A 277,988-nucleotide genomic window follows, 5' to 3' on the forward strand; every position below is an offset into this window, starting at 1 on the left:
TGAGCCCGATGCCACACTTCTTTAGCCATAAAGTGAGTCAGAGACAATACTGTGTGGAATACCATGACGGTGAAAAAGGCATTCTGTGAGTCCACAGATGGTAGTCTTGGCAGAAGCACTGCATGCAGGACAGGCAAACCCATATCCAGAGTAAGTGTCTATTCCAGTAAGGACAAACCTCTGCTCTTTTCATGATGGAAGAGGTCTAATATAATCAAACTCCCATCTGTAGTTGGCTGATTACCTCAAGGCAGCAATGGTTCCATATTAAGGGCTCAGTGAAGGTCTCTGCTCCTGGCAAATTGGGCACTCAGCAGTGGCCGTAGCCAGGTCAGCATTGGTGAGTGGAAGTCCACGTTGCTGAGCCTCTGCATAACTTCTATCCCTGCCACCATGGCCACTTTGTTCATGGGCCCATTGGGTGATGACAGAGGTGGTTAGGGAAAGAGGTTGAGTGGTGTCCACAGAACGGTTCATTCCATCCCATTGATTATTAAAATCCTCCTCTGTTGAGCTTACCCTTTGGTGGGCACTCGCATAGGATACAAATATCTTCACAGTTTTTGACCACTCAGAGAGGTCCATCCATGTACCTCTTGCCCAATTTTTTTTTTTTTTAACCAATATCCCAATCATGCTTCTTCCAAGTCTCTGACCATATAGCTAAACCATTTGCTACAGCTCATGAATCAGCAAATAATGGCACATCTGGCCATTTGTTGTTTTATGCACAGTGCACAACGAGGTGCACAACCAGGCTCAAAGTTCTAGGAAAGGGACCGTAGTGCTACAGCTGTCCACTTTTGGGTGTTGCCTGTATATTGTGCAGAATCATCTGCAAACCAGGCCATACTCTTCTCTTCCTCTGTCAACTGATCTTAGGGAATGCCCCATAAGGATATCAGTGCAGGCTGGGGGTGAGAAGGCAGGGTGGCAGAGGTGGAGCCTTTGGGCGTTTAAGCCACCTCCTCATGTAACTTACTTGTACCTTCATGACCTACTACAACCTGATCACATATGTACCACCTCCATTTGATGATGGAATGCTGCTGTCCATGACCCACGTTATGGCTAGATGGGTCAGAAAGCATCCACTTCATGACAGGCAGTTCAGGTTGCATGGTGACTTGATGATCCGTAGTCGAATGCTCAGTTTCCACCAAAGCCCAGTAACAAGCCAAGAGCTATCTCTCAAATGGACAGTAGTTACGTACAGAAGATGGTAGGGACTTGCTCAAAAATCCTAGAGGCCTCCGCTGTGATTCACCTATGGAGGCCTGCAAAGCCTCCAAACAGCGTCTCTATCTGCCACTGACACCTTAAGCACCATTGGGTCTACTGGGTCATATGGCACAAATGGCAGAACAGGTTGCACAGCAGTCTGGACCTATTGCAGAGCCTTCTCCATTTGTGGACCCCATTCAAAACTGGCAGCCTTTTGGGTCACTTGATTAATGGGCTGGAGTAACACACCCAAATGAGGAATGTGTTGCCTCCAAAATCCAAATAGGTCCACTATGCATTGTACCTCTTTCTTGTCTGTAGTAGGGGCCAAATGCAGCAACTTATCTTTCACCTTAAAAGGAATATATTGACAGGTCCCACACCATTGGACCCCTACGAATTTTACTGAGGTAGAAAGTCCCTGAATTTTAGTCAGATTTATTTCCCATGCTCTGGGATACAAATGTCTCACCAATAAGTCCAATGCATTTGCTACTTTTTCTTGTTTCTTTTCGAGATGGAGTCTTGCTCTGTCGCCCAGGCTGGAGTGCAGTGGCATGATCTCGGCTCACTGCAAGCTCCACCTCCTGGGTTCATGCCATTCTCCTGTCTCAGCCTCCTGTGTAGCTGGGACTATAGGTGCTCACCACCACGCCTGGCTAATTTTTTGTATTTTTCAGTAGAGATGGGGTTTCACCATGTTAACCAGGACGGTCTCAATCTCCTAACCTTGTGATCTGCCCACCTTGGCCTCCCAGAGTGCTGGAATTATAGGTGTGAGCCACCGCGCCCAGCCTCATGTGCTACTTCTTGCTCACTGGACCCAATCAGCATAATGTCAACAATGGAATGGACCAGCATTATATCTTGCAGAAGTGAAAGTAATCAAGGTCTTTCCAAATAAGATTATGACACAAGGTTGGAGAATTGATATACCCCTGAGGTAAGACAGTAAAGGTATATTGCTGGCCTTGCCAGTTGAAGGCAAATTGCCTTTGGTGGGCCTTATGTACAGGAATAGAGAAAAAGTCATTTGCCAAGTCAATGGCTGCATACCAGGTACCAGGAAATGTGTTAATTTGTTCAAGCAATTCAACTACATCCAGTGCAGCAGCTACAATTGGATAACCCACTGTAATTATACAAGATCCACCTGTCTTCTGCAAAGGTCAAATGGAAGAGTTGAATGGTGAAGTGGTGGGAATCGTCAACCCTGTGTCTTTCAAATCCTTGAATGGTGGCTATAATCTCCACAGTCCCTCCAGAGATGCAATATTGTTTTTGATTTACTATTTTTCTAGGTAGAAGCAGCTCTAATGGCTTCCATTGGGCCTTTCTCACTATAATAGCCCTCACCCTACTAGTCAGGGAGCCAGTGTGGGGTTCTTTCAGTTGCTAAGTATGTCTATGCCAGTTATGCATTCTGGCACCAGGGAAATGACCACAGGATGAGTCCAGGGACCCACAGGACCCACTGTAAATTGGAACTAAAACAAACTAAAACTCCATTAATTACCTGACCTCCATAAGATGCTACTTTAACTGGAGAACCACAGTGACATTTTGGATCCCCTGGAATCAACATCAGCTCAGAGCCAGTGTCCAGTACTCCCCAAAATAGCTGATAATTTCCCTTCCCCAGTGCACAGTTACCCTGGTAAAAGGCCAGAAATCTTCTTGGGGAAGGAAAGATGGGAGAAAGATTCACTGCATAAATTGTCGGTAGTGTAGTGGGGTCCTTCCTCAAAGGGACCCAGCCTCCCCTTCATTCAACAGTTCTGGGTCTGTAAACTGGCTCAGGTCTGGTAATTGATTGAGGGGCTGTGATTCTCAGTTTTTATAATTCAAGCTAGTCTTTTGTCCATTCAACCTAGGTTTTCAGCTTGTATAAATCGAATAGGAATGCAGTAGGGTTCCTATCAATTTCTCTTCTAGGAATACTGTGATTGATTAGCCAATGCCAGGGCTCTACATGAGTCAGATTATTCTGATTGCCTGTTTGCCTATGCTGTCCATTATGGTAGCTATGCCTACTTTGCCTTTGATGGTCGAGTGCCACCACTTGGCCCCCACCACCTTGGAATCCAATTGTTCCCATTGTATTTAAATTTTGTAGTTGAGTGACTGTGGTTTCCACTGTTAGATCTGACATACAGAGAAAAGCAGTAACAAGCCTCTTCAAAGATGCAGGTGCTGCCCTGGCATTGGTCAGGGGTATATCTTCTGGGCCTTCCCAGCTAGAATGAGTAGGTCTAAAGTGACTAATCCACTCCACCATCCCAATCTCCCTAAGTCTTTGGATCCCTTCCTCTATATTAAACCAAGGGAGATCAGGCATTTCCCACTTGCTCACAGTGGGCCATCTTTTAATCCATATTTCAACTAACTAAGCAAATAAACGGTCAGAACCTTTTTTAACTCCACGAGGTGCAGTATTAAATGCAGAGTCTCTACTTAACGGGCCCAAATCAATAAATTCACCCTGATCCAACTATACATTCCTTCCACTGTTATCACACCCTTAATATCCATTCCCATGCCTGTTTTCCAATTTCCTGTTAATATAAATTAGAAAATTCACTAGTTGTTGGTCTAGAAACAAATAGGGGTGTTGGCGGTGCCTCCTGAGGAGAATCAACATTTTCTTGCCTAATTAGATCGTACTCACCCAGACTGAGGATGGGTCTGCCTTTCCAAGCCCACTGACTTAAATGTTAATCTCCTTTGGCAACACCCTCACAGACATACCCACGATAAATACTTGTATTCTTTAAGCCAATCAAGTTGACGCTCAGTATTAACCACCACATTGGTATATGCATTTCGCTGAGGATAATTTTGAAGTCTCCAAATTTAACGGGGCAAAGGGTGGGATATTGCGAAGCACATAGTTTTCATGTAAGAGGTGCGTAGGAAAAAAATAGTCATTCACGTCTTTGTCTACCTCAGTGAAACTGTTTTATTTTTATTTTAAGATGGAGTTTCGCTCTTGTTGCCCAGGCTGGAGTTCAATAGCATGATCTCAGCTCACTGCAACTTCTGCCTCCTGGGTTCAAGTGATTCTCCTGACTCAGCCTCCTGAGTAGCTGGGATTACAGGTATGCACCCCTACGCCTGGCTAATTTTGATACTTCTTGTAGAGACAGGCTTTCACCATGTTGGCCAGCCTGGTATCTAACGCCTGACTTCAGGTGATCCACCCACCTAAACTTCCCAAAGTGCTGGCATTACAGGCCTGAGCCACCATGCTGGCTGAATCTGCACTTTTTAAATATAAGATAACATTGACAAAATTGGGCAGAGGAAAAACCGGATATGCATTTGTCTCTTGTGGGCTGGCTGTGACTACACCAGTAAAGATAAACTAAGATAAACTATCAATTTACATTGTCATGGTGAAATTTTTTTTTTTTTTTTAATTTTGAGATGGAGTCTTGCTCTGTCACCCAGGTTGAAGTGCAGTGATGTGATCTCAGCTCACTGCAAGCTGTGCCTGCCGGGTTCAGCCCATTCTCCTGCCTCAGCCTCCCCAGTAGCTGGGACTACAGGCGCCCCCACCATGCCCAGCTAATTTTTTGTATTTTTAGTAGAGACGGGATTTCACTGTGTTAACCAGGATGGCCTCAATCTCTGGACCTTGTGATCCACCCGCCTTGGTCTCCCAAAGTGATGGGATTATAGGCGTGAGCCACTGGGCCTGGCCTGTATTCATGTTTATATGTGATATGGTTTGCACCCAAATGTCATCTTGAATTGGAACTCCCACAATTCCCACATGTTGTGGGAGGAATCTACTGGAAGGTGACTGAATTATAGGGGCACGTCTTTCCTGTGCTGTTCTTATGATAGTGAATGAGTTTCACGAGATCTGATGGTTTTCAAAAATGGGAGTTTCCCTACACAAGCTCTCTCTCTTTGCCTGCCGCCATTAATGTAAGAGATGAGTTGCTCCTCCTTACTTTCCATCATGACTGTTAGGCTTCCCCAGCCTCATGGAACTGTTAAGTCCAATTAAACCTCTTTCTTTTGTAAATTGCCCAGTCTTGGGTATGTCTTTATCAGTAGTGTCAAAATGGACTAATACAATGTGCATATATATAGAATAATCTTTATATATACTGTATGCACATACCATAGGTGTATGTACATCCATGTGATACACATACACATATGCACATACATACACATAGAAATATATAAATACATACATATACACACATAATACACATATAAATATATTCATACACATACATATATACATAATACATACACACATATATACTTAAAAATTTAGACAGGACCTAGCTGTTGCCTAGGCAGGAGGGCAGTGGTTCTTTTTTTTTTTTTTTTTTTTTTTTTGGAGACGGAGTCTCGCTCTGTTGCCCAGGCTGGAGTGCAGTGGCCGGATCTCAGCTCACTGCAAGCTCCGCCTCCCGGGTCTACGCCATTCTCCTGCCTCAGCCTCCCGCGTAGCTGGGACTACAGGCGCCCGCCACCTTGCCCGGCTAGTTTTTTGTATTTTTTAGTAGACACGGGGTTTCACTGTGTTAGCCAGGATGGTCTCAATCTCCTGACCTCGTGATCCGCCCGTCTCGGCCTCCCAAAGTGCTGGGATTACAGGCTTGAGCCACCGTGCCCGGCCAGGGCAGTGGTTCTTATCACAGCTCTCTGCAGCCTCAAACTCCTGGGCCCAAGCAGTCCTACCTAAACAGCTTCCCAAAGCACTGGGATTATCGTGTGAGACACCATGCTGGCCTACACATTTTAAGTAAAAGCCTTCATCTGATATGGATTTCACAAATATTTGCTTCCACTATGTGATGTGTTCTTTCACTGTATTAAATGTCTTTTGTATACTTCTAAAGTTTTAGTGATGTGTAACATCATTTCTTTTTTTTCTGTCCCAGATAGAGTCTTGTTCTGTCGCCCAGGCTAGAGTGTAGTGGTGCTGTATGGACTCACTGCAATCTCTACCTCTGGGGTTCAAGCAATTCTCCTCCCTCAGCTTCCCCAGTAGCTGGGATTACAGGCATGCACCATCACGCCTGCTAAATTCATTTTTGTATTTTTAGTAGACATAGGGTTTCACCATGTTGCCTCATCTTGAACTCCTGACCTCATGATCCGCCTGCTTCAAGCTCTCAAAGTGGTGGGAGGCTGAACCTGGCCAACATCGTTTATTTTTTCTTTCATGCATCATGTTTCTGCTATTCTATCTAATAAGTCATCGCAGGCTGCATGTGGTGGCTCACGTCTATAACTCTACCAGTTTGGGAGGCTGAGGTGGGCCGATCAGTTAGGGTCAGGAGTTCAAAACCAGCGTGACCAACATGTTGAAACCCCATCTCTACTAAAAAAAGAAAACAAAACAAACAAAAACAATTAGCTGGCTGTGGTGGCAGGTGCCTGTAATCCCAGCTACCTGGGAGGCTAAGGCAGAATTGCTTGAATCGGCAGAGGTTGCAGTTAGCCGAGATGGCACCGCTGCACTCCAGCCTGGGCAACAAAGTGAGAGACTCGGTCTCAAAAAAAAAAAAAAAAAGAAAGAAAAGAAAAAAAAAAGTAATTGCCAAACCCAAGGTTGTCTAGGTTTTCTCCTATGTTATCTTCTGGGAGTTTTCATAGTTTTGCCTTTTACATTTAGGGCTATTGTCTATTTTATTTTTTTGTGAAAGGTATAAAGTCTATGTCTAGAGTTTTTTGTTTTTGTTTTTTTTTTTTTGCATATGATGTCCAGTTGTTCCAGCACTGTGAGTTAAAAAGAATGAATTGCCTTTGCTCCTTGCTCAAAGATTAGTTGAGGTGGAATGCTACGGCTCACGCTCTAATTGCAGCAATTTGGGAATGTGAGGCAGACAGTTTGACACCAGTCTGGGGTAACATGGTGAGATCTCGACTCTACAAAAAATGCAAAACAATTAGGCATGGTGGTGCTCGCCTGTAGACCCAGCTACCTGGGAGACTGAGGTCGGAGGCTCTAGTGAGCCAAGACCACACCACTGCATTCCAGCCTTTGCGTGGGTTCCTACTGCCTTTTTTTTTTTTTTTTTTTTTTTTTTTTTTTTTTTTTTTTAAGATGTTGTCTTGCTCTGTAGCCCAGGCTGGTGACCGGATCTCTGCTCACTGCAATCTCCGCCTCCTGGGTTCAAGCTATTCTTCTGTCTCAGCCCCCTGAGTAGCTAGCTGGGATTACAGGTGCAAGCCACCACACCCGACTAATTTTTGTATTTTAAGTAGGGACAGGGTTTCACCATATTGATTAGGCTGGTTTCCAACTCCTGACCTCAGGTGATCCACCCACGTTGGCCTCCCAAAATGCTGGGATTACAAGCATGAGCCACTGCACCCAGCCCCTACTGGCTTTTAATTTTAATTTTGGATATTTGGCCTGCATGGTTGTTCATGCCTGTAATCCCAGCACTTTAGAAGGCCAAGGAGGGCGGGTCACTTGAGGTCCGTAGTTGGAGACTAGCCTGGCCAACATGGTGAAACCCCATCTCTACTAAAAATACAAAAATTAGCCAGGTGTGGTGCTGCATGCCTGTAACCTCAGCTACCCGGGAGGCTGAGGCAGGAGAATCACTTGAACCAGGGAGATGGAGGTTGTAGTGAGCTGAGATAGTGCCACTGCACTGCTGCCTGGGAGACAAAAGAAGAGTTGGTTTCCAAAAAAAAGAGAAAATTCCAGCTACCGTTGGTGACATTTCTTGCAAACAGATTAGTTTTTCCCCTGCCTCCAATTAGTAACTGAAAATAACTGGAACACACACACACACATCTCTAGTGCAGTAGTTATCTGTGGAAATTATTGTGGCTAGCTTTGTCAGAATGCACTAGCTCCTTCCAACCTTGTTTTCTTGTTTTTTCCCACCTGATAGGACTGCACATTTGAAAAATTCGAAACAAAATAACACAGTCTATCACTTATCTACCGCCCATCTAGCACTTCAGAAAGAGGAATTTTGGTGATTGCATGACAAAAAGAGGAGGTCTCTCTCCTAACTTAGTTGTTACAGTGTCCTTTGGTGTTCTATAAGCCTATGATAAAAGCTATTGACTATTCACGGGCAATAAACCCGGTTGGATGATTGGGATATTACAATACAGGCAGGATGGATTCTGAGCTGTCTTGAAGCTAGCTACAGAAGATCAGCTGTAAAACTTGGCTACCCTGTGCTCCCGTCTGAGCGTGAGGATTTCCATCACTTTCTCCTACTTTAAAAGATTGACATCTGCCAAGTAATTAGAACACATAAAGAGGCCTTTTAATCAAGTTCAGTGTGGAATTTCCAAGTGCTAAGCCGGGGTGGCAAGCTAGGAGGACGGTTTGGCTGCGCAGCTACTTGAGGGCCTGCGGTAGCCGAGGGCTGAGTCTCTGTCAGTCCAGAGCATTAAAGATGAATACTCCTCCTTTACTTTCTGAAACTGAATGAGCAAGGCGAAAGAAGATTCAATTAAACGCAAAGTGACCCTACAGGCGGAAAAAACACAGTGCTTCCACCAGAAGGCGGTGGGGGAAGGGAAACACGTGTACCCAGGGTAGGGTTGCATCATGAGCTCCGTTGGGTTTTCTATTGCACCCTTAGTTTTTCCATTGCATGCAATACCTCAGCATCAGTCTACACAAGCCCAGGTAGCCTGGGAGCAACGAAGGGCAGGCTCAATGGAAGGCCCCAAGTCTTTCTGGAGACCTCTGAATGGCAGCTGATAAGAAGACATAATAAGGCACTATTCTGCTGATTCACAATTATGGAGACTGTGTATGTATTTTCTTACCGATGTGCTCTAACGATGGTGTAGCAACCGTGGTTTTATATCATTGAGGTTTTACAGCACTATTTCGCAGGGTAGTTTTTAGGTCTGCTTTTTTGGTTGGAGGATCGAACCTTAAAAAGTCATCTCGGGTTCCCGTTCCCCCACAGCTTGAGCAACAGATAGTCTAGTGCGCGAGAAGAAAGTGAGGTTATAAATTGCTGAGTGTACTGGGATCTCAGCACGAAGCTCATTATATATTAAAGGGAGGGGAAAACTTGTTTAAAAATATTCAACACAGCAGGCCCCAGAGGTGGTGGGGAGGAGGAGTGGAAATCTGTTTAACTGAATTAAGGCCGCGAGGGGAAGAAGGAGCGCTGGAGACTTGAGTACACGAAGGCCAGGCCATGTAAACATTGGCAACATAACGCACTTTGCAAATGCTCGAGGGCTGAAGCCTGAGGGTGACGGTGGAGGTGAGCCTCTTAGCCTCCTCTCTAATTCCCATACCCGAGCTCCTGGCATTTACGCCAGTTTGTCCCTAAGCATTTCTGGTTCTTTGTGGGAGGTGTTTTGCAAAGAGGGGACTGTCCCTTTTTTCGAGGTGGGGAAATGACAACTGGGGCTGTCTTCTAAGACAACGATTTTGAGGGAGGTACACCCTCGGTCAGGTGCCAGGGGGCGGCCGGGCGGCTTCCTTTTTCAGCTGGGGGAGGGCAACAGTTTAGCAGGGGTCCAGGTTCCCCTCACCCACCCTCGGCATAGGGGAGGGGCAGGTTCGCAGTTCCCGATCCTCCTTGGAGGAGGGGCTGTTTCCTGATCTAAACCACTAGGGCGCCGGAGCTGGGGCGGGGGCTGGTGGGACGCGGGTATCCCACGGCCGGCCGTTGAGGAGTGGCCGGCCGTGGCTAGCGGGGGCCGTCCCGCTCACAGTCCTCCCCGCCAGCATTTGCGTGCTAGCCGCCCCTCCCAGCGGTGGTCACTGCCAGTGTCAGTCCCTCCCGCCGCCGTGCAGTGCCGCCCTATTTCGCTGCAGCCACCGCGCCGGCTCCAGCGCCCGCAGCTTGCGCTCTAGAGCGAGGAGCGGCCAACGCCCCCGCCCCGCTGCCGCCATCGTCACCGCAGTGCTCTCCGGTCGCCATTTGCTACCGAAACTTTCCAGCAACCGCGAAGTTTCCCGGACTCCGCGGCGGGGGGGCGGAGGCGGCCCAGGGGCGGCGCGCCGCTGCTCCGGGGCGCCGGGCTCTTCCCGGCCGGTGCGACGGGCTCTTTTCGGCAGCCGCACTGCTGGGCCTCGAAAGCTGACCGCCTGAGGGAGATATATAGTGCGACCAGGTACCCGCCGCCGCCGCCGCCACAAGCTGCCGTGCTAGCGACGAGGTGAGTGCTCTGCGTTCCGTGGACCGGGCGCAGGTCGCAAACTTCTGCGTACTGCCCTGACTCCTTGGGGTCCAGCAGGCGGCTTGGGCCGTCCAGAGGGTCCGCTTGCCCGAATTCCTGGAGACGCAGGTCCCCAACTGTTCCGGCGGCGCTCGGACTGGGGTGCGGAGCGCTGCCTGGACTCAACAATACTCGGAGGTGGTCGCTCCCCCAAAGTGCTTGCGCGCCGTGTGGGGAGGGGACGGAGGTTGGCGGGAGAGACTCCTTTGTCTGGGGAAGGGGAGGGGGCTGGTAAGTTTAGGAAAATGGAAGTACTTGGTTTCTTTCCCGGTGCCCCTTCGTCTGCCGCTCTTGGGGTTTGCTGGGCCCAGCGCTACCGCTGGTGGGCGGAAGGGGCAGGTTGTGGGATTTTTCTCGCCGTGGTGAAGGGGACTCCCTTTCATCCACCGGACTCGGGCCGGCCTGCCCGGACCTGGGAGGAAGGCGCAGTTGCGCAGAGCGGGGCGACCTGCGGGCTGGGCGGCTAGGGCCCCGCGGCGCCTGCTCGGTTTCTGAGCAGATTCTCCACCTCCAAAAAGGGGATAGGCAGACGGAGCCCTTTGCAAAACACCTCCCACAAAGAGCCAGAAATGCTTAGGAACAGACTGGTGTAAAAGCCAGGAGCTCGGGTGTGGGAACTGGAGAGGAGGCTGGGAGGCTCACCGCCACCCCCAGACAAAAACTGTCAAAGAGGTCGGGAGTTCCCCTCCTAGTCCGGCCCCACCGCTCTGTCGGGCCTGGGGGCACCCCCCGCCCCAGCCCGCTCTGTCTGGGTCTGCAAAGCGCCCCCACGGGAGAGCGCAGACTTGTTAAACCTCGGCTCTGGCGAGTCGCCGTCTAGCAGATCCTGGGCCCGGTCTTGCTTCCCAGGGGGACCTTTCCTCACGGAGTGGGCGAGGCGTGTGCCTTCAGGAGTCAGTGATGTCCGGATATGTGACAACTCTGGGTCGTTGGAGTCCCGCCGGCGCTGGACTAGGGCTGGACTTCACGTGCGTCGTCTATGCGCGGTCATGCCAGAGGCTAGGGCTCACTCACTGCACGGCCTCATGTTCCTGCAGCCAGCTACGTGAGTCTAAAATTCCACACAGGTAGGGACCGATGTGATTATTTTCGAGTCGGTGGTGATCTGGAGTAAAACTTAGTGAGAAACAAAATCCCAGCCTGTTTTATTTGCAACTGTTTTGCATGGTCAAGAGTGGCTTGACCTGCTTTCTGGGTGTTTTCCTCTGCTGACAGGCAAGAATCCCCGGTTCAGCCTGTAAGGCGAGGGGCAGGACTCCACACTAGGAGGTGGAGAGGAGGCCAGCCACCTCACTGCTAATGTCCCAGACGGTGGCCTCAGTATAGGAAGTGGTTTTTATGGAAAGTTTAGAAGTCCTTCCTAGAAAAGGGGCAGTTAGGAAAAATAAAATATAGAAAAATGTTGAGTATGACTCATTTATTTTAAAGAGTAGTCATGTCTCACATATGCCACAGATTTTTGTGGAACGCCGCCGAGCTGGGTAACTGACACAACAAAAGTTGTTCATCACTGGATCCGTTTATTAAAAGGGGCCCTTAAGGCGATTGCAGGCCGTAGTAGAACACACACCTGTAGGTCAAAAATGGAAATTTGTGGTGTAGTTCTGCCACCCTTGCTGCCTCACCACCCGCCCCAAGGCATTTGGCCCCTTTACTGGGCTCAGAGGAGTCCTGTCCTCTGCTGGCAGTTTTAAAGAGGAAACTGGACTAGGCGCGGTGGCTAAGGCCTGTAATCCCAGCACTTTGGCAGTGCTAGTGAGTGATCACTTGAGATCAGGTGTCCAAGACCAGAATGGCCAACATGCTGAAACTCCATCTCTACTGAAAATACAAGAATTAGCCGGGGTGATGGCAGATGCCTGTAATCCCAGCTACTCGGGAGGCCCAGAGGGGAGAATCTCTTGAACCCAAGAGGCGGAGGTTGCAGTGAGCTGAGATCATGCCATTGCACTGTAGCCTGGGCGACAAAGTGAGACTCCACCTCCAAAAAAAAAAAAAAAAAAAAAGAGGAACCTGTGTGCAACAATAACTTTACTGTACACATAGTTAGAAGTGAATGATGGCCGGGCGCGGTGGCTCAAGCCTGTAATCCCAGCACTTTGGGAGGCCGAGATGGGCGGATCATGAGGTCAGGAGATCGAGACCACCCTGGCTAACACAGTGAAACCCCGTTTCTACTAAAAATACAAAAACTTAGCCGGGCGAGGTGGCAGGCGCCTGTAGTCCCAGCTACTCGGGAGGCTGAGGCAGGAGAATGGCGTAAACCCGGGAGGCGGAGCTTGCAGTGAGCTGAGATCAGGCCACTGCACTCCAGCCTGGGTGACAGAGCCAGACTCCGTCTCAAAAAAAAAAAAAAAAAAAAAAAAAAAAAAAGAAGTGAATGATTACAATTTGCAGTACCATTGGTTCTGTACAACATAATCTTGAATTTTAGTTAGAAGATATTTTTTTGCCTTTTAAGGTAACAGTTCATTAAAAAATACATCAGCCTACTGCTAGGTGCTAGGTACTGTGCTGGGCCCAGGGCACACCATGAACAAAGCAAAGCCCTGTTTGGGGACTTTGGATTGGGGGTAGGCTAGGGTATGCCCTGGTCCCCAACTACAGAGTGTGTGCTACTAGGATCCTTCGTGGGAAGAGTTTTTAGCTGTTCTTAGTCTTCTTTCACCCAAGGCTGATCAGTCCAGTAATTATAACTGTCTCCCTTTACATTTCACATGTAGATACACAAATCTTCTAACTGCTCTGGAAAGTTTGGGCGTTTTAATGGACTGCATAGAGATATATTATGGTGTGGGACTTTGGAATGTATTTGGTTTCGAATCTGTTCTGTCTAGTGGAGGCTTGGTTTTCTCATCTGTGAGATGGCACCATGAGTCTCTCTCACAGAGCTTTTTAAGAGGCTGTATACCACTCTCAGGAGCTGACAAAGTGGTGATTAGAGCCCCTGAGTTAATCTCCACAATGGCAGGTTCCATTGACCTAGGTATGTTTGGCTAGAAAAGCTACCTTTGTCTCCATTTGTCCTTAAGTTGTGAAAGTGCCCACCATATTTGCTTTACCCTTGAGCAGTTTTGTAACTTTGAACTCCCACAACTTTTCTAAGCATATTTGTCATGTGTAAATTTAAAAAACAGAACTAGAATTCCTCAAAGTCCAGCTCTTAAGCTTGGTGTTTATTATGCCTTTCTGTCTAGTGTGGATCTTCCCACTGGGAAACAAAAATCTATAAATTATACACACACTCACAGGAGACTCTACATTATGATTATGGAAATACGTGTGTGTGTGTGTGTGTGTGTGTGTGTATATGTAGATGTATCAACAGACTCCCAGAAAGTCAGTGAATCAGGTGGTTTCTTCTGTAGCTTTGTCATTGCATATAGTAGCCAGTTGCCACATGTGACTATTCAGACTTAATTGAAAGCAACAATTCTGTTTTATCAGTAGCACTAACCGTACGTACTTCATGTACTCTGAGGCTGCATAAGGTTAGGTGGCCACCATACTGGACAGTCATGCGCAGTCATATTGGATAGCAGGAAATTGCAGAAAGTTCTGTTGGAGTATGTTATTCTGTAGTTACTGCAGTGAAACCTTAATAAAGAAAACTGTTGGCCAGGTATGGTGGTTCATGCCCGTAATATTAGCACTTTGGGACGCCAAGCAGGGAAGAAGCCTTGAGGCCAGGAGTTTGAGACCTCATCTCTACTAAGAATATTTTAAAAATTAACTGGGCATTGTAGTGTGAGTCTATAATCCCAGCTGCTCAAGAGGCTGAAGTTGAAAGATTTCTTGATCCCAGGAGTTCTGGGCTGTGGTGAGCACACATCTGCACTCCATCCTGAATAACAGAGGAAGAATCTGTTTCAAAAACAAAATAAAACAAAACCCAAAACAGGAGTCATACCTAGGTGAGGTGGTTCATGCCTGTAATCCAGCATTTTGGGAGGCTGAGGTGGAAAGTTCAAGACCAGCCTGGCCAACATGGTGAAAACACGTTCTCTATTAAAAAAATACAAACATTAGCTGGGTGTGGTGGCGCATTACAGCTACTTGGAAGGCTGAGGTGTGAGAACTGCTTGAACCCAGGAGGTGGAGAGGTTGCATTGAGCCGAGATGGTGCCAGTGTACTCCAGCTTGGGGCACAAGGTGAGACTCTGTCTCAAAAAACAAAACAAAAACCCCAAAACAACAACAACCAAAAAACAGCAGTTAAGAGAGTTGTGCTTTTTGTGGAGGAAGGTGTGAAGTCAATAAAATTTAACTCACAGGTGGGCTTGTCTTTTTAAAAAAAATGATTCATTTCAGCCAGTGATTTGGCCAGGAAAACAATTTCAGCAAATGGGTTCTTAACGTGAAGCTGACGACCTCTAGTTTTAAACTGAGGCGGTTTGGTCCAGTTTTGATTTAAAAAACAGAACTCCAAGCCTGAGTCCCTCACTGAGTGTAGAATTTTGGGCAATACATTTAGCTGCTCTGTGTCTCACTTTCCCCATCTTAAAAAATGACACTGCCAATCGCCATGTTGCCAACCTAAGCAGATTGTGGTAAATATTCCTCAGGATGGTGTAGGTGGAAGGCATAAGTAAAATCAAAGGTGCTTCTGTCAGTAACAGTCCTATGCCAGGGTACTGTAGTGCCATATCTGTTATTTTGAGATCCTCACATACTCTGGATACCTTGGGCTTTCCCTTCCCCTTCGTTAAGTTTAAGGCCTAAGTATCGAGGTTAAGTCTTTTGAGATGAAAGTCTTTTGTATTAAAAAGCTAATAAATGCTTCCAACAAGATGAGACTTTCCAGTAGTCCAGTATTTTAAAAACGTCGAATCACGACTGTTAGCTGTTTTCTGCACAGCAGTCTTGAGTCAGGATGTTATTTTTCTTACTTGGTAGATATGTCATTTGTCTGGTTCTTTGTATTTTTTATGGCAATGAATGAGAAATTTTATTTGTAAATGAGGATGGGGAGAAAGTGAATTCTATGTTTTTTAGAGAGGTGAATTCCCAGATTAACTCCCCTGCCATTTGTTCTTTTTTTGGTGTCTCTCTTGTCAGGACTCTGGTGTCACCTCCTGTCAGCCTTTGGTTGAAAGCACTTGGAAACCTGGGTGGCTGATGTTCTCCAGAGGCAGAAAAATGTTCCCGGCCAAGGGAGGTCATCTCCAGCAGATCCGGAGTGTCAGGAATTCAGATTCTCTGCTCCACTCCTGCTGGATAGGAGAACACTTCCACTAGAACCTGGACCTGGCCCCTTTCCAGTTTTCTGCTGGGAGTCCAGATTCTGGTGTTTTGCCCTGAATCTCCCCGCCTGGCTCATCATCACAGCTTCTCTGCGCAGTGAGGCAAGACCATCATTGTGCTGCTTTCCTGATGCCTTCCATTTGCCTTTTTCTCCACTTGGGAAAAACAAAAAATCCTGGTATGTTACACCCTGAGAAATTGTTAATCTTTCACCGCTGCATACATTGAAAAAAATCAGTTCCAGCCAGGAAGCACCACTAAAAGGCATATGGTAAACTTTTTTCTAATTGGAAAGGAAAACTTTTTTCCCCCATAACTATTTTTTAGTGTAAAGGAAGTAATTGATGTCTTGAGCTAGAGATGGGACTCAAGTTTTTCCCCTTAGGTCTTGCCTGCTATACTCCTGGCCACCCTTTCTGTGGGACTTGACCAAAGGGATCACACTGGCCAGCCTGGCAAACTCACCAGAACCAAAAGAAAAGCTGGATGTGGGAAAGAGCTGAAGAACTCCACGTGTGTCTGAAGGGCAAAGAGAGCCTAGGTTGATAAAAGGAGGTTCAGATTTCCAGTGGAGAAATGCAGCCGTTAAAGAATGCGCCCCTTTGCAATCATCACCATCAAATATTTATGGAGAATCCACTGCATGCCTGAATGTTGCAGTAGTGACTTGGAAGCTGTTACAGATGCAATTGGAGCAAAGCAGATGGAACTGGAGAAAATTTAATGTAAAGATGATGGAAGAAAGAGTATACTGAGTTTTCACAAGAAGATGGGTACTGTTTCCTTTTGCCTATGTCTGTTCTTGGCTGATGGAATGAGAGAGTTCAACTTGGGGCATGCTACACTATGTGTTCAGAAAAAAGGGAAGACTTAGAAATGAAAGTAGAGGCTGGGTGTGGTGACTTATGCCCATAATCTCAGCACTTTGAGAGGCTGATAAGGGCAAATCACTTGAGGCCAGGAGTTCGAGACCAGCCTTACCAACATAGAGAAGTCGTGTCTCTACTAAAAATACAAAAATTAATGGGTTGTGGTCGCGGATGCCTGTAATCTCAGCTGCTTGGCAGACTGAGACATGAGAATTGCTTGAGCCTACTGAGAGGCAGAGATTGCAGTAAGCCGAGATCACACCAATGCACTCCAGCCTGGTGACAGTGAGACCCTATCTCCCTCACCCAAAAAAACTCACCCCACTTTGGGAGGGTGAGTAGTTGGGTAGATCATGTGAAGTTAGAAGTTTGAGACCAGTCTGGCCAACATGGTGAAATCCCACCTTTACTAAAAATACAAAAATTAGCTGGGCATGGTGACACATGCCCATAATCCTAGTTAGGAGGCTGAGGTAAAATCAATCACTTGGGAGGTGGAGGTTGCAGTGACCTGAGGTCATGGCATTGCACTCCAGCATGGGCAATGAGAGTGAAATGCTTTCTCAAAAATATATAAACGAATGAATGAATGAATAAATGAATAAATAAATGGAAGAAGAAAAATGAAGGTAGACAACATGCTTGCTTATTGGAATGATGTTTTCACACTGAGTTCTGGAATGTAGCAGCCAACCAGTGGCTCTTATTTGGCATGCTTTGGTCCTTTGCTTTTGAAGGGGGCATTTGCTAAAGTCTGGAGATATTTTTGGGCTCCCACAGCTGGAAAAGGTAGGGGGAGCTCCTGGCATCTTGTGGGTGCACCCCTGGGATGCTGCACAGTCCCCTGTGTGCACAGGACAGCTCCACCGCAGAGAATGGTCTGGCCCTGAGTGCCAACAGTGCCAAGGAGAAACCCTGAATTGTATAGTCAACTTTAGCAACAGTCCCCAGCCTTGGGCCTCAGACCAGTATAGGTCTGTGTCCTCTTAGGAACCTGCAGGAGGTGAGTGGCAGGTGAGTGAGCCTTGCCATTTGAGATTTACTTCCTGTCAGATCAACAGTAGCATTGGATTCTGATAGGAGTGAGAACCATGTTGTGAACTGCACATGCAGGGGATTTATGCATTGTGCTCCTTATGAAAACCTCATTCCTGATGATCTGAGGTGGAACAGTTTCATCCTGAAATCATCGTCCATCCCCACCCCATGGAAAAGTGTCTTTCATGAAAGTGGTCCTTTGTGCTAAAAAGGCTGGGGAGCACTGAACTGTTTAATCCTGTTTTGGTCAAGGCCTGTTGGGGAGATGGGAAGGTGGATGCCAAGGAAAAATTAACTTCAATTTCTGTAGTTGTCAAGACACACAAATTTTAGGGCGATATATTAGGAAATAAATCACAGCTGCTGATCAGTACAGTAAGAGTTTCAGATGCTTACAGGAGAAAGGGAAGGAGGAGGTAGGAAGTGGATTTTGCAGAATGATCACAAATGAGGTCAGAGGGTTTTGCAGTGGGCGGTGGGGCAGGAGTGGGGGTCACTGCTAGCTGTCCAAGCTCTGTTTCAGCACAGGTCTCCTGGAGCCCTACATTCAAGTACTCCCTTAGTGCATGTTTCTCAGCCCCTTCCTTTTGGTTGTATTGATGTCATCACAGATGTACTAGGTCTTACTTACAAGGAGGGTGAACTCCTTGGTACTTTGGAGTTGGTTACGAACAAGTGGCACAAGGTTTCTCTGCTCAGTGAATTGTGAGTGGTGTAGGATCACTAGAAATCTCAGAAGGAGTCGACTTAGTGTGCCGCCTTCATCTCATTCTCTTCCTACAAATGTTGAAGTGAGACAGGGTGGGGCAGCTGGGTATGGACCTGTATTATACTTTGTGGAGGCCCTCTTCCAGGTGTCTATAGGAAAAAGGGGTCTAAAGTGAGGTTCTGCTGTGGCATGTTTCATCCTGAGCCAGCCCCTGGTCCCCATGTCCAAGTGAGCTCCAGAGCTGCCCTGAGTCATGCCTGTTTTCAGGAATTCTGTGTTCCAGCTGGACCTGGGGGCTGGGGACAGCCATGTTGGAAACCTCATTTGCAGCCACAGTGCCATGCACTGTGTGCATCTTTGAGCACATCAGTGAGCTTCTGTAGCATTAGTATTCTCATTGAGACAGAAGGTGTGTGGAGTGGGGGATGTGGGGAGAAAGATTTCCCAGGCTTCTTGTATTAAATGAGCTAGAACTGTATTTTCATGTATTTTGAATTTTTACTTATCCTTTCTTGAGATGGTCTCACTCTATTGCACAGGTTGAAGTACAGTGGTGCGATCTCAGCTTAGTGCAGCCTTGGCCTCCTGGGCTCAAACAGGTCCCCCACCTCAGCCTCTGGAGCAGCTGGTACTACAGGTCTGTACCTCCATACTTGCGTTTTTTTATTTTTGTTTTTTAATTTTTGGTAGAGAAGGAGTCGTCTACATTGCCAGGGTGGTCTCAAAATCCTGGACTCAAGTGATCCATCCTCTTTGCTTGACCACCCAAAGTGCTAAGACTGCAGGTGTGAGGAATGATACTCCGCTGAAGCAGATAGAATTATAATGCTTGGAGCCCAATATGCTTATATTTTCCTGTTTTCCGAAGTTTTGAATTGGGTCTGGAAAGGTATCTTTATCATTTAGGATGTCTAGTAACTTGCTTGCTTTTTTTTTTTTCCGTTACGTTATCTTTTCCCTCTTTTTTTTTTTTTTAAAGACAGAGTCTTGCTCTGTGGCTCAGGCTGGAGTGCAGTGGCACGCTGCAACGTCCACCTCCTGGATTCAAGCAGTTCTCCTGACTCAGTTTCCTGTGTAGCTGGGATTACAGACATGTGCCACCACGCCTGGCTAATTTTTGTATTTTCAGTAGAGACGGGGTTTCACCATGTTGATCAGGCTGGTTTCTAACTCCTGACCTCGTGATCCACCTGCCTCTGCCTCCCAAAGTGCTGGGACTACAGGCGTGAGCTACCGTGGCTGACCTTCCCTCCCTCATAAATTTTAGGACTATATCTGTATACTGTTATTTTTTAAATTACTGTATGGTAAAATTGGCTCTTTGGTTGTATAGCTTTATGTGTTTTAACACATGCATCAGATAGGTGTCATAATCAGGAGAGAGAACACTCCCCTCAGCCCAGAGATGCCCATGGTGCTATCCTCCACAGCATGTTTCTCTGCAGTCTCTCCGGCCCCAGCCCCAAACATGGGGCATCTGCCTATAGGTCTTACAGAGACAATCTTATGGCCTGTTAAATACAGTAAGACATTCTTCTTCAAAGGGTTAACTTGTTTAACTTTCCTTGTCCTTTGTTACCTGCTTTCAAGGCCAGACTCCCTTACTCTTTATGTTCCCTTGCCCTGGGAAACAACCTTCCTCTGGTCTTTTGTCTATAGAATCTACATTCCATATCTGCTGCTCACTCTGTAAAGCAGCCCTCCCGTCAAAACACTGTTGCTGTAATTACTTGTTCTGCAAGTCTTAGGGATCCCATGTTCTGTAACACATGGTAGAATGCCTTAGGTGAATCTCTCCAGTCTTCAGTACCATCCTTGACTCCTCTTTCTGATGACACATGAACTTTATGCCTTTGCACACCTCAGGCAATATCAAAAGAAAGGAAAAGAACAGCTTAGGTTCTTAATGTGTGTAAGAAACCACAGTGAAAAAAGTCAGGTATGTTGTTGAGGCTGTTAAAGCTTTGCTTTTTTTCTGTACCAGTTCTTGCTTTCTCATTGGTTGACATGGAGGATCTTTTTTGATGTCCCCTTTAGAAAGTGTTATCCTCACCTTTTTGCACAGTCTTACCAAAATACATCTCACAAGCAAAATGTATCAGAAGCTTGTAGTCATGACTGTAGTTTCAAAAACAAGACGTATGTTCATGAAGAACCTTTGCTGTTTTCCCAGTGCGTTAATCATATGAATATAAAATAGACTACAAATATCAAGTTGTTTTTGCCTTTGTTTATTTTAGAAATAAAATGGATTGCTACCTCTGAGCTGTGAAGCTGCTAACCTGTATTTTACTTTGGGCCGTAATGTTGCTTTCTGTGATCTCATATGAAGTGACGTTTTCTAGAATAATCCTTGTTCTGGTATTTCGGTGTCTTTTGTCCTGCCTGAAATGGTGGTGTGAAGTCACAGAATATGTGCCTGTCTTCCCATGTAGAGCTAAAGGGCTGAAAGAGTGGCCTCAAGCCTCCCTCTCCCTCCCAGGTGTGAAAATTTGGATTTCAAGGTCTGGGAGGCCGTGTGTTTTTCAGACTGGTTAAGGACGATGATTTTATGTTAACTAAACATTGGGATAAACTTACAGTTGTTTATGTCCTGTGCTTAGAGGAGCAGTTTTACATGATTAAAATAAGCAGTATTTTGGTAAACATTGGTAAGTTAGTTATGCATTTTACTTGAGGAATGCACAGCAAGTCAGAAGGCGCTTTGTGCTGCAGGGTGCCTCTGAGTGATTCTTGGGAGTGTGGCAATTTTCCAGTCCTAGGAGATCCTGTGAAAGAAGCACAAGCAATGCTTACAGCAAAACTCACACTGTTTTGCCGTGGACATTGCTGGACTGTAACAAAGGGGGATGCGGGAATAAAGACAAAGACAGAAGAGTATATTTGGAAGAAGGGGTCGGGGCTCCTGGCTTCTACTGAACAAGGGTACTGACTTTCTAGAGCCCTTCATATTTATTGAGTAAAGGAGATACAGAGAAGGGGGTGGTTGTGATCAGCTGCTTGACTTAGTGCAGGCCTGCATGACTACATTCTCTGAACAGTAGTCTCCAGATGTTCCAGTAGATAACTTCAGCGAGCCTGGTGCCAGAGAGTGACTGTCCTCAGCAAACCTTCTGGTGGCAGGTGCAGATACGAGTTTGCTCACATCCTGCATTCATGATAAACAGTTTGCTGTTTGATCATACAGCCTCCAGTAGAATGCTGAGTTCGTCACAACCCTCAGACTTTCGGCTTCCAACAGTGTTTATTCTTGACCTGGGTGTCTGCCTTAAATTCCTGTCATTTTTCCTATCATGGTGGCCGTAGCCAGAATGCTTTAAAGAAAATATGAGAGTTTTTCTGCTTGTTTCCTTTGAGCCTGGAACTGAGATTATGACCCCAGATAGCCTGCACAGGGCTCTTTCCTTTCAGGAACACCTGCTTAGGCTAGAATACCAGAGGAGGGAGAAGGTGAGGCTCTCCCTGGCTTGGTAACTTTCCTAGCCAGCTCTTCAAGATGCTGAAACCTTCCTTCATGTCTGTTGGGAACTGTATCCCTAGCACCATCATGTTGGAGCAAGAAGGATACATGTTCCCTTTTGGGTAGCTTCACTGATTCCAATTAGGGATCTGCCTGTTGTTAGAGTCTGTGTGAATGTGCAGTATTCTTTTTTTGAGATGGAGTCTCACTCTGTCACTTGGAGGGCAATGGTGTGATCTCAGCTCACTGCGGCCTCCACCTTCTGGGTTCAAGCAATTCTCCTGTCTCAGCCTCCTGAATAGCTGAGATTACAGGCATGTGCCACCATGCCTGGGTAATTTTTATATTTTTAGTAGAGGTGGGGTTTCACCATGCTGGCTAGTCTCGTCTCGAACATCTGACCTCAGGTGATCTGCCTGCCTTGGCCTCCTGGAGTACTAGATTACAGGTGTGAGTCACTATGCCCATCTGTGAACGTGCAGTATTGTTCAATGCTGCAAGCATTTTTGCTTGGCTGAATTGCCTGATAGATGGAAATTTGGAGAAGAAGTAGTTTACATATATATGTGGTGGCATTTTATTTCTTACATCCGTAATGACAAACCGTTTATTTATTTTTATTGTTTATTTATTTATTTTTTTGAGACAGAGTCTAGCTCTGTCGCCCAGGCTGGACCGAAGTGGCGTGATCTTGGATCTCAGCTCACTGTAAGTTTTCCTGTCCAGGTTCACGCCATTCTCCTGCCTCAGCCTCCTGAGTAGCTGGGACTACAGGCGCCCACCACAACATCTGGCTAATCTTTTGTGTTTTTAGTAGAGACAGGGTTTCACTGTGTTAGCCAGGATGGTCTCAATCTCTTGACCTCATGATTCACCCACCTCAGCCTCCCAGAGTACTGGGATTACAGGCATGAGCCACTGTGCTGGGCCTATAACAGACCATTTACTTATCTAGTTTTAGAGACAGGCCCTGTCACTGAGGCTGAAGTGCAGTGGGGTAATCACAGTTCATTGTGGCCTCAACTTCAGGGCTCAGCTGATCCACTCCTTCAGCCTCCCAAGTAGCTGAGACCACATATGAATGCCACTATGCCCTGCTTTAAAAAAAAAAAATTCTCAATTTTTGTAGAGAGAGGTCTTGCTGTATTGCCTAGGTTAGACTTGAACCCCTGAACTCAAACAGGCCTCCTGCTTTGGCCTCCTGAAGTGCTGACATTACAAGTGTGAGCTGCCACACTTGGCCAACAAATCCTTTAATATAGTGGTACCATCTAAACTCATTTTAAGAACTGAAGAAAAATTCAGCAGAACTGAGCTGTGATTTCCATTTCTGGTGCACTGTAGGTGATACTCAGTGTGAACCTGGACACTTATGCTCCTTTAGTTGTTCCTATATCTTGTCATCCATGGGAAGATGAGAAGTGAAGTTGGGTCAGGTGCAGTGGCTCATGCCTATAATCCCAGCACTTTTTGGGAGGCTGAGGTGGGTGTATCACAAGGTCAGGAGATCAAGACCATCCTGGCTAACATGGTGAAACCTCGTCTCTACTAAAATTACAAAAGATTAGCTGGTTGTGGTGGCCAGCTACTCACAAGGCTGAGGCAGGAGAGTGGCGTGAACCCAGGAGGCGAGGCTTGCAGTGAGCCAAGGTCGTGCCACTGTGCTCCAGCCTTGGCGATAGAGAGAGATTCTGTCTCAAAAAAAAAAAAAAGAAAAAAAAAAAGAAAAGAAAGTTAAGTAGAGATCTGTCACCAAAATCTGCCTTGCAAAAATTGGTAGTGCCAGTATGCAAACGTAATTCCCGGCTGCCATAAAAGTCCAGGTGACTTCACAGTTTTTGATTGTATTTTCTAAAAGCAGGTGAATAGGGAATTGAAGTCCCTGCCATTTAGTTCCTTTGGGGGTTGGAATAATTTTGGTTCCTTGCCTTCAGATCTTCTTTCAACAGAATCTTTTTTTTTTTTTTTTTGGAGACGGAGTCTTGTTCTGCCCCCAGGCTGGAGTGCAGTGGTGCAATCTCAGCTCACTGCAACCTCCGCCTCCCGGGTTCACGCCATTCTCCCGCCTCAGCCTCCTGAGTAGCTGGGACTACAGGCACCCACCACAGCGCCTGGCTAGTTTTTTTGTATTTTTATTAGAGATGGGGTTTCACTGTGGTCTCGATCACCTGACCTTGTGATCCGCGCGCCTCGGCCTCCCAAAGTGCTGGGATTACAGGTGTGAGCTACCGCGCCCGGCCTTTCAACAGAATCTTATCATGCATTCTTATCCTATACAACTGTAATGCTAGCTCCATGTGGATAAAAACTCAGGGATTCAAAATTATAAACTTGAAAATGGCAATTGCCAAGTTCTGTCAGTTGCACATCAGTCTGGGAGACATGATTTGGTTTAATTCCCATTTTGATTTTGGAAAAAAGTCACATTCGGCTTGCTTTGTTTCACCAAAACACACTGGTGATACTATGCCAATTTCAGCTACTTCCAGTGATGTTTATTAGGATACTTCAAAAATCCTAACTAGAAGAGGCAACCTTTGAGGTGCACCTAGCTCAGAAGCTGGTGAAAATGAGAATGATTAATCTCTTTTGTCCATTACATGACAGAAATTATCATAGACCATATGACAACAGGTAGAGAAACTTGTGGGTATTTTTGTTGTGGTTGTTGAGAAAATTGTCATTTGGTTGCTGCTACCTTACTGTTGTTACAGAGTGAATAAATGTAGAAATTATACACAGGACTCAGACCACATTATGGGTTGTGGAGGTGACTTAAGGTCTTTTGGCTGAGTTCATTTGTTGAGAATAGCTGAAGATTTGGTTTTCATCAGGCTAAATGCCAACCAACTTCAAGTAGTTCTAGGTTTCCATATCAGATTTTTAGTTTGTTTAACTTTTAGTTTAACTGAGAGGATTGACATATCAGTTTTTGTTTTTATGTATTATTTTTGGGGTTTGCATCTATTTTCTTCTTTGTGAATAATGAATTTTCAGTATAACTTTGTTATATGAAATGATGCTGATACACTGGTGCAGTGCATTAAAAAGCCTACAGGGAACAATACTTGTGGATTTGTAGTATTGATGTCACAGGTTCCTTGGGGTGTTGCTTTGCCAGAGGGAAACCTTTGTGGCGGGTGGTGTTTTCTGCCTTAGTTTTGCTCAGGCCTGCTGGGTTCATTCCACCCACTTGGCCCGGCAGGCTGGTAGCACAAGCCAAGCATAGAGCACTACAGTGTCTTTGTGAATGTGGGGTGCTGGCTCCGTGTGAGGCTGTGGCTAGACCAGATGTACCACATGTGGCTTTTGTTGTGGGCACCTGCATCTGGATAAGGGGAATGTGGTGGCACCCAGAAGATTGGAGACATGAGGAACTGCAGAGAGCCAAAGAGGGTATCACAGCCCTGGCTTGGGGAGCCCATCTTGAAAGTCGACAACTTGTCTGTCCTCATTGCCTGCAACATGGTAAGCAGGGAGGGAGGGCTGTGTTTTAGCCCTGTTTGTGTTACAGCTCTTTCAGTCCCACCATTTGGTGCATCCTGAGTTCTTGTTCTACATCCAGGAACATTGTGGTACACAGACAATTGGTAGGAGAGCAAGGTGGAGAGAAGCTTCACTGAACGACAGAACAGCTCTCAGTAGACCTAAAGTGGGAACTCCTTTCCACAGGCAGGTCATCCTGAAGTCTAGCTGAGTCTGGCTGAGTCTGGAGTTTTCATGGTATCAGAAGGGAGGAAATGTGTGCTCACTGATCCATAGGGTCCATGGGTGGGCCTAAAGAAAGCACCATAAGCTCTTGCTTCTGGCCACAGACTCCACACTGAACTAGCAGCCTGGTCCCCAGGCTTCAGGCCATCTCTGGCTTGAAGGTGAGGTTTCACTAGGGACCCACCCCTTCCTGCCTAGGAACGTGTCTGCCTCCCATGGCCATAAACATGCTGTCCATGGTGCCTAGGCTGTCCAAGCTGAGGGGTACCTGCAGGCATGCACTGAGATACTCTTGGCCTTCCAGCCTCCTTCTTGTGCTCATCAGTGCCCAAAGTCTGGAGGGGGCCAAGGTGGCAGGGACTAGGCATGTCAGTGTTGCCTCAAGCATGTACACACCCAGCTGGGTCACAACAGCACTCAGGCTTGGCCTCAACTTTGCTCTGAAATTGGAGCAGGTGCTGGGATTGGGGAGAGGCCAGGCGGCATGACCAGGCACTTCTGAGCCTGGAGGGGCAAGGCCTTCCTGGGACCCTGAGAGTACAGGTATGCCTGGGTACACAGCTGTGGCTGGGTGGTTGCAGCTGCGCCTAGAAGGGCAGGCCTCGCTGTTTGCAGCTCCTGATGACTCTACAGAGTGTGCGACCCCAGCCAGGCCTACTCTGCGTCAGTCAGCATTTTCCAAACCGCTGCTCCAGATGGGTTGCCGCTACTATCACCAACAGGATAACTCATAGCTGAGCATGATTAGTGCTCATCCTTTACTAAAGTGAAATATTCATGTCTACTTTTTTTTTTTAAACCTGTTACTTCTCTTTATAGTAATACATGTTCACTGTAAAGAGAAAGTAGAATTTTTAACTATCTCAATTCATGCACCTGTCTCCACTCTCCAGAGACCAGTGCATTTAGGCCCTCATAAGACAGTTATAATAAAGTGTAAGTAAAGCAAATGCAGAGTATATTTGGGGATATATTTTGCATGCCCCCATAGCCTCACCCTTGTAAGAGACAAGAGATGGCACAATGTATTTTGCGTTTAGCCAGATACTTTGAGGTTTACACAGGTGACTTCATATTGGAAGCAGGTGAGTGAAAAACCACTGATTGCTTCAGCTGTGAACTAGAATCCTCTCATCTTTTGTTGTTGTCTGACAACACTTGTAATTATTCATTTGCTTATTTGGCGGCCAAATCACCATCCGTAGTATCTCAGAAGTGTACCTCAGATAATGACCCTAAGCAGGTTGACCTCTGAAGCCAGAGTTGACTTTATTTCCTAAGTGTTGACTTTATTTCCTGTGCTTGTTGTGAAGGGCAGCTGTCTAGGTAGAGTTTCTGGGTGTTTGAGGTGCAAGAGGTATTTAAGGGAATAAATAGTAAGGCCAAATGATAGCTCCAGGGACATGAAATCTCTGAATATGCTAACTTCTAGAGAGACTATGAAAACAAATTAGTTTGCTGGATTACATGCCTGTAATCCCAGTGAGAGGTGAAGCCAGTTAGGCTTCTGGGTTGGGTGGAGACTTGGAGAACTTTTCTGTCTAGCTAGAGGATTATAAACACACCAATCAGCAATCTGTAAAAATGCATCAATCAGTGCTCTGTGTCTAACTAAAGGATTGTAAATGCAGCAATCAGCACTCTCTAAAATGGACCAATGGGCACTTTGTAAAATGGACCAATCAGCAGGATGTGGATGGGGCCAAATAAGGGAATAAAAGCTGGCTACCAGAGCCAGCAGCAGCAACCCAATGGGTCCCTTTCCGTGCTGCCGAAGCTTTGTTCCTTCGCTATTCACAATAAATCTTGCTGCTGCTCACTTTTTGGGTCTGTACCACCTTTAAGAGCTGTAACCCTCACTGCATGAAGGTCTGTGGCTTCACTCAAGTCAGCAGGACCACGAACCCACTAGAAGGAAGAAACGATACATCTGAACATCTGAAGGAACAAACTCTGGATGCTTCAAGAGGTGTAACACTCACCATGAAGGTCCGCGGCTTCATTCTTGAAGTCAGTGAGACCAAAAAGCCTCTGGAAGCAATAAATCCCTGACACACCAGCACTTTGAGGGGCCAAGGTGGACTGATCACCTGAGGTGGGGACTTTGAGACCAGCCTGACCAACATGGAGAAACCCCATCTCTACTAAAAATACAAGATAGCTGGGTGTGGTGGTGCATGTCTATAACCCCAGCTACTCCCACCCTGGGGAGGCTGAGGCAGGAGAATCACTTGAACCTGGGAGGCAGAGGTTGTCCTGAGCTAAGATCGCGTGATTGCACTCCAGGCTGGGCTACAGGAGCGAAAGTCATTTCAAAACAAACAAACAAACCAAATAGTTTATAGCATTGGTGAAGTAGTAGCTGTATAATTTATATCAATGACGGCAGTAACTTCTCATTAGGAAAGTAGGCTTGTTAAAATGAGCAGCTTTCATCTTTCTGCAGAAATAAGTCAATTTTAGCTGGAATAATTGTATGTGAAGCTTTATAATTGGAAACTTGAAGTCAGCAAAATTATTAACTTTAGTTACATTAGTGTACTGAAACTAAATGTAGAATAAGATTAGCTCATGGGAACATTTCATTTTTATCTCAATACCTACCCAGCAGTGAGTTTCTAGTTACATTTTGTAATTTTTTGAACATCCTGAACATGTATTACAAAATTAGAAACAGTAGTTGCAACAAGAGGTCGTATGTTTTAATTATTTATCAGTTCACCTTTTTTTTTTGTTGTTGTTTGAGACAGAGTCTTGATCTCGGATGGCCCAGGCTGGAGCGCAGTGGCACGATCGCGGCTCACTGCAAGCTCCGCCTCCCGGGTTCACGCCATTCTCCTGCCTCAGCCTCCCGAGTAGCTGGGACCACAGGCGCCCGCCACCGCGCCCGGCTAATTGTTTGTATTTTTAGTAGCGACGGGGTTTCACCGTGTTAGCCAGGATGGTCTCCATCTCCTGACCTCGTGATCCGCCTACCTCATATCCACGAAGTGCTGGGATTACAGGTGTGAGCCACCGCGCCCGGCTCCCAGTTCATCTTTAACTGCAATGAAAACAGAGTAAATTGTCCTTTTTGAATTTTATGTTCTTTATGTGTCTGGCACAACAGAGGACCAAGTCTGGGGATCATTAATCTGCTTTTTCTGCGTGGTGTTTGTTGTAAGGGAAGTTTGGGCTAGATTCATGGTTTGCTGTCTAAAAGTAAATGTTCAGCCTTCTCTAGTTTCCTGTTTTATTTACATTTCCATTCAATGTTCTGTATTTGGACAACAAATAAATTTGTCTCTATGGGTTTCTGTTGGCCCAGATGTTCATCCCATTGGAAATTCTTTCTCTCCATGCCACTGAGTTGGGCAGTGTTTGCTGGTATTTGGCTTTCTGTATTTCCTGGAGTTGTCTTAGATACATTGTATATTCAGGTTGGGCAGTCATTCCCTTTGCAAGCTCTGTGTTACTTGTTTCTTTTGGCTTTGCCATAAATGTTTGCCTTCTGCTTGCCCCGATGTCAGCTTGTGATGTTTCATTTAACTTAGAAGTATTCAGCCTGACCTAAAATTAAATGTTTTTTAAAATATTGTTAATAGAGATATAAGTGACATAGAAGTCACCTCTTTGAGGTGTATCATTCCGTGAGTTTTAGTAAATTTACTTGGTTGCGTAGACATCACCATAATCCAGATTTAGAACTCCTGCCTTCCTGCCTTCCTGCCTTTCTGCCTTCCTGCCTTCCCTCCTTCCTTCCTTCCTTCCCTTCTTCTTTCCTTCCCTCCCTTCTCCCTTCCTTCCTCCCTCCCTCCCTGTTTTGAGACAGAGTTTTACTTTGTTCCCAGATTGGAGAGCAGTGATGTGATCTCGGCTCACTGCAACCTCCACCTCCTGGGTTCAAGCGATTCTCCTGTCTCAGCCTCCTGAGTAGCTGGGATTATGGTCGTGTGCCACCACACCTGGCTAATTTTTGTATATTTAGTCAAGGTGGGATTTCACCATGTTGGCTAGGCTGGTCTTGAACTTCTGATCTCTGGTGATCTGCCTGCCTCGGCCACCCAAAGTGCTGGGCTTACAGGCCTGAGCCACTGTGCAGGCCAGTTTCAGAACATTTTCAATATACAATGAGAGCACTCCTGCACAGCTGTCACCCATTTCTGCTCCCACCTCCCAGCCACGGGCCACCACAAATCTTGTTCCTGTCTCTATAGACTCTCTTTTCTGAACTTTTTTTTTTCTTTCTTTCTCTTAGATGGAGTTTTGCTCTTGTCTTCCAGGCTGGAATGCATGGCACGATTTCAGCTCACTGCAACCTCTGCCTCCTGGGTTCAAGGGATTCTCCTGCCTCAGCCTCCCAAGTAGTTGGGACTGCAGGCATGCCCCACTATGCTGGGCTAATTTTGTATTTTTAGTAGAGGTGGGGTTTCACCATATTGGCCAGGCTAGTCTTGAATTCCTGACCTCAGGTGATCCGCCCGCCTCGGCCTCCCAAAGTGCTGAGATTACAAGTGTGAACCACTGCACCTGGCCCTTTTCTGGATATTTTAGAGTCATGTTTCCATGAATGAGTATCTCTCTGTGCTTGGTTGAACTTCCCAGATGGTGAGACCTGACTTAGTCACTTTGCCCCCCGCTGCCCTCCCCAGGAAGGGTAGGTGGGGAAAGGGAAAAGAAGGCAACTTTAACAGAGTAATGGGCATTCCACCTCAGTTTCTTATCTGTAAAATCAGGATAATGATGGACTTGTTGCAGGCTCTAAATGTGAAATCCCATAGGAATTAATTAGCTGGAAATGTGGCATACTGGAGGAGCTCATTGTTTTTGTGTTAACAGTGGGAATTACTGCGTAAAGGAGGTGGGAAAAGGGCTACCTGTAGAAAGGTGTGGCCTAAGTCCCTGGAGAGCTGAGGGCACACACCCCTTATGCCTTCTCTGTCTTTCGTCTTGAAAGAACCTGCCTGTGAACCTCATGCTTGGAGGGAAGCTGGATGTTGGCCCAGGATATACCTTTGCTGTGTTGTCCTCAATCCAGGGCAAAAAGCTCCCAACATACAGGTTGATTTTTTTTTTTTTTTTTTTTTTTTTGAGACGGAGTCTCGCTCTGCCGCCCAGGCTGGAGTGCAGTGGCCGGATCTCAGCTCACTGCAAGCTCCGCCTCCCGGGTTCATGCCATTCTCCTGCCTCAGCCTCCCGAGTAGCTGGGACTACAGGCGCCCGCCACCGCGCCCGGCTAGTTTTTTGTATTTTTTAGTAGAGACGGGGTTTCACCGTGTCAGCCAGGATGGTCTCGATCTCCTGACCTTGTGATCCGCCCGTCTCGGCCTCCCAAAGTGCTGGGATGACAGGCTTGAGCCACCGCGCCCGGCCCAGGTTGATTATTACAAAGGAAGAAGGTGTGTTCTTGGAATGTAATGGGTAGAGGCCAGGGATAGCCTCCTGCAATACAGTGGATGGTCCCCTCCTCTGCCAACAAAGAGTTATCCAGCTCCAAAAGGTCAGCACTGGGGAGGTTAAGATATCTGACCTTAGAAGTTTTGCACCTGCTGATAGCTGTAAATGAGATACTTACATCCTCCATGAAGATATAATGAAGTAGAAGGAATAAAAATCCCATGGAACCTATGAAAGAAATGCAAGTGTCTTTTAGTTTGCATATATTCCATGGAAATAGGGATTTCCCTCTAAAGCAAAAATGATAAAGAAAACTTTGAAGCTGAGTTTTGAAGAGGAAAAAAAGACTTTCGAACCCTTTGGAAGTATTAATTTACCAGTGAAAAGTAAAATGCTGTGTAGGCAGAGAAACCATGACTGCTTGTTGGCTTCAGTCTGGTGATCATGTTCATCTGTGTTTGTTCCCTGAATAACGAGTGTCCACACATGCCCCTCTTATCTACTTAACGCTCATTAGTGAGTGCCAACCTTCCTCCTTTCCTGCCTGGCTGGGCCTTTTCCTTCTTCTGCGCTGAAGCTTGCCTGCATCTGTTTTCCTCCCTCTAATTAGCTTTGATATGTGCCCCTAGGTATCTTTTTGCCTGCCCCAAGCTCATTTTCCCCTCCCACACCCCACTCCCAGGTAACAGGTAATTGTACTAATTTCAAAGAATCCAAGCATTGTGGAGTTCTTTTCCTCCTTGTCTAGCAGAATCACCACGTCTCAGTCTAGGGTGCAACATTACAGATCTTTCTCTACCACTTTCAACTGTCCTTACACAAATATGTAGTCTGCTTTTTTTATCTAAATGGACAGTTATTAGTTTCACTCTGCTTTCCATATTTTTATATCTTGATAGAGGTATATTGAAGTACAGTAAGCTAGACATTAATGTACAGTTTAGTCCATCTTTTCTTTCTTTTTTTGTATAGTCTTTGTAGAGATGGGGCTCACTCTGTTGTCCAGGTTGCTGTCAGACTCCTGGGCTCAAGCAGTGTTCCCACCTTGGCCTCCTAGAGTGCTGGAATTACTGGTGTAAGCCACCACACCTAGTCTTTTTTTTTTTTTTACCTTTTTATATCAAGACCTTGCTTTGTTACCAGACTGGAGCCCAGTGGCACAGTCCCAGCTCACTGCAGCCTTGGCCTCAGCCTTGTGATCGAGTAATCCTACCACCTTAGCCTGTCAAGTAGCTGGGACTAAATGCATGCCACTACACTTGGCTAATTTTCAATTTTCTTTGGAAGAGATAGGGTTTTGCCAAATTGCCCAGGCTGCTGGTCTTGGACTCATGGACTTAAGGGAAAATCCTCCTGCCTCTAAGCGCCTCCCAAAGTGTTAGGATTATAGGTGTCACGTGTTTTTTCATACATACATAGACACAAATATTTGTGAAACCAGCACCACAATCAAAGAATATTTCCATCACTGCAAAGTTTACTTGTGCCTTTTTGTAATGTTGCTCCCCATCTCTATACCTCTTTCCCTAGACAGCCATTGGTGAGTGTTCTGTGACTATAGAATAGTTTGCATTTTCTACAACTTGGTATTACTGAAATTGTACTCATTATTTTGCCTGGCATCTTTCTCTCAGCATCATGATTTTGGGGCTGCATGTTGTTGCACGTGTCACCAACACATTCCTCTGTATTACTGGATAGGATTCCATCCTTTATGAATGCACCTTGGTTTGTTTATCATTGGATGTTTGGGTTGTTTCCTTGTTTTTTATTGTGACAATTGTGAATAATGCTGCTGTAAATGTTTATGTGGCTGTCCAGTGGTTCTCACCTTCATTATGCATCGGACCCACTTGCAGAACTTGTTAAAACAGAGAGTCCAGTGCAGTGCCATGGTTCATGTCTGGAATCCTGTCAGTTTGGGAGGCTGAAGGTATATTGCTCAAGACCAGCCTTCACAACATAGGGATACCTCAGCTCTTAAAACAACAACAACAAACAACAAAAAAAGTGCTGAGTGTGGTGGTGTATGAGCCTGTAGTCCTAGCTATTTGGAGGCTAAGACAAGAGGTCCTTGAGCCCAGGAGGTTGAGACTACAGTGTGCCATGATTGTGCCACTGCAGTCTTACTACCAGGGTGACAGAGCGAGATTCTGTCTCAGAACAAAAAATAAATAAAACACCAACTAAAACACTGAATCCCAATTCCCAATCCCCAATCCCAGTTTGTGATTCAGTGAATGAGGGGCATGGCTACGACACTGCCTTTCTAAGGAGCTCCCAGTTGATACCCATGGTGATGGTCCAAGGACCACACAGACTTTGAGGGCTGATGTTGCAAAGGAAGTCTTTATAAATTATGGTAGTTTTTCCTTTGCTGGTTGTTCCAGATATTTCTCTCCTACACTGTTCCAAGAATAACTCAGGGTTGGTGGCTTGGGTGCTGATGTGTGTGACACACAAGCCATGACATTCCCCCAAATAGGAGTCAGCCATCATTGGGCCAAATTGTACCCTCTCTCTGCTGTGGATGCTGGAAATGGCATTCTGATGATATGGTCAGGTTGTATGGTCACACACACCCTTGCAGCATGAGCTTGTAGTTGTGGCTGGTACCAGGGGATCTGAGGTGCTGCTCTGCCCCCCCTAGAACTTTTGGGCCAAGTACAGCTACTTACTGAGCTTGCCTTTCACAGGCAAATAAAATCCATTTTCTTCTTCATCTCCTTGTCCTGTGAAAAAGAAGCAGTTCCAAGTCAGTGCACCAAAGGGGGCAATTTTGCCTTTCAGGCTTCTGATCTAACAAGGCTTGGAGCAGCTAGAATGTTAACCAGAAAATGTGTAATAATCAGTGTGTTTGTTCTCATTGTTTTGTTGTTCTTTTATTTTGGGAACAGATAATACTTTTGGTTCAGAGAGCAGCTTTAAATTAGTGTGGACCCTTTTTCACAAAAGCATTTCCTTGAATTTGGTGATAAAGCCCTGTTCTTCCACTTTGCCTTCTAGCTCATTCTGCAGTTACCTCTGGTCACTGCTTCTCATCTTTGCTGTTGACCTCAGTTCATTTATTTCAGGTTCTTCACTCATGAGATGTGGTGTGGAACGGATTCCTGGAGCATTTCAGGCGCTGTAAAGAGGCTTATCTTTTTAGGATGGTTAAATTTTAGATTTGCAGTGACTTGTAATCATTGGCTAATATCCTAGTTTTTTCTCCTTTTTACTGACAGTTTTACGGAGCATACACCCAACTCACTTCCCTAAAGTGTATAATTCAGGAATTTCCTAGTATATTTACAAAGTTGTGCAACAATCACTATCTAATTTTCCAACATTTTCATCACTCCCCAAAGAGACCCTATACCCGTTGAGACATTACAGCCACTTTCCCTTCTCCTCAGCTCTCTGGTAACCCTGAATCTACTTTCTGCCTTCATGGATTTACTTCTTTGGATATTTCACAGATACCGTCACCTTTTGTTGTATAATGTATGAAATTCTACTTTTGTGTAGGACTTTCTGTCAAAACCCTGGATGGGCTGGGCACTGTGGCTTCTGCTTGTAATCCCAGCACTTTGGGAAGCCAAGTTGGGTTTATCACTTGAAGTCAGAAGTTTGAGACCAGCCTGGCAAACATGATGAAACTCTTGTTTCTACTAAAAATAGAGAAATTAGCCGGGCGTGGTGGCAGATGCCTGTAATTTCAGTCTCAGAAGACTGAGGCAGGAGAATCACTTGAACATGGGTTGTGGAAGTTGCATTGAGCCAAGATCATACAGCTGTACTCCAGCCCAGGTGACAGAGCGAGACTCCATTTCATAAGGAAACAAACAAGGCTGGGCGTGGTGGCTCACGCTTGTAATCCCAGCACTTTGGGAGGCCGAGAGGGGCAGATCACGAGGTCAGGAGATCGAAGCCATCCTAGCTAACATGGTGAAACCCCATCTCCACTAAAAATACAAAAAATTAGCTGGGTATGGTGACGGGCACTTGTAGTCCCGGCTACTTGGGAGGCTGAGGCAGGAGAATGGCGTGAACCCGGGAGGCGGAGCTTGCAGTGAGCCGAGATCCGGCCACTGCACTCTAGCCTGGGCGACAGAGCGAGACTCCGTCTCAAAAAAAAAAAAAAAAAAGGCAAACCAACCAATCTTGGGTAATTAAGGAAGGTAGGAGAATATTCTGAGATAAGTCAGCTGGAGACACAGGCTCCCCTTCCTTCCAATTACATTAAAATGGAAAATCATTCACAAATGGAGTATTGCTCACAAAACTGTTTATAGTTCAGCTTCCATTCTAGCATGAACTAATTTTCTCTGTTCCCGTTTTCTGTATCTCCTCCACATTTCTCCCACTTTCCTGTACCTAAAGGTCATTGTAGAAAACAGTTTTGGTCAGGTAAAACTGGCCCTTCAGGTCTCTCTTGTGCTGCATCTTTTGGATGGAATCAGAAGGTCCTTTGAGAGTTAGGAAGCTTGCATTTCCCAAGGGGCTTGTGTGACTTTCCCGCCAGAGCTGAGGTCATGGGATTCCAAGCAGCAAGAGTTAGGCTGTCTTCTGTGGTCTCCCCAAAGTCACAACCCTGAATGACCCACAAACAGAATCATAGGTTATTTTTTACAAAATTTATCAACCTTTTGTGTCTGTATGACCAAAATTACTGTTCCTAGGTTGGGTTGGAGAATGCAGAGGGTGATTTGCTCAAACCTTTCATGGGACATGACTTTCTGTGGCATCTGTACCTTCAATGCAAGGCTCATTGATAAGAATGAAGGCCGTTGTACTTTCCTGGTTGGCATTGTAATTGATCATGTTAGTTTCCGGTCACTACTGTGAGAAATGTCCACACACTCACTGGCTTAAACACCTATTTATTAAGGTTTGGAAGGCCAGAGGTCTGAAACGGGTCTTGCTCTGCTAAAATCGAGGTTTCATCAGGGCCATGACTTTTCTGGAAGTTCTAGGGGAGAATTGGCATCTTTGCCTTTTCCAGGTTCTGGAGACTGGCAATATCCCCTGGGCTTGTGGCCCCTTCTTTCATCTGCAGAGCAGCTGCATAGCACCTCTTCAACCGTTTTTCCGTAGGCAAATCTGACTCAGACTATAGCTGGGAAGGCTGTCTACTTTTACGGACTCCGGTGATTACATTGGGCCCACCTGGAAGATCCATAATGTGGATCTACCTTAGTTCTTCCTGGTGGGTTCTTGGTCTCACTGACTTCAAGAATGCAGCCACAGACCCTTGCATGAGTGTTACAGTTCTTAAAGATGGTGTGTCTGGAGTTTGTTCCTTCAGCTGTTCAGCTGTGTCCAGAGTTTCTTCCTTCTGGTGGGTTTGTGGTCTTGCTGACTTGAGGAGTGAAGCCAGAGACCGTCAAAGTGAGTGTTACAACTCCTAAAGGTGGCGCATCTGGAATTGTTTGTACCTTCTGGTGGTACCTTCTGGTGGGTTCTTGGTCTCGCTGAGTTTAGGAGTGAAGCTGCAGACCTTCATGGTGAGTGTTACAGCTCATAAAGGTAGTGAAGACCCAGAGAGTGAGCAGCAGCAAGGTTTATTGGGGAGAGCGAAAGAACAAAGCTGCCACAGTGTGGAAGGGGACCCGATCACATTGCCACTGCGGCTTAGGTGGCCAGCTTTTATTCTCTTATTTGGCCCTGCCCACATCCTGCTGATTGGTCCATTTACAGTGTGCTGATTAGTCTGCTTTACAGAGCGCTGACTAGTCTGTTTTTACACAGTGCTGATTGGTGCATTTACAAACCTTTAGTTAGACACAGAGTGCTGATTGGTGGATTTTTACAGAGTGCTGATTGGTGAGTTTACAAACCTTTAACTAGACCCAGAGTGCTCATTGGTGAGTTTACAATCCTCTAGCTGGACAGAAAAGTTCTCTTAAGTCCCCACCCAACCCAGAAGCCCAGCTGGCTTCACCTCTCAAAAATAACTCTCACATCTACAGATCCTTAATTTAATCACACCTGTGAAGTCCCTTTTATACATATAAGGAAATACATTAACGGATCCCGGAGTTTTGGGCCTGGAGATCTTGGGGGGCCATAATTCTGCCTATTACATTGTCCCTCTTCAAGGAGAGACTTACTTTGCCTGCAAGATTTATAGGTTTATTTAATTTTTTTGTCCCCCCCTTTTTTTTCTTTTTTCTTGAGACAGTTTTGCTCTTGTTGCCCAGGCAGGAGTGCAGTGGTGCGCTACCTCGGCTCACCATAACCTCCGCCTTCCTGCTTCAAGTGATTCTCGTGTCTCAGCCACCCAAGTAGCTGGGATTGCAGGCATGTGCCACCACACCCGTCTGATTTTTTGTATTTATAGTAGAAATGGGGTTTCTCCATATTGGTCAGGCTGATCTTCAACTCTCAACCTCAGGTGATCTGCCCACTTCAGCCTCCCAGTGTTTTTTTGTCTCTTTAATTCAGAGATCTGGCCAGGCGCGGTGGCTCACACCTGTAATTCTGGCACTTTGGGAGGCTGAGCGGGGCGGATCACCAGGTCAGGAGATTGAGACCATCCTGGCTAACATGGTGAAACCCCATCTATACTAAAAATACAAACAAAAAAAAGCCGGGTGTAGTGGCACGTGCCTGTAGTCCCAGCTATTCATGAGGGTGAGGCGGAAGAACAGCCTGAACCAGGAAGGTGGAGATTGCAGTAAGCCAAGATCGCACCACTGCCCTCCAGCTGGGTGACAGACTCCGTCTTGAAAAATGATAATAATAATTCAAAAATCCAGTACTGTTGAACCATTTGGTTTGTATGCCTGCTTAATTTGATTGATTGATTGATTGATTGAGACACACTTCGTTGATAGAGTCTCACTTTGTTTTCAAGGCTAGTCTTGAACTCTAGGGCTCAAGCAATCCTCCCTCCTTGGCCTCCCAAAGTGCTGGGATTACAGGCATGAGCCACCATGCCTGCCCTCTGAGTCTTGACTTACCTCTGAGTGAGCCAGGGTTTGCTTTCCATTTTGGAAAGCTCCAAGATTGCTGAGCAGCTCAGAGACACACTTGTGTGTCTAGGTCCTCATTGCTTTCCAAGTACCTCTGGGTCTGGGCCGTGCCACCCTTGGTTTGGGACTTTACTGGGGACTCTGCCAGAGCCACTTTTCTGGACTTGGAGTCTCAGAGTCTGTGTCAGCTGTGGATAAGGAATGAGACCACCATGATGCACGCAGAGGTGGCATGTGGGGCCTGGCTCCCAGGACTTTTCCTCATGCATGTTTGCATTTCTGTGGCCTGAATCAAGAGCCTCTGGGGCTTGTGGCTTCACACAATGGTGGAAGAAGACTGGTGGAGTTAGAGACAGAAGACTCAACAATAATAATCAGCTTGTTAATCAGCATTTTGGTTCAAAAATAGTTTGGGGGAGTGTATTGGTTGGCTTTCTGCCATGCTAATGTTGCACAACAAATGGCCCCCAAATTTAGAGGCTTATATTATTTCTTTCTTGCTCCCTACTCAGTGTTAAGCTGTGTCTCTCGTGGGCTCATTTGGGAATAGGAAGGCCTACTCAGGTTCTGGGCTAGGTTTAAGGTTAAAATGGTTTATCTCCGCATTCTGGGATCAGGGGACCCTGGGGCATATTTTTGTCTGTGTTTCTCCTGTCAGGTATAGGAAGCCAAAATAAATCATGCAGGTACATGTAAAGCGTCTGTCCGCCAGGTGCAGTGACTCAGCCTGTAATCCCGGCACTTTGGGAGGCTGAGGCAGGCAGATCACGATGTTTGAAAGTGACTAACTCCGTTGCCTAGACTGGAGACGATCCTGGCTAACACGGTGAAACCCTGTCTTTACTAAAAATACATACACACACACACACACACACAAATTAGCTGGGCGTGGTGGTGGGTCCCTGTAGCCCCCGCTACTTGGGAGGTGGAGCTTGCAGTGACCCGTGATTGTGCCACTGCACTCCAGCCTGGATAGAGCAAGACTCTGTCCCCCCAAAAAAAAAAAAAAAAAGAAACAAAAAAGGCTCTGTTTGTCACTACCCCTAACATCCCGTTTGACCAAAACAAGTCTCATGGTGAGGTCCAGTCTGCACTGGGTGGGGAGGGCTATTCTAGTCTAAAGGCACTGAAAAGTCACATGGCAAAGGGGGCAGACATAGACTTCCATTACAGGAGGATGGAATAGTTAGCATTGCAGAGCCTCTGCCGTATTTGTGGGTGGAGGGGAACATGATCCCTGTGGCTATGGATACATCCTGTCATACCCTGGAAAGTCAGCTCTGTTAATAAGAATTCCCACATTCTCACTCTTGGACTACAGTTTGCAACTGGAATAAAATGCCAGCACAGACACCTCCCATCTGATTTTTGAACCCCTGCAGTACATTCAGTGTACACAGTCTTTTTCTCCTGGACTCAAGTGACCCTGTCACCCTAGTCTTCCGAGTATCTGGAACTACAGGCATGTACCACCATACTTGGTTACTTAAAAAAAATTTTTTTTACAGAGAGGAGGTCTCATATTCTCAAGGCTGGTCTCCAACTCCTGGGCTCAAGTAGTCCTCTTGCTTTGTCTATCCAAAGTGCTAGGATTACAGGTGTGAGCCACCTCACCTGGCTAGGTGCTTATTAAATATGTAGCTTTCTTGAATCCATCCTAGATTCCAGTTCTCACTTGAGGAGAGGGGATTTTATCCCTCAGGGGATATTCAGCCATGTATGTGAACATTGTTGCCTTTCACAACTGGGTGGTGGGCAGAGGGTGCTCCTGACATCTAGTGGATAGAGGGATTCTAAACATCTTAAGAGTGTGCAGGATAGCCCCCTTAAATTATCTGGCATAACAAATGTCACTTGTGCTGAGGCTGATAAACCCTGCATAAACAGACAATTTTCAGTTGATTTTAATGTACTTTGCAGTTTGAGAATCATGTCTTGCAAGACTGTATTACTTAACAAAGGGGAATTGTGATTCTTCCTTTTTTTTTTTTTAAATTTATTATTATTATACTTTTAAGTTGTAGGGTACATGTGCATAACGTGCAGGTTTGTTACATATGTATACTTGTGCCATGTTGCTGTGCTGCACCCATCAACTTGTCATTTACATCAGGTATAATTGAGACAGTGTCTTGCTCTGTTGCCCAGGCTGGAGTGCAGTGGCGTAATCTCAGCTCACTGCAACCTCCACCACCTAGTTGGAGATGAGAGTTTCACTATATTGATCAAAGCTGGTCTTTGAACTCCAGGCCTCAAGTGATTCCAGGCCTCAAGTGAACGCCTTGGCCTCCCAAAGTGCTAGGATTATAGGTGTGAGACACTGTGCCTGGGTTGTGGTGATTCTTTTCATATAAGTAGATTCAGACCTACCTAGAAAGAAAAGTTTAATATCTCACAGATAGCTGTGTAGAGAGGCAAATTAAAATCCAAGGGTCTTGGCTAGATCTGTTATTTTTGTAATTTAAAAATAGTTTCTGCCATGTATTGTATTGTTTTATTAATTATTTATTATTGCTTTTTATTAGTACCTTAATAAATGGAACCATTTATTAGGTGTGGAAAAATGTGTTTCATTAGGAGATTTTTTTTTTCTTTGCTGTCTATAAGAAACCTACCATATGAGGCTCTAAGTGGTTTTATTTTTTAATTAATTTTTATTTCAAATAGTTTTTAGGGTACAGGTGTTTTTGGCTACATAAATAAGTTCCTTAGTGGTAATTTCTGAGATTTTAGTGCACCCATGCACTAAAGGCTGAAGGAAAAAAAGAAAAAAAGCCTCCATTGCCTAGTTTCCCTGTGAACTGTTCTAGTGTGGTAAGTTCTGCAATCTAGAGAAGCACGAATTCCCGCATTCTCACCCTTGGACTACAGTTTGCAACTGGAATAAAATGCCAGCGCAGACACCTCCCATCTGATTTTTGAACCCCTGCAGTACATTCAGTGTACACTGTATCAAATAAATATACTTTTATTCCTTCCTCCAAAATCCATTATATCATTTTTATGTCTTTGCATCTTCATAGCTTAGCTCCCACTTATAAGTGAGAACACAGGATATTGGGTTTTCCATTCCTGAGTCACTTCACTTGGAATAATGGCCTCCAGCTCCATCCAAGTTGCTACAAAATATATTATTTCATTCCGTTTTATGGCTGAGTAGTATTCCATGATGAATATATACTACATTGTCTTTAACCACTCATTGCTTAATGGGCATTTAGGCTGGTACTGTATGTTGGCTATAAAATGTTCTAGGAATAAATGCTCAGTGCAGTGAAGTTAAACCAGCACTCAGGCGAAAGTTTAATTGTCTCGTAAAAGTAAAAAGGCAATTTACTTCTGCAGAAGGGTGCTGTTTGTGTCAATCAAGATCACAAGAGCACAGAGAACAAAGGAGACCTGGGGGGTTTTATCCTTAATGCAGTCTCTATCTCTGTGTCACTCCCCCATGGGCTGGGGTTGGAACACACAGTCTGAGCTGACCTGATCAACTGCTAGTATATGTTTTCCTAAATATAGGAGGAGAAGGGGTTGTGAGGTACAGAGGTAGAGCATGTGAGACGTGCAGTTTCAGGGGAACACTGGGTACAGGTAACCAAGGGAAGAGAGTGAGTTATTGATTAGAGCTGATGGGAAGCGGGTAGGCTGTTCACAGTAACTAGGGGCAAGGAGAAACAACAAAGTTGAGTTTGAGAACGAAGGATAAGGAAGCTAACAGGATAAATCCTTTGAAGAGAAACTCAGAAAGATTGTATGTATGTAAGATTGTATCTTACATACATTTTTGTGATTCTGAATTTTGCTACTATAAACATGCATGTGCAATTGTCTTTTTCATATAATGACTTCTTTTCTTTTGGGTAGATACCCAATAGTAGGATTATTAGATTGAATAGTAGTTCTACTTTTAGTTCTTTAAGGAAATTTCCATGCTGTTTTCCACAATGGATGTGCTAGTTTGCGATCCCCCCCAGCAGTGTAAAAGTGTTCCCTTTTCACCACATTCACACCAACATCTATTGTTTTTTGATTTTTAAATTATAGCCATTCTTGCAAGAGTAAGGTGGTGTCTTGTTGTGGTTTTAATTTATATGTCTCTGATAATTAGAGATATTGAACAGTTTCTCTTGTTTGTTGGCTCTGTGTGTGTGTATATAACATATATAAAACATACAACATATATAAAACAAAACAACATATATAAAACATAACATATAAAATATATAACATAAAACATAACATATATAAAACAACATATAAAACATAACATATACAAAACATATATAACATATAAAACATATATATATATAACATATATATATATATTTTTAAGTAGAGATGGAGTGTTGCTATGTTGTCCAGACTGGTCTCTTAACTTCTGAGCTCGGGTGTTCCACCCACCTCGGCCTCCTAAAGTGCTGGGGTTACAGGTTTGAGCTACCATGCCTGGCTTGTATATTTTCCTTTGAGAATTATCTATTCATGTTCTTTGTCCACTTTCTGATAGGATTATTTTTTTGTTTCTTTGTTTCTTGCTGATATGAGTACCTTGTAGAGTCTGAATGTTTACTTGTCAGATGCATAGTTTGAGAGTATTGTGTCTCACTCTATGGGTTGTTTGTTTACTATGCTGATTATTTCTTTTGCTGTGCAGAAGGTTTTTAATTAAGTCCCATTTATTTATTTCTGTTTTTGTTGTATTTGCTTTTGGGTTTCTGGTCATGAAGTCTTTGCCTAAGCCAATGTCTACAAAAATTTTTCTGATGTTATCGTCTAGAGTTTTTTATGGTTTTTGTATTTAAGTCTTTGATTCATCTTGAGTTGATTTTTGTACAAGGTGAGAGATGAATATCCAGTTTCATTTTTCTACATGTGGCTTGCCTGGTTTCTCACCCTATTCCCTATTGAATGGGGCGATGTTTCCCCACTTTGTGTTTTTGTATGCTTTGTCAAAGTTCAGTTGGCTGTAAGCATTTGGGCTTCACTTCTGGGTTCTCTATTCTGTTCCATTGGTCTACATGCCTTTTAAAAACACCAGTACTGGCTGGGTGCAGTGGCTCGCACCTGTAATCTCAGCACTTTGGGAGGCCGAGGTGCGTGGATCACAAGGTCAGGAGATCAAGACCATCCTGGCTAACACGGTGAAACCCTGTCTCTCCTAAAAATAGCAAAAATTAGCTGGGCATAGGGGCACATGCTTGTAGTCCCAGCTATTCAGGAGGCTGAGGCAGGAGAATCGCTTCAGCTATTCAGGAGGCAGAGGTTGCAGTGAGCCGAGATCGTGCTACTGCACTCTAGCCTGGGCAACAGAGCGAGACTCTTGTCTCAAAACAAACAAACAAACAAACAAACAAAAATAAAAACAAAAATACCGAAACCAGTACCATGCTGTTTTGGTTAACTGTAGTCTTGTAGTGTAATTTGAAGTTGATAATGTGGGCCTCCAGATATACTCTTTTTGCTTATTCTTGCTTTGGCTATGAGGGCTCTTTTTTGGTTCCATATAAATTTTAGGATTTGTTCTTCCTAGTTCTGTGAAGAATGATGGTGGCATTTTGATAGAAATTGCATGCATTGAAGCTTCAGATTGCTTTGGGAAGTATGTGCATTTTCAGAATATTGATTCCTTCTATTCATGAGCATGGGATGTGTTGCCATTTTTTGTGTGTCATCCATGGTTTTTTTTTTTTTTTTTTTTTTTTGAGATGGAGTCTCACTCTGTCGTCCAGGCTGGAGTGCAGTAGCGTGATCTTGGCTCACTGCGACCCCTGCCTCCTGGGTTCAAGCAGTTGTGCCTCAGCCTCCTTAGTAGCTGGGATCACAGGCACCCACCAGCATGGCCAGCTAATTTTGGTATTTTTAGTAGAGGTGGGGTTTCCACCCTCTTGGTTAGGCTGGTGGTGAACTCCTGACCTCATGATCCATCCGCCTCTGCCTCCCTAAGTTCTGGGATTACAGGCGTTGATCCACTGTGCCTGGCCTATGATTTCTTTCAGCAGTGTTTTGTAGAGATCTTTTACCTCCATGGTTAAGTGTATTCCTAAATGAATAAATAAATGTGTGTGTGTGTGTTTGTGTGTATATATTATATGTGTATATATAAAACGTGTCTTTCACTGTGGTTGTAAAAAGAATTGAGTTCTTGATTTGATTCTCACCTTGGTTTCTGTTGGTGTATAGCAGTGCTAATGATTTGTGTACATTGATCTTGTATCTTGAGATTTTACTGAATTTGTTTATTAGATCTAGGAGCCTTTTGGGTAAGTGTTTAGGGTTTTCTTTTTTTATTGTAGGTTTTTAAAATTATACTTTAAGTTCTGGGATACATGTGCAGAATGTGCAGGTTTGTTACATAGGTATACATGTGCCATGGTGGTTTGCTGCACCCATCAACCTGTATCTACATTAGGTATTTCTCCTAATGCTCTCCCTTCCTAAGCCCCTACACCCTGCAACAGGCTGGTGTTTTATATTCCCCTCCCTGTGTCCGTGTATTCTTATTGTTCAGCTCCTACTTATGAATGAGAATGTGCAGTATTAGGTTTTTTATTTGGTGTTAGTTTGTTGAGAATGATGGTTTCCAGCTTCATTCATGTCCCTGTAAAAGACATGAACTCATCTGTTTTTATGGCTGCTTAGTATTCCATGGCATATGTATGTCACATTTTCTTTATCCAGTCTATCATTGATGGCCGTTTGGGTTGGTTCCAAGTCTTTGCTGTTGTGAATAGTGCCTCAATAAACATATGTGTGCATGTGTCTTTATAGCAGAATGATTTATAATCCTTTGGCTATATACCCAGTAATGAGATTACTGGGTCTAATGGTATTTCTGGCTCTAGATTCCTGAGGAATTGCCACACTGTCTTCCACAATGGTTGAACTAATTTACACTCCCACCAACAGTGTAAAAGTGTTTCTATTGGCCGGGCGCGGTGGCTCACGCCTGTACTCCCAGCACTTTGGGAGGCCGAGGCAGGCGGATCACAAGGTCAGGAGATTGAGACCACGGTGAAACCCCGTCTCTACTAAAACTACAAAAAATTAGCCGGGCGCGGTGGCGGGCACCTGTAGTCCCAGCTACTCAGGAGGCTGAGGCAGGAGAATGGCGTGAACCCGGGAGTTGGAGCTTGCAGTGAGCCGAGATCACGCCTGGGCGACAGAGCAAGACTCCGTCTCAAAAAAAAAAAAAAAAAGTGTTTCTATTTCTCCACATCCTCTGCAGCATCTGTTGTTTCCTGACATTTTAATGATTGCCATTGTAACTAATGTGAGATGGCATCTTATTGTGGTTTTGATTTGCATTTTTCTAATGACCGGTGATGATGAGCTTTTTTTCATGTTTATTGGCTGCATCAGTGTTTTCTTTTGAGAAGTGTCTGTTCATATCCTTTACCTCTTTTTGATGGGTTGTTTTTTTCTTGCAAATTTAAGTTCTTTGTATATTATCAGTGAATAATGAAAATTTCACTCCTCTTTTCCAATTTGATTGCCCTTTGTTTCATTCTGTGCCTGATTTCTGTGGCTAGAACTTATGCTACTACGTTGAATAGAAGTGATGAATGTGGGTATCTTTGTCTTGTTCCAGTTCTCAGGGGGAATGATTTCAGCTATTCCCCATTCAGTCTGATGTTGCCTGTGGGTTTGTCATACATGGCTTTTATTACCTTGAGATCAGTCTTTTCTCTGCCTATTTTGCTGAGGGTTTTTATTACAAAGGGATGCTGGATTTTATCAAATGCTTTTTCTGTGTCTCTTGAGAATATTTTTTGTTTTTAATTCTGTGTATGTGTTGTATCACATTCATTGACTGGCATATGTTAAATTATCACTGCATCCCTGGCATGATACCCACTTGATCATGATGTATTATCTTTCTATTGGATTTGGTTAGCTTGTATTTTGTTGAGGATTTTTGCATCTGTATTCCTCAGGGATTATGGTTTCATGTAATTTTCTCTTTTGTTATATCCTTTCCTGGGTTTGGTATAAGGCTGGTATTGGATTCATAGAATGATTTAGGGAGGATTCTTTCTCTCTCCTGGAATAGTTTCAGTAGGATTGGTACCAATTCCTCTTTGAATGTCTAATAGAACTCAACTGTGGATTCATTGGGTCTTGGACTTCTTCTTCTTTGCAGTTTTAAAATTACTGATTTATTCCTGCTGCTTGTTGGTGGTCTGTTTATGGTCTCTATTTTTTCTTGATTTAATCTCAGAGCATTGCATTTTTTCCCCAGGAATTTAGCCATCTTTTCTAGATTTTCTAGTTTGTGCACTTACTAGCAGGTTTCTATTACTAGTTTATTTTTTGCCTATCCTAGTGGTCTTTTGCCACTTGTTTCTTCTATGCTTTTTTTCCCCCTTACGAGAAAGACTGTAAATTCTTAAAAATTTATGGGATTTATTTTATTTTATTTTTTGAGATGGAGTCTTGCTCTGTCCCCAGACTGGAGGGCATTGGTGGGATGTCGGCTCACTGCAACCTCTACCTCCTGGGTTCAAGCAGTTCCTTTGCTTCAGCTTCCTGAGTAGCTGGGATTACTGGTGTGTGTCACCACACCCAGCTGATTTTTTGTATCTTAGTAGAGATGGGGTTTCATGAAACGTGTTGGCCAGGATGGTCTCAATCTCCTGACCTCATAATCTGCCCGCCTCGGCCTCCCAAATTATTGGGATTACAAGTGTGAGCCACCGTGCCCAGCCTCTTTTTATTTTTTATTTTTTAAAGAGAGAGATGGTCGTACTCTGTCATCCAGGCTGGAGAGATGTGGCACAATCACAGCTCATTGCAGCCTTAAATTTCTAGGCTAAAGCAGTCCTTTCCCTCAGCCTACTGAGTAGCTTGGGACTATAGGTGCTCATCACTACACTCTGCTGATTTAAAATATTTATGTATTTTTTTGTAGAGATGGAGTCCCACTATATTTCCCAGGCTGGTGTTGAACTCCTGGGCTCAAGTGATTCTTCCACTTAGGCCTCCCAAAATCCTGGGATGGCATGAACCACTGCACCTGGTCAGAAAATTTGTGATAGCAATGATCATTATTTACATTTTGTTTCTATTCTGCACAGTACTCAGCATACAGTAATGATCACTCAGTTGCTAATGGATCAATTGCAATGTGAACCATGTTCTGTGGTTAAGACTCGTTTATCAGTATCCACGGACCAGCCTTTTATACTTTGCTGTATATCCTGTTTCCAGGCTTCTAGGGCTCAATGGTTGGCATGTTGAATGCTCGGTTTCAGTTAGGAGAAGCAAGCGTTGTCATTGGCACGCCGACTCAGCCTCCTTACTTTTCCTAACCTCAAGCTGTTTTGTTTTGATGATTGAAATGTTCTAGGTGTAAGAAAGATCTGGCTGGGTGTAGTGCCTCACAGGCCTGTAATCCCAGCACTTTGGGAGGCTAAGGCAGGTGGATCACCTGAGGTCAGGAGCATGAGACCAACCTGGCCAACATGGTGAAACCCCATCTCTACTAAAACTACAAAAATTATCTGGGTGTGATAGCGCGTGTCTGTAATCCCAGCTACTTGGGAGGCTGAGACAGGAGAATCACTTAAATGTGGGAGGTGGAGTTTGCAATAAACTGAGAGTGTGCCACTGAGCTCCAGCCTAAGTGATAGAGCAAGATTCCATCTCAAAAGAAAAAGAAAAAAACAGGAATTGCTTGCTCATAGGACAATAAAAGTACAATTCAGGGAGTTAAAGCTTTTCCATTCCCCACCTCCATTGTACACAGCAAACATGGACAAATTTCCTTTTAGAAAACACTAGGGAAGTCCACGTGTGTTGGCTCATGCCTGTAATCCCAGCACTTTCGGAGACTGAGGCAGGTGGATCACGAGGTCAAGAGATCAAGACCATCCTGTCCAACATGGTGAAACCTGTCTCTACTAAAAAGATAAAAATTAGCTGGGTGTGGTGACACATGCCTCTAATCCCTGGTACTTTGGTGACTATGGCAGGAGAATCATGTGAACCCAGAAGGTTGAAGTTCCAGTGAGCCATCATGCCACAGCACTCCAGTATCTGGGTGACAGAGCCAGACTCTGTCTCAAAAAAAAAAAAAAAAAAAAAAAAAAGCGTTGGGAAGCATTTCTGTAGGGATGTGTTGTGTCACATGGAATTTCCTATGCTCAGAGCAGCCAACTATTGCCTTTGGGGGCTACCAGCAAGTTAAAGAAATAACTTCATGAAATAAAATTAAAATGAACAAATAAAATAGATTATAAAATAAGAAAATATAAAATAAAAGTTGTAAAATACGTTTTTGAGGAGAATTAGTGTTGATTCACTGAAGTGGTTCTCTTTGTGTGTATCTATGGCAGAGTAGTTGCTAGTGCAAAGCTCTTGTTTTTCCTGGTTGTCCACGTGGAAAGGACACTTAGTGGTTTGTGGGATGGAGCGAGAGGAATAGGGTCCATCCTTCAGTTGCTCTTTTTACTGATTTATTAACTTGCCGCTCATGCCCTTGGTTATTAAAACAGAAAGCCCACCCTGTGTCTGACAAGCAGGTGACCTAGAAATTCATGCGCAGCAAAAGAGAAGATGAAAGTAGAAGTACGTGAACTAAATTAAGAGGAGAACTTGGCCTCATTAAAAAAGAAAGCCATGTTGTGCTTTATGTTTTTGTTTTTGTTTTGAGACAGAATCTCGCTCTGTCGCCCAGGCTGGAGTGCAGTGGCGCGATCTCGCCTCACTGCAAGCTCCGCCTTCTGGGTTCACGCCTTTGTTCTGCCTCAGCCTCTGGAGTAACTGGGACTCTACAGGCGCCCGCCACCACGCCTGGCTAATTTTTTGTATTTTTTGTAGAGACGGGCTTTCACTGTGTTAGCCAGGATGGTCTCCATCTCCTGACCTTGTGGTCTGCCCGCATCGGCCTGCCAGAGTGCTGAGATTACAGGTATGTCATTGTGCCCGGCCATGCTGTGGTTTTTTTAACCACCACTTTTCCAAGTGCAGGACTAGCAGTTTCAGATACCATTATGCTACCAGTCTTGGTAATTTCTAATCATGTTTTGTCTAAAGAAAACTTATATTAAAACGAGCCAGCCTCTTTAAAGTCAAATTTTAGTAGTGAGAAAACCAATGTCAGTTTTTGGAAAGGGAACCCTCTTCTCAGCTCGTGTGAATGTTTTGTGGAGGCCTGCAGTGTTTGTGAGTTGTGCTTGAGCACTTGCGCTGCAGGCAACATAGGAAGAGATCAAACTGCTCTTTCTGTTCTGTATGTACCAAGACATTTTGTTGATTGATTGGTGGCATGGTGATACAAGGTGCATATCAGGTGCATGGAGTGGAATATTGTTGAGATTGGGAGTAGAGGGAGTGTGTGTGATTGAGAGTGTGTGTGTGTGTGAGAGAGAGAGAGAGAGAAGGGGAGGATGGAATGGAAGGATGAAACCGTTTGGAATGTGCTAGAGGACATGCATTTGAGGATAAGCAACATGATTTTGGCACTGGCTGGTTTTCTGAGCGAGTGATAAATGTGTAGTGCATTTCCCTGTGGCTGGGAGTATGATGGAGAGAGACTCTGCTGGTCATTTCCCTCCACCTGCTTATCAGGGCTATGTAACAGAGTCTCAATTCTGCTTGCCAGAATGCTTTCTAGGAACTCTTTATGCTCAATGGAGGTGATGTTTTCCTACTTGCTTTTCTGTGCTTTAAGGGGCTAGGAACTGGCATTATCACATAAGCAATCGCTAAGCCCCTTGGAAGATTGTCTCATTCATCAAGAGGGAAAGAGGATTCTGATTTTCCTGCCTGGTTTCCCCAGAAGTCTTAACTTCTTGCAGGGACCTGTTCTCACAGTCCACTTGTGCAGCATGTATAAAAGGGAATGAAGACTTCTGGGGATCAGTTGATTCACTTGTTGGGAAACTGGTGTTGTTTGAGCCGAATTTGAGTTCTGTAACTCATCCATGACTGCTTGGATTAAATCAAAGACCTGTGTATTTGTAGATTTTTGTTGTTATTGTCATTTGACATGCAGACTGGTATTGTATAACAGCCCTGTCTTTGGACAGAAATGTTGATCAAAGTTCTGATGCTGTACCTAATCATGCTGTGACACAGCCCCAGGAAAATACAGGAATTGTATCTTTTTTTCTGTCACTGGAGGGCCTTGGCCAAAAACACTCTATACAGTTGTTTTAGCACCATTCTCTGATTCATCTTTGACACTGTTCACAGCCCCTAATCTGAATTTGTAGAATTATGGGGAATCACACTGCCACAGCCAGTGCTGAAAGCTGCATATGGTGCAGTCCAGTGGCTTCAAGTATGTCTTTGGGATCTTCACTGGGCACCACAGGGGATTTGTATCATTATTATGTTGACTGGAACTTGGAGTGACTCAGCTGCCTTGGACAGGAACCAAGAAAGAAAAGAACCCAATTCCAGAAGAAAATTTGCTGGAACCTTCCAATATACTCTGTAATCGAGGGTTGACTTATAGGGCTGTCTGAGGGCCTTTCTTGGCTGTCTACTCATGTGCATCTGTGTGAAGGAAAAGTTAAATATTAACTTTGAACTCAATTGAACATGGGCACAAACAATGGTCACCAAATCCTGGAACAGGTCATAGTCATCCAGCGCTGTTTGGGAGAAATCTCTATTTCAATCTATCCCTATATGTTAGTTACTGAAAAACAACAGACAATCACAAAAACCAGTTGACCTTTTTGTGTTCTTTGAGCCCAGTAACGAAGGGCCTCATGCCAAACAACTCGCTACAAAAAGACCTAGGATCCTATTCCTGATCTGGTGATGAATCCTCCATAGTCTGGTGAGTGTAACCTTCCCCTTAATAGACTGATGGCCCTTGAGCCCATCCCACACAGGAGGCCCCAACAGCTCCCCAACCGCTTCAGTTGCTATGACTCAGCATATCAGGAGCAGCTCTAGTATTTGTCTTCATGTTGTACTGGGAAATGGATGGAAAAAATGTATCCAGGGTCAGAAGCAAGACTCAGTTTCAAAACAGGTAAACTGTTCTTTCTTGTTTTACAACTCCTCTAAGACCTGATCTGGAAATGTTTTCAAGCAAGCAAATGACCAAAAATGAGACTCAAGACGGAAATTTCTCGTGTAATGTGAGTGATCTTCACAAACCAAATAATTTTAAACATACTTGCCTTCATGGAGAATTGTTCTAGCCCAGATTCTAAAAGGACCAAATATGTCAAGCAGGAACGAAACAAATCTTTTAAAAAGATACCAAAGCCTACGTAAGCAAATTCACAGAAGATTACCAATTTTCAATGAATATTCTCAAGTTAAATATTTTAAAAATTAAAAAAAAAATAATTTTGTGCCAAGCATGATGGCTCATGCTTGTAATTCCAGCAGTGTGGGCAGATCACTTGAGGTCCAATAGTTAGAGACCAGCCTGACCAACATGGTGAAACCCTGTCTGTACTAAAAATACAAAAATTAGCTGGGTATTGTGGCACACGCCTCTAATCCCAGCCACTCAGGAGGCTGAGACAAAGGCTGCCCTTCATTGCTGGCAGTTTCTCTTTGGCCCTGGCTTTTTCCATTCACAGCTGCCATTGGTGTTCATTTTAATCTAATTTCATCTTTATAAAAAGTCTATGGGGAGAGAGGTTTCTCTGTGATGGAGCGCTGCTGTCCTACAACTCTGTAACCCTTATTTAGTAGAGAAGAGGCAGGAACCGTTGAAGGCAGAGGAGCAGGAGAACAGGTGCATAAGGGAGAGGGGATAGTGATGGGTCATTCAGAGATGTGTATGGAGTATGAAGATGCAGCAAGATGGGTTTAGGTCTCTCTTTTTTTTTTTTTTTTTTTTTTAGGTCTAACAGATATTACTAGGATAGCTACATCTTCATGTTGTACACGTGTACAGTTGATTCCCATTATTCATGGGAGCTATGTTCTATAAGTCACTGAGATTTTATAGAAATCGTTGTCCCTAGTGAGAGGCAAAGCCAGCTGGATTTCCTGGGTGGAGTGGGGTCTTGAAGAACTTTTCTTACAAGAGGATTGTAAAATGCACCAATCTGTGCTCTGTAAAAATGCACCAATGGGTGCTGTGCAGCTAGCTAGAGGTTTGTAAAATGCACCAATCAGTACTCTGTAAAATGTATGAATCAGCGCTCTGTGGCTACCTAGAGGTTTATAAAATGGACCAATCAGCACCCTGTAAAATGGAGCAATCTGCAGTCTGTAAAATGGATCAATTAGCAGGATGTGGACAGGGACAAATAAGGGAATAAAAGCTGGCCACTGCCCACCCAGCAGCATAAACTGCTCGGCCCCCCTTCCACACTGTGGAAGCTTTGTTCTTTCACTCTTCACGATAAATCTTGTTGCTGCTCACTCTTTGGGTCCGGGCCACCTTTAAGAGCTGTAATGCTCACTGTGAAGTCTGCAGCTTCATTCTTGAAGTCAGCAGATACCACAAACCCACCAGAAGGAACCAACTCCTGACACAGTAGGGGAAATACATGGTTTCTGCAAGCCTCTGGCCACAAATGTTGTTTCCAGGTAATCAGTACATAAGTTCGTTTTATCTATTTCCATTTAATTTGTGTGTTTCTGTTGGTTCCCTCACATTGCATTCACGGCCAGCAGCACTGTGACTCACACCTAGAGGAACCTCTAATGCATCTTTTATTTTTAAAAAAAGTCAAGTGAAACACATTTAGATACACACTTGTATTTACCTGCTCACTCTCCTAGGTGTGGCCTATGCCCTGCAACCAGGCACACATCCATCTATAGTTGGAGGAAGGTGGGTCTGTTTGTTGACTTGCACTGAAGGAGAATGGATACCAGGGAAGTGTGGACAACTCAGTACGTGTAACTTTGTAAAAACCAGGTGTGTTGTGGTGTCCTGTATGGTCTCTGTGATACAAACAGGTGGCCACCCTGTTTCATGTAGACCCGTGTTTACTGGGGAGGCAGAGTCAGATTCAGGATTGTGGAAGTATCAGGCTGAGTGGTGCTTGAGTTATAATAATGCCACTTTCTTGTGGTCTGTATTTTAAAGCATTGAATTTATTCTTTTTGATGCTCTTGTGAATGGTATTTTCAGATTGTCCATGGCTAGTGCATAGAAATGCTATTTTTCTCCTTTCAAATAGAGTTTATTTTTTAGAGCAATTTTAGGTTCACAGCAAAATGGAGCAGAAAGTACAGAATTCCTGTGCATCTGCTGCACATGCACATTGTCTCCCACTATCAGCATCCCCCATGAAAGCAGTGCAGTGTATTTGATACAATCCATAAGCCTATATGGACACATCAGCATCATCCAAAGTTCATGGTTTCACTAGGGTTGAGTCTTAATGTGATCTCTTTTATACATTCAACTCTTAACTTCTCTGTGCGCTGCCTTTCTTTGGCCTGTATGTTATGCTTAGACATAAGATATTTCCTTTATTTTACTATGAGAAAATTGGAGCTTGCCTAGTCAGGTCAAGTGATTTGTTGAAGGGTGAAGTGGTTTATTGACGGTTTCCCAGCCACAGTCTCCAGGAAGTACCAACCAGGATCATTTCTAAATTCAGGCCTCTGTCTAGATGGCTGCAGCTGACTTTCACTTTACTTTTTTAAAAACAGGAGATGGGATCTTGCTATTGTTGCTCAGGATACTCTTGACTTTTGGGCTTAAGCAATTCCCCTACCTTAGCCTCCGGAAATGCTGGCATTACAAGTGTGAGCCACTGTCCCTGACACATTTTTCCCTTTCCTGCTCTCCCCTCCTAGCCAATTCACTTTTAAAATTTGGTGAAAATTAATTTTTCTTTGTCTTTTATTCAAACGGCGATTTTATTTCTTTTCTCTGTATGGGTTGTTTCAATAACATGGACACCCACACATAGTTTTATCAGGAGTGGTCGTTTACTTATAATCAGTGTGTTATGAGAACAAAGGTAGGCCCTCATTTAAGCTGCCCCATCACTTATTTTATGATAAGGCCAAGAAGGAAGAGGACAGCATCCTGTATTTTCAGATGGCGGTTGAGTAAGTCAGAGTGGGGGTGAGCAGCATGCATTGAATTCTATCTGGAAAGAGGATTTTTAGGCCGACCTTTAAGCTTGCGTTGAATGAATAAGGCTGGAAGCCTACAGGCCTTGGAGAAGAGAAGTCAGGAACCTACTCTCCTTGACAGCTGCTTAATGAAGGAAGTGACATATATGCAGTCCAGCAGCCTAAGCAAAGGTGTGGCAGCTCTATGACTGAGCCCTGGAAGGCTGAACTGGGCCGGGGCTCCCAGCAGTTTGTTCAGGAACACTGAGAGAGCCACAGCTGGAGCTGATTTAGCCCTTGCTTCTTCATGGGTTCCTGATGAGTCTGTGGGGCTGCAGGCACCTGGCTGCCCCTTGTCTTCACTTGTCTTGTAGTGAGCCTGGGGGGAACCCCATCCCATGCCCTCTGACTCTAGTGCCCATAGAGAATGCAGAGGATGGACTTTTCCCTATTCACAGTTAGGGTTTGTGTGTTTTCTGTCAGCTTGGTTTCCTCTTTGGGTTGCACAGCACTGAGATCTGAGCCCAAGGCAGTTGGGAAACTGAAGATGAAATAGAGGTGGCTTTGCTGTGCTCCTCATCTGTCAGGCAGCTTTGCCCAGGAACACAGCTTCCTTTTTTGGGGTCTTGGGCTTGGGTGGGGGTTCTGGAATGTCTGCCCTCCCACAGGTTCTACCTCCTTGGCTCCCTTGATGCAGAGAGCAGCCCATGCTTTGTTGAGCAGAGGTGCTCATGGGTGACAGGCTGCATCTGATTGGTGAACAGCCCTAGTCTCCAAAGTTAGCATGGTGCAGTAGAGCCTTCTTACATGTTCCTTCGTTCCTACTGCCATTTCTCATGGTTGGGTGTCCTGATGGTCTGTGTCTAGACTGTGCCAGTGTGATCAATATCCTTCCCAGAACCCCTGAAAGAGGGTCATATATTGAGATGTTTGTCACCACTTCTGTCCATTGCAGAGTCACATACATGCCACTGACCAGCTCACCCTTGATGCTACCTGAGGACTTTACCTGCTAGTCATTACCAGGAGGGGAAGGATAATAAAAAGATGAAGTATTGTCCTTGGTATATTCATCATTGTGCCAGTGGACAGCCACATAGGGACAGTTAGAGGAAAAAGGCAAAAGTGAATAAAAAACACTGATACCTGTGAGGCTAAGAGAGGAACAGAACTGTTACCATTGTTCAAGGTGGCCATCTAGTTAAAATCTTTGCATTGTGTTTCAGCCATGAGCTGGCCATTATCAGGTAAAGGGACAAACATTGGTCCCAGAAAGAGGACATGGTTATCCTGAGTCAGGTTCATCTCATTTGATATCAGAATTATTAACTGCTACTCTTGATCATACCTGTGATCCCAGTGCTTTGGGAGGCCAAGCTGGGAGCATTGCTTGAGCCTAAGAGTTTGAGACTAGCCTAGGAAGCATAGTGAGACCCCATCTCTACAAAAAATAAAAAAATTACTTAGGCATTGTTGTTGAGTGCCTGTGATCCCAGCTCCTATGGAGACTGGTATAGGAGGATCACATGAGCCTGGAAGGATGAGGCTATAGTGAGCCATGAAGGCGCTAGTGCACTCCAGCCTGGGTAATGGAGAAGACCCTGTGTCTTAAAATAAAAAGAGGTGTGCTCCACCCTCTGGTGGGTGCCCCTCATGTGGCTCTTGTAGTAGTAGCGCTGTGGGAATTGAGTATCGTTCCAAGTGCAGTGAGGAAGCTGTGATGCTGAGTGTGGCAGAGCTCTGTGCCCAGGGCATGCACCACCCGTCCTAACATCTGGTGGGGAAGTTTGGGATGTCTATGCATTGCTTTTCAACCAGGAAGGTGATTATCGTTTCCCAGGGGACACTTGGCAATGTCTGGAAACAGTTTTGGTTGAGACACCTGGGATAAGGGGTGTACTGTCATCTTGTGGGTGGAGAGTAGGGATGTGCACAGGATGGCCTCACAACAACCGAGATGTTGCAGCCTCAAATGTCAGTAGTGCCAGTGTCCAGAAACTGTGAGTCAGTGGGAAGCCCTAGATGCCCAAACCACGTTTCCTTTCTTCCTCACCATGTGCAACAGTTTAGGTGGACAGTACAGGCTGTCTTTCAGGGGCTCATGAGAGGACTCCATAGCATAAGAGTCAAGTACAAGGACTTTGCAGTCAGACTGACCTGGGTTTCAGTCCCCACTCATCCTAGTGGTGTGACTGAGAGCAAGTTTTGAATTCTCAATGTCCTGCAGAGTGGGCATAGTAACCCCTGTCTTGATTGATTGTAGGAGTTTGACAGGCAATACATGCAAAGCCGTCCATTCCTGTGTCACTCAGAGTGACTGTACAAAATATACCATTGTTGGCATTAGTCATCATAACATTAAGAGTTACTGTGAACATAGAGGAGCTCAGCACCTTGTGGCAGTGGGCTGTAGTGAGAAACTCACATAGCTTGATGATTGAGTTTTGGCCCCAGCAAGATGGCAAAGCTGTGCTTCTCTTGTTCCTTGGGCCATGGTGACCTGTAAGGACCTCTGGGGGCTGCTTACCTATGAGGACCCTTGGAGGATGCCTTCTCCACAGGAACTAATATCAAGGACCACTTTGATGTGGACTCTGGAGTCCCCATGCTGTTAAGGAAGGGAACTTGGGCTTTGCAATGTCCTGCGTTGAGCGTTGCCACTTGCGGGTTTATTATCTTCATCATGCTATTTTTCTTTTTTTTTTTCATAGTCTTGGTCTGTTGCCCAGGCTGGAGTGCAGTTGTGCAATCTGGGCTCACTGCAACCTCCGCCTCCTGGGTTCAAGTGATTCTCATGCTTCAGCCTCCAGAGTAGTTGGGATTACAGATGTGCCCACCATACCTGCCTGATTTTTGTATTTTTAGTAGAGATGGGGTTTCATCTTGTCAGCCAGGATGGTGCTGGGATTACAGGTATGCGTCACCACACCTGGCCCATTATGTTTTATATTTTTTAGCACAGCAAAAATGGGATGGTACTGACTTTATTATTGACATATTGTTATGCTGCGTCACATATGTGACCCTGCTGCTGTTTTTCTGATTCTTCCAGATTTCTATGGGGGTGGAAAGAAAGAGTATATATCAAATGCCTAGCAGAGCATCAGGCGTACTGTGAAAGATACAGCAAACTTTACTTCCCTCTTCTTGCCCTGTTGGAAATTCTTTCCTGTGAGTTCTTCCCTATGCCCTGGACCCATTCTCCTGTATCCTTGATTCTCCTCCCATAGCCTACAGCCTCCTGCAGTGGCTCCTTGGGTAATTTTGTTGCCTTATAGCTTTGCAGTGTCCAATATGGACTGACTTGAAATGAGGCCAGTCTAGATTGAGATGTCTTGAGAAGTATAAAATACACATTGGATTTGAAAAACTTAGTGCAAAAAGAGAGAATGCAAGATATCTTTATTGATAATGTAATGTGGTTTACATGTTGAAATGATCACTGAAACTTCTGCCTCCCAGGTTCAGGCAATTCTCCTGCCTCAGCCTCCTGAGCAGCTGTGACTACAGGTGTGTGCCGCATGCCCACCTAATTTTTGTATTTTTAGCAGAGACAGGGTTTCACCATATTGGCCAGGCTTGTCTCAAACTCCTGACCTCATGATCCATCCACCTCCGCCTCCCAAAGTGCTGGGATTACAGGCATGAGCCAGCATGTCTGGCCTAGGTGATGGTATTCAGATATTTGGTTACGTACTTTGGAATGCTGCTGAAGGCATTTTTTAGATGAAGCAAAAACTTAACATCAGTAGACATTTAGTAAAGCACATGACCTATGTAATGTGGGTGGGACCTCATCCAATCAGTTGAAGGCCTTAAGAAAAAGACTGAGGTCCCCCAAAGAGGAGAGAATTCTATCAGTGGCCTGCCCTAGGATTAGAGACTGTAACATCTACACTTCCCTGGGTCTTTGGCCTGCCCTGTAAAGTCTGGACTTGCCAGCCTCCACAGTTTTGTGAGCCAGTTCCTTAAAATCTGTCCGTCCATCCGTCCATCCATCCATCTATCCATCCATCCACCCACCCACCCACCCACCCACCCACCCACACACCCACCCATCTGTCCATCCATGCACACGTGCACAAACCCTATTGGCCCTGTTTCTCTGGACAGCCCTGACTAACATTGTTGCTTTCTTGCCACAGCAGCCAAGTTGAATACATACCTGTATATAGAGAAAAAGGCCAGGCATTGGATTTGATAAATGAAGTCCTTCCATGGAAATGAGGAGTGCTCAGTGCTTCTTGGAGTTAAACAGAGAAACCATAAAAGCTCAGAGGGCTCAGGATGGTGATATCATTGTCTTTCATTCTTTTGTCTTCTGCAAATTTGGCCCATTGGCAGGCAGATTTAATGTCTCCAATCCAGATTGTGTTTTAGGGAATGGCTTGCCTGGCTTGTGGGTTGAAATGTTCTCTCCTCCAGTGTAGCTCCTGCAGTATCATCTCACCTGATGATGACAATAAGTGGAAGCCATGTGATGTGACCATCTGAGACACAAGTTAATTAGGTTTTATCAGAAAAGGCAACCTTGGCTGGGTGTGATGGCCCATGCCTGTAATTCTAGCACTTTGGGAGGACGAGGCTGGTGGATCACCTGATCTCAGGAGTTCGTGACCAGCCTGGTCAACATGGCAAAACGCCATCTCTACTAAAAATAGAATAATTAGCTAGTCATGGTGGCATGTGCCTGCAGTCCCAGCTACTCGGGAGGCTGAGGTGGGAGAATTGCTTGAACCTGTGAGACAGGGGTTGCATGAGCTGAGATGAGACCAGGCTAACATGCAGAGCTGAGATCCACTGCATGTTAGCCTGGGTTACACAGTGAGACCGTGCACTCCCCCACCACCAAAAAAAAAAACAAAAACAAAAAAGGCAACGTTAACCCTTGTGGGATGTGTTGTGGGTGAAGAGAAGACACTAGTATCCTGTGATTTTAAATAGGAGATTAAAAAATTCTGCCTGTGGAGGATGGGTTGTCATTTGTCAGCCAAATGTAGGTTAAATATGTTTTATTTCTGATCCTTTTGTACACATTTTAATCAGTTTTCAGCTTGCAGTTACAGTTGGTACTTCTCAGTTCTCAGTGAATGGTGTAGAGAAATTGTTTGCAATGTCATACTTTTTTTTTTTTTTTTTTTTTTGAGACAGAGTCTTGCTCTGTCGTGCAGTGGCGCGATCTCAGCTAACTGCAAGCTCCACCTCCTGGATTCACACCATTCTTCTGCCTCAGCCTCCCGAGTCGCTGGGACTATAGTTGCCTGCCACTGTCATGCGCATCCCTGTGAAGAGACCACCAAACAGGCTTTGTATGAGAAGTAAAGCTTTTTAATCACCTGGTTGCAGGTGGGCTGAGTCTGAAAAGAGAGTCAGCGAAGGGAGATAGGGGTGGGGCCATTTTGTAGGATTTGGGTAGTCAGTGGAAAATTACGGTCAAAGGGGTTGTTCTCTTGCAGGCAGGGGCAGGGGTCACAAGGTGCTCAGTAGGGGATCTTCTTAGCCAGGAGAAGGAATTTCCCAAGATAATGTCATCAGTTAAGGCGGGAACTGACCATTTTCACTTCTTTTGTGATTCTTTACTTACTTCGGGCCATCTGGATGTATACGTGCAGGTCACAGGTGATATGATGGCTTAGCTTGGGCTCAGAGGCCTGACATTCTTGTCTTCTTATATTAATAAGAAAAGCAAAATGAAATAGTGGTAAAGTGTTTGGGCTGTGAAAATTTTGGGGGGTGGTATGGAGAGATAATAGGTGACGTTTCTCAGGGCTGCTTCAAGTGGGATTGGGGTGACGTGGGAACCTAGAGTGGAAGAGATTAACCTGACAGTAGATTTTTTGGTAAGAGGTGATATTGTGGGGTTGTTAGAAGGAGCATTTCTCATATAGAATGATTGGTGATGGTCTGGATGTGGTTTTATATGAATTGAGACACTAAATGGAGGACACAAGGTCTGAGTAAGAGAAGGAGAAGAACAGGTATTAAAGGACTAAGAATTGGGAGGACACAGAACATCCAATTAGAGAGTGCCCAATGGGATTCAACGTAATTACTTGCTTGGTTGGGTGAGTTTTGGGCTCTATCCTTGACAGAGTCCTTCTTTTTAGAGGCTTAGTTAGAGGCTAAGCTTGGTGAGGTGTGTTTTTAAAAGACTGTTAGTCCGTTCTACCTTTCCTGAAGATTGAGGATGGTAAGGGTTATGAAGATTTTACTGAATACCAAGAACCTAAGAAACTGCTTGGGTGATTTGACTAATAAAGGCCAATCTGTTATTGGACTGTATAGAGGTGGGAAGAACAAACCGAGGAATTATGTCTGACAGAAGGGGAGAAACAACTGTGGTGGCCTTCTCAGACCCTGTGGGAAAGGCCTGTAGGCATCCAGTGAAAGTGTCTACCCAGACCAAAAGGTATTTTAGTTTCCTGACTCGGGAAATGTGAGTAAAGTCAACTTGCAAGTCCTGGGGCAAATCCCCAAGCTTAATGTGTAGGGAAGGGAGGGGGCCTGAACAGTCCCTGAGGAGGTGTAGAATAGCAGATGGAACACTGAGAAGTTATTTCCTCGAGGATAGATTTCCATGATGGAAAGGAAATGAGAGATTCTAAGAGGTGGGCTAGCGGCTTGTAACCTGCATGGAAGAGGTTATGAAATGATGACAGAACAGAATGGGACTGTGAGGCTGGAAGGAGATATTTTCCTTGGTCTAAGAACCACTCCTTGTGTGGGAAGAGATTGACAGGTGGAAATTTTAATGGAGGAGTAGGTGGGAGTGACTGATGAGAAGGAGGAAAACTGGTGGTGAAGGACAGAAGTTGGAAGCTAGCTGCTGCTTTAGCTACCTTATCAGCATAAGTGTTGCCTTGAGTGATGGGATATGATGCCTGTTGATGGCCCTTGCAATGAGAGATGGGTTTTTTTTGTAGAGATAGGGTTTTATTATGTTTCCCAGGATGGTCTTGAACACCTGGGCTCAAGTAATCTGCCCACCTTGGCCTCTCAAAGTGCTAGGACTAGGGGTACGAGCCACTGTGTCTGGTCTAGAATTGCTTTTATTGGGTGATTTTTTGCTGTCACTGTTATGGTGTGCATTTGACTCCAGCTTCCTTTGGAAGTAAAGTGGCTTTGAGAAGAGTTTTTATTAAAGAGGCATTAATGATGGAAGACCCTTGCAAAGTGAGGAAATCTCTTTCAGCCCATATAACAGCATGGTGGTGCAGGATATGGAAGTCATATTTAGAATCAGTATAAATATTGATGTGTAGTCCTTTTGCAAGAGTGACGGCTCGAGTTAAGGCAATGAGTTCAGCTTGCTGAGAGGTAGTGGAAGGGGCAGAGCGGTAGCCTCAATGATAGATGTGAAAGATACTATAGCATAGCCTGCCTTTGCTGATGAGTGACAATTAGGCCTGGTGGAACTGCAGTCAATAAACCAAGTCTGATCAGGGTGAGGAACAGGAAAGAAGGAAATACGGGGAAATGGAGTGAATGTCAGGTGGATCAGAGAGATACAGTCATGGGGGTCAGGTGTGGTATCAGGAATAATGTGGGAGGCTGGATTGAAGTCCAGGCTAGGAAAAGTGGTAATTGTGGGAGACTCAACAAAGGGTGAATATAGCGGAAGGAGCTGGGGACCGAAAAGTATATGTGTCAGGTGTGAGGAAGGCAATAGATTTTATAAGTTGTGAGAACTGTAGAGAGTCTGAAGTGAGCATAGTTTGTGATTTTGAGGGCCTCTAACATGATGGCCAGCCTAAAACAGTAAGATCAAGTTGTTTGGACAAAAAGGCTACAGGGCATGGTCCTGGTCCTTGTGTAAGAATTCCGACTGCACAACCCTGCACTTGGGCTGTGTGTAATGGAAAGGATTGGGATGAGTCAGGGAGAGCTAGTGTGGGAGCTGTTTTTTAAGGAATGGAAAGGGGAGTGGGGAAAGGATTTAGATCTACGAGATCAGATATGTTTATCTGAAACAGAATCATTTGGGTTGTGGAGGGAGGTATTGAGGATAGGAGAGTATGTGGGTTTGGCACCACAGGGTGGATAGGCAAAACAATTTGGTTGATAAGGTGCAGATCCTGAACTAACCTGCAAGGCTTGTGTGGTTTTTGGACAGGTAAAATGAGGGAATTGTAAGGAGAATTTGTAGGCTTTAAAAGGCCATGCTGTAACAGGTGAGTGGTAACAGGCTTTAATCCTTTTAAAGCTTGTTGTGGGATGGGATATTGGTGTTGAGCAGGGTAAGGGTGATTAGGTTTTAACAGGATGGTAAGGGGTGCATGATAGGTCACCAAGGAGGGAGTAGTGGTGTCCTATACTTGTGGATTAAGATGGGGAGATACAAGGGGAGAATGTGAAGGAGGCTTTGAACTGGAGAAAAAGGTGGCAGTGAGGTGTGGCTGTAGCCTAGGAGTAGTCAGGGAAGCAGATAATTTAGTTAAAATGTCTTGACCTAATAAGGGAACTGGGCAGGTCGGGATAACTAAAAAGGAGTGCATAAAAGAGTATTGTGCAGGTTGACCCCAGAGTTGGGGAGTTACAAGAGGTTTGGAAGCCTGGCCGTCAACACCCGCAACAGTTATGGAGGCAAGGGAAACAGGCACTTGAAAAGAAGGTAATGTGGAATGGGTAGCCTCCGTATTGATTACGAAGGGGATGGACTTACTCTCTACTGTGAGAGTTATCCAAAGTGTCTGTGATGGTCCAGGAGGCTTCTGAGGCAAACTGGCAGCGTCAGTCTTCAGCTGCTAAGCCAAGAAGATCTGGAAAGGAGTTAGTCAGAGCCTTGGGCCAGTTAGACAGTCCAATTTCCAGTGGGGTTTCGCACAGGTGGGACATAGCTTAGGAGGAATCCTGGGCTGTGGGCATTCCTCCGCCCAGTGGCCAGATTTCCGGCACTTGAAGCAAGATCCTCAGGAAGGATATCCTGAAGGAATGCCTGACTGCTGTGGCTTAGGTGTTTTGAAGTTCTTGTGTGCTGGAGATGTGGCTGGGGTTTCTCTCACCGTGGAAACAAGGAATTGCAACTCAGAAATATGTTGCTCCTTGGCTGCCTGTACTCTATTATTGTACACCTTGAAGATGAGGTTAATTAGGCCCCATTGTGAGGTTTGAGGTCTGGAATCTAATTTTTGGAGCTTTATTTAATGTTGGGAGCAGATTGGGTTATAAAATGCATATTGACAATAAGACGGCCTTCTGACCTTTCAGGATCTAGGGCTGTGAAGAGTCTCAGGGTTGTGCCAAACGAGCCATGAACTGGGTTGAGTTTTATATTTGATGAAAAAGAGCCTAAATGCTAACTGATCTGAGGGAAGTCTGATAGAGAAAAAGGCACATGTACCCTGACTATGCCTTTAGCGCCAGCCACTTCTCTAAGAGGAAATTGTTGCGCAGGTGAGGAAGAGCAAGTCATGGAACCAAACTGTAAGCCAAACCTGGTGTGAGGAGACAAGGTGATAGAAGGATTGTAGGGTGGAGGAGCGGAGGCTGAGGAAGAATTGGGACCTGGCTCAGCCTGATGAGGAGCAGCCTGTGGGGGAGAGGGAGAGGTCAGATGGGTCTGTAGAAAAGGAGGATTGGAAAGACTCAGCAACACTTGGGGTTGGGACTGAGGGGACAGGCGGGAGGGAAAGAAAGAGGATTTGGGATGAGTTGCCTTGGAAACAGAGACTAGGGAGGGACTGATGTGTAAAAGAATGCCGGGACATCAGGCACCCCAGACCGTTTGCCCATTTTATGACAAGAATTATCTAGATCTTGTATAATGAAAAAATCGAAAGTGCCGTTTTCTGGCTATTTGGAATGGAACAATTGTTGAGTTTGTATTGGGGTTAACTGGCATTGCAGAAGAAAGGCGTTTAGGTTTTAGGTCAGATGTGAATTGAAGAGGTTTTAAGTTCTTGAGAACACAGGCTAAGGGAGAAGGAGGAATGGAGGGTGGAAGGTTGACTATAGTGAAGGAGACAAGCCCAGAGAAAAGAGAGGGTAGAGACATGGAGAGAAGGGGTGGGGGGTACTTGCCCCCCAGGAAAGTGGTGCTTGCCACTAAGAGTGAAGGATCAAGGCAGGTATCCCTGTGGTGATCAGACACCTCTGAAACATGGGTGAGTAATCAAGCAGGTGTCCCCGCAGTGATTAAACACCAAAGGAAGACTGTCTTCCCGAGTTTGTGACCAGTGCCGGAGTTTTGGGTTCACGGATAAAACACATCTCCTGTGTCTGCCAGAAAAGGAAAGGAACTGAAATCAAGAGAAGGGAGAGACTGAAGGATGGTGCCAAGATGGAAAGGAGAAAGGTTGAGGGATAGTGAGAGAGGCAGGAGAAGAGAGTAAAAAGACACTGCTTACCTGATTTAAAATTGGTGAGATGTTCCTTGGGCTGGTCAGTCTGATGACCTGAGGTCGTATGTGGATCTTTCTCATGGAGCAAAGAGCAGGAGGATAGAGGATTCATCTCCCAAGGGGGGTCCCCCTATCCAAGTCACGGCACCAAATGTCACAAGCATCCGTGTAAAGAGACCACCAAACAGGCTTTGTGTGAGCAACGAGGCTGTTTATTTCACCTGGGTGCAGGCGGGCTGAGTCTAAAGAGAGTCAGCGAAGGGAGACGGGTGGGGCCGTTTTATAGGCTTTGGGTAGTAAAGGAAAATTACAGTCAAAGGTGATTGTTCTCTGGGCGGCAAGGGTGGGGGTCCCAAGGTGCTCAGTGGGGGAGCTTCTGAGTTAGGAGAAGGAATTTCACAAGGTAGTGTCATCAATTAAGGCAGGAAGTGGCCATTTTCACTTCTTTTGTCATTGTCATTCTTCAGTTACTTCAGGCCGTCTGGATGTATATGTGCAGGCTTGGGCCTAGAGGCCTGACAGCCACCACTACTGGCTACTTTTGTGTGTGTGTGTGTGTGTGTGTGTTTTTTTTTTTTTTTTTTTTTTTTAAGTGGAGACAGGGTTTCACCGTGTTAGCTAGGATGGTCTTGATCTCCTGACTTCGTGATCCGCCTTCCTTGGCCTACCAGTGTGCTGGGATTACAGGCGTGAGCCACCGTGCCTGGCCTTTACTTTTGAAATGATGTTGTCGATTAAAGTTTTAGTCAGAGTTTGATAATGAAGACTTTGAAAGGCAATGGATGCTTTTGACATGAAGTAGACACTGAGAAGAAAATGAGGTTTGGTTGTCCACTTCTTAACATTTATCTTTTTCATTGTTGTTGCCCAGGCTGGTGTGCAGTGTCACAATCTCAGCTCACTGCAGCCTCGACCTCTGGGACTCAAGTGATTCTCTTACCTCAGACTCCCAAGTAGGTAGACTACAGGTGTGTGTCATCATACCTGGCTTATTTTTTTATGGAGGTGGCGTCTTCCTATGTTGCCCAGGTTTGTCACAAACTCCTGGTCTCAAGTGATCCTCCCACATCAGCTTCCCAAAGTGTTGTGATTACAGGCATGTGCCACCATGCCTGGCCTTAACATTTATGTTAATGACAGTGAAATTATTGATGTGCGTCAAGAGTGTCCCTTTTTCTAAATGGAAGCAGAATGTTTTGGGTTGTCATGAATCCATCATGAATGTGAAGAGAAAGTTTGAAATGTCCCTTAGCTGTCTGTGGTAACACCTATATTTGTATATTCATGGCCAATGTAGCTTTCAAGTTTATGACACATGGCACCCCCTGAGTTCACTTACCTGGTTGCTAACATCTTTAGACATCACCATATTGTTATGTGAGGGTTCCTTTTGCTAATTGCTCTTGTGGGCTCTCAGGCTTTCTCTGTTTACTTTGGTTAAGATTCTTAAAAGTCTTCTGAAATGCAGACACCTAGTGTCTCCTGTGAGTCTTTCAGGGAAAGACTGAGTTCCACGTCAGGTTGGAGTTTCTGTTCAAGTGACTGGACTGCTTCCTAGCCCCCTTTATTTGAAAAAATGCTATGGTCCTCACTTTTCTTCTGAGCCTACAACGGGCCGGTTCATGTGTTTCTAGGACTTTGTACAGCATTTTTGGTCTGCTTATTTTGAAAACTGAGCCCTGGGACTGTGCATTTGAATACAAATGAAAGCACCTAGAGAAGGTCCCCACACGGTCACACAGAGTTGAGGAGACAGACAAAGCGTGCTACATGTGCAGAAAGATTCCTCATTAATTCTTGTAATGACCTCTCTTTGCTTTTTATTTTCAATTTAAAAGGAATCAATGCTTTCAGTTTTGTTAGACTGGACAAGGTAGCAAGTCATATTTAATGAATCCAGGTTGTTGCTTGAGTTTTCACTGAACTTAGGCTCCACTAACAAGTACAGTCAAGCAGAAATTACCCTCACAGTGTGCTCTGATGGTGCATTAGGTATCAGTGCACCTGTGCACCCTACACTCTAGTGTGGGGTTGCAGAAGGTTTGGAGGGATCTGCTTCTCGACTGGGGCAAGTTAACCTCTTTCTGCCTTAGTAACCTTTTTGTATACCCTAAGAGAACCTACTTAACAGATCCTTGTGAGAATTCACTCAATTAGTTTAAAAAAACCTGATGAAACAACTAAAAAAAAAAACAGATAAAACACTTTTTCTTCTTTAATCTTGTGTTTTATGTTTATTAATCCCAATAGACCTCCCTTTGGTCTTCCTTCTTCTGATCTGTTTGGCCTGTTTGCCAGTTAGTCACCTTATTAGGAAAATCAAAATGTAAACTCGTAGTAGACAGGAACCCTGCATCATTAGCACAGGATGTGGCGTAATGATTTTTCTTTCCCACCTCTCGCTGCAAAGGTGATGAAATTGGAAATGATGTAACATCCCAGACTTACGCAACTCTGAGTGTGGAGAAGGTGGCAGCCCTTGACTTCAGCAGTGGAGCCACATTGTTGAATATCCCGGGTCAAGAATTCAGTACTGTTGCTTTTGGTCTGGGGATCAAGAGGCTTTTCTTGTGAGTGTGGCATGGAATGAAATTGCAGGAAGCCTGTGTGACTTCTAAAGACTGAACAGGCTTGTTTACTGCCTTGCACAGGGAGGTATAGTAAGACTGGGAATTTGTTAGTATCATTCATGCCAGGGAACCTGCCCAATATTTATAGAGCCTTTTGGACTAAATGAAAAAGGGTTTGGTCTGTCTGTGGAGACAAGAAGTATGTGAGTGGTTGCCCAGGACTGGGGGTTTAGGCAGGTAAGAGGTTGTGACTGCTAAAGGATACAGGGTTAATGGAAATTCTTGAAGTTAATTGTTCTGATAGTGGCTGTACAACTCTGCAGGTACTAAAAGCTGTTGTTGTACTCAAAATGTCATGGCATGTGGTTTATATTATGGCATGTGGTTTGTGGCATGGCTTGTGGTTCATATCTCAATAAATCTGTCCAAAAAGGGTTCAGGACCAGTGGTTTTGTACATGCCTTTAAAATACCTTCTGTGATCTAGCATGGTCACAACTGGTTCATGCAGATGGGCATAGTTTCAGTGTCACTGTGGAGATAGCAGTTTCAGATTGTTGGTTCCAGAAAATGTGTCCCTGTCTGTTATCTCCATGTTGGCACAGTTAGGAACCAAGGGTCCCTAACAAGCAGTGAAAGTGATTGATATCAAAGGAAGTGTGGCAGCATCATCTCTTTTGTGTTTTTCTCTCTTCTCTCCCCAGCTGACTTAGCCTCCTTCCTTCTTCAAAATAAAACTGAAGAAAGCAAGAAACAAGTGGCTGAGCTGAATGTGCTCCAGCCCTTTAGAAGTGGAGAGAACACATACTGGAGGGAAGATAAGCAAAAATGCAGCCTTTCTCAAGGGCCAGCATGGATAGAGATAAGGAGAGAACCACAGGCACACTGGGCAAGTGTCAGCTCCTCAAGCATCCATCTCACTATTCAGGGTTGGGAAAATATCTGATACCCTAAGTCCTCTTTATCATCACTGATGAGACTGACATAGGTGATTTCCTTTTGGAGCATTTAGGGAGAATGCAAGAGAAATTGACAACACATGATGCAATTGGGTGACCAGTCTTTGTGTTGCCCTCTAATGACTCTTGCTTGGAAATGATTGGACGTCCATCATTTTAAGTCATTGGAATGACTGTCCCCTTCATAAAGCATGATATAGCAAATGAAAAGTATACTTGTGGTGAAAAATGTTTTTCAAAAAAAACTTATGACATTCAGGAGGTCATTTTATATTTCTTGATACCCAGCAATTTTGCGGGAACTTTGTAGAATTGGCCTGGTGCTTAGTTCAAATAAGAAAAGGAATTACTGGAATTGCACATCAAGTTAAAAATTATCAGGGTTTGACAAAAAATTGGCCAGGTGTGGTGGCAGGTGCCTGTGGTCCCATTTACTTAGGAGGCTGATGCAGGAGAATGGCATGATCCTGAGAGGTGGAGCTTGCAGTAAACCGAGATAGTGCCACTGCACTCCAGCCTAGGCGACAGAGCAAGACTCCGTCTCATAAATAAATAAAATAAATAAATAAATACAAACAACCATCGGGGTTTGTTGCTTACACTTCTGTCTTGCTATTTTGCTACAGCATGAGGTAGAGATTGTAAATAAAGCATCTTTGTTATAAACTGAGTACTACTCAGGCACTGGGTGAGCAGAAAGAAGAGCAGAAGAAATGCATAGGAGGGAACCACTCAGGGTGGGTAATAACAGAGAAGAGATAGATAGGGCCCAAGACAAGGCCAAGAAAGATGGAAGGAAGAGCTCGCAGAAGCCAGTTTCTTGTACTTTTCAGAGCTGAATCTTCCAATGAAGGGAAGGCCAATATCTTTGTGTGTTCTTTGAGGAGACCAAAGTAGCCTGCCCTGCCTTTGACCTCTGTTCTTTGAACATGGATTCCTTCCCATGTACCTGTGTGTTCTCAGTGCTGTGGTCAGATCGTGAAACAGACACCAAACCCTGACCTCTGAGGCACAGGTGGAAATGTAACCCAGCCGTAAGGAGAGATAAGGACAGAAATAATCAATATTCTAGCTGGGACCTGTTTTGGGAATCTGCCTTCTGCAGGGCAATGCTCTAGGTGCATTCAAGCCAGCATAGCAAATCTGCATCACTAGAAAGACTCTTCTCATTTTACATCTTGGGAAACTGAGGACAGGGCACTGACAAGTAAGTGCTAAGTCCCACAATTCTGAACTGTGGATCAGCTCACAGTTGCATGGTGGCAGGTGGGCCAGTGTGATTTTCAAGTTGTGTGCTTTTTAGGGCACCCTGGTTCCTCAAATGCAGGAAAGCTTTCCCCAGTAATTCATAGCTCTGTTTAGTGAGGATTCTGCAGGACAGTGCCCTGGGAAGTGCAAGACCGTGGTCCCGTGTTTAGAAGCCTTGAGCTGAAGATGGTTTTACATGTTTAAAGAGTCAAAAAAGAGGCTGGGAGCGTGGCTGACTCCTGTAATCTCAGCACTCTGGGAGGCCGAAGTGGGAGGATTGCTTGAGCACAAGTTGTTCAAGACCAGTCTGGGGAACACAGTAAGACCTCATGTCTACCAAAAGAGGAAAAAAAAAAAAAATTCGCAAAGTGTGGTGGTAGTGCACCTGTGGTCCCAGCTACTTGGGAGTCTGAGGTGGGAGGATTGCTTGAGCCCAGGTTAAGCAAACATGGCTGCATTGAGCCATGTTTGTGCCACTGCAGGTGAGTCTAGGAGAGAGAAAAAGACCTTGTCTCAAAAAGAGAAAAAGAAAAAGAGCAAAACTTTGTTGACATATGGAAATGATGTGACATTCAAATAAAGTTTTAATGGAGCTCAGCCATGCCCATTCATGGAAATACTGCCTGTGTTTGCTTTCTCACTATGGAAGGTGTTGCAACAGAGACAGTCTGTCTAGTGATGCCTAGATGCTTGCTGTCTTGTCCTCTGCAGAACTACATGTAGTCCTGAGTGCTTAAGGCATGTACTACCTCCATGGTGTGACTTGGACTTTCACTTTTCCTGATCCCTTCTTTTCCACCCTATTCCCATCTTGCCTTGCTTGTGAAAGCCTGGCATTTCACAAACAGTCATTTGCCTGATGTGAAACCTTGTCCCAGTAAAGTGCCAACAGTCCTGGGAGAGGTAATACATTAAACTTTATCAGTTATTTATACCTTAGGATTGGAAGGGATTGTTGCTGGCTTGCCTTACAAGCTGCAACCAGAGGACAGAGCCCAAGTGCTGTTGCATGAAATGAAGGAGGTGTGGGTCACTTCTGTGCAGGGTGGGAGAAGAGAGGAGTCTCGGTCATCTGAAAGATGACCTTTGTTTATGGCATCCCGATGTTCTCCAGGCACCAAGAAGGTGGGATTGTTGATAACAGAGGCTGTGGCCGACCTGCTCTCTTGAGAATTGTTGTTGGTTTTGGAGAGCCCCTACCTTGAAGACCCTCCTTATGTAACCCCGTTATCATAAAACCAGAGTGGTGGCCACATGTGCATTCTGTCCATGCTGATGTGTAAGGCAGGGCTTCTAGGTAGATGTTGGACCTGGGATTTTACATGGACAGCCTTCTGCTTCCCTGGTTCTTAGCTACATTATAATGCCTTCTGAGCAATGCCAGCTTAACATACATATGAAGGGTGCTGACCCATTTCGTGCCTTTTGCATTCACTCTTTTAGGGGCCTGGTTTAGGGAGATAACATGAAGGAGATGCCACATGATTTCTGTCTTGTCCCTGGTACACAGAACACATTTCCCTCAGTAAAAACATGATGGTTGAGACATGTAATGCCACAATGTACCTTTGCCACCATATGGTATACTACTATATATATGTGTGTGTATATATCATATATATATACTAGTATAGCATATGGTGGCGAATGTACATAAATTATACACACACACACACACACACACACGTTTATTTGTTTTAATTTTGTTAGAGAGTCTTCGTCTGGTGCCTAGGCTGGAGTACAATGGTGCTGATACCGCTCCAATGAGTGGAGGAATACCAGGACTCTTGTCTCGAGTAATATTAGATAAAACAACCCAGACAGAGATGGGGTGATTTTTAAGGAGCGGGGAATTTATAGGCAAGAAAGAAGGAAGAAACTCCCTTATATAGAGACAGAGGGAAGGGGCTCCAAAGCTGAGAGAGGAGACCCCAAGTATCATGGATACCAGTCAGTTTTATGAGTAGGCTGGAGGAGGCAGTGTTTGATTTGCATAGGGTTCAGCGGATTGGTTTGACCAGGCGTGTCATTCATGTAGCCTGCGAAAAAAGGTGGCCCTCCCACCCTAGTCTCTTAATATGCAAATGCAGGGCACCAGCCTGTTCTGCACACGCGGGGATATGTGGGGTGGCTATGTTGCCAGGATCATGTGGGGAAGGGCAAGAAGAGGGAGGAATCACAGTGTTTGGGTGGCTTTCTAATGGTCTGCATTTGAATATCAAAGATTGCCAGTCTGTGATTTTACTAGAAACATTTCTGGAGCAGCTTTAAAAACAAAAACTTCCCAAGGACCCCTTTTCCTCTCTATGCCAAAAATAATTTATTAATAACTCTTACAAAAGTGCAGTCATAGCTCACTGCAGCCTCCGACTCTTGGGCTCAAGTGATCTTCCCACCAAATCCCAAAGCTCTGGGATTATAGGTGTGAGCCAGTGGGCCTGGCCTACTTGTATATTTTTTATGGCAAGTAAAGATTTCAATTACGTTATGGGCTTTAAAAAGCCTTTCTAGGATGGCTGGGAATTTGACTATTTTTTATGGCATAGTTATTAGGAGAAAAACATTTCTGAGGAAGAAACAAAAGAAGAGTTGAGCTGTATCGCATTTGTAATTTAGAGAGTACTCTCATTTCAAAATTTCTTTCAACTTGTTTTTGTTTTGACTTGTGAAGTAGGCAGGTGGGTTTTTTTGCTTGTTTGTTTTTTGTTTTTTACCGTGGCTTTGGTGTCTTTGGGAAGCTTTCCTTCCTTTGCCTTTCTGCATTTTCTTTCTTGACTTCTCCAAGCATTTGGCTGCAGGCATATATACCTTCTCTTGGGGGAGTGGCAAAGAGAGGTGTCTGGAGGAGCAGAGATAAAAATTAGCTAGAATTGAAAAACAGCAGTGAAAGCTGGGCGCAGTGGCTCACACCTGTAATCCCAGCACTTTGAGAGGCCGAAGCGGGCAGATCACCTGAGGTCAGGAGTTTGAGACCAGCCTAACCAACATGGAGAAACCCCTTCTCTACTAAAACTAGAAAAATTAGCCAGGTGTGGTGGCAGGCGCCTGTAGTCCCAGCTACTGGGGAGGCTGAGGCAGGAGAATTGCTTGAATTTGGGAGGCGGAGGTTTCAGTGAGTGAGATTGCGCCACTGCACTCCTGTCTGGGCAACAGGAGGGAAACTCCATCTCAAAAAAAAAAAAAAAAAAAAAACAGGAGTGATAGTCCAGGTGATTTTTCATGCTAACCTACTTTAAAAGCTGCCAGAACAATTGTGGAGTGGGAAGTCTCTCATTTCTCCTGTCCGACTCTGACAAGATCTAAAAATAACTTTGAGGAAATGGACATGTGGCTCTTTGATCTCCTTCGCCTGAAGTATTTCTTGGTAAGAGCAGAGCTTATGGGAAGGTACTCTTCAATGAGTGTTGCCATTGTGGGTTGGGCAGTTAGTGTTGTGAGAGGGGCTGATTATGGTAATCTTCCTTCACCATTGAAGGATTTGATCTTCCCTGGTTTCCATTACTTGCTGCTCTGAATACTTTTCTCTCCTTCACATGGTGGCTCATGCTGTAATCCTAGCACTTTGGGAGGCTGAGGCTGGCAGATCACCTGAGATCAGTAGTTCGAGACGAATCTGACCAAACATGGTGAAATCCCTTCTCTACTAAAAATAAAAAATTAGCCTGGCATGGTGGCGTGTGCCTATAATCTCAGCTACTCGGGAGGCAGAGGGAGGAGAATCGCTGGAACCCAGGAGGCGGAGGCTGTGGTGAGCCGAGATAGTGCCATTGCACTCCCTCCTTGGTGCAGAGCAAGACTCAATGTTAAAATAAATAAATAAATAAATAAATAAATAAATAAATAATCCTGTCCGCCTGCCTGCCTTTTATGTAAACGTGAACTGGAATATGAGCATGGAAGACTCAAAGGAGGCAAATCATACTTGAAGTCAAGAATCTTGATGCTGGATTTAGCAGCTGTTTATAAAGCATCAGGGGACTGTGTTGTACTTGGAAGACAGAAGGCAAAAGTGTAAAAAGGAAGCTCTGGACGTAGGAATTGAAATGAGGCTAAGAGCTGGTGAGATGGCCTGGGACTAGAGGCCAGGGAGATGGGAGGAGTACGAGTTCCTTGGCAGGGAACTCCTGAGAGATCCCGAAGAGTGAGCAGAGATTGACAAGAGAGGCGAGGGGAGACCTAGAGTTAACAGGGCTGCAGAGGTGTCCTTGGCACATAGAGGTCATGGTATTCATGTTGGCTTCTAAGGTAGGGGCATTGCATCTGTGGCTGGCTGAAGATGGAATAAATGGGATAGTGGCTAAAAAGATGAGGGTACTGTCGACACTCTTCTCCTTGGAGAGGTTCGTGCAGATAAGGGGAGAAGTAGAACAGCGCTTGACGGGAAAGCCGGTGTTGGGGAAGGATTTTTTATACTGGGGGAGACTGGTTGAATAAAACAGCTTTGAGAGGACCAGGGACAGTGGCTCACATCTGTAATCTCAGTGCTTTCGAAGGCTGAGGTTAGTAGGATTGCTTCAGTCCAGGAAGTTGAGGCTGCAGTGAGCTTTTATCTTGCCACTGCTCTCCACCCTGGACAACAGAGCGAGACAATGTCTCTTGGTCAGGGGAGGGAAAAAGATTCAAGAGATAAGATAAAGAATGGAGGGACAGGATGTATTTTTTGCAGGAGGGAGATTTTTGAGGGTTTAGCCTTGGAAAAGGAGCAGTAGAGACAGATGGGAAGGTCATAAATGTGAAAAATTTGGAAGCAAAAAGGAAGATGATTTCTCTTAAAAGTTTTGCTTAGAGATGACTAATGTGAAGGTCTTGGTGTTCTAAGGGAGAGAGGAAGACGGAGGTGGTGGGTCCAGTGGATGCAATTTCAGATTATATAGCTGGGGAGCAGAGAGTATGTGCTTGCCATTGGGGAGGCTGCTGGCCAAGACTGACCTTCCTCCTCCGATGACCCCTACCGAGAATTAGAACAGCCTCATTTAGTGTACTTGATTCAAGGCCTTTTGTTTAAGAGTGTATTTGTACTCATTACCGTCATTGCTTAGTATCGTTGGGGAATCAGTTCCAGGACCACCTCCAGATACCCAAATGCATGCACACTCAAATCCTGCAGTGTACCTTGCAAAACCTGCTGGTAGGAAAAGTCAGTACTCTGTATCTGGGGTTTTGCATCCCAAGGATACTGTATTTTCCTTCCGAATTTTGTTGTGAATGCAGAACCCAGCCATAAGGATGCCAATTGTATTTACTGAAAAAAAGTCATGTTGTTTGATTGCTGTTTGAACTACAGAAACCAAGCAACCAACCAAAGCCCCCAAAACCAAAGCTTTAAAAACCAATGTCTGGAGCATAAACCAAAACCAACTAAAAGGACTGCATGAAGATGGTCTAACTCAGAATGCCCAATAGAACTTTCTACCATATGGAACTAGTTTTTATCTGTATAGCCTCATTGCCACAGCTGGCTAAGGGCACATTGGGCCAAGTCACCCCCACTAGTCAGTGTCACCCACACTGGGCCATTCTAGGCCACGCCACTCACATTGGGTTGTTTCACCCACCCCATGCCATGCTGGGCCACATCACTCAAACTTTCCTTGCTGGGACCCCCTTTATCCTGATGCTGAAGACTCAAACACCAGTGGCTCAGCAGTCAGTGTGGGGGCAGAAACTTCAGTGAGGCCCCACCGTGTGCCCCTGTGGGGCAGTAAGTACAAACTCCTTCTTTTGAGCCTCAGACTCAAAGGGTCTGGAGCCTTTATTGGCCCCTTTGTTTTACACCAGTGTCTGTAACCTGTGTGTGCGCATGACTTTCTTTAGTTATTTAGGTCACTGAGTGAAGCCACAGAGGTCTCAGAATCACTTTCTAAAATAAAAAAAAAAAAATAGAATCACAAGTAATGTTATTAACAGTACAGTTGTCAAAATATCAAAAAATTTGTTCAATAAGTATTTTTTATTGTTAAAATATATATAAAATGTATCATTTTAACCATTTTTATGTGTACAGTTCAGTAACTACATTCACAGTGTTGTGCAGCCAACCTTCAGAACTCTTTCTGTCTTGTAGTCCTGAAACTCCGTACCTACTACCCACTAATTCCGCTACTTCCCCAGTCCCTGACACCCACCATCCACTTTGTGTTTCCATGTGCTTCACAACTGTGGGACCTCAGAGAATTGGAATCCTGCAGTATTTACATTTTTGTGACTGGCTTATTTCACTCAGTATGGAGTCCTCCAGGTTCATCCACATGGTAGCATGTGTCAGAATGTGTTTCGTTTTTAATGCTCAGTACTATTCCGTTGTATGGATAGGTCACTATTCCTCTGCGGATGGTTACCTAAGTTGCTTCCACCATTTGACTGTAATGAATAATGCTCCTGTGAACTTCTCTGCACAAATATTTCTTTGAGATTTTGTTTTAGTTACTTTTTTCATTTTCTTTTTTCTCTTTCTTTTCCCCTTTCCTTTTTACCCTTTTCTTTTTACTTTCCCTTTTTTGTCCTTTTCTTTGCCCTTTACCATTTTCCCCTTCCCTCCTTTTTCCTCCGCTCTTGTTTTTTTCTTTTTCCTTTCCTTTCTGTTGCCTTGTCCTTTCCTTTCCTTTACTCTCCTCTCTCTTTTGCCCTTCCCTCTCCTCTCTTCTCCTTACCTCCCCTCCTTGCCTTTCTTCTCATCTGCTCCACTTTCCTCTCCTCTTCTCTTCCCTTTCCGCTTCCTTTCCCATTCTCCTTCCCTTTCCCCTTCCATCTTCCCTCCCCTCCACTCCTCTCTTTACTTTCTTGCCTCACCATTGCCCTTGCCTCTCCTCTCTATCCCTTTGACCCCCCACCCTTTTCCCTGCCCTCATCTGCATGCCCCGCTCTTATGTTTTCTTACCTTACCTTTCCTTTTTCCTTTTATAACAGAGGATCTCACTGTCCCAGACTGCCGTGCAGTAGCCTGATCATTCTCACTGTAACCGTTGTCAATCTCCCAGGCTCAAGCTATCCTCCCACCTCACTCTCCCAATAGCTTGGACTACAGGCACAAACCATTCTGCCCAGCTAATTTTTGAATTTTTAGTAGATATGAGGTCTTAGTATGTTACCCAGGCAGGTCTTGAACTCTTGGGCTCAAGCGATCCTCTGACCTTGGAGCGAATCAGCAACAGGTGGTTTGGCTATTGGAGGCCAGCAGAATATTCCACAGGCATGATGGTTCCTTGGACCAAGGTGTGGCCCAGGAGCTTGAGATATGGCATCAATTACAGACATGATAGTGGGATTTATTGGGATTCTTGATTTTCTTCAATTGTGAGAAATTCCTGTTTCCGCTTACCTTCCATGGAAACCCAGAACACCATTTGTCCCCCTTAGGCGGTCTTAAGAGTATATCTGCTTTTGTTCTCTTTCCAAATCCCATTAGACTTGATGTCAGTCTCGCTTTACTTGTTTTCAATATTTAAAGCATTATACCTAACAGCTGAATGGACTGTATGCCTTTAATCCTGCATTCCTAGGTATTTGGACAAATTTCTCCATAAGAGAAGTGAACACATAACTCTAACTTGTAATAGCAAATAACGCAGGAACACTGGGAGCCATATATTAAGATGTTAATAGACCTTCCCTGGAGTGTCCAAGTGGTCTGTAATTGTTTAATAAGGAGATGTTTTTGCTGCAACTTGTATCACAAAATTTTGCTTTTTAAAAAGAAATTATCCAAATGTCAGTGGAAAAATTGCCTAGTCTCCTAAAAGGTGATTTGCGTTTGACTCTGGACTGTTTAAGGAGGAGAAAATAACTCACTTGAGCCAAAATATAAATGTAAAAAAAGAAAATCTGGTACAGGTCTCAGTGTATTCAGAAAGTTTATTTTGTCAAGGTTGAGGACGACCCATGACACACAGCCTCAGGAAGTCCTAAAGACATGTGCCCAAGGTTGTTGGGGCACAGCTTGGGTGTTTTGTGTTTTGTTTTGTTTTTGAGCCAGAGTCTCGCTCTGTCGCCCAACTGGAGTGCAATGGCACAATCTTGGCTCACTTCAACCTTCCCCTCCTGGGTTCAAGCAATTCTGCCTCAGCCTCTCGAGTAGCTGGGATTACAGACGCCCATCACCACACCTGGCTAATTTTTGTATTTGTTAGAGACAGAGTTTCACCATGTTGGCCAGGCTGGTCTCAAACTCCTGACCTCAAATGATCCACCTGCCTCAGCCTCTCAAAGTGCTAGGATACAGGCGTGAGCCACCACCCCTGGCCACAGCTTGGTTTTATACATTTAGAGAGAGATACAAGACATCAATCAATATACGTAAGAAGTACATTGGTTTGGTCTAGAAAGGCTGGGATAACTTGAAGCAAAGTAGGAAGACTGGGACGAGGGACGGAGCTTCCAGGTCACAGATAGGTGAGATACAAATAGTTACATTAGTTTTAATTTCTAATTAGCCTTTCCAAGGGAGGCGAATGAGATATACATCTATCTCAGTGAGCTGAGGAGTTATTTTGAATAGAATGGGGCAGGTTTGCCCTAAGCAGTTCCCAGCTTGAGTTTTCCTTAGTGATTTTGGGGGCCCAAGATGTTTTCCTTTCACATTTTCACCCTTTTTAAAAATCTTTCAGAGAAAGCATTTTATAAGAAAATGAGTCTCTGGGCTCAGGTTTCGTCTGATCTCTCATGGCTAAGAGGATTTATTCCTAGATGGGTAGGTCGGAAAGCTCGTTTTTAGCAGCTTGTGAAGTCTCATGTCCTGTGAAGAGAAACTAGACGGAGGAAGGGAGAAAAAACAACAACAAACAAAACCACAATCCTGGAAAATCACTATACAGTGCATGGATGAAAGTGGTTTATTTATGTAAATAGGTTGCTGTTATTTTCTTTCGAACTTTAAGTTGTCTGGCTTCAGTTCTCAGGGTTTTTTTTGAAAACACAGCTTAGTTTTCAGTGACTACAAACTTCGAAGAAAGGAAAAAAGAAGGAAGAAAATTGAAAGTATTATTCTGAATACTTGCAACTAAGAAAAATTTAGAATTGGTCCAAACTGTAGACAGTAGTTAAAATTGAGGAAAAAATTAGGCAAGGCTAGAATTAACAACAGGTCTACTGTAGTTTTGAAACACAATTTTTCTCTCTCCAGTTTCCCATTTTTACTAAAGACATATCCTGGTGGGACTGGTTTGCTTTATTTATTTTTTCAACTAACTCACATTTATTAAAAATAGAAGATTACAGAAAAGCATAAGATTGACACCATTAAACAAGCTTAATTAACTTACTTTTGACTAATAAATGAAAGTATTTAATAACACTCAAGGAATTTTGAGAATAAAGTCTATTCCAACTTTAGAAATTAAATACGAAAGCAAAGCAGCAATTCTCCAAAGGAGAAAGCAACCACGGATCTCCCTCTAGTGGCGAAAGATAGTTACTGCTGAAAAGCTGAATTGCTCTTCTGTACATAAAACTGTTCAGACATTTCTTTTATAAAATTCTAACTTAAGATTAAGGAAAATAGCTCTATTTTTTGTCAACAAAAATTATACCTACTTCCCAATAATAGCATGGATTTTAAAAATTAGACATAATTTTCACTTACCATGAATGCTAGTCTCTCTAGAAATCTGATCTCTCTGGAAAAAAATATTTTGCCAATGACATTTGGGTATCTGGGACTTTCACCAAATAAAGTTATAAAGCCATAACCAAACTGTGAGCAAAAGAAAAGAGAGCAGTTCTTCTCTGTTGGTAAACATTCTGGGATAGAGCATGAAAGGAGCTGACTCAGAAGTATAAACTGAGTGGGGTTTGTAATAACTTGGTACATGAAAGGAAACAATATGGTATTATAAGAGTTCTTGGCCCGGCCCCATGGCTCATGCCTGTAATCCCAGAACTTTGGGAGGTCGAGGCGGGCGGGTCATGAAGTCAGGAGATTGAGACCATCCTGGCTAACACGGTGAAACCCCATCTCTACTTGAAAACAAACAAACAAAAAATTAGCTGGGCATGGTGGCGGGCACCTGTAGTCCCAGCTACTCAGGAGGCCGAGGCAGGAGAATGACATGAACCTGGGAGGCAGAGCTTGCAGTGAGTGGAGATCAAGTGAATGCACTTTAGCCTGGGCGAAAGTGCATGACTCAGTCTCAAAAAAAAAAAAAAAAAAAAAAAGAAAAAAAAAAAAGAAAAAATTCTTAAGCAAAACAACACTTTTCATTCTGGTATTCAGTTTTAAAAGGCAGCTTTCCCATACAGCCAGTTTTAATTACAACTATACACACTCATTTAGATTTCATTATTGAAGTACTTTTGAATACAAGAAGGAACTCAAAATAGAAACGACTTATGATACAGCTATTGTTATTCCCTCACAGCTTCAGGGAAAACAGGCTTTAATAAGTACAGAATGTACAGAAGACACAAAAGTGCATTAATATAGTAATACCTTTAGCAGTAATACAGGAAAAAAAATCCTGGTTAACAATCTGATAAATTATAGTATTTAAGATTACTTGAAGATTCTCCAAACCAGCCAACTTCCTAGTTGCTTGGTTATAATATTGCTACTACATAACTAATCCTTGAAATGAAAAAGCAAAACCAAAAACCCACAATTTGACATTTTTACCCATCTGTGAATTGTTTTGCATATACTTCTGTTTATCATTAATAGTTTTTGACGAGAGTCTTTAAATTCCCAACACAGAGATTCAAAATAGAAAATACTTGTTAAGTGAGAGTACGCAAATTAGGAAATTAAATGGATCCACTACAGGAACAGACATTATCTGTTCCATTGTGAAAAGCCTTATCTAGATAACCACAAATCTCAATTTCAGTCTTAGTTTAAATCCAGTAGGTCAGCTACTGTTAAAGAGACAGCAGCTCCACAAAGCAAGTCATGGCTTCCGGCCACTGTTCCTTAGAACAATTTGTTATGCCCAGACCGTTTGTTCGCCAAAGAAGACCACCAGAGTCCAGAGTCAAAGCCAAGCGGCAAGGATCTTTACTACAAGTTCGAACTTGGTCCCTCCATTCCACAGCATACAAGAGGGCTTCGAACAATGCGAGTGCTTGCCCTTTATAGCCCGATGTAAACAGGATATGCAAAGTTACAGGGAACAAGGTAATTCTCTCGGTTACAGCATTACAATTGGTTAACATTATACATTTAGCATTCCTTATCGGAGATCTCCCAGGTGATGTTTTTCTGAAGTTTGAAAGAAATATGGAGGAATGTGATTGTGCTGGGGTCAGGAAGTTGGGAGATATATGGGAGATGTGCCTCATTCCTTTCAAATTCAGAATAGTAAGTGTTAACTTGTTATTTATACAGACAGTCTACAACTACCTTGACGTAGTCAAAATGTATTAGAAAAAGTCTCCCCTTTTTCTCCTCCGTCCCTCACCACAAAATTTATAACACAGATTTCCACAGGTTTTCTTGGCCACAAAGATGTAACAAAGAAATTAGACCAAAAAAAAAAAAAATGCTACATATTGAATTTTGAGCCCAAACAAGTTGTTCTTAGTTCAAAATGAGGGTCAAAGTAAAATTTAATTTCTCATTATATGTTCCTAGGTTAAAATACTAATTATCTTAATTTAAAAAATAACTGGAGGGAGAGCCAAAAATAATTTTAATGTTAAAAAAATAAAGTTAAGTTTTAGTTAGTCAGCTCAGATCTTCAGCTGTACCGGGCAACTTCCTTACTTTTAATGGCCAGTTAGAAGAATTTTCAGAGTTCCTTCTGAGCCTTTTGGAATAAGTAAGTTATTTTCCAAAGAAATAAGACCTAACCATTGTAAGTGGTTATGTTCTGGATACTATGCTAACAAAGATGCCCAACTTAAAATATCTCAGATAGTTTCTATTCATTTAGCATAATTTTATTTTTAAGACAAGGTTTATCTTACTTTATCAGACTTAAAATGAATACCACAGTATATGTGTATATAAATACTTGTTTCCTAACTAATAGTCCTTTTCAGAATTAAATTTACTTCTAGTTCAGACATGTTGAATGAGTCAGTGCACTCAACATCAACACTATCATTTGAATGCAAGAAGAGATTTTCCTATTAGTTGTCCCAAACTATAAACGGACTGTGGAGGCAGGGCATTTGCACTTCTTTTGCGATTCTTCAGTTACTTCAAGCCATCTGGGTGTATACGTGCAAGTCTCAGGGGATGCAATGCCTTGGCTTGGGCTCAGAGGCCTGACAAATTCCAAACAAATGTTTTTCTTGAAGATAGATGAGCTAAAAGATCATTTGTTAAAGGAAAGACGAGAAATGTCTTCCAGCTATTACACAAATGAATTCAAAGAATTTCTAGAAAATCAACTTGCTATATAATCTCTGTCCTTGAAGTGCTTTTGCCTGTACCTTGAGAGATATCTAATTAATCCAAGGGACAGATGAACTGGACAAAACATCCATAGCCTAACAAAAATGAGGTAAGTCTCATGAAAAAAAGTGTTATTTTATTCTAACTTCTTGTTGGGACAGAATGAACTAGCCTTTTATACCTCACTATGCATTATAATACACTACCTTCCTTTAATTTAGGTTCAAAACAATAGAAAAATATTATATATGTTGCTTTGTGAAATGCAAGTCTCATCCTTTAAAAAGCTGTAGTAGGAACTGAGATACTACTATAAGATCTCTAATAAAATGTTTCTTGATAAATCTGTGGGAAATTTATTATGCCCTTAGTTAACAAGGTTTATTTTCAAAGGGGAGACATAAAATTTGCTCCAATGTCAGTTCTCTACAGGTGAGAACCAATACTACAGTAACTAAGTCTTGCCTTTTTATCGATTGGTTAGGATTTATATTTAAAAAGAAATACTAGTGAGTTGGATGTTTTAATTTGAACTCTCAGAGATACACCATATTGAATAAATTCTTACTTATTCCAAGAAAGAAATAGTACAGACTTTGAATTATCTACACAAGACATTAAAATGGAAAAAAAGTACAGCACAAGAACAGAGACCAAAGAGCTTTTTATGTCTTTTTTGCTAGATTCTTTTCTCGGGAGATAGAGGACTATTTAATATACCTCTTGGATCATAAGCAAGCCCAAGTTTTAAAATTATTTTATTTTGGTCAAAGAAAATACTTTCAATCTCCTTCAACCCAACTTTATGGACTGTCTCTGATTTATAGTACTATAATGACAATTCATCTGGATTTATGCAAAATTTCATGATGCCCTTATATAAACATTCAAACCTTTACAGACTTTAAAAATCAACTCTGTGGCCCTTTGGTAAACTTGTTTAATAGTGAGTCAAGTTAAATTGAAAGTAATAAGACTGTGATTATTGGGATTTTCTTTTACTGGTCACTGACCGTCACTGTTAAATAAATAGTTTCCAAGTGTTTGACAGATAAATACCACTCTGTGGTCTCCAGAAGTGGCCTGTTTTCTTTGAAGAATAGGTAAAGACAGCAGGCAGTCATTCTGTGGGATTTTGCTTTTGCTAAGAGCAGGTAAAGAATTTAGATACAGTTACTCTGCTATCCATTTGCTCTTCCCATACTTGGAAGCGAAAACAATGAGGTGAAGTCGTTCTATCTCCACAGAGTATTCTGGTGTCTATCGCCAGTCTCTCTTTGGGTCCTCTAAGCTGGTTAGGAGAACCAAAGAGGAGGAGGGAGAAAAGTAAGAAGGACTACTCCAGTTGAAGACCATAGATACATATATGTTTTATTTTAGTAAAAATTTCAAATTATGACTTTAATAGTCTTTAAAAGGTTACAACTGTCATGCATGTCCATGTGAAGAGACCAACAAACAGGCTTTGTGTGAGCAATAAAGCTTTTTAATCACCTGGGTGCAGGCTGGCTGAGTCCGAAAAGAGAGTCAGCGAAGGGAGATAAGGGTGGGGCTGTTGTATCGTATTTGGATAGGTAAAGGAAAATTACAGTCAAAGGGGGGTTGTTCTCTGGTGGGCAGGAGTGGGGGTCACAGAGTGCTCAGTGGGGGAGCTTTTTGACCCAGGATGAGCCAGGAAAAGGAATTTCACAAGATAATGTCATCCCTTATGGCAAGGACTGGCCATTTGCACTTCTTTTGTGGTGGAATGTCATCAGTTAAGGCGGGGCAGGACCTTTTTCACTTCTTTTGTGATTCTTCAGTTACTTCAGGCCATCTGGGCATACAGTGCAAGTCACAGGGGATGCGATGGCTTGGCTTGGGCTCAGAGGCCTGACAACAACCATATACCACAGACCTTGGCGAAGCTGCAATGTATTAATTTTTATCATCAGTTTCCATTATTTAATCTACAGAGAACCAACATGAAATCAAAATTTTAAAACACATGATTGTAAGCCTTTGTATCAACTGAGAATTAAGAATTTGAGTCATGAATCTTTTTCTTAATAACCTACTGGACATAACAAAAAGTAAAAAAAAGTAGAAATCTTATTAACCTCTGTACTCTAGAGTTTGAAAAATATTAACTCTCTTCCTACAGAATCATGATCACCTTTAAAATGCTATCCACAATATCAAAATTATAAAAGTCAGAAAGCAGCTTGATTGTCAGTAGTGTTGGTTTCCATCTTCTTTCACCCATGTGTATGTTAAAGATGTGGTAGAAGAAAAGGAATCATGCTATTTCTAGTGTTCATGATAACAAACTCTATGAAAACATTTAAAGAAACTCCATGATTTCACAGTTACAATTAGAACTCTATTAATAACCAACGAGCTAAGGTGTTTTCTATATTTCATTGCTCTGTATATTTCTAGCAATTTTTAGACAAGTTTAGCAGAACTATAAGGGTTTTCATCAGATAATTTTCAACATTATTAACTAGGTCATGTGCCAGAAGCTGTTAGACCAAATATTTAAAAATTAGAACTGTGCTGAAAAAAAAAAGACATACAATAAGAACTTCCAAGAGAGATAGACTGATGTCCTGCCTGAAACAATTTTACAGCCTAAAAATTCTGAAAGCAACAGAAAAGCAGAATTGCTTATTTTGCCTAATTACTTTCACCATTTAAATATTAATCAACATAGCATTGTCTTAAATTCAGCTACTAGTAACAGTATTTCATCAGTAGTCATCACTTAACAAAAAAGGATTCTGAACTTACATAAAGTAAAAAACAATAAATCTAATAGGAAAAAAGATTAGGGCCTCTTCTTATACCTGTGAGTCAATAATGAATGAAAACAGAACTAAATCTAACGAAGGCACTATCATTAACAGCAATCCACACCTTGCCCACCCCCACACCTCAGAATAGATTTCCACCAGGAATCAAGAATTATGTCATGGTGCTTCAGGAAAAATAAACTAAGAAATCGTAACATTAAGAAGGGAACTAAATTATGATCTCTGCACATGTATATTGACATAGTAAACTACTGTAAGCAGTACCTTGAAATCTTCTAAACTGTATAAGTACCAGTCTTTGAAGAAGCTCACTTCACCATCATAAAGTTTAAACAGTCAAAACATTTACCCAAAGTAGTGGTTCTTAAACTAGACTGTGCATCAGAATAACCCGGCATTTATTAAGAAACAATGCTTAGGCACCTCCCTGCTGGTTTCTGATTCACTATGTCTGGGGACAGGGCCCACCAGTATGCATTCCTAACAACTTCTCAGGTGATGCTGAAGCTGTAGGTCCTGGGACTACCTGCCAAGAACCACTGGCCTAAATAATAATAATAATAATTATTATTAGAAGTAGTTTTGTTCTTTGTTGCCCAGGCTGGAGAGCAATGGCACAATCTTGCCTCACTGCAACCTCTGCCTCTGGGTTCAAGTGATTCTCCTGCCTCCACCTTCCTAGTAACTGGGATTACAGGAGTGCGCTACCACACCTGGCTAATTTTGTATTTTTAGTAGAGATGGGGTTTCTCCATGTTGGTCAGGCTGGTCTCAAACTCTTGACCTCAAGGAATCTGCCAACCTTGGTCTCCCAAGTGCTGGGATTACAGACCTGAGCCACCATGCCTGGCCCCCACTGGCCTAAATTGTTAACGGTACATCAGCACAGACCTAATCAAAATTTTGGTCAAGATGCATGTAAACCAATAAGGTAGAGTATTTTAATGCTCACGAAGAACGCTGATAAATTCACCCTTATTACATCAAAACATCAACATCTGCTTCATGGTCTTCCTCAGTGAATTTTAAAGACAGCACCTCTTCATTAAGGAAAAGCCTACTGAGCCTCTCCTTCCGGGCCTGACTCTGCTCCTTCAGTTGCCTCTTGTGCTCTTGTGTAAGGCCTTCTGGTGTAACTTCCCACTGTTCAGATCGTTTCTTTGAATCCCGAATCTGCTCTGCTGCACTTGCAGACAGGTTGCTGTCACTGTGTGCTCAACTCATGTTGGCACTGGAGTTTGAAGCAGAGTTTTCAACACTGGACTCACTACTGCTTGCAGAACTGACCATGGTGGCACTGCTGCTGCTAGCACTGGCACTGGCACTGGCACTGCTCACTCCACTGGGTGTTTACACAACTAAAAGTTGCTTCTCTTCCAGGCCTCTCTTGCAGGCCATTGGCGAAGACTGTGCTCCTTGATACAGTTTCTCACCTGCTTCAGTTTTTCATCTCTGAGACAGTTAAGTTCAATAATAAACTCACTGTCTGTAGCGGAGATTTGAACAGAAGGATCAGTGATCTTAATATCAAGTTACTCCCGAAGACTCATCACAGTACTCACTTTCTGACTCAGATGCTCAGTACATTCCACCTGCTCATCATTTGTCATTGCACACCAAGGGAGTTCATCTAAATTCTGATGCTTGTTTTTCTTTTTAGGAAGCACGCAGGGTGAACTTGGAATACTGGGTATGACATCAGAAGGTACATCGCTCCCACTGGCAATGTCACTGCCTGGTAACTGCCATTCAAACTCGCTATCTGACCAATCCCAGTTAGTGTTTATAGAAGAAGAGACATCATTGCAGACACTCCCCTCAGGAAATAAATGGAAAGAAGTGAAGTCCTGATAATCTAACAGGGAATAGCAGTCATCTTGATCTCCAACAGACATAGATGAAAACACCTCCTCACTGCCTTGTGAGGTGGCAACACTTGTTCCATAAGAAGTTAGGTTCCACCTGTTGGTATGGAAACCGTGGAGCGGGTCAGAGCAATGGCAGGAGGATAGCTGGCAGCTGAAGTCACTGATGTCCAGGCAGCTCAGCTCCTCGCCCGGGCAGGTGCCCACCCCACAAGGGGGTCCCAGGAGCAGGAAGGGCTGCTCAGGGATTAGAAACTTCTTTAGGAAATGATGGCCGAGGCCTCATCGGACATGGCTGGAGATGGCCCGGCTTGGGCTCCCTCTCTGGCCCTGGGCTGCTGCCTTGCTTGCCCCTGCTCTCACTCCAACCTGTACGCAGAATTTGCAAACTATTCTGTGAATATTTTTAATTCACAGCAATACAGTTATCTGTGTTGGATACTGTACGCAGTCACCATCACTCCAGGTTGTGCCTGCTGCAGCTCACTGGCAGACTGGGCATCACGGCCCACTGCTGCTTGGGGTGTGCATGGCTGCACGAAGAGGCTGCTTGAGGCCACAGCAGCCCACTGGCCACCCAGTTAGCACCTCAGTGGCCTCTGCAGCCACCTACACCACCTGGCTCAGCCTGTCAGTGCAGTGCAGCTGCCCGGCCCGGCCAGGCCTGCCCTGCCCTGCCCTGCCCCAATTTGCTTTATTACACTTGGCCTAATTATTTGTGTACACTGCAGCAAGAGTTTTTACATAGGCTTTTACATTTGCTTTGATGAAATTGTTTTCCGTAGGAGGAATCTTAGATAAGGCTTTTTAAAAGCTGAGCCCAGCCATAGATTGCCATCAAATATATATGAGTCAAGTGAATTTCCTGTCTTCTTGAGGTTCCAGGATAAACCTGGAGCTTCTGTGCCTGTCACTAAGTGACATTCTTTGCTTACCATAGATCACAACTCCTGTACAGGGACTGTGTATACGAAATATGAGGACAGTTTTCCAAAGGCTTTCTTGGCTCTGTAAGTCAAGTTTGATTCCTTAAAGAACAGCACATCATTCCAGTCAAAGCCTTAGAAAAATAACCAGTTTGTCCAATTGTTTGCTGTTACAAATGAAAACAGGTTCCTGTTGCACTTATGCAAATGTTATAAATTTTCGATGCTGTAAGAAAGTGGCACTGCAACATAAATTTAATTTTCTCAGCAAGGCAATTTTTATTTCAATAGCAGGTGCAACTCGTGAATGGAGCAATGATGAGAACAAGAGAGGGGAAGAGGTTCTTATCCCTGTTGCAGGTAGCCCCTACTGCTGTGTTGTTCCTCTGTTGGCTGGGTTGTACCATGCTATCTAAGCTAATTTCAATTGGCTATTTTTAAGAGAGCAGGAGTATGAGGCAGGGTGGCAGGGGGATCAGTCTGGCAGGAAAGACGGTTATGAAACAGGTAACTAAAGATGATTTAGGTCAGAGCAGGTGACCAGGGATGATTCAGATCAAAGGAGGTAACCAGGATGAGTCAGGACAGAGCACGTGACCAGGGAAACAGATGTGAACTGATTAAAACTGGTGGAAAAGTTGTTTACTGAAACTACGAGGAAGTTATACGTTAAAATGGAGGACAAAGAACTGAACATACTGACATATTCATTCTTTGAAGAGAAATTTAGAACTCATTGTATCCAACACAGATAACTCTATTGCTGTGAATTAAAAATATTCACAGAATAGTTTGCAAATTCTGGGGAAATCAGGTAGGAGAGAAACAAATACGCTCTAAATTTTGTTCACAGGGGTATACTTTACTCAGTTGTTAAAAGCTGTAAATAAATAGCTTAAAAGAAAAGTTTTAACTCTGGAAAACAAAACAAAGGATTAGCAACGTTTTAAGCAAAAAGTCAAAAAGGTTACTTGAGTTTTCTGTTTTTCAGGCAGCTCCTGTTCTGTTTGATAGTCATCATGAACACTTCAGTTCTCCATGAGAGTTCTGACAGTTTTTACTTCTGTTTCAGTGTCACAGTTTCCAAATTATCAGAAAACAAGCATTTAAGTGCACTTATTAACAAGTTCTGTTGTTGATTTTAAGCCCATCTTTTAAAGAGGATTTAAAACAAGACAAGACAGCTGTCTGTAGATGAAAAAAACAATTTTTAAGGCAGCCATATGTAAAAGACACAATTGATGAGAAAATTTGCTACCTCTGTGGCACACAGTTAATTTTAACACAACAATTATGATTATTACTGATAATATCAGAATTACAGGAGTTTCCCATAATTTTGGAACACATAATAATAACATATTTATACAAGTACAGCCAAAAGAAAACCAAACACTATTTCATATTTGACAATGCTTTTCAAATGCTTTCCATGTAATTTTTATACCAAATCGGACAAATTAAGTCATTTTTGGACTTCAGGGAAACTAACGTATTAAAGGATTAATTAGATTACAAAAAAGACATAATTTATCATTTGATTTTGCAAAGTTTGTCAAATATCAAACATGTAAAACACATGATATTAAAAACAGGATTACAGGTCATTGTAAAGTCATTTAGTTAACCAAGGTGATAATTCAGACATTTCAAAGAAAAGCAAAAACCTTCATTCTTTGAAACGAGAAAATTTTCTACACAGGAAGCCCTAATAAAAACAGCATGAAACCAGTTACACTTGTTCTTCAGAATTACTTAATTAACCTTGTTAATCTGACACAGGAGTCCATATGCTGGTCACAAGGTTTATAAACAAGTTATCTTTAAAATTATTGGTAAAGTACTATTAGAAATGTCCTAAAAATTTCCCAGTTCAGTTTTTCTATAATTATTAATGTCAAAGGCACAAGATTTTACTCAAGTTACATAAACTTGAAAAAGCATTTGACTAGTCGTTTGTTTTTTAGTATCCAATTTAAGTGCTTTTACTTTTTAAAGGCAAGATCAAATTTTACATTGTTTACAAAATTAAGTAAAAGGCAATTAATTAGAGCTCTTACATATTTTAGTAGTAAAACATCTGTACACAACACATAAATACTTACAAAACGTATTAAGTATGCCCATTGAAGTACATTTTATAGATTTACACCACTCCCCCACTTTTTTTTGTAGTTCCTGTCTTAAACTTTCAGATGCTTGATAACTGGTTTCACAACCCTAGGCAGTTGTCAGCTAAATAACCTTAACTTTACATATGAAACAACTCAAGTGAAAATCAAATAGCAAAATTTGCATCATAAAGTGCAAAGAGAAAAGTCGGTGATGCTAGGAGAGACTTTTATTTTTCTTTGAGCCAAATTAAACATAAAATTAAACTGCACTCTTCCTTAAAAACCCAAGAGTAGCTTCTGTTGCAATAACTCTTTTAGTAAAAAAGAAAAAAATCAGGTGAAAATAATTCAGTCAACTGAGGAGAGAGAGAAAAAAACACTTGCTCAAAAAAAAAAAAAAAAAAAAAAAAAAAAAAAAAGAACAGGTCTTAGGACAGAAAAACAAACAGAAAACCAAAAACATGAAGGGCTATCAGATACAAACTTGCACACATAGACACATAACGTCTTGGATGTTGGTGACTTTTTAACCATGGAGCTCCTTTAAAAACAGTTTTTAAAAAATCTTATTACTGTATTTCAGCTAGGACAAAATGCTGCCAAACTATCAATGATCACACAAATTACACACTTTCTGAGTGTTCTAAGTGTAAGCAGAAATTAACACCAGTTGGTTGTTAAATGCTAACTTTAGTAATTTAAAAGGAATTTGGAGAATCCCAAACCAGTTTCTTACCTACTGATGGGTCTCAGGCTGTAGACTGCTCTTTACCATCATAGAAGTGGGGAAAAAAAAAATTCTTCCGGCCGGGCGCCGTGGCTCAAGCCTGTAATCCCAGCACTTTGGGAGGCCGAGACGGGCGGATCACAAGGTCAGGAGATCGAGACCATCCTGGCTAACACGGCGAAACCCCGTCTCTACTAAAAACACAAAAAAATTAGCCGGGCGAGGTGGCGGAGCCTGTGGTCCCAGCTACTCGGGAGGCTGAGGCAGGAGAATGGCGGGAACCCGGGAGGCGGAGCTTGCAGTGAGCTGAGATCCGGCCACTGCACTCCAGCCTGGGCGACAGAGCGAGACTCCGTCTCAAAAAAAAAAAAAAAAAAAAATTCTTCCCTTTTGGAAGCAAGTTCAAACTCTATAAAGGAGTCACCTGCCTTCCATTGTCATGGAAGCAGGAAAACTTGGGTTTCTGTTGGAAGCAAATAAAACTCCAAAAAAAAAGATGAGTTGTACAGCAAAATAAACTTTAGATCTCAACCAAGTTTGAGGAGAGCAGGGATTGCCTGGAGAGGGTGCACTTAGACCTCAGCAAATTTCCCTATTGGTTTGAGCCATAAAGTCAGCTCATGCTAGTACCAACCACCAATAGGAGATTTGTTAAAGATCAGGGGCATCACTACTCAATCCCTCCATGCTTACCAAAAACGTGAACCTAGAAAATCTGAGACAGGTCTCAGTTAATTTAGAAAATTTGTTTTGTCGAGGTTGAGGACACACCTGTAACACAGACTCAGGATGTCCTGATGATATGTGCCCAGGGTGGTCAGGGCATGGCTTGGTTTCTTACATGTAAGGAAACATGAGACATCAATCTGTATATATAAGAAGTAAATTGGTGTGGTCGGGACATACTAAGGCAAGAAAAGCCATGGGGGTGGTGAAATATTCCTTGGTGGGGTATCCTGGAGGTTAAAAAGAAGTGAGGAATCCCCATTGGTGGGTATTGAGTCTCACACAAATCTGCGGTAGTGGAGAATGTCAGAAATTTCCAGTAGGAGAAATTGAGCCTTACCTCAAAAGGCAAGAAATTTCCAGTAGCGGAAATTGAGTCTCAACCCAAAAGGTGAGAAATTTACCTTTGAACCTCACCCCAAAACCATCACGATGGGAAATACCCCAAGTAAAGTAAGAGATAAAAAGGATAAAGCTAGCAACACATTTCCCCTGATAGTCCCCTAGGCCTAATGTTAAAATACTAGAAAGATAATGAAAAGAACCTATAAAATTCCTAGAAAAACTCAGAGCAAATGAGGAAATATGTAGTTCTAGAATTAGAAGACTCCTCTGAAATGCGGGATGTTAAAGCTTCATTTTGTAACTAATAGTTGGTCACATATTAACAAGAAATTACAAAGGCAGAGAAATGGAAAGATACACCTATAGAAGAGCTTCTAAGACAAGCCCAAAAAGCATATGTAAAAGAGACAGAAAAATAAAAGCAGAAGGCAAAAATTCCTCTGTCCACTGTACAACAAAGTACCCAGTAGGCCAGAACCCATAATGAACCTAGACCCCCACTCTCCAGGCAGTATTAAGGGTATGAAAGAGTAAAGCCAGGAGGCTCAAAGATAGAAGGAAAAAACAAAAAAGAAAAAAAAAAATCTTAGAGGAGACAGAAGTGTAAAAACCCATCAGCTAGTATCAAATTTCTGTTAATTCCAGAAACGGACAAATCTATTAGGAGAGATTTAATGCTAAAAATAGGCTTAGGCCTCCAAATGAATCATGGAAAATTCCTCCCTTCCCTAAACTTGCTCACCACCACAGACAAAGAACACATTCATCCCCAGGTATGGTCAAAAGACAGGAATTGAGGAAAGTTACAGATTCCTCTGATTCAGGTTAAATTAAAAAACCCCTGGGGAAGTAATAAAGAGAAAGCAATGTATCCTATTCCCTCAGAAGCCAGGGTAAAATTAAAATCTATAATTGACGTTCTTCTCTGTGATTAACTTCCTAAGCCCTGTATGTCTCCCTATAACACTCCAATACTGTCTGTAAAGAAGCTAGGTGAGTCATACCGGTTAGTGCAACACCTCTAGGCTGTTAATCAAATAGTCCAAACTACACACCCTGTTGTTCCCAATCCTTATACGTTATCAGTAGGATCCCATACAGGCACCAGTGGTTTACAGTAATATATTTGAAAGATGCCTTCTGGGCTTGTCCATTAGCAGAGGATAGCCAGTACCTATTTGCCTTTGAGTGAGAAGACCCTCACTCTGGTTGACCCAGCAATACTGATGGACAGTCTTATTCCAAGGGTTTACGGAGTCTGCAAATTTGTTTAGTCAAATACTAGAACAAGTCATTTAATTGGCAAAGGTAAATAAAAAATTGAGCTTGAGTGGATTGAAGGTGTCATATCCTTGCCTCTGCCAGGGACTAAACAAGAAGTTAGAAAATTTTAGGATTAGTAGGATACTGTTGTCTGTGAATGGACTCTTATGCCCCCCAAACAAAACCCTTGTACAAAAAGCTCACACAAGATGGGCCAGACCCCATCATTTGGCAATTACCAGAAATCCAACAGGTCGAAGGGTTAAAACATCTATTAGTAACTGCCTGTGTTTCTAGTTTTACTCTCTTTAAGCAGCCATACCACCTTGTTGTCAGTGTAAACAAGGGCGTAACCTTAGAAATACCCAAAGCAAGGAGGCCACTGACAACCCATAGCCTTCCTATCAAAAATCCTTAACCCAGTAACCCACAGATGGCCCAAATGAATTCTGTCTATAGCCGCAACTGCTTTGCTAACAGAAGAAACTAGAAAAATAACTTTTGGAGGAAACCTCATTGTGAGCACAGCTCATCAGGTCTGAACTATCCTAAGTCAAAAACCAAAATGGTAGCTTACTGACTCAGGAATCTTAAAGTATGAAGCTATTCTGTTAGAAAAAGATGATTTAACATTAACCACTGATAGTTTGCTTAAATTCGCTTAACCCAGCAGGTTTCCTAACAGGGGATCCAAATCTAAAGAGAGAGCACACATGTTTAGATTTATTACCATACAAAACTCTGGCCAGACCTAGGAGAAACTCCCTTCAGGACAGGACAACACTTATTTATAGGTGGTTCTGTTGTGGGATTGTTAAGGAATTAGACCGATGGGGTTCACGAGGATTTTTACTATTTAGATATACTGGCCCAGTTGGATTAACATCCAATAGACTGAGCGCTGAACAAACGGTTAAGTTACCTTTTAAGCATTTCTGGGGATGGGGAGAGATCTGTGCACTCTCACTTCTACAGAAGTGAGAAACAGCCAGTTATTCAATTAATTGAGACATGAATTACACATTCCTTGCTTTTCAAGGAACAATATGTTATACAACTTAAGATTATCTGTCTAGTGACCTTGCAGCTGCACAGCTAGTAAACCAGGGTCTTAACCATGCCTGGAAAGGAAGAGACAAGGCTCACTAGCCATAGAAAAACAGACAGTTTTTAAAGGACTGCAGCTCTTTCTGTTTCTCAGGGGGAATTGGGTTTTCTTACATACAACTGAGTTTCTGCTTACACACTTCTTAATTTCTTTTAATTCCTGTTCCAGTTCCTCTTGGGTGATTAAGGGGAAAAGGACACAATGAGTATTCAGTAATTGACAGAGAAACCTTTGTAGAAGTAGAGTCAGGAAAATTGCTTAATAATTGGTCTGCTCATTGTGTGAGCTGTTTGCACTCAGCCAAGCCTTGAAGTACTTACAAAACCAGGAAGGAGCCATCTATATGGATTATAATTATGCCTTGGAGTGGCTCATACATGTGGAAAAATTTGCCCTGAATGAGGTCTCATTAATAGTAAATGTCAAGACCTTGTTCACAAGGTGCTAGTCACCCAAGCATTGAATAACCTTCAGTCAGCAGAAGAAATAGCTGTTGTCCATGTTCCTGGACACCAGAAAAGCCTTTCTTTTGAAAGTCAAGGAAATAACCTAGCAGATCAGATAGCCAAACAGGCTGCCCTTTTCTCAAAAATGCCTATTTTCCAATTCACCCCTATCTTCCACCTCCTACCATAATCCCCATTTTCCACCGAAAAAAAAATTAATAAAGATAGGTCCTAAAGAGAATTCAGAAGGAAAATAAATGGGTATTGCTAGACCAGAGAGAAATGTTGTCTAAACCCCATATGAGGGAAATCTTGTCACACCTACATCAAGGGACCCATTGCGGCCCCAGGTCATGTGTGACGCAATTCTCAGAGTTTATGGTTGTATAGGAATTTATGCCTTGGCCAAACAGGTTACAGATAGTTGCTTAGCATATTAAACAAAACAACTAAAAAACTATAAAAAGATTACCACTTGGGGGAAGGAGTCCAGGCTTAAGGCCATTCCGAAGTATCTAAGTTGATTACACAGAAATGCCTCCAATAGTTTATCATTTACTAGTAATAGTAGACCACCTCACTTACTGAGTTCAAGCTATCCCCTTTTTGAGTACAACTGCTGATAATGTAGTCAAGGCATTAGTTGAAAACATACCCAAGTTTTGACCAGGCACAGTTGCTCACGCCTGTAATCCCAACACTTTGGGAGGCCAAGGCAGGTGGATCACAAGGTCAGGAGATCGAGACCATCCTGGCTAACACAGTGAAACCGCGTCTGTACTAAAAATACAAAAAAATTAGCCAGGTGTGGTGGCAGGCGCCTGTAGTCCCAGCTACTAGGGAGGCTGAGGCAGCAGAATGGCGTGAACCCAGGAGGCAGAGCTTGCAGTGAACTGAGATTGCGGCACTGCACTTCAGTCTGGGCAACAGAGTGGGACTCTGTCTCAGAAAAAAAAAGAAAATATACCCAGGTTTGGATTAATAGAAAACACTGATTCAGCTAATGGGGCTCATTTTACTGCACATGTCATTAAAAATTAGTCCAGGTAATGGATATAACATGGGAATATCATACTCCCTGGCACCCACCTTCATCAGGAAGAGTGGAAAGACTGAACCAAACTCTAAAAAACCACTAAGCTAAATTGGTTCTGGAGACTTAGTTACCACGGACCAAATGCCTTCTTATTGTCCCGCTGAGAATCTGAACTTCCCCTGCAGAAAAAGACTGGTCTTTCTCCTTATGAGATGGCTGTACAGATTGCATTATTTACACATCACTGCTGACCTTCCTACCTTTGAAACAAAAGATCAGTTTCTTAAAAACTATAATCTTGGTCTGTCTGCTACTTTCTCTTCCATAAAACTAAAGGTCTCAGTACAGGCACCACCCCTGGAGTTCTCAGGTAATCAACATCAACCTGAGGATCATGTCCTCATCAAAAGCTGGAAGGACAAAAAGCTCAAACTGGCCTGGAAAGGACCTTATCTAATGCTCCTAACTACTGATACTGCATTTCGAAGAGCAGAAAGAGGCTGGACCCATTACACGCGTCCAGAGAGCATTGTCCCCTCTGGAGTCATGGGCCATAGTCCGAGGGTGAAATTCTACCAAACTGAATCTAAGCAAAGTTTAACCTTCCATTTATTTTGTTACTCTTTCTTTCCTTACTCTACTGCTGAGCACCTTGTTATTAATATAACCAGGTCACCTTTTCCTCAGACAATTATATTTGATGCCTGCTAGCCATACCTTGCCAGGATCTCCAAAACTAAAGGCAGTTGGCCTCCTCAGAAAAATATGCATCTCTCCAAAGGCACATCTGACCTCTGTAACTCTTGCTTCATAGAGACCAAGTCCCTCACATTTCTCACTTTTTGGGAACTAAACAAGGATGAGTTTCTAGGGTGGCACTGTCCCTTCTGTGGACCACTGAGGAACAAGGGTGGACTTCCTCAAAAGGCTGCACCTCTCTAACACCATTACTTCGTTTCACCAAAGAAAGTGTTCCCTCTAATTGTCAACAGTATCAATGCAATCCAATGCAACTTTCTATTTTTACCTCTACCGATCCTGATCCCACTTTATGTCACTTCTATGGCATGAGAGCTAACTTGGCTGGCACAAAGCTCATAGAGTCTTTGAAATGCGTTTTATTAATCCCTCAGCCTAACCCGTCTTCTCCATTTGGACCTTCTTCTGATCAAACTGTCATCCCTTCCATACCCAATGATAGGACCAAAGTAGATGTTGTAGCAGTAAATGATTTATAACAAACTTTAGCAATAGAGATAGGATATCAAGATGCAAATGCCTGGTTGGAATGGATCAAATATTCTGTCCACACATTAAACAAAAGCAATTGTTTTGTCTGCGCATGGCAGACCAGAGGCCTAGATGGTCCCCTTTCCACTAGGATGGTCCTCCAGTTGACCAGGCATGGGCTATATGGTACCTCTTTTCTAGGATTCCACAGTCTTAGGTAACAAGTCATGCCAAGCTCTCTCTGCTAATCCCGAAGTACAACACCCTCCAGGCCAGCCCCCGAGGGCCATCCAGCCTCCATCTCCTGACACTAAGTTCACTTTGTGTCTCTCACAACAAAGAGGAAATTTAGCGTTCCTTGAAGACCTAAAGGGACGCCATGAGCATAAGAATTTTCAAGAGCTTATCAATCAGGCAGCCCTTGTTTATCTCCTAGCAGATGTGTGGTAGTATTGTGATGGACCTTTACTGGACACTCTTTCAAGTAACTGGAGCAGCACTTGTGCTCTAATCTAATTGGCTGTCCCTTTCACACTGACATTTCATCAACCAGAGGGGAAAAAAATACAATATCATAAAACAAGAGAATCCCCTTATGGGTCTTTTGACCCACACATCTATCTAGATGCAATTAGAGTCCCACAAGGAGTACCAGATAAATTTAAAGCCAGAGATCAAATAGCTGCAGGATTTTAGTCAACATTTTGGTGGGTGATAATTAATAAGAATGTATTGGATAAATTATACAACCAACAGTGGTTTATTAACTACATTAGAGAAGCTGTTAAAGGAATAGCTGAGCAATTAGGGGCTGCTTGCCAGATGGCTTGAGAAAATAGAATAGCCTTAGACATGATATTGGCAGAAAGAGGAGGAGTTTGCATAATGATTAAAACTTAACATACTACCTTCATCCCAAAGAATACTGCCCCTGATCGAAGTACAACAAAGGCATTGCAAGGTCTAATCGCTCTGTTCAATGAGTTAGCCAAAAACTCAGGGGTAAATGACCCCTTCACAGGGTGGCTAGAAAAATGGTTTGGTAAATGGAAAGGAATCACAACCTCAATTCTTAACTTCTTTCGCAGCCATGGTAGGTGTACTTACTCTTCTAGGGTGTTGTGTCATACCATACATCATGGGCTGGTGCAGAGACTCATGGAGACAGCACTTACTAAAACCTCACTTAACTCTCCTCCACCTTATTCAGAGAAGCTTCTTACAGAGAATCAAAAAGAACAACTCAACCAAGACGTGTTAAGGAAGTTTGAAGAGCAAGAACTGTAAAATTCAGCAGGGGGAAGTTGTTAAAAACAGTGAGTTCTAAGTTTCTCTTCAAAGAATCAGTATGTCAGTATGTTCAGTTTCTTTGTCCTTTGTTCTCCATTTTAAAGTTTAACTTCGTCGTTCTTTTTGTCTCCTTGGTCCTAGTTTCAGCAAACAACCTTCCTACCAGCTCTAATCAGTAGTTGACATCTGTTCCCCTGGTCACTTGCACCTATTCCTGTAGCAAAACTGCATGTCCCCCTCGTGCATCCCCCTCCTCACCCACATATTTAGAGTCCCAACTCATCCTAGTCACCTGCTGTGACCTGAGTCACCTTTAGTCACCTGTTCCATAAACATCTTTCCTGCCAAAACTGCTCACCCCACCACTCGGGTTTCTAGCCCTGCTGTCTTTAAAATAGCCAATAAGAATTAGCTTAGACTGTGTGATGCAACCCTAGCCAATTGGGGAATGACACAGCAGTAGGGGCTACCAGCGTCAGGAATAGGAACCCCTTCCGCTCCCTTGCTCAGGTGTGTTCTCACCATTGGTCCATCTGCAAGTCACATGCTTCTATAAAGGTAAAATTGCCATGCTGAGAAAATTTATGTTTGATTGCTATTTCTTTTGTGGCATTGAAAGTTTATTTCTAACAGTCTGGAAAGGTGCTCCTCCCAATCAATACTGCCCCTGATGGAAGTATAATAAAGGCATTGCAAGGTCTAACTGCTCTGTCCAATGACTTAGCCAAAAACTCAGGGGTAAATGACCCCTTCACAGTGTGTCTAGAAAATGGGTAGGTAAATGGAAAGGAATCATATCCTCAATTCTTTTTTCTCTTGCAGACTTTGCTTTGAAGCAAAGGCAGGAAGACTGGAAGCGGGAGGGAACTTCCAGGTTACAGATAGGTGAGACACCAGTGGTTACATTATTTTGAGTTTGCAGTTCTTAGCTTGAGTTTTTGGGGGCCCAAGATGTTTTTCTTTTACGTAAATGTGCATTGGTATTTAAGCATACGTGACATATAAAACAATACCATTATAGCCAGTGTTTACATGTTTATGTAAATTGAGTTTATGGACAGACACGTTGCATATTTCTCTTTTCTTTTTTTCTTTTTGAGACAGAGTCTCACTCTGTTGCCTAGGCTGGAGTGCAGTGGCGTGATTTCAGCTCACTGTAAGTCAAGGGATTCTCCTGCCTCAGCCTCCTGAATAACTGGGATTACAGGCATATGCCACCATGCCTGACTAATTTTTGCATTTTTAATAGAGGTGGGTTTTGCCATGTTGGACAGGCTGGTCTTGAACTCCTGATGTCAGGTGATCCACCTTCCTCAGCCTCCCAAAGTGCTGGGATTACAAGCGTGAGCCACAGTGCCTTGCCTGCATGTTTTTCTTGATTTGTTGATGTAGAAAATAGTTTCTTCCTAAAGAGATGTTGTGTTAAAAACAATCCCTGATACTGTTGAAAGTTTTAGATGCCTTAGATTTAGTTTTCCTCTTTTTGCCTGAAGGGGTTGAATGCTGAAGCATCTAGTGTTCCTGCGTATGGGAATATTCCCACATAATTTTTGTTTCTAGTTCTGTTTCTTCCTGTGTTAGAAATAAGACTAAGGTGTGTAGCTGCATCTATAGTTCAAGATGAAGGGGTCTGTGTGAGAAATACAGTGTTTGCACATGTGCATGCATGTGTGTGTATGTGTGTGAGAGAGAGATGACATACAGAGTACACAACCTCTTTGTAATACCCCATTGACAGTGAAATCTGGCGCCTCTGGGCATAGCTTGCCCTTCGCAGTTTTAGATCTTATTGGTTGTGTAGTTTTTCAGCACTCAGATGTTTAGAGCTATGTATTTCTCAGAGCAGTCTCCCTTCTTTTTTTTTTTTTTAAATGTGCATAGAGCGCACATAAAAATTGTATGTCTTGTTTAGATGAGATCAGGGCATTCAGGGTAGTATGACTGTAGACCCTATCTCTTTTCAAAGATGACAGATTTATTGCTAGGCATGTTCTGGAAGGAGATTTTTGTTTTGTTTCTTTGGGATTCCCTTTTTGCTCAGTGAATGCATTGCGTAATTGAATGCATTGGTTATTTATTCTGTAAGCACAGGTTGGTGGCTTCTGCGGAGGCCCATGCTTGGAGGTGGTTGCACTAGGGACAGTTGCTTTCTTCCCTCCTGGAGCTGATAGACTTGAGGGGAGGCAGATACTGGAAAGCAGCCACAAACACACCAAAGTGTGCGGTGGACTGAGAGAGGCCAGGATGTGAGGAGTTACTGTAGCTGCAGTACAGACCAGTGCCACGAGACTTTATTTTCACTGTAGGAGAGGGACTATTGAGGGAAAAGAACAAAAGACACATTTGCCCTACAGATTGAGGAAAATTACTATAGGGGTTTCTTCTCTGTTATACTCACAGTTGTGTGACTTTTTTTTTTTTTTTTTTTAGATGGACTTTCGCTCTTGTTGTCTAGGCTGTAGTGCAGTGATCTTGACTCACTACAACCTCTGCCTCCTGGGTTCAAGTGATTCTCTTGCCTCAGCCTTCTGAGTAGCTAGGATCAGAGGTGCACGCCACCATGACTGGCTAATTTTTATATTTTTACTAGAGGTGGGGTTTTACCATGTTGGCCAGGCTAGTCTTGAACTCCTGACCTCAAGAGATCTGCCCACCTTGGCCTCCCAAAGTGTTGAGATAAGAGGAGTGAGCCACCACGCCCAGCCTATGGTGTGACTTTTTTTGTTTGTTTGTTTCTTTTGAGACGGAGTTTCATTTTTGTTGCCCAGGCTGGAGTTCAGGGTTTAGGGGGCAGGCCCATGATCCTCACTCCTTCTGCTCCCTCCAGGAATTGGAAAGGGAATCTTTTTGCTCAGCATTTCCATGCCTCCCACAAGCCTGGCATGGAACCTGCATGGTTGCCTTAGTCTCCTGGGCTGCCCTAACAGAGCACCACGGGCCTGGTGGCTTAAAGTGCAGCTGGTCATTCTCCCATAGCCCTAAAGGCTCGAAGTCCCAGGTTACATGGTCGGCAGAGGTGGTTCCTCCTGAGGCCTCTCTCCTGAGCTTGTAGGCACTGTTTTCTCCCTGGCTCCTAACAAGGTCATTCTTCTGTCCGTGTCCTCATCTCCTGTTCTTTTGAGGGCACCAGGTTGGATAGGGGACTAAACCTAATGACCTTGGTTAATCACCTCTTTCAAGACCCTAACTCCAAATAAACAGACAACATTCTGAGGTCCTCAGGGTTAGGACTTCAGCATATGAGTTGGGATTGGGGATATAACATGCTGAGTATCCAGAACAAGCAAACCTATACAGGCAGAAAGTGGGTTCCTGCTTGCTAGGGCTGGGGACGGAGAACATGGGGTGACTGATAGCCAGCACAGGGTTTCTTTTAGAGGTGGTGAAGGTGTTCTGGAATTAGAGGTTGCACAACTTGGTGAACATTTTAAAAACCACTAGATTGTACACTCCAAAAGGTTGAATTTCATGGTATGTGAATTATATGTTAGTAAAGCTGTTAGAAACAAAAACTGAGGGCAACAGGTAAAAAGAGGAAGGGAGTTGAAAGCAGCATCAGGTGTGAACGGTCCATAATTCAGCTCATAAAAAAGCAGGAACTTTTAGCATAACTGTGCAGCTGTGTGTTGAAGACACGAGTGAATGCTTGCTTTCTGCACCCTTTGGCCTGGTTTTCTCTACTTTCTAATTTCATAATTATACCTTCTCTTTCTTCCTCCCACTCCCCACTTTTTCAAAACTTTTTTTTTTTTTTTTTTTTGAGACGGAGTCTTGCTCTGTTGCCCAGGCTGGAGTGCAGTGGCCGGATCTCAGCTCACTGCAATCTCCGCCTCCCGGGTTCACGCCATTCTCCTGCCTCAGCCTCCTGAGTAGCTGGGACTACACACGCCCGCCACCGCGCCCGGCTAATTTTTTGTATTTTTAGTAGAGACGGGTTTTCACCATGTTAGCCTGGATGGTCTCGATCTTCTGACCTCGTGATCCGCCCGCCTTGGCCTCACAAACTGCTGGGATTACAGGCATGAGCCACCGTGCTGGGCCTCAAAACATTTCTTCTAGTCTTTACCTGTGTCTACACAAAATTCCATAAACATAATACTGCAGTTCAAGGAAGTCTTCTGATATTAGGGCGACAACGTAGGAAAACATCTTTGGAGAAGTTTTGGTTTCCCTCTGAATGAAAACCCTCTGTGAAAGAGACACTTAAATACAGTTTTCAAATGCTCCTGAGACATTCCCAGATGTTCTTTCGGGAGAAGTGAAGGCAAGACAGTTTCCAAGGCAAACACAGACGTATTGCAGACAGAACCCAAGTAAAGAAAGGCACAGTGATGGTGGGTATTTATGCACCAGCATAAATGTGGAGGTCAGGGATGCTAGCTTACCAGGCCAGCATGATTGAGTTATAAGAGCTGGTGACCAGGACACTGCCTCTTCTGGGTGTCCTGCTCCAAGCTCCTTTGAAAAAGGAAGCAACTGGTGGACTTCCCTGGACTATGGTTAAATTGGATTCATGTTTGTGCCATGAAGACTCCTCAGAGCCAGGGATGCTGGCACCCTGGAGAGACCTTGCTCCAGGAGCTCAGGAGTGGGCAGAGACAGTGACAATAAAACACTGGCTTGTTGTGCCCAGTGCCTGGGCAGTGCTGAGCTCAGAGTGAGGAACCCAGAACCATGTGGGAGCAAGGCAGACGAGGAGCAGGGTTGCCCAGCAGCCTGTGAACTGGGTCAGTGTTCTATCATACTGTCTTTCTGCTTTGCTGTCTGATCCCACTAAAGACTAGCCAGAGAGATGTGGAGATAAAAAATGGTGGGTTACCATTTCTCTTACTTTCACAGTGTCTACAATGTCTGTTTCACATCAACAGCAAGATCTGTGCAGGCATCCTAATAAGTATAAATAAGGTCCTCAAAAAAACTGGGTTGTGAGGCTCCTGTCATCTTAGTTTCTTTCATCATTTAAGTGATTATTTTTTACTTATTGACATACAGTTGTTACTTAGTGGCCACCTACTATTTTTGTAGAGTTCTTTATGTGCTTTCTGTGTACAAACATTTGTTTTCATGCTCATCCTTTTTCGGTGCAGCTTACATATAAGAAGATGCACCCATTCTTGATTACTGTGGATTTAAAAAAAAAAAAAGGCTTATGGAGATGTGATTCACATATCAGACACCCATTTTAGGTGTATAATTCAACCATTCTTAATACTCTAATTAAAAAAAATACAGTGTTGAGTATTCCCCTTTTCTCCTTTTTCCGTAAAATGGACTCAGGATTGTGGGTAACTGCCATTAGTCCCTTGGTTTGATTCCTGGCTGTCAGTGTTTGCTGGGGACGTTCGTACCTCCCTTTATAGGATATTCTGAGAGCATTTAAAAAATTCTAGTAAAAAGCATATCTGAAATGAGATCTCCTCTCTTAACCTTTCCCTGTTTCTCCTGCCTCCATCTCCCAGCAACCACTATTCCACTCTCTGCTTCTTTGATTTTCACTTCTTTAGGTAGCTTGTATAGGTGGAATCACTTTAAAAGCTGGTTCATGTAAGCATCTGGTCAACATTGAGTACATTTATTTATTTAATTTATTTATTTAAATGAGGTCTTGCTCTTTTGCCCATGCTGGAGTGCAGTGGTATGATGTTGGCTCACTGCAACCTCCACCTCCTATGTTCAAGCAATTCTCCTGCCTCAGCCTCCTGAGTAGGTGGGATTACAGGTGCCTGCCTCCAGGGCTGGCTAATTTTTGTGTTTTTAGTAGAGACGGGGTCCGCTATGTTGGCCAGGTTCGTTTCAAAGGCCTGACCTCAGGTGATCTATCTGTCTTGGCTTTCCAAAGTGCTAGGATTACAGGAGTGAGCTACTGTGCCCAGCCTAAGTACTGTTGTTGTTATTTTTAAGAAGCAAGGCACATGGACTTCTGTCTTTTCACTGTGTGGAAGACTCCTGTCTTTTCACTGCACTGGTCCCGTGCAGACCCAGGCTTCCAGAAACCATCCCAGTTGAATTCTTACCCAACTTTTCCCCTAAAAAGGAGCTAGGAAACCTTCATTGTCAAGAATGCTTTGCCTGGTATGCATGTGTGAGTGATGTTATGTTTGTCATTGTTTGACAGAGGGGGAGGAATCTTCCAGTCCTGTATAAGGAAATGAAGTCATCACACACAGATGTGGTTTGGTTTATAGAGGGAAGGGATTGGAGGTGTAATATGTGTATGGCAAGAAGCCAGGCTTTCAAGTGTGAAGAGAAATAAACATTTTTGCCTCCAGAATTTTAACTTAACTGGAAAGAAGCCTGAATTCCACCTCTTGGGCACACTAGCCTGAGGTCTTCTCTGCATACCTCATCATTAAAGTCTTCAGGTGTGTGTTTAACAGTCTTCAGGGCTATATCTCTCACAGCCCCCTTTATGTGAGAGTCAGCACAAACTCATAAAGATGTTATGATGAATTCTATCAGAGAAATCTTTCTGGTTTTTTGAAAATAAACCATGCATTCTTTCATATCCAAATGATGGAACCTGGCTCACATTTCTTGTCAATATTAAAAGATAATGTCCTTTGTATTTTATATATAAACATCCTACTTCAGTGTGTAGGACTACCTCTCTTCTTGATTCTGAAAAGAGTGTATAGAGTGAGATTTTAAAAATGGAATTAGTGGGCATACAAGGATCAGAGTGACATTTAAGAAACCAGCAATAGATAGTGTTGGTATGAGGACTGGTAAAACTAGGGGTGGGAAATGAGCATTTTTGGTCCTGTATCATATTCTCAAGACATTTTCTAGTAATTCACTCTTTTCACATCAGAATGGTTTGAAATTGATCAGCCTGAAGCCACTAATGTGCGCTGTGGCACATGGATTTTAACACTAAAAACACAATTGTGCTTTGTTTTTGATGAACTCTGGCCATTTGAAGTGAGTAGGCATAGGCAGTCTTCTGTCCTATGATAACCTCAGTATATATCCTTTATGTACTTTACAAGCTGCTGCATGACAATAGTTAGTATGGGGCCATTACATAAAGCTATCCAATTTTAAATGTATTGGATAATTCTTGCTTGCCCCAGCATCAGAATTGACCACTTTTGTCATGTAATACTCACGTCTTACTGGCAATGCCCTGTAAAGTTACGTTAAGTTCTGTCTGTTGTGCACAGGTAATAATTATGAGATAATTTCCATAGAATTAAGGTGCTTCTTTGACTTACCTGTAAAATCAAAACAGAGCTTAAAAGAGTAGACACACATTACTCTTAAAATGAGCTGTCTCCCAACCACTATCATGACTTTAATCTTGCCAGGAGGGAGCTGGACTACAGAGTAACATTTCTTAGAGATCAAAGTCTACTAATTTAACTTTTGCCATAGAGGAAAGAGATTTTCTTCCATTTCATCAAGGCAGTGGCTTCAGCTCCACTTTTAGTGATGAGACAAGAAACTGGAGAGCAATTCTGATCTAACCGCTTAATTTAAATCTGTTCCTGATGAAAGACCTAATTTTTTGTCAACTGTTCATATAAAACATTTTGCTCAACACATATTTGAAGGAAAGATCAACGATTGCCTTTGGCATCATTTCCCTTTGTTGCTCCAGCTCTGCATTAACAAGCCCAGTTTTTAACCTAAGCCCCCATGTGAAATGGTTCACTTTATGAGGTTCCTGGCAGGTGCACAATATTCACTGTAGCAGGAAGAGCTGGATACCATGGCCTAGATAGCATCTCAGGTGCAAAAGATACTTAAGTCTGTCCTGGTGGCTGGGGGAGGTGGGGAAAGGGGGTGGGGAGGTGGGGGGAGGGAGGGAAGGAGAGGGAGAGAGACAGAGAGAGAGAGAAAAAAGAGAGGGAGAGACTTGCTCTGTTACTCAGGCTGCAGTGCAGTGGTGCAATCTCAGTCCACTGCAACCTCCGCCTCCCATGTTCAAGCAATTCTCCTGCCTCAGCCTCCCAAGTAGCTGGGATTACAAGTGTGTGCCACCATACCTGGCTCATTTTTATAGTTTTTGTAGAGATGGGGTTTCACCATGTTGGCCAGTTTCATCTTGTACTTCTGACCTCAGGTGATCTGTCTGCCTTGGCCTCCAAAAGCACTGGGATTACAGGCGTGAGCCACTGAGCCTAGCAAAAGCTGTATGTTCTTAGATTGTGTTCTCTTAGATTGCAGATGACAGTGGTTTTGCAATAGCATTTTCAGGCGAGGAAGGAGAAAGATAGTTTAGGGTTTCTTGCAATGTGGGGACCAGTTTTGTCATTGCTGTTGGTGGTGGTGGCTCTAATAGTACCGTGAACTTTTTGGCTGGTTAAAATTTGCTGCTGGTAGTATGAATTTTGACTGGTTAAATTTTGGAAACTTGCCTGTAATTTTATTTGATAGATGACAAAAATTGATAAATGACTTAATAAGTGATAAGCATTCTGAATGGACTGGTTTCAGGCTTTGATCCTGCTTTGATCCTTTCCAACTGTGCTTCCCCTACCCTCAGGCCGTCCCTATCATGCTTTGCTTGTCTGGCACCACTCACCCTGTCCTGACACTGGATGATTTATTTCTGAATGAATTGCTCCTGGAAGCTTTTCTAACATCATTACAGTTGGCAGCAACAGAACTGTCTTGGGATGCTCCTGGAGCATATAGATAGATGTAAACACAGCATTTTGGTAGCTCTACTTCCCCAGCATTTTCTTTTAGAATGGGGGTGTCAGAAGGTGGGGCCATGATGAAGACTGTTGGTACTGTGTGTTTCTTTGTGCATTTTCATCATGATCTGAGCTTGTGAAAACTCTCCTGTGGCCCTTCCTCCCACTTTGGAAGAAATTGGAGCAAGAGTGGACAGCAATTGGGTTCATAGCGTGATATGAATCACATGACAGCTCAGTCCTTCGATTCCTGGGTACTGCAGAGAGGGAAGAATAGGCCTCGCAGGGGGTGTGACTGGTAGCCCATGTGGCCTGTCTCCTGCTACATGTCACCATACTGAACATTTGTGTGTGCTCTGTGTGTTTTCAAAACACCTTCATCTCACCCGCCCTGGACTCATCCCTGTGAACAAGGCAGGGTGAGCATTACCATCTCTCTGGACCAACAAGGAGACTGCAGCTTGTAATGCATGAGGTTGCTTCCCCATTGCTCTGGAGGCATAGAAAGTGGGTCCCTGGGACGCAAATCCATGTGTTGGATTCTGGCCACCCATGCCTGCTGGTCACCCTCAGTTCTTCCCTGGATTTGATTCTGTGGCTCTTCTGGATGTCTGTGTGAGTGTGTTATGGGTAAGTCTATTGTTGTTGAGGGGAGTGAAGGGGAAATTAGCTGGCCAGAAATCTCTGTGCAGTGGCTTTCATGAGGTTGGCTATATCCAAGCCCTGTGTGATTGTCACTTTTCAAGGCAGCAGGGTGACTTTGAAATCAGATGGGTATTTTCCTTATTCACAGAGACTTTGTTCCTACCACTGCCCCTCCTCGTCATCTTCCCCCACTCCCTCCCCTCATTATTCCTCTTGCTGGCTCACATACTGAGTGGGGCATTCCAGCCTGTGCACGGGAGGTCAGGAGAAAGAGGAGGCAGAGCTGTCAGAGTGTGACCCGTCATTTTGGGGGGTGTGCAAGTGACTGCTCCTGCACTTGAATGGCTCTCATTCAATGGATCCATGGGTATAAGGGACATTGTCCAAGCTATATGCTCTCTGTTGATGCTTGTTTTTAAATAACCTGTTTGATTGAGCTTGTCTAAAGTCTTCTTTGTGCCAGGTGTCAGGACAGGTGATAGAAAATTCTGACCGAAGCCAAAAATTCCAGTATCAAAAATGACAGTGATATATCCTTGCCCCTAACTCAGCTAACAAACAGGGGTAAAGGATTATCTTCCACATACGGAGAGGCCATAAGCCTTGAGTGACAGTAGCTGAACATAGAACATTTTTTGCAGATGTCGCTGAGTCTTAAACTCATTATGCTTATAAGGATAATCTGCTGTTCTTAAGAGGGCAAAAACAACCACAAGTCTACCTGCCCTGTCTACCTCTGCCTCCATTTAGATCCTGGTAGGGCCTGGCAGGGGGAGTTTTACAAGAAGTTGGGGCAAATTACTCCAACAGATACTTCCACCCAGCATCGTGTGTAAATGCTGTTGTGAATTTTTTAACAGTATTCCAAACTGCTACTAATTATTAGGTGTTTGCTCAAGTCAGGAGCAGGAGAAGTACAGGCCTTGTTATCACAGGGTCTGTGAAACTCTGTTATGGTGTCATAGTCAAAGAACTTGGGGCTGGAAAGTGGGCTTCGCTGGAGATTCTTGCTCCATTCCGGCTTGTTGCACATAGGAGATGCACTGGAGAATGCAAGGCCAGAGTCTGGAGACGTGAGGGGTCCTCATGCCTGCCCAGCATGTGGTGGCGAGACTCCAGAGACACATACGAAAGCATGCTGTTAAGTAGACAGTGTGGCATAAATACAAAGTGAGTGAGGTTTTTTATATATTTTTAAACATCACAGTGAACATTTAATATTTATTCTACTTATTTCAATATTTTATTCAATATTATTTCATTATGAAGACTGAATTGATCCTGGCTGTGTCTGTGAGGATGTTGCCAAAGGAGATTAACATTGAGGGAAAGGCACTAGTAATCAGCGGCCAGCACAGTTATAATATAAGCAGGCAGAAAGGAGAGACTGGCCTAGCCTGTGACCCTACATCTTTCTCCCATGCTGGATGTTTCTTGCCCTCAAACATGGGACTCCAAGTTCTTCAGGTTTGGAACTTGGACTGGCCGTCCTTGCTCCTCACCCTGCAAATGGCTTCTTGTGGGACCTTGTGATCATGTGAGTTAATACTTAATAAACTCCCCTTTATATATATGTCTATTCTATTAGTTCTGTCCCTGTAGAGAACCCTAATACACTGTTAACATTTTTGCCAGTTTGCTTTCTTTCTCACTTCTGTAAGTTTGTTTCCTTTCCTCCTTCACTCTTCTCCTCTTTTCCTTTCCTTCAGTCCATGGACGTTTAGAACATTGTCCTACAAAACCACAGTACTTACATTCTCAGAATTGTCATGCCTCATAATTAAATATATGATGGTATTATTAAACACGCTGTCATATGTAAATTTCTCCAGTTGTTTAGTTCACGTTGTAATCATGGGTATTGTATTGTATTTAGTTTTATGTCTCTTTAGTCCTCCAACCTTTTATGACATAGTAGTTTTAGGATTTGTCCATTTTCCTCTATGATTAGTGTGATGTTGAACAGTTTTGTTGGGACAGTGCACAGGTGATAATTATACTTCTCATTGCATCCCCTCAGGACCTCAGAATCTCCTTGTTCCTTGATAAAGGTGTATCCACCAGATGGCTCCCTATCAAAGCTCCCTTCTCTCCTTAACCAATGAGTAATCTGCATTGTGATACTGAGAGATAGTGTGATTATTCTGTTCCTCACAATAGTTTTTCTTTGGTGGTTTTAGCATCCATTGATTACCATAAATTAGTAAAGCTTATATGGCTGGCCTTAAACCAAACTCCACCAAGTTTGCTAACTTATGTATTGTCTGATGAGCTTTTGCACTACCGCAACAGAGTTGAGTTGGGACAGAGACCAGACAGTGAAAAATACTATTTAGCTGAATGCTGAACTAGTACATTTTAGTTAAAAAAAGAGATGTGTTTCTAGTTCTTCCATTCAGATACATTTATTAGTTTGTGTTCTTAAAGAAGAGTTTTCTGTTTTGATCTTAAAAAATAAGTATGGACTCATTTATTCTTAATTTTAAAAAAGGTGTCATTTATCATTATTCTTTTACATTCATATGTTGCTCTAAAGTCAGCCAATGGGAGCTCCTTCAGGATGGGTGCTGAGTTATTCTGCCATATTTCCCTTCAGGATGGTCCCTGGTGGGCGTGGTGGCTCATGGCTGTAATCCCAACACTTGGGGAGGCCAAGGTGTGTCCGGAATTTATCCCTTCTGGTGAATTCTTGGTCTCGTTGACTTCAAGAATACAGCTGCGGATCTTGCGGTAAGAGTTACAGCTCTCAAAGGTGGCATGTCTGAAGCTGTTTGTTCCTCCCAGTGGGTTCATGGTCTTGCTGACTTCAGGAATGAAGCTGCAGATCCTCTCAGTGAGTGTTACAGCTCTTAAAGGTGGTGCGGACCCAAAGAGTGAGCAGCAGCAAGATTTGTTATGAAGATGGAAAGAACAAAGCTTTCAGGCTGCTGGCTGGGGTGGCCAGCTTTTATTCCCTTATTTGTCCCCATCCATGTTCTGCTGATTGGTCTATTTTACAGAGTGCTGATTGGTCCATTTTACAGAATGCTGATTGGTGCATGTCCAATCCTTTAGCTAGACACAGAGCACTGATTGGTCTGTTTTTACAGAGTGCTGATTGGTGCATGTACAATTCTTCAGCTAGACACAGAGTGCTGATTGGTGCATTTTTACAGAGTGCTGATTGGTCCATTTACAATCCTTGAACTAGACACAAAAGTTCTCCAAGTCCCCACTTGACCCAGGAATTCCAGCTGGCTTCACCTCTCAAATGGAGGTAGTTCACCTGAGGTCAGGAGTTTGAGACCAGCTTGGTTAACATGGAAAAACCCCATCTCTATTAAAAACACAAAAATTAGCTGAGTGTGGTGGCTTGCACCTGTAATCCCAGTTACTTGGGGAACTGAAGCAGCAGAATCCCTTGAACTGGGGAGGCAAAGGTTGCAGTGAGCTGAAATTGCTCCACCGCACTCTGACCTGGGCCACAGTGCCAGACTGCATCCCCACCCCCCATTCCCCCAAAAAAAGACGGGTCCTGGCTTCTTCTGTCATATTCCTCTTCAGGATGGGCCTTGGATTCCGTTCATGTTCTTCTTGAGGATTGGTCCTCACTTCTTCTGTTATGCTTCCCTTTAGAGTGGACCGTGGGTTCCTCTGTCATTTTTTTTTTTTTTTTTTTTTTAGGATGGGCCCTGGGTTCTTCTGTCATGTTTCCCTTCAGAATGGCCGCTGGATTTTTCTGTTATTCTCTGCTTCATCTTGAGCTCTGGGTGTTTCTGTATTGTTCAGCTTCAGGATGGGCCCTGGGTCCTTCTCTCATATTTTCCTCAGGATAGGCCCTAGGTTGTTTTTTTCCACTTCTCTAAGGCCCTTTATCTCTTTCGTTGACCCGAAGAGGTTCCAGGTTCACAGTGGAGATTTTCTGCTGCTCACCTTGAATAAGCCCTTTGGCCTAAGAGCCTTGGAGAATGATATTTAATGTTTAGAAACCAAGAACTGATAACTGAATATGTTCCATTTCTATTTGGGTATTATTGCTCCAACGCTTCTTGGGTGGAGAGATCCAGGAAGTAGATATTGTTTCTGTGTATGCTTTCCCACTGTCCCTCTCTCTCAAGCCCACAGGATGCTTCTTTTCCTATCTCTTACCACTTAGGTCATGCTTCTATAGTGAGAATTTGCTGCATACAGCATCAACATATTGACACATTTGTTCTCTTTTATGAGACAAAAAGTTTCAGAAATGCTTACATTGATGCTGCCACTACCATTGCTACCATCACCACTACCACCACCACCACTACCAAAACAATGAAATAAAGTTCAAGATTTCTTGCATTTTATTGTCTTTAGAATATGTCTCACTATTGGTGTATAGACTGTACAAAATTTACTTAATTTAATATTTTCTCTAGTGTGTCTGTTACCAATACCCACAAGTAGGTTAAACTCTTCATTTTCTTGTTGAATTTAAGATACACATGTTTTCTTCTTTTTCAGTTGTCTTATTTGAATGCATGAAACATTTCATGATCCAGAAGTCAAAATTCTATTAATAGGTTTACTCAAAGTTCTCTACTCCCATTCTTATCCAACTACCTTGTTTTTGTGTCTCCTTAACGTCAACACCTAACACATGGGTGCATCCAGTTTCAGTCTCAATTATTGTTTATTTTTTTGATTTTGAGATGGAGTCTCTCACTGTCACCTGGGATGGAGTATAGTGGGGCAATCTTGGCTTCCTGCACCCTCTGCCTCCTGGGTTCACACTATTCTTCTGCCTCAGCCTCCCGAGTAGCTGGGATTATAGGTGCACACCACCACACCCAGCTAATTTTTTTACATTTTTAGTAGAGATGAGAGTTCACTGTGTTGGCCAGGCTGGTCTTAAACTTCTGACCTCATGATCTGCCTACCTTGGCCTCCCAAAGTACTGGGCCTCCCATACTCATGAGCACCGCACTTGGCCCTGAAATGTTTTGAGATTTATTTAGCTGAGTTTGTAGGAGTTTAGTGCTCTTGTAATTAGAAGAGTTTCTCCAGTGACATAGTGAGAAGAGACGAACCTGGGACCTTTTGGGTTTTCTTGATATTCACATATATTTTGTGTGTGACATAGGAATTGTCAGGAACCTGCAGTGCAATATTTCTTGATCTCCATTCGTGCAAACTGTGGAATAAAAAGAAAGGTGAATTTTAATTCATGTAAACTTTATATGCTTTTTCTCATGCTTGCTTAAAGATAGCAACTATACTTTGAGTTCAGTCTCAGTGCAGACAACCTCAAAAGAAAGTACGTTGCACTAATGAAGCCCTTTTCATGACACAAAGGGCAAAATCTGAATTTCCCTCCCTTTCTCTGTGGTCTCCCCTGTTGCTCCCTGGATCCCAGCCTGTCTCCCCAGGCCTGGAGCTGGGCCAGCTGGGTCTGTGGCCAGGAGGTGGGGTGTAGGTCCTCCTGTGCTCCTCAGCCACAGGTTCTGCAAATTGCAGTCTGTGGGGCAGACTCAATTTCCAGCCTGAGTAAGGACCTCCAGCTAAGAATGGCTTTGACATTTTAAAATAGCCAGGGTGAAAAAACTAAGAGGATTATGTCATGACACATAAAATGATATAAAATGGAAGTTTCAACATTCATACATTTTGATTTTGTCAATAAAAGTTTCTGAGAAATTTATTTTCTTTTTGTATGTAATGTTAACTACATAATATACTTGATTTTGCCTTCCTGCTCACTGAAGCTAAAATATTTACTGTCTGGCCCTTTCCAGAATGTCGCTGATGCCTGCTTGGTGGAATGACAGCTTCTACACAGGTGTAGAAGACCATACATCCCAAGCAGTTATAAATGCCACTCACATTCTCAGCTTTAATGACTCAAAAGAAAGGGTGCTGTTCCCTCCCTTTTGTCCCAGGCAGGCCGCCTTGTTTGTTACACAGTGTTATCACTGCAGAACTCAACAATGCCGTTGCCTGATGGCCATTTCTTTGGGGATGGGAGGGTTGGGGGTCAGTATCTGATCCGACTTGAATGGCTAAAAGTCCGGACTTAGTACCACAGAGCAGGTCACTGATGGTAGGATATTTAGGGTACTGAGTTGCTGGCGCCCTCTGCTCAGCTCCTGACAGCAGCATGAAGGATGCTTTCGTGACACCCAGCCTTCAGCATGGGAGATGGTGGCAGAGGAAACAGGGAGATGTGCAGATGGGTGTGCTGCAACTGTACACATTTGGTACCCACCCGGGGGCACTGGTCTCATTTCCCAGAGTCCCTACATACCTGATCTTGGCTGCTTTTAAATGGAGGTGTGGGTCTGCGATCCCAGAAATATTCCTCTCTGGTTCTGCACCATGCTCTTTACCATAATTGAGGGTATAGGAGCAGGGAAGAAAGATGCAGACAGATGAAAGCAGGAAAATCATTTTTAGAGTCATAGTTAAAAAGATAAAATTAGAGCTTTAATGTAGACTCTATTTCCAGCAATCCATTGTATTCTTTGTTCACAAGCTAAATGAAAATAGTCATTCAAAAATGATAATTATGTAACCTGCAAAAATGTCAGTCAAGGAAGGGAAAAACGGAATGGGGGTTAATACATGACTGTCTCCCAAGTTCCCTCCGTGATTGCAGGGTTTTGGTGTAAAGCTGACAAAACAGGGCCGGGCGCGGTGGCTCAAGCCTGTAATCCCAGCACTTTGGGAGGCCAAGACGGGCGGATCACGAGGTCAGGAGATCGAGACCATCCTGGCTAACACCGTGAAACCCCGTCTCTACTAAAAAAATACAAAAAAAAAAAAAACTAGCCGGGCGAGGTGGCGGGCGCCTGTAGTCCCAGCTACTCGGGAGGCTGAGGCAGGAGAATGGCGTGAACCCGGGAGGCGGAGCTTGCAGTGAGCTGAGATCCGGCCACTGTACTCCAGCCTGGGCGGCAGAGCGAGACTCCGTCTCAAAAAAAAAAAAAAAAAAAGCTGACAAAACAAAGGAACTTGTATTTATTTTTATTTTTGTGAGACAGTCTGACTGTGTCATCCAGGCTGGAGTGTGGTGGTACAATATTGGTTCACTGCAACCTCTGCCTCCTGGATTCAAGTGATTCTCCTTGAGTTATTGTTGTGATTGTTGTTGTTACTGGAAAGCCAAGGGGCTGTAGAGAAATGGTTGCACCATCTATCATATGTCCCTAGAAATTGCACATAGTTAAGTTAAAACCTCACAGAACCCTTTTGCATGAGGCCCAGTGCTATAGTTATTCATAAACAATTTCAATTTACTTTTCTGAAGGGCAGTTCAATTAAACTTCCATGCTTGCATATCCATACACGGTTTTCATGTGGTCTGTTTGTGGATGACTTGTTTTACCATTTCTTACTCATCAGCTTGAATAGTAGTGGGAAAGGGTTCACACTTTGCTCCCTGTATTGCAGAACAGTCCACGGTCTGGGCATGGCTCTCCAGTAAGGAGCCTTCTAGGGCTCTGATGCTCATCAGTTGTGGTGGTGGTGATGGGGCAGGGGCAGGAGGTTCCTTCCCACTCTGCACCCACCAGAGGACACTTGACAATGTGTGGATACATTTTGAATTGTTGCAGTGGAGGTGGGGTGGGAGAAACATCCTCCCATGTACAAGGCCACCCCTACAACAAAGAGTGATGACCCCGAAATGTAGTGCTGACATAACAAACCCTGTCCTAGAGTACATTTCTTTTCTTTTTTCTTTTTCTTTTTTTTACAGACACATTCTTGCTCTGTCACCCAGACTGGAACGCAGTGGTGTCATCATAGCTCACAGCAGACTTGAACTCCTGGGCTAAACCCATCCTCCTACCTTAGCCTTCTGAGTTAGCTGGAACTATAGGTGTATGCCACCATGCCCAGCTAATTAAGAAAAGTTTTTTTGTTCACGTATAGTGGCTCATGCATGTAATCCCAGCACTTTGGGAGGCCGAGGTAGGCAGATCACTTGAGGCCAAGAGTTTGAGACCAGTCTGGCCAACATGGCAAAACCCCATTTCTAGTAAAAATACAAAAATTAGCTGAGTGTGGTGGTAAGACGCCTATAACCCCAGCCACTCAGGAGGCTAAGGAACAGCAATCACTTGAGCCAGGGAAATGGAATTTACAGTGTAAGCAATAGCGCGAGACTCTGTCACACACACAACATTCCTTTTTCTGTTGTTGTTTTTTTGGGGGCTGGGGGATGGTGAGATGGTAGAGATGAGATCTTGCAGTGTTGTGTTGTACAGGCTGATCTGGAACTACTGGCCTCAAACAAAACTCCTACCTTTGCATCACAAAGTTCTAGGATTTATAAACATGAGCCAGTGTACCTGACCATGTTCTAGGTTACCTTTCATTTTGGTAAGTGCCGGGGGAAGTTTGATCTGCCAAAAGATCATCTTCTTGGAGACGACCAAGTTCCTGCACTGCCCAGATATGCAGGCATTTAAATTCTGAAAGGCTTTTGGAAACATGAGGCTTAGATCCCAGAAGCCTCCTGGATGTAGAGCAAATGAGAGCTGGGGGCCTGCTGCCCAGCCCAGCCCAGCCCAGCTAAGTCTTGACTGTTTCTCATATTGATTTTCATTCAGATTCCATCAAGGACTCTCTTGAAGGATGCTGACTCAGGCTGTCTGTCTTACTTCATTTCTTTGCAGGGCAGTAAAGCTGTAACAGAATGTTCCCGGAGGAGGCATTATGAGAATCAGGTCCTGCCTTTGCTAGATGCATCAAGAACCTTCAATTTCTTTTTTTTTTTTTTTTTTTTTGAGACGGAGTCTCACTCTGTCGCCCAGGCTGGAGTGCAGTGGCCAATCTCAGCTCACTGCAAGCTCCGCCTCCCGGGTTTACCCGATTCTCCTGCCTCAGCCTCGCGAGTAGCTGGGACTACAGGCGCCCGCCACCACGCCCGGCTAGTTTTTTGTATTTTTTAGTAGAGACAGGGTTTCACCGGGTTAGCCAGGATGGTCTCGATTTTCTGACCTCGTGATCCGCCCGTCTCGGCCTCCCAAAGTGCTGGGATTACAGGCTTGAGCCACCGCGCCCGGCCGAACCTTCAATATCTTTACAAGAAGCAGGATAACCAGTTTGTAGAGTACTGTGCTTTGTAGCAGAGTATGGCTTCTGTTAACACAGCTTCAGTGTTGCAAAGGTCCCCAGCCAGCACGGTCTCGCCCTTAATTACTGCTTCAGAACCACAAGTTAACAGTTTAAAGAGTTTTCACAGTAGCTTGAAGTGTGATCTCTGGTATTATGGTCATATCCTTGGACTTGGCCCATGTTACATAAATTAAATTTTTATAAGCACAATGCCTCTTGCCATGTGCTTGCTATTGGGAATCTGATTCCACAGAAAATAGTAGTGTATTAAACATGTTGATTCCAGTACTTACAGTTCTATTCATGTGCTACCGGTATAGTGCATCTAATAAGAAAGAATCGCTTTTTTTTTTTTAATCCAAATGCACGTATGTGATCTTAGCTTGAGATATCATTTCTCTGATCAAGAATATTGGCAGATGAAGTTAAGAATTAAAATTTATTTCAATTAACTCAGTTGCAGGATTGCTGTGCATAAGCCATATGCAGTTTCAGCAATAATGAATGAGGTTCCAGTGTGTTTCTTATTGTTTTCAAAAAGGTAGTGAGTAAAATTAGATATTAAAGTGAATTGCATTGTGTGAAGATTGGGACAGATGCCACACATATAGTTCAGATGGTTGCCTGACAGTCCCTGACATATCCTCTTGGCTTGTTAATTTGGAAATTGTTGAACATATTCAGAAGTATACAACACTTGGTATATTCCTGCCTACTCTTCACTCACCGCCAACTATTGTCAGCTTGTCACAAGTTTGTTTTATCATCTGCTCAGTGTTTTCTGTTTAGAGTAAGTTAAAGCAAATCCCAGACAGCACGTGATTTCACCCATAAATATTTCAGGTTTTATCCCTAATATAGAAGGATTTTTTAAATGATACTGTTATCATTCTGTAATTGTTCCCTGTTTGCCATAACAAATGGCCACAGACTAGGTGGCTTAAAATAGCAGAGATGTATTGTGTCATTATCGAGAAGGTCAGCAGGGTGGTCAGGCGGCAGCAGGGCGGCTTCCTTTTGGAGGCTCCAAGGGAGAGCCCCTTCTATGTCTGTCCTCCAGGTTCTGGTGCCTGCAGGTGCCCCTTGACCTGTGGCTGCATAATTCCCATCTCTGTCTGATAGGAGGACACTGCATTTAGAGCTCACTCAGGCAATAATCCAGAATGTCCCATTTCAGGATTCTTAATTTAATGACATCTGCAGTGGACCTTTTTTCCAGATGAGGTCACATTCAGTCTTTTACTATATAAGGGCATACTCATGGATTCCAGGGATCAGGTTGTGGACTTAATCCTGTTTCTTTGATGCTCCTTAATCCTGTTCCTTTGATGCTCATGGGAATGTGTGAGTTAGGGTCATACAGATTATCTTTGTGCTGTATGGGTTTTTTTTTTTTTAATTTTATAATGATTTATTGAGAAAGAAGGTTGATAGCATATACAGGAAAGTGTTATTGATAAATATGAAAAGAAATGCATGTTTTTAGGCCAAGCAGAATGCTTGTAGGAACCAGTGTTCTACATTAAAATTATATATGAACCCCAAGTGTTAATCATCTATAAACTGTATATAGCCATGAATTACCTCTTTGATTGTTGTGAAGATAAGAATGAATACACTATTAACACAGTATATAAATGTTAAGCATTTAGTAACTATAGTTGGCCTCTTTTTTTCTGGAGGCTCGAAGTTGGTTGTAACTGTCAAACCAAGAAAATAATACTAACTACTAGCAACACATAATGCAAAGGAATAATTCCTGTGATACCTGAAGAACTCCCATAAAGTGCTGAGGAAGATGACTGGAGAAAAATGAGAAAAATGAACAAAAGACGTAAAAAGTTTTTTTTTTTAATTATACTTTAAGTTCTAGGGTACATGTGCACAACGTGCAGATTTGTTACATACGTATACATGTGCCATGTTGGTGTGCTGCACCCATTAACTCGTCATTTACATTAGGTATTTCTCCTAATGCTATCCCTCCACTATCCCTCCACGCAGTCCCCCACGCACCAACAGGCCCTGGTGTGTGATATTCCTCCCTGTGTCCATTTGATCTCATTGTTCAGTTCCCACTTATGAGTGAGAACATGTGGTGTTTGGTTTTCTGTCCTTGTGATAGTTTGCTGAGAATGATGGTTTCTAGCTTCATCCATATCCCTGCAAAGGACATGAACTCATCCTTTTTATATGGTTGCATAGTATTCCATGGTGTTTGTGTGCCACATTTTCTTTAACAGGGTCTTGTTCTGTGGCTCAGGCTGTAGTACAGTGGCACCTTCACGGCTCACTGCAGCCTCCACCTCCATAGAAATTTGTAACTGTGTGTTTTATTTTTTTTTCCTGTTTAGACTTTATCACATTATACTGCTTACCTGGCCTAAACAAAATAAATAATTTTGTAGATAAAACCACAAGACAATTGTTTAGCTTACCTATGAGACCAAACGGTTGCATTAGCCAGCATGGGAGAATATTGTGGACAAACGTGTGGCTTCATCAGTGAAGATTAGATGTGAAGTCTTTTAAAAATACATTAAAATTTTGGACTAATGATGGTTTGGATGGGACTAATCTCAAGTTGCTTGAGTCTAGAAGGCAAGATAAGAAGTGTTTGTAATTGTTACATAGGGCAGCCCTCCTAAGAAAACTAGGGGTCAGCAAAATTGGCTATTTGTCTAGACTGGTAAGTTGTATGGGTCTGAAATAAAGACAGTCTCTTTCCCCAGGGGATATTTGGCAACATCTGGAGACATTTTTGGTATCACCTTGGGGGAAGGGTAGTACTGGCATCTGGTGAGTAGAGATCAGGGCTGCCATGCCACATACTGCAATGCAGAGGTCAGTCTGCTCCCACCCCCCACCACTGCAGCCAAGAATGATCCTCTCAGTGGAAGCACCTCCCCCCTTTCACTGATGTCGCCAGACATTGCCTAATGCCTCTTGCAGGGCGTAATCACCCCTACTTGAAAACCACTGCCCAAAACTATGAGGCTTTGCAATCAGTCATTTAAGCTCCTTCCCTCTGAACTCAGGGAAGGTTCATGACTCCCTCAAGCTGCCTTGGCTTTCTGTAGGAGCACAGATAAAAGCCATCTCTGACACAGGGCCCTAGGTTCTGTGGTTTCTGAGAACCACCATGAGTGAGGATCCCAGGGAAGCCTTTCTGGGTCAGGCTGCTTTAATATTATTTTAGATGCTGATTGAAAGTCAAAAAGGGGGAGGACTAGCACTATGCTGGAGGACCCTGAAGCCCGGATGGCTCATGGTTTCCTATAATGCTAACCATGCCTGGAGTATCTAGTTATAAATAATTGTGCTGATGCCATAAATGTTTTACATTGGTTCTCAGGTATGCATACAAAAAAAGTCATGAATGCACCTGTTGGCAAAGGAAGAGAGCTGAGACCTAAGTGGAAAGAAGACTCAGGAAGAAACAAGTTAGAAACAAATTTCAACATTGACAGAAAAAGAGAAAATGAGTCCAAAAGACTTGAGCTTTAGGAATATCTGTCTAAGGACAAAAGTACAGAAAAACTTGAGGGACAAGTTTTTGGGAGAAGGGAGAAGTAGGGGCAGGGCGTTGAAGTACCTGCTGTTCACCCTAAACCCAGCATGCTGTTCACTGCTTGCTTTTAGGGAGTGGTTATAGTGGTCTGTTTCAGAAGATTCAAGTCTACACCGCCTCTGCCACTGAAGTTCCTTTTGACCATGCAGATATCTTTGCCTTTCATCTCCTTCCTAAAATGCTGTGAGCAGTTTTCCTCCTGGAGGCATTAATTGGGAGTGGCAATGAATGCCCAGTTCTTCACAGTCCTTTGGCCCACACGCATTTCTAGCTGCCCACAGGCCAAACTGGATTTTAAACGCCAAAAGCTACAGACACTGACAGAGTGTTTTTGAAAAGAAATAAATGCATGAAATACTCCAAATGTATGGGGAATATTTATACCCAGAAGTCCTTGAGCCAAGTGTGTCCTTAAGGAACAGTGCTGCCAGACAGCCATTAGCATGGTTCACCTCTGGTGGTGCAAGGATGTTCTCCTTAGATGTGAGCTCTGATGTTCTACTGACATGTGTGACCAAGAAAGCAATGATTAGGCAGCCCATAACCCTGGCTCCAGTATTGTTAAGGATGGCCACTGATTGGGCTACATGCATTAGTCAGTGTCATTATTTGTTACGGACTGAGTTGTGTCTACTTCAAAAGAGAAGTATTTAAGTCCCAGTCTCTTGTATCTCAGACTATGAGCTTATTTGGAGGTGGGATCTTAACCAGCTTAAAGGGAGGGTGACTGGCATCCTTAGAAAAAGAGAAAATTTGGACACACTCATATAGGGAAATGGCCATGTGAATAGCCACCTCTAAGCCAAGGAGACAGGCTCAGAACAGATTTTCTGTCACTGTCCTCGGAAGGAACTAACCCTCCCAAAGCCTTGATCTCTGAATTCTGCATTCCAGAACTGTGAGAGAGTAAGTTTTGATTGAGCCATCCCACTTTTGGTACTTTGTTATGGTGGGCCTATGAAACTCATCTAGTGTTACTAGTCTTTCACACGTATTTCAGTCCATGAAATGCAGCCAGCACAGGAATGCTTCAACTTACGAAAATGGAGAAGAGAAAGAATATTGTGCTTCAGCTAGTTTTCTCATTATCCAGAAAAGAAAAAACTCTGACCTCTGAAACCTTGGAGAATGTCTTCTTAAGATGCCAGAGCCCGTATGTCTGCCTGGTCCATGCAGAGCCTATACTTTTGCCTGGTCCAGGTGCATGCCACACTGGGCATCATCTCTCTCTGCCCAAGTGGCACTGGATGATGTCCAAGACTGGCTAGATCTGAATGGTTTCCATAAATAACTCATGCTGTTTCTGGTCACTGAAGAAAGAGGAAGCCAAAGCCATGTGCGTAAGTTTGCTGTGGCTGCCATAACAAAGTTCCACTAAGGCAGCTAAAACAATAGACATTTATCGTATCCCAGTTCTGGAGGCCAAAAGTCCAGAATCAAAGTGTTAGCAGGGCTGCTTCCTCCTGAGGGCTACAAGGCAAGATCTGTTCCATGCCCGTCTCCCAGCTTCTGGCGGTTGCTGGCAGGCTTTGGTGTCCCTTGGCTTGTAACTGAATGACCCATATCTCTGCCTTCATTTCCACATGGCCTTTTTCCTGTATTCGCCTCTGTGTCCAAATTTCCCTTTTTGTAAGGACAGCAGTCTGACGTAAGCCTATCTTAGGTCAGACCTGTCATAACCAGTTTACATCTGCAAAGACCCTATTTCCCAATAAGGATTCAGTCTCAGGTGCCAGGTGTTAGGACTTCAGTATACCCCTTGGGAGGGGTACTCTTGAACTCATAACACCATCAATTAAAACGTTCTGCCTTCTCCCTGTAAACATTGCCACCAGCTTAGGAAAAGCTGCTGGGGTGCACTTGGTGGAGGAGGGTCTCTTTCATCAGGGCAGGGTCATTGCAGTGAAAATGAGAGAGAAACAGAGGCACACAAAAGCATATGGATTTCCTTGGCAGAGGTGACCAGCCTGGAGTTAGTGTTTTATTCTGCTCTTGGCTGTTTTCCATCCCTCTGGCCCACAGGTGGGCAGTAAGAAATCCCAGTAAATGAGATCCTTGAAACTGCAACTTGACTTGGAACCATGTGTTTATTTTAGATAGAAATATTGACAATTTTTGTTTATGAAAACTCAAAGGCATCATCACAATGTGATTTTTTTCTTTTTCTCATTATTTCATGCAGATGCTGTCTTTGAGAGAAGTGATTATGAGCACAGTGATATTCTATACTGTGTACAGCTGTCAGGTATAGAACTGTCTAGAATGGCTCATGTTACCATTAAACTTCAGTTATGTGAACTCAAGGTTTTGAAATGTAAAATGAATGATGATTAGGTAGAAATCCTGGCTGTGTCCAAGTTCCTTTCCTTTTCCTTCCTTCTCTTCTCTTCTCTTTTCTCTTCTCTTCTTGTAGATATAGGGAATATCTGCATTTCAGCTTAACTTGCCACCAGTGTTCTGGTATCTTGACCATGCTGAATAATTTTCAGCCACACCTTGTATCTCTTAGAAGCCCTTCTTTTTTAAATTTTAATTATTTTAATCTTATTTTATTTTAAGTCCCACGATGAGCAGGATATTCAGGCTTGTTACATAGGTAAATGTATGCCATGGTCATTTGCTACATCTATTAAGCCCAGCATGCATTAGCTATTTGTCCTGATGCTCTGCCTCCCCCAACACCCCTACACCCAGCCCCCAATATGTGATGTTCCCCTCCCTGTGTCTGTGTTCTCATTCTTCAGCTCCTACTTATGAGTGAGAACATGCAGTGTTTGTTTTTCTGTTCTTGTGTTAGTTTGCTGAGGATGATGATTTCCAGAGAAGCCCTTCTTGATTCTCAGATATGGGGCTCAGAAAGCTTTGTCATGGGAGGTTATGAATTAGGCAACATGAAAATCAGATCATAACAGTGGCTGGTCCTGGCTGCAGGGTTCATCTGCCCGGAGTAGCTTGAAGTTGAATGTTAATATATGTATTTAAATGGCAGTTGCTTAATTAGGTAAAGTGAACAGGTGGTTTTCTTACACTAAATGGATGATGAGTATTGGGTAGAGTTGTCTAAAATTTCTCTACCTTTTGCCCATATACAAATATATTAGATTTTACTTCTTATGCTATATATGCTATTTTAATAAATGATGATGGACTGAGTTTTCTCCCTTTTGGAAATGTAAGGAAAGTCTCAATGATTTTAAGTATCTTACATTTTATAATAGTGATAGAATGTAGAATTCCTAAAATCAAACTGAGTTCTTGATTAAATATTGAAAGGCTTGTCTTCATCCACCTGGGAGCAGTCATTGTGAACAAGCCCCAGTGCATAAATCATTGAATGATACATTGAAGTCTCCAAGTAAAGGAAGATTTGTTTGTTTTTCAGACATCTGGAAGGTGAGCATCAAAGCAGGTGAATGGCTGACTCTTGGATTCAGGCTTCCCTGAAGTGTATCTTTCTCCTTTAAAAGAAACTGTGGCATAGTTTTTAATTAATTCTTCAGGAGGACTCATTACTGGGAATGGAGAAAAAGCTCATTATACTAATGGTTTCACATCTGTTCTGTGGTTTAGTGCCACAGGCCCCTCAGGTCCAGGCTAAACCGTTGTTCCAGGATCTGTTTTATTGATCTGAAACCTACCCACCACCTTTTTAAAGAATAATTTGTTTTAGAATAATTATCTAATGATGTCATACAGAATAACAATTGTACTGTTTTAAAAGATCTGTAAATGCATGTATGCTCATGTGTATAGATAAAACAGTTGCATATACAAATGTGCTTTTTTATATGTGTGCATTTGTGGACAATAGTTTGTCATCACTGAAATATCAAGTCCATGATTTTTGATCTTGTACACTCTCACAGCATACAGAGGGAGATGGTGAAGGCACGCTCGACCTGGGCTGAGCCTGGTAACCATCTGGAGGGGACTGCAGAGGTTGACACACAGAGCCAGAGCTCAGCAGAGGGACCTTTTCCTACCTGCAGTTTCTTTGGAAGAGTAGGGTTCAAGCTTACAGTGTTGGTGGTGGTTTGTTTTCTGAGGCTGCTATAGCAACGTTGCCACCAACTGGATGTCCTAAAACATGAATGGTCTGCCAGTTTTGGTGGCCAGAAATGCAGAATCAACACAGAGCCAAGTTCCCTCCAAGGAAGATCCTTCCTGCATGCTCTTGCAGGTCCTGGTGTTGCTGGTGATTCTTGGCTTGAGGGCCATCTCTGGCCTCGGTGGCCACGTGACCTCCCTGAGTATCCCTATCTTCTTTCAAGGACAGCAGTTGTGGTAGATTATGGCACCACCCTATTGCAGTTTGTCCTCCTCTTACTTAAACTAACTGCATCTGCAGTGGTCCTTTCTGCAAATGAGGTTCTGAGGTGCTGCAGATTAGGACCCCAGCATGTCGTTTTGCGGACTCAGGTCACCCCATAACAGTAGCTACGTCCCACCCCATCGCATACCACCCTTCTCCTGATTCTGCTCATGTACTCCAAGGTGATTACGTAACCATACATGACCCAGGCCCACTGGCCATTAGACACTTTGGCAGGGTGGCTGAAGAAATTCTTTGTGCTGAGTAAAATGAATGTGTAATAAGGCAGTACTCTGAGGGCAGGGTTGCGTGAAAGGGCAATAGAATCATGGGTCCTGATAAACAGAAGCCTGTTTAGCAGCAAGGTCAAAAGTCAGATGCAGAAGTAGAAATTAACTGGGTAGACTTAAAATTTATTTGTTTATTTTTTATTTTGAGACTGTGTTTCGCTCTTGTTACCCAGGCTGGAGTGCAGTGGCGCAATCTCAGCTCACTGCAACCTCTGCCTCCCAGGTTCAAGTGATTCTCCTGCCTCAGCATCCCAAGTAGCTAGGATTACAGCCATGTGCCACCGCTCCGGGCTAATTCGGGGTAGATTTTTTATTTCACTTTTTTTTTTCTTTGCCGGGGGAATGCCAGCTGTTCTCTTAACAGAAGGGCAGTTTTTGAAGAAATTAAGCAGCACTTGATGTGGATTGTCATAAGCTGTCTCTCCCTCAAGAGGTAACTTCTCATGTTTGCTGGCTCAGAGGTGCAGGGAGATGTCTCTGATGTGTAGATGTCTGAGTTTGCAGCTCAGGTTAGCTTTGGGTCTGGGACCCTGCTTTTGACCACTTGGTGTATGTGGGCTGTTTTTCCATGTGATGGGACAGGGGAATGCTGTGAACATGGCCGCTGTTCCACTTGGGATGTTGGCTGAGCACTGCTGGCCTGTGTGCCTGGAATCCTCTCTGATTCAACTATCTAACATTAACTGAGAGGTCACAGTCACCAGCAGAGCTTCTGAGACCGGCACTGTTCTGGCCAGAGAGTCAGGAAGAGAAGACATTTTGCTCTTGTGTCTGGAATCAAAGGTCTTTTCCACTGAGTCTTGTGTGGTTTTCTCAGATAGAAATACTCTCTTGGGAGAGTCTTGGGTGCCAAGTGAAACATCTTTCAAGATGCCAAGTGAAACATCTTTCTTTTCAGGGAAATGTTAAACCAAGCAAACGTCTGCTAAGAAATGTACTGTATTTGAAAGTTCTTGCTGGGCATTGTGGCTCACGCCTGTAGTCCCAGCACTTTGGGAGGCCGAGACGGGTGGATCACCTGAGGTCAGGAGTTTGAGACCAACCTGACCAACATGGAAAAGCCCCATCTCTACTAAAAATACAAAATTAGCTGGGCATCGTGGTGTGCACCTGTAGTCACAGCTACTTGGGAGGCTGAGGGAGGAGAATTTCTTGAACCCGAGAGGTGGAGGTTACCGTGAACTGAGATCATGCCATTGCACTCTACCCTGAGCAACAAGAGGGAAACTCCATCTCAGAAACAAAAAAGAAAATTCTCAGTGTTAGGTGAAGCCTTGACCCTGGAATTTTCTCTTTTGGTGGTAGTGGCATCATATGGTAAACAGGTGACATGACTCAGGGCCCTGCAGGATCAGCTTCCAGTGGCACTTGTGAAGGTAGGGAATATGATTTCACATTCTCATTAGAACCCACACACGAGATTCAGTTTGTTTTAGAGTGTCTGTCAGTTCCACCCATCTTGGGGAAGATGTCACACTCATAAACAAGCTAACCACACAGAAACTGGAATTTCACTTTGGAGGAAGAACATCTAAATTCTGTTACATGAGGTAAATACCGGTAGTTTAAAGCCACAAAGGATCTCTTTCTTTCACGTAAAGCTGCTCTTCTGTGCTCATGCAATATGCTAGAACAGCTGCTTACATTTTTATGTCAAGAATTTCAGACCAGGTGTGGTGGCTTACATCTGGAATCCCAACACTTTGGGAGGCCAGGGCAGGTGGATCACTTGAGGCCAGGAGTTTGAGACCATCCTGGCCAACATGGTGAAACCACATGTCTACTAAAAATACCATAATTATCTGGTTGTGGTGGCAGGTGCCTGTAATCTCAGCTACTTGGGAGGTTGAGGCAGGAGGATCACTTGAACCTGGGAGGCAGAGGTTGAAGTGAGCCAAGATTTTGCCACTGCACTCCAGCCTGGGTGACAGAGCAAGATGCTATCACCAAAACAAACAAAAAAACAAACAAAAAAGAAATTTGCTAAAATAAATTAGAGATTTATTTTATTTAGGATTTACTTTATTTAGGATTTATTTAGGATTTACCTCATCGTAAATCAAGAACTTCAGGCAGGGGCTTTTCTTCTAATAAAAAATGTCATTTATTCCATTTAGACATGTAAATGCTTAGGTGAGCAGAACAAATTATTCTCTGGAGATATAGGGGGAAAAATCAGTGTGGTGTTTCTATGGCTGCATGAATCTGGAAGGTAAATTATTAACCTACTAGACTAAAATTTCACTGAAGACTCCTTTATGGTGGCAGTCTGTTCAATAGTGGTTTTGTTTGCATGCTTGCATGAAGGCAGACAAGGCAAATTAAACAATTATTGGCTTGGATGGGGGGCAAATGCATTGGGTTAGTTTCTATGACACGTACTCTCATTACCACCAGTGCACTCCAGTTTCAGCCTCTGTATCAGGTATCTATTGATTGCTCTGTAACAAATGACCCCAAAACTCAGCAGGTGAAAACTACAAACACTGATGATCTCACACAGGTTCTGAGAATCAGGAATCCAGGCGCAGCTTAGCCAAATGGTTCTGGATCAGGGTCTCTCACAAGATTGCAGCCTGTGCTGCAGCCTTTGAGACCTCATGTGGGCTAGAGGATCAATTCCAAGCTCAGTAAGGATATCACAGCAGCAGAAGTGATGCAGCATCATGTGTAGCAATTCTGTTGGTCCCATGGACCAACCTGGTAAATGTGGGACAGGCTGGTACTGGAGTATAAATTCCAGAAGCCTGGGCTCTTGCATGCCGTCCAAGAAGCTGCCTGTCACATTCCTGTTTGTCTTTTGCATGCATAAATTGGGACCTTGGTTAGAGAATAGCTCCTGTTGAGTCCGTAATCATCTGTTAGAAAATGCTAGGAAAAGTACTATCCCCCCCACAAAAAAAAGAATTAATGAATCACATACCTATTTTTTACTCTTAATTGTATTCTTTTTTTTTTTTTTTTTTTTTGAGACGGAGTCTGGCTCTGTCGCCCGGGCTGGAGTGCAGTGGCCGGATCTCAGCTCACTACAAGCTCCGCCTCCCGGGTTTACGCGATTCTCCTGCCTCAGCCTCCCGAGTAGCTGGGACTACAGGCGCCGCCACCTCGCCCGGCTAGTTTTTTTTTTTTTGTATTTTTTTTAGTAGAGACGGGGTTTCACCGTGTTAGCCAGGATGGTCTGGATCTCCTGACCTCGTAGTTTTCCCTCCAATAAAATCTGGACAGTTACTGAGCCCCCTAGTGGTCGAGCCTCCTCAGCGCCCACCTGCACCGTAAATTAGTGTTCATCCTGCTAGTTAATTTCACAACCACTGCTGCATCTCTTTGCTCCTTCTGCCTCAAGACATGTAGGAAATGTTGGCATTTCCCTTTCAAAAGGACGAAACAATTGAATAACCTTCTTTACAGTCTTTTGTGCACAGTTAACAAGTTAATGATAATATTTTTCTCCAAACAAATGTTCACCAAGTTTACATTTTCCCTTTTACTCATGATTTCAGTCCCTTTGTTGGTCTTGACTGTCACAGCACTAAGATCATTCATCCATTTGTTTGTTGGGTAGATGTTTTTTGAATACCTGTGGGTGTGAGGCACTGGTCCTGGAAGATGGGGTCATGAAGACAGAGCACAGTCCAAAGGGCAAACAATTTTCTCAACAGTGATTTGAGGCCCATGAGATTTGAACAAATGAGCCTCATGAGAGCAAGTTCTGGACACTCGGCCTGCCTTACTGGACATATTGCAGGTTCCTAAGATTTTAGAGTTGGCAGGGAATCTTTGAGATTCACTTGTAGCTCTTACATGTTATAGACAAGGCAGATGTCCACTGAGGCATGGCTTCCTCTAGTGGAGAGCTGAAGGTGGGATGAGGCAGTGGTGGCACGGGTACCACCTCACCTGGGCACTTGTGTTACCTGGAAACAAGGCAGAGCCTTGCTTTGGCATGCAGCTTCGTGGTAGCAACATGTTTTTGTCTTCACAGTGACATGGCCCTGGCTCTGAGACTCAAGGCTTAGATGGCAGCCCCACTTCTGGCTTTCATTTTTCCCTGGAGAGTTCTCACCTTCCATGCTTTCCAAGTCTACCTGAGATAGGCAACCAAAATTTCCTAAGGCAGGAAATAGTTGAAAATAGAAGTAGAATGTGAAAGACAATGACTTTCTTTTGTTTTCATTTTTTTTCTTTTCTTCTCTCTCTGACTGTGTTTTTTTCTTTCCTCATCACCCACAAATAGCATCTACTCATTTAAGCCTTTCCTTCCCTTATTCTCTTCCTTCCTCCTTACCTTCTTTCCTTTCTTCCTTCCTGCCTCCCCGCTCCCTTCCCCTCCCCTCCCTTCCCCTTCCCTACTTCCTTACTACCATCTTCTTTTTTCCCTGCCTCCCTTCGTGAATCATTTTCCTGGCCATTTCAATAGACTTCAGAAAATCCTTGGAGAAATGGCTATATATCACTACACTGGGTTCCTTTCAGGGCTCAAGATTCCAATTTTTTTTCAGTATTTTGCTCCTACAGACTAGGAGTCCTCTTCATGCTACAATGTGCACTGTGTACAAAACAGCTGTTCTTCTTCTCCACATAGATGTCTTTCACTCTGAACTCGGTGTCATGGGGCATGTGTGTGCCCACACGTTGCCAGTTTCAGCTGTGGGCAAACAACCAATATTCTCTTACCAAGATAAACATACAAGGAAAGCACTCTCTCTTAGTGCAGCATCATTTGCATCCTATAAAATAATGGCTTCTCCTTAATGCTGACCTGTCTTATGGGTAGTTTTTAATTAGTTTCAAACAGAACCTAATGTGGCCACTAATATTCCACTTGCTAAAACAAGGACAGTCAAGTTCGATCTGCCATCATTGGTTACATGCATGCAGTCATCTAGTGCTGTTTGCCTAAGCATATGTAGGCATAGATTGCCCAGTGCTGATTCCCCAATGCTTCTAAGGGGCAAGACTTAATTAAATCTTAAAGTGACTGCTGAAAATTTAAGGATCAGGAAGTCATGTCTAAAACAGGAGTGATTATAATAATAATAATAGCAGTGACTAAGACTAATCCTGGTTCAGGCTATTTACTTATTTTTTTTTGAGACTGTCACTTTGCCACCCAGGTTGGAGTGCAGTGGCATGATCTCAGCTCACTGCAGACTGTGCCATCTAGGTTCAAGCGATTCTCCTGTCTCAGCCTTCTGAGTAGCTGGGATTACAGGTGCCCAGTACCACACCCGCCTAATTATTGTATTTTCAGTAGAGATGGGGTTTCACTATGTTGGCCAGGCTGGTCTCAAACTCCTGACCTCAAGTGTTCCACCCACCTCAGCCTCCCAAAGTTCTGAGATTACAAGCGTGAGCCATCATACCCAGCCTCTGGCTCAGACATTTTCTTTGGGGTCACTTGGTTTTAATTAGCAGCACTCTGGGATTTGAATGGTGCTGTGCTGTTGCCCACAAAGCCCATCAGTGGCACCATTGTCTGTGTCCTTCAGGACAGGCTGTTACAGAGGGTGGCTCAGGTGTTGGCATAGTCATCCCCATTTTATTATAAGTGAGGGAAACTCAGCCCAGATCCTCTGGGGAACCCTGTGAGCTTGTAACTCCACATGCAGCCCACCATGTCATTGGCCCCCAAATTGAGAGATACAGAGGGCACCGAGGTGTAAGGCTGTTGGCTAGTGATGTGAGCCACTTGTCAATCACGTGGGCATTCTGAGGCTCACAAACATTAACCTGGACCTTGGTCAGGTATCTCACAGAACCTACAGTAATTGAATCTGTTAAAAATAACCTCAGGCCGGGCATAGTGGCTCACATCTGTAATCCCAGCACTTTGCGGGGATGAGGTAAGCGAATCACGAGGTCAGGTGATGGAGACCATGCTGGCTAACACGGTGAAACCCTGTCTCTACTAAAAATACAAAAAATTAGCCGGGCGTGGTGGCGGGTGCCTGTAGTCCCAGCTACTCGGGAGGCTGAGGCAGGAGAATGGCATGAACCCGGGAAGTGGAGCTTGCAGTGAGCCGAGGTTGCACCACTGCACTCCAGCCTGGGCGACAGAGCAAGACTCCATCTCAAAAAAAAAACAAAAAACAAAAAAAAAAACTTCAAAGACAGAAAATTGGTTTTTGTTCACTAGATATGGCTAGTCTTCACCTACAATGATTGAGGTTTTTAATTTGTTTCACACTGGTCAAGGGGAAAAAATAAAATATGTTACAGGTAAATAATTAAAAATTTTCATACAAGATGAATCATGTGGCCCCCCAAAATGGAAACTCTCCATATATTCATCTTGCCATCTACAATTCACAAATTGTAAAGCCTGCTAGATTTGCAGTGTCCATTAGCAAGAGAATGGGAGCTACACATGGAACTTATACTTTCCTAGCAGACACAGGAAAAGAGTAAAAAGAAGCAGGTGAAATTTACATCACAATATCTATTCGGCTAGGCATGGTGGCTCACACCTGTAATCCCAGCACTTTGGGAGGCTGAGGCGGTGGATCATGACCATCCTGGCTAACATGGTGAAACTCTGTCTGTACTAAAAATACAAAAAATTAGCCTAGCGTGGTGGTAGGCACCTGTAGTCCCAGCTACTTGGGAGACTGAGGCAGGAGAATCACTTGAACCTGGGAGGCAGATGTTGCAGTGAGCCAAGATCACATGACTGCACTCCAGCCTGGTCGACAGAGCGAGACTCTGTCTCAAAAAAATAAAAAAATAAAAAAATAAAAAAATAATCAATTGTACTGTGTATTAAACGCATATTGCAACACCTATATTAATATATAATAATGTCATAATATGTTTAACCCAATATATCCAAAATAGTATGATTGCTTCAAGCAATTCCTATTTTAAAAATTATCCATACGATAGTTTATGTTCTTTCTTTTTTGTACAAAGTTTGCAAAATCCGTTGTGTTCCTTGGTCAGTGCAGTCTGAGATCTCAAAACTCCAGCGCCTGTTTGATATTATGCTAATATAATTAGCCTGGGGTGGTAGATGTATGCTTGGAATTCCAGCTACTCAGTAGGCTGAGTCCAGAGGATCACTTCAGCCCAGGAGTTAGGGGCTGCAGCAAGCTATGATCACACCATCGCATGTGACAGAGCAGGACGTTGTCTCATGAAATAAACAAAAAATGAATTGGCCAAGAGAAGTCAAGGTCATCTGTCTTGTAAGGCCAAGAGAAGTCAAGGTCATCTGTCTTGTAAGGGACTCAGGTTCTCAGTCTGTATTGTTTTTCTCTTCCTCACAGCATCCCTTAAGATAAAAATTATGCCAGGAGTGGTGGCTCACGCCTGTAATCCCAGCACTTTGGGAGGCCGAGGTGGGTGGATCTTGAGGTCAGGAGATCCAGACCATCCTGGCTAACACAGTGAAACCTCATCTCTACTAAGAATACAAACAAAAATTAGCTGGGCATGGTGGTGCGTGCCTGTAGTCCAGCTGCTTGGGAGGCTGAGGCAGGAGAATCACTTGAACCCAGGAGGTGGAGGTTGCAGTGAGCCAATATCTTGCCACTGCACTTCAGCCTGAGTGACAGAGTCAGACTCTGTCCAAAAAAAAAAAAAAAAGATAAAAATGATTATTCCTATTATTACTTAAGGTAAAAGGTCTCAAACAGATGAAATAATTGGACCAGGACTATAGAAACTAGTAAGAATTGGAGCCTGGAATTTGGCCCAGGACTGCCTTCTTTGACACTGGCCAAAGAGCTGCAATCTCCTTCGATATAGAAGCTTACTTCAAGCTTTGTTTATGTGGTAAAAACACCCCAGGGCTCCAGAAACTGAACATTTGGTTCTACCTCCAGCAAAGTACATTTACAAAGTGGTACTGCAGGTGATGATCCTCGTTTGCCTGTTTCTGGGATTGCTAAGGCATAAGCACTCTCTGGGTTTCTGACTAGGAAATCATTCCTAGCTATGGATAGTGATCCTCATTCACCTGGAATCTGGGATTGCTAGCCATAAGCACTCTGGGAATACCTCGGTTTCAGAAACTCATTTGTAGCTGTAGATCGAATGCTTCACTTCTTTTCCCATGTGTTATATGAGGCCTTTTCTTTTTTTTTTTTTTTCTTGAGACAGAATCTCTTGCTGCCACCCAGGTTGGAGGGCAATAACGTGTTTTATGGGTTCTGAGTATTCCTGTTGGCTGGTGAGGTGAATTTCCATTTGGTGAAGATGATACTATTAAGTGGAGGTGTCTACTTCATAGAAGTTGAGAAGAGATAAATGCAGACATATCCAGCCCTTGGGAACTCTGCTGTATGATGAATTATTTCCTTACACTTGTGGTGAACATTTGTACCTGTGATGTGCACAGGAGCGCAGAACCATATGTGACAAGTGCTTCCATGTGGACTGTATCTGTATGATACAGTGGTCACCAATTGGAGCCTTAGAAATCCAGTGGGAATGGTGCAGTGGTGGAGATGGGATGAACAGCTTCAAGGCATCATGTTTTTAATGTAACCAATTTGTTTCTGGCTGAAAATGCTACTCGTTGATGTGGTGGGCATTATGATAAGATGGTGTTAATGGTTAGACCACAGCATTTCAAACAGATGCCTTGTGAGTCCTGAGGCTATTGTACATCTCTGATTATTTTGGTCTTTGTTGCTTCTCCTTCCCCTCTATGCCTCCACAAAGCATTCTCTGGAAGTGCTGAGGGAGCAGAACAGGGCAGCCCCATGTGGAAGATGCCCTCTCCAGGGCAGAAAGTCAGATTTGCTGAGATCTCTGACTCAGGTCACCTGCACTCATGCTTTTCATTGTGATTAAGAAGTCGCTTTTGTATATAAATGCACATTTGTGTAGTAATTATTTCTTACTGCTAGCAGTGTTACCACACCTGTAAATTAGCATAACCAAATGGCGCAGCTACAGTGCTTTAGTCTAGTAAAATTTAGAGGGCATGTTTATTCTCAATAGGAATTGATCTAGGGAGACCCAGAGGGTGGGGGCATAAAGGCTATTTGTAGAGGGGACAACACAGTAGCTTCAAGATACAGCAACATTAATGCATTAGGCTGCTGGCCTGTAGGGGATCATGCTTCCTGCAGTGATGCCCATAGGACCCTTGGAGTGCCAGAAAGTATAAGCAACACAGTGTTCCTGCCAGTATCACAAAAGTGTCTTTGAGACAAGAGGGGCAGCAGAAAGATTAAATTTGTGTAGAATGAGAAAACTTGAGTTTGAGGTAACAGACACATTTACAGGTTAAAAAGGTGGATAGGCTGCACTGTGGTCAGTTGCTGCTAGATAATGGTTGTAGTGGGCCTGTGTTGTGGACTGTGAGAGGTTTAGTAGCATCCCAGGGCCCAGGAGATACCTGTAGCACTCCCTCCCTCAGTTGTAGCAACTGCAAATGTCTCCAGATATTGCCAGATGTACCAGGAGACCATGGTGGGAGTATGCAGTATCACTGCCTGTTGAGAACCTCTGGAATAAATAGGTAAATGCATACGAACACAAGGATCTTAGTCCTTCATTGAGAGAAGGTACCCAAAATGTAGACACCAGCAGAGCACATTGAAATAGGTTCTTTGACAGCATTGCGCACATGATAACCTGGAGATACCGTGGGAGCCTGAGGAGACAATGATCAGGCTGTGCCTACTGGAATCAAGAAGGCTCAACTTCAAGATCTGGAGGAGACAAGTTTTAAATTGATCCTTGAAGGTAGAAGTAGGTGAGGAACTAGAATGAAAGGATCAGCATTAGGTGGGCTTTTAAATTTTTTCTGAGTAATGTGTATGCTATTTAAAAATTTGTCATTTTTCACAGATAGATCTCACTTTGTTTCTAAGTAACAAGTATGTGCAAAAATGAATTTTTATTAGCTAGTTAATATAGTCAGTGGAGTATTATTTCCAGATTTCTACTTTTTATTCCTTTGTAATAAGACGACAGTGGTTGCAGTGAAAATACTCTTAATTAAGCCATATTGTAGTTTCTGAGTTTAGTTGCCTGAATTTCATAAAGGATCTTCAGAGCACTGGGGGTGTTTGGTGGAGAGTAGTGCTTTTCTTGCATTCATTTGACATTTTAAGGTGGTTGCCATTTAACATTTCGTGTTCTCAGGACTCTAAAGTATGAGTGATCACTGTAGCTATTTAGAAACTCAAGATATAAGCACATATGACTTAAGGATTTATGCACGTTCTGAAGAGATGCATATCACACAAATATAACTTGAGTTTTCTATGAAAGGACGGTGAGACTCCTGCCCCCCAAATCTGGCCTGAGCATGATGTCAGTTGAAAAGTCGGTAAAAGCTGACTGGGAATCATAGATGCCTACATGTCTGTCTTTATTTAAGTGAAAGCATGTGAATATGCATTCATCTGCCAATAGTTTGCAGTCCAGCCCAGCCTTTGCTCTAAGGATGGCCCCAAGCCTGGAATCCCCCGGTGATCCCAGCACCATCCACACCCTGGGTGTACCCCTCCTGGCTTCCAGTTTCCAGTTAACAAGGAAAGCTGCACAGACATCTGGCTGTGCATCTCTGTAGATTTATACCTCCCTTCTCTACCTTCCCAGTCTTGCTCCCCACACCTATCCTCAAGGCATTTGTAAAAAGTGATTCACACTTACCCTGTCTCTCATACATTCAGTGTTATTTTCGTTTTGAAAAAAGGCTGTGATGCTGTGTGCACTCGTATGTCATCTATCTGTTTATTTAAAGTTTTAGTTAAAATAGTGAGGACAGTAACTGAAATGGGGCTGGGAGCAGACTTGGATCAACTTTGGGAGATGGTGTAGGCAGTGATGGGGACAGAGGTGCAGGTGAGGCTTAAAGTGCCGCCTTCCAGCTGTGAGCTTACGTCCTTGTGCTTGGGTGTTTGTCCTTCAGTTTCTTCTCCAGTGCCACGTCATCCACCTGAGCTGCCTCAGGTTTGCTCCCTGATGCTGTGCACACACAAATCAGTGCCTGGAGAGAAACAGGCAGAAGCCTTTATAAGAACTAGTTGCCATTTGTCTTTTTATTGTTAGGCCTTCCGGTAATGTGAAGTCTACTAATTGCATGTGTGTCAGATTAACGTAGTTGTAAACTCTGCATTATGATGCTGTTAATCTCTTCAATGTAGGCAAAATGGGGATGATGGCTTTTGCTGCAAGCCCATCTTCTCTACCTATGTAAGTTGGCAGGGATATGGTACCATGTGACTTCTACTTCTCTGTCCACTTTACGGTTGGTATTCCTGCTCATTAAAAAGCCCAAAAAGACCCAGAGATATCATAGGAGTCCTCAAGAAGGAAAATACACTATTCCAGGGAGTTATGGTGTCCATTACAGGCTCTGAACTTTCTTAAGTTCATGTATTTTATCCAGGAACTCATACTTACCAAGCTGTTTTTTAAGTTTCTTTCGTGAGTCACACACACTCCAAGCTAAGAGTCATGGCTGCAGAGGCCCCTGCCCTGATGGAGCTTGCCTGGTATTTGGGACACTGATAGCAAACAGAGGAACAAAAAAACAAAATACTTTGATGACAGTAACATATCCTGTGATAGAGAAGAACAGGGTAACATGGGTTGGAGGAGATTCCACATTAGATATGTGAAGAAGAGATGGATGAACTGAGGTTTGTAGAATGCGGCTGGAAGAGCCAGGAGAAGAGAGTTTCAGGTGGAGAGGCCAGCACATGCAAAGGCCAGGCACCCAGCAGCCTCAGGGAAAACACAGAGGCCAGGCCAGCATGGTAGACTGAGTGACCAACAGGGAGCTGAGGTCAGAGGTGTGTGTGGTGAGCACAGCCCGCAGTGCCTTGTAGGCCATTATGTTGTGGGAAATTAAGGAATCAGAGAGACCAAGCGGAGTGCAGGAAAGTGTTTATTTAAGGTGTCCATTGGCTTAACGGACATGTGTCCTGAAAGTCTGAGCCGAGAACAAAGAAAATTAGTTCCCTTTAAGCATCTTGAGGTGAGCACTATGTGAAGCAGAAAGCAGGCTTACAGAAGTGAGAACAAAGGCTGCTGTGACACTTTTGCAACATTTCTTACATCTCTGGGAAATCTTGGTTTGCAGCTTATGCTTACCTGTCTTGTGACCTTCCATCTGTGCACGGAAGAAAGAAACAGGATTTTACAGAGCCTATGAAATATGAGGAGGGTAGATATGGTTAATGTTTCTTCGGACAGGCAGCTAATGTTCTTTAACTTGGGGGGGTGCTACTTAAATTTTTTTAGCCTTGGTTAATACAGCAGTTAATTCTATGAGCTATTATTATTTCTGTTGCTAATACTATAATCTTTATTATTACTACTTATGCTACTATTCTGTTGTTTTCTTAGAAATTTCGTACTTCAGTAATACAAAGACAATGAGTATGAACTTGAAACCCTGCAGCAGCTTCCTACCACACGTTCCAGTGGCTGGATGCCAGGTTCAGGATAGACTGTGATCACTCCCATTTCCCAGGTAGGGAAATAACCTCACCTTCCATTAGCATAGCTCAGTGGAGTCAACAAGGGAAGAGGACAGATTCAGGACACTCTAAAGTGCAAAATATTATTGGACATATGTCCTGGCTACGGTAATGAAGGTGTGGCGTGTGACCATGGAGATGTGACTTATGGAGACCACAGGGTAGAAGAGGGACGAGGTGCCATGGATGGGTGGGTGGAGATCTCCACTGTGGGCATGCCACATTTAAGATGCTGGTTGAATCTCCAAGTGGCCAAGTCATGCAGGCCATGCAGGAATGAGTAAGGAGGTCTAGAGGTCAGGAGCTGGAGACATCTGGAATATAGTGCTGGGGAGTGGATGCGTTCACTGGGGAGACAGATGGTGGTGCAGTCAGCCAGGGCATTCAGAGGTCTGGAAGAAGCCTTTTAGAACAAGCTCTCCAAAGTATTTCCAGAGTCATTTAATACCTCCTTGCATTTTTCATAGGCATTCAGAAGCTCTTAGGAGATAAGAATATGGGGAACCTGGCCATCCAGAGACTTATGCAGAGAATATGCATTAATAACACCATCTTATTCTCACTGACTCCCCCCTTTTTTAAAATAAGGGAGATGGGGCTTAGACTAAGAAGTGTTCTTAAATTCCATCCCCCCTCCTTTTTTTCTGACTTTGTAGTTTTCAAAGTACAGAGGTACTTTGAAATGGTAGAGAGAAATGATGTATACAGCTAAATTAGACCTGATTATCTGTTGTTTTTCTTAGATTTTTGAAGTTTTTGCTAACAATCACAGCATAGTTTTGAACATTATATAACAGTATAATGTGTTAATTTTTAAAGTGCATCTTATGGTGAACCTTGACTTAAGAATACCCAGCTCATTTCCCAACCACATAGATTAATACAAATTTAATGAACTGAAATGTGCCCTTCTGCTGCCACGTAGTTCAGTTGTTCCAGGGATGGAAGCTGGCTTGAGAATTTCTAAGTTTGATGAACATTCAGATGTTCCAGAAACTATCATGATTCTGAAACTTTTTGTTAGAAATGCCTTGACTGTACCAGGAAGTATATCATAACAACACTTTTGAATCTGAAAATAACTGAATCCTGTACATTTTTTATTTAAGAGTTTGAATCCAGCTTATAAGGAAAAAAAAGAAAGTGGATGCTATATATTTTTGGCTTGCCAGTTTGAAAACAAACTGGTTGATGCCCATTTTTGCTGTCATAATCATTTTGATCTTTGTAATTTTTTTTTTAACCAACAGAGGGGTCTTTGCAAGACATAGTGCCATTGAAGTGGCAAAGTACACATAACATAAAATTTACAATTTTAAGTATACAGTTTAGCGGCATTAAGAACAATTACCATCCACCACGAGAACTTCTTTATCTTTCCACAATGATTCTCCATTCCCTCTCTCCATGGCCTCCAGAAACCACCATTTTACTTTCTGTCTCTAGTTTTGACTAGTCTGGTGACTTCATATAAGTGTAATCATACATAAATTGTCCTTTTGTTTTGGGCTTATTTCACTTAGCGTAGTGTCCTTTAGGTTTACACACACTGTAGCCTTTGTCAGAATTTCATTCTTTTTAAAGACTGAATAATATGTCATTGTTTGTATCAGCAGCATTTTCTTTATCCACTTATTCGTTCACAGACGTGTGGGTTGCTTCCTGTTTTTGGCTATTGTGAATAATGGAGCTATGTACATTGAAGTGCAAGTGTCTGTTTGAGTCTCTGCTTCCAGTTCGTTTGGGTGTACCTAGCAGTGGACTTGCTGGGTCAGATGGTAATTCTGTTCACTTTTTGATGGCCTGCCATTTTGTTTTTCTGAAGGTTTAATTCTTTGTGAGATGTGATAAAAGTCGGGTTCAACCATGACTCCTGTGATCTGATGAAAAGGTTAACCTGCTGCAGCCTGCAGGCCAAATTTAGCCCTTGCTATTTCTGCACAGTTGGCATGCTAAGGATACTTCTAATATTTTTGGGTGGCTGAAAAAAACTGAGGGATAGTATGTCATGATCCATGAAAATAAAGTGAAATTTAGATTTTACTGTACATAGTTGAAATTTCATTGGAACATGGCTACACCCGTTGTCTATTCTTTATAGAATAGAAGTTGTATGGCCATGTATCAGGATTTGCTGTGACCCTTCAAGAACAAGTTTGTGGGGGCTGGCGTGGTGGCTTCATGCCTGTAATCCTAGCACTTTCAGAGGTCAAGGTGGGAGGATTGTTTTAGCTCTGGAGGTGAAGACCAGCCTGGGCAACATGATGAAATCCTATCTCTACTCACTTAAAAAAATTAGCCAGGTGTGGTTGTGTATGCCTGTAGTTCCAGCTACTCAAGAAGCTGAGGTGGGAGGATTGCTTGAGCTTGGCAGGTTAATGCTATAGTGAGCTGAAATTGTACCACTACATTTCACCTTGGGTAATGAAGTGAGATCATGTCTCAAAAAAAATCATTTGAGACATACCACATGTCTCAAAAAAAAAAATAAATAAATAAATAATAAAAAAGCTTACTTATATATGTTGACTGCACTACCCAGCTGCATGGGTGTTTCCAAGGTTCTGAGTACATGCATCAAGCTGTCCACCTAGTTAATCACACAGTCCTACACATTACTTCTGTCGCTTTTTTGTATGTAAGCACCAACCCATTGCTTAAGCCCCCAGGAGGACGTTCGTCAGCAGGAGATGCAGAATGTAAAAACTCCAACCAAGTCTTTCATCTTGCCCATTTCAGGTACATTTTCTTCTCTGTTTGCATTCCAAAACATAGCTTCCTATCATACCTTTTAAGGAACTGCCTATTCCCATTGACTAGGAGGTAAATATCTTTATAATAAAGGAAACAAACTGACGAAAACTGTCAAAATCCCGTTACTTTTTTCAGACACTGTTTTTGGACAAGGTTTGTACCCAGTTAGAAGGCACAGTCTTCTCTTTTTAATTTGTGATATTTCCATAAAATCATGTAGATCTTAACATCTAAGTGTCAGGTATTTTCAATTTTTTTTTTTTTTCCAAAGAGCTGTTCTCTGCACTGAGGGCTGATTGTGACTTGTTAAAAGTTAAATTCACATAGCATCCGTCTCCTCCATTAGCTTCTTTCATTAAAACAACATCTTCTTCAACATATCATTTAAGGGCAACAGTTTGTTCAGTATTTAATTTGTTGTCAGGAATATCAGCCCCAGAACTTCTTAATATATGTACCTAATGCTATTGCACATACCTATATAATTTACATTTAACTTATTATTTTATTGAATTCATGCGTGTGATCTTAGGACCTGTGATAAATTTGAACAGGCACAATACAAATCAGGCTAAGTTTAAACCAGGAAGCTGACTTTAAGACTGTTTTTGTAGGAAATTGGGAATCGTGTTTTCTCTTTTGAAATTGTGTTTTAATTGTATTTGCATGAAGAAGAAGCTTGTTTCCTATTAAACTGGTAACGTGGGAACAGTAAAAAAGAGAAAGGTGGGATTTGGGAAATATGACATGAAGATGATGTTAAAAAAAGGATGCATGTAATTAAATATGGCAAGAACAGTGCTACTTAAATGTGAAAGCTGCTAACATATTTTAATGTTCTCTTTACAAACACAGGAAACTAAGAATTTTAACATATGCTAGAGCTCAGTCTAATCTGAATTCTTTTTTTCATCTGACCTTTTTATTTTTTCTTTCTCAAACACACTAACTGATTTAAAAAAGTCTGTTTAAGAACCAAGTAATCTGTTTCCATTTAACAAGGCTACAGATAAATGTTATATTCCATTTGAAATGACAGCTTCACTCACTTTATAGTTTTCGATATATGACTATTTTAGTTTCCTGTTAAAGAAACAGGTTAAATTCGTCCTTTTGGGAGCCACTGATTAAAATGTTTGCAAGTTCATTATGGTTTTAAAATTTGTATTTGTTTAGTTGTGGTAGAAATTCACAAAAATATGTTTCTGTGTGTATGTGTCTGTAGGGTCTCACTTTGTCACCCTGGCTGGAGTGCTGTGGTGTAATGTCAGCTCCCTGTAACCTCCGCCTTCCAGATTCAAGTGACCTTCCCGCCTCAGTCTCCGAAGTAGCTGGGGACCACAGGCCCATACCACCATGCCTAATTTTTTGTATTTTTTGTAGAGATGGGGTTTTGCTGTGTTTTGCAGGCTGGCTTCGAACTCCTGGGCTCAAGTGATCCATCTGCCTCAGCGTCCCAAGGTGCTGGAATTATATGCGTGAGCCACCATTCCTGGCCTATGTTTGCGTTTAAGTTCTGAGAATATTAATAGAGCAAAGGAAACATACCAATATTCCAGTGACCAGTGTGTGCAGCTATTCCCACTGTGTGATTATACTGTTTTTGACAAGCCTACATGTATGGCTTTACCTATATTTGAATATGTGAATTCATACAGTGTAACTGTATAGCACTGTGCTCACTTTAGTGACACAGAGAGGTTAAGTTATTGACTAGGGGACCCATAATCCTCAGCAAGAAATCATGAGATTTAGCCAAGGACAGCCTCACTCCAGGATCATGCTGCTGCTTAGAGTTTGCTTGGATTGTTAGAGTGTAATTTCTGGAAAACAAGGCCATGCTGGAATCTAGAGGAGAGAAAAATGACTCACATTGGGTGTGAGTACAGTGTGGTTGAGATGTGCAAACAAGATACAGGTAAGATAAAAGAAAATGCAAACTAGTAGAAGAATGAATTGGGCTTTTGTTTGTTCTTATTTTTTTGTTTTAAGATAGGTCATGTGGTATAACAGTAAGCTGATGGAACTTAGGGTCACACCACCTGGGATCATTCTTGGATTCTGACCTCCCTCACCATGTATCCAGAGGCCAGCTTGTCTTTGAGGTATTGTTATGCCCAGACCGTTTATTCCCCGAAGAAGACCACCAGAGTCCAGAGTCAAAGCTAAGCAGCAAGGATCTTTATTACAGGTTCGAACCTGGAACTCTCCCTCGCTCGTGAAACGAGACGGGCAGGAGAGCTCCCCCACTCAGCTCCGAACAATGTTATATAGTCTAAGAAAAGTGGGCATAGAGTTATTATACAAATCAGATATATGATTGGCTCGTGTTTGAACAAGGCGATTTGGCTAACTATGATTGGTTCCTGCCATTTCTGATATTTTGGTTCAAACTTTGAGGCGGGAGAGCAGGTTTATGGCAGCAAGAGTTTATCTTACTTAAACACGTCTTGTGACCTTGCCTCAGAACTTACAAAATCTCTGGTATGTGCAAAACAAAATCTCTGGTACGTGCAGAAAACCAGGTACTTACAGAACTTACGAAATCTCTGGTATGTGCAAAGATTAGAGAGCAGAACAAGGGTGTAGCGGGTGGGGGGCGGGTACACATCTATCTTTGTGTCCTTTCATTATCTAGGGACAGTGATGCAATGGAGTTCAGGGTGTTAGTGAACACTAAACTTACGTAACGTGAAGCAAGACACACATGCTGCATGTGTGTCTTTGTACCATGACATACTTGGACATACATATTCCTGATCTGGTAAGAATTGATTCTGTATGTTTTTTGTGACCTCTGCATTCCATGCCCAGACTCTGAAGTCAAAGGGGACAATCAGAGCCCTTAGTAGGTGGGAAATTCTGATCACCAGTCAGCACAAATGTTTGACTATTGGAAATTTTTTAAATGGTGAGCTCTCTTTTTCTCTTTTGAGATTTGGTAGCCCTTTCTGATAGTAGACACAGAAGTCTTTTTGACAGATTGACAGAGGTGATGCGAGGCCCTGCACTGGCTGTCACTTCATGCAGTGCACTGTCCTTCCATGGCCTGTTCTGTTAGTTTACAGAGGTCAGTAATACCTGCCCATCTCAGAGGGTTTACATCCAAGCGTTTCATTGTGGTAGAAGTGGTTTTTAATGAAACAGTAGATTTCTTGGTTTTGCTTCAAGTGAAATGTCTGAAGTGTTTGCTTTCCCAGTGATTTTATGCTATAAACTGCTTTTTTGTGGCCATGGCCCACGAGCATAAAGCAGTGTCATTGCTGTTCAGGCAAATAAAAGCCAGGTAAAAGAAAACGTCACTGTTTAGCCATCTTACCAGAGAGAGCCAAACTGCCTAACTTCCTGGGCTCTGGTTTTTAGGGGATCACATGTCACCCACACCTGAAATCTAGTTATCAGTGTTGCGTAACAAGAAAGGCCACTGAGGAATCAGAATTCTTACAAGGGTGGCAATGCTTATTTTATAAATTGAAAAATACTCCTAATCAGCAGTTGTGGTTACATGAAATTAGGCCTGATGTAAGTCTCAATACTTTTAAAAAGCACTGTATGTATTTAACTATGATTTACAGGTCATTTATATTAAGAATAGTTGCTAGTTTCCAGTAGTTGTAATGCAATTAGGGAAGCTTTTACATATCAAAGGCAGGAGCCACCAATACAGAACAGATTTTAATAAGAATTAGGGTATCTGGGAATTACATGGGAGGAAAATTAACTGAATTCCACAGGTAAAAACTGAAATTCATTTATTCCTCCAACCATGCACTCTGTTGCTTTCTTGGTGAGAGGAATGACTGACCTGTTTGGTCTTCATGGAACTTGGTCTTCTCATCTATAAATAAGATAGTAAGTGTTGATCTAAGAATATATGCGTCTAAATTTTACATAGTGGGAAACATGCATACATGAGCAAAAAGCAGAACCCTGTGATGACTCACTCTTGTTTCAGCTACAATTTTGTAGACACCATGGACTTACTGTAGGAAAGGAAGTATCTTAGAAAATCCTAAAATTGGTTGGGCGTGGTGGCTCATGCCTGTAATCCCAGCACTTTGAGAGGCCGAGGTGGGCAGATCACCTGAGGTTAGGAGTTTGAGGCCAACCTGACTGACATGTAGAAACCCTGTTTCTACTGAAAATACAGAATTAGTCAGGCATGGTGGTGCATGCCTGTAATCCTAGGTACTCGAGAGACTGAGGCAGGAGAATGGCTTGAACCCAGGAGGTGGAGGTTGCAGTGAGCTGCGATTGCGCCATTGTACTCCAGCCTGGGCAACAAGAGCAAAACACCAGTCTCAAAAAAAAACCAACAACAGAAAGAAAATCCTAAAATTAATGGAGCATGGTGGTTTGAAGGTACAGTCCAAGTGACTCCATAAATTTCAGACCATCTAAAAGGGCTAAAGATTAATAAAACGAAGGGCTTAGAGTGATTTGTGATGGGTACTTTCTGTATGTGCAATTTATGTTTAGGTGTCCATTATGTCCATATATGTCAATTATATTAATTGCGTTGTGTATATGCAAATTACATCCATGTTTCAAAGACTTCCCCAATAATTGTGTTTCAGTTTCCCAATTACTTTTTATTCTTGTTGTCCTGCTTCAATCTAAATTAGTTTGAACTGAATTGCTTTGGTCTAAAGTGATGAAAGCACTCAAGATGAAGGCAGACCTTGGAGTTCAGATTCTACTACTTGTTAGCTGTGAAACCAGTCTACACTGTTCACTTACACTCTTAAGAAAGCAGCCTTTTATCTACAAAATGAAAACAAATGGGACTGATGTGATGGTTAAGTTATTTAATGGACATAATAAACACTTTCTTGAAAAAATGAGAATGTGAAAAAATTATTGAGTATAGATGAGGCATAACCATCCTAGCTGTTCAAGAATTATAGCATTAAAACAGTTGATATGGCTGGGCATGGTGACTCATGCTTACAATCCCAGCACTTTGGGAAGCTGAGGCAGGTGAATCAATTGAGGTCAGGAATTCAAGACCAGCCTGGCCAGCATGGTGAAACCCTGTCTTTGCTAATAATACAAAAATTAACTGGGAGTGGTAGTGGGTGCCTGTAATCCCAGCTACTCCGGAGACTGGAGCAGGAGACTCACTTGAGCCCAGACGGTGGAGGTTGCAGTGAGCAGAGATCGCGCCACTGCACACTCCAGCCTGGGTCATAGAGTAACACTGTGTCTCAAAAAAAAAAAAAAAAAAAAAAAAAGAATCACTATGTAGTTCTCATGACTTAATTAAAATATTATAGTTAGGATGTTTTGTTTGTGTTAAAACTAAAAATGCACCTGTACAGAACTTGTGGAAGAAGCTTGGAACAGAGGCTGCATGTGCATTAAGACTGAGAGGACTTGGAAAGAGTTAGAAGACTTTTTTTACTTTTACATCAAGGTTTCTTAACTGTGGCACTGTAGACATGTAGGGCTGGAGAACTCTTTGTGGTGGGGCCGTCCTGTGCACCAGGGGAGGTCCAGCAGCATCTCTGGGCATTCCTTCCTGGATGCCAGCAACACCCTCACCATATGATGACCACCAAAAGTGTCTCCAGACATTGTCCACTGTCCCCTTGGAGGGCAGCATGACGCCAATTGAGAACCACATAAAGTTTCCGCAGTGAAAATGCATTACTTCTCTAATTTTAATAGCCACTTAAAAAATTACAGATGTCATTTTTAAACCAACAAGATTAGTCTGTCCAGTTTTACATATTGAAGAGTTGGATGTTTTTATGAGGCCTTTTGTACTTGGTGTTCTGAAAGCTTAACAAAAAGTGATGTTACATGACTGTCCCAATGACTCCTGGCAGCAGCTATGAAAGCATCCCAGGAACCAAAAGCCAGCCTGATGTTGCCCTCATGTACCTGTGACTCTTTCAGTGTGGCCATTCTAAGTAACCAAGCACTTATGTGTGGTGCTTCTGGGATAAAGCACTCTGCATGTTAGTTGATGATATCAGTAGGTTATGTATTCTGATTTAGTAATGTATTATGAGTGCACAGCTTAATCAGTTGAATATGTTTTAGCTCCAAGGCAGGGATCAGCAAACTACTGCACATAAGCCAACTGGCCTGCAGGTTGTTTTTGTAGATAGTTTTATTACAACACACACACATCTGTTTACAGATTGCCAGTGGTTTCCAGGTGGAGTTAAATATGACGACATAGACAGTGAGGGTTAAGGCTGAGGAGGTTGCAGATGGAGATGAGGAACTTACTGGGACCTGGAGCAAAGGTCAGTTTTGTTATGCATCAGCAAGGAGGTTGGAGGCCTTGTGCTTCTGTCCTAGGGATCTGTGGAACTTTGAACTTAAGAGTGATGATTTAGAGTATCAGGTGGAAAAAATTTGTAAGTAGCAAAGCATACAAGATGTGGTCTGTCTGCTTCTAAAAGGCTATGCTCATATGCATAAGCAAAAAACTACTTGAAACTGGAACGTATATTTTGAAAGGAAGGAGAATGTAAAAAGTTTGAAAATTTGCAGCCATGCCATGTGGTAAAAAAGAAAAGACTATTTTCTAGGGAGGAATTCAGGCATGCTGCAGAAATGTGAATAACTAAAAGGAAGAGAAGGGCTGATAACCAAGACAATGGGGAAAATTCTATTAATAGGCACAGTCCAAGTAACTGCATAAATTTCAGATGAATTAAAAGTTTTAAAGATTAATAAAATGAAGAGCTTGCAATGATTTGTGATGGGTACATTGTGTATAGCATATTGTTTATAAGACTTTCTCAATAATTGTGTTTCAGTTGCCTACTTTCTGTTTATTCTCATTGTGCAGAAGTAAGTTACTACCGGCTCCAATACAAATTAGTGTAAATTGTGAATTGCTTTGATCTAACATGAAAAGAGCACTCGACATGAAGCTCCTCAAAGCATTTCAGATACCCTCATGACAGCCCCTCCTATTATATACCTAATCCTAGGAGGGAAAAATGATCTCCTGGGCCAGGCCCAAGGCCTTGCTGCCCTGCACAACCTCAGGACGCTGCTTCATGCATGCCAGCTGCTCTGGCTTTGACTCCAGCTGGACCCTTGGCTCAGAAGACCCTGGTACAGCTCAGGACACTGCTTCAGAAGCTTCAGGCTGTAAGCCTGTGGCTTCTACATGATGTTAAGCCTGCAGGTGCATTGAGCATAAGAGTTGAAGCTTGGTAGCCTCTGCCTAGATTCAGAGGATATACAGAAAAAGCCTGGATGTCCAGACATAAGCCTGCTGCAGGACCAGAACCGTCATGGAGAACTTCTGCTAGGGCATTGCAAAGGGCAAATGTGGGATTGGAGCCCTGACACAGAGTCCTCACTGGAGCACTGCCTAGTGGAGCTGTGTTAGATACAGTTGGGTTCCCTCTTCAAACAGCTTATCCAGTTTCCCCGTTCTCTGTCCTATAATTCCAAATAACCCCTTTCCTGTGCCCCAGTTTGTCTGAATATGCCTAGGTATGCCTGAACTTGCTGCAACCCCAGCCTGCATTCCTTTCCTTATTAGGGAATAGGTTACCTTCCTAGTTCCTCCATAATTGACCTTCCTTCTCTCTCTTCTCACCTCCCTTCTCTCTCGTCTCACCTCCCTTACCTTATCTAAGAAAGTTTAAATGTTTAGCCAGTTGGGACTAGTTTATACTGTGTGGTCCAACCCTGGCCAACAGGGGGAAAGACACAGAAGCACAAGCTGCATTAGAGATAATAAAACCCTTGCTTTCCTTTGTTCTGTGTGCTTCTGCCATTGCTCCATATGCGAGATGCACACTTCTGCAGAAGTGAATTTTCTTCGTTGACACATTTTGTCTGAGTGCTTGTTTTCTTTGCGTTTCCAAGCTCTTATTTCCAACAAGCTATGAGAAGAGGTATGCCATCCTCCAGACCCCAGAATGGCAGGCATTCAACACCAGCTGGTGAGAGCAACTGCAGGGTCTTTACGTTGCAGAGACAGGAGTGGAGCTGCCCATGGCCTTGGTAACCTGCTCCTTGTGCCACTGCACCCAGGATATGAGACAGGGGGTCAAAGGAGATTCTTGGAGAATCTCCTTAAAATCTAATGATTCCTTGCTGGGTTTTGGACTCACATGGGGCCTGTAGGCCCTTTCTTTTGGCCAATTTCTCCCTTTTGGAAGAGGGATGCCTATATTCACCTAATGCCTATTTTCCCATTTTATCCGGGAAGTAACTAATTTGGTTTTGATTTTCCAGGCTCATAGGCAGAGGGACTTGCCTTGTGTCAGATGACACTTTGGATCTTTGAGTTAATGCTGGAATGAGTTGACTTTGGAAGACTATTGGGAAGCCATAATTGTATGTTACAGTGTGAAAAGGGAGGGGCCAGGTGTGGAATGATAGAATTTGAATGTGTGTCCCTGTCCAAATCTTGCATTGAATTGTAATCCCCAGTTTTGGAGGTGGGGCCTGGTGGGTAATGATTGGATCATGGGGGTAACTTCTCATAGTTTAACAACATCTCTGGTGGTACTGTATACTGAGTGAATTCTGATGCGATCTGATTGTTTGAAAGTGTGTAGCACTTTCCATGCTCTCTTTCTCCCTCCTGCTTTTCCCATGTGATATGTGCCTGGTTCCACTTCACCTTCCACCATGGTTGTCAAGTTTTGTGAGTCCTCCCCCAGAAGCAGAAGCTGTTATGCTTCCTTACAGCCTACAGAGCCTTCAGCCAATTAATTTTTTTTTAAAAATAAATTACCCAGTCTCAGGTGTTTCCTTATAGCAATGCTCCTTAGAATGGAAAAGTAAAACATAGGACTACAATTTTTATCATTTAACAAGGCAGACTGTTTTTGAATGAAAAATATTTTAGGTTGTTTCTTGCTTTTAATTTATAGTTTTCTAGTTCACTTATGGAAGATATGCTTATTTTTAAAGAACATTAAAGTTTAGGCCTTTAGAATTTGTTCGTTAAATAGTTATTGATTATTAAAAAAATACAAAACATGTTTTATTTGTCATGGTTGTAACAGGCAAAGGGAAGGGGTGGGCAACTCTCAGGAGCACATAGAAACAGTGGCAAAAAATTACTCTTCTAGATAAAGCGTATTCCAGAAGTGAATGTAAGAAAAAGCTGAAATGGTAACATACGAGGAAATAATGAATGCATTATGACTTGGTAACATACAAGGAAATAATGAATGCATTGTGACTTTTTACCTCCGCATACCCATTTTCTTATAGTTCGTTGAGGAGAAAAAGAAATGAGGATGCTGACCTGATTTTCATTCCCAGTGGAAAAGGCTCCTGCAGAACTGCCCTGCCTTTTGACACTATTATGGTATTAAAAGTTCCCTGAAATTTTATAAGTCTTTACTATCTTGGCACACTTGCATTCATTTTAGTCAAGTACTGTCACCTTTAGATTTCAGGCTTGCAGAGTCTTTTAAAAACACACATTGGAGAACACATAGTCTTCTAACAGTAAAATCTTGGCTTATTAGAATGTTTAGTGACTGGGGTATTCAGAGTCAGTTAGAAAAGTGTCTTTAGAATTTCAGCATATGGAGATGTCTTTCATAGAGAAACTTGGGGGAGTCAGGCAAACCCTGGCATGTTGAGCATGGAGTGTCCTCATCTGCATGGGCACTTAGACACCTGGACAAATCAATCAGCAGTGAGGCAGGATGGAGAAGTTCACAGAATACATGCTGCCCACTACCCAGAGCTGTGAGGAAATCATGAGGACTGACTGAGCATTTATTGTGCGGATGTGCACATGGTTTCTATGCCCTGGGATGTGGCAGTGAAGATGAGGTGGGAGGTTGAAGGGGTGGCCTGCCCCTCCACACCTGTGTACGTTTCTCGTTAGGTTCAATGAGAGACTTGAGAAAAGAAATGAGACACAGAGACAAAGTATAGAGAAAGAAAAAGTGGGCCCAGGGGAGCCGCGCTCAGCATACAGAGGACCCACGCTGGCACCGGTCTCTGAGTTCCCTCAGTATTTACTGATCATTATCTTTACCATCTTAGAAAAAGGGAAGTGGCAGGATAATGGAATTATTGTAGTGAGAAGGTCAGCAGTAACACATATGAATAAAGATCTATGTGACATGAATAAGTTTAAGGAAAAGTGCTGTGCCTTGATATGCATATGCAAACATCTCCATAAACGTTTTTAGTGCATAAAGAGCAGCATTACTGCTAGCACATCCCGCCTTTCACCCTAAGGCTGTTTTCTCCCAACTTAGTACATGGAAGATAGTCTGGTTTTACACCCTAAGGCGGTTTTCTCCCAACTTAGTACATGGAAGATACAGTCTGGTTTTACACTGAGATGTTCCATTGCCCAGGGACACGCGGGAGACAGATGCTTTTCTCTATCTCCACTGCCAAGAGGCCTTCTTTCCTCCTATACTAGTCCTCCTCAGCACAGACCCTTCACAGGTGTCAGGCTGGGGGACGATCCGGTCTTTCTCTTCCTACGAGGCCATAGTTCAGACTATCACATGGGGAGAAACCTTGGACATTACCTAGCTTTCCTAGGCAGAGGTCCCTGCGACCTTTGGCAGTGTGCGTGTACCTGGGTACTTGAGATTAAGAGAATGGTGATGACTTTTCACCAGCATACTGCCTTCAGGCACTTGTTTAACAAAGCACACCCTGCACAGCCCAAAATCCGTTAAACCCTGAGTCACCACAGCACATGTCTCTTGCAAGGAGAAGGTTGGGGTTAGGGTCACAGATTAACAGCATCTCAAATACGGAACAAAATGGAGTCTCTTATGTCTACTTATTTCTATATAGACACAGTAACAGTCTGATCTCTCTTTCTTTTCCCCACAACTGAAGCTTCAGTTTCCTGGGCTCAAACAATCATCCCACCTCAGCCTCCAGAATAGCTGGGACCACAGACATCTGCTACCACATGTGGAATTTATTATTATTATTATTATTATTATTATTTATTTTGTAGAGAAAGGGTTTTGCTTAGAGAGCCCCTTCAGAACCTTTCCACGTTCAATGTGGAGGAACTGTCACTATGCATGCGTGGCACGTCACGCCAAGAGGGGAGGACCACTGGAAAATTAGAATCCCTTTTGTATTTGTCACATAAGCAGCATTTGGTTGTAAAAATAAAGGGCATATGGCATTTCTTAAAATCATTTGCATTTCACCCAAATATTTGGCCATATGTAAACTTTCTTGCCATGGCTGTTTTTTGATAATGTTTCTAATTGTGTACTAATAATTTCTAATAATAATAATGGGAAAATCAGTAATGAACAGGTGTTGGAAGGTCTGATTTCTCATTTTAATTTATTGTTTCTAGCAATGAATTATTGTTGACATGTTGCATAACCAGAAGAATGTTATTAAATAAGTCATAATTCTCCTTTTTGGTGTTGATGACACCCAGATGATAATTACACTTAATGAGTTTAACAACACATATAAAAGATAATCTAAAATTTCAGGACCCTATTACATGGGTTATCATCTGTTTTGGACCAAAGATTAAGAATTGGATTCCAAGCTTTTTTCTGAACAGCTTGTAATAAAACCTGTTTGTGAATTAATTAATTCTTGAACTATTGTGGGTTTTAATGTTTTAATTTACAAGCAATTTGGAATTTATGACATCTGCTAATATTTTGATACTTCATGCTATTCAATGTTGTCATGAGGCTGTTTTTCCCCCTGGTAATTTACAACCTAATTTTGAAAATAGTAAGTTGGTCTCTACCAGTTCACTCTAAGGAGAATTGCCCTGTTTCATCTCCACTGCAGTTTTTTTTTTTCCATAATTAAAAGTATCTTTGTTTTATAAACAAAATTAAGCGCCTTTGTGCCTGCTTCCCTGGTGCCCTTTCATTTCTTTTCACAGAGTTACAGATGAATTTACTTTCACTCTCATTATTTTACCTAAGCGGTTGGTTTTTTTTTTTTTGAGACGGAGTCTCGCTCTGTCGCCCAGGCTGGAGTGCGGTGGCCGGATCTCAGCTCACTGCAAGCTCCGCCTCCTGGGTTCACCCCATTCTGCCTCAGCCTCCCCAGTAGCTGGGACTACAGGTGCCCGCCACCAGGCCCGGCTAGTTTCTCATATTTTTTTGTAGAGACGAGGTTTCACCGTGTTAGCCAGGATAGAAGTGGTTGGTTTTTTACTAATTGTCCTGGTTATTATTTTTGGTTGGTTTTCGTTTTTGTTTTTCAGTGTACTGTAATGCAATTGAGGGTCCTCTGAACTTGATTGTAGAACTTTTAAAAAAAATCTCCTTTATTTAAACATCATAACTATAAACATGACCCAGTGGGAATAATTTACTTGCAGTTCCTGAAAGTACTTCATGAGGTTCCATGTAAGTCCACTAATAACAAAAATCACTCATAGCGTCACTGGTGGATTCAAGTATATTAAACCTGGTACCTTTTTATTATCACTTAAGACTATTTAGAGAAAATGGTTAGCATATTTAATTGTCTTAGTTCTTGATTTTGTAGATGATAGAGGGTAATTTAAACTACCTAGGAGGCTGACCGGGCACGGTGGCTCATGGCTGTAATCCCAGCACTTTGGGAGGCTGACGTGGGTGGATCACTTGAGCCTGGGATTTTGAGGCCCTGGCTAACACGGTGAAACCCCATCTCTACCAGAAATAGAAAAATTAGCCAGGCATGGTGGTGGTGCCTGTAATCCCAGCTACTCAGGAAGCTGAGGCAGGAGAATCACTTGAACCTGGGAGGTGGAGGTTGCAGTGAGCCGAGACATCACCACTGCTGTCCAGCCTGGTTGACAGAGTAAGACTGTCTCAAGGAAAAAAAAAAAAAAGGAAAAACTCTCTAGGAGGCTGGATTCATTCACAATCAAATAAATTTTATAAAAATTAGGTCAATATCATTAAATGGTTGATGGGTATTTATAGTGACTGAAAAATAAAAACAATTTTTGATACAAAGGATTATCGTTTTATGAGATATAAATCTGGCTTACTGCCGGGCGCGGTGGCTCACGCCTGTAATCCCAGCACTTTGGGAGGCCGAGGCGGGCAGATCACAAGGTCAGGAGATCGAGACCATCCTGGCTAACACGATGAAACACTGTCTCTACTAAAAATACAAAAAACTAGCCGGGCGTGGTGGCGGGCGCCTGTAGTCCCAGCTACTCGGGAGGCTGAGGCAGGAGAATGGCGGGAACCGGGGAGGCGGAGCTTGCAGTGAACTGAGAGCATGCCACTGCACTCCAGCCTGGGCGGCAGAGCAAGACTCCATCTCAAAGAAAAAAAAAAAAATCTGGCTTACTGAAAAATCAGTGCAAATGGAACCCTTGTGAAATACAAATGTGTAAGAACAGTAAATGAGAAGTTGAGATGTCAGTTGGTGCCTTTGTTTTCCTTTATTTTAGAAGAGCTGAAAGACAAAGATTCTGTTACTGGAAAGCTAGGCTGAACAGTGGGGAACATTTCGCAACAGCATGGTATCTTCTCCTAGTGGTGTGTACAGTTTCATGTATCAGTTGCATAACGCAGTGTTCCAAACACAGCAATAAGGGAATAAGGTTCAAGGAATCTTAATTTGTCTTTAAACTTTATTTAATTTAAAATTAATTTAAATATTTATATAATAGCAGTAGCAATAGCTGAGCTAATGTTATCTATTTTGAGACTTTTCTTTCAGAACTTCTGCAGGCATAATAATGCCTGACTGTTCATTTTAATTTCTTCTTTTTTTTTTACTTTGCAAATAAAACCCTACAATCTGTGCTATGGACTAACACAGGAATTAAGAACTGATAACGTGTTAAGTATGAGTTAGGATGAAAAATAAACCTAAAGGAATGGGAAGGGTGGGTGAGAGGTAAAAACACCCTAAGGATTTTTAAGTCTTTTGTTTTAAACCTTTCCCTTTCTCCCTGGGCTGGTCCCCACAGACGGCATGCCATTTCTATGACTGGACGCTGAGAAGCCTGCTGGTCCACAGGTTTACATATGAAGTTACCATAAAGGTAAGCAGCCCAGCATACCATTGGATCCTTGTCCTTGTACCTGAAATGTATTTCAGGAACAGAACTGCATTTTGCCAAAACAGAATCCCTTCTGTTTTGAATGATGTTTTCCGGGAAAGTGGCACATCTTTCTCCTTCCTGAAATTGAAGGCATTAGAGAGAACATTATTAAATCCTTATGAGCTGCAAAGTCAATTCCAAATGAGGAATTTGCCTTTTTACTGCCTTCGAGAGTTTTGGATCCTAAATGATCAATACCAAACTTTTCTGGGTCTTACCAGTTAAGGATAACTATACCTTCTAAAATCAATCTCTCTTGTGAACATTGTAATTATGCAGACTAGTTCATTGTAAGTGGGCACACGAGTGCAGATTTTATGTGGCTCCTTTATCTTCATTTTATGCCCTATTAGTTTTTTAATATGATTTGCGTCTGTCTGCATTGATTTGCTAGTTAACTGCGAAACTTACCAGAAAATCATGCAGATTACTGTGTGTAAATCTGGTGAGATGCTGAGGTTTCCTGACTAGCAAACCAAACAGTTATATATGCCCAAGTGTCAAAAGTTGAAACCAATACCCAAGCTAAAACTAAGACCTGCACCCCAAAAGTTCTGTAAAAGTTTTCCTATTACCTTTTGGTACATGGGATTAGAGTTTTATTTTATTTAGTTGCTACTTAATTTTCTGGTTCTTTCTCTGATGCGTTTTTAGTTAAAAAAAAAAAAAAACTATAGAAATTTGGTAACTTTAAAGCATAGGGATGGAATTGTGAGGGAGATTTTTGCTTTACTGTTTTGAGGAACCAACTAGAACTAAAATGTAGACTTAAATGTAACTAAAATAGGAAGCTTACTTTGAGGTACTTTTGTTTAAAGCCAGATGTACATGTAACAAGTTAAACATGTACAGATATTTCAGTGTTATTTGACTTAAATATTTGAAAGGTGTCATTTGTTAATAAAAACAAAACTTGTAATGTATTAGTGAATTTGAATTTTCTGATTGGCTCTTTCACTCAGTATAATGTTTTCGAGGTTCATGTGCATTGTGGCCTGCATCATTCCTTTTTATATTAGAATAATATCTTGTTGTTTGCATAGATCATGAACAGAACATATTTTATCCATGCATCATTTGATGGAAATTGGGGTTGTATTTCCCTTTGGGCTATTGTGAAAAAGATGTCATGAATACACATATACGAGTTTTTTGTGGACTTATGTTTCATTTCTCTGTGGCATTTACTTAGAAGTGGGTCATTTGGTACCTCTGTTGAACATTTTGAGGAACTATTGTTATGTTCCTCAAAACATAAAGTCGTCAAAGTGGCTGTTATGTCAGTCAGTATGTTTTGAAATGCCATTGAACCATATTCTAAATGTCAGAGGGATGATGGGAGAGGGGACCTTTCTCTCATCAGTGTTTTGAGTAGGTATTATTTTAGTCTTTGGGAACATAAGCTTCAGTTTAATTGAATCTAGCATACATTGAATTTCTCCTGTGTGTGAGGGGTCTGTGTTTGGCCTTATAAATGACTAAGTGTTTTTGTGGCCTTTGATACCTTAGGCGGTTTATAAATGCAGGTGGTAATTTGGGATTATCCTGAAAAAGGGCACTGTGTTGCTATTGTTCATCACTAAGGCTGGGAGTAACCTATCTAACATACTGTTTCTGCCGGTGTTAGGTACTGCAGCTCAGAAAGTGAAGGCTCATAATTGTTTCCTTGAGGGGGTGTGTGGTTTCAACACATGTCCTCCTTTCAAAGGCATCCATAACAGACATTGGTAATTATGTTTGCTTGAATCTTGATGAGACTATGAGGAATGTTCACATTAGGGGGCGTTCAATGTTGAGGTTCTTGTAAAGGTAAACTGAGGCTGGAGCCGAACCGGGAACGAAGACACAAGGCAAATGGCAGTGAGAATAGCCTTTATTAGGACTCGCCGGTGAGGGTCCTCGGTCCAAAGGCGTGGGCTGAGGAAGTCACGCTGAGGGAGGAGGGTAGGGGCTTCTTATAGCCCGAGAGGTAGGGAAGCTGGTTGTGCAAACAGGGCCTGGGGGTTCTTGAAACTACTAGGGCAGGAGTTGAGTAAGGGTCATGAGGAAGAGGTCTTTGGAAACTGTTAACCAAAACTGCTGTTTACGAACTTGTGGAATGCAGGTGAGCTGCAGGTCATGGGGGAGTGTGGTTGCCCAGCCAGAACCTCTAACGTATGCAAGTCTGCGGGTGTGTACAAGGGTGAAGGGAGTCTTTAACAAAAGGCCTGCTACGCCGGGTAACGCCGCCATGTTGGGTCTAGATTCCTGCCTAACAGTTTTTAGGCAGGAAGATTCCATACTGAGAAGGGACTAGGCAGTTGTTCTCTGATGTAGAGGTGGGAAAATCTGTCCTACAGCAGTAAGGACTGAGACCGGCTTAGCAAATGTGGTCTGTGATGGGCCTGAGAGTAAGGGGCTTACGGTTCATGGGCCAGGTAGTTGTAGCTGCTTTACTCTGCCATTGCATTACAAAGGCCCTACGGAGGTGAATGAATGTGGCTGAGTTCCAAGAAAACTTTATTTATAGATGTTGATACTGGGTTGCAGTTTGCTGACCTTGACCTAGAGCAACACACTGGTTTATTTTCTTTTTATGGCTTTTTATTTTATTTATTTATTTTTTATTTTGTTTTTTATTTTTTATTTAAATTCTAGGGTACATGTGCACAACGTGCAGGTTTGTTACATAGGTATACATGTGCCATGTTGGTGTGCTGCACCCATTAACTCGTCATTTACATTAGGTATTTCTCCTAATGCTATCCCTCCCCCATCCCCACAATAGGACCTGATGTGTGATGATCCCCTTCCTGTGTCCAAGGGTTCTCATTGTTCGATTCCCACCTATGAGTGAGAACATGCGGTGTTTAGCTTTCTGTTCTTGCGATAGTTTGCTGAGAATGATGGTTTCCGGCTGCATCCATGTCCCTACAAAGGACACAAACTCATCCTTTTTTATGGCTGCATAGTATTCCATGGTGTATATGTGCCACATTTTCTTAATCCAGTCTGTCACTGATAGACATTTGGGTTGATTCCAAGTCTTTGCTATTGTGAATAGTGCCACAATGAACATACGCGTGCATGTGTCTTTATAGCAGCATGACTTATAATCCTTTGGGTATATCCCCAGTAATGGGATGGCTGGATCTTTATTTTTATTTTAAGTACTTGAGTACATGTGCAGGATGTGCAGATTTGTTACACAGGTAAACAAGTGCCATGGTGGTTTGCTGTACCTATCACCCCATCACTTTGGTATTAAGCGCAGCATGCATTAGCTCTTTTTCCTAATATTTTCCCTCCCCACTCCCTGACCCCCCAGTGCCAACATGTGATGTTCCCTACCCTGTGTTCATGTGTTCTCATTGATCACCTCCCACTTATGAGTGAGAACATGTGGTGTTTGGTTTTCTGTTCTCATGTTAGTTTGCTGAGAATGATGGTTTCCAGCTTCATCCATATCCCTGCAAAGGACATGAACTCCTCCTTTTTTATGGCTGCATAGTATTCCACAGTTTATATGTGCCACATTTTCTTTATCCGGTGTATCATTGGTGGGAATTTGTGGTGGTTCCAAGTCTTTGCTATTGTGGACAATGCCACAATAAAATACGTGTGCCTGTGTCTTTATAGTAGAATGATTTATAATCCTTTGGGTATATGCCCAGTAATGGGATTGCTGGGTCAAATGGTATTTCTGGTTCTAGATCCTTGAGGAATTGCCACATTGCCTTCCACAATGGTTGAACTAATTTACACTCCTACCAACAGTGTAAAAGTGTTCCTATTTCTCCAGATCCTTTCGAGCATCTGTTTCCTGACTCGCTCTGTCACCCAGGCTGGAGTGCAGTGGCCAGATCTCAGCTCACTGCAAGCTCCGCCTCCCGGGTTCCCGCCATTCTCCTGCCTCAGCCTCCCGAGTAGCTGGGACCACAGGCGCCGCCACCTCACCCGGCTAATTTTTTGTGTTTTTAGTAGAGACGGGGTTTCGCCGTGTTAGCCAGGATGGTCTCGATCTCCTGACCTAGTGATCCACCCGTCTCGGCCTCCCAAAGTGCTGGGATTACAGGCTTGAGCCACCGCGCCCGGCCTGTTTCCTGACTTTTTAATGATTGCCATTCTAACTGGTGTGAGATGGTATCTCACTGTGGTTTTCATTTACATTTCTCTAATGACCAGTGATCGTGAGCTTTTTTTCATATTTGTTGGCCGCATAAATATCTTGTCCATATCCTTCACCCACTTTTTGATGGGGTTGTTTTTTTCTTGTAAATTTGTTTAAGTTCTTTGTAGATTCTGGATATTAGCCCTATGTCAGATGGATAGATGGCAAAATTTTTTTCCCATTCTGTAGGTTGCCTGTTCACTTCTTTTGCTATGCAGAAGCACTTCAGTTTCATTAGGTTTCTACTTGAGTCTTCCCTGGCCTTAGGAAATAGGCCAACTCTTGTTTTTTTGGAAAACATTTCACCTGGTCTTTTTATTTTTATGCATAATTATGGAATGTTTATGTAATTACATAATTACAAAATATAACACAAATCATACATTAATTACCTTCATATGTGTAATAGCATAGATATTATTTTCTTTAATCATCTCACACACACACAAAAGAGAAATACACAGGCAGTGTTTCAAAACTGTCTTCTTTTTTCAAACAGAGTGTGGCTTCTGCTTCATCAACACCTCATTGCTGCGAGGTGAGGCTACAATGAGCATAACCAGTGACGAGGTGAACTTCCTGGTGTATCGGTATCTCCAGGAGTCCGGTAAGAGGCTTGGTTTTCTGTCGGGAGGAAATTCATCTTGAGCGTCTTATAAGCAGAATGATCAACCCTTGATTCAAAACCAAACGTACAAGAAGCAGCACTAAGAAGGTTCTTAGTGCTAATGGGGAGAAGAAAAGGTTCTGGAGCCATGTCATCCCACCTTCCTCAATGATAATGACCCTAGTGGACTTTGTTTGTCATCTCTACATGTTTACTACACGCAGCTCTTTTCCTAACCAACATACAGTGCTGGTGGATTTGTTTCCTAGGGCTGCCATAACACAGTACTGCAAACTGGGGTGGCTTAAAAAGAAATACGTTGTCTCCTAGGTCCTGAGAACAGAAGTACAAAATCAAGATGTGGGAAGGTCGGTTCTTTCTGAGGGTGAGTCTCTCCTGTGCCCCATCCTGGCTCCTGGGGCCTTGCTGCAGTCTTTGGATTCCTTGGCTTGTAGGTGCATCACCCTCATCTCTGTGTTCAGATATGTCCACATTTCCCTGTGATAAAGACAGTCAGATTGGATTAGAAATTTACTGTACTCCAAGATAACCTAATGTTAGTAATTGATGTTGAATCCAGTGATAATTACATCTGCACTCACCCTGTTTCCAAATAGCATCACATTCTGAGGTGCACTGTTGGTGAGCACTTCAACCTGTGAATTTCTGGAGGTGGGGGCACACTTCAACCACCAACAGTTGATTTGGAGTCTTTTTAAGCTTTGTGCCCTTAATACTATATTGAATATACAGTATGGAACTTAATTATTTGAAAAGGAATCCCCAGTTCCTAGGCACCCTTTCCCGGAGATGTATGTGTTCAGTTTGAGGGAAACCAGTCTGTGGTCCCTTGGGCATGGATTCGCTCACTGCTGGGTAGGGTACAATGTAGGCATTGGAGCCACCCAGCATGACTTGAGCTGTGGTGGTTAAACAAGTCTGAGTGAGGCCTATTCATTTGAGCCTCAGTTTTCTTGCCCAGGCAAATGTGATTAAGTATGTGAGGCATGTAACATATTGTAAATAAGTGCCCTCCCCATCCAAGCCTGGGTCTCTGTCCCTTGTGCTCCCAGCTACTGCTATTCATGGGAAGTGGGGTGCTTTCTGCATACATATCAGATGCCTTGGATTGGCTATTGTCATATATAGAATAAGCAATTGGTATGCAAAACAAAATAGGTACCTTCTCACCCCTGGGAATCAGGGAAATAATAACCCTTGTGCTAATATCTCAACCTTGGCTCTTAGATGAGCACATGTGGTCTCCTGTCTCAGAGCTCAAAGCTTCCCAGAGGTGGCTGCAATGGAAATCACATGTGCCAAAACCTGCCTCCCTCTTCACTCGTGTCGTAGAATGTAGCATTTAGCAACACTTCTGCACAAGGACATGGTGAAGGCCAAAGAGACTTACAGCATGCCTCCAACTTGCTTCCAACTAAGGCGGAGGCAACACACATCTTAAATATGAATGGTTTTACAGAGATGTGTTCTGTTGCAGAGCTTTTCTGCCTGTTGCCCAAGGCATATTGGAAAGTATGTAAAAAGACATTAGCCTTGGTGTATATGTCTGCAGGACATTCATGAAATTTGATTCTTTTTTTGAGGGTTTGCAGTTAGCTTTCTGGGCTAAATTCATGAACCTGTCAGGGTCACAGTTTCCGTGGGCAGATATGAATGTAGCCCAGGTCTGCTGAGTGACAGAGCATCCTTGTTTGCATACCTTCCCCTCCTTCAGCAGTGCTGTTGGTGTAACTTTCTGCATAGAAACAGAAAACTCTACAGTCTGGTCAGCCCTCTAGTGGATAGACTCCAGAATCTGCACAGGACAGAAGCCTGTCTGTTCTGCCTTCCAGAAAACAGGGTTCCTACCAGTTGGACCCTGTGGCAGCCAGGAAAGATCTCTCTGCATTTGCCCACATACCCATGCTGTCCAAGTCATGAAAAATCCAGTGAAGTATTTTCCCCACCTTATATATTTAACTTCTAAATGTATTTATCAGATAGATAGATAGATAGATAGATAGATAGATAGATAGATAGATAGATAGATAGAGACAGGTTAGATAGATTAGACAGGTTAGATAGACTAGATTGGTAGATAGATAAATATTAATAGATTCATTAGGTAGATAGTTTAGATACAGTAGATGTTGAAAGATTAGACAGATGATAGATATAGATACATAGGCAGATAGATTGATAGATTAGACAGAGTAGATATTAATAAATAGATTAGACAGGGTAGATATTAATAGATAGATTAAATAGATGGATTAGACAGAGTAGATGTTAGCATATTTGATAGATTAAGATGATGGATAGATACACAGATAAGATTGATCGATAATAATAGATTAGAAGAATAGATATTAATAGATAAATTAGATAGGATAGATTGATTAGATTAGGTAGATACATGGATTTCCTGGCCATGTGACCTACATCACCTGCAGTACTTCTCTCTGGTGATGATGTCATTCATATGAGTTAGTGAAAGAGGAGTGAGTATGCAGAAGAGTGACTGAGATCTCGGCGACCACCTGTTCCACAGCAAGCCCGAGCACAGAGAGATAAAAGGCTACAGTGAGCACTCAACACACAGTGAGGTTGGGCTCTCCATAAAGAGTATGTGGTAGATGACCCAGCAACTTCCCAACGGGTGCGGGTCTTGGTTAGAGTGAGGTAAGGTGAAGGCGAAGCACTTCGCTGAGGTGTCCCTGTGTTCCTGTGCCCTTCATATCCTAGGCTTCTGAACAGAGGGATGTTAGTTGAGTGGGTGGTTCTTGTCACTGCCTGCTGGCCTGAAGTTTCATCATTTTGGAGTTTCTGCCCGAGTGGAGACCAAGCTGTGTTCTGTGCCAGTCTCCTCCTGTCGCATCTGTAAGCTGCTGTTGTGAGCATGGTGGTGTCAGGGTCAGCTAAACAGAAAGACATGCCCCCTCCTTCCAAGACTGACCTCACACTTTAGGGGAGTAGTACAGTATGCTTTAAAAAACCTCAGCAGAAACAACCCAGATATCCACTGACAAAGGAAATTCCATCAAAAGAATGTGTGCATCCATTCAGTGGTATGTCATGACTGATCTTTGAAAAGGAAGGAAATTCTGACACAGGCTACAGCATGGATGACCTTCAAAGACACTATGCCACGTGAAATTAGCCAGTCACAAATGGCAAATACCACAGGATTCCGCTTGTAAGGGATACCTTGAGGAGTCTATGGCAAATACCACAGGATTCCGCTTGTAAGGGATACCTTGAGGAGTCTATGGCAAATACCACAGGATTCCGCTTGTAAGGGATACCTTGAGGAGTCTATGGCAAATACCACAGGATTCCGCTTGTAAGGGATACCTTGAGGAGTCTAGTCCAAAGAGACAGTGGAAGGGTAGTTGCTGGGGGATGGGAAGAAGCAGAGGGCATGGAGTTCGTATTTAAGGGTATAGATTCAGTTTTGCAAAATTAATAAAATTCTCGACACATTTGCTGGCGAAAGTTGCACAACAGTGTGAATGCACCTAATGTCTCTAAACTGTGCACTTAAAAATGGTTAAGATGGAGGCCAAGGTGGGAGGATGACTGGAGGCCAGAATTTCAAGCAAGCTTGGGCAACATAGCAACACCCTGTCTCCACAAAAAAAATTTCAAAAATTAGCCAGGCATGGAGGCGCACATCTGTAATCCCAGCACTTTGGGAGGCTGAGATGGGAGGATCGCTTGAGCCCAGGAGTTCAAGGCTGCAGTGAATGGGGGTCATGCCAGTATACTGCAGCCTGGGCAACAGTGAGACCCTGTCACTACAAAATAAATGTATATTTTTTACCATGGTTTTGGGCAACAGGTTCATGTGTAGATGCATTAAGTTTAGAAAATTAGTCTCAGAAGAAAGAGGGAACCCGAGTAATATTATTACATTTTAATATAACTTAGAGGGAATTATAATTAGGGTGAATTCCCAGTAATTATTACATGATAAGGGCTTTTTCATAGTTCTGTTCAGTGTTTGAGGCAAGTCCCTGGCACAGATAGTGTTGTTAGCTACATTGGTGTCTGACAAAATTTGGTTATTAAAAAAATTAAGCAAAAAATGTGGCTTTAGTCATAATAGCAGTATTCTGGCAAAAAGGCCATTATGCCTCATTGGGTTTAGGTGAAGCAAGCTGTGTTGTCTCTGTGCCATGGAGCACTGCTCAGCTGTGAAAAGGAAGGAGCTGTGAATAGGTGCAGCAAACTAAAGAAACCTCTAGAGGAATGTGCTAAGTAGAACAATCTATCTCACAACATGCCAGAATCTCTGGGACAAATTTAAAGAAGTGCATAGAGGGAAATTTATAGCACTAAATGCCAATAAGAGAAAGCAGGAAAGATCTAAAATTGACACTCTAATATCACAATTTAAAGAACTAGAAAAACAAGAGCAAACAAAAGCTAGCAGAAGACAAGCAATATCTAAAATCAGCGCAGAACTGACAGAAATAGAGACACAAAACACCCTTCAAAAAATCAGTGAACCCAGGAACTGATTTTTGAAAAGATCAACAAAACAGGTAGATCACTAGCCAGACTAATAAAGAAGAAAAGACAGACGAATCAAATAGAAACAATAAAAAATGATAAAGGGGATATCACCACCAATCCCACAGAAATACAAACTACCATCAGAGAATACTATAAACACCTCTATGCAAATCAACTAGAAAATCTAGAAGAAATGGATACATTCCTGGACACATACACCCTCCCAAGACTAAACCAAGAAGAGTTTGAATCCCTGAATAGACCAATAACAGGCTCCGAAATTGAGGCAATAATTAATAGCCTACCTACCAAAAAAAGTCCAGGACCAGACAGATTCACAGCCGAATTCTACTAGAGGTACAAGGAGGAGCTGGTACCATTCCTTTTGAAACTATTCCAATCAATAGAAAAAGAGGGAATCCTCCCCAACTCATTTTATGAGGCCAGCATCATCCTGATACCAAAGCCTGGCAGAGACACAATAAAAAAAGAAAATTTCAGGCCAATATCCTGATCAACATTGATGCAAAAATCCTCAATAAAATACTGACAAAAAATCCAGTAGTACATCCAAAAGCTTATCCACCACAGTCAAATTGCCATCATTCCTGGGATGTAAGGCTGGTTCAACGCATGCAAATCAATAAACATAATTAATCACATAAACAGAACCAATGGCAAAAAACACATGATTATCTCAGTAGATGCAGAAAAGGCCTTTGACAAGAATTCAACAGCCTTCATGCTAAAAACTCTCAATAAACTAGGTATTGATGAAATATATCTCAAAATAAAAGGAGCTATTTATCACAAACCCTCAACAAGTATCATATTGAATGGGCAAAAACTGGAAACATTCCCTTTGAAAACTGGCACGAGACAAGGATGCCCTCTCTCACCACTCCTATTCAACATAGTATTGGAAGTTCTGGCCAGGGCAATCAGGCAAGAGAAAGAAATAAAGGGTATTCAATCAGGAAAAGAGGAAGTCAAATTGTCTCTGTTGCAGATGACATAATTGTATATTTAGAAAACCCCATCGTCTCAGCCCAAAATCTCCTCAAACTGGTAAACAACTTCAGTAAAGCCTTAGGATACAAAATCAATGTGCAAAAATCACAAGCATTCCTATACACCAATAACAGAGAGCCAAATCATTAGTGAACTCCCATTCACAACTGCTACAAAGAGATTAAAATACATAGGAATCCAACTTACAAGGGATGTGAAGGACCTCTTCAAGGAGAACTACAAACCACTGCTCAGTGAAATAAAAGAGGACACAAACAAATGGAAGAACATACCATGCTCATGGATAGGAAGAATCAATATTGTGAAAATGGCCATACTGCCCAAAGTAATTTATAGATTCAATATGATCCCCATCAAGCTACCAATGACTTTCTTCACAGAATTGGAAAAAAACTACTTTAAATCTCATATGGAACCAAAATATCCCACATTGCCAAGACAATCCTAAGCAAAAAGAACAAAGCTGAGGGCATCGTGCTACCTGAGTTCAAAATACACTAGAAGGCTACAGTAACCAAAACAGAATGGTACTGGTACCAAAGCAGAGATATAGACCAGTGGAACAGAACAGAGGCCTCAGAAATCACACCACACATCTACAACCATTTGATTTTCGACACACCTGACTAAAACAAGCAATGGGGAAAAGATTCGCTATTTAGTAAATGGCGTTGGAAAACCTGGCTAGCCATAGGCAGAAGGCTGAAACTGATCACTTCCTTACATCTTATACAAAAATTAACATAAGGTGGATTAAAGACTTAAACATAAGACCTAAAATGACAAAAACCCTAGAAGAAAACTTAGGCAATATCATTCAGGATATAGGCATGGGCAAAGACGTCATGACTAAAACACCAAAAGCAATGGCAACAAAAGCCCAAATAGACCAATAGGATCTAATTAGACTGAAGAGCTTCTGCATAGCAAAAGAAACTACCATCAGAGTGAACAGGCATCCTACAGAATGGTAGAAAATTTTTGCAATCTACCTATCTGACACAGGGCTAGAATCTAGAATCTACAAAGAACTTAAACAAATTTACAAGAAAAAAAATCAAAAAGTGGGTTAAGGATATAAACAGACACTTCTCAAAAGAAGACATTTATGTAGCCAACAAATATGAAACAAAGGTAATCATCACTGATCTTTAGAGAAATGCAAATCAAAACCACAATGAGATACCATCTCATACCTGTTAGAATGGTGATCATTAAAAAGTCAGGAAACAACAGGTGCTGGAGAGGATGTGGAGAAATCTGAATGCTTTTATACTGTTGGTGGGAGTGTAAATTAGTTCAACCATTGTGGAAGACAGTGTGGTGATTCCTCAAGGATCTAGAACCGGAAATACCATATGACCCAGCCATCCCATTACTGGGTATATACCCAAAGGATTATACATCATGCTGCTATAAAGACACATGCACACGTATGTTTATTGCAGCACTGTTCACATTAGCAAAGACTTGGAACCAACCCAAATGTCCATCAGTGACAGACTAGATTAAGAAAATGTGGCACATTTGTAAACCATGGAATACTATGCAGCCATAAAAAAGGGTTCATGTCCTTTGCAGGGACATGAATGATGCTGGAAACCATCATTCTCAGCAAACTAACATAAGAACAGAAAACCAAACACTTCATGTTCTTACTCCTAAGTGGGAGTTGAACAATGAGAGCACATGGACACAGGGAGGGGAACATCCTACACCAGGGCCTGTTGGAGGTTGGGGGATAGGGGAGTGATAGCATTAAGAGAAATACCTAATGTAGATGACAGCTTGATGAGTGCAGCAAACCACCATGGCACGTGGATACCTATGTAACAAAACTGCACTGGTTGTACATGTACCCCAGAACTTAAAGTATAATACTAAGAAAAAAGAAAAGAAAAACAAGCTGTGTCAGAAGATTGTAGGCTATATGATTCCATCTGTAGGACATGCTTAAGGTGCTGAAAATAATACAGGTGGACACCAGATCAGTGGCTGTCAGGAGTCCAGTGTAGGGATGGGAGTGTGTGCATACAAAGGATGATTATGGGGGAGTCATTTATTCTGAAAATATTGAGGAGTCAGTTTTATTCAATTTCTTATCACCCTTCATTGACATCGGCTCACCAGTTTGTCTGAGCTATTCATCATGAGTCTTTTCAGCACGTTCATCTTGAGCACCAGCTGCTGTAGTGAGGAAGGTCACTGTGTGTTATAGTCACTTAAATGGATTCCTTGCCTTCAAAGGGCGTCAGCCTTCTCAGAAGCCAGGAAACACATGGGAAACATGGGATGTAGCACATGATACCATGATAAGACACAAGGTGGTGAGGAGCACTAGGGGAGCTGGGAGAAGAGGACAGTCACATCTATCAAGAGCATGAGGAAGACTACGGTGAAGGAGGGGGTGCTGGTTGTAGCCATAATCACTAGCAAGGTGGGCAAGGGGTGACAAGGGAATTCTAAAGCAGAGTTTCTTACCCTTGCACTTCTAAATTTGGGGCTGGATCATTTTTTGATATTGTAGATATCATTTGTTGATATTGTAGATATGTAGCTGCCAGCCCGTGGATGGCAGGATGTTTAACCATATTCTTGGCCTGTACCTTCCAGATGTCTGTAGCACATAGACATCCACTCGTCCAGATGTTGCCAGATGTCTTCCCTTTGGGGACAAAACCAGCCTCACTTGAGAGTTAGTGGTCCAGACCTAGAAGTCAAAATGAAATTTCTTGGGAAGAAATCTCATGGGAAGGCAGGCATATGCTTGAAGCATGGTGAGAGTTGGCATGGCTTTAGAATGGGCTTGGAAGGCCATACCAAGGTGAGGAAGCTCTCCCAGGCCTGCCGAACCTCAACTGCTTTGGAAAAGGAGAGCAGTAGGCAGTTCATGGTGATCAGGAAGGTTACTGCAGTGGGTTTGTGTTGCATTGGGCAGCATATGCGAAGTTCACACGCTATTGCCTGATGCCGAGAATGCACTCATTAGACACCAGCTGTCAATGTTATTGCTGTTATTGTCAGGCATATCAGAAGAGAAGAGATGAACAAAGGGCTTGGTGACAGTAAGGGCCCAGGACCAGATGGGAAGCAAAGAGAAAAGAAAGGCAGATAGCAGAGATATGGAGAGGACAGAGGCAGGGCATCTGGGAGGCCATGACATTTGTTTACTACTATTTGTGTACAGTCATCCCTGGTATCCACGGGGGATGGGTTCCCGGACCCCCTTTAATACCAAAATCCATAGATACTCAAGTCCTTGATATGATATGGCATAGTAGTTAACAGATAACTATTTTTATCTTCAGCTGAAACGAATACCAAAGGTACATCCTCCTGTTAAGTTTAAATTAGCTCTGCATAACTTACAATACCTAATACAATGTAAATGCTGCATTTGTTATATTGCATTGGTTTTTTATTTGTATTATTATCATATTGTTTCTCTTTTTTTCTAGTTTTTGTTTTTATGTATGGTTGGTTGAATCAGTGTATGTGGAACAATTGGATATGGAGATATGGATATGGAGAGTCAACTGTGTATAAAAGCAGGTCGGCACACTTTTCCTCACCTTAGTGGGCCTTGTGGTCTCTGTTGCACCTACTTAACTCCCCCCATGTAGTGTGAAAACAGCCATAGAAAACCATCAACTTATGGGTGTGGCGGTATCTCAGTAAAATTTTATTTACACAGTCACTGGGCCAGACTTGGCCTGCGGGCCTCAGTTTGCAAACCCATAATGTAGACAATTTAGGAATGGCATACAGTGCTCACTGGCTGTGTTACCTATCAAGACTCCAATTATATGTATCTGTTAAAGACTAAATGAAAATTCCAGATTTAATGCCACAAATTGGTGCCCTTAGTATTTGTTTCAGCTGAAGATGGAAAACCAGCAACACAGCTGCCTGAGCACTAGATGTCTGCTTTTCTCTGCCAAATAAGCAGTATTGCTAAAAAGTAGTGACTGGTAATTTAGCAGATTTTGCTGATGAATCAAACCAAAATTAACTGGGTATGGTGGCATACTATTCAACTGAAACGGTTTGTGATGTCATTTCTTGGTTGTGCAGTGTCATCATTGCAAGAAATAAAGCTTGTACTTGGTTTGTTTTAAATCTATTTTTGTTGCCTCGTTAGATGAGACAAATTTTGTAAAGACCATTTCCTCTCTTGTGAGACTATTGCATCTTTCATTCCGAATGGAGAGGGCTTTATGTGAAGGATCCTTCCATCCTTTCTGTGGTTCTTATTTTAAGCCTTTCTCAGTTTATTTTGATTATACTCTTTTTTTCTCTTTGGGAATAATCTTACCTCCTCTGATTGTCCTGTTACTCTAAGGTTTGTGCACAATCGCATGGAAAGAGTGGGTTACTTTTCAGTAGCAACAACCTAGAATCAAGATGAAATGTAAGGAGAGTAGAGCTGGGAGTAGTGGCCTTTTAGATGTCACTTCCCCCACCATGGTGGGGTTGATGAAAACATTTTTGGTTGTCACAATGGGAGTGGATGCCACTGGCTTCTAGTAGGTAGAGGCCAGGGGTGCTGCTCAACATCCTATAATGTATGGGACTGTGTGCACACAGCAAAGAATGATCCTGCCTAAAAGTCAGCCATGCTGTGGTTGAGAAACCTTGCTGAGAAGAGATTCATCAGGAATATGCCTTCCAAGTGGGTGGCAAGGCTGCTGGCTTCAGAAATGTCTCCAGCCTAGCCTATAGATGACACTAAGAAACCCAACCCATCACTGTCACACTATCTTTCATTGAGGTACTACCAAGCTCTTTATTTTCCTGCCCTTTAAGTATCCTCCTGCCCTTTAACTACTTCTGCACCTGCTGCTGGGGCAGTCCTGGGTGCTTTGTTTGTCACTGATATTCTCATCTTTCTTCCTGTGTCTGTCTTGTTGGGCAGAAGAGATGTGTTAATTGTTGCGGGAAAGCTGAGGAGGCACAAGGCACAAAAGTCTCACCACTCTGGCAGATGGTAAATTAATGTGTTCATTAATTCTGGACTCCAAGTTGGAGGGGGTGAGACGTTGGCAGGAGTGCAGGCAGGGCTGGCCCTGGAAGAGAAGCATCTTCCGTGGAGGTGCTGTGCTTCCAAGTGCCTTCCACAGCACCCTGGCAGTTGGCCCCAGCAACCATAGCCTAAGATGCTGATGAATCAAGTCTAAGAGGAAGTGGTCAGCCTTCCTCTATTACCTCATCCTGGGGCATTGTCTTAGTTTGTATGGACTGTAACCAACACCTTAGACTGGGTAGTTTATATACAACAGAAATGTATTGCCCACAGTTCTGGAGGCATCATGATCAAGGTGCTAAGTATTTGCTTTCTGGTGAGGTCCTTTTCCTCATGGATGGCTCCTTCTGTGTCTTCACATGGTGGAAGGGGCAGGGGAGCTTGCCCAAACCTCTTTGACATCCTCATTGTACCAACAAGGAACCTGGGAAAGTGACATTTCTATTTGCTGTGGTCTTCTCTCTAGATTGACTGTGTCTGGGGAGTGGCTGTTGTCCCTTGTGTGTGCCTCATTAGCACCTTGAGGTACTTTTTATCCCCACACTGCAGAGGAGAAAATGCAGATGCAGCCAAATGAGGCAATGTGGACCAGGCACCCAGCCGTAGAGCAAGGACAGAACTCAGCCATCCTGCCTGCTCCTGACATTTTCTCCATCCAGCTTGCCTGCTTGCCTTCATGAGATCACAAGGCCAGAAATTAGTAAGAAAGTCTTACAAGCAAATGGACTGAAAAAATCACTGATTTAGAACCCATATAGAGATGCATTCCAAGAAATGCAACTAGTAAAGATTTCAGCAGATAAGAGGACTTCTGATAACGGTACGTTCCCTAGGTCTTTATGATCATAAAGTGCCTAATTTCCAGTCATGACAACCTGCCCTATCCAAAAGAGGACCCAAACTGATGAAAGATGTTCAAAGTAATAGTACCCCTGTATAACTTTATGCTGCACAGATGTCATTGTGTATCTGCACAAGAAATTCCTTCCAGCAGACAACTTTCAGTTCTCTTTGCATCAGTCTCAGCCTCCCCACCCTTGGTCTGTCTTTGCTGTTTCATCTGCTTGTTTCAGTAAGCTTTAGTTGAATGTGAATACCGTTGTCCACACAGTCTGGAAATGAAATTTGCATTGGAGAACATAGTCATTTAGAGAGATAAAGTTATGCAGCAAACTGTGCACTCAACATTAAAAACCCAGGTGAGACAGAAATCAGGGGCACCCTCCCGGCTTGGGTTAGAGTGAGCATTGCACACCATACTTTACTAGTTGCCTGAGTTGCATCCAGACTGACTGCTGTTCAGAGCTGCTGGTAGTCTAGCTGGACAGCCAGATGGCAATGGAGTCTGTCCATGCAGGGAATTCAAGAATTTTGGTTCCTGTTCCTGTGGGTCTTGGAAGTGTGAGGTAAAAAGTGGAATCTCAGAGTCACATAGCCTATGGTTCACATTTTGTTTCATCCTCTTATCATGTGAACCTTGACCTGATGTCTCCAGTGTTTGTCTTTCTATGTGAAACAAAAACAGTACCAACTCCGAACAGTTACTGCAAAGACTGAGGTAGTTTACAGAGTGCCCAGGTTTGGATGAAGCTGGTAATGTGGTCAGACTTGGCTCTGTTTCACAGGGCATGTGATTGCAGGTGTCAGTTCTGTGGCCCAGTGCTGGTTGCAGGAATGAATAAGTGAGACTGGATGAATAAAATATGCCAGAAGCATGAGAGTTTCCTTCCACAGTTGATCTGTCAGCAATGAGGTTTATTTTTCAGGAGGCATCATCAGCACCTAATGCTGTATCCTGCTGCATTCAGTAGACGTTTCTTGATGCTGTTTCATGGTGGCTGAGAGTGTTTACTGGCTACCCAGCCTTGAATCTCAGGCCCAGCCCTACAAATTGAGCAGTAGGAGACTGCTATTATTCTCAAAAGATCTTGAAGTGTAAGGTAAAAAGTGGAATCTCGGAGTCACATAGCCTATGGTTCACATTTTGTTTCATCCTCTTATCACATGAACCTTGACCTGATGTCTCCAGTGTTTGTCTTTCTATGTGAAAGAGACCTGATTTATCAAGGGGTAAGGGGCAGCATCAGAATGATGCTGAGAGGCTTAAAGCCATTCAGTAGGAGCCACGTGAGTGGCCCCCATCAGCCATGAGAGTCATGATGTCTATGAGAGAGGAATCACTGCAGCCCAGAGTAGATAAGGAAGATTTCATGCAGTGGAGCCTTGGGCCAATAATGCAGTGAGGTCCTGCTTTACCCATTGACTGGAGTTTTTGTATTCTGCACTTTACTGAACACCTCAATGATAAAAGCTTGCAGGTGAAACTTGGTATATATAGCATAGCAGAGAATAGAGTCATTGATGAATACAAGGGTGGGTTGCTTCATTTGGTAGGAATGGGTAGAGGAAAAGGAAAGTGAATATATAGAGAGAAACAAGTAAGAAGGTAAAGATTAGGTTCTTGTAAAGAAACTTGGCTTATATCCTCCAAAAACACAGTGAGGAATTTCAGGATCCAGTGCACCCCCAGGCTGCCTCTGCACCAGGCAAAGTGACCCAGCCCTGCCAGGCAAGGTTGCCTCTATTAGGAAACTCCCTGCAGCATCCGAGACTTGCTGGCAGTAGGATGCCACCTCCCTCTCCTTGATGAAGGGCTGTCACAGCTTCCCTATCACCTCCAGACTTCCACAGATGCTCGGTGACCTTGCCTTCTTTCCTTGAAGCAAACATCATCCGCAAGAGCAAGGCATGGCTTTCTGTGTATTCAGTACTGATCCTCTGCCCCCCTTTATTTATTATTTAAATAAAGGCTCTTTAAATAAGAGCCTTTATTCAAAGCTGATCTGAAAATACCTTTAAATGGCCAAGCGTCATTGATCAACAGCTTCCTACAGAGGCAATGAAAGAGATGATGCACTGGGAGAGAAAAGGAAAAGAGCCAGTATCTGTTAGAAAACATAAAACTCCTGGTATTTTGAGAAAATAATTCAGCGCCACAACAATCAGTGCAGAACAGGCTCGTTTCCGTCTTTGGACTTCAGGTTGTAATGCAGTTGCCCCCAGTGCACTTGGGTTCAGTGTTTGCTGTTTCCTTATCTTGGGCTGAAGAAAGGTACACTATGTTCTTGCAGCGGGTGACACAGAGTAGCTTCAGCGTGAGCTTCTGCAGAGTATTGTGAACCATGGAGTTGAGGGGATCCTGGAGTCAAATCTGTGTAACAGGAATGTCCAACTGGGGCATGCAGGGCAAACTCTTTATTTATTTATTTATTTATTTATTTATTTATTTATTTATTTATTTATTATTTATGTTTGAAATGAAATCTTGCTCTGTCGCCCAGACTGGAGTGCAGTGGCGTAATCTTGGCTCACTGCAACCTCCGTCTCCTGGGTTGAAGTGATTCTCCTGCCTCAGCTTCCTGAGTAGCTGGGACTACAGGTGTACACTACCACATCCAGCTAATTTTTCTATTTTTAGTAGAGACAGGATTTCACCATGTTGGCCAGGCTGGTCTCCAACTCCTGACTTCAGGTGACCCACCTGCCTCGGTCTCCCAAAGTGCTGGGATTACAGTTGTGAGCCACCATGCCCACCCTGTTCTCTGCCATATTAACAATACTGAAATGGTTCTACCATTTAAAGGGCCTTGTTCCAAGATACCAATTTTGGTTTTCCTGGGACTGAAATCTCTCCCTCTCCCCCTGCCCTTTTTCACCTTACTGAACCCAAATCAGAAGGGCCCCTGGGCATCCTATGGTGCTGTCTTAGCCCACAAATTAAATATGTTTGAAATTTGCAGACCACCCTCAGATCTCAATGACTGCGCCTCCTTCCTTCAATTTGGGTCTCACTCAATGTCACCTTTCCCATCTTGCTGCAGGTTTTTCCCACTCGGCTTTCACATTTGGGATCGAGAGCCACATCAGCCAGTCCAACATTAATGGGACGCTAGTGCCACCAGCTGCCCTCATCTCCATTCTGCAGAAGGGACTGCAGTATGTGGAGGCTGAGATCAGCATCAACAAGGTATGTAGCTGCTAGGCCTGGCCCCCGAACAGCGGAGCCTTGGGAAGGTGCAAGAGCTTGGAACACACTGGAAGCTAACATATATTTCCCTCTGGCATTTGGGATTAATTCAGTGGCAGGGTGCACTGGCTCATGCTTATAATCCCAGGATTTTGGGAGGCTGAGGCAGAAGGATCACTTGAGCCAGGAGTCTGAGACCAGCTGGACAACCTGGCAGAAAACACTGTTTCTACAAAAAAATGTAAAGATTTGCTGGGTGTGCTGGTACACACCTGTTGTCCCAGCTCCTGAGGATGATACTGTCTAAGTCCACAAGGTCGAGGCTGCAGTGAGCCGTGATCACCTGCGGGCACTCCAGCCTGGGCAACACTGTGAGACTGCATATCTGAAAGAAAGAAAGAAAGAGAGAGAGAGAGAGAGAGAGAGGGAGAGAGGGAGGGAGGGAGGGAGGGAAGGAGGGAAGGAAGGAGGGAAGGAAGGAAGGAAGGAAGGGAAGGAAAGAAGACCGCATATCTAAAAGAAAGAAAGAGAGAGAGAGAGAGAGAAAGAAAGAACACTGGTTTCCCACCCCACTTTAACATCTTACTGATTGGTTGTGTGTATACACAGTAGCAAGTTTCCAGTGCCCCTCCGACATGGGTCTGTATATTTTACTTAAACGCAGACTCACTGGCTGCTGACTCATGTTAACAATTACACTGCCACAGTTGAAAAAGATGCAGCAGACCTTCAACTGCTCTGAGCTTCGGAGTGGACTTTTGCCTTGCACACACTATGACTTGTTCTGTCTTCTTGATTTCTTGGAGTAGGTTGAAACTATGTTTCCTGAGAACCTGACAGGGCATCACCAGAGGCTGCATCAGGGCAGAGAGGTGATAGCTTTTGTGTTAAAGAGAATCTCAAGGGATGTTTTCATTATCAGCATAGTTGTAGAGCTGATGGGGTGGGAGGATGGAATCATAAATACACATTAAAATTATGCACTTGGCTGGTATCCCATCCCACTTTTTAGATTGTACCACAATAAGGTGTTGTGCCAGTTTTATACCAATTTTGGTTTTAAACAACACCCCTTTCCCTCTCTTGCCCCATTCTGCTGTGGTCTCGGGAATCTATAGTGAAGATCTTCTCAACTTCTGGGAACTTCTGGAATCCACAACCTTTCTTGCCACCTTCACCTGTTTCTATTTTGTTTTTAAATTAAATTAATTTTTTTTGAAGCAGGGTCTTCCTCTGCAACCAGGCTTGAGTGCAGAGGCACTATCAGAATTCACTGCAGTCTCAACTTCCAAAGCTCAAATGATCCTCCTTCCTCAGCCTCCAGAGTGCTGGGGCCACAAGCATGCGCCACTGTGCCTGCAGTCCCTGTTGTTGATTCCTCAGTCTCCAGCTCCCTCTTTCTGTTCCTGTTTCTCCTACTCTGACCAAAGTACATGATTCTGCCCAACTTCTCCGTTTTCTACCTGGTAGTTGGATTTTTCCAGGATTCCCTCTATCCTGTCTTCCTAGGAACCGGTCTCACCCTTAAAAACCTTTCTTCTTTGCAGCATGTTATGTTGCTTTCTTTTCATGGTTTAAAAACCTCTTCTAGCAAATCACAAAGTAATATATCCTGTTCTCTTTTCTCCTTTTTTTGGGGGGGGTGTGTGTGTGGGGTGGACAGGGTCTCACTCTTTTACCCAAGCTGGAGTGCAGTGGCACAATCATAGCTCACCGCAGTCTCCACCTCCTGGGCTCACATGATCCTCCTGCCTCCGCCTCTCAACTAGCTGTGAGTACAGGTGCATGCCAGCACACCCAACTGATTTTTGTATTTTGTATGGTGATGGTGTTTTGCCATGTTGCCCATGCTGGTCTGAAATTGCTGGGTTCAACTGATCCTCCAACTTCTGCTTCCCAAAGTGCTGGGACTACCAATGTGAGCCCCTGTACCTGCCTCATTTTTTCTTGTATTTTTGCCCACCATTTTGCACAAAGCCATAGCTGTAAAAACTCTGGTGTCTGTGCCTCTCTCATGCTCTTTCTTCCCTGGCAACCGTCCATCTTTTTCCCTTCTTCATTTTGGACCCCTGGGGTCTTCAGGTTGCCCTGTCCAGCACCATGCAGTGTCGTTATCCTAGTGTTACCAGCGGAGGGTGTCCAGGTTCTTGGTGTCTTGAACAAATAATTAGACAAAACACACAAACAATCAAGGATAGAATAAAGGGATTTATTGAAAATGAAAGTACATTCCACAGCAGGGGAGCCCAAGCCCAAGCATTCGGGCTCAAGGATCCCATTACAGAATTTTTCAGAGTTTAAATACTCTCTAGAGGATACCATTGGTTCCTTGGTGTACACTGTATGTAAATGGAGAGGATGAAGTAAAGTTACAAAGTCGCTTACTCGGCATACGCTTTATGGAGAGGATATTTCCTGTCATAACTGATGTGCAAATCGACCTTATGTTCCCTGCCTCATTCCCCACTAAGAGATGTGATCCTCATAAATATTTATGGGAGGCAGAGGGACCAATGGTCTTTTTTCTGTAACTGCTTCATGCTGGCTTGGGGCATAGTCCCTACCTATTGGGGATCATGGAACTCTCCACCCTGCCGTATCTAGTGGAGGCAGGATAGCTCCTTGATGGCCAGGGTTGGTGTCTTCACCTGGAAGTGACGGGAGCAGTTGTTGCATGATTATCTGAAGCTTGATGGTCTCCAGGAGAGAGGAAATGCATTTGGTTAAAAGATTGAATGGGAACTTCAGCAGGTGGATACTTACACTGTCAGGAATGTTATAGAGATTTGCAGGAGGAAAGCAAAACCTGGCTTGTGGTGTGTTCTAGGATCTGCGTTTCCTTAAAGTCTTAGCATAAATGACTGCATTTTGCTTTGGTTTTGTCTGTTGGGGTTTATTGCATGAGCTTAGTCCAAAACAATGATCTCCCAGAATTTTGTTTTAAAATTTGCCTTTTTTGATCAGGTTCTCACTTAGGTAAGAGTGTGACCAAAACGTAGGACCTTACTTCTACTCTGAGTTACAGTCATTTTGGGTTACTGGTCTCAGCATGTCATTCATAGGTTACACTTTCCTCAGGGTCGCACATTACTTTCAGCTCTTGTCATTCCACTTGAAAAGTGACCATTTGATGTTCTAGAGATGGCTGCAGGAAAGCATTTAAAACCCTCGAGAGAGTATAGCACACTAGGGAGACTATTATTATGATTATTGGGAGGATAATACCAAGAGTTTGGAGTATGTTCTTTACATAAAGTCCCCATAAGCCAAACCTTCTAAAATCACATAGATCAAAGAATGAGTTAAATAGTCAGTTCATTTTCTAAGCAGTCCGTTCATCATTCACCTACCCCTGAATCTCTGTAATATTTATTTGATGTATTTCTCCATAGGCCTCAAGTGTCAGCAGCTGTACAGGTACTTATCTGTTCAGCCAATTCTATTATTTAGCATAACTTTCACAAGAGAATTTAAAGTCTCTTGTATAACTGTGCCATAGAATGTGCCACAGAGCCTATTATAGGAACTAGATTTTTAGTCATTGCCTGTTTTACTTTAAACCACTGAAAAAGGACCTAACAAATGATTCCCTTCTAGAAGAGTGAAGGCCTCCTAGCAGTGTTCTCTTTAAGCCATGATGTGCATTAAGAGAAGTGAACCAGTGTTTTGTTTTTGACTGATTACTAGGCAACGTATGTATCATTGAAGTTTCTTACCTGCATTAGGCCTTTATCCTTTATCTATCAAAGAATAAACTTATCCATATATAAGGCTGGCTACAAACTCTTTCAAAAATAAATGTAAGTGCACATAAGAGACCCCTTTTCCACTCCTGTTGTTCACAGAGGTATAAGCAAAAGAAAATATTCAAAGATAAGAGTTTCTTGACAGTAGAAGTCTTAATCTGTGAACTTGGGAAAAGCTGTTCACATCAAGGATACCATCTTCTTCTTGTGACAAATTTCCCTGTTAGTTTTACCTTAAGAGTTCCAATGGGTGTACAGTTCCAGAGCATGGAGGGACCCTTCTCAGTTGTAAGACCATAAGCCCAAAGCCCCAGGTCCCTAACACAACAGTGTAGAAGTGTTCTTTAAGTGTACTTTAAGTTCTAGGGTGTTCTTTAAGTGTACTCTTAGTTTTGCATGTGCAAAACGTACATTGTAGTGTGGATGGCAAAAACAGTCTTTCTTTGATGGTCTCAGAAGATCCAAACCATAAAAAGCTTTCTTTACCTGCTGAAAATACACTGTAGCATAATAATTTGCTGTTGTAACATCAGCCCAATTGCATGGGAAAACTTTTATTCAACCAGAACATGCACTGAAAATAATAATTGAATGAAATCCCTTTATAAAATGGCCCACAAGCTGACCAAATGTACCTGAAGAATTTGTAAGTTACCACACCAATGTATTCAATTTGGGTTATTTTATCTTTTCCATGCTGAGTCATGGCATGCAGAACTTTTAGTAATAAGAACTTTAAGGACTCAGGAAGGACAAGGTGGCCATCCTCTTGGTTCTTCATGAGTCCATGCCTAATTAACATTAGATGTGTCCTCTTGAATACCAGTTGTTTTTCCAAATTAGGTGCATAGCACTGATTTATGATAACCTGGGTTATCATAGGTAATGCAACTGAGACTGTGGCATTTATTCAAATTGTGTATTTAAAAAATTTCAGTATCAGCTGCTTTAACATGAAAATCTGACAAAGTATTTTCCTGATATTTGATTAATTTTTTTATTTTTTTAATTTTTTGAAACAGAGTCTTGCTCTGTCACCCAGGCTGGAGTGCAGTGGCACGCTCTCAGCTCACTGCAAGCTCCGCCTCCCGAGTTCACGTCATTCTCCTGCCTCAGCCTCCTGAGTAGCAGGGACTACAGGTGTCCACCACCACACCCGGCTAGTTTTTTGTGTTTTTAGTAGAGTCGAGGTTTCACCATGTTAGCCAGGATGGTTTTGACCTCCTGACCTCATGATCTGCCTGTCTCAGCCTCCCAAAGTGCTGAGATTACAGGTGTGAGCCACTGCTCCCAGCCGATATTTGATAAATTTTTTGTTTTACTTCAGTTAGCTGCTTTATACAAGGAAATCTGGGTATTTCTGTGGTTTACAACAACAGCATAATAAACATACTTAGACATTAAAATTTTAGAAACCCAGTACAATTTTGGAACATATGTTAGTGTTATTCACAAAAGTATAATGTAAAAAAGACTGAACATCATGTTTGCAATCCCATGTACCTAACATGTCAAATAATCCCAGTTATCTCTTTTCTGGATGTTTTCAGGGGCCCTCTGATCCATCCAAAAAGCCGTGCATTAGGAAAGACATTGAAACTGAAGTTAGATTTTTGAATTCAGATTACCATAAATTATGTATTTTGCCAGAATTATGACTCAGAAATTTTAAAGAAGTTCTTATGTTCTTAACACACCTTACATGTAAAACTGTTTCTGGTAGTCTTAATCGCATGTTGCAATGTTGATTCTTAGCAATTTAATTTTAACATAAAACCTGTTAAGTTATATTAATTATGTACTAGGTGTTGATAAGGTCTGATTGTTTCCAGCATAGCTAGGGGTGTGGCCAACTCTACATGTCCCCAGGACTTACCTAGCTGGAAAGCAGACAAGTTAAACAATTCTCAAAAGCGAAAGAAGCAGCTTATAACCTTAAAGCATTCAGCAAACCTAATATTTGGACATAATTTACACCACATATTTATTTACATTTTGAAGAGAATTATATTTTACCAATAACTTTTAAAATCATCTTTATTTCCCAAAGATTACTCAAGTCATATGAATTAAATAAAATGCACTGCACTTTTTTTTTTTTAATCATACTTTAAGTTCTAGGGAACATGTGCACAATGTGCAAGTTTGTGACATACGTATACATGTGCCATGGTAGTGTGCTGGACCTATTAACTCGTCATTTACATTAGGTATTTCTCTTAATGCTATCTGTCCCCTAACCCCCCATCCCCACGACAGGCCCTGGTGTGTGATGTTCCCCGCCCTGTGTCTAAGTGTTCTTGTTGTTTAAGTCCCACTTATGACTAAGAACATGTGGTATTTGGTTTTCTGTCCTTGGGATAGTTTGCTCAGAATGATGGTTTCCAGCTTCATCCGTGTCCCTACAGATGACATGAACTCATCCTTTTTTATGGCTGCATAGTATTCCACAGTGTATAATTTGCCACATTTTCTTAATCCATTGTATCATTGATTGACATATGGGTTGGTTCCAGGTCTTTGCTCTTGTGAATAGTGCCACAATAAATATATGTTTGCATGTGTCTTTATAGCAGCATGATTTATAATTCTCTGGGAATATATCCAGTAATGGGATGGCTGGGTCAAATGGTATTTCTAGTTCTAGATCCTTGAGGAATTGCCACACTGTCTTCCATGATGGTTGAACTAGTTTACAGTCCCACCAACAGTGTAAAAGTGTTCCTATTTCTCCACATCCTCTCCAGCACCTGTTGTTTCCTGACTTTTTAATGATTGCCATTCTAACTGGTGTGAGATAGTATCTCATTGTGGTTTTGATTTGCATTTCTCTGATGACGAGTGATGATGAGTATTTTTTCATGTGTCTGTTGGCTGCATAAATGTCTTCTTTTGAAAAGTGTCTGTTCATATCCTTTGACCATTTTTTGATGGGGTTGTTTCATTTTTTCTTGTAAATTTGTTTAAGTTCTTTGTAGATTCTGCATATTAGCCCTTTGTCAGATGGCTGGATTGCAAAAATTTTCTCCCATTCTGTAAGTTGCCTGTTCACTCTGATGGTAGTTTCTTTTGCTATGCAGAAACTCTTTAGTTTAATTAGACCCCATTTGTCTATTTTGGCTTTTGTTGACATTTCTTTTGGTGTTTTAGTCATGAAGTCCTTGCCCAAGGCATTGCACTTTTTAACTTTTCTGACAAAATATTTGATTTAAGCTTTTATTATTATTAAACCAATTAATTAAACTTTTTTATTAATTAAAACTTCCAGAGGAGATAAACAGTGACTATTACCTTTTATTTAACCAGTTAATCCTGCCTGTAATCCCAGCTACTCAGGAGGCTGAGGCAGGAGAATTACTTGAACCCCGGAGGCAGAGGTTGCAGTTAGTTGAGATCACACCATTGCACTGAGCCTGGGCAAAAAGCATGAGACTCTGTCTCAAACAAAATAAAATAAAAATAAAAAAGAATATTCCCAAATAGTTTCAAAATTTTGGAGAAATTAGGCAGAGAGAAAAACATGTAACTTACATTCCATTGTTGAGAGTATTCTCAACCCACTTAAAGTAGCAGGAAGCCTAAAATCCAAAAAGTTAGTTTAAGGATTGAAAGCTGGTGTGCTCCATTAATTTCTGCAGGCCCAATAAAGGTAGCTTGGAAATTCAAGGTAAATGGAACAAATGATGACTTGCCAGAAATGCATAGAAAATAAAATATTCACATAACCAAAAAAAAAAAAGCTTTCCACTAGGAACTAAAAAATATAATGGAGAGAGAGATATATATATACACGTACATATACACATACACTCAAGCAAAGCCAGTGAATAGACAGCAAGTGAATGAAAACTAGAAGCAAAAACAAACAGGAAACCAAACCTAAATGTTCCTACTCAATTTACCCTGGAGACTACAGTGTTATCTAGGCTTTTAAAAAACCCATATATTGAATATTTTATTCCTGACACACAATTTAATATCTTTAAGTTCACTAATATTATGCATCCTGTGCAACTGATAAATTCACTTTAATTACGTGACCAGTAATCAAGACTGAAAGGTTTAATTATGAAAGTATTAATTAACCAAATGTCTCTAAGAATGTCTTAAAGATTATTTGATTGTTTAAACCTTTTCCAGCCAGGCGTGGTGGCTCTTACCTGTAATCCCAACACTGGGGGTGGCTGAGGCAGGTGGATCACCTGAGGTCAGGAGTTCTAACCTGGCCAACATGGTTAAACTCTGTCTCTGCTAAAATGCAAAAAATTAGCTGGGCAGGGTGGCAGGCACCTGTAATCCTAGCTATTTTCAAGCAGAAAAATTGGTGGAACCTGGCAGGCAGAAGTTGCAGTGAGCCAAGATTGCGCCATTGCACACCAGCCTGGACAAGAAGAGCGAAATTGCATCTCAAAAAAACCCCAAAATACCCAACCTTTTCCACATTTTTCTGCCTTACTTAATGATTACTTACTACATTGTTTCATAAGTAACCTTTTCAAATCTGTAATTTGAACTTAACTTTTAGATAACTTCTGAATTAGACAAAACGATTATTTTTTCTACCAGTAACATAACCCTTTCTGGCACGTTTTGTATACAGAATTACATGTTAATTAGAGTTTTTATCCTTAGTAACCTAAAACTTTAGTGAAACCCTAAAAAGCAAGAAATCCTGAACTATCACCTATGAGCATTTATGGATAAGAACAGTTCCACATTTTATGACCCTATCTTAACTGGAAATGACTCAGATATTAAAGGAACATCAATAATAACTTTAAGATTTTAATGTACATTAAAAGTTTACCTAAAACAATTATCCTATTCACTGTACATAATTTTTATTAAACAAGGGAGATGTGAGACATTAATCAACATATGTAAAATGAACATTGGTTTGGTCCACAAAGGCAGGATGACACCTTGAAGCAGGGAGAGGGCTTGGGTCTTCCAGGTCACAGGTTGCAAAGACAACATAAAATTTGGACAAAATGTATGCTGACAATTCTGAAGGCATTTCTCTTTTTATTCCACCAATAATTTTAAAGCTAGTTACACTTGTAAGTCACATGAACTTAAAAATTGACTAGACTTAATTTATGAGTTTTCTTTTACTTACAAATCAATTTGGTAAACACTACATATAACAATGAGTGCACATACAAATAAAGACATCTAGATATGGATACACACACATAAACAAAGATCCAATCCCTTAGAACCTTGGCCATGAGATAGCAATAGAAGCTTGCTGGTTTTTCTTTGCCCCAATAGATGTTTGTAATGCTTGTTCCCCAGTGCCATAAAGAAACAACACTTAAACATAAATTTGATTTCCTCAGTAAGGCCCATTTTTTAACTTTTTGCAGAAAGGGTACATTTGCCAGCAGTTTTGCCACGAGAGTACACTGAACAAAGGAAACAGGGTCATTTATCACCTGATGCGTCCACCTTACTGCCGTGTCTGGTTTCCACTGCCTGGAATGGGACCTCACATTCTGTATTTGACCTGATTGGCTAGCAACTTAGAACTTTTTAAAAGAGGCAAAGGTAGAGGAGAACAAAGGAAGGAGGAAGTAACTAGTGGAATGTTGAGAAAGGTAAAAACACTTTTAAGTAGGGAAGAGGAACAGACTATGACCTAATGCTTGCTTGGACCAGTATAAGCATGCCAGGAAAAATATTTAGGCTAAACTGTGTGAGCTAAGAACATAAAGTACATTGATTTCTTTATCACAGCTAGCAGATAGTTAAGAACAATGTTAGCGCATGTCTTTGAATAAATTTTGCTTCTAAGAGAAGTTACTATTTATTCCTAGTTAGATGGGGAGGAGAGTGTTTGAAGAGGAGCCTCTACTTTACTTTTAACATAGATAATCCAGTGAAGGCTGTGCACCAAAATTTCTGGTAAAGCAGTCTCTGTGGCAGTTTGATTTTTAAAGTCCAAACCTCCCAGATTCCAAAGAGCACTGGGTCCAAAGAATACCAAAGGAGGCATCACATGTTAACCAGGCCCCCTGCTTACAACAGCAGCACAAAAGCCTTGATACATGCAACGCCATCCTGCTTTCTCACTTGACACCAAAATTCAGATTCTGAATTATTTTCTAAACAAGCAGCATTGCAACTGTGAGAGAAAATTCTAAGGAGGGCTTATGACTAGACCTTAGAACCTCTGCCAAGAGTGTCCCCTTTGGACAGGTTAAGGTCTGCAGGATATCCTGCAGTGTCTTCGTGTGGGGCCCAGTCTTAAGAGTGTGAGATTTCTCTGACCTTAGGTGGGTACCAGTGCCACTTTGTTTGCTTTCCCTCCAGAGCCTACTATGAGCATTCCTTTGGTACCTAGGTGTAATCCACACCTTTTAACATCCTTATTACACTTTCCCATGCTTGCCATTCCATGAACTTTAATGATAGGAACTGAAGATTGGGTGGGTTTATTTTGTCCTTAGCCAGTTGAATAGGGGAAGAAAAGAATTTAGCATAAGAAAAGAAGGTTTAAGTCACCAGAAACACATGTGAGTTCTCTCTGAGCCATGCGGAAGGTAGGGATCAGGGACCACACCCAGAAAATATTTTTTTAAAAAAGTCCATCTCCCTTCTGGGCAGGGCAGTTATAACTTCCCTTTCGTTCTGCGGGTCACTATCAGGGAGTGACCCCAGCCAGTTGCCCTCAATCTTCAAGGAGCTACTAGGAAACAGCCACTGAAAGACCAAAAAGGAAAGAGGGGGAAGAAAACAAAAAAGACCCTGGTTTCTTAAGCAAATCAGCAGTGACAGTCAGGCTTCTTCACATGGAAACCCTTTAGTTTCACTGGCAGAGCCAGAAACCTGCATTTGCTTCCATGTTTAGGCACTGCTGCCCAAGGGTTCAGAGTTGGAAGGGAAAAGAGAGAGAGAAATATTCTCCTGTATGGAGCAGAAAGGAAAAGGAGAAACATAAATCCCAAACTTTGGGGCTACCTTCTCCTGGCGTTTCTCCTGGCTGGCTCACCAAAATATATTATTGATGGAGTGTGTCCAGGTTCTTGGCATCTTGAAGAAAAAATTGGATAAGATGCACAAACAAAGCAAGGAAGGAATGAAGGGATTTATTGAAAATGAAATTACACTCCACAGTTTGGGAGAGGCCCTGAGAGCATAAGGTCTGAAGGCCCCCATTACAGAATTTTTGACAGTTTAAATACCCCCTAGAGGATTCCATTGGTGTACACCCTGTGTTAATGGAGAGGATGAAGTAAAGTTACAAAGTCATTTACTTGGTATACACCCTATGGAGAGGAAATTTCTTGTCATAGCTGAAGTGTCAATCAACCTTATGTTCTCTGCATGCACACCCTATTTTCCTACCTCTCTAGGAGGACACATGCTTGAGGCCAGCAAGATCTCAGGTCTCAGGGTGCTGTGACTCCATTTTCCTCTGCTCATTGCCTTCTGCCTATCCTCTATTGAGAAGCCTTCATAGCTTCCTTTCCTTGGCACTCCAGATTCCAGCACTCTGAGGGCCAATGAAACACCATCCCATTTGTCACAATGGTTTCTAGTCATTAAAAAAATGTGTCAGGCCAGGGGAGGTGACTCATATTTATAATCCCTACACTTTAGGAGGCCAAGGTGGGAGGATTGCTTCAGGCCAGGAGTTTGAGGTTGCAGTGAGCTGTGATCATGCCACTGCACAGCAACTTGGGTGACAGAGCAAGACCCTGCCTCTAAAGAAAGAGAGAGAGAAAGAGAGAGAGAGAGACAGTGTGCTCTTGGAGTTTAAAAACAGGACGTGTTTTTACTGTCTTGGACAGTTACGGCATTTTGTGATGTGCTTTTTCATTTGAGTGAGCACATATGAAGGAGGAGGGGGATATGAAAGTGTCTTGACCAGTCACCATTGTCCACTCCATGGTCAGAATCAGGGGCCAAGGTTGCCTGAAGAGGTGATGCTGCTAGTTGTTTATATAGGTTGTATTGCTTCCCTTATTTCAAATAGTGTCTTGTAATCAGAAATCATCTGGGGTGATGTTTTGCTTAGTTCTTAAGCTGAAATACGAGCCTTTCAATTTTTCCTCGTTTCCGAGGTTGTTCAACTTTAGGATGTATAAAAACATCTTTGCGTATGCACCAGACACTACCCCAAGGCATATTGAGTTTCATGTGATTTGAATATTTGGCATGCTTCACAAGGAAAGAACTTCCTCCTGTATTTTTAAATGTGTGTGGAAAGTTTTTTCCAGTAGATGGAAATCAGAGAATCAAAGAATGTTAAAAAAAAAAAAAATGAATCAGAACAAAATAATGTTGTTAATTGTGTCAGGACTCTAGTTAGTCTAACCCTGAACCCAATTAGTCATTTCAAGTAGCAGCAGGTGCCTATTTTATTAAATCTCATGGACAGATGGACTTCCAATCCAGGCCTCAATGGTGTGGGCATCTCATTTGGGCTCTGCTTCTGAAGCATTAGCCTCCTGTATTAATGGATGGTCATTTGCAGAGATTTTGCACACTCACGATAGCACCTGGACAGGGCTTCTCCACTGCAGCACTCCACTGCAGCACTCAGTATTCTCCACGGCAGCACTCAGGACTGGTTGAGTCTCTGTAGTGGGGCTGTCCTGGGCACTGTAGGTGTTCAGCAGCATCCCCGGGCTCCACCCACCAGGTTCCAGAAGCATTCCTCCTCTCTTAGTTGTGACAACCAAAAGTGTCTCCAGACATTGCCTAATATCTCCTAAGGAGGCACAGTCACCCTCCATTGAGAATCACTGCATCAGGGATACCACAGTTTGTCAAGAATAAATGGCCTTTTTGTCCAGAATGCTGCAACTGGGTTTGACACCCAAAAAAGTGGTCACACGTGGTTCTTAACAACAGTTGCCATGTTCCCTGCCCCTTGCCCACCATGGAATTGTTCACCCCAGGTTCCTGGGCTCCAGGTTGTTATGTATAAAGTTTCAGTGCCACAAAAGAAATAACACTCAAATTTAAAATTTTCTTTTTAATTCTCAGAAAGACAACTTACTTCTATAGAAGGGTGTACCCTTACACCCAAATTACATCCAAATTACAGATGGAGTAATGGTGAGTGCACACCCGACAAGGAAGGGGAAGGGGTTTTTATCCCTGACTCATGTGGCCCCTCCTGCTGTGTGGTTCCTCTATTAGCTAGGGTTAGACCACAGAGGCGAGAATGACAGGTAAGTGATTTGGCGGGGAAAATGATTATGACAGAGCAGGTAATCAGAATGAGTCAGGGTGGAGCAGGTGATTGAAATGAGTCAGGATAGAGCAGGTAATTGAAAAAGATTGCTTTATGAGGAAGTTAAGTTTAAAAGTAGAAGGTAAAGAATTGAACCTACTGACATGTTGATTCTTTGAAAAGAAATTTAGAACTCACGTCTAACAACCCCTCCCCTTGTATTTCCTTACAGCTTTTTCTTCTCTGACTTTTTCTTTAAACATGTCTTGGCTTAGTTGTTTTGCTTAATTTTCCAAAAGAAGAAGCTTCTCTGGGTAAGGTGGAGGATAGTTAAGGGAGGTTTTAGTAAGTGCTGTTTCTGTGAGCCTCTGCACCAACCCATGGATGCATGGTATGACACAACACCTGACAAGAATAAGTACACCCATTTCAGCTGTGAGGGAATTGCCGTAAGAATTGAGGCTATTACTCCTTTTTTTTTTTTTTTTTTTTTTTTGAGACGGAGTCTCACTCTGTCGCCCAGGCTGGAATGCAGTGGCCGGATCTCAGCTCACTGCAAGCTCCGCCTCCCGGGTTTACGCCATTCTCCTGCCTCAGCCTCCCGAGTAGCTGGGATTACAGGCGCCCGCCACCTCGCCCGGCTAGTTTTTTGTATTTTTTAGTAGAGACGGGGTTTCACCGGGTTAGCCAGGATGGTCTCGATCTCCTGACCTCGTGATCCGCCCGTCTCGGCCTCCCAAAGTGCTGGGATTACAGGCTTGAGCCACCGTGCCCGGCCTAATGCCTTTGTTATACTTCCATCAGGGGTAGTGTTGTTTGAGATGAAGGTGCAACATTGAGTTTTAATCATGATGCAAACTCCTCTTTCTGTTAATACCATGTCGAAGGCTATTCTATTTTCCCAAGCCATCTGGCACATAGCCCCAAATTGCTCAGCTAATCATTTAACAGTATCTCTAGCATAGTTAATAAATCACTGTTGGTTGTAGTAGAGGTAGTATATCCAGTTTTCATTTTTATTAATTGTCACTTACCAAAATGTTGACTCAAATCCTGCAGCTATTTGATTTTGGGCTTTAAATTGACTGGTATTCCTTGTGGGACTCTAATTGTGTCTAAATATACGTGAGAGTTGAAGGATGCATAAGGGTGTTCTCTCACTTTACAATGTCTTATTTTTCCTTCCTCTGGTTGATGAAATGCCAGGGTGAAAGGGATAGCCAGCTGGACTAAAGCACAAGTGCCATTCCAGTTACTCAGCAGAGTATCCAGTAAAGGTCCACCACAATACCACCACACATAAAAGTCCACCACAATACCACCATGCATCTACTTGGGTATGAACAAGGGCTGACTGATTGGTAAGCTCTTGAAAATTCTTAAGCTCACTGCATCCCTTCAGGTCTCCAAGGAACAATAAGTTTTCTCCCTGTTTGAGAGACATGAAGTAACTTAGTGTTGGGAGATGGAGGCTGGATGGCCCTTGGGGGCTGACCCACAGGGTGCCAAACTTCAGGATATAGCAGAGACTGACCTTGGTGTGACTTGTTACCCCAGGCTGTAGAATCCTGGAAAAGAGCTACTATACAGCCCATGCCTGGTCGACTGAAGGACCATCCTAGTGGAAAGGGGACAGTCTGGGCCCCTGGCCTGCCGTGCACACAAGCATAACATCTGCTTTCTTTTAATGTGTGGACGGAATATTTGATCCATTCCAACCAGACACTTGCATCTTGACATCCTGTCTTAATTGTCAAAGTTTGTTTTAAGTCTTTAAATTTTATGATAGCCATCTTGGTCTTGTCATTAGATGGAGGAGGAACAATTCTTCCATTGTGAGAGGTTTTGGAAGAAGGCTTAGAAGAAGGTACAGGCGGTGGGGGATCAAAGAAATGCATTTCAAAGAATCTAACAGGGTTTGTCCTTGAAATCACAGCCCGTATACCATAAAACCAACTTAAAGAAGGGAACAGGCTTAGGAATGGGGAAGAACTTTGAGGGTTTGAGATAGTAACCTGTATAGAATTACACTGGTTTACCTGCCAGTTAGCAGGGAGTGCTGTCCCTCTAGTAAAATGCATGTATGGTTTTTAGGAAATTACAAAAACCAGTTGGGGCAGTCCATTCTTGCTCTTTAGCGGTCCACAGAATATTGGACCAACTATGGCATAAAGGCTCTGCACTGGGGAGCAAGACCCCTGGTTGACACTGGAGTCTTTATGAAAATCTCCCTGGATTAAATGGTCCTAGTTTACTAATGCCTAGTCTGAGGAGAGTCAGGAGGGACGTAGGTACTTTCCTGAAGTAGAGAGCTGTCTTTGACTTGGCAAATCCCCAAGGGCATAACAAGGCAAGCATTAAATGCAGTGGTTTGAGGTGAAATTGACTAGGTTGTGTTAATAACTAGATGGTCAGCAATAGAGCAAGGAAAGAAGAAAGAGAAATAGAATAGATGAAAAGAGTTAAATTTTTCTTAGCTTTAGTTTGGTAGAGTTTTCCCCTGGGACTATCGCTTACGACTCTGGAGGGGGTGGTGCTGTCTTGGTGGTGATGAGTCCCTCCCCCTTGCGCTGTATGAACTCGGTGGTTAGCAGCACAAGGTAGGGTCCTTCCTAGGCTGGCTCGTGTTTCCTTTCTTGTCACCCTTTGATGAGAAGGTGATCCTCAGGCTGATGCTGGTTTACCGGAAATTCTAGGAGTGGTACCTGTGCTAAAAGACTTTAGTTTTCAGGGAAAGGAAAGTGGAAGATAAACCAAGTATGTAATTTTGAAGAAACTGACCTTTTGTTTTAAATCTGGGGACATCAGCAGTGGGCTTTGTAGTCCCTGGTGCCATCTTATTGAGAAATTTCCTTTAGCACCTATTTTTACTCGTTTTTAGACCAAAGAAAGCAAGCACCATATTTGACAGTGCTTCCTGTATGATTTTTATACCAGATAAGCTAAATTTCACCTTTATATTAGTGTGTTATTAATGTTAAACTTAGTTTTAATAAGACCTTGTAGGCATATTCAATTTTTAATGTCTGACCATAAGGTAAGATTTTTATAGAGTCTTTTTAACCCTTCATAATTTTTCTTAAAGAGCAGGTTGATGCTTTAAGAAAAACCTGTTGTGCTTTTATTTTAATGTCCATTTCACAGAAACACTGGATGACACCCCTTTAACTTTATCCAATATCTTTACACACATAATTTTCTGTACAATTAACGTTTCAAAACTTTTAAACCTTTAAAACAAAATATGTATTTTTTAACCTTTCAATGTAGGTAAAAATCCACATTCTTGTGCATCCTTATAATCCTTTTACAAAGGTATATTTTACTTTCCTTATATACTTTGCACATAAACTGCTTCTTCTATAGTTTCACATTTAGGAGGCCTAATTGCTTTTAAATTATATAACATTTCCTGCATAAATTCCCTTTTATAACTTTTTCCCCCCACAATTTTCACAGACAATTGTTTGACATGCCTCAACTTTCTGACTTGTTGCAAACATCCCTTTCTTTAAACAACCAGTTAAAATTTATTTTAGGACAAGAATTTGCTATATAACATTCCATTTTACATGAATTCTCCCATTCTCCCCCCACCCTTTTTTTTTTTTTTTTTTTTCCCTCTCTCAAAGATGATAACCATTCTTTTCCAAAGCGAACTTTCCTCATGTCTGTGGACTAGACTGCCCCAGGTCACAAGATTAGAAGTTAGCATAATACATGTTACACTGCTAACTTTTAGCAAAATTTACTTTCATTGAAAACCTTGTAAGCTTGCGATTTCAATTATCCTTTGCTATTAATAAGAGATTTAGTCCAAATTAACTTAGAATTGGCATAGATGGTTTCTTCCTAGTTCTGTAACTACTTTAAGGCTTGCCTGAGTGCAAACAGCTCATGTTTGAGGGGACCTATTAGGCAGTTTTCCTAACTCTGCTTCTACAAGAGTTACATGGCCGGGCGCAGTGGCTCAAGCCTGTAATCCCAGCACTTTGGGAGGCTGAGACAGGCGGATCATGAGGTCAGAAGATTGAGACCATCCTGACGAACACGGTGAAACCCCATCTCTACTAAAAAAATACAAAAAACTAGCCAGGTGAGGTGGTGGGTGCCTGTAGTGCCAGCTACTCAGGAGGCTGAGGCAGGAGAATGGCGTAAACCCGGGAGGTGGAGCTTGCAGTGAGCTGAGATCTGGCCGCTGCACTCCAGCCTGGGCCACAGAGCGAGACTCCGTCTCAAAAAAAAAAAAAAAGTTTCCTTATCACTTAGTGAATACTTTTTCCGTCTATCATCTATAGATGATATATGGGAGGAACCATCTATTATCCTGACTTTGAAGGGAGTTCCTCCTAGGTCTGGTTGGACCTTTCTATGGTAATTAATTAAGATTTAGATAACCTGTTAGGAAACCTGCTGGGTTAAAGGAATTATCAGTGGTTAATGTTAAATGATCTTTTTCTAACAGAATAGCCCCATACTTTAAGATTTTTGAGTTAGTAAGCTACCTTTTGCTTTTTTTTTTTTTTTTTTTTTTTGAACTTAGGATAGTTCTGAACTGGTAAGGTGTGCTCACAATGAGGTTTCCTCTAAAAGTTATTTTTCTACCTTCTTGTATTAGCAAAGCACTGTGCCACTACAGATTGAATGCATTTGGGCCATTCGGGGTTTACTGGGTTAAGGATTTTTGATTAGGAAAGCTATGGGTTTTCAGTGGCCTGAGTGCTTTTGGGCTATGCCCTTGTTTATACTGACAACAAAATCGGGTTAGAGTGTTACAGGGTCACAGAGAATACCTTCAATTATCAATTACCGGTTTTAAATTTACCCTGACTTTTAAAAGTATAGGGTTCACTGTTTTCTCTTTACTACTTCTATCTGTCTCTTTCTCTCTTTGACTTTTTGTCTCTCTTTCTCTCTCTTTGACTCCCTCTTTCTCTCTCTGTCTCTCTCTCTCTCTTTCTGTGTTTGCTGTTCTTTCCGTGCCTCTACCAGCTGCTTATGCTGCTGTTCTCCCCCTCCTCCTTCCTCTAGGGGAGGGACGGGGGGGAATGGAGCTACTCTTTCTCCCCTGAAAGGAGAATGCCCAAGATGGATATTAACTGGACCCAAATGTATAACTGAGGTTCTAAGAATTGTTCAATTTGGTCTGCCACTCCGTAAGGCTCATCTAGTAGCAGTTTAAGCTCCTTTTTAAAATTCTGAACTTCTGAACTTATTAGGGAAGCATTTACGAAGGCAGTGCCCCCTGCTCCTTGTGATACCTCTTTCAAAGGGAAGAGGGTCCAAGCTGACCTCTTAGGTACGGAGGGAAATGGAAAATTCTGAATATCTTTTTTACATTGTTCTACCTTATGCTGGAGTCATTTTAGAAGGGGTATTTAGGTTGGGAGAGAACAGTGTGGTGGGATGGTAATTCCCAAGAGTCAGGGTTATAAAGAGGAGGGCTAACATGAGTAGAGGGGGAATTTGGAATGGGATCTGAGGAGGCAGTGGCTGTGTGAGGGGAAAGATTGGGGACACTGAATGGGAGAACATAGACTAGGGGATCCCATGCGCTGGAATCTTTAGGCATGAGAGCCGGCTCCTCTGACTTTCATTTTGAGGTGCCAGATTAGGTTCTTCCCTACTTGTTGTTAAGGGAAACAGGAGGGCAAGTCCTTGCCTCCAACAAAGGGCATAGCCTGCTTCTTGAAACACAATGGACTTTTAGCTTTAACATATCAGATTAGAAACTGACACATTACATCCTTGTTTGACTCAGACTTTGGCCAGAAAATTAAGGCATTGAGGATGGGTCACTGAGTCCAAATAAAAGAGCCATGTTTTATCATTTGTTGCTTTTTCTATGTTTAGTTCTTTCATCATCTTTTCAGTGTTTTAGCATGAGACCTAGGGAGCTATCTGGGGGGGATATCTTTGTTACCATCTTTATCTTTCTTGCTCCCTGTCTTGCTTGGGGTATTTCCCATCTTGATGGTTTTGGGGTCAGGTTTAAGGTTCAATGTCCATTACTGGAAAATTCTCACTTTTTGGGGTGAGGCTCAATTTCCACCACTGGAAATTTCTTGCCTTTTGGGGTGAGGCTCAGTTTCCTCCACTGGAAATTTCTTGGGTTTGGGGTGAGGCTCAGTTTCCCCACTGGAAATTTCTTGCGTTTTGGGCAGAGGCTTAGTTTCCCCACTGGAAATGTCTTGCGTTTTCTACTACTGGAGATGTGTGTGAGGTTCAGTCTGCCACAGTGGGGATGTCTCACCTCTTTTTAACCTCTAAGCCACCCTGACCAAGGAGTACTTCACTGAACCTCCTGTGGCTTCCTTATCGTGGTCCCCACCACCAAAGAAATACTTCGCTGGCTCCCCAGCTTTTCCTTCCCTGGTCTGTGCACAGAGTCATCACCACAGAATGTGAGGATCCTTTAAGCTAGGTTGCTGTCCAGTTTTTTATTTTTTATTTTTCCCCTGTTGCTAAGAGCTCGGGTTATTCCTCACACTGGGTGGGTTCTGATTTTTCACCCCTGAGGACAAGTGGCGGGGTGTGCCTTCTCACAAGAGAGAACCAGAGACAGTCCCTGGTGGGGAATGTAATCCTGGACGAGCCCCCAAATTGTTATATATAAAGTTTCAGTGCCACAAAGGAAATAGCATTCGAATATAAAATATTCTTTTTAATTCTCAGCAAGGCAAGTTACTTCCATAGAAGGGTGAGCCCTTACAGATGGAGCAATGGTGAGCGCACACTTGGACAAGGGAGGGGAAGGGGTTCTTATCCCTGACGCACGTGGCCCCTCCTGCTGTGTCATTCCCCTATTGGCTAGGGTTAGACCACACAGGCTAAACTAACTCCAATTGGTTAATTTCAAGAGAGTGACGGGGTGAGTGGTTTGGCAGGAAAAATGGTTATGGCAGAGCAGGTAAGCGGAATGAGTCAGAGTGGAGTAGGTAATCAGAATGAGTCAGGGTGGAGCAGGTAACCAGAATGAGTCAGGGTGGAGTAGGTAATTGTAATGAGTTCGGGTGGAGCAGGTAATTGAAAAAGGTTGCTTTATGAGGAAGTTAAGTTTAAAAGTGAAGGTAAAGAATTGAATATACTGACATTGATTCTTTGAAAAAAAATTTAGAACTTATAGCTAACAGGGTCTATGCTGCTTCCCCCTCACCCCTGGCTGCTGGGAGCCAGCTATTTACGCTCCACGTCCCTGTATCTCTCCTGCCCAGAGAGTAGAGACCATTCCCAGAGCCCTCACCCGTGTGAATTGATGGCTGTTGCTTGGCTTGCTTCCCCAGGATGGAACAGTGTTCGACAGCCGCCCTATAGAGTCCCTGTCCCTGATAGATGCTGTGATTCCTGATGTGGTGCAGATGCGGCAGCAGGCGTTTGGGGAGAAGCTCACTCAGCAGCAAGCAAGTGCAGCAGCCACAGAGGCATCAGCAATGGCAAAGGTGGCAACTGTAACCCCAGCTACTGTTTCCCAGCAAAATCCTCCAAAGAACCAAGAGGCCATAGTGAATGGAGCACATGCAATCAGTGAGTGCGCGGGCTCTGGAGGTTTGGTGGGCCTCTCTGGGTTCATTGTTTTCTTTTAAATCTGGGCCAATGCAAATGCCTTCTTAAAAACCTACCTGCCATAAATTTCTTAGTAGCTGCTTTTTATTGTTTGCTTTTGATCTAGCCAGAAGAGCTTCCTGTTCGAGTTTTCCATCACAACCCTTCAACCTGATTTTCTTTATTTTCATCTTCAATGTCAGGAAATTGTGTGCACTGCCAATCTGAGAACTCTGCTATAACACATGGTTATTGCCCATCATAAAAAACTGTTTAATTCATGGACACATTTAGTCTCAGCCTCCAGCACTCCATGTTGAGTGTTTTTGGCCAAATTGTGGTATAATCATTGAGCTCAGTGTTCCTGCTGAGGGCATTGGGCCCCAAAAAACTGAGCATGAGCTTATTTGGCCTTTGCAAAAGCCCAGGACATCATTCCCTATTAGGTGATTGCCAGCGAGTACATGGCAAGTCAGTCAGTGAGTCTGAATTTCTACCCAGAGAACCTGCTCCACTTGGAAATACTACTGCTCTATAACCCTGTAGAGAAGCCGCTTCAGCATGCATGTAAGTTCAGAGCATGCATATGTTGCATGCATGGTGCACTTGTGGGTGAGGGTGTGTGTGTACACATGTGTGCCCCAGTGAACAAATTCTTAAAGTGCCTCTCTGACTGGAGAATCAGATCTAGCATTTAATGAAAGCTCTCCTAGACTATTAATATCTCTTCTATTGAACAGTGTGACATAAAAGCTGTCTGTTTGGGTAAAATGAAAAGATCTTCTGGTTTTTTATTTATAAGGTCCATGATTGTGGGGTACGAAAAGGAGAGTAAGAGAATACTCAGCTTGTATTTACAGGTCATTTATTAACTATCCAGTGACATGGGGCACAACCCTCAGATTTTCAAAATTAAGAAAATGGCTGTAGTTGTTTTCATAATAGATATGGTTGTTTGACTGCATCCCAACCCAAATCTCACCTTGAATTGGCTGCATCCCCACCCAAATTTCTAGTTCCCATGTGTCAAGGGCACGACCAGGTGTAGATGATTGAATCATGGGGGGCAGCTCCCCCCTACTATTCTTGTAGTAGTGAAAAAGTCTCATGAGATCTGAAAGTTTTATAAATGAGAGTTCCCCTGCACAAGCTCTCTTGCCTGCCACCATGTAAGGCATACCTTTGCTCATTCTTTGCCTTCCGCCATGACTATGACTCCCCAGCCATGTAGAACCATGAGTCCATTAAACGTCTTTCCTTTATAAATTACTCAGTCTTGGCTATGTTTTTATTAGCAGTGTGAGAATGGACCAATACAACAGTCTTACATCACAGAAAGTAATTTGTATTCATGAACTTTCTGAAGTTGATGTCTATTAAGGAAGAAAGTTTTAATACAGCGAGGCAGCCTGTCCTCTCCATCATTGTTAAGTCTGAGGCCAGACCTGATGTTCAGTTTTATTCTGCACCAATTTTTAAAAAAACTTAAGAAACTCCAGTATGGAGTCCATGTTAACCCTGGCTGTGGACAGAGTAGAGACACATACATGTCTTCAACCAAGTTGGCCAGTTGCAGGCAGATGGCTTTTGTTTCGTTAGGACCTGCATGTAGTTCTTCACACTGACAGGGATATCACCTGGGGCCCACCACTGGCACTCCTCCTCCAATGGACACCTTCCTGCATGATAGGCCTTCTGCTCTATTTCCTGGGCCTAGGGCTACCTGTAGTGTTTCTACTGTTCCCTTGGCAGAGTGCCCTTGTATTGCAGCAAGGCAACCTGTGCTGTCTACCACTGTCGTGTCTCAGCAGTCTGAGGCCAGACCTGAAGTCCAGTTTTACTTTAATCCTCAAGAACTCTTGTTGTTGTTGTTGTTGTTGAGATAGAGTCTTACTCTGTCACCCAGGCTGCAATGCAGTGGTGTGATCTCTGCTCACTGCAGCCTCCGCCTTTCAGGATTGAGTGATTCTCCTGCTTCAACTTCCCTGAGTAGCGGGGGCTACAGGCACGCACCACCACACCCAGCTAATTGTGTATTTTTAGTAGAGACAGGGTTTCACCATTTTGGTCAGGCTGGTCTTGAACTCCTGACCTCAGGTGATATGCCTGCCTCGGCCTCCCAAACTGCTGAAATTACTGGTGTCAGCCACCTTGCCCAGCTAATAACTGTTGTTTTGGCCAGATGTGGTGGCTCTTGCCTATAATCCCAGCACTTTGGCTCTTGCCAAAGGAGGAGGACTGATTGAATCTAGGAGTTCAAGAGCAGACTGGGCAAGAGAGCAAGACCTCGACTTTACAGAAAATACAGAAATCAGCCAGGTGGGGTGGCACATGCATGTAGTCACAGCTACTCAGGAGGCTGAGCAAGGAGGATCACTTAAGCTCAGGAGGTGGAGGCTACAGTGAACTGAGTTAGCACCACTGCACTCCAGCCTGTCCAACAGAGCAAGACACTGTCTCAAAAAATTAAAAGTAAAAAGAACTGTTTTTTTCCTGCTGCTTGTGAGAAAAGTGGCCACTTTACAGGATGGTTTTCCTGACTGTGGCATTTAAGGTTGTCTCCATCATAAATGAACCTACCCAGGAGCCCAAAACTATTACCCTATGGCACTCCCAGGGCTGGCTTCTTCAATTTGAAGGCCTGGTGGTTCTGCTTGGACTGAGAATTATGATATGGGACAGGAGCTGTGGCTCATGCATGTAATCGCACAGCTTTGGGAGGCTCAAGTACAAAAAATTTTTAAAATTACCTGGGTGTAGCAGCATATGTCTGTAGTCCCAACTACTCAGGAGGCTTACGCAGGAGGATTACTTTAGCTGGGGAGGTTAAGGCTGGAGTGAGCCTTCAAGGCATGACACTGCACTGTAGCCTGGGCAACAGAGCACAGACCCTGTCTCTAAAAAGAAAATTTTCAAAGGACTGTTATGAAAGTGGCTCCAGTAAGAAAACAGCACTTGAACCCATGGACTAGGGGTTTGAAGACAGGGGACATTTGGAAAGAATGATGGCATTTACCAGTGGGAACTTCCTACATGCACAAATGATGCCACGGAAACATACATTCTAATGAAATGTCTTGTTTTATCAAAAATGCAGGAAACTTCCAGCTGGTACTGGTCATCCCCAGCCACCCTTGTACACATGGTTATTAGATGGTATTTGTCTGATTCCTGTAGACGAGGAGGTGTGATTTGTGAGCCTCTGTAGAAACCACTGTACGTAAGATCAAAGAAAGGCAGTGTTCAGTTGAGCATTCCTGGTCAGTTTATAGACCAGTGTCCACTCAGCCTTCTTAGCGGCAGCCCCTCAGAGATGCTTGGCATCCTATGAAGGCAGGTATTGGAATTTTAATTTCTTTTTTAGCAGTTGAATAGTCATAGCATAAAAATTGCTCAGACATGCTGCACCTTCTATCAGCTAACTCTCAGAAAAACTATTTAAAAGTAGAGCAGACCAGGTGCAGTGGCTCATGCCTGTAATCCCAGCACTTTGGGAGGCCGAGGCGGGCAGATCACCTGAGGTTGGGAGTTCGAGACCAGCCTGAGCAACATGGAGAAACCGCGTCTCTACTAAAAATACAAAAACCAGCTGGGTGTGGTGTTGCATACCTGTAATCCCAGCTACTCAGGAGGCTGAGGCAGGAGAATCGCTTAAACCCGGGAGGTGGAGGTTGCAATGAGCTGAGATCGTGCCATTGCACTCCAGCCTGGGCAGCAAGATCGAAACTCCATGTCAAAAAAAAAAAACAACTAGAGCCGAGACAAAGGAGGCCCTGTTTCTGGGATCCATGCTTGGAATCCACAGTGCTGAGACATAAATGTGCCCTGCCCAGAACATGAGCCGTCCCACTGACCCCTGCTCCAGATGGGCTGCTTACCTGGTCTATACCTCCAGAGGTCAACTCCCAACTATAGGCATTGGAAAAGTGCTCACTGCTTCTGCCTGCAACCTTCTCTCTAGACTATGTCAGTGCACTAAGCGAGAGCACTAAATCAGTGCACTAAACTGAGAGCCTGGCTTTGTTTCCCCTGTGCATGTGGCCAGTCCTGACTAGTCCACCCTGGCTGAAATTCTAGAATATCCACCATGACCACCTTATGAGACCTTGCACCCTGTGTGTGAGCCACAGCCTGGCCTATTGAGGCAGGAGTTTTTGAAGACTGCATTTTGATAAGAGTGCAGCCTCTGACAGCTGTGCCCGCCCTGAGTTCAGGACGCCAACTACTGCATAGCTACCTAGTACACCAATTGCCCTCTTGTCATTGCCCTGGACAATTATATGGGGAAAGATATTTTTCCTCTCTTCCTGCCAGGTGCCACCTTCAGAGCATGAAGGAGTCACCAACACTGAAGAGTTTCACTGTTATATAACATTTTTTTTTATTACGGTTCTTGAGCCAAGCAGAATGGCAAGAGATTTTTTTATTTTTTCAATGTAGAAAATACCCCTTCCTCAGTGGGAGGTAACCAACCTAAGATCACATTGCATCTTCCCGAGTTTTCAGTCAAAATGCCTTGATGAAGACATAACAAAGCATGATTAATTCCTTGCCATATCGGAAAACTGTTAACCATTGCTAATTGTTTGATCATCAGGCTATATTGCTGCTTTCTCATGAACATAAACTGGGGGTAGCAAACTCTCTGTACAGGGACAGACAGTAAATGTCTCAGGCTTTGAGGGTCATGCAGTCTGTCACAGCTGCTGAATTCTGTCATAGTACAAAAGCAGCTGTGAGAGTCATCTCAGGCTGCCTTAACAAAAGGCTACAGACCAGGCAGTTTAAGAATTTGCTGTCATGATTTTGGAGGCTGGAGGTCTGAGATCAAGGTGAAGGCGGGGATGGTTCCTTTCTCAGGGCTCTCTCCTTGGCTTATGGATGATGTCTTCTCCCTATGTCTGCACGTGGTCATACCTCTGTGGGTGTCTGTATCCTAATCCTCTCTTTTCATGAGAATAGCAGTTGCATTGCATTTGGGTTGACTGTAGTGACCTCATTTTACTCTACTTAACCTTTTTGAAGGCCCTATCTCCAAATATAGCTTTATTCTAAGGTCCTAGAAATTAGGGCTTCAAGATACAAATTGCTTCAAGATATAAATTTTACAGAGACACAATTTAACTCTTAACAGTATCCACAGGCAATATCACAACATGCAGAGTGACTATGTGCCAGTCACACTTTATTTATGCAAAAGCAGCTGGTGGCTAGATTTTGTCCATGAGCTAAAATTTGCTGGCCTCACTTACAAAGAGTAACTAATTGTTTTGGGGAGGCGGTTTAGAGACAGGGTCTTGCTCTATCTCCTAGGCTGAGTTCCATGGCATAATTATACCTCACTGTAGCCTCTAACTCCTGGGCTCAATCAGTCCTCCCATGTCAGCCTCCTGAGTAGCTGGGGCTACAGGCCTATGCCACTGTGCCTGGGTAATCTTGCAATTTTTTTGTAGAAATGTGGTCCCGCAAAATTGCCTGTGTTGGTGTTGAACTCCTGGCCTCAAGCAGTTTACCATCGTTGACTTTCCAAAGCATTGGGATTATGGGTGTGAGCTACCACACCTGGTCAAATTCTCTGTTTTTATTTCTCAATGAGGTTTAGAGACTGTGAAATTATAAAGAAACCTGATATATTTGCTAAATTGCACAAAAGCCACAATTTAGACTCGTTAGAGGTAGTGTTACTTAGTAACAAGGTGTTTCTGGAAACAAAAGTGCCCTTTAAATGCATTCCTCTTTTATTGGTAAGCCACATGTCTCTTTGTGTTTCCTATGACAGATAATCATTCAAAGCCAATGGAAATAGACGGGGATGTTGAAATTCCACCCAACAAAGCCACAGTCCTTCGGGGCCACGAGTCCGAGGTGTTCATTTGTGCCTGGAACCCTGTCAGTGATTTGCTAGCTTCTGGGTAAGGAAGTCAGGATGGGGATGCTCTGGGGTCAGGGAGATGCAAGCTGCTTGCCTTTCCCAGAGTTCTGCCTTAAGGAACATGCACTACCCTTCTTACCCCAGTGTGGGCAGACCAAGGAATGGGCGGCTCTTTCAACCACTGCTGTACGTGTCTCGTATTGTGAAGAAGCCTTAGTTCCAAGTCATTTTCTCGGTGGGGTGAAGTTAGGCAGTTAAATTTACCAAATGCAAAGATGACAAGGAGGGAAACAGGGATCCACTGGTATGAAAAAGACAGAAGAGCACATGCCGACGATATTACCTGGCTAGAGAGTAAGTGGCAGTGAGTTCTCATCCCATTTGAACCAAATGCCAGAGGCTCCTGTGTTTTTATTCTGCAGATCAGGAGACTCAACTGCAAGGATATGGAACCTGAATGAGAATGGCAGCAGGGCCTCCACCCAGCTCGTGTTACGGCACTGTATACGAGAAGGGGGCCACGATGTCCCGAGTAACAAAGATGTCACCTCACTGGACTGGAACGTAAGCATCTTCCACCCTCTGGGCACTTTGAAATCAGTAAAATCTGCCAGCCAGGCATGGGCTGCAGTGATGGAACGTGTGCAGACTTAAGAGGCAGGTGGTTCCATGTACTCAGGCCCAACTTGGGGGGCTAGCCATAGAGGTGGTCTTGGCTTCTAAGAGCTCTTAATAAGGCCATGTCAGGCAGACAGTGAGCTGGTTGTTTGGTAGCCATATCTTTGCATTGTGAACGTGTGTTAGCAAAATGAGCCTGTGGTCTCATGGTGGGGAAATAGGCTGGGAGCTACAAGGTAGTTCTCCTGGAGAGACATGAGGTGCTTGGGATTTCAGCAACAGGTGTTATATGCATTGACACGTGGGATGCCCACAGTTACTGCTTTTTATTTTCTGCAAAGTCTTATGATAACTTTCATCATGGTGTTTTTAGTTCTGTCACTCGATAGAGAACACAAAGTGGTGAATGGTTTCATTGTGTTTTCATTGCTCCTCCGTCTCCTTGGTCTTCATGCCGCATTTTTGATTTAAGAGCAGTGTGCGCTAACACTGCATGGCACTGACTATTGCCTGAAGAACTTTCTGGACTTGGGATCCTGAGAGAGGCTGAGCTTCTTCAGTGCTCCCACTCCTAAGCTGTTTTTGTGGGTTTGTGTCTCTTTCTGGCCCTCAGAGTGATGGAACACTATTGGCGACGGGTTCATATGATGGTTTTGCAAGAATATGGACAGAAAACGGTAAGTCCTGCACCCCTCGTGCAGGGGTCAGGTAAGAGGAGCTGCCATATATAACCCTTGAGTGAACAGACCATGGCAACAAAATCAACATGTTTGTTTTTACTAACAGGTAACTTGGCCAGCACCTTAGGCCAACATAAAGGACCCATCTTTGCTTTGAAATGGAATAAAAAGGGGAATTACATTTTGAGTGCTGGTGTAGACAAAGTGAGTATTAGCTTAAAATATGCCCCTTTATCTATAGGTGTTTGTTTATTTACTTGCTTTTCTTTTTCTTTTTTGGGGGATTGGGAATGGGGGAACATGGTCACTCTGTCACCCAGGCTGGAGTGCAGTGGCACCATCTCAGCTCAATGCAGCCTCTGCCTCAGCAGGGTTCAAGCAATCCTCCTGCCTCAGCCTCCTGAGTAGCTGGGATTACAGGCACCTGCCACCATGCTCAGCAAATTTTTGTATTTTCAGTAGAAACAGGATTTTGCCATATTGGGCAGGCTGGTCTTGAAACTCCTAGGCTCAAGTGACTCTCCTGCCTTGGTCTCCCAAAGTTATGGGATTTACAGGTATGAACCACTTTGCCTGGCCACTGATTTTTTTAAATCTCAAAATCCTGGCTTCTTGGAACTCTTAAGCTTTGTGCTTCCCTTTAAGAAATGAAAAGGATTTGTTTAGGCTTTATTTCTGTGATTTTGATCTTTCTGTTAATTTGTACCACATCATCTCTTAATATATTTTGCTGTTCTGTAGACCCTTGTGCAGTTTCCTTTAATGGGAGGTACATGGTTCAGTGATAGAAGAAAATCTCCACATTGCATTTGTCAGTTGCTGGAAGGAGTCATGTGATGTGGGGAGTGTACTGCCTGAACTTTCACCCACTGAGAAACTTGAGTAGCACAGGCTGTGTGTGTTTCTCAGGCTTCAGATATCCTCAATTGATTAACTGCTGCTTCCCAATGTAGATGGTAGATTTCTCTGAACAGGAGTCAAGCAACCTGGGCACAAGGGTACACTCCCCAGATGGCCCACAAAGTCAGTTCAGAATTGACTTGCTGTGCCCCTGGGCAGGTCTACAGGGAACTACAGTGGCATTAACTCCAGGTGCATCTAAAAGCCATCAGTAGGGTGGAAACCCAGGGCAAAGAGGAAGGGGATGCAGACTTCATCCCAGCCCTGAATCTGAGTCATCCAGAAGTCTTGGCCTGTCTGGATTTTACTTTCCTCATGTGTCCAGTGGCAGGGCTCATTGGAATCATGACCCCAAACAGCCTTCCTGGAAGAGTTATGCATTCCCAAGACTCAGCAGGAATTCCAAGCCATGGCTTTGGAAAAGAACCGTTATCTAGAATTGAGAGAGAGAGAGAAAAAAGATGTGTTTTTACATGAATTTGTGTCTCTACAACTGGAAACCATGCTTGAATAATGGACAATGCTCAGGCTTCCACGAGACTTTGCATTTTGTGATGATTTCAGGATAATTTGAAAACCTTAAGTAACAGCTTTCTGTTTGAAGTTGTTATAAAATGATAGTCTTGACCTCGAAATATTATCCCACTCTTAGAGAAGTCATAATTGCATTTGGCAAACTGTGGCCCACATAGGTCAATCTGGCCCTTCATCGGTTTCTTTAAGTGAAGTTTTATTGGCACACAGTCACACTTCTTTGTTGACGCTTGTCCGTGGTTGCTTTCATGCTACAACAGCAGAGATGAGTAGTTTATAAGGGAGACCAGATGGCCCTCAAAGCCTGAAATTCCTACTACCTGGCCCTTGACAGAAAAAGCCTGTAGACCCCTGCACTAGGACATAACTAGGTTAACAGATCATTCATTCATAAGGTCTCTCTCTCTCTCTCCCATATTAACTCATCCAGTACTGCCCAGATGCGAGACAGGCACAAGTATGATGAGTTTATATATTCTCTGCAGTGTTAGATTTGCTTTGACATGGCAAAATTAAAGTTATGTGCCAAACAAATAAAGAAATGCTAATTGGTTGAGGACTGATCCAAGACCCAAGATTAGCAAGTTTCAAAGACACTTCTCAGTTTCCTTTAAAAATGCTCACAGTCAACATAAAATAGGACTCAGTCTTTTTTTTATTTTTTTTATTTTTTATTTTTTGAGATGGAATCTCACGTGTCACCTAGGCTGGAATGCAGTGGTGCAAATTTGAGTCACTCTAAGCTCTACCTCCTGGGTTCACGCCATTCTCCTGCCTCAGCCTCCCGAGTAGCTGGGACTACAGGTGCCCACCATCATGCCTGGCTAATTTTTTTGTATTTTTTAGTAGAGACAGGGTTTCACTGTGTTAGCCAGGATGCTCTCGATCTCCTGATCTCATGATCCACCCGCCTCAGCCTCCCAAAGTGCTGGGATTACAGGCGTGAGCCACCATGCCCAACCAGGACTCAATCTTAAAGCAAAATCTTGACTGACAGAGAGGTGTAAAGTTTATAATTAAGTTGGAAATTCCAGCTGATGAAGACAAAATTCTAATGATGTTCAATGAACTGCTTCTCTAAATAATATTCCCAGCACCAGTATTCATGATCTACTTTGAAGTAGATGAAGATGATTCTATCATAAGAATTCATGATCTGCTTTGTTTTTTGAGGTGGAAATCACCTTTTCTCCTTATTGACAGACATGTACATTGATGCCTGGCCCCAGTGCAAGCCAGTGGCTGTGTCCCCATTTCTAGTGCCCCCAGTTCATGGAATCACAGGCAGGGGCATTTTTAGAAATGACCTTTTGTGCAGCCCTGCACTTGTAAAAGTGCCAAAAGATCTTTAGAGATGCTTTGTTCTAGGTTTTTCAACAGTTTTCTGCACTTGGGGATGAGGAAGAATCTCCAACAATTTTGGTATTTTTGCAAGTATTGGTTAGACTTGCTCTGACCTTAAAATAGACACCAGCATCAGACAACCCAGAAGGCTCATGGACTCATCAAATATGGCTGTCCAGATTGTTAAGTGTGAAACATGATGTACTTCAAAGACTTAGGATGGGAGAAAAAGACTGCAGATAGCGCAGTAAGATTTTGATACTGATTACATATTGAGATGGTATTATTTTGGGTATATGAGAGTGAAATAAAAGATTGTTAATGAATTTTACCTTTTTTTTTTTTTTTTTTTTTTTTTTTTTTTTACTTTTAATGTGGATCCTAGAGAATTAAAACTAGCCCATGAGGCTTGCTTTCTGTCTGTATTGGACGGTGCTGGTTTTAAGGAGAAAGGCTCACTGTCTTTTCTTGTACAACACATGTTACCAGAGTAAACTTTGTGAGAGTAATTACTAACTTTTCCTTTGTTTGCGGCACACAGACAACAATAATTTGGGATGCTCACACAGGAGAAGCAAAACAGCAGTTTCCTTTTCATTCAGGTGAGTCTTTATGTTTATATTTTGTAATTTGGAAATAATTCAAAATTAAGCCAGGTGCAGTGACTCACATCTATAATCCAACCACTTTTGAAAGCTGAGACGTGAGGCTCCCTTGAGTCCAGGACTTCAAGATCAGCCTGGGCAATATAGCAAGACCCTCTCTCTACAAAACATGAGATGGGATGGGACAGGATAGGATGGGACAGGACGATGGGTAGCTGGACATGGTGCCACACACCTGTAGTCCCAGCTACTCAGAAGGCTGAGGCAGGAGGATTGCTTGAGCTCAAGAGATCAAGGTTGTAGTGAGCTATGATTGCACCATTGCATTGCAGCCTGGATGACAGAGGGACATCCTGTCTGTAATAAATACAAATGATAATAACATAATTTAGACTTTATGAAATGTCCATTAAAGTAACTAAATACACAGAACACAGAGCCCAGAGAGCCTATATGGTCAGAAGGAGACCCATTTTGTGGCAAGCACTGCTCTTAAGGTTTGCAAGATATAGATGACCTTGGCACTCATCTACTCACAACTCTGAAACAAAGCAATTAACCAGCCACAGAATTAGTGCAGGCTCCTTTCTTTTGTAATTCCAAGAGGGATGCTGCTTTGGGAGCTTCCCAAAACCACACCCAGGATTGGCAGTTTGCTGCAAGGACTCCCAGGACTCAGCATATTCACAGCTAAGGTTCCTAACAGCACAATAATTTAGTGCAACATGAGCAAAGGGAAACAGTGCACATGGCCAAATCCAGAGCTCAAAGGCTCCACTCCCAGTGGACTCTCACAGGCCATGCTGAATTCTTCCAGAAATAAGTTGTAACTACACCTGTGAAGTGTTTTGTAGCAGGCAAGCTCCATAGAGCCTCAGTGCCTAGGGTTTTTATTGGGAGTTGCTTACATGGGCACCCACTGCCCAGTGCAAGCCAAAACTGCAGACCTGTGAAGGAAAGCGGGTGTGTGACAAACACACTGTTTGCGCCAGTGTTGGCAGAGTGAGCCACTCACATCTGTTAGTGAAGGGCAGGAACTCTTTAGAAAACTACATTCTCAGTCACTATCCAGGGGCTGGCCTTGCAAGCAAGGTAGGTCTGTAGGGAGACCAACCTTGCACCTGCGGTATCAGTGCCTTCTTGCACAGGTGTGAGGCTGCTGCTCTGGATATAACCACATCCCTTTGCATGCTGGGGCCAGGCCAGGCCACATGCAGCAGCCGGGGTCTAGAATCTGTAGAGATTCCAATTTACCAGATTCCCACTTGAGTCTGCATTTTCTTTCCCAATTCCATCCTCTGTGTAACTCAGTCTTTTTGTTTGATGTGGCCTCTTACATTACAACAAAGACTGGTGGTCACCCCCAGGGCTGATAGACTATTGGAAGACTTTAGACTGGTTTAAAATGGACAAAAGGGGGTAGGTGCCACTTCCATTAATGACGAATGTCTGATGCATCTTGAGGGAATCCCTCAATGTATGCGGCAAAAGTTGGTTGTTTTATCAGCTGTCCCTGGAGCGTTGTCCAGGAGGAGATGTCAGTGTCTTTCTTGTTGGACAGTTGGGGTGCTTAAATGATGTTCTGAATAGGAGGGTAACCTCAAGGATTGTCCAAGATGGCATAGCCCATCTCGGTGCCTGGGGAGGGCTACAAGCAGGGGACATGGGTCCTGCAGGAAACAAGATCATGAGCCAAAAGTCCTGTTGAGGCATGATGTGTAGGCATCCACATCTGTTATTCCACGCGGTACTGTAGCAGGGACTCAATGAGCTTCCTCATATGGGCAGCTCAGAGAGTGAGGGAGACCCAGGGAGGACACTGTTTCTGCTCTGCTGCCCTGGAGAGGGAGAGAATCTCTTCTGTGGCCAATCCTGCAGAGCTTTGGACATACACCAAATACAACTCTTAGGGCTGCTGGTGAAATTCTTTACTGGTGTGGCTTTAATTAACACCATTGATGAGGTAGAAGGTGCTGAGCATACTGGAGACAAACGGCTCCAAATGCAGGCAGCACATGCATGACCTCATCCAGGAATGTTCTTCACCCCAAAACAGAAACCCCCTTCCTATTCAGTCTTTCCCCTGCCCCCGGCCACCCCATGTACAGCTCATGATCTGTGTGTCGTTTCCACGCCAGACACTTGCTACTCTGTGTTCTAGACTGTGCAAATCAAAGCAGCTGTCTAGTAAGAATGCCATTCCCGATGGTGTTCCATCACATGGCTTAAATGCGAAAACCTACCTTTTTGGCAGGAAGGATTCCGTAACAAGTTCAGATCCCTAGAATACCAGACATGCAGACCTGGGGAGTAAGGAGGGATGTCTACTGCAGAAAGCTCTAACTTCTGTTTTTCAGAGAAAAATATGCCAATGTAAACATCAGTGAGGTTCTTCTAATTTTTTTTCTTTTTTGAGACTGAGTCTCGCTCCATCACCCAGGCTACAGTAGAGGGCTTGATCTCGGCTCAGTGCAGCCACCTCCTGGATTCAAGCAATTCTCCCGCCTCAGCCTCCCAAGTAGTGCAATTATAGACACCTGCCACCACGCCCAGCTAATTTTGGTATTTTGAGTAGAGACGGGGTTTTGCCATGTTGGCCAGGCTGGTCATGAACTCCTGACCTTTGGTGATCTGCCTGCCTTGGCCCCCATAGTGCTGGCATTGGAGGAGTGAGGTACTGGCCAGCTTCCTCTAATTCTTCTATCTTAGGAATTTGTGTTGTCTTTCAGCAGAAAATAATCTTTCCCAAAGTGACCCCAGAGACTGATGGAAGGATTTTCTACCTAGCTGGCCCAACAAGAGCACAAACTGCATGTTCTGAATTGCATAAGCTTCTTACCTGTAATCTGGTTGGCCACGAGGTAGATCCAGTTCCCATCAGTAGGTCAGATATGTCTAGGCATTTGTTGCTTGCTGTTTGGTGTCAGGCAGTTGGAAGAGACAGTTCAAGATGAAGAGAAAGCAGCTCACTCTTCCAGGAGAAACACAGCTGCAAAGAGCTGTGAGGAGTGCCTTCTGTGGCTGTGGCAGGCTCGTGTTTTCCCCATGTTTCCATTTATGTAATATTCCCATTATGATAAAATGATAGAGGCTGGGTGCAGTGGCTCATGCCTGTAATCTCAAGACTTTGCGAGGCTGAGGCAAGTGGATCATCTGAGGTTAGAGACCAGCCTGACCAACATGGTGAAACCCTGTCTGTATTAAAAATATAAAAAATTAGCCTACCTGGTGGTGGGCACTTGCAATCCCAACTTCTCAGGAGGCTAAAGCAGGAGAATTGCCTGAATCAAGGAAGAAAAGGTTCAAGAGCTGAGATTGTGCCACTGCACTTCAGTGTGGGCAACAAGAGCAAGACTCCATCTCAAAAAAAAAAAAAAAAAAAAAAAAAAAAAAAGATAAAAACCAGGGACTGATCAGCAGTGCAGGAGTTTAGGAAGGGTGTGAGGAACAGTGGCCTGCTGATACAGTAGCCTGAGGGAGATGTTAGTGAGAACGGAACACTCTGGGTCTCAATTGCAGCCATACACTTCTACCCATGTGATAAAACAACACAGAGCACTCTATAGGCAAATTGCATCAACGTCAACTTTCCAGTCTTGATACAATGCTACAGCTACACAAAAAGTAATTCTTACAGGAACCTGGGTGAAGGAGACAGAGGACCTGTCTGTGTTACCTTTGCACCTTCCTGTAAATCTCGTAGTATTTCCAAAGGAAATACAGGAAGCTGCAAAGGGAGTAATTCCCAGCATAGCTCAGCCCTCTTACTGGCCATTCACCCATTTGGCTCCAAGCATCCTGGCTGCAGGAGCTGACTCAGAGTGGGACCAACTGCCTGAGGTCAAGGGACCCTCCTTTTAGATGGAAGAGCCATCAGGTGCTGGTCACCATCTCCTGGACTACTCACCACATTGTCACATTTCCAGCTATATTAATTGCATGCTTGAAGCAGAGGCTGGACCAGGAATTTGCCATTTAGCTCAGGCAATGTTGTAAACAAGAAGTAGGAAAATGGGTCAAGAACTGTCAATGAAACACGCTACTGGGGAAGCAATGAAAGAGACGATCTCGGCTGTGGAAAAGACTACTGTTGACACCTGCATCCTCCCACGCACACCTTCTGCCTAGGGATGGAGCTGGATGGGGAAGCGAATGGGGTCCCTGCACTAATGGACAATAAACTCATGGACCAGGGTTGTACCTCTTATTTAGTAAGAGACCAAGGAAGCACCGCGGCAGTCGATATTTAGCATATTCAGAGAAAGCTGGATTCTTCTCAGTTCAGTGTTGACTGCCTTTAAGAAATGCACACAGCTGGGCACAATGGCTCACTCCTGTAATCTCAGCATTTTAGGACATCAACATGGGGGAGTTGCTTGAGGCCAGTCATTTGAGACCAGCCTGCGCAACATAGCAAGACCCTGTCTCTGCCAAAAACCATTGTTTTTAAATGAGCCGGGCATGGTGGCTCACACTAATAGCCCAGTTACTCTGGAAGCTGAGGTGGGAGGACCAGTTGAACCCAAGAGTTCAAGGCTCTAGTGGGCTATGATTGTGCCACTGCATTACAGCCTGGATGACAGAGCAAGACCACATCTGCAAAGGAAAAATAAAAATAAAGAAAGACACGTAAGATGAGCTTCTATAGTATTGGTCAGTTGGTGAGGACATTGTGGGCAGAGTCTGGCCGAAGCTAACCCTCTATTTTCCCTCGAAGCAATGCTTCAGTGTTGGCTAATTCAGTGTTTGCAGCTACCTCGGGCAACATAACTTGGGAAATAACAGAATGGACCATAGTATTTAGGAAAACCAATGAGAGTTCTTGGCTGGGCAGACTTGTGGAGTTGCCATAACCCCACCTCCTCTCCTGGTACATCATGGTGCTCACTCAGTAGCTAAAAGTAATTTCCACTGGCTTGTGTGGGAAGCATAGGGAGAGAAGAGCTGTTCAGATATTGGTGGCTAGCCCTCAAAACCCAGAGCTCCCTGCTCCTTAACGCATTACCTTTTTAAATTAGCAGGAACCGTAGGAAGGGTTTCTTTCTCTGCATTTTACATGTAATTGAGCATGTACTTTTCACATCCCTAAGTAACTCCCTTTGATAATCAGGGTTCTATGCACACAGCTGGGTTCAGAGGTCCTCTACATACAAGAAGCCTCATGACAATCCTTAACAAGAGGGTGGGTTTCCTGATGAATTTCCTCAGAGCCTTCAGGGTAAGGGAGGAGTTTGTCTGAGAAGGCACCTCTTCCCCTGTGTCCTCCCATCTTGGCATCCCGTGGCCTTTCCTCCTGCTCCTCAGTTCTCTGTCATGAGGTGGGAGTGAGTCTAGGGAGTGCTTCGCTGGCAAGGCCCCTGCAGTGGAGAGAGGCCAAGGACCTAAACACAGCATGCCTGCTGTCCCCCAGTAATGCCAGTGATCGCTGCTGCCAGTGGGCATCTGAGAGGAAGGGAAATAGCCACTCATACCCACAGCTCCTCACCCCCACCACTCTGCTAGAGGACAGGAGTGAGCAGTTGAAGTCACACTTCCCCAGACTCAAAGGATGAGAGTGCAGGGTTGTACCTGCCATGGGAACTTCCATACCTCCAGTTTATTCCATGTGTTGGGGGCACTTTGCTGATCTCCTGAGATGGCTCATCTTGCTCATTTTCCCCCTTGTCAGGGGCAACTTGCAACATCAGCATCTGCAGCTGATACTCCAGGAAGCCATTGACCTGCAGCTGCATGTCAGCAAAGGAGCAGAATGAGGAATGAGGCCCAGTTGCTAGGACTTAAGTGCCCTTGCTGTCACCTATACTTCCAGTGCCTCTCAGGGATGGTCCAGCCCTGAGGACAAAACCAGAGCCTGGCTTTTAACTAGGGCCCTGGGCATTTTGGTGCATTGGAAAGTTGACAGATTTCTAGCTGCCATCCTAGGAAAGAAACCAGAAGGGAGAGAACAAGACCCATAGCTGTAATTAAGTACAGGGGGAGTTCAGCTTTATGTTGTTCTGAACCACCTGAACCTGAGAAAGGCACAAAGTCAGGGAGGGTGTTGGTCACAGGCCATGAGGCATATGTCCTATTGCATCCCCAAAAGGGTTCTTATTTACTATAATTATCTCCCAGTCAGTAGGATGCATTAATGTGTTTCAGGAGGCTCTTTTTATTATTACATATATTGAGGTATCTTGAAAATATAGCATGAAATTCTTCCTCTCCTTTTTTCTCCTTTCTTTCTGAAGTAGAATCAAATTACCTCATTGTAGTGATCCTGCTGGAAGCAGCCAAGTGCAGAGTAGGCAGGGCAGCCCTCTCACCTGCCCTTCTTATATGTGCCATGGGAGCAGGAGATTCTGGCAGGCTATGGGGCACAGGAAGTGTCATGAAGCCTTTCTTCTAGGACATCTTATCATCCCTCCCAACATGGCAGGAGAGGGTCTTTAAGGTCTTGAAAGGAAGGAGATAGTGATCACACACAGGACTTTTTGTTTGTTTGTTTGTTTTTGAGACAGGATTCTCACTTTGTGACCAGGCTGGGGTGCAGTGGCCTGATATTGGCTTACTGCAACCTCCACCTCCTGAGTTCAAGCCATTCCCCTGCCTCAGTCTCCCGAGTAACTGAGACTGCAGGCATGTGCCACCACACCTGGCTAATTTTTGTATTTTTCAGTAGAAATTGGATTTCACTATGTTGGCCAGGATGGTCTTGACCTTGACCTCATGATCTGTCTGCCTTGGCTTCCTAAAATGCTGGAATTACAGGAGTGAGAGGCCAAGGCCAGAGGATTGCTTGAGTTCAACACTAGCTTGGACCATGTACGGAGACCCCATCTCTGCGGAAAATTTTAAAATTAGCTCAGTGTGGTGGCATACATCTGTAGTCCCAGCTACTGAGGAGGCTCAGGTGGGAGGATCCCTTGGGCCTTGGGACACTGAGGTGGGAGGACACTTTGAGCCCAGGAATTTGAGGCTGCTATGAGCTGTTGAGCCACTGCACTCCAGCCTGGGTGACAGAGCAGGCCCTGTCTCTAGAATAAATAAATAAGTAAACTAAAGAGGCTTCTTGACTGTGCTGTTCATTGTTGTAAATCCATGGAGCTGTGCACACAGTGAATAACTGCAGATGTCCTCCCTCCCTGCTGCAGCCCCTGCCCTTGATGTGGACTGGCAGAACAACACGACCTTCGCCTCCTGTAGCACAGACATGTGTATCCACGTGTGCAGGCTCGGCTGTGACCGCCCAGTCAAAACCTTCCAGGGACACACAGTAAGTGAGAGCTCATGTCACTGGTCTCGAGTTTGTGAGAATGTGATGTGGGAGCCGATTCTTGTATGCCTAGAATTAAAAGATACTGCAGCAGCAGACCAGCTCTTCTGCAGTCCTTGACTGCTTGAGATATTCTGGCCAACTCAGGTGGATGGATTCACCCAGTTTGGGGTGAGCAGTGAGAACAATTGATGTGGAAATGACGTAGTTGGTGGATTTGGCATCAAAGCCTTTAAGGTAGCTATGAGAAAAACATATGGAACATAAAAGAAGGGATGCTCACAATAAATGAATAGATGGGACACGTCTGCAATGAATGGGAAAAAAATGCCATTAAAAAACAAATAGAGTCTGGGAACAGTGGCTCACACCTGTAATCCCAGTACTTTGGGAGGCTGAGACCAGATAATTGCATCAGGGTAGAAGTTCAAGTCCAGCCTGGGCAATATAGCAAAACCCTGTCTCTACAAAACAAATTTTAAAAATAAGCTAGGTGTGGTGGTGTGCATCTGTAGTCTCAGCCCAGGAGGTTGAGGCTGCAGTGACTATGATCACACCACTGCATTCCAGCCTAGGCAACAGATTGAGATCTGTTTAAATTAATTTAAAAAAAAAATTGACAACTGAGAAGTATAATGTCGCAATTGAAAATCTTAGTAGGTGGGTGTTTTGGGCTGTTCTTGTATTGCTATAAAGACATAACGGTGACTGGCTAATTTATAAAAGATTTAATTGACCTAAAGTTTTGCAGCTGTATAGAAAGCATCTGCTTCTGGGGAGGACTCAGGGAGCTTGCAACCATGACAAGAGGTGAAAGGTGAGCAGGTGTCTCACATGGCTAGAGCAGGAGCAAAACAGGGGTTGTGGAGTATTACACACATTTAAACCACCGTATCTCACAAGAACTCACTACCATGAAGACAGCACCAAGCCATGAGGGATCTGCCCTCTTGATCCAAACACCTCCCATCAGGGACCACCTCCAGCATTGGGGGTTACAATTCAACCTGAGATTTGGGTGTGGAAAAATATCCAACCTCATCAGTGGGTTTAATAGCAGATTGAAGATTGCAGAAGTAAGATTAGAGATCATAGAAATTTGCCAGTTTGAAGAACACATAAAAGACTGAAAAATGAATAGAGGCTTACTGGCCTATGGGACAATATCAGGCAGCCTAAAGGTATGTGCATAATGGCGAAAGAAGAAAGAATGAAACAGGAAAATCATTTGAGGCAATAATGGCTAATATTTTCTAAATTTGTTGGAAAACATCATCATTTAATTTGAGAAGTTCAGGAAATCTCAAGCAGAATAAATATAAACAGAACCACACCTACCCACCTAGGTATATGGTTATCAAACATCAAAATCAATGACAAAGAAAATCCTAAAAGCAAGCAGAGACTGAGAAAGGTTCTGTTGTATACCAGGGAACAACAATATGAAGAGCAGCCAACTTAATAAATTCCTTCGTGTCGGCTCTGAGGCTCTCTCTGGTCTTTCATCAAATCTCTCTCAAATTCTCTGATTTCTGTGATCTCTACCGTACTTCTGCAATTGGTGGTATACTGTTAAACACATTATTAGCCTTGACCTCCTGGGCTAAGTCAAAAAACACCCTGTGCCTCTGTCCTCCTAAAGACATGTGCAGCCAAGGACCCGTGCTAAGCCCTTCCTGGAACACTCCCCGACGTAGTCTCCACAGCAGTCCTCAGTCTGACACAGACTCTTCTCCACCCTCCAGGCCCATTTACGTGTCCTCTCCACACCCTTGGGAGGATTTATGGCACCTCCTGAACTCCCACTGCCCATGTGAATACCACAGCTCTGACACTGGCTGCTAGTCTGTGTGCCTGTCTCTCCCAGAAAATGTAGAGCACATCAACCGTGATCCCAGGAGGGCCCATGGTGTCTTGCCTTTCTCTCACCAGCACCCAGAATATCTTTCCCTGGTGGGAGCCAGGGGATCTCCTGTTAAAGCAGGAGAGGATGATCACATTTCTGGAGTTTTTCCATCATATCACTAACTTGACTGATGTAGATTCCATTTTTTCATTCCCCTAGTGCCCATCTCACCCCACCCCTGGTCCAAGGGTCCCCACCCCAAAGGAAGGCACTTTTAGAGCACAGGCAGCTATTATCGTGTTTACGTCTCCTGGCTACAAAATGCCCCTTTTTCTGATCTAAACTTATTTCCCCTCTAACCCTGGACTATCCTCAAATTTTTGATAGAGCTGCACACACTGTTTCTGGTTGCCAACTGTCCTGCTCCAGACCTTGCCACCAGCACTGGAGTTGGCCTTTTAAGTGACCTTTTAAGATGGCCTTCCTACTGTGGCTGATAGCCCTGAACAAAGCTCCAAGTCAGTGGGGTTGAGTGTAGACCAATGAGCCAGCTCTGGAGGCCACCCACACACTGGGACTTGGATTGGAGGCTGTAGCATCCATTCTCAGGAAAAAATTTGTTCCTTTGTATGGTTTTGGATGCAGACAGGCCAAGGTGAGGGGCTCCACATGCTGGGCCTGTGGGTTTTCCTTTCCACAGTTGCAGTTAGAGCCACCTTGCTAGCCTAGGACCCACATTCACACTCACACATACTTAAGTATGCTCATACTCTCTCAGTCCTCTCTTCAGTGGTCCCTCCACCATCCCTGGTCTCTCCCAGCAGTCTGCTCCTGGCACAAACATCCATGCTCACAGACACCCAAGCAAGTTCTCATCTCCCTTTTCAGCAGGCCCCTTCTGCCCTCCCTGGGCTCTTCTAGCAGGCTGCTCCTGGGTCATATATCCCTGTTCACAGACACCTAAGCCTGCTCACACTCTCAACCTCCTCTCCAACCGGTCCACTCCACCCTTTCCAGATTCTCCCAGCAGCCTTCTGGAACACATATCCATGCTCATAGACACATAAGCATGCTCATAGCCCCGTCTCCAACAGGCCTTGTCTGCCCTCCTGGCCACCCCCGCAGCCTACTCCTGGAACACATATCCATTCTCATAGACACCTTTGCAGGCTCACACTCTGTCAGCCCCTCTCTAGCCAGCCCCCTCCACCGTCCCTGGGATTTCACAGCAGCCTGTTCCTTGGCCATCACACTTCTTCCCCTCCATTTCCTGGGCCACCCATACCACACAGAGCACACAGGTGGCTTGTCACTGTCCCATTCACACCCTTCAAAACTCCGTGTCCTTAGAAAGCAGCATGACCATACAGTTTATCATCCAAACTGGAGCCCTCAGGAGTTTGAAAATATTTAGAAAATTAATTTTCAGTGTGAAATCAGTTAATTGGTAGGCCAGGACAATAGGCATCAGATAGTGGGACTGTCTGGGGCATATGGGACTCTACTGTCACCCCGCAGAAAGGATCCTGCCCCATTTCTCCTGGGCAGGCTGTTTCCCAGCTGAGCCTTTGCTGCAAGTGGTTGTGTCTGTCTCAGTGTGTCCTTTTCTGCCTTGGTCCCTGGGTACTTTGAACTTTATCCTCCAGGGTTTCTCCTCAGGGTCCCCAGGTGTCCAGACCTGCAGGTTCCAGCGCTAACCCTGTGCTTTTAGATACCTGGCTGTTTGCAGTGGATCAGGAGCCCCTGGCCAGAATTTTGCCTGTGTTGTTTGTGTTCCTGCTGCTCAGCACTTGGCTCTCATTTCCCTTGCATGTGTGTATCTGTCTGTGTGTGCATTTTGGTCACCCATCTTCCATCTAAGTCAGTCATTACCCAGCTTGAACTCCATAACAGCTGAGGCTTCATTTCTTGTGTTTATCCCTCCCTCCACCTCCACTCACCTGCAGGAGAGGAATGCCTTGTAATGGGTGTAGATATGGGAAGGAACTGCTGGATTAAAGTACGTAGGAGACCTGGCATGGTGACACATGCCTATAATCCCAGCACTTTGGGAGGCTGAGACTAGAGGGCTGGTTGAGCCCAGGATTTCAAGATCAGCTTGGGCAACCCCGTCTCTATAAAAATACAAAAAAAAAAAAAAAACCAAAAAAAAAACAAGCTGGGTGTGCTGGTAACCTGCCTGTCATCCCAGCTACCTACCTTGGAGGCCAAGGTGGGAAGATCACTTAAGCCCAGGAATTCAAGACCAGCTTCAGCAACCCATCTCCATCAAGAGAGAAAAAAATAAAATAGCTGGGTGTGGTAGTGCCTGCCTTTAGTCCTAGCTACTTGGGAGGTTGAGGCAGGAGGATCACTTGAGTTCAGGAGGTCAAGGCTGCAGTGAGCTAGAATTGGGCCACTGAACTCAAGTCTGGACAACAGTGAGAGCTTGCCTCAAAAGTTTAAAAAAAAAAGTGCATACAAAAGTAATTTTCAAAGCCCAGGTTTTAAAATAACTGGTTTTATTTACTGCATTTTATGGTATGTGAATTCTTCACTTGCCTACCTTCCTTGCAGGGAAGGTTTTTTTCCTAATGAAATATGGATGAGGATGGCTGGTGATGTGTGGTATAGGGCTGTGGTTTTATATAAATGAAAAGGCAAAGTGAGAAAAAGAGGAAACTAGATGGCTAGTTGGGCTGTGTTTTTTTTTTTTTTTTTTTTTTTTGAGAGACGGAGTCTCGCTCTGTCGCCCAGGCTGGAGTGCAGTGGCCAGATCTCAGCTCACTGCAAGCTCTGCCTCCCGGGTTCACGCCATTCTCCTGCCTCAGCCTCCCGAGTAGCTGGGACTACAGGCGCCCGCCACCTCGCCCGGCTAGTTTTTTGTCTTTTTTGGTAGAGACGGGGTTTCACCGTGTTAGCCAGGCTGGTCTTGATCTCCTGACCTCGTGATCCGCCCGTCTCGGCCTCCCAAAGTGCTGGGATTACAGGCGTGAGCCACCACACCCGGCCTGTGCTCTTTGATGTCCCCTGAAGCCAAAGACCTTCTGCAGTGACGGTGACGCACTGCTGCCCCCTGCTGGAAGGCGACCTCATCTGCTCACAGGCCCTGATGTCTTTTTCATACTTTCTGCTCTCTTTCAGAATGAGGTCAACGCCATCAAATGGGATCCTTCTGGAATGTTGCTGGCTTCCTGCTCGGATGACATGACATTGAAGGTAGAGTCGGCATGGCAAGGGGTGGGCTGTTTAATCCCAGACAACCCTGGGCACTCAGCGCCAGTCTCACAGTCACTCTTCCGTGTGAAGTATTTATTACTGACTGGGTTGCCTTCCTCTGTCATCCAGTGAACTCCAGTTTCTCAATCAGCATCCTGCTGAGAATCCCAGCCTCCCTGCTGAGAACCCCTCCTTTCTCACCACTGCACACCCCATATCCCTCTGTGGGCCAGCAACCTCACGTGTGCACCCAAGAGGAATGATGCCACATCATTCCTGGGTGCAGGAACGGCTTTTGCTTGTGTTGTGGCTCCTGTGTCCTCTAGATCTGGAGTATGAAGCAGGATGCATGCGTTCACAATCTTCAGGCTCACAGGAAAGAGATCTACACCATCAAGTGGAGCCCCACTGGGCCCGCCACCAGCAACCCAAACTCCAGCATCATGTTAGCAAGGTAAGGGCAGGCACCACAACTGGCACAGCTCTGTCCTACACAGTGACAACGAGAAATTTTGCTAAAGTGTGTCTATGCACCTGTGTTGAAGCCCTTCAGAGGAAACGAAGTGGTAGCTCACTTTGAAGAGGCCAAAATCATCCTACCTTTGAGGTAGCAGGTTTTGGCCCAGGTGCTGTGGCTCACACCTGTAATCCCAGCACTTTCAGGCGCCGAGGTGGGCAGATCACAAGGTCAGGAGTTGTAGACTAGACTGGCCAACATGGCAAAATGCTGTCTCTATTTAAAAATACAAAAATTAGCTGGGCATGGTGGCGCATACCTGTAATACCAGCTACTCAGGAGGCTGAGGCATCTCTTGAACCCAGGAGATGGAGACTGCAGTGAGCTGAGACCACCCTACTGCACTCCAGCCTGGACAACAAGAGTGAAACTCCATCCCAAAAACCACAAAAATTCCTGTTTCTTGAAATATATATCTCGAAGCACTAGGAGGGTGTATATATATATGTGTGTGTGTATATACATATATACATGTGTGTATATGTGTGTGTGTGTGTGTGTGTATATATATATATGAAGAGAGATGGGGTCTCATTATGTTGCCCAGCCTGGTCTTCAACTTCTGGCTTTCTCCCACCCTCCTAGTGCTTCATTTGATTCTACAGTGCGACTATGGGATATGGAGCAAGGTGTCTGCACCCATACACTCAGGAAGCATCAGGAGCCTGTCTACAGTGTAGCTTTCAGCCCCGATGGGAAGTACTTGGCCAGTGGATCCTTTGACAAGTGTGTTCATATCTGGAATACTCAGGTAAGCTCCTGACCCATAGGAATCCTTTTAGTAAGGGATGCCTGAACAGCCACGATTCCGGTGTCTCTGGTTCAGAGCAGTGCCCTTGAGGGAGTTGAGCAAGCCCAGGCTTCCTGGGCAGACCCAAGTGGATGCTGTCCACCGTGCACCCCACATGGGTTGTGAACTCTTCCCCCACCAGACACCTCTGGCAGCTCCCCTCCCTGAGGAAGAGTGTCATGTCTGCTGTCCTCAGGGCTCTTGGCCATTTGATTCCAAACCCTCACCTTGGCACATGTTCTTCCTTGAAGGAGCCACTGTCTTCTGTTCACTTTTCTGAGTCCATGGCATGAAACCTTCCACCTGCCTCTTCCTCTTTTTAGCAGTTATCACCGAAATGCTGCTCTCTAGATACGGAGGTTGGAGGTTGGGAGTAGAGGACCAGCTAATGGGGACAAAGCCAACTCCAGATCCTCCACCCACACCAGCTGCTGCAGCTCTGCCATAGAGAAGATCAGGGAGTAGAAAGGAATGTGCATTTGCTATTGTCATGCCACTTACATTTTTCGAATGAAAGTAGTTTCTGTTTGAATAATGTAAGGTGTGTAGATATTGGGTTGTTCTTTTACCATGGACTGAAAGGACATAGGATTTGAGTAAAGGTGGCTGGCTGCTGTGGGTATCTTGGGCCACACCTGAGGGTAGGAGAATCCCACTAAAAAGAGTAGAAATGGATAGGAACTAGTACTGCACTGCATAAAGGATTGTATAGGACGGTTTGAAAAGGACTGTACAGCACTTCATTCTATTCTAAGGGAAGAGAGAAGTGACTATACTCTAGGAGCTGTTGAAAATAACCAAGGGGTCCCTTTAATTTTAAGAGGAATGACATGGCCTTCCCCCTCCCCCATTCACCTGCATTTTCATTCTGGGTGTTTTTGGCTTCGTTGACATTCAGGTGGATTTACATCCTCAAGGTTCATTCTCCCTGTGGACTCATGGGTGATGAGCCCTGTTCACTGGCAAGGGGTCCACTGAGATCACAGGCTTCCCAGGGACCTCATGTGAACCACATCCTCTCAGAGAAGGAAAGGAAATGGTGGACCCTGCATAGAGCCAACCTGATGCCAAGCCCAGCCCCACAGCCCTAGATAGCCCTCCGGGAAGCACACATCTCAGGACTAGTGTGCAAGAGTCTGTGTTCGTGAAATCCTTGCTAGAAATAGTAATGGGTGGATTCATAAAAATACATAAATCATCAAAAAAAATGACACCATCAGTTAGGAAGAGCTTATTGTCAAGAACTCATTGGATCGTTTCAGCCATTTCTTGTAAATCAAAGAAATGCTTAGCATTTTTCTTAAGAGAAATATTAAAACCCACTTTAATGTTCTGTAAGTATAAAAATACCTATCTATAATACTGTTGGCATGCACCTTTCTTAGTTCATATGACACTACCTTTAAAGAGACCAGTTGAGCAGAGGTTTTGAGACAGCTCTCCTGGTCTCGGTCTTCAGATTTATCCTGCTTGTCACCATTAGTGAATCATGAGTGATGGCTTATTTGACCTTTTCTTCTTTTCTATAAAAACTTTTAAAAATAATTTTTATACAGACCAGTCTCACCGTGCTACCCAGGCTGATCTAGAACTCCTGGGCTCAAGCAATTCTCCTGTCTCAGTCTCCCAAAGGGCTGGGGATTACAGGCATAAGCCACCACACCTGTTCTTATTTGACTCTTTCAAAGCCCTCTACTTCCCTCTCCTCTTAAATATGTCAAGTTAATGCTGTTTTAAACCAGAAACCAAAGGTCTGGAATGTTTTCCATTAACGTATGTTATACATTTTTCTTTCAAACATAAAAAATACTACATTTTAATTTCCAACATGTTAATACATTTAATGATGAATTACAGTCAATTCCCTTGCTAGTAGGTGAATTGTATTCATTCAGGTCAATTGTATTCATTCAGGCACCAAGACAGGATTAGATGGGCAAGATATTTATTGGGAGAAACAGCTGTGATGGAAACAGTCAAAGAGCTAGAGGAGAAGGGAGAACTCAGACCATAAAGTCAGTCTGACACCTGGGAAGGAGACTGGAAGGGTAGGAAGTCAGGGATGGCCTTATAGGTCTGTAGAAAGTCCATGAGCTGGCCAAGCATGGTGTCTCACACCTATAATCCCAGCACTTTGGGAGGCCGAGGTGGGCGGATGGATCACCTGAGGTCAGGAGTTTGAGACCAGTCTGACCAACATGGTGAAGCCCCGTCTATATTAAAAATACAAAATTAGCTGGGCATGGTCGCACATACCTGTAATCCCAGCTACTGGGGAGGCTGAGGCAGGAGAATCACTTGAACCCGGGAGGTTGAAGTTGCAGTTAGCTTCCGATGGCGCCATTGCACTCCAGCCTGGGCGACAGTTGAGTCCCAGATGCCTGTTGAGTTCTCCCACCTCCATCAGTCCTCAGCTGGGCACAGTCTCAGAATCCGTCCAAATATCTGAATATGGTGGTGGATTCTGTGGGCAGCAGTAATCAGTTTCACTCCCTGTGGTGGGAAGTCCAAGAGTCACATTTCTGCATCCCCCAGAGCACTTACTATAAACCCTTAAATTTCACCATGCTTGAAAATGTTCATGATCAAATATTAGGGGCAGGAGGAGTGCACATTCCATACCTGCATCTGTTATAGGAGCCCCTGTCAATGTAAGTAACAGTTACCTTGCCTTGCAGAGTGGAAGTCTTGTCCACAGCTACCAAGGCACCGGCGGTATCTTCGAGGTGTGCTGGAACGCCCAAGGAGACAAAGTGGGTGCCAGCGCATCTGACGGCTCTGTAAGCAACACCTCTTGTTTACCAGGGAGTGGGGTGCTGGGGAGGGGGATAAGAGAAATTGGGCAGCTGATGCCTAAGTGAGGGGTGTGTGTGGTGTTTATGTCCTGAAGGGTCTAGCCAGTGCTGAAGGAAGCTTTTGGGATGGATCCCATCTGGGAATGGCCTTCTCTTTGTCCCTTCTAGAATGTCATTCTAATTAACATTTTCTCAGTTAAATCGGTGTTTCTCAACAAGGATGATTCTGCACCTCTGAGGACATATAGACATTTTTGGAGGAATTTTAGGTTGTTACTGTAGTCATGTGTCACATAATCATGGGAGTGTGTTTTGAGAATTGTATCGTTAGGCACTTTTATCTGTCTGAACATCATAGAGTAAACTGACACAAACCTAAATGATAAGACCTATATACACCTAGGTTTTCGGTAAAGCCTATTGCTCCCAGGTTACATACCTGAACAGTAGGTGACTGTACTGAATTCTGTAGGCAAGCTGTAATACAATGGTAAGCATTTGTGCATCTAGACCTATCTAAACAGAAAACATTCAGCAGAAATATGATATAATAATCTTGTGGGACTACCATGGTCTGTGAGGTATGTTGTTGATGGAATGGTCATTATGTGGTACATGACTGTGCTTAGGTAGGGATGCCACTGGCATCCCGTGGGCAGAGCTCAGTGATGCTGCTAAAACTCCTGCCGTGCACAGGGCAGTCCCAGTTTTCATCCATGCTAAGCCTGAGAAGTCTGGGCTTCTGGTGGCTATCCTGCAGGTCTCCTGGGCACTCTTTTCCTCCCATGGCACATCTGGATTTTTTATTTGCCTCTGGACTTGAGATTGCCTTTAACTCTGAGGCGACAGCAGTGTGGCTGACCATCGAAGCATCAGTGTAGCCCCCAAATAGTGTCAGAGGTCATGTATTTTGGACTTCTGTTGCCATCTGCCCCACAGTTGCAGGTGTCCATTTTGGGACCCCTGCCAATGGTCTCTCCCACTGTGTTAATTCCTAGAGTTGTTCCTAACCTGGCCTTTCTGCTGTGTGCTGTTTGCTTGGATTTGGTTGGTCCGATGTCCATATGCCAGTCTGAGAGGTTCTCTGATCCTTCATGACAATGTTCCAATAAAACTTGACTTAGAAAAATTGGTAGAGACCTAGATTGCGCATGAGGGCCATAATTTGCTGACCTCTCACTCTAAAGACATCTTTGGGTTGTCTCTGAAGATGACAAGTACTTTGTCTTTCCTTCTAGGTGTGTGTTCTGGATCTGCGAAAGTAAACACAAAATATAGAAAAAAAGAAAAGAATTCTAATGACCAGCCATGAATGTGTGGGGTTGCAGCTGTGTTCAAATACAATTTATCAGCTCCAAAACTGTATGAACTTGACTTGTATTAGAGTATACTGTGAAACCAACTTGTTCCAGGCCACAGGAGTGTATATTTTTTCATAATCTTTATCAAGATTTTTTTTTTTTTTTTTTGGCAGGGGAATGGAGTTTTACTGTTGTTGCCCATACTGGAGTGCAGTGCTGTGATCTCGGCTGACTGCATCTTCTGCCTCCAGGGTTCAAGCGATTCTCCTGTCTCAGCCACCCAAGTAGCTGGGATTTCAGGCATGCGGCCATGACACACAGCTAATTTTGTATTTTTACTAGAGAAAGGGTTTCATGATGTTGGTTAGGCTGGTCTCCAACTCCTGACCTCAGGTGGTCCACCCACCTTGGCCTCCCAAAGTGCTGGGATTACAGATGTGAGCCACCGCCCTTAGCCTCAAGAAGTTTTAAAAAGGCAAACAAAAACAGAAGCAAATGAACAGTCCTGTCAAAGGGGTAAAGAATGGTTGCCATCGAAGACATTTAGCCCAGGAAGCAGCAGGTCAGCAGCTCGAGGTGACGGAACAGGCTCTGTGATGGCCCGTCAGAAAGAAATCTTAAAAGCTGTGCCAAAAAGAAGCAAATGCTTCTGATCAAACAGGGAATTAAAAAAAAAACATCTTTGGGATGTTTTCTGATTTGTTTTCTTTAACAATGTGGACAGTGCCATTGCTCTTACAAAGGATGTGCAAAGACCAGTTTATATACCAATAAGATGCGCAAGTTTGTAATCCCAACACTTTGTTTTGCAGAATCTTCTTTGTTGGGTGGTTTTTCTATCTGTTGGAATTCTGTCATCTGAGGCCTTCTTATGTCTGAGATGGAAACTGTTTTGCATTTTCTGTCTTTTTCCTCTTTTGCTCCCTGCCCACCTTCTACCTTCCAATGAGGTCTGGTTTTTCAGTGCACCCTGAAGAGATGCAGCCACATGGACATGAAGACAAAATCTCTGAGGGACAGCTTTCTCCCTTCTACCCTCTCCCACCCTGCCCTCCCCTTGCTCTCTCATGCTCTCTCTCTCTTTCTCTCCCTTCCTCTCTCCCCCTTCCCTCCTTCCCTCTGTGCCTTTCTCATGGTTGCTTCAGATCTTAAGTCTCAAGGGCACATTGGTGCATAATAAGTGCTTTATGCACAAGGTGGGGCAGGGGGACTTTTTAACAGAAGAAAAAGAATGACTTAGAAAAGAGCCTGGAATATTTTTGGGAAAAAATATTTTTATGTTAAAATGATTTTAGAATCCTAAAATGACCAACAGATGGAGAGAGCTTTGTTTGATTTATGTTTTAAAAAGAACTGAAGAAGCCACAGGTGGGGCTTGAAGGAGTCCCTGGCTTTCTCCTCACCCTCAGAAAAGGTGGTTAGAGAACTCCAGTGGACAAGGGTTACCCCTAGGGGTCAGTAGTGAGATTGCTCTGCAGCCAGTGAGGGAGGTCCTAGCCATGCTGGTTGGAAGAAGAACCTTGCATCTTTCAATGTGTGCATACCCTGGAAGCTGGCAGGAAAGCAGTGAAGGACCACATGCCCTCTAGCTTCAAGGGAGCATTGGCAGAACAAAAAGGTACTGCAGAAGTTCTAGAAACTCACAGCTTGGCTGGATTTGGCCTGTTGGCTACATCTTTGCCACAGCCATGTTAAGTGATGGTCATTTCTCCAAGAGCTGGCTTGGTGAGTCATTGCAGAGGCTCCTGCACGTCACTTGGTCTAACAATGCCAAAAATGCATGTGGAAGGAAGATTTTAGTCCTGGAGGGGAAATATTGACTTAGAATGTCACTAATAATTTCTGTTGTCTTTATAATTTCTTTCTCTCTTGAAGATTAGGACAAATATATATTTTTATATATATAAAATTTTACATATATATAATATATATATTTTAATGAATCTTCTATTTTTTTTAAGAAAATTAAACAAGGCTTTGTGTTTCTTGAAGTGCTTCATTTCATTGGATCAGGTGACATTCATCCTCATTGTCATAACCCAACACTGACTGACTTTTTTATTTAGCAAGGGGGAAAAGGTGTCAAATACAAGGGCCTCTTCTCCCATTTTTTTTCCTGTGGGCAGAAGAAGGGCTAAGGAAGTTGGCCTGGCCTGTGGGGGCTGCTGTTTCACTGGCAGTGTTGCAGTCTGCTTTGTGTGTTCCAGAAGTGAGACACAGGGTGTTGTTATTGTGAGGGTGACATTCATCTGCAGAGCCAAAAATCAGACATCAGGCAAGGGCCAGGGCTTCCTATGGAATTTGGAATGCACCACAACCCCTACAAAAGCCAGAGTCCATTGTTCATTCTATATCATTGATTGGCCTTTGCTTGGATATGTGAATTATTCAAGCCTGAGAAGACCAAAATGTCTCATTCCGAGATGAATATCTTATTTGGGCTCTGTTCCAAAACAGTTAGCAAAGCAGGCCATAGTGATGTAGTGGGTTCACCACACCCATCTTTGATGAAGCTAGTATCCCCAGATGAGGTGACGATTTCCCCTCCCAGGGACTCACTAAGTGTTAGGGTATGGTTTGTTAAGGACCAAATGACACCATCTTTACGCCTCCCAAATAAAGATACATCCATCTCTGCAGAGCATCAGCTGTCAGAGGTCAGCCTGTCATCAGGACATGACTTAAACCCTTGACAAACCGGAAACAACTGTGGGACAGTAATGGTGGGATGTGTTGTAAGCGATTCACTAGACAATCTTCACATGAAGGTCAGTAGCCAGGGTCTCTCCCAAGGGTTGGCTTTAGTCTGGATGAATTGTTAGGTAGAAGCCTGGTCTGGGAGGCCTAGAACCCCAGGCTGTATTACTGGCTTCTCTAGCTTAAGCCTGGAGAGGTCCTTCCTGTGGCTGCATGCAGGACCAAGCATGAGAATGCAGCTAGCACCATCTCCACCCCCACCCCGCCACATCTACCCCAGTTCTCAACAGAACACCACCATGGGTAGCTGTTTCCAGAGCCTCCAGCGTTTATACAACACTGCTCACCCTGTGTGCTGCTGGAATGTTAGTAGAGCCATCCCTGTAACCAAGGAATGGCCTGAGTGGAATGTTATTGTTCAATGTTGTTTACAGCTCTTAAAACACAGTGAGGAATGCCTAAGTCATACTGACCAAACTTGACCTTGAAGGCAGACATGACCTTATCGAAGGAGGACCAGAAGGGTAGAACATTACAGGGTGAAACTCTCTGACCCCCTCACGACACTGTAGAACATGACTTTTTTGTCTTCTTAAGAAATAGGTCATTGAGCCAAGTGAAGTGCACTTTGTCAAATGTAAGGGTCCGCTTGTTCCTTATTTTCTGTTTGTTAACCTTATTTTCCATCATTTAAAAAAACAACTTGTATTTCTTGTCAAATGCAGAAAGGGTCCTTCTGGCAATCACTGAAGTTTTGCATTCTGGCTTGTGCAGTTTTTATTGTGTGTCAGATGTACAGCCGGACATGTTCTCTGTCCACACTTTGCAGATTCTGTTCAAATGACATCAACCCATTTCATTCTCCCCACCACCTCACCCTCATGCCCTTTGAAAAAAAAAACCATCACTTTGTGTGCTGTAGCTCATTTGTTTCAAGACAGAATCAACAGATCATATTTGGCATAATGAATACATTGCTCTATTTTGATATTGAAGAACTTGGTGGGTGTGCTTTCTTCCTGTCATTCTGGAGCTCTTGGGCCCAGGTTGACACCAGTGACTGAAGACCGAGTTCTGTATTTTCTCAAGAAGGAAATACCTTGCATGCCTCTATCCAGGATTGCTGTGTGAGATAGGGAGCAGGGGGCAGAATGCAGTGATGTGGTGTTCACAGCAGCCTCTGGCTGAAAGGTAGGCTTTTTAGTGTGTTTCCTTTTCATTATTTTATTTCAGACTGCCTACTGGGAAAAGTCAAAGCAAATGAAAGTTCTCTCATCAGCAGGTTGGTTGGTTGGGTTCCCAAATTAGCCATGAGTAATTTGAAGAACCTAAAGTTACAGGATGGGGCAATTTAGGGCATGGATGTCTGCACACTGCAGACTTAACATGTGGCAAACATTTACTGACATTTGCTCTGTACGTTATACTGTTAAATAATGTAATTAGTTAATGGATGTTGATTTCCATCTGCATTCTATGAAGGAGGCAGTAGATTCTGGAAGGCAAAGACATGGCTTACTCTTAGTCTAAGGTTTCACTGTGCAGGTGAGTCACAGTCATTTCCCTCTAATATTGCTTGTTCCACACTAGGGCAAAGCAAATGGCTAGGGGTGCAGAGGCTTTTATGGGTGATTCCCTCGAAGGATCTGAGAGCCCGAATATCTGAGACAGGCCTCAATCTCAGTTAATTCAGAAGGTTTATTTTGCCAAGGCTGAGGATGCACGCCCATGGCAGCCTCAGGAGGTCCTGATGACATTTGTCCAAGGTGGTCAGAGCACACTTTGGTTTTATACATCCTAGGGAGACAGGAGACATCAACCGATGTGTAAGATAAACAATGATTCAGTCCAGAAAAGGCGAGACAACCTGAAGCACAGGTAAAGCAGGGAAGGGGCTTCCAGGTCATAGGTAGCTTAGAAACAAATCGTTTGCTTAACACACACTCTTTCCAGTCTTTGTCTCTGGAGTGTCTCATCCAAGGCATGTTAAGCAAAGCAAGAACAGGTTATCGTTACCTTCTGGAGAACACAAAGGGAAAATCAGGGACAGAAATGGAGGATATTTATAGGAGCAACCTTCAGGTAGAATGTGAGGTGAATGTTCTGCAGAACAGTGCCTTTGTTAGGAAGAGTTATACACTCATATAAAAGATACTTATTTAGAGATACTCTGCAGGAAGTAAACAGATGGGAGTATGCACTCTTCTGTAATATCTGCACATGTTGATAATAATCTCACTTTGAAATGGGGTGAAATGAGTAGACTATAAAAAAGTTTTTTAGCCTAGGCAACATAGTGAGACCACATCTCTACAAAAAAATTAGTCAGGCATGGTGTCGAGTGCCTGTGATCTCAGCAGCTTGGGAGGCTGAGGCGAGAGGATCATTAAGCCCAGGAGGTTGAGGCTGCTTGCAATGACCCATGGCAAGAGCACCACTTTCCTTAATCCTACGTGACAGAGTGAGATCTTGCCAAACAAGGCAAAACACTTTTTTCTTATGGTTAGGCAGTAAACTAAAATCAAATACAATCCATCTGATGGAATAGTCATCTTTCCACCCAGTCTTCACTCCAAACTACACCTCCGTTGTCACCTCCTTCTCACAGGCCAACACACTTCTGGCTGTTCTCTCATACCTATTCAAGAACTTTCTTGCCATCATCGCCATTACTTTCTTTCCACTCCATCATTCCTGTAGCACCCCCAATGTACTCAAGCGCCTGCCATCTTCAAAACAGTGACTTGAGCACTTGCCATCTGCAAAACATTGATAACAAAACAAGCCAAATTCTCTGCAGGAACCAGCCTTATAGGGAAGTCACTTAGAACCAAGGCTGGCCATCATCTCTTCATGTGTTTGCCCAATTGTCCCATTTCCTATGTTGCCCTAATACACATCCCGATGATCATTTTTCTGTCCCCAGTACCTAGGCCTGGCCCAGTTCCTGTCAAGTCACCATGAGAAGGCATCCAGTCACCCTCTCACTTGGCTGTGCTCATCAGGACAAAGCCATATGCATGAGTATCAGCTGGTGATGCTTGGTGTCTCAACTGGGAGTCATCATCTTGGCTGAAGAGTCGGTTCTCAGTGTTCCTGTTTGACAGCATCAAAATCCAACTCTGGCTAATGTAAGCCCAAAGGAATAAATGGGCCTGATACTGGCAAGCTTTGAGAAATCGGAGAATGAGGCTCAGAGGCCACGCAGACAGGAACTGCGAAAAGTAGGCTGCAACACTTGGCTCATGAAGATGACAGATGTGGCAGTGGGTGTTGCCCACACCCTGAAGGCTGCACTGACTCTGGAGGAACACTCAACACTCCCTCCCAAAGTGGGCTTGCCTGCTGCCATGGCCTCTCCAGAAGTGCCTCTCTGCAACTCATTACCTTGAGCGTGAGCTGGTAATTTGAGAGAGATGCCTAATTGGCTCTACCAGGTCACATGCCTTGCTCTAGCTGCAAGGGAGGCTATAAAAATATCCTCTTTGCTTTTGAACTGGGGAGTGCGGCTGTGCCTTATCAGGTAGGAAGATATCCCCAAATAGAGGAAGGGCTTCTGATATTGGGAGCTCAGGGGAGTATAGACAGAATACCACTACTGAGATGAAGGATGCACATTTCCCTAGAAAATCTAAAACTTGTTCATGTTTCCTTGATACCTTTGATCAAGGTGTGTGAGGTCTAGCCGAGGCTAATCCTGAGGAGGGTGAAGGAAGAGTTATCCAGAGAGTTGGGGCAGGCCTGGGCACTACCTCATGGTGTGCTCAGAATCCATCAGCAACCCTGTGACTCCAGAAGTACACAGGCAGAACCTTCCTGAATTCAATATTCCTGATATAAAGGGAGGTGTCACATGGCAGAGCTGTTCACAGTATCCTGAGAAAATATTGTGTCTTGCTTTTCTGTATACATACTGGTGGTTTGTAATCCCAGTGCATACTGCAACATTTTTGTTAAATGTAAAACGATAATAATATACATACACACAAGGGAGCTTCAAAAAGTTCAAAAAATACATATTATGGAAAAGCAGTGGATTTCACAAGACTTTCTGCATCAAAATAAGCTCATCCTAACTTGTTACAACATGTTTGAATAGTATCTAGTTTGTAGCACTAAAAAGTGTGAGACATCAGTTTGATTAAAGCAGAGCAACATGTTGTTAAAATTGAAATAATGTCAAATTTTATGGTGAGGTCTGGGGGAAGGAATTGTGAAATCATTGATGTTTTACAAAAAGTTTATGAGCACTGTGTCCCAAAGAGATAAGCAGTTTACAAATGTGTAAGTTGTTTTAAGAAGAAATGAGATGATACTGAAGATGAAGCCCTCAGTGGCAGACCATGCACATAAATTTGTGAGAAACAAATCCTTGTTCATGCCCTAACTGATGAAGACCAGTGATTAACAGCAGAAACAACAGCCAGCACCACAGACATCTCAACTGGTTCAACTTACACAATCTGACCGAAACATTCAACTTAAGCAAACTTTACACTCAGGTTCCAAAACTGTTGTGCCCACATTAGCTGCAGACAAGAGTTAAGCTTTCAGTGGAAATTTTAAACGAGTGGGATGAAGATCCTGAGGCCCTTCTACAGAATTATTATAACAGGAGACCAAACACAGCTTTATCAATACAATCCTCAAGGCAAAGCACAATGAAAGCAATGGCTACCAAGTGAAAGCAGAAGCAGACTGCTCAGTAGGTCATGATAACAGGTGTTTTTTTGGTTTGTTTGTTTGTTTGTTTTTTTATGCGTAAAGCATTATTGTTGCTGATTTTCTGGAGGGCCAAAGAATGATAGCATCTGCTTATTACGAAAATGGTTTTGAGAAAGTCAAAGCTTTATTAGAAAAAATGCCCAGGAAAAGTGTCACCAAAGGGTCCTTTTCCAGCACACCAATGTTCCTGCTCATTAACCTCATCAAACAACGGCAATTTTGCAAAAGTTACCATGGGAAATCATTAGGCATCCACCTTACAGTCCTGATTTGGCTCCTTCTGACTTCTTTTGTTTCTTAATCTTTAAGGGGCATCCTTGTTGTATTTTTTTTTCCTCCAGTTGTTACTGTAAAAAAAGACTGCATTGATATGGTTAAGTGCCCAGGACCTTCAGTTCTTTAGGGTTGGATTAAATGGCTGCTGTCATTGTTTACAAAGTGTGTTGAACTTGATGAGCTTATGTTGAGAAACGAAGTTTCTATTCTTTATTTCCGTTTTTTTATTCCATTTTTTTCATGGACTTTTTGAAGTCCTCTCATATATCTTAACTGATGGAAAGTTGGGAACACAGGCAATTTTCTGGGCATTAATCAGGTTCCAAGTATTCCTTAGACTATGTTGTTATTCAGGACAGCTTTGGGACCAAAAGGCTAAATTTGTGATGAAAGATGCTCCCAGCTGAGCATGGTGGCTCACATGTGTAATCCCAGCACTTTGGGAGGTTAAGGTGGGCAGATCTCCTGAGATCAGGAGTTTGAGATCAGCCTGACCAACATGGCAAAACCTCTTCTGTACTAAAAATATGAAAAGTAGCCAGGCATGGTGGTGCACTACTTGGGAGGTTGAGGCAGGTGAACAGCTTGAAACTGGGAGGCAGAAGTTGCAGTGAGCCGAGATCTCACCACTGCACTCCAGCCTTGTCTCAAAAACAAACAAACAAAAACCAAAAAAAAAAAAAAAAAACACGTCACACTCCCTTCTTTGCCGTCTACTGGGTGTTAGCAGGCCAGGCTGTGCCGTTGCTCCACTGGCACCCTGGTTCCCCGTTTATCCTGCTGTTTCTCTACCTTGCTGCTCTTTGGTGATGTCAGTAAGGTTAGTGGAGGGCATTTGCTCTAGAAAACACGTTTACTGCACCTTTTCTATGTTTAGATATACAAATACCATTGTGTTACAGTTGCTGACAGTATTCAGTATAGTCACGTTTCATTCATTACAGTCTGGTTTGCAGCCTAGGAGCAATAGGCTCTACCATCTAGCCTAGTTGTGCTGTAGACTGTGCCATCTAGGTTTGTGTAAGTACGCCGTATGGTATTTACACAACATTATATATCACAGAACGACACACTTCTCAAAACTCATGCTTTTCATTAAGCTATGCATATATTTTCTTTGGATAGAAGTGTTGTTAAGACAGCATCCAAGTGAGGCCAAGAGCTCAGTCACAATTACCTTATTTTATTTATTTTCCCAAGGACATAGATCTTGCACTTAGCTTTATAGCCAGCCTCAGAAAACTTCCTAGTGACAATAGGCTAGAGAAGCAGCAGAGTGGTCCGGAGGGGGCTCTTCCATTGCCACATGCATGTGCATGAATCATTTCTCTTACCCTAAAAAACCTCTAACTAGTGATGAGGGCAAGGTCAAGGGCCTGCTGCACTTTGGCAGTGCAGTGATGAAAAAGTGAGAACAAAGTTCCAAAGGATGACAATAGAAGAGTCAGGAATATGGGAGCTGGGCCCTTGGCACATCCACTTTACAGGTCTCTATGGGTTTGGCACGCAGGGTCACCCTTTTTTTTTTTTTTTTTTTTTTTTTTGAGACAGAGTCTTGCTCTGTCGCCCAAGCTGGAGTGCAGTGGCCGGATCTCAGCTCACTGCAAGCTCTGCCGCCCGAGTTTACGCCATTCTCCTGCCTCAGCCTCCCAAGTAGCTGGGACTACAGGCGCCGCCACCTCGCCCGGCTAGTTTTTTTTTTTTTTTAGTAGAGACGGGGTTTCACCGTGTTAGCCAGGATTGTCTTGATCTCCTGACCTCGTGATCCGCCCGTCTCGGCCTCCCAAAGTGCTGGGATTACCGGCTTGAGCCACCACACCTGGCCGGGTCACCCTTATTTTTATTGCAGGATTCGCTTGCAGTATGGATTTCAAATGTGCTGGCATCAGAACCTGAAGGAGAAAAGACAAAAATTGTGTGTCCATGTCCTTGCCGGTTGGTCCTCAGCTTTAGAAAATGTGCTCAACACTCACTGCGCTGACTTTCATATGCCAACTTTGGTCAAAATCCCACCATTTCATTTCATCTATGAAAAAAAAAAAAACACAAAAACCTACACCATCTTTCCATCTACATTTTATTACATCATTATGATGGACGAAACAAGTCCTACAGAATTGTCTAGGCCAGTTAATGGCTGGTCGTGGCACAGATGTGCAGGCAACAAAACTGTTGGTTTAGGAAAGTTTCAGAGACCCAGGACATGTGCTCTCTAATTTAGAAGCAGACAGCACTCTTGTGACAGCTGGTGCAGCTTCTACTAGGGATGGCAACTCAGGCAACATGGACCCTATGGTTGGCTGGCTACCTACACTGAACTCCAGGAAGCGCTGGAAGGGAGAGAGACCACACGTGAAAAACTACACTTCCCAATTGTGTTTTCAGGGGCAATGTCACATGTTTATAGCAAGCAGCTCCTCCCCATCAGCATCTAAGTCTACTTATGGAAAACTCTGTCTCAAGGCCCAATATAAATACACATCCAGCCCAAATTAAATACGCACTACTACATTCCTGGTAACCCTTTGTCAAATTAAGCTTATTCTGATCATGACCCTACATAAGATGATAAAGTGACAAATAATATTTTTATAAATACAAGAATGTATTTGTCCAAATGTGCTCAGTATTTCCTTCATGAGACATTTTTATCAAGTGTGGATTTCAGGATGGTTTTGCTCCCGCATGCAGTATTTTCTTGAAAATAATTAAGAATCATGTAACTGGTCACATTTTTCTCTTTACCCCCCAGCTAGGAAGCTCAAAGCCAAACTACCAATCCATTTTCAGTAGTTATCTGGGGCTAATTCTAGCTGGCTTTCTATTTCGTTATCATTTTCCTTCAGTCTTGTTTTGGTTATTAATCAATTCCCCCATGTTGTTCTTCCAGAATATGACATGGTTTAAAAAGGACACAGAACAAAGGGGAAAAAAATGTGAGCATCAGTCAGCAGTGTGAGAGTTAATGGGAATCCCATCAAAAGAATAATCTTGGGCATTGGTCATTATTCCAGCAATACATCATCTTTCTTTGAGACCCTTTGAAACCACTGTCAGAATTATTCTTCCAATCCCCAAATATACTAGAATACTTGCTCCATCCCAGGTTGCAAGCTGTGTGTGGGGAATACAGAGGTGGAAGACATCATGAAGGGTGGCTTTTCCAACCACAGATGGGGCAAATGACTCCAAAAAGCCTCCAAAGCCCCTCCACCCATGGGCTTTGGTGACAATCACAGCTTCCTCTGAGTCCCTCTCTTTTTCCTTACACACTTAGGCACACTGCTTCTCTCCCTCCCACTCCAGGCTTGGTCCTGCCACTGTGCCTTTGTAACTCTATTTTTCTGTGTGTAAGGCTCCTCTGATTTTCTTGTGGCTCCTACACTTCATTCGGGTCTCAATTCTAATGTTACCTCATGCTCAGGGAGACTCTGGGATACCCTCTCTAAAACCATGCTCCCAATCCTCGCTGATTTTTCTTTATGGCACTTCCCGCTACCTGGATGGAGTATTGTATCGTTATTTGTGTTTTTCATTCTCTGTCTCTGCCACTACAGTGGAGAGTCTCAGTGGACAGGGAATGTGTTGTAGTCACCATACTGTACCCGATGTCCCAGATAACACCTGGCACATAGAGGGTGCTCAGTCAACATGGGGAATGAATGGGCAGTACAGTCATGTTAAATGCTTGACAGCAATGGGATGCAGCATGTAGTACTACCTTGGAGTTCACACCACTGCACTCCACTCTGGGCAACAGCGAGATCCTTCCTCAAAAAAAGGCAACTGCAATACTGTTGTGTCTTTCTGACACATGCACTATGGGCTGTGGGAGAACATGACACTCAGATCTTCCTCCCAGAGTTGGATTAAGGTGAATCTGGGGGAATCTCGGTCTGACTTACTCAGAGCAAGTGTGCTGAGCTGCTCAAACAGTGGGTAAAGGGATTGAAGGATGGGGGAGGACTGGCCATGGATCACCCAGCCAGATTTTGAGGAGAGTCTGGGTGGCTGACAAGGATGGTGGAGAGCTGGTTTTGTTAGTGTAGTGAACCTGCCTTTCCTGGAGCCAAGACACCAGCTGGGAAAACTTCTAAAGAAGGCTTGCAGTTCTGGAACAGCATTCCTGCTAAAGGAGCTGGTGGCACTTCAAAAAGACTTGCTTCTGGCTGGGCACGGTGGCTGATGCCTGTAACCCCAGCACTTTGGGAGGCTGAGGCGGGCAGATCACGAGGTCAGGAGTTTGAGAACAGCCTGGCCAATACAGTGAAACCCCATCTCCATTAAAAATACAAAAAATGAGCCAGGCGTTGTGGCAGGCGCCTGTAGTACCAGCTACTCGGGAGGCTGAGGCAGGAGAATGGCATGAACCCGGGAGTTGGAGCTTGCAGTGAACCTAGATCGTGCCAGTGCACTCCAGCCTGGGCGACAGAGCGAGACTCCATCTCAAAAAAAAAGAAAAGACTTGATTCTAAACAGGTCACCCACTGTTTATGAGGATGTCCTGGATTCAAGCGAACTTCTATGTGATTTCTGTGGTAATTTTCAAACAGACTCTGAGCTGGGGTGTCATATGGTGGCTCTTTTTATTATTTTTAAAAATTATTTATTATTTGAATTTTCTAGTCCAGAAATTATATTGTTAAAGGTTCATTTTGTCTATTATAAAAATAATTCATACCTGTTAAAATGTGGAAAATAATTTTGCCTTATAGAAAAGTTAGGAAATATATTTAGAGAAGTATGAATAACTCATGATCCCTCCACCCAGAGACAACCACTGTTAACAGCATATATAAGTGATTTCATTTTATTTGATGATTTTGAATAACTGAGATTTTGCGGGGAAAAAAAAGCTATATTTAGCATACTATATTTAAATGTACGTATAAGGAGGTTTGTCCAAAGAAACAGTAATTTGTATGACTAGTGATAGGGTACTATAACAATTTTTTTTTTTTTTTTTTTTTTTTTTTACACAGGGTCTCACTCTGTTGCCCAGGCTGAAGTGCAGTGGCACAATCTTGGCTTCTTTACTCACTGCAAATTCTGCCTCTAGGGTTCAAGCGATTATTGTGAGTCAGCTTCCCAAGTAGCTGGGATTACAAACATGCACCTTCAGGCCTGGCTAATTTTTGTGTTTTTAGTAGAGACAGCATTTTACCATGTTGTCCAGGGTGGTTTCAAACTCCTAGCCTCATGTGATCCACCCACCTCGGCCTCCCAAAAGTGCTGGGATTAGAGGCATGAGCCATGGCACCTGACTAAAATAATGTTTTTAAAAACTTGTACAATCAGGCCTGGCACAGTGACACAAACCTGTAATCTCTGCACTTTGCGAGATAAAGGGGGGAGGCTCGCTTGAGCCCAGGAGTTTGAAACTAGCTCAACATGGTAAGAGCCTATCTCTAAAAAAAAAAAAAAAAAAAAAGGATATACAAAAATTAGCCAGGTGTGGTGATGCATGCCTGTAATCTCAGCTACTTAGGAGGCTGAGGTAGCAGAATCAACTGGGCCCAGGAGGTGGAAGTTGCAATAAGCTATGACTGTGCCACTGCATTCCAGCCTGAGCAACAGAATGAGATGCTGTTTTGAAAGGAAAAAAACAAAAAAGTTCGACAGTCAACAGATGATACTCAAAGGACCTTACAGTTAAAGCAAACTTTCTTCTTCCAAATCCAATACCCTTGAGAGATTTCTGGCATCTCTTGATTGTTACAGTAGGTTGTCAGACACATATGAATACGGCAGGAAAAGGTCTCTGTCCCCAGGAATGTGAGGCAACAGGTAGTTGGTAACTGTCTCTCTAAAATAATTATTGGTTGCAGCTGGTACCAGCAGAAGGCAGTCTCCAAATAGAAACACCAGAAAGTGTTGATCAGCAGCTTCCCCATAAAATCTCAGGGGTTGGGAAAGTGGGCTCAAGCATGCACAGTATGAGGCAAGATGGAAGAGTCTAACTGGCATATGACCTTCCTCTAGGAACACTTTCGCTGGTGAGCATGCACACAACTCCAGGAAACACTGCACATGTGGCCCCTCCCAAATGGTAGCAGGCCACGGTGCATGGAGACAGCCTGCTCCAAGAAAATAATCATGGAAGAAGGGATACAAGACCCCAGAAACCATGGCAACATAATAAGACCCCACATCAAAGGCTAAACAGTGCACTTGACTCTCTCAAGTTACCTGCTTGGCCATCTTCCAAGTGTACTTTACTCCCTTTCATTCCTCTTCTAAAGCTTTTTAATAAACTTTCCCTCTTGCTCTGAAACATGCCTCAGTCTGTCACTCTCCCTTATGCCTCTCAGTGGAATTCTTTCCTCTGACGATGCAAGTGAGGATCCTTCAGACCTGTGTGGATTCACCATTGCTAACATCAGGAGGTGGGCGGCTCACTCCAGGACACATTTCCTAGAGGAGGAAGTAGGGGCTGGACTGATGGTCCCCGGCTGCAGCCCAGAAGCCTTTTCCAAGTATGTTGTCAAGGACTCCATTCCTCTTATCCTTTTCTAACCATTGCCATTGACTCATTTCCTATGCTCCACTTCCTGTTTTCTTTCCTGAGAAAAGACATCAGCTAAGTGCATTATGGGACTACAGCCTCCTCAGTCTTCACTCAAGTCCCTTCCCTCTTTCCTCTCCTGTTCCTCACACACCTCCACAGAGCTTCAATGGCAGTCCTGCAGCAAACCCAGGAGGGTCCCAGCATTGAAATGAAAAGTCATTAGTCCTGGTGCTGAGCTAACAAACAATGGCACAGACCTTGTGCTGGCAGAGGGCTGCACATTTACGTTTCATTTGTTGAACCTGCTCGCTTTTTGTGGCTGCGTTCTGTTGATGTCTCTGAAGGACAATGAATGAAGTCAACTATTTCCGATAATTCCAGGAAGAAATGTATCACTGTCTGAGCCCAAGGTGTAGGGCCACTCCCAGTGGCTGTGTACCCAGAGAGCTTCCCTACTATTTACCTGCAGTCACTGTCTTTCTGAATAGAATGGGGTTGACCATGAGGACCAGCAGCAGGGGCAGGTACATGGTGACACAGTGGTGGATGGCGTGGTCCAGGCCCAGCTTACACCTAAGAGACAAAAACCAAATCATTCTTCTCAAAAACAAAGCTTTGGCAACTAACCTGGAATCCAAGATAAGAGGATGAAAACAGAAAGAGAAATGCATAAATCTGCTGCTGACTGCTCAAAGAAAATGTGAGTCATTTGTCATGTGTGGAACAAACAGTTAATTGCAGGAGAGTAAGGGAGATCAACTCTGTTTCTGTCTCAGAAATGGGATGTCTTCTAAGACGTTCCACTGGAGGAAGCTTTTAAAGGTTCCTGCTGGGAAAAGGTGGAAAAGGAAATGACACTCTGAAATGGTAGATTCCCTCCACTGGGTCTCAATGAAAAAACAAAGGCACTTAATGTAAAGACAAAGGCTCTCCATTAACTTTTGAGTGCTTACTACACGGCTTTGGGCAATAACATGAATAAGATACAGTCCCTGGTCTTGAACAATTCAAAATATGCCAGCTACATATTTCAGAGAAAATGTGTTCTCATGGTTATGGATAACGATAGTTTCAGAGGTTCTTGTCAGGGAAAAGACAATGATTTCTACTGATGGGTCACAGGAGTCACTGGTCACCTCAGAATGTGCTGGAGGGCCTCACAAGCATGTTACTGTTATAAATAAAGTTTCAGTGCTGCAAAAGAAATAGCACTTGAGGCCGGGCGCGGTGGCTCAAGCCTGTAATCCCAGCACTTTGGGAGGCCGAGACGGGCGGATCATGAGGTCAGGAGATCGAGACCATCCTGGCTAACATGGTGAAACCCCGTCTCTACTAAAAAATACAAAAAAAAAAAAAACAAAAAAACTAGCCGGGCGAGGTGGCGGGCGCCTGTAGTCCCAGCTACTCGGGAGGCTGAGGCAGGAGAATGGCGTAAACCCGGGAGGCGGAGCTTGCAGTGAGCTGAGATCCGGCCACTGCACTCCAGCCTGGGAGACAGAGCGAGACTCCGTCTCAAAAAAAAAAAAAAAAAAAAAAAGAAATAGCACTTGAATATAAAATCTTCTTTTTAATTCTCAGCAAGGCAAGGTACTTCTATAGAACGGTGTGCCCTCAGAGAAGGAGCAATGGTGTGCATACACCTGGACAAGGGAGGGAAAGGGGTTCTTATTCCTGAAATTTGCCTGTGGCTACTCCTGCTGTGTCATTCCCCTATTAGCTACAATTAGACTACACAGGCTAAACTAATTCCGACTGACTAATTTAAAGAGAATGATGGGATAAGTGGTTTGGCAGGAAAAAATGGCTGTGAAATGAGTCAAGGTGGAGAATGAATTGGAATGAGTAAGGGTGGAGTAGGTAATCGTAATGAGTCAAGGTGGAGAATGAGTCAGGGTGGAGCAGGTAATCGGAATGAGTAAGAATGGAGAATGAGGGTGGAGGAGGTAATCAGAAAAGGTTGCTTTACGAGGAATTATAAAAGTAGAAGGCAAAGAATTGAACACATTGACATATTAAATCTTTGAAGAGAAATTTAGAATTCCTACTTAACGTTACCAAGGTAATAACTATTAGCTGTGAAATGCTTAATGTAGGACAGAAACAAAATGGCACAGAGGAAGAGAGAACTGAAGGTAAAGGGGTAGAAGGGGTGCTCCAGCCTAACCAAAGAGGAAGGCAGAAAAGCAGCTGACCAAACAGCCTCGTAACCACAGAAGAGGGGATGAGAAAAATAAATAAAAGCACTCTTAATATTCATAGAGTGGTCAAATCAGAAGAGGGAAAGTAGTGAAAGTGAAAAAAAAAGGTTAAAAAAATGCAATATGTGTCTCCTCTTACTATAGGAAGGATTACTACACCACTTCTCAATGCTGCTACCTTCTTTTTAGAGGTGGTCTTATCTTCAGCTGTGGAGGCTAAAATTCAGTCTGGAAAGCCTTGAGAGGAGAAAGGGAAACAAGAAAAGGAAGAGAAGTGACGCCAATGCAAAGACAGAAAGGAAATGACACATAGGAGAGTGAGGCTGTTTGTGTGAAGTATGCTGAGGGCCCTGGGTCATGCAATGTGAGGATGAAGACATCATTAAAGATAAGATACTTAAAAGGAGCAACTCCATAGGACCCTGGGAGCATCTCAGGGTTCCCTATGAGCCTACAGTAATGGCACCCTCAGATGCAACTTTGCCAGGAGTCTCCAGGGTCCCATAAGCAAGAGAGCATGACAGATACTCCCTTTCTAACTAGTTGTATTCTAACAGCTGCTGACACTGCATCTGTCCTCTTGAAGTTCGCCAGGAAAACAGACCATACAGATGGATCTAAACTGAGCTCTCTGCTTGTATTCATGGCTAACAAGACAACACCAATTTGGCGACATCTAATAGAATAGCTGCAAGAAGTCAGAAAGGAGAGAAATGATCTACATTGTGAGATATAAGTTCTAAATTTTTTTCAAAGAATCAGTATGTCAGTATGTTCAATTCTTTGCCTTCAACTTTTAAACTTCCTTGTAAAGCAACCTTTTTCGATTACCTGCTCCACCCTCACTCATTCTGATTATCTACTCCACCCTGACTCATTCCGATTACCTGCTCCACCCTGACTCATTCTGATTATCTACTCCACCGTGACTCATTCTGATTACCTGCTCCACCCTGATTCATTCTGATTACCTGCTCTGTCATAACCATTTTTCCCACCACACCACTCACCCCATCCCTCTCTTGAAATTAGCCAATTGGAATTAGTTTATCATGTGCAGTCTAATCCTAGCCAATAGAGGAATGACACAGCAGCAGGGGCCATGTGTGTCAGGGATAAGGACCCCTTCCCCTCCCTTGTCAAAGTGTATGCTCACCATTCTTACATCTGTAAGGGCGCACCCTTCTATAGAAGTAACTTGCTTTGCTGAGAATTAAAAAGAAAAGTTTATATTTGAGTGCTATTAATTTTAAACAAAAGCATTAAACAAAAGCAACTGTTATGCTTGTGTACATGGCAGGCCAGAGGCCAGATTGTCCCCTTTCCACTAGGGTGGTCCTCCAGTCCACTGGGTGTGGGCCGCATGGTAGCTCTTTTCCTGGATTCTACAGCCTGGAGTAATAAGTTGTGTCAAGCTCTGTCTCTCTCTGCTATATCCCGAGTCCAGCACCCTGTGGGTCAGCCCCCGAGGGCCATCCAGTTTCCGTCTCCCAACACTAAGTTCATTTTGTGTCTCTCACAACAGGGAGGAAACCTCACGTTACTTGGAGACCCGAAGAGATGCAGTGAGCTTAAGAATTTTCAAGAGCTTCTCAATCAGTCAGCCCTTGTTCATCCCAGAGCTAATGTGTGGTGGTATTGTGGTGGACCTTTACTGGGCACTCTGCCGAATAACTGGAGTGGCACTTGTGCTTTAGTCCAGTGGCTATCCCTTTCACCCTGGCATTTCATCAACCAGAGAAAGGAAAAATAAGACACTGTAAAGTGAGATAAGTGCCTTATAGGTCCTTTGACTCTCACATCTATTTAGACACAAGTGGAGTCCCACGAGGAATATCAGATTAATTTAAAGCCTGAAATCAAATAGCTGCAGGATTTGAGTCAATATTTTGGTAAGTGACAATAAATAAAAATGTAGATTGGATAGACTATGTCTACTACAACCAACAGCAATTTATTAGCCATGCTAGAGATGCTGTTAAAGAAATAGCTGAGAAATTAAGGGCTACTAGCCAGATGGCTTGAGAAAACAGAATAGCCTTAGACATGACATTAGCAGAAAGAGGAGTTTGCTTCATGATTAAAACTCAATGTTGTATCTTCATCCCAAACAACACTGCCTTTGATGGAAGTATAACAAAGGCATTGCAAAGTCTAAGTGCTCTGTCCAATGTGTTTGCCAAAAACTCAGGGGTAAACAACCCCTTTACAGAATGACTAGAAAGTGGTTTCGTACATGTAAAAAGATAATAGCCTTAATTTTTACCTCCCTCACAACTGTAATGGGTATACTTATTCTTGTTGGGTGCTGTGTCATACCATGCAACTGTGGGTTGGTACAGAGGCTCATAAAAACAGCACTTACTAAAATCTCCCTTAACTATCCTCCACCTTATCCAGAGAAGCTTCTTCTTTTGGAAAACCAAGCAAAACAACTAAGCCAAGACATGTTAAAAAGTCTGAAAAGAAAGAACTGTAAGGAAATGCAACAGGAGGGATTCTTAGATATTAAGTTCTAAATTTCTTTTCAAAGAATCAGTGTGTCAGTGGGTTCAATTCTTTGTCTCCTACTTTTAAACTTAACTTCCTCATAAAGCAACGTTTTTCAATCACCTGCTCCACCCTGACTCATTTCACCTGCTTTGCCCTGACTCATTCCAATTACCTGCTCCACCCTGACTCATCCCGATTACCTGGTCCACACTGACTCATTCTAATTACCTGTTCCACCCTGAATCATTCCGATTACCTGCTCCACTCTGATTCAGTCAGATTACCTGCTCTGTTATAACCATTTTTCCCATCAAAACGCTCACCTCGTCATAGTCTTGAAATTAGCCAATCAGGATTAGTTTAGCCTGTGTGGTCTAACCCTAGCCAATAGGGGAATGACACAGCAGCAGGGGTCAGGGCTCTCAGGGATAAGAACTCCTTCCTCTCCCTTGTCCAAGTGTGTGCTCACCGTTGCTCCATCTGTAAGGGGACACCCTTCTACAGAAGTAAATAGCCTTGCTGAGAATTAAAGAGAAAATTTTATATTCGAGTGCTATTTCTTTTGCGGCACTGAAACTTTATTTAAAACATACACCACGGGTCAGCAAACTTTTTCTGTAAAGGAACACATAGTAAATATTTTTAGCATCCTGGGCCACACTGTGGTCTCTGTTGCAACTACCACTCAACTCTAATGTAGTGCAAAAGCAGCCACAGACAGTACATAAAGAAATGGGTGTGGCTGTAATCCAATAAAAACTTTATCTACAAAAACAGATGTGGCCTAGGTTTGTCCTGAGGGCTGCCATGGGCTGATCCCTGTTATAAAATCACAGATAAAGACACTGTTCATTTCTCTTTTCCAGTTCTCCACTGGAAGTTAGAGTATACATCCCTAGAAAGACCTTAGCTTTGCAACTAAAGGTTGCACAAACAGGAATGTAAACTTGAGAAAATGCTTTGCAACTAAAGGTTGCACAAACAGGAATGTAAACTTGAGAAAATGCCTGAAAGAGTTTCAGCAGCTACATCTCCCTGTATCTGTTGTTTGGGACAGTTTTAGTGGCCACATCTCCCTCTGTGTGCACTATGGGAGAGAATTAAGAAAGCACAGGAAGCAGATCTGGAGAAGGATCTCTTCCCAGGGCTCCCTCTGGCTTCTTCCACATTATCCTACACTCAATCTTAGAATGTTAAGCTCACCTGATCATTCAGAGGAAGCTTGAAGAACAAAAATTTAAAAGTGCACCAATATGGGTGTTGGGAATACACCAAAAATTCTGCATGCAGACTTACATGGAGGTAAGATATGCTGAAAGCTTCGCATGCATGCTTGTGTGCATAAATGAGAAAAGCAGAAGCAGGGAGAATGACTACAGAGTGCAAACTATTGGAGTCAGCCCTCCAGGACTGGGCTGTGAGTGTGGCTTCATGTGGTCATGAAACAATGGCCTGACCTTCAAAGCACCCACTCTGTGGGTCAGGGTCCCTGCGTTCCCTGCAAGAGAACACATGAGGGGCCAGGGATGGAGCTGCCTAGGGCGCTGGAGTCCTTCTGGCTTCCCTGGACATGAAAGGGTAGTAGAGCATGGTGGCTCCCTGCACCCCAGAGCAGGGTAGTCAGGCCTCATGCCATGGTGTGGTACAGCAGGATGGTGCTAGGGGGTAGCACAAGGACCATCGCTGGCAACCACAGCACAGTGGGGCAGAGACCCCTGCCTGGAATGGCAAGGGTCACCTCCTGTACTCTGGATAGGTCAGGAAAATGTACGCAAAGGAAAACACCTCAGCAAAGAGTTTCCTCATGCTGCTGAGGTTGGTTGGTGGTTTTCTTTGAGGTGAAAATTACATCATAGAAAATTCACTATTTTAAAGTGAACATTTCAGTGCAATTAGTACATTCACAATACTGTGCAGCCATCATCACTGAAAACACCAAAATGGTTGTTTTGTGTTTGCGTTTTTGTAGAGATGGGATGTCACCACATTGCCCAGGCTGGTCTCAACCTCCTGGCCTCAAGCGATCCTCCTGCCTCGGCCTGCCAAAGTGCTGGGATTATAGGCATGAGCCACCATGCCCAGCCAACCAAAATGTTTTCATCATCCAAAAAGGAGATATCATATCAATTAAGTGGTCACTGCCTGCTTTTTTTCTCTTGCCTGCTTTTATATATCTGTGGATTTGCCTGTTCTGGACATTTCATGTAAATGGTAGCAGGTCCGTGTGCCCTTTTGCGTCTGGCGTCCTTCACTCACCATAACAGGTTGTATTATGGATCAGTACATTATTCCTTTTTGTCACTAAATATTATTCCATTGTATGTGTAGACCACACTCATCCTTCAGTGGATATTTAGGTTGTTTCCCCCTTTTGCCTACTGTAAGTAGTGCTGCTATGAATATGTCTCATGTACAAGCACTTTGGGAGGCCAAGGTGGAAGGATCATTTCAGCTCAGGAGTTTGAGACAAGCCTGATCAACATAACCAGACCCCATCTCTGCAAAATATTAAAAAGTTAGCTGAGCATGGTGGTGTGTGCATGTAGTCCCAGCTACTCAGGAAGCTGAGACAGGAGATTGCTTGAACCTGGGAGGTTGAGGCTGCCGTGCGCTATGATTGCACCACTGCACTCCAGCCTGCATGACAGAGTAGGACCCTTTCTCAAAAAAAAAAAAAAAAAAAAAAAAAGTATCTGAGTTTCTGTTTTCAATTCTTTGGGTGTATAGGTAGGAGTGGAATTGCTGGGTCAGATGATATTTCTATGTTCATGTTTTTGAGGAACCACTGAACTGTCTTCCACAGCAGCTGTACCATTTTACATTTTACCAGCATTGTGTGGTGGTGTGCACTTGTAGTCCCAGCCCAGGAGGTCAAGGCTGAAGTGAACAACAATGCCAACCTGGACAACAGAATGAGACCCTGTCTTTAAAAAAAAAAAAAAAAAAAAAGAAAGGAGAAAAAGTAAGATGTAAAATAATTCTTAGCTTGTGGACCCCAGAATACTGTCAGGATTTGCATCATAGGTTGCAGTTTGTGCACTTGTGGTGGAAAAACCAAACCCAAAAAGCCTGGAAAGGGAAGATTTAAGGTCACAAAACATGGTGGAGGAGAATATATGGTGCAAAATACACAAGAATCCACATGCCTGTGCACCCAGAGCGACACTCCATCTCCAAACAAACAAACAAACAAAAAACAAACAAACAAAATCCTCCCCAAAATTCTTAGGAAGTCTTTCTTTCCAGAAGAACATCAACATCCCTCCCCACCAACCCACATATTAAAAGCACACATACTTAACTGAGTTTTTAAAAGGAGCCTCAGTCTAATTTGATTAATACTTGAAACAATTTTTTCACTGTTTCCAACAGTGACACAGTTTCTGGAAGAGTCAGAAACAGTTGGAAACTAGACGATGAATTAACTGGCATGTGTCTACTCCAAGCCCTAGGAGTGGCAATAGTAGACTCCCTCTGCTCGTTGGCTCTCCAACACCCATAACCAAGAATGTATACCCTTCTGGAGGGCATTCATATTAGCCTATACAATCATGCCAGGGGTGCGTTTGCTACCCCATGGCCATCATACGGGCTTAGAGAAATACAACTTACATGAATCATCAAATACAATCATCAAGTTGTTCAACTACCTTCAGCTACAAGTGGTTCTGTGAAGTGTGACTCTCTTAACCATCTGCCCTGAATGCCAGACTCCAATGAGGCATAACCATGCAATAAGGCATAACTATGCAAAGGTATTCCAGTGGTAGAGACATTGTTTTCATTACTAGTGATAAGTTACACAGTTTTGTTACTAAAGGGCAGACCACACCTACCCACTTTCACTTGTAATGCGATTTGTATGAGGAGGTAAGAAAGCCAATGCCAACAAGCCCCCAAATGTAACTTGGTTTGTGTACATATGTAGTCAGGCAGGGGATCAAGATTTCTTTTTAAAGACTGTGCCTCTCCGCAGCACACCTGATTGACAGCCACTGAAAATACTTAAGAGGCTCAGGGTGAAAAGAGATGGACAGCAATGAAGGATGGGAAACTAGACTGGCACTCTGTCTTCAGGCAGCAAATGGCTCATTAAAACTACCGGAAAGTCTGGCTAACATGGTGAAACCCCGTCTCTACTAAAAATACAAAAAATTAGCCTGGTGCGGTGGTGGGCGCCTATAGTCCCAGCTACTCAGGAGGCTGAGGCAGGAGAATGGCGGGAACCCGGGAGGTAGAGCTTGCAGTGAGCCGAGATCGCGCCACCGCATTCCAGCCTGGGCAACTGAGCCAGACTCCGTCTCAAAACAACAACAACAACAACAACAACAAGAAAAAACTACCAGAGAGGGCCAGGCATGGTGGCTCAAGCCTGTCATCCCAACACTTTGGGAGGCTGAGGCGGACGGATCACCTCACCAACATAGTAAAACCCCTTCTCTACTGAAAACACAAAAATTAGCTGGGCGCATGGCAGATGCCTGTAGTCCCAGCAACTCCTGAGGCTGAGGCAGGAGAATTGCTTGAACCCGAGAGGCAGAGGTTGCAGTAAGCTGAGATCGTGCCACTGCGCTCCAGCCTAGGTGACAGAGAAGGCAAAGGAAGGGAGGAGAAGGGGAAGGCAAGAGGGAGGGGAAGGGGGAGGGGAGGGGGAGGGGAGCGAAGGGAAGGGAAGAAAAAAGAGAGAAACAGAGAAAGAAAGAGGGGAGGGAGGGAGGGAGAAAGGGAAAGAAAAAAGAGAAGAGAAAAAAAGAAAAGAAACTAACAGAAAAAAAACTCCGTGGGTGCATCTGTCTGGCTGCATTTACAAAAGCCTACAGGAAGGGATCTAGTCAGTGATGAGGATGACGAAAGAAAACCTTATATAGAAATAAAGAAGGAAGATGTGGTAACTGATGAGCACGAGGAAAGAGGACCTTTCGCTGAAACAGGTGAAGAACACAAGGGGTAAAGTGTTTAAGTCAGTTTTGCCTGACACATAAGGTATTTTAAGAAAAGTCAGCTTTGGATCATGTAATGACTGTTCTATGTAGAACATTTCACATAAGACATTTCTTCCCAAGAAACATGGAATTTTGTGTAGCATTATGTTAAAATTTTGATGTAACTGTTTTTAACAGGATTAATATCAAGAAGCTAGAAGATATGGCAGGTTATGTTTTAGAAACTATTTGTAATTTATGAAGCCATAAAAGTGTTATAGTAGGTTATATGAATTAGTGGAGGATGATACTTCTTAAATGCCTTCGCATTTAACATTAAGTATTTAATGTAATTTGTTTGACAAATTTTTCTTACCTTTTTAATTGTTGATGTGGAATGTAAGAATGCTTCTAATAATGCTGAAGAGAGAGGGGTTGCTTTTCTTTCATACATGTGGACATTTAATTGTTTTGGGGCTATTAAAAGACACTGGATGAGAAACAGTTCTATTCGTTCCTTTTAGTGTACACAGATTAAGTCAAATACATACAACACTTTAGGGAGTAGGAACTGTTGAACTATTTGTTGAGTAAATAGTAAATTTTCAAAGACAATTACGTTTTTTCTAACTTGATGAGGCTGTATCACTGACCATCTTATCCCTTCAACGGAAACCATGTTACATAGTCTATTGGTGATAGTAAATGGGCCACTACCTGGTGAAAAAATATATTTCACGATGTAAGACTGCCAGTCTTTTTCTGTCTTTGCTCCATCTTGACCTTAAGACGTTCATCAACCGATTTTATCCAAGCAAAGTACATGACTCTTGGACCCGCTAAAATAATATTTCACTGATATCTGGCATTACAAAATTTAAGTGAATATTTGGAGCTCCATGTAATGATTACAGTTTTTTTTTTCAATTTGAAATAAATAAGCATCCTTTGAATATTAAAAGCTGTTTCCTTTTGACATTTAATTAACCCTGTTTCCTTTTGACATTTAATTAACGCTCTTTAAAATGTGAGATGTAAAGTGATGGTTTGTCAGTGAACTCGACTTTTTCTTTTAGGCTGCTAAGGACTTTGAAGAGGATTATCATAAAGTTATGTGTCAGAGACTGTAAGTAGTGCATATTTAATCTTAAAATCTCAGATTGATGTAAGCACTGGAATATTTTATTTGCAGAAATGTGTATCACATTAATATTTCTTTTAAACAGCTGTAGGAAGAGTGAGCACTTATTCAGTTGCCTCTTCAACCTGTTATTATGATGACTGAATAAATAACTTGAACCTACTTTCTATGATACACAATAGCTTGAGCTGCACCAAACCATATGACAATGTTCTGGTAATTCTGTATTAATCAGTATATATCATGTATTATTTGTCTGTTAGTTAAATGCCAGACCTCATTTCTGTGATCTGTTAAACACTAAATATAATTTAGTTTTAGGTTTAGCCTGTGAACCTGTATCAGTTCCAAAAACATAGAAAATACAGGCATGGAAAAAGTACATTTTTCTGTAATAAAAAAAGACAAAAGAGTGATGCCTCTTAAAATGTGTTTGTACATTGTCTTACAAAAATCCAGATTTAGATGAGAAAGGAATCTTCATGTCATTGTAATCATGGGTCAGGAGGAACCATGATATTGTGTTACATGGAACAAGTTTGTGCTGTTTCATTACTGTCTTCTATTACAACACCTTAGCCTTTTCCAATGTGTGCCAAAACACACAGCTTTTAATCAGGTTAGAGTAACATTAAACAGAATCAGGGTAGCTAACACTATTTTAGAAAGAGCAGAGCAAATCTGTCAGCTCTAATTAAAAAACACATTTTTTTCCTCCCAAATGAATCCTGTAGAAAATTCTTCCAAGAGAATTGCGTTATGCTGGTGTGTGTTATGCTGGACCATTAGTGTCTCTTCTGGGGGGAGGGTGTGTGTGTGTGTGTGTTATGCTGAACCTCAATTTAGTGTCTTCTCCAAGATTTGTTACTCCTGCTGCTCAAAACAATTGAGCTGCTGTGTGTGTGTGTGTGTGTGTGTGTGTGTGTGTGTGTGTGTGTGTGTGTGTGTATCGGGGGAACCAGCTCCCAATATTTCAATGTAGGTTCTTTTCTATTTTCCTAAGTGTTGGCCAGCCTGAGAAATAAAAAGAGAGTACAAAGAGAGAAATTTTACAGCTGGGCCACCGAGGCTGACATCACATATTGGCAGGTTCCATGATGCGCCCCTGAGCCACAAAACTAGTAAGTTTTTATTAGGGATTTCAAAAGTGGAGGGGTGCACAAATAGGGAGTGGGTCACAGAGATCACATGCTTCAAAAGGCAATAAAAGATCACAAGGCAAATGGCAGAGCAAGATCACAAGGCCAGGGTGAAATTAGAATTACTGATGAGGTTCTATGTCCCACTGGGCACGTATTGTCTTGATAAACATTTTAACAGGAAACAGGGTTCAAGAGCAGAGAACCAGTCTGACTAGAATTCACCAGGCTGGAATTCCCCAATCCTAGGAAGCCTGGGGGCACTGCAGGAGGCCAGGGTGTATTTCATCCCTTATCTTCAACTGCATAAGACAGACACTCCCAGAGCGGCCATTCATAGACCTACCCCTGGGAAGCATTCCTTCCCCAGGATTATTCCTTGCTGGGAAAACAATTGAGCAATATTTCTCCTATTCGCTTTCTGCAAGAAGAGAAATATGACTCTGTTCTGCCCATTCCTGCAGGCAGTCAGACCTTATGGTTATCTCCCTTGTTTCCTGAAAATCACTGTTATCCTGTTCTTTTTTAGGATGCCCAGATTTCACACCGTTCAAAACACACTTTTACAATTTGTGCAGTTAAAGCAATCATCACAGGATCCTGAGGCAACATACATTCTCACCTTATGAAGATGACAGTATTAAGAGATTAAAGTAAAGACAGGCACAGGAAATTATAAGAGTATCGATTGGGGAAGTGATAAGTGTCCATGAAATCTTCACAGTTTATGTTTAGAGACTGCAATAAACACAGGCATAAGAAATTATAAAAGCATTAATTTGGGGAACTAATAAATGTCCATGAAATCTTCACAATTTATGTTCTTCTGCTGTGGCTTCAGCCCGTCCCTCTGTTCGGGGTCCCTAACTTCCCACAACTTGTGTTTGTTACGCTGAACTTTGATCTAGTGTCTCTTCTCCAAGATCTGTTACTTTTGCTGCTCAAAACAATTGAGCTGCTGTGTGTGTGTTTGGGGGCGGGGTGTGTGTGTTCATGTGTGTGCATTGGCTATGCTGAACCTTGATTTAGTGTCTCTTCTTCAAGATCTGTTACTCCTGCTGCTCAGAAGAATTGAGCTCCTATGTAAGGTGTGCTGTGCATGTGCATGTGCATGTGTGTGTTTGTGTGTGTGTGTATGTGTGTTGGCTATGCTGAACCTTGATTTAGAAGGTTAACAGACCTTCTCCAAGATCTGTTATTCTTGCTGCTCAAAACAATTGAGCTGAGCCTAATCCCCACTAAGAAGAGTATGGTCAAAACAAGTCTAAAGAATTGTGGATCTGTAGAGATGAACTGGCTATCAAACCACTGTAAGAAAGGGAAAATAATGACCCACTAACAGAACCATCCAGTAACTTTCATGGAAAACACTTTGAGTAAAATATAGCTCTCTATAAATTATCTGGTATGGAATCAATCTGTCTTGCACTTTGGGGAAAAAACCCCTGCCATTTATTAAGTTTCCAATAATGCAATCCTATCATTCAAATCTCTTGTCAACAGCACATAGCAGTAACAATTTATGGCTTGGTGATTTATTATTTTGCAGATTACAGATAAATAATCCATTGAGATGTGAAAATGTCAGGCTTTCTACATTTGCCTACCATGATGAAGTGATTAACTGTCACAGAATACATATTGGAAAATAGCGTGACATAAGGTTGTTGGAAGATCCAGCAGTTTTAGTTTGTCTGGTGGAAACAAGGAAATTGGCCAGACGCAGTGGCTCAAGCCTGTAATCCCAGCACTTTGGGAGGCTAAGGCAGGCGGATCACAAGGTCAGGAGTTCGAGACCAGCCTGGCCAATATGGTGAAACCCCGTCTCTACTAAAAATACAAAAATTAGCCGGGAGTAGTGGCAGACGCCTGTAGTCCCAGCTACTCGGGAGGCTGAGGCAGGAGAATCACTTGAACCTGGGAGGCGGAGGTTGTAGTGAGCCGAGATCGGGCCATTGCACTCTAGCCTGGGAGACAGAGCGAGACTCCATCTCAAAAAAAAAAAAAAAAAGAAAGAAAGAAAGAAAAAAAGAAAACAAGGAAATCTACAGATAACAGAAAGAAAATACAATGTTGGCTTCAAGTAAAGACTTGGCTTCCTCTACATGCTCTTCATTATCAGAGAGACCTTGCGGCCCTTCTTCTGACACTTAGAGGATCCAATTAGCACCCATTATGTTGGTGTCTCCACTGTGGTCTGAAGCCACAAGGAAGCCATAGCCAACAGCTGCCTGAGGCGTGATAGCAGTATCATCCCATGATCTGACAGACGTTCCCTCAACTCCTGACTCAGCTCTACTTTGAAAATGTATCCTCTATCAGACCCTTGCCACCGCCTCCATCCTTCACTTGGATACTGAAGTGACTTCTCAACTGGTCCCTGAGTCTGTCCTACACCTGTTTATTCCTCACACAGTATCTTAGTACATGCATGCTACTAATACCTTTGACTGGGTTAATTTATAAATAGCAGAAATTTACTGCTCACTGTATTGATATCCTAGAAATACAAGATTGAGGCACAAGCAGACTTAGTGGCTTCTGAGAACTACGTTTCTGCTTCCAAGATGTCATATTCTGTGTCCTCATATGGTGAAAACTGCAAATACACTCCCTAATCTCTTTTATAAAAGTATTAATACCATTCATAAAGGTGGAGCCCTCGAGACTTAATCGCTTCCCAAAGTCCCCACCTCCTGATGTCATCACATGGGGAGTTTGGTTTCAACATACACATTTCGGCAAGATACTAACATTCAGATCATAGCATACACTAGAGCATTCAAAGAGATAGGTGAAAGACAGAGCAAGTCACTCTTCTATTAAAAGCCTGCCAGGGGCATCCTGCCTTTCTCAGAACAAAAGGCAAGTCTTTGCAATAGCAGACAAGAAGCCAAGTGACTGGTGTATCCCCCTACCCCGTCTTCTACCTTCTCTCTTAGAATGTGCATCCTTGATATCTTCCCTTCAGCTGTGCTCTCATCTCACTCTTTCTTAATTATGCAAATCTCACTCCTGCCTCAGACTTTCCTCTTCATCTTTCTGCCTAGAGCACTCACCCTTCCATATAATCACTTGACTCAGTCCCTCAACTTCTCCCAGGTCTATGCTCAAATGTCATTTGATAGAAGGGAATCCTTGGCTGCACCCTGTTAAGGAGACTTTCCTCTTCTCTACAAAAGTTGCTGTCCTCTTACCTGTTGCAATTTTTCTCCTTGGTTTTCTTCACTTCCTCTGTGTGTTGTATTTGTGTGTGTGCATGCGTGTGTGTGTGTCCCCTTCCTATTGCATCTTTCTTCATGATACTTTTACAGAACACTTGAACTACCATCTCCAAGTGTTGGACTATACAACTGTAATAACTACAAGCTGAATCTCTTCAAAACACACAGCACAGACTCACTGAATTTACTGGTACTATAAGGACACTGTCATTTACCTCCCCCAATTTTTTTTTTTTTTGACACAAAGTCTGGCTCTGTCGCCCAGGTTGGAGTGCAGTAGCGCGATCTTGGCTCACTGCAACCTCCGCCTCCCGGGTTCACACCATTCTCCTGCCTCAGCCTCTCGAATAGCTGCGACCCTGTAGTCCACCACTATGCCCGGCTAATTTTTTGTATTTTTAGTAGAAACGGGGTTTCACCGTGTTCACCAGGATGGTCTCGATCTCCTGACCTTGTGATCCGCCCGCCTTGGCTTCCCAAAGTGCTGGGATTATAGGCATGAGCCACCGCACTCGGCCTCCTCCCCCAAATTTTTTTACTAGTTTCACAAAATTGCAGCTGTGAAATGCTCAGGAAGCATTTGTCGCATAAGTCGCCGTTAAAATTTTATTATTCAGCATTAGCAATGGCATTCAGTGTGCTTCTCTTAACATCTAGTAATAGGTCAGGACAGTGGCTCATGCCTGTAATCCCAACACTTTGGAGAGACTGAGGTGGGAGGATCACCTGCACCTGGGAGGCAGAGGCTGCAGTGAGCTGATATCACACCACTGCATTCCAGCTTGTGCAACAGAGTGAGACCCTGTCTCAAAAATAAAAACAAACAAAAAAACCGAACTGCAAATTAAAATGCCAACTAAGCATGAGCTGCACAGTGAGTCTCTTTCAAAAATCATGTTATATTGCAAGCACTGCACTGGCTTTAATATTTAAGACTCTCATGTCCCTTCCTTCCCTTCCCTTCCTTTCCTTCTCTCCCTCTCTCCCTCCCTCCCTCCCTCCCTTCCTCCCTCCCTCCCTTCCTCCCTTCCTTCCTTCCTTCGTTCCTTCTTGTTATGCTGATGGAATGCTAGGTGAAAGATATGACCAAGTGGACCAGAGCACAAGTGCTGCTCCAGTTATTTGGCAGCGTATTGCTATTAGGTAATAGTAGTCCACTGCAATATCACCATTTATCTGCTTGGGAATAGACAAGGGTAGTTTGACTGGTAAATCCTCAGGAAGGCTTTGTTTCACTGTGCTTTTTCAGGTCTCCAGGGACATTAATCTTTCTCCTGCCACGAGAGACACAAGGCCAGATAGCCCTCTGGGGCTGACCCACAGAGCCCTTAACTTCAGGGAATAGCGGTGAGAGTCTTGCATGCCTCATTGACCCAGGCTGTGGGGTTTTGATTTTCAAGTGGTACTTTAAAAACTTCCTTAATTCTTACTATTTCCTTGTAAAATCTCAGAGTCTAAAATGCATTTTATAGAGTAAAAGTAATACAAAGTGAATTCATTTCTACACCACCGCCAATCTAATCTTCTTCTTTCTCTCTCTATATAAATATATATTTTATATATATACACACACATACACGCTCTATTCATATATTTTTAAATCATATATTTATGTTTAGTCCTTTTAAGTGCTAATTTGGATGTCATCTTTATCTTCCTCTTGTTTTTTACAAGAACAAAACTTCTCTGCCATAGCTGGTCCAATGTTCTGTGGATTACCAAAAATCAGGGTTGGACCTCCCCAGCAGGTATCTATGTATCCTTCTAAACCTCTTAACCCTTCCCTACCCAATTGCAACTCCAAGGTAGACACTGAAAAAGTTAAAGATTTAAAACAAACTTTAGCAGTTAAAACAGGATTCCAAGAGGTGAATGCCTGCCTGGAATGGATTAAATATTCTGTTCACATGTTTAACAAAAGCGACTGTTACACTTGTGTGGCAGGCAGGACAGAGGCCCAGATATGCCTCTTCCCACCTGGACTTAGCTAAGTCAAGAGGATGTGGTAACTGATTCTACTTTGTAAGACTCTCATGTCCCTTCCTTCCCTTCCTTTCCTTCTCTCCCTCTCTCCCTCCCTCCCTCCCTCCCTTCCTCCCTCCCTCCCTTCCTCCCTTCCTTCCTTCCTTCGTTCCTTCCTTTCTTCTTTCCCTCCTTCTTCCCTACCTCCCTCCCCTACCTCCCTCCCCTCCCTCCCTTCCTTCCTTCCTTCCTTCCTTCCTTCCTTCCTTCCTTCCTTCCTTCCTTCCTTCCTTCCTTCCTTCATTCCTTCCTTCCTTCATTCCTTCCCCCCTCTCTTCCTCTCTTCCCCTCTTCCTCTCTTTCTTTCCTCTCTCCCTGTCTCTCTCACCTCTCTCATGCTCAAGAGATCAACCCACCTCCACCTCCTGAGTAGGTGGGACTACAGTTATGTCCCACCATGCCTGGCTCATTTTTGTATTTTTTGTACAGGTGAGGTCTTATTACATTGCCCACACTGGTCTCAAACTCCTGGGCTGAAGCAATCCTCCCACCTTGGCCTTCTAAATTTCTGGGATGATAGACATGAGCCACTGTGTCTGGCTAAGACTATCATTTCTTACCAAGACCTGATAGTATATCTTATTTTGGTTATTAGTTGAATTTTAAGTTATTTCATTAATACATGAAAATAATTAAAATGGATGGCCAGGTGCAGTGGCTCATATCTATAATCTCAGCACTTTGGTAGGTTGAAGTGGGTACATTATTCGAGCCTAGGAATTCAAGACCAGCCTGGGCAACACAGCAAGACCCCATTTCTACAGAAATATTTTAAAAATAGCAAGGTGTGGTGGTGCATGCCTGTAGTCCCAGCTACTCAGAAGGCTGAAGTGGGAGGAACATCTGTGCCCATGAGATAGAGGCTGCACTCCAGCCTGGGTAACAGAGGGAGACCCTGTCTTGAAAATAAATAAATGGACATGTCAAATAATAAGTGGGTTCATTCTTAAAAGGACAAGATATTTTAAAATAGCTTCACATAATATGAAGTCCAGTTGCATTCTTGTGTGAGAAAGATCAAAGTTAACAGCTTTGAAAGATGTCCACTAGTATACAGGATGTGTTGCTTCACAAAGCCGGGGGGCCAGCGGGCAGAAATGTAAAAAGAAAAAAAAAATAACAAAAAAGAAGCTGGTTCTCGACCTATCCTGCCACTAACTGTAATTCTGAAGTTATTTTCTTCATAGACATTTTTGTTCCTGGTCTGTTCCAATTATGAAATTATGATTGACTTCTTGACACAATCACATGATATCAAAATTGCTGAACAAGTCCCACCACTACAGTGTAAGTAAATCAGTTGGTAGAATTATTTTCTTTCTTTTAATGCTTGGATGAGTATATCATCTTGTACAGTTCAAGAATAATAGAACGAATATCCACATACAGTGCAATTTAGATCAAAACATGCATCCCATACCTTAAAAGTGTCTTGTGTGCCTCTGTCAACCAAAAATTTATGTTAATTATTTATGTTATTCATCAATTTGTTTTATATATAGTTTAGTGATGTGTCTCATCTGTACACTGCATATTATGTTGTCTGTGTGTGTTTTTGTTTTGTGTTGTGTTTTAGAGACAGGGTCTCACTCTGTTCCCTGGCCTGCAGTACAATGGTGCAATCATGGCTTACTGCAGCCTCAAAGTCCTAGGCTCAATTGATCCTCCCATTTCAGCCTCCCAGGTAGCTGGGACTACATGCAATACCACCATGCCATGATAATATTTTTATTTTTATATACTTGGAGCATTTGGTTTTTTTAAATTTTATTCATCATGAGTAAGGCTGAGTATCTTTTCACATGTTTGAATCACTTTTTGTTTTAAGACAGTCTTGCTCTATCTTCCAAGCTAGAGTGTTGTGACTCAATCTCGGCTCACTGCAACCTCCAACTCCCAGGTTCCAGTGATTCTTCTGCCTCAGACTTCCGAGTAGCTGGGATTACAGGTGCGCACCACCACACATGGCTGATTTTACTTTCATTTTTGTAGAGGCAGGGTGTTGTTATGTAGCCCAGACTAGTCTTGAACTCCTGGACTCAAGTGATCCTCTCACCTCAGCTTCCCAAAGTGCTGGCATTATAGCCATGAGCCACTGCTCCTGGCCTGTGTGTTTTTTTAATAGATTTTATTTTTTTACAGCAGTTTTAGGTTGACAAGAAAATTGAGAGGAAGGTACAGAGAGTTCCACAGACCCCCACCCTGAAACGTGCATCACCTCCCCTACTGTCTGTGACAGCTGATAGACTGGCATTGACACATCATGGACACCAGAGCCCATTGTTCACCTTCGGGTTCACACTTGGTGGTGCACATTCTGTGGGTTTGGATAAATGGACAATAGCATGGATACATCACTATAGTGTCATGCAGAGGAGTTTCACTCCACTAAAAGTCCTCTATATTGCACCTATTCATTCCCACATGCTGGCAACCACTGATCTTTTTGCTATCTCCTTAGTTTTGCCTTTTCTGGAATGTCCTACAGTTAGAATCACATGTAGCCTTTTCAGCTTGTCTCCTTTCACTTAGTAATATATCTGGCTTATAGCTCCCTCCCTCCCTCCCTTCTTTCCTCCCTCCTTCCCTCCCTTCCTTCCTTTTCTCCTTCCTTCCTTAATTTCCTTCTTTCCTTCTTTCTTTCAATAGAGTCTTGCTCCATTGTCCAGGCTGGAGTGCAGTGGTGCAATCATAGCTCATGCAGCCTTGACCTCCTACACTTAAGCAATCCTCTCACCTCAGCCTCCTCAGTAGCTGGGACTACAGGTTCACACTACCACACCAGCTAATTGTTAAATTTTTTGTAAAAACAGGTTCTCACTATGTTGCCCAGGCTGATCTTTAACTCTTGGGCCCAATGGATTGTCCCCTGGCCTCCCAAAGTGCTGGGACTACAGGCACAAGCCACTGCATCTGACCCTTATTTATTTTTTTATTATATTTTTTTCTCATTCTTGCTGTCATTTTACTAATTTCTTTTTGGTGCTGAATGATATTCCATTATCTGGATGTAACCTGGTCTATTTGTCTATTCACCTACTGAAAGATGTCCTCCTTGCCCCCAGGTTTTGACAATTATAAATAAGGCTGTTGTAAACATCCATGTGCAGCTTTTCATGTGGACACAAGTTTTCAACTCTTTTAGGTAACCATCAACAAGAGTGACTGATGGATCATATGCCAGGGCATATTTAGTTTTGTAAGAAACTGCCGAACTGTCTTCCAAAGTGACCGCACCCATTCTGCACTCTCACCAGCCATGAATTGGTATTCCTGTTGCTCCATGACCTTACCTCCCTTTGGTGGTGTCAGTGTTCTGGCTTTTGGCCATTCTAACAGATGTGTATTGGTATCTCACTGTTATTTTAATTTGTATTTCCCCTCTTTGCTTGTTTTTGATCTGAACATTGTGACATTGCATGGAGTTTTTCTGTTTTTCAAGCTGTCTGTTTCCTTTGACATTGTTTCTGAGAATTATGCTGCTGAAGTGGTAGCTATATTCCACTCCTGTTCTTTGCTACATATTACTTCATGGTCTGAATATTCCACATTTTTAAAAAATCATGAACATTTGGATTTTTTCCCATTGATATGGTTTGGCTGTGTCCCCACTAAAATCTCATCTTGAATTGTAGCTATCATAATTCCTATGTGTTGGGGGAGGAACCCAGTGGGAGATAATTGAATCATGGAGGCAGTTTCTCCCATACTGTTCTCATCATAATGAATAAGTCTCATAAGATCTGATGGTTTTATAAGGAAAAAGCCTTTTACTTGGCTGTCATTCTCTCTTGCTTGCCACCACGTAAGACGTGACTTTTGCCTTCTGCCAAGATTATGAGGCCTCCTCAGCCATGTGGAACTGTGAATCCATTAAACCTCTTTTTCTTTATAAATTACCCAGTCTTGGATATGTTTTTATCTGCAGCATGGAAATGGAATAATACAACCACCTTCTAATACTATAAGCAATGACATTATAAGCAATTTAATTTCATGTATATTTCCTATTACACATTTGTATAAGATTTTCTATGGTAAGAAACCAGAGTGGAACTGCTGTCTTATTTGCAAATCCTCATTTTTACTAAGTAATTCCATGTGGTTTTTCAAAGCAGTAGCAATACTTTTCACATCTGCCAGCAGAGTATACATATCCAATTGCATCTCTGTCTGATCAGCTTTGGTACTGGAAGATAGCAATTGTGGTTTTAACTTTTCTTCTCTGACTACTACTGAAGCTGAGCAGCTTTCATTTGTTTATTTTTAATTTAGATTTCCTCTTTTGAATGTTTCTCCTTGAATTGTTCTTTATTTTTAAATGTTATTTTATTTTACTTATTTATTTACTTTATTCTTATCCAGGCTAGTATGCAGTGGAATGATCATAGCTCACTGTAGCCTCAACCTCCAGAGTTCAAGCAATCCTCCCACCTCAGCCTCTCAAGTAGCTGGGACTACAGGCACATGCCACCACACCCACTAATTTTTGTATATTTTTGTGGAGATGAGGCCTTTCTATATTGCCCACGCCAGTCTCAAATCCCTGGGCTCAAGCAATCCACCCACCTCAGCCTCCCAAAGTGCTGGGGTTACAGGCATGAGCTACCATGCCCCACGGGTTCCTGACTTTAAAGAGACCACACTTAATATCCCATTCTTCAGTATGACACACATTTTTCTGTAGAAAGCTTTTATCAGATTAAGGAAGTTTGTATTTATTCCTAGTTTGTTAAATCCTAAATGGGTGTTCAATTTTATCACAGTTACTTACTGCATCAATTGAAATAAAAAATATTTTGGCCTGGCACAGGGGCTCACAGCTGTAATTCCAGCACTTTGGGAGGCTGAGGAAGGCAGATCATGAGGGCAAGAGATTGAGACATCCTGGCCAACATGGTGAAACCTCATCTCTACTAAAAATACAAAAATTAGCTGGGCAGGCTGGCGCACACCTGTAGTTCCAGCTACTCGGGAGGCTGAAAAAAAATTTTTTTTTTTTGTTTTCTCCTTTAATCTGTAAAATATTTAAAGTACAATCATAGATTGTCTATTGTCGAAACTTGCTTAACATTTGTACCTCACAAAGGGCGAGATGGATCTATAATTTCTTTTCCCATGCTTGCTTTGTTGTGTTTGCTGAGTTTGAATATCAAATTATTCTTGGCCTCAAAATAGCTTGCAGATGTTGTTTCTTTTTGTTTTGTCTGGAGGAATATACATAACACTTGAATTTACTGCTGCCTGATAATACCAGCTAGGTCTAACATTTTCTTGGTGAGAAGCTTTTTAACTACTCACTCAATGTATAAAATTTCTTCATTTTATTTTACTTTTATTTCTAGGATACATGTGCAGAACATGCAGGTTTGTTACATAGGTGTACATGTGTCATGGTGGTTTGCTCACCTATCAACCTGTCATCTAGGTTTTAAGGCCCATGTGCATTAGGTGTTTGTCCTAATGCTCTCACCGTCCTTGCCGCCCATCTCCCAACAGGCCCTGGTGTGTGATGTTCCTCTCCTCATGTCTATGTGTTCTCATTGTTCATCTCCCACTTATGAGTAAAAACATGTGGTGTTTGGTTTTCTGTTCCTGTGTTAGTTTGCTGAGAATGATGGCTTCCAGTTTTATCTATGTCCTTGCAAAGGACATTATCTTGTGTCCGGAATTTATTCCTTCCAATGGGTTCTTGGTCTCACAGACTTCAAGAATGAAGCCATGGACCCTCGCGGTCAGTGTTACAGCTCTTAAAGATGGTGTGTCTGTAGTTTTTTCCTTCAGATGTTCAGATGTCCGGAGTTTCTTCCTTCTGGTGGGATCATTGTCTCACTAACTTCAGGAATGAAGCTGCAGACCTTTGCAATGAGTGTTACAGCTCTTAAAGATGGTGCATCTGGAATTGTTTGTTCCTCCTGGTGTTCATGGTCTCGCTGCCTTCACGAATGAAGCCACAGACCCTTGCGGTGAGTGTTACAGCTCATAAAGGTAGTGCAGACCCAAACAGTGAGCAGCAACAAGATTTACAGTGAAGAATGAAAGAACAAAGCTTCCACAGCATGGAAGGGGACCTGAGCAGGTTGTCACTGTTAGCTCAGGTGGCCAGCTTTTATGGCCTTATTTGGCCCAGCCCACATCCTGCTGATTGGTCCATTTTACAGAGTGCTAATTGGTCCATTTTACAAAACACTAATTGGGGTGTTTACAATCCTTTAAGTAGACACAGAACGCTGATTGGTGCGTTTTTACAGAGTGCTGATTGGTGCGTTTACAGTCCCTTAGCTAGACACAGAGCGCTGATTGGTGCATTTTTACAGAGTGCTGACTGGTGCATTTACAACCCTCTAGCTACACAGAAAAGTTCTCCAAGTCCCCAGTCGACACGGGAAGTCCAGCTGGCTTCACCTCTCAATCTCATTCTTTTTTATGGCTGCAATTGTATTAAATTTCTACAATACCATTTGGATATTGTATATTTACTTGAGTCAGTTTTGATACTCTTCTATGAATATGTCCATTATGTCTGAAGTTTTTAAATACATTGGGATCGTTATTTCTTTTTCTTTTTTTTTTCCTGTGTGTGTGTGTGTGTGTGTGTGTGTGTGTGTGTGTGTCAGTCAGAGTGTCACTCTGTCACCCAGGCTGAAATGCAGTGGCACAATCTTGGCTCACTGCAACCTCCATCTCCTGGGTTCAAGAGATTCTCCTGCCTCAGTCCCCTGAGTAGTTGGGATTACAGGCATCCACCACCACGCCCAGCTAATTTTTGTATTTTTAGTAGAGACAGGGTTTTACAATGTTGGCCAGGCTGATACCGACTCCTGACCTTAAGTGATCCACCTGCCTTGGCCTCCCAAAGTGCTGGAATTAAGCCATGAGCCACCACCGTGCCCAACCAGTTATTCCTAATATCATCTTATTTTCTTTATAAACTCAGCTACATCTGGAGTCACATTTCTTTTTTCTTCTTAATATAATTCATTGGCATATTCTGTTTCTTTTTATTTGCAATCTTAGCAGGTTGTATTCATTGTACTCTTTTTATTGTAGTTTATTTTTAATGTTATTACAAATTAAAATTTGATTTAAAGTAAAATGAAGTTTATTAAAATTAAATATTAATAGAAAATAAAATTAAACTAATTGTATCCAAAATACATAAAATTGACCAGGCACGGTGGCTCACACCTGTAATCCCAGTACTTTAGGAGGCTGAGGTGGCAGATCACCTGATGTCAGGTGTTCCAGACCAGCCTGACCAACGTGGTGAAACCCTGACTACTAGTCCTACTAAAACTATAAAAATTAGCCGGAAGTGGTGGCAAGCACCTGTAATTCCAGCTACTCAGGGGGGAGGCAGCAAAATCGCTTGAACCCTGGGGACAGAGGTTGTAGTGATCTGAGCTCACACCACTGCACTCTAGCCTGGGCGACAGAGCAAGACTCCATCTCAAAAAAATAAATAAATAAAAATAAATAAATACATACTTAAATACATAAAATTAATAAATGAAATAATAAAATAGTAAGATAATAAAATAAGTAATTAAATATAATTAAACTAATTTTATTTAAATGAACATTTAAAAGAAGCAGTTAAATGCTTAAATGCTTTTTAACACTTAAAAGAGGTAATTCTACTAAAATTAATTTTACTAAAATTAAAAAGATTTCTAACTTCAGCTACTTCCACCTTATCTCATTTTCTTCTCTAATTTAGTGAATTCTATTGTTTTTCATTTATTCCCTTCTACTCTTCTGTGTAATTCTGCTGTTCCTTTTCTAACTTCTTGAGTGGGACGCTTAGCATACTTTCCTGTGCCATTTCTCCTCCTTCAGGATAACCGTGTTACTGAAGTTTTCAAGTATCTCTACTGACGCATCCGCTGCATCCCGCGGCTTCTGAGCTGCGCATCTGAGTTCCAAGGAGTCACGAAGGCAGCTTGAAAACGTTTCTTGGGAAACCGACAACTGTCCCTGTCAGTACAATGGGCGCTGGGCGTAAAAGAGAAAACTTCTCCACATGGGAAGGCCACTCTGTTCTCCTCCATTCTCTGCAGTGAATTTGGAAGGAACTGACATTTGTCTACTTTTAGGAAAGTATCCATGCACTGGAGAGCTGGAAGCAAGAGCGAGATGGCCCCAGATCCTAAACAGGGAATCCAGCCATTTGCTGAAGACAAAAACAGGCACACAAAAGTGAGTCCCTTTGACCTTGTACTCAAAGTATCTCCAACCACACGGCTAAAAGACCAAACATGGCACAAACAATCCCATGTGGGAAGACAACCCCAAGGGGCAAAAGTCACCCGGCCTGCATTTTTGCACGTGGTTTAGACTATTCTCTGACTGTTCCCCCTGCAATCCAGGCTCTTCTGCGCAGAGTGGGGGGGTGCATGGCCTGTGCTGGCTTAGAGGAGGAGGGGGGCTGGGGCAGAGAGCCCTGGGGAAGGGCTATAGGCAGAGAACACCGACTCGAAGGTGGTGGGTACCTAGGTCTGCTCTCCCTGAGGGAGAGGAGCGGGAGGGACTTGCCAGCCTGAGAACACACCGGCTTTGTCTTTTCGGCAGAACAAAGAGTTCTTTCGGAGAAGACTGGCTGATTGGCCTAATTCCTTCTCATCTGTGTGTGCAGCTGGGCTCAATATCCTCAGGGAGTTTGTTGTGGGACTTCCACTGGTATCAAAATCCAAGGATGCTCAAAACCCTTGTATCAAACCATGCAATATTTGCATATCACCCAGGCATATCCTCCCATACACTTTAAGCCATCTCTACTTATAATATCTAATACAGTGTAACTGTTTTGTTGATTGTTGAGACACAGTATCATTTTTCTGTTTGTTTGTTTGTTTGTTTAGAGACAGGGTCTCACTGTCACCCAGGCTGGAGTGCTGTTGGCACCATCATAGCTCACTGCAGCCTCCAACTCCTGGACTCAAATGATCCTCCCCACTCAGCCTCCTGAGTAGCTAGGACTACAGCCATATATCACTACTTGTGTCTAACTTTTTTAAATTTAATTTTTGTACAGACAGGGTCTCACTATGTACTCATGCCTCAACCACCCAAGCATCTGGGATTGCAGGTGTGTGCCACCATGCCTGGCTAATTTGTGTGTGTGTGTGTGTGTGTGTGTGTGTGTGTGTATTTTTAGTAGAGATGGGGTTTTGCTATGTTGGCCAGGCTGGCCTCGAACTCATAACCTCAAGTGATCCGCCCACCCCAGCCTCCCAAAGAGCTGGTATTACAGGCATGAGCCACCCCGCCTGGCCAACTTCAGGATTTTAAAGAATAGCATTACAGATTTCCACTTCCCCCTGTCATAGCCCTACATTCACTTCTCATCCTCAACTCTCCAGCCCTCCACTCCATGAAGGCCAATCCTGGTGGTCTGCTGGGACTGAAGCCGTTTCCCATCACATGGCCGAGATGACCTAGAATGTAAAATTGCCAAACGTGCCCTCAGCCATCTCCATGGGATCTGCAGCTTGCCGGATAGCTGGCCTCCAGCAACTCCATGGAGGACCTGGGACTCCAGTGCCCACTTATATTTGGAATCTCTGCTGTATGCAGTGGTGCACACCTGTAATCCCAGCACTTTGGGAGGCTGAGGCAGGGGGATTGTTTGAGCACAGGTATTCGAGGCTACAGTGAGCTGTGATCGCATCACTGCACTCCAGCCTGGGAGACAGACGGAGACCCTATTTAAAAAAAAAAAAAAAAATCTGCATCCAACTCTCATGTGGAAAATGAACTCTGATCATCCTCTGCCTTTTTAACTTCCTCATGTCTTGTGAGTAGTTTGTCTCTGCAACTGTCTCCCTTAGTATCTGTCCTTAGCATCACTCACAAAGACACCCGCAAATGTCCTCTCTCCTTTCTACACCTCTAACTTTCACAAGCAGTTCCACCTGGAGGAAGCCCCGTCTCCAGTTCTACAATGATTCAAACTGTCCGCCTTTTGTGCAAATGAGCTGGGTGCGTTTCCCATGGCCGCCTTCACCAAGCACCACAGACTGGGTGAGCTCCACCTCAGAAACCTACTCTTCTTACAGTTCTGGAAGCCAGAAGAAGTCTGAGATCAACGTGTCGGTGGGGTTGGTTCCTTCTGAAGGTTTGACCCAGCACAGTAAGGCCAAACATCTACACCAAGGTTTGCAGCATGAAAAACGAGGGCATGTATTTGTAGGGGGTCAAGCAAGGAGAATCATGCAGCTCATGCTTAAGACCTGCCTTCTAGCTGGGCAAGGCAGCTCATGTCTGTAATTCTAGCACTTTGGAAGGCCAAGGTGGGTGGATCACTTGAGCCCAGTAGTTTAAGACTAGCCTGGGTAACATACTAAGACCCCGTCTCTACAAATAATTAAAAAATTAGCTGAGCATGGTGGCACACTTCTGTAGTCCCAGGGTGAAGCAGGAGGATTACTTGAGCCTGGGAGGTCGGGGCTGCGGTGAGCCACGATGGCATCACTGCACTCCAGCCTGGGCAACTGAGCAAGACTCCATCTCAAAAAAAAAAAAAAAAAAAAAAAGAGACCCACCCTCCCCAATAGATTACAGGTGAGGGTTTTTCAAGGTGGGAGGCAGAGGTTACAGGCAAAGTCATAAAGCAATACATGAAGATTATAGAGTGGTTTGACCTAAAAAGGCAGAACATCTTGAAGCAAGGGGGACCTGCAGGTCATAGGTAGATGCAAAGATCTCTGACTTGTGATGGGTTAAGGAAGGGAAATTTTGTTTAAAACTTTGGGGTCAGCAGAAAAATTAGCTCTCGTCTATGGGCATGACCTCCTCCAGGTCCTTCAGGAAGGAATTTAGAACAAAGTACGCTGGCAAGAGGTCAGTCCTCAGTTCCCCTTACCTGAGGGCTGTGTCAGCAGGTCCGTTTGCTGGGGTCTGGGTTTCTAGAAAACATATTGGGGATGTATGCTAAGATACTTTCCTTTTCCCTCCCTCCCTCCCTCCCTTCCTCCCTCCCTCCCTTCCTTCTTCCCTCCCTCCCTCCCTACCTCCCTCCCTCCCTCCCTCCCTCCCTCCCTCCCTCCCTCCCTCCCTCCCTCCTTCCTTCCTTCCTTCCTTCCTTCCTTCTTTCTTTCCTTCCTTCCTTCCTTTCTACAGAGTCTCACTCTTGTCCCCCAGGCTGGAGTGAAGTGGCGTGATCTTGGCTCACTGCAACCTCTGCCTCACAGGCTCAACGTCCTGCCTCAGTCTCCAAAGTAGCTGGGATGACAGGTGTGGGCCACCATGTCAAGTGTTGGTTATAAAAATGCTGTAGAAATAAATGCTCGGTGCCTCAAAGTGAAACCAGCACTCAAGAAAATGTTCTCTCAGCAAAGCAATTTACTTCTGCAGAAGGGTGCCACTTGCGTCAATCAAGATCACAAGAGCACAGAGAACAAAAGAGACCAGAGGGGTTTTATCCTTAAGGCGGTCCCTATTTCTGTGTCACTCCCCCATGCACGGGGTTCAGACCGCACAATCTCAACTGACCTGTTTGGCTACTTGTACATGTTTTCCTAAATATAGAAGGGGAGTGGGATGTGAGGTACAGAGGTGGAGCGTGTGAGATGTGCAGTTTCAGGGGAACACTGGATACTGGTATCAAAGGGAAGAGAGTGAGTTATTGATTAGAGCTGATGGGAAGGGGTAGGCTGTTCATAGTAACTAGGGGCAAGGAAGAACAAGAAAGTTGAGTTTCAGAACAAAGGATAAGGAAGCTAACAGGCTAAACCTTTTGAAGAGAAACTCAGAAAGATTTGTTGTATCTTTCACCTGGTTAAGTTTTGTATTTTTAGTAGAGATGGGGTTTCACCATGTTGGCCAGGCTGGTCTCAAACTCCTGACCTCAAGTGATCCTCCAGCCTCGGCCTCCCAAAGTGCTGGGATTACAGACATGAACCACCATGCCCAGCTGATGCTATCTTTAGTTTTTATAGAAAGCCAAGTATCTCATGACTCTAGCTAGCTTCCTTGACTTTTTTTTTTTTTTTTTTTTTTTTTTTTTTTTTTTTTTTTTTTTGAGGTGGAGTTTCACTCTTGTTGGCCAGGCTGGAGTACAATGGTGCAATCTTGGCTCACTACAACCTTTGCCTCCTGGGTTCAAGTGATTCTCCTGCCTCAGCCTCCTGAGTAGCGGGGATTACAGGCATGTACTACCATACCTAGCTAATTTTTTTGTATTTTTAGTGGAGACGGGTTCACCATGTTGTCCAGGCTGGGTCTCAAAGTCCTGACCTCAGGTGATCTGCCCTCTTGGGCCTCTCAAAGTGCTTGGATTACATGCGTGAGCCTGGACAGCTATTGTTTTAAGTTACTATTACCTTTTTACTTATCAAGTAACTCACTGACTTCTTAGGGCTAGCTAGGTGCCTGGAATTTTCTTTGAAGGAACTCAAGATTTTTCTTTATTTCCATGTTTTACGGGGTCTCAGTTCCCTACAGAGGAAGTGCCTGCTCCATCTCAGTGTTAGAGGCATTTGAACCAGAGCAACTCCATCTTGAGTAGTGGCTGTGTACAATAAGGCTGAGACCTACTGGGTGTCATTCCCAGGAGGTTAAGGCTTTCTTGGTCACAGGATGAGACAGGAGGTCAGCACAAGATACAGGTCATAAAGACCTTTTGGATAAAACAGCATGTGGTAAAGAAGCTGGCCAAATCCCACCAAAACCAAGATGGTGACAAGAGTAACCTTTGGCCATCCTCATGGCTCATTATACGCTAATAATAATACATTAACACATTAAAAGACACTCCACCAGCACCATGACAGTTGACAAATGCCATGGCAATGAGACAGCCAAGTATAAAGAGGTCCCCGGAGAAACTCAGACCACTGTGTGGGCCCTGGGAAAATGGGCTGGAGCCACGGAAGTTCACACCCTTTGCAGCGGGAAGGAGCCTGGCGTCTTCTGTTTCGGGTGGAATCTGGGATTCAGTCTGTGAGGGGGAGACCAGCTAGCAGGGACTCTCGCTTTACTGAGACTCCCTGTTTCTCTTTTTTTCCTTTTTGCCCAATAAATTCCATTTTTCTCACTCTTCAAAGTGTCTGTAAGCCTAATCTCTCACAGCCATGTGGCAAGAACCTGGCTTTTATCTGAACTAGAGAAAGTTCTACAACAGCAGTGCCTAGGAATTACCTTATATGGTCTCAAAAGGGGAGAAATCCTCAGTTCTGGGAATTGCCCATCCCTTTCCTGGAAAACTCATGAATAATCCATCCCTTGTTTAGCATATAATCAAGAAATAACTATAAGGGCCTAGCTACTCAGGAGGCTGAAGTGGGAGAATTTCTTGAACCTGGGAGGCAGAGGTTTTAGTGACCTGAGATTATGCCACTGCACTCTAGCCTGGGCAGAACAGCAAGACACTGTCTTAAAAATAAATGAATAAATAAATAAATAAATAAATGCACAGGTGCTTAAGCCAGGCATGGTGGCCCACGTCTGTAATCCCAGCACTTTGGGAGGCTAAGGTGGGCAGATCACCTGAGGTCAGGAGTTTGAGACCAGCCTGGCCAACATGGTCAAACCAAGTATCTACTAAAAATACAAAAATTTGCCCATGTGGTGGCGGGCACCTGTAGTCCCAGCTACTCAGGAGGCTGAGGCAGGAGAACTGCTTGAACCCAGAAGGCAGAGGTACAATGAGCCAAGATCATGCCACTGCACTCCAGCCTGTGCAACAGAGCAAGACTACGCCTCAAAAAAAATCATAACAGTAATAAATAAGAAATAATTATAAGTCTGCTATAAAGACACATGCACACGTATGTTTATTGCAGCACTAATCACAACAGCAAAGACTTGGAATCAACCCAAATGTCCATCAGTGACAGACTGGATTAAGAAAATGTGGCACATATACACCATGGAATACTATGCAGTCTTAAAAAAGGATGAGTTCTTGTCCTTTGTAGGGACATGGATGCAGTTGGAAACCATCATTCTCAGCACACTGTGGCAAAAACAGAAAACCAAATATTGCATGTTCTCACTCATAGGTGGGAATTGAACAATGAGAAAGGAAGGGGAACATCACACACTGGAGCCTGTCATTGGGTGGGGATGGGGGAGGGATAGCATTAGGAGATATATGTAATGTAAATGATGAGTTAATGGGTACAGCACACTAACATGGCACATGTGTACATATGTAACAAACCTGCACATTGTGCACATGTACCCTAGAACTTAAAGTATAATAAAAAATTAAAAATAAATAAATTAATTAAAAAATAAATAACTACAAATATACTCAGTCAAGCAGCCCACACCACTGCTCTGTCTATGGAGTAGCCATTCTTTATTCTTTTACTTTATTAATAAACTTGCTTTCACTTTATTCTATGGATTTCCCCAGAATTCTGTATTGTGCAAGATCCAAAAACCCTGTCTTAGGTTTTGGATCAGGACCGCTTTCGGGTAACAACAGGCTCTGGGACAGAATGTATTCTATGCCTCTCTCTGAGCCTCTGGTGGTTGCTAGAGATCCTTAGAGTTCCTTGTAGATGTGTCACTTCAATTTCTGCCTACATCACATGGTGTTCTGCCTTTGTGTGTGTGTGTGTGTCTGGGTCCAATTTTCCTGTTTTTATAAAAATGCCAGTCATATTGAATTATAGCCCACCATCATGACCTCACCTTAAGTAATTACAGCTTCAGTGACTCTTACAAAATAAGATCATATTCTGAGATCCTAGTATCAGGGGTCTTTGAACCAGAGCAACTCTATCTTGCATAAGGGCTGGGTAAAATAAGGCTGAAGACTACAGGACTGCATTCCCAGGAGGCTGGGCATTCTAAGACACAGGACGAAATAGGAGGTTGGCAAAAGACATGGGTCATAAAAAACCTTGCTGATAAAATAACTTGCAGTAAGTAAGCCAAAACCCACCAAAACCAAGATGGCCATGAGAGTGACCTCTAGTAGTCCTCTGTGGTACACTGTCACCAGCATCATGACAGTTTACAAATGCCACAGCAATGGGCCTAATGCTAACACTAACCCTAGCCCTAATCCTAACCCTAAACTGAAAAGCAAGGAACCCTCAGTTCGCAGAACTGCCCACTCCTTTTCTGGAAAACTCATGAATAATACACCCTTTGTTTAGCATATAATCAAGAAATAACCATAAAAATGGGCACCCAGCAGCCCATGCTGCTGCTCTATGGAATAGCCATTCTTTTATTTCTTTACGTTGTTGATAAACTTGCTTTAACTTTATTGACTCACCCTGAATTTTTTCTTGTACGAGATCCAAGAACACGCTCTTGGCATCTGGATTCGGACCCCTTTCTGGTAACATGAGGAGTTACAACTTTCACATACGCATTTGCGGGAGCAGGACAGGACTCAGCCTGTAACACAGGTTTCATATATACACAAACAAAGACAGTGCTGGGGACTCATAACAAAGCATGTTTCAGGAGCCCTTTCCATGGTGAACATATTCCAAACTGAACCCCAAAGCAACTGCATGAACAGCCCTAATTCGGCAGGTTTTACACTTGGTGAGCAATAGAATCACACAGGGAGCTGGTTAAACTGGCAGACCTAGGCCCCACCCCAAATGCATGGAATTTGAATCTCCTAGGATATGGCTATTTTTAACAAGCCCCCATGTGATTGTCTTCAGCTGGGACGACTGGCGGCCCACAGCTGTTCTAAGCATGTGGAGTACTCACAGCTGTGTTGAGTTGGCTGTTCTAAGCATCCATGGTCTGCCTTGATGCAGATGTGTTATCAATCTGGTGAATGCTTTGGAGCTTGGATACACCTGGGCCATGGTTTCCTGCACAAGACACATGGGGCACATTTACTTCTTACTTAGGCTAATTTGATATTTTTTTCTTTTATTTTCTTTTTATTAAGACATAGTCTCATTCTGTCGCCCAGGCTGGAATGCAGTGGCACAATCTGGGCTCACTGCAACCTCTGCCTCCTTGGTTCAAGTGATTCTCCTGCTTCAGCCTCCTGCGTAGCTAGGATTACAGGTGCGCACCACAATGACCAGCTAATTTTTGTATTTTTAGTAGAGATGGGGTTTCACGATATTGGCCGGGCTGTTCTTGAACTCCTGACCTCAAGTGATCTGCCCGCCATGGCCTCCCAAAGTGATGGGATTACAGGTGTGAGCCACTATACCTGGCCATTAATTGGGTTTTAATTAGCAGCTGCTTTGTAGACCAGAAACCAACATCAGATGAGCATGGCTGAATTCAAAATAAGTAAAAAACAGTTAAATGTGTGAATTAAGCATTGCATGGCTTGTTGAACATGGTGGCTTACTTCTATAATTCCAGCACTTTGGGAGGCCAAGGTGGGAAGATCCCTTGAAACCAGGACTTTGAGACCAGCTTGGGTAACATAGTGAGACCCTGTCTTTATAAACAAATTAAAAATTAACCGAGTGTGGTTGCATGCGCCGGTAGTCCCAGCTGTTCAGGAGGCTGAGGTGAAAGGATCATTTGAGTCCAGGAGTTGGAGGCTGCAGTGAGCCATAATAATCCCACTGCACTCCAGCCTAGGCAACAGAGCAAAACACTGACTCTAAAAAAATAATAATAATAAGTAAATAAATAAATAAATAATTGTGCAGGCTTAAAAACTTCCCATTTGCATGATGTGGTGTTAAAACCTGCTTTTGAGCCCAGCCATGGTGGCTCATACCTGTAATCGCAGTGCTTTGGGAGGCCGATATGGGAGGATGTCTTGAGGCCAAGAGTTTGAAGCCAGCCTGGGCAATATATCAAGAACTTGTCTCTATTGGTGATGATGATGATGATGATGATGATGATGATGATGATAATAATAACCTGCTTCTGATTGTTGTTTTGGAGTTGAAAAGATTGATCTCTGGCTGGTCATAACGGCTTATGCCTGTAATGTCAGCATCTTGAAAGTCCAAAGCAGGAGGATTGCTTGAGCCCAGGAATTCAAGACCAGCATGGGCAACACTATGAAATCCCATTTCTGCCAAAAAATAAAAGATAAAGAAATTACAAAACTTAGCTGGGCATAGTGGCACTCCTGTAGTCTCAGTTAGGAGGCTGAGGTAGGAGGATTTCCTGAGCCCAGGAGATTAAGGCTTCAGTAAGCTGAGGTCGTGCCATTGCACTCTAGCCTAGAAAAGAGAAGGAGACTTTGTCTCAAAAATAAATGAATGAATGAATAAATAAATAAATAAATAAATAAATAAATAAATGAAAAGATTGATCTCCATGTGATCTACACCATTCACTGGGTGTGACATTGACAAGTTGTATGAGTATTATTTTCCCATGTTATAAATAACATGAGAATAATGGTCCCTGATGTGAGGGAGGTTGAACCCACAAAAGCACAACATTCCTTTAAAGCACTGAAGGCTTTGTGAACAGCAGATTGCTTCGTATCTTTGGTTCTTTCCCATGCATCCTGCATCCCTTCTCTATCTGAGAAAATCAATGAGATTACTGGTTCTGAGAAGAGGCACTAATTTTGAGTCTCTGTAATGCAATGCAGGATGTACCCCAGCTCACTTCCCATTGCCAGCTCTTTCTCAGACCCAATTCTGTCTTCCATAATCATGAGAAAAGGCAAACAGACAATCATGGATGTACAGACACAGCAATAGAAACACAGGCATGTTGAATGTTTTGCCTAGCTTCTGGCTTTCCAAGTTATATTTTACATAAGCATAGGCCAATGCCTCCTGTTCCAGCAGCACTGCACACACACCTGCAAACAGCTTTCTCCTGGCATCAGCAAGCCCTTTGCAGCATCATGAAAAAACCTACCCTGAGGCAGAGAGCAGGTAGGAATGTCCTTCTTGTCACAAAATCTGCTCACAGCTGGTGCCTGTGTCTTTTTTTGCTAATCTGTATTTGACCTACTTCACTGGCATCTTTCTCCTCTCCCTCCCTCCCTCCCTCCCTGCTTTCTTTCTTTCTTTCTTTTTTGAGGTGGAGTTTCACTCTTGCTGCCCAGGCTGGAGTACAATCGCTTGATCTCGGCTCACTTTAACCTCTGCCTCATGGGTTCAAGCCATTCTCCTGCCTCACCCTCCTGAGTAGCTGGGATTACAGGTGTGCACCACCATACCCGGCTAATTTTTCCATTTTTAGTAGGGATGGGGTTTCACCATGTTGGTCAGGCTGGTCTAAAACTCCTGACCTTAGGTGATTTACCTGCCCCAGCCTCCCGAAGTGCTGGGATTATAGGCCTGAGTCGCCATGTCTGGCCTTCACTTGCATCTTTCTATTCTACCTCTCATTACTGAGTGAGTCTGACCCCAGCATTGGTGCCTGTGGTTCACCTAATCTTTTTGTAAACTAAATCTTTTTTTTACAAATCTTTTTGTAACTAGTTCAGGTGTGGTGGCTCATGCCTGTAATTCCAACACTTTGGGAAGCCAAGGCGGTGAATATGCTGAGCTCAGGAGTTCGAGACCAGCCTGGGCAACATGGTGAAGCTCTATCTCTACCAAAAATACAAAAATTAGGCATGGTGGTGTGTGCCTGTGGTCCCAGCTACTCAGGAGGCTGAGGTTTGAGGATTGCTTGGACCCGGGTGATGGAGATTGTGGTGAGCTGTGATTTTACCACTGTACTTCAACATAGGTAACAGAGCAAAACCCTATCTCAAAACAAATCTTTTAATGAATTTACGGGGCATAAGAAGTACAGTTTTGTCATGTAGATATATTGCATAGTGATGAAGTCGGGGCTACTAAGAGCCCAGATGGATTCACTGAAGTATCCACCACCCAAATAGCAAATGCTGTACCCATTAAATAATTTCTCATCTCTCACTCTTCTCCAACACTTTCAAGTCTCCAGTGTGTGTTATTTCTATCTGTATGTCCATCTGGAGTCATTGTTTAGCTCCCACCTATATGAGAGAAATTGTGGTATTTGACTTTCTGTTTTTGAGTTATTTCACATAAGATAGTGGCCCCCAGTTCTATTCATGTTGCTGCAAAAAAACATGATTTCATTCTTTATCATGGCTGCATAGTATTCCATGGTGTTTTGCTGTGTGAGTGTGTGTGTGAGCGTGTGTGTCACATTTTGTTTATCCAATCAACCTTTGGTGGACACTTAGATTGATTCCTTGTCTTTGCTATTCTGTATGGTGCTGCAATGAACATACAAGTGTATTTATCTTGTTGACAGAAAGATTTATTTTCTTTCAGATAAATATCCAGTAGTGGGATTGCTGGATCAAATGGTGGTTCTATTTTTAGTTTTGTGTGCATATGTGTGTGTGTGTGTGTGTGTGTGTATCTGTCTGCCCGTCTGTTTGAGGCAAGGTGTTCCTATGTTGCCCAGGCTGGAGTACAGTGGCGTGATAATTGCTCACTGCAGATTTGACCTCCTGGACTCAAGGCATCCTTCCACATCAGCCTCCTAAGTAGCTGGGACTACAGACACCTACCACCATGCCTGGCTAATTTTTGTGTTTTTAGTAGAGAAGAGGTTTCACCATATTGGTCAGGCTGATCTCAAATTCTTGACCTCAGGTGATCCACCCACCTCTGCCTTCTGAGACAGGAGAATCACTTGAACCTGTGAGGTGGAGGCTGCAGTGTTCCGAGATTGCACCACTCACTCCAACCTGAATGACTGAATGACAGAGTGAGACTCCATCTCAAAAAAAAAAAAAAAAAGATTAAGAAAAAAGGAAAAGAAAAAAAAAAGATTAAGAAAAAAGGAAAAGAAAAAAAAAAAGAAAAATGTTCACCGAATGTTTTACAGACCATCCCACTCTCTGTGGACTGTGCCTGCCCTCAGGTCTTCTGCATCTCTTAGTCTTGTTGAATACTGGATGTACTTCTCATTTATCTCCCCTGTGACATACAGCTTAGCACAAAATGAAAGGAACAATTTTGTGAGTACCATTTCTTAGGTGCCTCATGTGGGTGGAATCCTGCAGCATTTGTCTTTCTGTGCTTAGCTTCCTTCTCTCAGCACAAGGTTCTCATGGTTTAGTCATGTGGTTGCATTTCGTAGGATTTCCATTCATTCATTCATTCATTCATTCATTCATTCATTCATTCATTCGAGATGGAGTGTTGCTCTATTCCTCAGGCTGAAGTAAAGTGGCACAATCTCGGCTCACTACAACCTCCACCTGCTGGGTTCAAGTGATTCTCCTGCCTCACCCTCCTGAGTAGCTGGGATAATGGACATGCGCCACCATACTGAGCTAATTTTTTTTGTATTTTTTGCAGAGATCGCGTTTGGTCATGTTGGTCAGGTTGGTCTTGAACTCCTGACCTCCCTATTCATCAGAATTTACGATTTTCAGATAGGTTCAACATTACTCTCATTTATTTAGATTAGAGCAATTATTCACCACTGGGGGTGATTTTGCCCCCAGAAGACCTCTGTCAATGTCTGGAAACATTTTGATTGTCACAACTATGGAAGGGGGCACTGCTACCTGAATCTGGTGGGTAGATCTCAAGGACGCTGGTCAAGAGAATAATAAGGGGGCTAGTGTGCCCAGGACCGCTGCACCACAGAGACCCCCAACAACCCCAAATGTCCACAGTGCTGAGGTTGTGAGACCTTGGATTATGAGACAGTGATTTCACATGCAGGAAAGTTAGTGCCACATGTAAGGAGACAAGCTGTCCAAAATTCCTCTGTGCTCACTTCTCTTGGCTAAGTGTTGTATTTTCTATCTTCTTGTCAGGAGATAAAAATATTTGGGTAATTTTCTCTATCACTTGCCAGAGAGAGTAAATGTAGACAATGGTTAAATCATAAAATGCCTTTTAAAAATTTTATTTTATTTTTGTGACACAATCTTTCTCTGTCACCCAGGCTGGAGTATAGTGGCCCAATCTCACCTCACTGCAACCTCCACCTCCCGGATTCAAGTGATTCTCCTGCCTCAGCCTCCCAAGTAGCTGGGACTACAGGTACACCACCACGACTGGCTACTTTTTTGTATTTTTAGTAGAGACAGGGTTTCAACATTTGGCCAGGCTGGTCTTGAACTCCTGGATTCAAGTGATCCACTGACCTGGGCCTCCCAAAATGTTAAGATTACTGGTATGAGCCACTGCACCCAGCCAGAAAATGTCTTTTAAATGGAAAATAAAAAATAGTCAAAATTCTAATCTTATTTTTTTTAGTATCGGGGAGACTTAAGTATATGAATTATTAAGTTTACACCATTTATATATATGTATGTATATATGTATGTGTATACACATATATATTTTGCTTGATTTTAAAGAATTTGTTTTAGAGACAGAGTCTTGCTCTGTCACCCAGGCTGGAGTGCAATGGCCCAATCTTGGCTCACTGCAACCTCTGCCTCCCGGGTTCATGCCATTCTCCTGCCTCAGCCTCCCAAGCAGCTGGGACTACAAGTGTGCACCACCACACCTGCCTAACTCCTTGTATTCCTAGTAGAGACAGAGTTTCACTGTGTTAGCTAGGATGGTCTCGGTCTCCTGACCTTGTGATCTGCCTGCCTCAGCCTCCCAAAGTGCTGGGATTACAGGCATGAGCCACTGCACCTGGCCAATTTTAAAGAATTTTATGTGACTCAAACATCCAGGATGTATTTTAGAAAATGGGTTTTCAGATATGTCTTGTAATATTGGTAAGTGTGTCCAGAGTAAATCTCATGAGTGTATTTCATACGTGAAAATAAATGACCATGTTCACTTAAAGCAATCACAGAATATCTAGGAAATGATTGAGCGACTACCAGGGTACCAGCCATCTCAGGAAAATTAAGAAGATAAAGACTAAACTCTGTGTTAAATTAATAAGAAATATCAATTCCATCTTTATTTTTCAGACAGAGTCTCACTCTTTCGCCAGGCTGGAGTACAGTGGCACTATCACAGCTCACTGCCATCTGTGCCTCCTGGATTCAAGAGATTCTCATGCCTCAGCTTTCCAAGGAGGTGGGATGACAGGTGTGCATCACCACACCCAGCTAATTTTTGCAGTTTAAGTAGAGACGGGGTTTTGGCATGTTGGCCAGATTGGTCTTGAACATCTGACCTCAAGTCATCTGATCTCCTTGCCCTTCCAAAGTGGTGGGAATACAGGCATGAGTCACCATGCCCTCCTGTCCATTTTATTAAGTCAAAGAAGGAGTATTCATTGTGTCTGCCAATTCCATATTTATACCACTTGCCTCATTTGCTCCTGTCTTATGGCCAGGTGGAGGGACTCACACCTGTCATCTGAACACTTTGGGAGGCAGAGGTGTGAGAATTGCTTGAGCCCAAGCATTCAAATCCAGCCTGGGCAACACAGCGAGATTCCAATTCTACAAAAAGAAAGTTTTTTTTTTTTTTTTTTTTTTTTCAATTAGCCAGGTGTGGTAGTGAGTGCCAGTAGTCCCAGCTACTTGGGAGGCTGACCCTTGGAAGTTAAGGTTGCGGTGAGCTGAGATTACACCATTGCTCGCTAGCCTATATAAAAACTATATATGGCTCTATTTGCCTTTTAATTGGTCTCTTTTATTTATCTATTTATTTTTATTTTTAGAGATTAGGTTTTGCTCTGTTGCCCATGCTGCAGTGCAATGGTGCCATCATAGCTCACTGCAGCCTCAAACTTTTGGGCTCGAGAAATCCTTCCACATTAGCCTCCCTGGTAGCTGTGATTACAGGTGCACCGTCATGGCAGCTAATTTTTCTATTTTTTGTAGAGATGGGGTCTTTTTATGTTGCCCGGGCTGGTCTTGAACTGCTGCCTTCAGGCAATTCTCCCTCTCAAAGTGCTGGGACTGTAGGTTCATGCCACCATGCCTGGCTAATTTCATCTTTAAAAACTTGTTTTTCTCCCAAAGATCTGTACCAAGCCCATTAGTAAGAATGTAGCTTATTTATAACAGGCATGAGTTTCTCAGAAGGAAAAGCTTGCAATATGTCAACTCTCTTATTTTTCTTTCAAAGTAGAAATCAATCCAGTTCTCATCACAGTTAATGAGAAATGTCAGGTCAGGTGTGGTGGCTCACACCTGTAGTCCTAGCACTTTGGGAGGCCGAGGCAGGTGGATCACCTGAGGTCAGGAGTTCAAGACCAGCCTGGCCAACATGGTAAAACCCCCTCTCTTCTAAAAATATAAAAATTAGCTGGGCGTCGTGGCGTGCACCTGTAATCCTAGCTACCCAGGAGGCTGAGGCAGGAGAATTGCTTGAACCCAGGAGGCCAAGGTTGTGGTGAGACAAGATTGTGCCATTGCACTTCAGCCTGGGTGACACAGTGAGACTCTGTCTCAGAAAAAAAGAAAAAGAAAAATGTAAGTAACACTTCCCTGCATGGAAAGACAAAAGGCAAAGTTTATACTATTAAATTATTATTCATTAGTGCAGCAAGAAATGGAGTTTATTAACCAAACAATTTTGTCCAGTCCTTTTCTTGATTCTATTTTCAGGAACTTTATTTATTTATTTATTTATTTATTATTATTTTTTAGATGGAGTCTCACTCTGTCCCCCAGGCTGGAGTGTAATGGCATGATCTCAGCTCACTGCAACCTCCGCCTCCTGGGTTCAAGCAATTCTCATGCCTCAGCCTCCCAAGTAGCTGGGATTACATGCACCTGACACCATGCCCAGCTCATTTGTGTATTTTTAGTAGAGATGGGGTTTTGCCATGTTGGCCATGTTGGTCTTGAACTGCTGACCTCAAATTATCCACCCACCTCAGCCTCGCAAAGTGCTGAGATTATAAGAATGAGCCACCATGTCCAGCCCTTGTTTTAATTTTTAACTTAAAACATTTTTTTTAGAAAGGGTCTTGCTCTGCCACCCAGGCTGGAGTACAGCACTGTGGTCATAGGTCATTGCGATCCTCACAACCTGAAGTGATCCTCCCACATCTGCTTCCCAAATAGCTGGGACTACAGACATGTGCCACCATGCCTAGTTAATTTTTGAAGTTTTTGTAGAAACAGGGTCTTGCCTCAATGCCTAGACAGTTTTTGAACTCCTGGACTCAAGCAATCCTCCTACCTCAACCTCCTAAAGTGTTAGGATTACAGGAGTGAGCCACCTTGCCTGGCCTCAGCAACGTTTATTGTAATTTTCCCAAGCTTGTGTGGCAAGCAGAGGAAGAGAGGGATTACTGGGTATGGAAAAACACAGACCCCTTTGGTCCTATAAACCTATCTCAAGTATCCCAAGTAGGGTGGGATACTCAAGCCTATGCCACAGAGACTCAGAAGAACAAATGCCCCACCATGCAACCCCCAAGCCCTGCAGCCATCCAACAATGCCCCTGAGAAAATAACACTGCCTCCCTTTTTCATGACCAATTTCAAGCAACACTGAGGAGTGAGATGCTGTCTTTGTAAACTGGGTTTAGGTCCTATTGTTAGATGCAGATGCAGTTTTAGAAAAGACTTTGAGCACAAGAAAATTGGTAGCAATGGCTCTAGGTGAGGTCAGAGTTTGGAGGTGGACATCCTGTGGCAACTTCATACCTTACCTTGGGTAAAGGGCATTCCAGAGCCTTCCTGTAGTAAGCAGTAGCAGCAACCTAGAATGTGATACTGAGACCTAGGTAAGTCCTTGACCCAACCTCTTCATTGAATAAAGAGAAATGCAAAGTTTTGTTCCTGGAAGGACCTGCAAAAAAAAAAAAAAAAAAAAAATTAAAAAGGACAGAGAAAGAGAGACAGAGAAAAAGAAAGAAAAGAAAAAAATGAAAGCTACAAAACTACTAAAGGTATAATAATATTTTAAAATTTTTATTTTGCTATAGATTGGGTCTCTGGGTCTCCCTCTCCTGGTCTCAAGCAAACCTCTTACCTGAGCCTCCCAAAGTGCTGGGATTATAGGCATGACCCATTGTGTCTAGGTGAAAACAAATTTTTTGAATGTTTTCAATGTGCAAAGAATCGATTCTGTGTTTCTGAAGTGATAGAAGGAAATGGAAGGTCTACAGATGCATAACCAGAAATAGACAGGCTGCTTGTTTACAATAGTGTTGCCAGTAGTATCAGTACTTAAAACATTTTTACATTTTATTTATTTATTTTGATTGACAAATAATAAATGTACCTATTCATGGGGTGTATGTTTTGATGCATATACTGTATAGTGATCAGATCAGGGTAATTAGCTTATCCATCATCTCAAACATTTATTACTTCTTTGTTCTAGGAAGATTTGATATCCTCCTTCTAGCCAGTTGAAACTATATAATACGTGTGTGTGTGTGTGTGTATGTGTGTGTGTATATATATATACACACACACACATATATGGAGACAGGGTCTCATTCTGTCGCCCAGACTGGAGTGCAATCTCAGCTCACTGCAACCTCCACCTCCCAGGTTTAACTGATCCTCCTATCTCGGTCTTCCAAATAGCTGGGACTACAAGCATGTGCCACCACGCCTGGCTTATTTTTCTATTTTTAGTAGACATGGGTTTTCACCATGTCAGCCACACTGGTCTGGAACTCCTGACCTCAAATGACCCACCTGCCTTAGCCTCTCAAAGTGCTGGGATTATGGGAGTGAGCCATGGAGCCTGGCATATATATATACACACACACGTATATGCACACACACGTATACATACATACACATATATATACACAAATATGCACACACACACACACATATAATTTTTTTTTGAGACAGGGTCTCTCTGTGTCACCCAGGCTGGAGTGCAGTGGTGTCATCACAACCACTGCAGCCTCAACTTCCGAGACTCAAGGAATCCTC

At 43.3% G+C, this 277,988-nt stretch overlaps 1 protein-coding gene and 1 pseudogene across 17 annotated transcripts; one reads left to right on the plus strand and one right to left on the minus strand.

Annotated features, from left to right (window-relative positions):
- Window positions 1-9,826: 9,826 nt before the first annotated feature.
- TBL1Y (transducin beta like 1 Y-linked) lies at window positions 9,827-234,916 on the plus strand. 17 transcript variants are annotated; one of them, XM_077989720.1, is made up of 17 exons: window positions 147,665-148,135; window positions 152,723-152,797; window positions 157,507-157,614; window positions 157,945-157,999; window positions 172,069-172,214; window positions 192,431-192,671; window positions 198,469-198,601; window positions 198,984-199,125; window positions 199,793-199,856; window positions 199,966-200,063; window positions 203,179-203,239; window positions 210,376-210,497; window positions 215,467-215,541; window positions 215,868-215,995; window positions 216,644-216,809; window positions 219,527-219,628; window positions 226,568-227,815. In XM_077989720.1, exons 6-17 carry the CDS (start codon window positions 192,506-192,508, stop codon window positions 226,715-226,717), a joined length of 1,407 nt encoding a protein of 468 aa, XP_077845846.1. In that variant the 5' UTR covers window positions 147,665-148,135; window positions 152,723-152,797; window positions 157,507-157,614; window positions 157,945-157,999; window positions 172,069-172,214; window positions 192,431-192,505; the 3' UTR covers window positions 226,718-227,815.
- On the minus strand, window positions 84,999-86,420 carry LOC106995401 (protein FAM199X pseudogene; annotated as a pseudogene).
- Window positions 234,917-277,988: the final 43,072 nt, after the last annotated feature.

Source organism: Macaca mulatta, chromosome Y (assembly GCF_049350105.2).
Source record: "Macaca mulatta isolate MMU2019108-1 chromosome Y, T2T-MMU8v2.0, whole genome shotgun sequence".
Lineage (NCBI taxonomy): Eukaryota > Metazoa > Chordata > Mammalia > Primates > Cercopithecidae > Macaca > Macaca mulatta.

Coding starts and splice junctions, on each gene's coding strand:
- TBL1Y (XM_077989710.1), top strand. CDS start 157,557: ATGAGCATAACCAGTGACGAGGTGAACTTCCTGGTGTATCGGTATCTC. Junction 199,126..199,792: donor TCACCTCACTGGACTGGAAC/GTAAGCATCTTC, acceptor TCTGGCCCTCAG/AGTGATGGAACACTATTGGC. Junction 199,857..199,965: donor AAGAATATGGACAGAAAACG/GTAAGTCCTGCA, acceptor TTTTACTAACAG/GTAACTTGGCCAGCACCTTA.